This window comes from Pituophis catenifer, unplaced genomic scaffold, assembly GCF_029215685.1.
Source record: "Pituophis catenifer annectens isolate HBS135680 unplaced genomic scaffold, rPitCat1.0.hap2 SCAF_2, whole genome shotgun sequence".
NCBI classification, from domain to species: Eukaryota; Metazoa; Chordata; class Lepidosauria; order Squamata; family Colubridae; genus Pituophis; species Pituophis catenifer.
Genome location: NW_027256882.1, coordinates 275,458,589 through 275,744,514, shown reverse-complemented (window position 1 = coordinate 275,744,514; position 285,926 = coordinate 275,458,589). Strand labels below are relative to the sequence as shown.

The 285,926-nt window shown below is 39.6% G+C and overlaps 3 protein-coding genes across 4 annotated transcripts; 1 reads left to right on the top strand and 2 right to left on the bottom strand.

The window, feature by feature from the left end:
* Nucleotides 1–4,242: 4,242 nt before the first annotated feature.
* NUP155 (nucleoporin 155) lies at nucleotides 4,243–39,929 on the bottom strand. Its single transcript, XM_070935939.1, has 35 exons — nucleotides 39,784–39,929; nucleotides 37,443–37,580; nucleotides 36,675–36,771; nucleotides 36,413–36,483; nucleotides 35,267–35,359; nucleotides 34,116–34,286; nucleotides 32,165–32,266; nucleotides 31,633–31,706; nucleotides 31,041–31,132; nucleotides 30,836–30,933; nucleotides 29,735–29,887; nucleotides 27,031–27,131; nucleotides 26,367–26,537; nucleotides 25,337–25,447; nucleotides 24,094–24,188; nucleotides 22,107–22,195; nucleotides 21,130–21,192; nucleotides 20,861–21,011; nucleotides 19,326–19,392; nucleotides 18,628–18,746; nucleotides 18,093–18,196; nucleotides 16,652–16,785; nucleotides 16,112–16,303; nucleotides 14,312–14,450; nucleotides 13,966–14,101; nucleotides 13,088–13,241; nucleotides 12,704–12,808; nucleotides 12,427–12,581; nucleotides 12,205–12,334; nucleotides 11,468–11,581; nucleotides 11,092–11,212; nucleotides 8,835–8,945; nucleotides 6,666–6,802; nucleotides 5,723–5,829; nucleotides 4,243–4,673 (listed from the first exon to the last, which is right to left on the bottom strand). The coding sequence occupies exons 1-35, from the start codon at nucleotides 39,920–39,922 to the stop codon at nucleotides 4,535–4,537; spliced, it is 4,173 nt and encodes a 1,390-aa protein (XP_070792040.1). The 5' UTR covers nucleotides 39,923–39,929; the 3' UTR covers nucleotides 4,243–4,534.
* Nucleotides 39,930–48,849: 8,920 nt separating this feature from the next.
* Nucleotides 48,850–186,607, top strand: WDR70 (WD repeat domain 70). Its single transcript, XM_070935938.1, has 18 exons — nucleotides 48,850–48,917; nucleotides 49,001–49,063; nucleotides 50,784–50,867; nucleotides 51,644–51,755; nucleotides 52,778–52,976; nucleotides 78,221–78,280; nucleotides 79,254–79,387; nucleotides 79,494–79,647; nucleotides 82,579–82,655; nucleotides 125,087–125,261; nucleotides 147,418–147,517; nucleotides 155,543–155,627; nucleotides 157,104–157,242; nucleotides 172,603–172,703; nucleotides 179,794–179,873; nucleotides 182,093–182,209; nucleotides 183,512–183,674; nucleotides 186,291–186,607. The coding sequence occupies exons 1-18, from the start codon at nucleotides 48,893–48,895 to the stop codon at nucleotides 186,376–186,378; spliced, it is 1,956 nt and encodes a 651-aa protein (XP_070792039.1). The 5' UTR covers nucleotides 48,850–48,892; the 3' UTR covers nucleotides 186,379–186,607.
* A 28,905-nt stretch (nucleotides 186,608–215,512) lies between these two features.
* Nucleotides 215,513–223,515, bottom strand: GDNF (glial cell derived neurotrophic factor). Of its 2 annotated transcripts, none has more exons than XM_070935935.1 (2): nucleotides 223,296–223,515; nucleotides 215,513–215,994 (listed from the first exon to the last, which is right to left on the bottom strand). In XM_070935935.1, exons 1-2 carry the CDS (start codon nucleotides 223,513–223,515, stop codon nucleotides 215,513–215,515), a joined length of 702 nt encoding a protein of 233 aa, XP_070792036.1. The 2 variants fall into 2 exon arrangements, with proteins under 2 accessions (XP_070792036.1, XP_070792038.1); XM_070935937.1 differs by having other exon boundaries at nucleotides 223,395–223,488.
* Nucleotides 223,516–285,926: the final 62,411 nt, after the last annotated feature.

The window sequence follows — 285,926 nt, the reverse complement described above, 5'->3', positions numbered from 1 at the left end:
CAGAACCTGTCAGAGCCTGCTGGATTTCGTCCCTGCTACAAAGATCATGTGAAAAATGGTCATAAGCCCATTCAATGCCATTGTAACTTGGAACGGTCACTAAATGAACTGTTGTAAGTCGAGATTACCTGTAATTCTGCTTTTTTTTTTTTTTTAAAGAAGCCACATTACCATGGCATCACAAGGAATTGCCCTGGAACAATTCAGCCCTTGTCCAATCTTAATGAGGCTTCCAAGCACAATCCTGCCCACCTTTCTCTCCCGTTTCCTTGCGTGCAAAAACCATCTGACTTCCAGACCAGTGAAAAATATAAATCCATTTAATGGCTACCTTTCCCCCTCCCGGGGAATGACTCGCACGGAGATCCCCAGGCTGGCAAAGCCAATTGGAAAAACTGCGGTGCAGTAGATCTGGAGGGCTCCAGGATGGATGGATCCTGCGGGAACCGCAAGATCCTCCGCAAGATCCTCCCCCCCCCCTCCTCGCCTTCTCCTTTTTTATGCCTAACTGCCGACCAAGGGCTGCTTTGCAACGGGGGGGGGGCGTCCCTCAACACTTCGTGCAGGAACAGCTTGGCTGCCGTGCAGCTTTTCTTTGGCTCTGCGATCGCTCACGACCGCGAGATCCCGCCTAAGAGAGAAGGGAAAAGAGAGAGACGGACGCCCCGTTACTCACCGCCTCAGCCCAACGGTTTTCCTTCCAGGACTCCGGAGGCTCCCAGGTTGCCAACCGAGGTGGGTGGAGGAGCGCGAGCTGCACGCATGCGCCCCACGCCGCCCGTTCCAACGGTAAACAGCGAAGCTCCGCCCCTCCAACGCGGGGGACGCGCCTCTCGCTCAGTCTGGTCTAGTCTTGGCGGCTGAGGGGTTTTGTTGACGGAGCGAGGCGTGCGATGGATTCAGAGTATATTCGGATTCAGAATTTCGGGCTTTTTTTAACGACTTAATCCAGCCTAGTGCCCCGCAGCCGTTGGTTGAGCTCAAGAAGCTTAAACAGGAGACCAAGAGGAAGATTTAAGATTAGACGGAGAAGTTGGGAGGGGAAAAAGTCCCAGGGAAAGGTGAACTGCTACCATTTGACTGCCAAGAGAACGAACGAATTGGTTCCTTCAAAGCCATCACTTGACTCGGGGGAGTCTTAATCTTAAAGCAGTTCATCACTGCCAGCAGTCACAGTAGAGCAGGGGTCCCCAAACTTGGCAGCTTTAAGACTTGTGGACTTCAACTCCCAGAATTCTCCAGCCAGCATATCTACAAGTCTTAAAGCTGCTAAGTTTGGGGACCTCTGCAGTAGAGAGTACTGGCTGATTAGGATGTGGTTAGTGCTTGGATGGGAGGCCACCAGGAAAGCCTAGCTAGCGGTATAGGCTACACCGGAAAAATAAAATAAAATAAAAAATCCTGGAAGGAGATGGCAAGTTCCCTCAATATTATTGTAGGTAGGTAGGTAGGTAGGTAGGTAGGTAGGAAGGTAGGAAAGAAAGAAAGAAAGAAAGAAAGAAAGAAAGAAAGAAAGAAAGAAAGAAAGAAAGAAAGAAAGAAAGAGAAAGAAAGAAAGAGAAAGAAAGAAAGAAAGAGAAAGAAAAGTTGTAGAGATGTGCACGTGAATGTATTGGTTAGCTGAGCACAACTAAAAAGATTTGATTTGCTGGCTGATTTCTTTACTGTGATGGACATCTTGTGCTACATTAGAATCCTTCAACCGGCACATGGGCTTTGATTACAGTCCCACAGGTAAGGAAGAAGGCATGAAGTAGATTTAAGAGCAGAAACTAGCCTGGTGCTCCTAGAGTGATTGTTGCCATCAGCCCCAGCATCTCTAGGCAACCCCTCTGGAAGGCATTTAAACTGGGGGGAAAGAGCACAAGCTTTGTGGGTGATGATCTCATCAGGTGAAAAGAAAGGTGAGAAGTGGTTTAGTAAACAGGTAGACTGGAGAGAATATCCATCTGCTTAAAGTCCCTGTTGCAGCAGTATAAATATTTTTTGAGGAATGCCATTTTACTTTGGGTTAATAAGTGAAATGGTCTCTCCTTCCTGCTGCACATAACACTCAGCACTCCCTGGTAAATGAGATAGGAAACACGACTAGATTAAAATAATAATAATAATAATAATAATAATAATAATAATAATAATAATTATTATTATTATTATTATTATTATTATTATTATTATTATTAGATGACCTAATTTTATTGTATTGTGAGGCTGCGTTGACAATCTTGCAAAAGATCTAAATCTTGCTAAATCTTTTAGCCACTTTTAGCCATCTGTTCAATTAGGGTGGGTCCTTCCTAACTTTCTTCCTCTGACCATGAAATCACCGGGGCTCCATCCTCTCTTCTGATCATTTCCTAGGCAGCATCTCATTGTCACATAACTATTACATATATATAGAAGACTGGTTATGAACACATGATAGAATTCTAAGCCCCAGTGAGCCCTCATTATTTTACTTAGAAAATTAAAGGCACCTTATATCAAGATGGACTATATTGTTTTTCTGAATAACACAGTATGGAAATAGTTTGCTATTGCAGTTTTTCTAGGATATTTTAGTATTCAGTGTTTCCTACTGAATACTAACAAGCGTAACCCATCTTAGCTTTTTGAGTTGGCTCAAGTTGGCTAACAGCCATTGAACTGAAGGCACAGCAGAATTACCATAGTACTGGTGGCTAACTCATGGATTTAACTTGCCTTTTTGGCATCTCCTGAGCAATGGTGATGTCACCAGTTAATCATAATCAACCTGGAAGCACCTTAAATGGTACCTCCAACACGAACAGGACAGGAACTTGCATTTTTAAGAACCAATATAGGAATGCAGATTTAGGAACCAGTTTTTATAATTGCATTAAGACAGCCTTCACTAATAACTTACCGGCCAGCATAGGAATTGTACTTCAACCCCCTGGATGATCAACATTGAAAGTGCCTACACTAAGATCTTAGTGAAATACAAACATTATTTTGATGGTAAACTTGATGTTGAGGAAAATAAAAACCTCTTTGAAAAATTAAGTAGTGATCTTACATATTACCCATTGCACAATATCCTTTCTAAAAAGTTCTGTGCTGCTTCTAAAAAAAATCCTGCTTTTCGAATGTCAGAATATTGCTAGTTTGTTTCTGGGTCCAATTCAAGATATTGGTTATCCTCTTTAAAGCCTTTTTTGACATTGGACCAGGCTATCTGAGGAACTATTTTGCTCCAGTGGGATTGTTCTATCCCACTCATTTTGGCAGAAAAGGTATACTGTGGACCCCTTTGTAAAAGGAATTTTGGCTGGAGGGGTCTAGGGAAGTCCAATTAACCAATGGAACAGCTTGCCTTCAGACATTGTGGGTACTTCATCACAGGTTTTTTTAAAGAAAAGACTGGAGTACTACCTGTTTGAAATGGGTCTCCTGCTTGATTAGGGGGTTGACTAGAAGACCACCAAGGTCCCTTCCAGTTCTATTGTTTGAATGTTTTCTGCTGTAACCTCTGGACACCTTGCTGCTGGAGGTGAGATCTGACCCACCTGCCTGGCCTTACAGAAGGGTCTTAAACCTAGCTCTGCTGGTTGGCTTGGGGCCCTGATCAGGGGTGGGTTCTACTTACCTTTACTACCGGTTTGCAAAGGGAATGCGCATGCGCAGATCACCCATAACGTGGGTGGGCGGAGCCTCCCACTGGTTTTACTACCAGTTCTATAGAACCGGTCTGAACCGGGAGTAACCCACCACTGGCCCCAATGAGGGTGCTCCATAGTGGAGGTGGCTGGGGGAGTAATAGGGAAGATTTCACCTCCATACCATTATGGTCTTAGGTTTGCAGTTTTTTAATTGATTCTTGTTAATTTTAATGTCTTTATGTTTGATTTTACTGTATTGTAAGCTGCCCAGAAACACTTTGAACAGTGAGATGGGTGGCATATAAACAATGAAGTATAGTGGTAAAGAATGTTGCTTGAATAAAAATTATGAATGGCTTGTTTGTTCCTCAGTATTAATTCCTGCTGACATGACCACTGTCAAAATTTCTTATAGTACAGGAAAGTAGTAATTCCTTTTAAAAGTAAGAGAGGTAGTACACACTGTAGAAATAGAATAGCTGTCTGGGGCATGGTGAATTTTAAAATGAAGGACAGTCAATCAGTTCCATTACCTAAACTACCAGCTGGGACTCTATGGAATAATGAAGGCTTATGGTCAAGCACATTGTACAGATTTACAAAAAAACAAAAACAAAAAAACATTTTACAAATAAGTTTAATCGCCAGAACACAATTATACAATGCATCTTAATCCAAAGCATATAAAACAGTTTCACTGTTAGAAAAATTTGGCAGTAGTAAAAAAAAAGAACACAATAAAACAATGTTATTTATACATTCTGTTCCATGTGACATTCATTAAGAAGATACGCTAGAAAACTGATCAGTAGGAAGTTGATTCTCTTCAGTCGTATCAGCATTTTTGCCTTTTCAAGTTCTAGTACATTAACAGTCAGTTCACCCGAAGAAGCAGACATGCATCATGGGACTTAGTGAAGCCGCTCTAGTTTTGCTTGCAGAGATTTAAAGCTCCCTGTAATGGTCTGTACAGCTAGTGTTGGACTTATAGACTGGAGTTCAACAAGGTAACGGCTAACAGCATCTAAGCAGATATTTGTGAATCGCCGTCTAAAGAGAAAGAAACCAGATCAATCTTGTTATTATATTCCTATACAATTGCTATACAGTGACTTTAAAAGTTTTGAAACTTATATTCATTAAAAAGCTGGTGGATGGAAGCAAAATAAAAATAAATAGACCTATTAACCCAACATTCATTCTGGGAAGCTGGGTGAAGAGGGAGGCATTCAAGAGGCACCAAATTTACAATCACACATTTCAGGTGAGCCACCTCTAAGGAGGCTTGCCTGAAACTAATGCCAAGTTGAAACAAATAATTGCAAGTGCAGTAATCCCTAATGATCCACCAGACTCATCAGAACATCACGATCCTTGAAGTTATGACTAATGCAGCATCCCATAGTCACATGATCAAAATCCAGGCACTTGCAATTGGTATGTATTTATGATAGTTGCAGTATCCCAGGGTCATGTGATTGCCATCTGCAACCTTCCCAGCCAGCTTCCAATAAGAAAGTCAAGGAGGGGAAGCTGAATTTGCTTAATGACCTTGTGATTCACTTACCAACTGCAGTAATTCACTTAACCATGACGATAAGGGTTGTAAAATTGGGTGCACTTCACTTATTAGTTTGCTTAGCAACAGAAATTCTGGCCCCAACTATAGTCATAAGTCAAGGTTTACCTGTATAGATATTTGTCCTTTTTTGCCAGCTTATTCTACTCTTGGGCTGATGATGTAAGTTTTTCAGGTATGAAAATATAGTTAGTTAAAAAAAAACAATTTTCTGGAATAGGAAGGTAAAAGACTACTAGGTACTTCTTGCCATCCTGCCACATGTCTTTTCTATAAAATGTGTTATTTCAGAAGAGATTGTTTTAAGACTAAAAAATGGATTAAAATATGTAAGTTAGTAAAAGTCATTATAGGCCTGAAAATACTCAAAATGATATTGTTAAAAAGCTTGACTGAAGTTTTTTTCTTATTTAATTTTGATATGTTTAAACAAGACTACGTATTGTCAACATCATCATTTAGCATGTGCTATATTATTAAAACTTCACCTCACTTCCACTGTATATAAACTTTAAAATACCTTTCAAAAGTAGCTACTTTGTTAGGATCTTGCACATATCCTGATAGCAGTACATGTATGCACTCCAAAAGATGTAATGGTTTCTTCATTTTGCTCCAGTAAGGATCCTATAAAGACAAAAATATGGAAATATATATACATACTAACACACATACATGTGTATATGCAAAAATAAAGACTTATCGGCTTGTATATGTGTTCACTGACCAGTTGACAGTTTAGAGACTGCTGATTCTCCATTGCTACCAAAGCAGTAGACTAAACTGTGACAAAGACCAGCAGCCACTGCTGCTCAGAAATCTACACATATATTTTGTTTGTTTGATTGTCAATTTATATAGATGCTCATCTCAAACAAGGTGATGATGGGCAGTATACAATAAAACCCACTATTAAAACATACTACAAAACCACTTGACATGCCTGTTGAATATTTAGGAGCTGAGCTCAACATGAGCTATTTTCATTGCTATTTTTTTTTTAAGCAATAAGCCAGTTCTAATAAGAATCACCCTCCCCTGCCAATGATCCTGTTTTTGATAGTGGGTAAACAATGCTCTTACCTGCACTAGTACTGTTGAAAATGTGTTAAACCCCACTCCACCCAGTGGCCCTTTAAAATTTCTCCCATTCCAAAATTCAATCTTATCAATTATTTTCTGGAACTAAGAAAACCAGGCAAATCCTTTTTAGCCCAAAGGCCTCATTTTCACCTAAAGAAGAAAGATATAGCACATCTTTCTGCTTTATACCTATTTCTAATTTTGATAGGTGGCAGAAAATACATTCATAGTTCGGAAACTTAATGATCTGTAACTAGAATCACCCAAAACCTTCCTAACTGAGCATCTCATAGTACTGCATCTAAACAGAAGTATTCTCATCCCATTGTTATAATACAAATCATAAATTAAACTGAAAACTAGATTGTGAACTCTCATACCCGTGCTTTAAAGAGCTGATCATATACTTCAAGAAGCCGTGGTAGTGGGACACCAATTTCTTGCATTGTGTAAGTTACAAATCCCACATCCCAGTTCAAAGAACAAACTTGCTGTTCTAGATATTGTACTAAGAAATCTGAGGAAAAAATACAATGCAATAAAATATTAAATTTTTGCATGAAGTTATGGCAACGATGTTTTTCTTTCTTTTTTTATTATTTTCATCTATGGAACCAGAGAAATTTACCGTATTTTTCGGAGTATAAGACACACCTTTTTACCCCCCAAAAGGGGGTGAAAATTTAGGTGCGTCTTATACACCGAATGTAGCCCTGCCCACCCACTGGCCCCCACCCTTTGGCCTCTGCCTCCCAGCAGTTACTTCCTTGCAAGCAAACAGCAAGAAAAAAGAGCCCCATTCAGCTTCAGCATAGGCTAATTAGCACAAGTTGATTAGATCGGCCTCCCGACTCTCAGCTGATTAGCTCTCAGCTGTTTTGTGCAGGCTCTTTTGCAAGCTCTTGTTTTACAAGCTCTTTGCTTGCTACAAAGAGTGCTGGAGCAGATTTTTTTTCCCCTAGCTAAAACGAAACTGAAAGTAAAGCAGGCTCTGCTGCAACGTGACAAAATGAGGCAGGGAGAGAGTTTTTTTTTTCTTTTTGCTCACCAAAAAAGATAGGTGCAAACAATGGGAAATTTAGGGCAAAAGAGGAGAGTTCAAGATTTTAAAACACAAAAGAAAAAAAGGTCTATTTAACTAGGGAATTGTAATAATTGAGATGCTATTAATTGTATATTGTGTTGAAAGCAGAAATGGTTAAGTTATGCTTTGGAGGAATATATGGGGAAAATTATTTGGTTTATTATTATTGGTAAATATAATTAATTGATTTGTAAGAAATTGGATTGCATGGAAATAATTGGAATATTCATGTTCATATTGATTAATATACAAAAAAGATAGTTATAACTAATTGATTTATATAAAAATATTGAATTTGTATTAAACAATTGTAATATTAAATAATTAACCAATGTGAGGATGGATATAAAAATAGATGACAATGGGAAGGGGTATAATATAGAATAGAAGGGAAAAATTGAATTTGATTAAGATTAGAGATGAGAATGAAGGGTAATATTGTTTTTTTTTAAAAAAATAGATGAGGAATAAATATGGCAAAAAGGAAATATAGAAATTGTAAATTTAATTGAAAGACTAAACACTGTTTAAATTTGTGAACCAGCCAAACACTCTGTTCAAAGAAAATACATTGTATGTTTGTATGTGTGCTTGTCTAAAAAATAAAAAAAAACTTTAAAAAAAAAACAACCAAAAAAGGTAGGTGCGTCTTATACTCCGAAAAATACGGTATTTTCCATCTGACCAGTCTCTTGATGTAAAGAACAGAGACATTTGCTGCCCATGACAAGATGGGTTGGGACTTAGTCTGTTGGGAAGAAGCTGAGGTTTTTCAACATAGTTTCTTCAGCGGCAGTGAGACCAAGAAGTCTTGGGCATAGAAAGAAATAGACATATCTCAGCATATTAGATTAAAAGGACCAAACCCAGAGTCCTGAGAATTCGCCCACAGGACACTCTTAGTTGCTACTATCTTGACTAATATAAAAATAAAGGTCTTTAGAAAAATCAAGAAGTGGTCTCTTAAAAGGCCTCATTAACCTGCAGTTATATTAACAGTGTAAGATTACTGAATCCAAAAGAAGATATTTCTGTTTTCCCTCTTCTTACCAACCACATCAATATTCATTGGTCCTATGATAACTTGAAACATATTTAGTTACAAAGTTGGCCACAATTTATCAGTTTTTAACCCCCCCCCCCCAATTTTGCTATTTATCAAGGTAATAGCAACTAACAAGGCAAAAGGTAAAATGTAAGCCTTTAAAATATTTGCTTGGATACAATCCCAGAATCAGGTGGCTTCCATCATTTTCTTTTCCCACTTCTGCTCTGCCTCTTGGTTTTAAATAACAAGCAAAACGCTGAAGCCTACAAACAGTATTTCTGGATTCTACCATTTGAAGATTTTGAAATACATATTTGGCACAGATTCAAGAAAAACAAGCAGGACTTTTTCAAATTTTCGTTCAACTTCCTTCTTGACAAGTCTATATTATTCAATACCTAAAATTGACTTATATACCTAAAGGGAAATAGCGTGGTGTTCCAGCATAAATTTTCCCAAGCGTTACCATCTTCAGACTAAGAGCCTGCATCCTATCAGGAGCACTCATCGCAAGACTGTCACTCAGTGCTGAAAGAAAAAGGGAAATCTATTACATATGTTCTTTCAAACTTCAACTCAATACAATTGGATACAATAAACTGATCTCCAGCTGAGGAAAATTAGATGTCTCCCAATGAGTCGTGATGATACCATGGCAATGACTGATGGCCAGCTCCATTCAATGGAGCTTCTCCAAACAAGGAGAGATATCCCATTTGTACTCACATCCGTTGAAACTAGGTAATGTCATCAGTGCATTGATGATGTTACCTAATGAAATGTCTCCAAGAAAAGAACCAAATTCAGAGACCACCACAGGCTTTTGTTTCAGCCATGACCTACAACTATTCTCCTTTATTGATTAGAACTTTTGCTAAGAGCCTTGAAAAATTGAGTAAATAAAGTAACATTTTCATGTGAATTCATGTGAATGGAAGTTGTTTATTCTATGAAGAAATGCAATATAGGTGGAAAGCTGAAAATAAACTTGAGAAATTTAGGAATGAATACTAGAAGGGACTAAAGCTCCAGGCAGGGAAAAAAAGAGTGAAATTTGCAGGAAGACAGATCCGTTCCAGTCGGGTTTCAGGCCTGGGCACAGCACGGAAACGGCATTGGTCGCGTTGGTAGATGATCTCTGGAGGGCTCGGTACAGGGGTTGCTCCTCTGTTCTAGCCCTATTAGACCTCTCAGTGGCTTTTGATACCATCGACCATGGTATCATGCTGCACCGGTTGGAAGAGTTGGGGATGGGTTACGTGTTACGGTGGTTCTCCTTTCTCTCTGACCGGTGGCAGTTTGTGTTGGCAGGGGGGCAGAGGTCGACCTCGAGGCCTCTCATCTGTGGAGTGCCTCAGGGGTCGGTCCTCTCGCCCCTTCTGTTCAACATTTATGTGAAGCCGCTGGGTGAGATCATCCGTGGCTTTGGGGTGAAGTACCACCAGTACGCTGATGACACCCAGCTGTACATCTCCACCCCAGGCCACCCCAACGATGCCCTTGAAGTGATGTCTCAGTGCCTGGAGGCTGTGCGGATCTGGATGGGGAGGAACAGGCTCAAGCTCAACCCTTCCAAGACTGAGTGGCTGTGGTTCCCTGCATCCCAATATAGTCAGCTGACTCCATCGCTGACTATTGGGGGCGAGTCTTTGGCCCCCTCGGAGAGGGCGCGCAATCTGGGAGTCCTCCTGGATACGCAGCTGTCCTTGGAGGAACATCTGACGGCTGTAGCCAGGGGGACCTTTTGTCAGGTTCGCCTGATTCGCCAGTTGCGACCCTTTCTTGATCGGGATTCCATGTGCACAGTCACTCATGCCCTCGTCACCTCTTGCCTGGACTACTGCAACGCTCTCTACATGGGGCTCCCCTTGAAGAGCACCCGGAGGCTCCAACTGGTCCAGAATGCGGCTGTGCGGGTAATTACGGGAGCTGCATGGCGCTCCCACGTAACACCACTCCTGCGTGAGCTGCACTGGCTCCCAGTGGTCTTCCGGGTGCGCTTCAAGGTGTTGGTTACCACCTTTAAAGCGCTTCATGGCATAGGACCTAGTTATCTTCGCGACCGCCTGCTGCTACCGACAACCTCCCATCGACCCGTGCGCTCCCAGAGAGGGCCTCCTCGGGGTGCCATCAGCCAAACAATGTAGGCTGGTGACCCCCAGGGGGAGGGCCTTCTCTATGGGGGCACCTACCCTATGGAACCAGCTGCCCCCTGAGATAAGGAGAATCCAAGACCTTGGTGCCTTCCGCCATGCCCTTAAAACTTCCTTTTTTAATCAAGCCGGGCTGGCTTAACATATTTTTAAATTTTTAATTTTTAATTGGTTTGTCATTTTAAACTGGGGCCAAATTAATATATATTATTTTAATTGTTCTTAATGTTTGTATTGTATGTTTTTATCTGGCTGTACACCGCCCTGAGTCCCTTGGGAGAAGGTGCGGTATATAAATTTGAAATAAAATAATAAAAAAAAAGGTATGACATCAAGACATTTCAAAGAACCTTTGAAAGAACCTTTGATAGCAGTGGAAGAGAAAATATCAAATAGGTAGGAATATTGGAAAATAAACTGTTATCAAAAGACAGAAACGATTGTTAAAAGTGGAAATATAAATGACAAATCAAGAGATGAAAAATGATCTGACAGACTTATTCTACTTACAAAAGACCTACCTTTTTCAATTATTTCTTGCCAAAGAGTTTGCACTAAGATAGGATCCGAATGTCCAGCACAATGTATAATGGCCAATTTACACTCAGAGAGTTTGAATGGATCTGCAAATTCCCCATAGAGCTAAAGATTTAAAAAGGCAAAATAACAACAATTTGGTCACTTGTAAGAAATGGAAAACATTATTTTACACTAATTAAGTTAATGAAAATACTAAATATCATATCTTCACCTGAAATAGCCAATAAGACAGACAGACAGTAAGCCAGCTGCAGTTTTCAAAGTATGATAGGAAAAATAAATTATTTAAGATGTAAATATTTATTCCAACAAACAAGTTATTTAGAATTGGAACCTGGAATGATGAAGTTCAGATACCTTGCTAATTTCCATCAACTCAGAATCCAACTGGGAAACTGCATCTTGCACTGAAGAATGATGAGAACACTGATGGTGTAAGGCTTCTTGTATTTGAAACTGTATCCTGGCAACCTGATTAAAAATACAAGAATATTTATATGAAAAGTTTAAGGGTAAACTTTTATAATTACTGTGCTTATACTAGTTCTGTATTTGAATCACTCCCTTTTGTTCATTTAAAAAACACCTTTATACTATTTTAATAAATTACTGTTACAGTAATTTTACTGTTCTGCATCATTTTGATTATCACATAGAAGGCACTACAAAAGCACAATCATCGTAATCTTTTAACGACCCCATAATCCCTTGCGGGGTGGAATCTGGGCAACTGAATGGAGCTAGCAGAGTGTTTACTGGGTGCTCTTCCTGGCGCCAATGCGGAGTTTTGTTGAGCAGATATATTCTCATTGTGCCCAGAAAGAGAAATATCTGCCTCTACCTAGGATCGAACTCACAGCCTCCTGATTGTGAGGCGAGAGTTCCACCTCTAGGCCACCACACCACTCCCAATACAAAAGCACAATAAGCAAATAAAATTCTATAATTTTTAATTATGTTTAGTAAATGAAAGTAATCAGATGAAAGATGTTGATTAAGCAAACTTTTTCATTTTTAATTACAATATGAAAAAAATTACATGCCTCCTTCGACCAACACTGGCATCAATGTCATGCAAACCAGCTTTTACTTACTTCCATTTTCTCTTCCAATTCATGTAAAAACTCCCCATCTGCAGCTATCGGCGATATCGCTGTTGAGCTCTTAGCACTCAAGATGGCACGGGCAATATATTCAAGGCGCTGCTGAAGCGAAATCTCAGTGCTATTAAATAATAAAGCCATGTAATTAATAATCCATAGAATAATAATAATGCAATCATAATTGAAGTCTTGATAGACAAAAAGATATATTACCTGTGCATGTCTGCCAATTTTGCGAGCACCCGGGCTGCATTACTAAAACTTCTGTTTTTCTCAAAAAATCTCCATAGCAAATCCATATAGCGAACTTTGTTTTGATCAATTTTGGCCATGCGTGCCAGATAGGGCTCCAGAAAGGGAGAGTTTACCTAGAGAAATGGAAGGAGACGAATCTCATCGATTTGACATCACTGTGTTTAATCTGTTATTTTTCTGAAACTGAAGCAGAAACTATATTTATGGATGTTCATCAACTGTTCTGTGATCTTACCTGCAGCAATTTATCTGATAAATCAGCTTGAATCAACCAGCCATAAAGGGCAATACTAAAAAGTTCATCCGTGGAACGTTGAGCCAGTTTAAGCATTTGTTCAAACTAGAATCAGGAAGACAGATGCATTTTAAAAGTTATTCGTGAGATTTGCAAGAATGTAAAGCATGCCTTCACTTCTAGAATAATTAAAAAAGACCCTTAATAGCATATACTAAAGTACTAGATACGGAATATTTCTATACTCCAATTAATCTCTGAAAATCTTGTATAAAAGAAGCTATTATGCTTTAATAAGGAAAATAAATAGATTAAAAGAAACAATCCAAGGGATCCTATTCATTCCTAAGGAACTGCTCAGTATATGACTCGAGTAGCACTTACGTGATGTCCTGCTTCTTCATTGCTCAGCATGTTGGGATCGGAGGACAAAACGGGAGGACCCGGTTTCTTGGGCACACTGGGAGACTGAGGGGCAGCTTTGCTTTGATTAACCAGCTCCTGAAGGGTGTCTGTGATGCATTTATAACAATTTAACCTGTAAAAAGATGCCAAGTGGAGTAACATGCTCATGAGGGGGAAAAAAAACAATGTACATCAATGTCTTCAAGTTTTATCATTTTAAAATCACACATATTCCAGGTGCCATGTTACTTGAGCATAAGATTAGCAGAGACTGGAATGTTTATAAATTTTCTACAATACAAATTTTTAAAAATACTCAATAAATTTGGTAAAGAATTTACAATCTCAATTTATAACCATTCCTTTAACGACCATTCGAAGTTACAACTGAACTGAAAAAAGTGACTTGTGAACAGTCCTCGCGCTTATAGCATCCCTACAATCGTATGATCAAATTTGGGCATTTGAAGTCATGTAATTGCCATGTGTGACTTTCCCAACCAGCTTCTGACAAGCAAAGTCAGTGGGGAGAGAAGTTGGATTTGCTTAACGACATGGTTCACTTAACAATTGCAGTGATTTGCTTAACAACCATTTCAAAAAAAGTTGCAAAATTGGGTGTGACTCAGTTTACAACTGCCTTGAAGAGCAAGGGACATTCTGGTTCCAATAATGGTCATTAAGTTGAACGTAATCTATGTGTGATGACAACATATCCTTGGGAGTGATATCTCAGTCTACAGTAATTTAAAGTTTCTCCTGTATATTAGAATTCCCAGCTCTTGATACCAATAATATTTTGCTGAAAGTATTTTGTTGGGGGGAAAAAAATCCCTTCTATTTTCCAAACTACTCACCTCTCCTGGAAAGCCTGCCAGCCAGTAACATCCTCTTCTGGTTCATGGTTTTTGTAATAATGAAGTCCAAGGCCCTGTGGATCCTTTTTCTCTGCAGCTGTCAGAGAAAGTTCTACCACACCCTCATAGAAACGCACTTAAAATTAAAAAGAGAGGGAGGAAATGATATTAGGCAAAATGCCTCATAAATTTAAAACTAATTCAACTATTTGTTTCTCTGCTGTTGTTTTAAACTCTTGTTAGTTGAGTAAATCTGTTTCCGTACTGACACATTTTATTAGTCTTGCAATAGCTGAAATGAAAAGATGTTGATGTGGAAGCTTTTCAGCAAATAACTGCATCTTACCTTGCCTATACTGTACACAGACATTGGCAAGATCCACCTGAGTGCTAATTTTTTGGTATTCTTTCAACGACTCTCTTAACATTTTCTCTTTTTCTGACTTGTTCTGAACTTGTCTGGACCTTTGCAGTAGTTCATTTGCCTGGAATAACATAGAGACATCATTTTTTTCCCCATTCTGTTATCTGTTTTTGAACCTTCTTGCATAAAAGTCAATTTTTCACCACAGGAAATTATTGAGAGAAGATTCTAGTCGTATTTAAAACTGTGAGATTTAAAACAAAAATCAAATGGAGATTTAAACATTATTTTACATTTAACAAGTATCTGTTTTGAGTCATACAAATGTTAAACTTCATTGCAGTTTTTGACTGGCAGAGGGATGTTCTTTTGTGTCTGTGTCTTGTGTGTGTGCGTGCCTGTGTGTGTTCAAGTGGGAAAGGAGAGGAGGGGAGGGGAGGGGAGGAGAGATTGTGCATAGTACCGTGATAGCGAACCTATGGCACACGTGGCCATATCAGTGGGTATGCCAGTTCAGCTCTGGCGCACATGCGCACGTCGGCCAGCTGATTTTTGGGCCTTCTAGGCCCACCAGGAGACAGGAAACAGGCTGTTTCCTGTCTCCGGAGGGGCTGTGGGGGTGGGAAGGCCCATTTTTCTTTCTTACCTGGCTCCAGGTCCTCTCTATGCATCTGCAGAGGGCGAAAACAGCCTTTCCCACTCCCTCAGAGGCCCTCCAAAGGCCTGAAACGGCCCATTTCCCAACTCCTGGTGGGACAGGAAGTGACTTTTTTGCTGTCCCAAGCCTCCAGAGACTCCTAGAGAGGCGTGGGATCCCACTGCTGGGATCACTTTCAGCTTTACTTTCCAATCATCTCTAGTTTTACCTTCAGTCCCTATTTATTCCAGGTTCTTTTGTCTCATGAGCAAGAGAACCTGGAGTGAATAAATGACTGAATAAATATAGTTCATTAAAAGAATAATTAAAAAGTAATTAAGAATTAAAAAGAAAAAGAAAAAAGAGGGGGAGAGGGCAAAATTTTGAAGGTATTAAAGAAATGCAATGTTATTACACAGTATTTGCTACTTCATCCTCATTGTAGTTGAGGCAAGATTTGGCTACATTACGGGCAATTGTGTCACGTACCAGTAATATTCTCTCCTTGAGAATTCCTTTATGAGACGCCAAATTAGTACATTGTGCAAGTTTGGGTAGAACTTACAATTACAATAGAACTTCCTCCATGACCTTTATGGTTTGGAATCACAAGAGGAAAAGACATTTGTGGAAGGCATTTTTGGGGATTTACCATCAGTGACTGAATTTAGCCAGTCAATGCTCGGCAATGTCTATTCTTGATTAAGGATTCACAATAATCAGCTGGATTGGTGGTAAAAGACAGTCTCCAAGAGTTATGCTGCCTAGATGCTAAGATAATATCTTGTCATCTTAATCTAAAATCTTTTCCTTCAGTGACCTTTTGGCCTAATTGTCCATCCTTTGTTTTGCTTCATTAGAGAAGCTATGGGCTAACCGTTTTCTGTCACATAGAAGTGAATGTCTATACAATCTTGTGATAAGGAAATATGTTTTAACATTCAATTATTTCTAATCAATTTTGTCACTGAATGAATTTTATGAAAAAACAAGTGATTTTTGTAGTACTTTTTATTAAAAAATAAAATAAAATTCAGCCTTAATCATACCCCATCCAGTAATAAATCTCTTATTAATCTGGATCAGGTGGCACGATGTATACTTAACTATAGCTAGTTTAAATAAACTAGCTTACTCTCAAATACCTTAGAACAGATGGCATCATCTGTGCTGTAGAGTAGTGGACAAATGTCTTGTAAATGTGAACTGATGCCATCCACGGCAGCATGGTCTCTGATGTAGCAGTTGATAAGGGAAGCAATGACGGCTCCAGTTAGTTCTTTATCTCTAATGACGAGGTCTCTGAAAGTAGTAATCTTCAGATGTTCTTGAAACTCCTTTTTTTTAAAAAAAAACATAACCACATTTCTGCTACACCCCAAATAGTTTGACATACCTTAAACAGATATCCTAAGGTATTTATGTAAAACTATTTAAGGAAGACGATTCGCAGCACATAGTATCTTGTCCTTAGATATGTACATATTTAAAATTGGTTTAATTATGCTAGCAGAAAAACTGACATAGCCTGCTAACCATCCTCTTATATTTGTGTTCTGATTAAAGCTAGATTTTTATATTATACTTTAAAATACATTCTGAAACCTTACCAAGATTTTTAAGATGGCTTTGTACTACCCTAATATGAAAAAAACCACATAAAAAGAAATGTAGCTGTTACATACCTTTGGTAGCTCACCTACAATAATATTGAACTGATGTTCACAAAGAAGCTTCCACAGAGCCAGTGCTTGGCAAGTTTTTCGCACCAGCTGTTGGATGCTTTGTAGGGATGCTTTCTCAGATAACTGTGCTTCTGCTGTAAAATGAAAACATGGATTGCTATTTTTTTGTTATCTTGTTGTATAATCCTTTTCAAGAAGCCAACAAAGAATATATGACTGTGTGGCTCTCCAAACTCATTCAGTTTGGAGAGCCTTTTGCCTAAGGTTCATCGTCCATCATTTAAGGCAGTGTTTTGCAACCTCAAAAATGTTAAAATGTGTGGACTTCATCTTCCAGAATTCCCTAGCCAACATGACTGGCTAAGGAATTCTGGAAGCTTAAGTCCACACATTTTAAAAGTTGTTGAGGGTGAGCAGCCTTGAGGGAAATTTATTTAGTTTAAGTCATTTATGTAGTAATGCAATGCTATAAACTTCAACTTCAACACAAATTATTCCTTATATGTTTGGAATGCACACACACACACACACACACACACAAATACAAAACATATTATTACAATTAAAATTTAAAAACATTTTAAAATAATAAAAAGCATTAAAACAGTAAAAAAAACCTTTAAAATGTCTAATTTGAAGTACATACAAAAGCAAGGTATCTGGCCTATTAACAATATAGTCAAGTGGAGGGGCCCTTGGTGTTCAATCCTCAGGAGCATATCCAGGTTTTTAAGAGCTTTATGAAAGGCTAACAAGGTTGGGGCCATTCTAATCTCCTAAAAAGGATGTTCCACAGAACAGGGGCCGCTGTAGAAAAAGCTAGCTTTTTAGTCCCCGCCAGCCAACATTCTTTGCCTGATGGGATCTGCAGAATGCCCATTCTATTTGACCAGGTTGGATAGGTGGAAAAAAGGCAACTCCTTAAGCACCCTGCCCCCAAGCCATATAGGGGTTTGAATTGCACCCAAAATACAATAGTAACAAGTGCAGCTCCCGCATGAGAGGTATTATGTGTGCCTTATATCTGTTGATAAGTTTACTTCACTGACCATTATGAGCTCAATCTCTTTTGGAAAAGACGGTTTCTTCTCTAAGTATCAATTTTTGAAAAAAAAACAAAGTATACTGCTCAAAAAAATAAAGGGAACACAAGCAGAAGACATCCGAGATCTGAATGAATGAAATAACCTTATTAAATACTTTGTTCTTTACATACAGTAGTTTATACACTGCTCAAACAACTAAAGGGAACACAAAACTACTGTATGTAACGAACAAAGTATTTAATAAGGCTATTTCATTCATTCAGATCTCGGATGTCTTCTGCTTGTGTTCCCTTTATTTTTTTGAGCAGTGTATTTTTCATCAAGGCAACAAATATTTTTTTCCTCATAACTTTTCCCCCCTAACAATATATGATAGTGCCAAAACCCAAGTTTACCATGAAACTTCCTCTGAACTTCTTGCTGCATTTGTTGAGAGCTTCCAACCTCATACTGCATCACTCCAAGTAAACGCTGCTGCAGGGTAGCTGGGTTGATGAAACTTTGTAAAGAAAACAAATGCAACCATGTGAACAGCATGCTAAAATTGCAATGAACAAATTGGAGCAGACATAGGTTAACATCCCAATGGCTATGCTGGCTAGGAATGATGTCAGTACCAGCGCCAACAAATGTTGAAAATGACAGGTTGGGACAGCTTTAGTCCCCACGACCCTTCTACACCAAGTGCTGATCAGCACAACTAGCAAACAGCAAGCTCTGTTCACTCTCCAAACTGCGTAGAAATATTTATCAGAATTAGTTTACTGTAATTACGGCTGTCACTAAAATGTATACATTCCTTTGAAAAGTTTGTTATGGAACCCAATCAGCTTCAGAAACAGAAATACTTACCATTAAAAAGAACAGTTAAAAACAATAGCTCCAATGATTTGCTTTAAAATCAATTGTGATGAATGAAAACCATCTTACCTGGGATTTCGAAGAGATCCTATTGTGGCAAAATGGGAATTCCTGTCCAAAAATTCCTGCAGCCCTTTTAATTCCTGTAGCACTGATTCTAATAGCTGTGGGGGAACACTGCTTTCAACCTAAATAAGGGAGAGAAAAGCAAAGGCTTAGGCCCAAATTACTCCTGTTCCCATACCCTTGGTCCCATATCCTTAGGCTCTCAAGGAGCCACCTTCAGCAGGCCATGCCACAAATAAATGTACCATTCTGCTTTTTTCCAAGCAGGGCCTTTAATATATAGTGGATATAGAAAGTCTAGACACCTTGGTTAAAATGCCAGGTTTTTGAGATGTAAAAAACAAAAACAAAAACCCAGACCAAGATAAATCACTTCAGAATTCTTTCCACCTTTAATATATCATCTGTAAAATTCAATTGAAAAACGAACTGAAATTGTTTAGTGGGGAGAAAATAAAAATAAAAAAATAGAATAATGTGGCTGCATTCAGAAATCATACCCTCTTATAAGTAGGGATGTGGCTGCATTCAGAATTAACCAATCACATTCAAACTGATGTTAAGTAGTAGTCAGTGCACACCTGCCATCAATTAAAGTGGCTGTGATCAAGCCCATATAAAGTTAAAAACATTTTGCATATCGCAATAAAACCCTTACTAAAAATTCTGAGTAGCATGCATCAATGTCCATCATCACTTACCGCTACAACTTCTCGATTGCCACTCTTGAAAACTCTCTCCACAACTATACTTCCATCCCAAATGTTTCTGGAAGGCAGAAACATTTAATGCTGTCAGAAATCTGCTTTGCAAATTTTCATGTTACGTATACCAACCCTACCACCAGTTTACAACACACACAGGTTTATTTTATATGTAATATATGGATGCTGTTTTTCTAATACTTGCATTGAAAAAGCATTCATCTGTAAAAATTCTGTATGTATATATTTGGCAGTTATTCATTTGAAAGTTTTTTCAAAATTTACAAATTCCTTACATTATAATATGGGCTGGGTTTTTTTTCCCCTTTTGGAATTTCTTTAATTCCAAAAGGTAACCAATTTGTAATATATGCACTAATTCCCTTTCATTACCAAATCTGCAGGCAAACTATATTATTATATTACAGGTAGTCCTTAAATTAGAAAGGCAATTGGGACTGGAATTTGTCACCAAATGATGTTGTTGTAAAGCATAGCAGATGATTAGATTTTTCAGCGATGATGGCTTGGAAAAAACTCAGACATGACTCTTGTTTCTGCCTGTGCCTTGCCTTGTGGACTTGCCTTTTGCCTTGTGGACTTCAATTCTGGATCTTGCCCTGTGAGTTTGCCCTCATCTTTGGACTTCCTTTCTGCCTTTGCAAATTGGTTTTGTTGCTCATTGGCTTTTATTTGATGGACTGTGGATGGCTGCCTTCAGGGAAGTGTGGGATGAAGCCTTACCAGCTGTTGTATGGCCATTTGTTATGGAGTTCAACAGAGCAATAAAGACTCTATCATAGCCTGCCTCTGCCCACCCTAAGCGACCTGTGACATAACAATAACTAAGCAAAACTTGGATTTTCTTCATATCAGTTCAATGAACTATTATAATTGAAGTATTAAAATCAAGTTTGGAGAATTTATTTTTCTACCATATCAGAGTAATATATTGAAACTTTCACTGAAAGATATTTTGCACAGTAGAAAAAAAAATATACGGCTAGTTTCAAAACTGTTAAAGGTTTTTTTTCCAAAATAGAAAAACAATAATGTATCTTCAGCATTTTTTAAAAAAATTAAAGTACAGTGTTATTATACACATATAATAGCCAAAAATAATTTAATCTATCTAAGACATACTGTCATGACACTTTGGGCCATGTTCTCCCTGCATAGCCTCACAAAGACTGGAAATTTATGCTTTATTGTGTAACTCCATCATGCTTAAACATAAATAGGGCTAGTGGAAGGTGGGTTGGTACCACTAATTGCAGCTGCAATTAAACAATCCGGTTAGGCTGCTCACTGTGTGCAAAACTCACTGTTTCAGGGAAAGACTCTTCCACACCTGGAATGCCACACACCAGGTATATTTCTGGAAAACTAGCAGACCATTCTCAGAACAGCCAGATACAATATAATCTAGATGAAAACCACAAAGTTCTACTGTTGGTGGAATATTTTGTCCTGGAAGAGTGTGTTTTGCATATCCCTGACAGGCATTAGATTTCGAAGAAAAGTATACTCACCCTATTATTCGGGAAAAGTATAAGCAGACACCATTGTGCTTTCCAGAATACACTATCTCAGGGCACACCATTCCACTGATGGAAGCGCCAGGCTGAGTCATATGACCAACTGCAGAATATACTGGAGTGGACATGGTAGGAGGCTGCAAACCTGAAATAGTAACCCATTATTTAATGGTGCAGTTTAACCTTAATTATATGTTAAGTTATATATGCATGTAATGTTTCAATAACTGAAAGTTATTGAAGAATAAAAGAAAAGAAAATACCTTGTGTGGGTGTTGCCAAAAAGCTTGGATTAGAATAGGGGCTACCAGCAGGCAGAGGTGAACCTAGTGCATAAAAATCACAAAGAAACCACTTTCTGTCAGACTTATGAATGTAACTCTAATAAATTTCAAGAGATACAGTATATCACAGAAGTGAGTAGACCCCCTCACATTTTGTAAATATTTAAGTATATCTTTTACTTAAAAGGGAGTGTACTCATTTTTTTGCCACCAGTTTAGACATTAATGGCTGTGTGTTGCGGTATTTTGAGGGGCAGCACATTTACATTGTTATACAAGCTGTACACTTACTACTTTACATTGTAGCCAGGTGTCATTTCTTCAGTGTTGTCACATGAAAAGATATACTTAAATATTTACAAAATGTGAGGGGGTCTACTTACTTCTGTGATATACTGCATATCCCAGGGTTAGGAAATTTTTGAAAAGTACTATTCTGTTTTGAGAAAGCTAATCATTCCTTCTCATACCCAAATGGCCACCATGAAAGCATTGTTTTTAAAGTTTAAAGAGATGCCAAAAGTAAGGATGGCAGGAAAAAAAATCTGTCTTTGCACTGCATATAGGAAAGAAACAGAAATGAAGAGGAAAGTCTGATTTGTACAAATCTGTTGATTGCTTTTTCTTTTTCAATGCTTATAGGGAAACGGTATACAAGCAGAGACATGTTAGAGAGAGAGAGAAGAGAGAAATGAATTTAAGCTTCATTTTTTCTTGCCAAAACAATCACTGCCTATTTCTTCTTCTTTAAAGATGGTAGAGAATTCATCTTTTTTCAAAACTGAACAAGAATAAATAAGATTCTGAAATCGAGCACTACTAATACTTAAAAAGAGAATAAATACAAGATGCTGTAAAATAAGATTTAAAAATAGAAAAAAACAACAACCTTGTAACAAGAGATAAAGAGGCACAACATGAACATATAAAGACCATAAATCCCATTCACCACTTACCAGGTAGAAGAGGGGAGCCTAATGTTGTCCCAACATTGCTTGGAGGTGGCAGACTAGAGGGGAATCGCATTTGTGTTTCACCTCCATATCTGTAATTGATTAGATGAAAACTCACAATACTGCAACCTATTTCCAGATTTTTTAAAAGCATTAAAATGAAACAAATATGATGCAGTTAAATAAAAAAGCAGATTAGAAAACCTTCATATTACAGGGGTCAAGGGCAGTAGCATAATTGCTTGGCTTACAGACAGAAAAAAACCACCACCCAAGGATTTGCTGGAAACCAGGCAGATCCCTTAGACATCTGAAGTGGACCATCTTAATCAGTTACCCGTTTCTACTGAGATCAGTAGTGGTGAGTAGCTATAGGCTGACAACGCGATAATGATGAAGTCTGATAGTCATGTTGTCAGGGTTCTGATGGATGCTCTAGTTAAACCATGAGCCTCGAGCCAAGTTTCAAAAGAAATCCAGTTATTTATTAGGAGCAACATGTGCACACGTACCCAAGTGAAGTCAGCTCTGCCCCATGTAATTTACAGCCCAAGTATGAGCCTGTTTCCCCCCTTCTCCCAGGGTGTGTCATAAATCACATTCTCCAAAGGAGCACTTTCGCAGGCTGTAGAAATCATGCCTCTCAGGCTGGTTCGCCGGTAACCTGGGATACAACCTTGAAACGGGTATGCATGGAATGTGCTTCTGGTTGTGGCTGCCATGCTGCATGCTGCTCCGTCAGTTCCCCCCCCCCGCCTATGGCAACTCAACAGCAGGCCAGGAATGCTTTACGAGTTGACATATCCTTCAGATCACATTCCATCTATTCGGACCTAAAGACCATGATCTAGTGAAAGTGGGTATGATTGGGGACCAGTCTGCACTGGGAAAAATCCATAGCTGCCATGGAGACAATCGATTTCTGAGCCATATTAGATTCCCGTACTCAACGAGAGTGGAAGGCTCAGGGAAATCCAACATTAATCCTTTAATGATATTAAGAAGTACAGCTGTATCAGCAACACTCCCAACTTACTCCTGGACCTCCAACCTTGGGTACAAACACTTGCCATCTGTAGAGCAGGATGCCTAGTATGGCTATTACAAAGGATCATCACCACTACCTTCCCAGATCATAGTGTCATGATAGCAGAAGCACACCAAAATGAGAAATACTTCCCCACCCTCTCCCCGTCTGTGTTTGCTGATTCTTGCTATGCATGCTTTTGCTTCCTTCACCAAGTTTTGGAGGAATTTGAATTTATTATACCATATTTTTCAGAGTATAAGACACACTTTTTTCCATCCTAAAAGAGGCTGAAAATTTGGGTGCGTCTTATATTACGAATATAGCTTTTTCGAAGCTTTTTTCCAGCCCTAACGAGGCGCTAGAGAGTGAAGTGATCTACCTCTGACTCTCAGCTGTGCTTTAGAAGCTTTTTCAATGAAGTAATCTTCCCTGCTTTGCCTGCTCCCTCCGATTCTCAGCTGTGAAGTTTTTTTCCAGCCCTAACGAGGCACTAGCGAGTGAAGCGATCTCTGTGGTTTGCCTGCTTTTTTCATTGCTTCTCTCTCCAAAGATCAGTTGTGCTTTAGAAGCTGTTTTTTATCCCCAAGCAGGGGATAAAAACCAGTAAACTAATGTGCTGAAGATGACTAGACTAAGGACTAGCCAGATGAATATCTGGTAGGCAGATTCCCCCCCCTATTTTCCTCCCCAAAAATTAAGCTGTGTCTTATACTTTGGTGCGTCTTATACTCCAAAAAATACGGTATATACCTATAGAATAAACTAACAGTGGCCTCCAACAAAACAGCCCCCAGTTCCCTGAGTACCAAAAAAGAAAAAAGAAAAAAATAGCATGAGGAAGCTATGAAAAAAAGTAAAAATTTATATAATCCAGCTAGAATTCAAAGCAATCCAATTTTGTTGTGATACAACAGATTAACTATCATGCCTCTTTCTACTGCAAATATGAATTATTTTTACCTGAAAAATGCTCGAGTAGCCCAACCAGATATTTCTCTATCACAAGCAGCGGAAGAGCAGGCAAGGATTAGGCAAGTAGCACAAGCTTGTTCTACCTGCAAAAATCACCAGTAAATAATAAGATTAAATGATAGGTCTCCCTAACAATAGTTAAGAATTAAGAGGCATTTTGGTTAGTATGAAATAGCCTGTACTCAAATTTTTGTTGGCGAAGAATGACAGCCCTTAGGTTCATCACACTTGTCATCTTTCATCTTTATCTTGTATTGATTTTATTTTAATTACTTCGACTGCCCAGAGTCGTTGACAGTTAGGCTGCATACAAGTTAAACAACAAAAACAACCCATTTGAATTCCAAATGACTTCAGTGGGACTCAATGACATCAGAGTGCAAACTGAAACTTTTCTTCTCATCAGTAGTATAAATAATAGGATTCTTGCTAAAGTTTGTAAATACCAAGTTACCTGGTTGTTTATCCTCTAGGCAACATATTTCATACATATTTCATAAAATATTTTTTATAAATACGGTATATTGGGATAAAAATAAATGAATCTATAGAGAATTAAATGCCATGCTTGGACCAGCTAAATTAAGTCTACAAAGGAGATTAATGTTCATCTTCAATCTTGTAAGAAGTGTTTAGCTGGCCACTATTGTGGTAAAATAGTACTATTTTCTTTAATAACAAATGTGATATTTAACTGGGCTTGCAAATTACAAATAACATAAAACTATTTATAATCTTGTACGTTGAGGTGGACTAAAATCCAATATTCTCAGAGCAAGCCCAGGTTTTATATTATAGGAACAAACTGAGCTGTGCTAAAACACTCTCTTGCTCCACAGAACATACTTTTTCATTATTTTGTGACTTCAGTCACTGATAGATTTTATATGTGTAAATGCATAAACCAACCATTGTAGTATATACTGCAAATCATAATTCATAGCTTCTGTACATGCAAATCAGATACACTAAGACATCAGTATGGCTTAGGGAGAAGTGAAAGCTACTGGGCATTAAATTTGAGCGGGTAAAGATACAACAACTGTTTTCATGTACCAAGTTAGCTATCTAGGACTGAAGGTCACAACTATGATTACTAAACCAGCTACAGTAACAAATATCAGATGAATGGCAAATTCATCTGATAAGACCCAGGACAGAACACAAGCTAATTGTGAACAATTAACAATGATGTGCAAATCAGCTAAGAAAGGAAGTTAAGAATTCTTACTGGATGAAGTTTAAAAAATCTTTCAATATCTTCTCCATCCCCTCCTGCATTGCACACAAAGAGATGTCTTAGCTGATCCACTGGTCTGAGTTTATGAAACATAAAACTCCCCTAACGGAAAACAAAAGTAGCAAATGGTTGACAATTTATAAAACATTTTTACAGTTTCAATTTCTTACTCAATTTCAGAAAAATTAGGCACCTCTTAATTCCATTTTACAAAACTGGAGAGTAATGAATGAAGCAGAGACTTCCCCCACATCAATAAAGGTCAACTTGAACCTAATACTAAAACATGCAGCTTTAATACCTAACATTTTGAAGCTAAATTACTGACACTACACACACACTTCTTATGTCTATTTGTAGGCATATACCTCTAATCTTTTCCCAATCCTCGGCAACTGAGGAACATGTAGAGTTACAAAGCTCAAATCTAATTCTTAAAAGGTAAACATTTTCTTTTCTTTTCTTTTTTTTGAAAAATTCAGTTTATACTATAGATTACAAGCATATTATCTTTATTTTGCACTTATTGTACCCTAAATAGCTAACCTATCAAGCAACAGCTATTACATTGAAGGATCTGATAATTTGCAATTCTGACCAAATTTCTTGGGAAATTTGTGAAGCTCAAGACAGGACGTTTTCTTAAATCTAAGTACTTCTGAACAGTTTCAGAAAACATTTGAGAAAGAGATCTTAAAAAATCTAAAAAGCCTTCCAAAGGCTAAGAAATTAGATATAAAACAGAAGTAGGGTACTACTGCGGAAAATAATGATAATGTGGATGAATTCTTTCACATAACACTATTTCTTCCCATTGCATTTCAATTAAGCTAAATGGAAAATGTCAAAACAACTCCATATTGGATCAATAATCACTATGGAACTCTGCATTCTAAATAGTGAGATTAAGTGATTCTGTGGAGGACCAGTGTTTCATATCTTACTATTGAATTTTATATATCTTACAATTGTGCACACAAACAAGGTTAGATTATTCACAGAAACAGTAAGTACTGCCTACCTGTGCTGACAGCAGAACAAATTTCTTCGGTGGTAACATATGTTGTTGCACAACTATAGGATAATCTGTTATTGGAATTAATTCTTTGTTCAATGGAGTTACAATCTTAGGAACGTTTTGTTCATCTATGGCAGCAAGTGCCCAAGAATGCCCATCGACAGCTGTTTTTGTCTGAAACAAAATGTAAAGCATGATGTACAATTCAATTGTTTAGTCCACCGAAGGTAAATTTATTTATTTATTTATTACATTTATATGTCACCTATCTCAGTAACTATACAAAGCAATTCTGGACTCTGAAACCAGGTCAATAGCTCTTAATAGATGTCTTTTTCTTCATCTTCTTGAAGTCCCTTTTAAACCAGAACTGAAATCAGAACACCTTTTCATCAGGCAATAGTCAACTCTCTCTCTCTCTCTCTCTCTCTCTCTCTCTCTCACACACACACACACACACACACACACACACACACACACACATATTAGCAAAGGGCAGACCTATTCATAATCTGGGATGTGGTTACTGCACTGGAAGAAAGTTAATGTCAAAAAGATGGCAATGAATTTGAGCAGCAGGAAAAATGAACAACCAAATTAAGAAAGATCAAGATGAAAGAAAATGTAAATTCTCTATTAACAAATGCTGCTTTCAATGAAAAATTACCTGGGTTTCCATCATTGGTTTTTGGAAAGGGAAAGAATCGTGATTAATACACCACAGGATATCATTATCTTCATTTTCCGAAGCAGCCATTAGGAGAATACCTGGCAGGAAAATAATATTTAGTTTTACACAGGAAAAAGAGGAATCTACCATGCAAAGGTAGTATTTAATATCCCTCTAATTACTAAGTTAATTATCCAGTTTTGGTTTTATTTAAATCTGAGATCCCATACCAAATTATCTCCAACTTTTTAAATATGGAAATTCCTACTTCTGATTTCTAACTATCAAAGATCCTCTACTCTGCAAACGGAAAAGCTGCATTCTTCACTGAGCCTGTACTGATATCAGATTATACTATAGAATGTCAATTAAATGCAGATTCATCACTTAAACATTATCAATTTCTTTTCTGTGCACAACTATAGTTATCATCTTGTAAGATGATGAGCGCTGGAAATTCTGAGAATTTGTACACTTAGTTGTAAACAAATAGGCTTGATGTTCTTCAGATAAGAATTTTGGATTGGATGCAAAAGTGAGTTACCAGGACAAGGAACTGAAGATGATTTGGTCATCAAGAGGAAAGAAATGAAAATAGGACCAAGTAAATAAATAAAGGCTGTTTTTTCAATAGGCTGAAAGGGTTATATTATCCTTTTTAAGATTGATGCTAGTCCTCTGAGGTACAGTATGCCAGGTCAAGAAGCAGGCCAGCAAGGATTTAAAGAATGCTCTTATAGTAACCTGAAAAACAGAATCTTGAATTCTTGTTCAAATTGCTTTCTGTCCAATCTTATAATAAATCCATCTCAGGATAGTGTAATCTTTTCTTCAGCTTCCTTTTAACAGCTTCATTCTTCAAGGTCAATACTATATTTCTTTACAAAAACTAATACATGAAGTGAGACATGGATACGGTGGAAATAAGTTTCCAAGAACAGGGAGGTAGGAAGATGTGAATGGGTTTACATTTAGTTCTTTTTATAGCCCTTCTCTCCTGCCTATTACTCTTTTCCATACTTTCCATAATGCTGTTTGCACTGAAAAGGAAGTTTCATAGATGTTCTGACCTAGGCTTCCTGATATAATAAAAAGCACACAATTAGTCCCAAAAACGCTTTTTTTATTTTAAGGGCTGTGAATTCCTTTCATTCACAGCTGAATCACCAAGAGTTTATAAATAGTCCAACAGAAGTCTGCCACAGTCTTTCGTATAAGGCTGGTAAACACCCATCTTTATCTTCTTTGACACGCTGCCAAAGACCTAATTGGCAATTATCTTGGCAAGACCACACGGAAACACAGAGTCAAAAATGGAGCTTCAAAGTACAAACCGACACTATCCACAATGTTGCTTCCTGCAAAGGCCCACGTGCCTTTGCTCTTCCTTTATGTCTTATGGGAGGGGCCAATCATCTCCAAGCCTTACTCCAGAGTCGTCCCTTTTGTTTTAATTGTTCTTGCCTTCTGGCAGCTCCACGCATGTACGCACTAGGAACAGGCTCCCTCTGTTCCTCTGCCTCTCTGATGTTCGACTCTGGAGGCTCCTGAGTCCACACATAACTCCCAGATGGCCCTGGCCCCATCTCTGTCTCCAACTCAGAGCCCTTGTCCAAACCTTCCCCAGACTCCAGGACTGGCCCATGTTCCTCCCCAGCCTCCTCAATGTCTGACTCTGCTGCCAGCTCCGCAGGCTACTGGTGCACCACAATAGATGTGTATATGTATATAAGGATTTTGGAATTTTTCATTGTGACCTCATCTGTTTAATTTCTCAGAATGTGGTAGATTCAAATACTGAAATTAAATCTGGAATTAAATTTTTCACTAAGACAAAGAGTTACTTTACAGGGGTTGGTTACCTGTGACATGTAGATAACCCCCCCGCTCCAAATTTTTATCTGGTTTTCATGGGGTTTTCTCTCCAACATTTCAAAAATTGAAATGGAAAATCTCTCCTATTTTCATCTTTGATCCCACTCCCAAACAACGTAAATTCTCATAACTGAAGAATACTTTCCTGCTATATGTTAATTTGGGGAAGTGGGAATATTTTGCCTCCAAAGATGGTCTGTTCTCCCTCCACAATTTGCTTCCTTAAATACTAAACAGGTATACATTGAAAAAGAAACTTAAAAAGTTAGCTCCACAACTTTCAAAGATGTGTCCAGACAGCTTTTTGTTTATAGGTGCTCTTGTAATGAGAAACATATTTTGTTTCGGCTTCAGATCAAAAGAACTGTGTTTCTGCCAAGCAGAGAAGCAAGACAAAAACTTGAATTGTTCTGGATTTGGGTCAAAAAAAGTTTGGACAGTTCTTGTAGGAAGAGGAGGTCTACTTCACCATCCCCCACTGAAGCATCATATCCAAGCAGCTAGTCTACACTGCTCTCCCCTCTCCAGCCTTCCAGTGATTTCTTTTGGTTTTTCTACCACCACACTATCAATATTCTAGGCTTTTTTCTGTTCTTGCTCTTCCCCAAAACCTTTGTCTCAGGCACATATCTGGACCAAAGATTTTAGTCTGGACAAAGACCACAGGAAACTTGTTTTTCATAGTTTGTGCATGGAATCTTTTGCACACTCTTGTCTATAATGTTAAGATGGTCAGGAGGCTATATGAGGTCCCCATCTTTCAAATGTTATTCACTCTTGCTCCACTTATTTACAATAATGAACATTTGCCATCTACAAAATTTACCTTTGCTATATAAAGCTCGGTGAACCTTTGACGGCTTTTCCACATTAGAAGCTGCAGAAAATCCTGGAGGTAGGCGGATATGAATCAACGTTAAAGTTGAAGGGCGAGCAAAAGGATGCTTAAATGGACATACACTAAAATACATCCGTACACCTGCAGGAAAAGATGTGATTGTAAGTTAATAATGGTAATAGGTTTGACAGAAATACATAAGCCACAGAGATTTCATTAATTAATGGCTTTCATAACATTTAATACTGCAGAAATGAGATGTGCATCTACATCCTGCTGTGACAGATGAGGTAATTATTTTTCACTCTTTAAAATATACAAAGTACACAGTCGTTATGTGGATTGTAGCAGGGTGAAAAAAGAAATCAATTACACAAAGATGAAGAAAGATCAAAGTTGTATTAGGTATTTTTCAAAAGTAGGATGATGTTACAGAGAAAGGCTGAGGGAGATATCTCATATTATCAAGAATGGCACAAGTCATATGGTGAACAGATGTTGGAACATAGCACCTCTAAACAGCTGGAACCATTCTTGCGATTTCTGCTTAAATACCCAATAGTCACTGTAGAACTTTACTTTATGGCCACAGTTTAGCTTAAGCACCATTTCTTTAACAGAGCTTCCTGCCTCCATGTCTTGCTAGATATATTTCCCCCTCTCTCAAAATTAATTCACTGTATCTCTATGTTTCTTCTGGGTGCCTTGCCACTTAACTTTCCCTTGTGCAAGAGCGTGTTAATGTAGCATTACAGTAAAATGCAATTAGCTCATCTGATCATATTTCCTGTCTGGTCTACCTAGTAAGACTGACATAAATCTTGCAAGTCTGAAAGTACAATTCTTCTGTTGTTTCCTTTAGAGCCCAAGAAACTAGGCAGGGTCCCCCTTGCCTTGCCCATTATCCAGCTACAAGCTACAGTGTTTCTTATCTGTCTGTTCCCTAGGCAGGGTTTCTTGGCCGTTTTCCCAAGGTCTTTCCCACATACCATTACAACAGCCAACCCAAGTAGGATGTAAAAGTCTTACAAATGCTATACTTTTCACAATCACATGCTAGACAAATAAGATAGGATACTGAATTCCTACCTGCGTGACTGACTGCCAGTAACTGACAATCTATAGACTCAGAATTTTCAATCACTGCAATCTGGACAATTGGTTTAAACACAGAACGGTCGATGGTCCTAAAAAAAATTCAAAAGGACACCTGAAGTATTTTGTTTAAACAAAATCACCTAAAAAAAAAAACAGTTGGGTCCATAAGCACATCTTCTTAGGTCACATAATTTACCTGGCAACCCTTCCAGCTGCAGACACAATAGTATTCTGAGAAACAGAAGCAACTCTCACCATCCCTTGGCCATCGTGACCTAAATCATAAACCTGTAATTTAATTACATTGTTTTTAGTGGATTTAAAATAAAATCATTTATCATTAATTCCATGCTGCAAAGTGTTGCTCGTATATAGTACTCAACAGAAAGGCAGTATCCATGCTACATGGCCCAATGGAGGAAAGTATGTGAGAAGTTCTTGAATTAAATGCATGCAGGTATGAAAGAACAAGCATGGGCACAATAAGAAAAAAAATACAGGACCAAAGGAAGGGGGACATTCAGGATTAAGGACACAGCAAACCTGGGATTGTTGTACGGCAGGCAAGCCTTGCAAATGAATAGTCTCAAATGGGAAGAGCATAAAAATATATAAAAAGCATCAGAATGCATAATAGAAGTGCCTACAGCAAATGCATATGGTGCATACATTTCTACCCTCAATTCTGCATTAGTTTCAATGGAATTTAGACATAAAAGCAACATTTACTGTGCTGACAGCCTGTAACATAAGAAACCAAGAATAATCAGAATATTTAAAAGTCATACCTGTATCACCCCTTTTTCAGAACGTGTATATAAAATGTTTCGGGAGTTGTCAATGGCTATTTGAACAACGGGATCTATAAAATTAATTTTAAAATTCAGAATTATTTGTTGAAGGCCTAGAGCTTATTTGAAAAAAATGTTTTTTTATAATATGAATTGCTTCGCTTTTCTAAATCAATTGCATAGCAAGTCTGAAAAGTATCTAAACTCAGAATCATTATCCAAGGATTTAGTTTTATTATATGAAAAAGAATTAAACTGTTATATAGTAATAATTTAGGATGTAAAATAAAATCAGTTAGTTGAACCGGATGGGCCATGCATATTATTGTGTTGTCTACACAAGTTTATTTATGTTTTATTGTTACTGTAGATCAGTGTTTCTCAACCTTGGTAGCTTGAAGATGGGTAGACTTCAACTCCCAGAATCCTCCAGCCAGCGCTGCTGGCTGGGGGATTCTGGGAGTTGAAGTCTACCCATCTTCAAGCTACCAAGGTTGAGAAACACTGCTATAGATTATTCACCACCTACCATCTTCTGAGAACGTGAACTGCAGTAAAGACGGAACAAGAAAAGAAAGGGTGCTCTTTGAGTGATTGATCTTCCTACAGCGCTGACTGAACCAGCCTGCTTCTGCCTACAAAAATAAAAAAATTCATTAGCTATAAACAAGTATGCAAATCAGTGGATTATTTTATTAATTTATTCAGGAAACCCAACTCTTGCATAAAGCAAGTGGTAAATTTTAAACAGGGTAAATCAAAATACTTTTTAACTAAAGCCGATCCAAAGATCCTTTGAAGGTATACAAAATAGAATTGCACACTTTGCGTGTTGTGCTTCTCTTTTGGATTCTGCATAAGAAGTTTAATACTTGTGAATTTAAACAATGAAGGGCATTAAATTTCTATTCAAAGCTTCAATAGCTCATCCCTGCTTATTATTTTCCCAGTTGAAAGATGTAGATTCATTCTTTTTTTAAAAAAATAACTTCGTTACATTTTAAGATAAAAAGAACTACAATCAAGAAAAAGAAAAAAGAGTAAAGAGAGCAAAAAATTCAACAAAATAAAAAAATAAAGCAAAAATACAACTTTCAACTTCTTATAAAGCAAATATAAAATTTACAGTAAGCTCTTATTCTACAGTTACAATAGAACAACCATTTCTAAATAATCTATTAATATTACTAATCACAAATCTATATGCATAATTTCATTTTTTATGTATCATGCAAAAAGTCCAATAGGGTCTTCCAACTATCATTAATTATTCAATATTTTTTGTAATAAGAGCTGTCAAATTTCACCAATTCCATCTACTTACAAGCCATTCTTCCACTGTGGGCATTAAGCAGTAATTTTTAAGGACAGTTCATTCCTATCAAAGATCTGTTTGCAAGCCTGAAGTTTGTTTATAATTTTATAAATCCATATCGTTACTTCCACATCTCTAATCCTCTGTATATGTGATAATATTTGTGCAAAAAAAAGCAGTTTAATCTCTGTGAAATCTATTAGAGGAACTATTGATATTAAAATACACTTCTAAATGTTTTGTAGTTGACAAACGTCTAAAGATTAAGCATAAAATCACCGAAAAATTTACTGGTGAAAATCTCTTAGCATTGTCCATTACTACAATAAAAAAATATTACTAGAATATGCTAGAAATTAGCCAAACAAAAGTGGGAGGTATGGAGGAGAATATGCTGTAAATCAGCCAAAATAAAAAATGCTGGAAATCAGCCAAATAATAGGAGGAGTTATGGAGGAGGATATGAATTTTGAGATAAATTTGTGTAATATGAAATGTGTAAAATTAAAGGTAAATAAAGTCTAAGATTTAAATAAATATATTTGATAAAGTTTAAGATTTTTTAAAGACTTGATGAAGGAGTCTAGAGATTAAGAAATATGGATAGAATTTTGACATAAATTGAAATAAAAAATAGAGCTGTAGTCAACTTGAAACTAATATGTGTGGTGATAAAATTGTAAGGTAAAATAATCAGATTAAGAGATTAGAATATTTTTTAAACTTTATGTTTTGATATTGATGTAAAAAGGTGTAATGAAGGGAGCTTGGGAAAGAACCAGATATAATTGAATTTATAAATGGATATAAAAATGAATTAAGTTTTTTTTTTTTTTTTGGAAATTAAATCGGTGGTGATATAATAGAATGGTTCTGATTAAGATATTAGAATTTATGTTAAAAAATTTTTTTTATATGTTCTGATTTTTAATTTTAAAAGATGTAATGGGAAATTGTGAACGGAGCTTTTTAAAATTTAAGCGATTGTATCTATCTATGACTGGATCGAAGCTTTGCTCTTGAAAGATATATTTTATGTTTATGTTGGGAAAAAAATAAAAAATATTTTTTTAAAAAAAAAAATACTCCAACCTTTTCTCTTATGATCCGTGTATTTAAAAATGCAGTTAATTGCTGGCTTTAAACTGAACAAATGCAACTTCACTTGCCTGGTAAGCAACTTCATACAGACAACCATCTTTGCCAGCCATAAAAATGCGCCCATTTTCAGCAGAGGTTATAGTCAGCAGATATGTGTTATCAGTAGGAAGTGAGTAAAGGGGGTCAGGGAGAAGCTGCATTCCACCAGACATGCTATCATTGAGGGTTCCAGAGCCTGACAAGACAAAATCAATTATTATTGTTTAAACACCTTGATACTACAATAAAGTTATTCTAAAAATCACTAAGAATCTCAACTATGTACTAGAAATTATTAAGTCTTATTTTCTCTCAGTAACCCGCTGAAAAGTTAGAACATAAAATCATAGGGCTGGAAGCAGTGGTGAAATCTAAAATTTGTTACTACCGGTTCTGTGGGCGTGGCTTGGTGGGGGGGTGTAATGTGACTGGGTGGGCGTGGCCAATTTTTTTTTTTTACTTTTAAAACCATTTTTTCTACAACCTCTTCGGTGAAGAGCCATTTAAAAGAAAAAAAGCCTCTGATGATCGCGCGGCTCAGCTGGGCATTTTGAGGGTGGGGGCAGGGATTTTTGCTACCGGTTCTCCGAACCACTCGCCTCCATCGCTACCGGATCGGGCGATCCAGTCCAAACCGGGAGCATTTCACTCCTGGCTGGAAGGGACTTCAGAGGTCTTCTAGTCCAACCATCTGCTATTTAGCTGCAGAAACAATTTGAAGATCAATGCCTGTGTTAACACACATATTTTCGCATGTCAGATTTCTATCCTATGCTAAAGGCAGCAACATTTAATTCAAAACAAGCTGAAAAATTCCTATGGATGGTATGTATCTTCCTCAATCTCTGGTCCTCTACCAGAGGCATGGGAATTTCAGGATTCTGCATAGTATCTTAGTTGTTCCTAACACAGAGTTCTGATGGCATTCCTGTGATCTGTTGGAGCCACTCTCCCAGATTAGGAATCACAGTCCTGAATGCTTCCTACTTACCACCGGGACCACTTTGGCCTTTACTTTCCACATACTCTCTAGTTCCTCCTTCAGAACCTGGTACTTCTCCAGATGATAACTATTTATGGATGCATGGATGGATGAATGGATGGATTCATAGATAGAAAGAATTTATGTGGCTGCCCATCTCTGGGGGGCGTACAGAAAGGATATACTCAACCTACCTGCTTGCAAGGTAGTATAACTGAGTCCTAAAATTACTATATCCACAGGAGTAGCTAAAACCAGCAAGTGCCGTATATGTGGCTGAAAGATTCCTGTGAATAATAAAAATATAAGAAAACATGTCCATACACCAGTTTTTCACTAACAAAAATATTATCCAAATCTATAAATAAGCGGTCTCTAAACAAAATTAAAATGAAGACTCACATACTGCCCACTGGTTTGACGAAGAGAACTTTCATAACACTTGGTAGCCTGAAATAATATTGCAAGTCTTTTAACTATTAATTTTCTATCCTGGGGGAGATCCCTGTAATCAAACTTCAATCAGGCTGATTTATAGCGCCATACAACTCCTTTAAAAGAGGCACACTGCAATGCATGGGAATGTTTAGAAAGCCTTTTTTTCCACCAGTCAAGTTTGTATGGCTACTTGGAAAGTTGCTACCAAATACTTCCATATGCACATATGCTTTTAACCCCTTTGGTTTGAAACACAAATGTAAAGGCAACTGGGATAACCTTACGAAGCAGACACCCAACCCTGAAGAGATGGGTTTGCTATGATTGAAAGAGATGCATTGAAAAGTGTTTGTTTGAAAGGATTTGTGCCACTCTATTAATGTACATAGTACTATCCAAAGTTCACATGACATAGTGAACAAAGCTTAAGGCTTATTTGGAAATACCTGCTTGAAGCTACTGGCTTTTTTTGAGCATGGACAAGGCTGCAGAATTATTAGTTCAGCCTAGTTTGCCACTTCATCCCAATGTGCTGCATGGCTTGCTCTGGCCAGAAACCCCCTTCACACTCTCACACCCAACACCCAACACCAACAATTCATGGTTTCTTTATATTGTTCTGGCTAGAAGATGCCATTGCTACTTTGAAATATGTGAAAAGCATGCTTATAGCATGAAACACACTCTGCCAACTGTGCTTCCATGTTCAGGAGAAGACAGGAGAGTTTGCTATATTATCCTAATTGCTTTATATGAAGATGTCCATGAAGGACAATTTCTATGAAAACTGTATTTCTAATTTTTTTTTTACAAATACCAAATATAGGTTTGTTCTCGCAAAAAATAAGAACACCCCATTCTCTGCCCTGTCCCTAGTTGGGCTTGTTTATATAATATTTTACCTGCTTTTGGTTTCACCAATCCAACTGCAAGAATGGTTTCACTGAGACCATCAAAATAAGCAAGGTCTCCCCTATAAGAAGCAATACAAGAAAGTTGTATTAAAATATAAGAAATTTAGGACATATTTCTAAAGGAACCTGAACTGGAATTGATAAGTGTAACATTTTGATTTTTATGCAGATCGTACATACATATCAATTTTGAGTTATGAATATCTTGTGTGGGTATGTATGCATGTACACAAATTCTTCATCTACATACCCATCTTCATAATTCCACATAAAGATGTCACTATCGATGGTCAGCCATGCCCTACTGATCTCAGGAAACACTCCCATCATACAATTACACTGCATATCTGAAGTACCAAGATTTAAGGAATAAAAACATAGAACTTAGAAGATATTGCCTGATATAAGAAGAGATCAGGACAACTATATAAATCCAGATTGCAGTATTGTGCTGGGCACTCAAACCTGGGAATACATTTTTTATGCTATGCATATGTTCAACTAAGAGTTTTAACATTATGTGGCACAAATTTAAATAAAAGCAATTGTCAAAGTCTATTCCAGTGAAAGAAAAATTATCCACAGGACAAAATTCCTTATTTTTAACTATAATTTTAAAAAGTACCTATATTTCAGTCCTTCAAAATTAATAAAAATATACTTTTCTAATATATTTTTCAATCTTTGAGATAAAATTTGTGTTATTTTCAAATAAAAAGTTTTCCATAAAATAAACATTTACAATAAATAATGTTCTCTTACATTTATGTAAACTACTACCGTATTGCAAACACTATAATAAGCTTTCTTTACATAGGGTAAAAAGTATTGGCAGTGGCTTTATGTATGTTTAATTCTAAAAAATTGAAAAAACAAAAGACAGAAATAAAGGCAACTAACATTATATGCAGATACTGGTGAAAATAATACTAGTGAAGAAGAGCCAGCATTTCTCCGAGTCACCCTCCTCACATAGTGAAAAGTGCGTAACATTTCACTAATATCAAAATGAGGATACGTCCAAATTGCTCAACAAGTTCGTGGGGTAAAGGAACTCTTCGAATTGAGCTTATTTCTGGAAGGCAGGGAATTGAAAGAAAACCAGGCCCCTGTAATGGATAATCCATATCTGATATGCCAGAAACAGAGGGACTACCTGTAATTGAGGGAAATAAAAAAAGAAACAGTAAGACACAACAAAAATACTGCTATACCAATATGTACCTCTGGTGAGATGCATAAATGATTTTCCCAGTATTTTTCTGTTGATGTTTCTGTGTGTTTGTCTATTGACTTCTAAGAAGTTATCTTTGAAAAGTCTGACAGAGATTGGGCGGGGGGGACAATGACGACACACAATACTTCAAGAAATACATTTTTCAAAAAAATATTAGATCCTTCTGGAACATCAGCCCAAATATATGTTCTAAAAGGATGCCACAGTCACTAATATCTTTGAAAACCTGGATGTTCCTTCAGGCACTGGGAGCAGGACATTAGGTGAGTTATTTTGGGAAGCAATATGTCTTTGCTTGTTTTGACTGTGAGTTTTGTTCTTATTTTTTTGGAATATTTTGATTTGCTTTTATGGCGGCATGCTTAGAGTTACATTTTTGCTAGAGGAATTCACACATACCTGAACTGAATCTTTGATCTGTCTTTCAACTGACTACATTTTTTTTTCTCATTCTATTAGACACTTATTTTACCCTAGAACAGCTTCCTTGGATTAAGATTAAAAAAGATGACACACCATCTACTCTGATTTGAATTGCCCCCTGCGATTGACCTCGAAATCAGCCAGTTAGCTGCCATCTGCTTAGAACCTGCTTGGCTATCTTATTAAAAATGGCAAATTTTAAAATCTGGAACGTATTTCTATCATATAAACATGGCAGGTTGGCTGCAAGATAACAGAGAGACGTACGTGACACGTATCTAACTTTTTCAAAGCCAAATGAAAACCTTTTCATTCAACCAAATCCTTTAGGTTTTCAAAAGTGAAATTATATTTTTTAAAATCTTCCCACACTGGTAAATTTTACACTGTAATTTCCTTGGAAACAATATATTTGCAATCGCTTTTAGCTTGCAGCCTATGATTACCCAAAAAATTAGACCTGACTACTCAGCTTTATAGCTGCAGTTGTTGACTGCTTTTATTTTTAATATATCCTATTTTCCATTCTTAAGTTTCATTGGATCATTCAATTTTGTCACATGGCAGCAAAGGAGGGACAGATCATTCTCCCCATGTCCCATCATGAAAGCATATGAATACAGGTGACCCTTGATTTACAATTCACTTGGTGCCCATTCAGTTACAAGGGCACTAAAAAAGGGACTTAAGGCCATTTTTCACACTTGTGTCCTTTGCAGCATCCTCACAGTCATTTGATTTACCTTTGGACAACCGGTTGATATTTATGAGAGTTGCAACGTCCCTGGTTCGTGTGATCCCCTTTTGCAACCTCCTGACCACAAAGTCAATGGAGAAGCCAGATTCACTTATTATTATTATTAATTTTATTAGGAAGAGCCTGTAATACAGTGGACTAAAGCACTGTAATTAACATCTGCTGCTTGCAATTACTGCAAGTTCAAATCTCACCAGGCTCAAAGTTGACTCAGCCTTCCATCCTTTCTAAGGTAGGTAAAATGAGGAGTCAGATTGTGGGGGCAATAAACTGACTTTGTATAAATATACAAAAATATGAAGGCTATTGCTTAACGCATTGTAAGCCGCCCTGAGTCTCCGGAAATAGCGGCATATAAATTAAAGCAAAAAAATAAATAAATAAACAAATTTGTATGCCGCCTCTCTCTGAAGACTCAGGGCGGCTCACAATGCATTTAAAATCATTATAAAAAACATTTAAGAATTAAAAACATTAACCAATGCGGCAAAAAAAGTCGTAAAATGGGGCAAAACTCACTTAAACCAACTTTTCACTTAGCAACATAAATTTTGGGCTCAATTGTGGTTGTTTTAAATCGAGAGTCTATCTGTAGTTTTGACATTGGCAAGGCTGCATTAACAGTCTCGGAGAGGCATCCCGAGACCAGACTGCTGTTGGTAAGAGTGGACACGTAAACCATTAGGCAATACTGCCGGGGGAACCCGGAGACCCGACGGGAGAGGCTCTGAGCCTTCCAACGAAGCGATTTAATCACCGCAGTCAGAGGATGCGAGACTGAAAAGCGGTGCCACTAAAAAAGGCGGACAACATGCAAAAGTGGGTGCCTTGCACAGGATTAGAGGAATCCTAGGCAGCCTGCATGCATGCCGGCCGAGAATTATGGGCACTGTAGTCGCCCAGGAGGGAAAGTCCGACGTTTCCCAATAAGACATTCCTCACCGGGCGCGGGCACGTTCAGCAACTCCGAGAGGTCCGGGTAGCACCGGTCTTCCTGGATCTGCCGCTCGATAATACGCCCCGCATTTTCCAGGGCTTCCTGCAGGGCCGGGGCGGCCGCGGGGTTCAGAGCGACCGGCATGGCCGCGGCGGACAAAATCCCGGCCTCTCAAGAGGGCCAACGCGGGCCACTAAGGAACCGCGCGCCTCGCGGGCAATCCCGGCAAGCTCCGCGCGCTCGCGCGCTCACTCGCTCGCCCGCCCAACACGGCGGCTTGGTCAGCGAGGAGAAAAGCCTAGAGCGGAATCACAAACGCACACTTCCGGTTTGTCGGGTCGAACCAGAGGCGAGGAATTCCCTCTTACCCTGACTGGAGGGAGGGGCTGCTGAAGAGCGCGATTGGTTCTTGCCGGGAGGAGCACGAGGCGCTCGGGAAAGTGACAGCGGTGGTGGGAGGGGGGGGGGGGGCAAAAGAGTGTCATTCCCAAATGTTGGTCCCATGGAATGTCATGTGGAAATAATACTGCTCCCCTTCACGCTGACTCAATGCAGATTTGGAGATATAGATAGCCCTTACTATCTATAATCAGGGGTCTCCAACCTTGGGAACTTTAAGACTTGTGGACTTCAACTCCCAGAATTCCTCAGCTCAGCTTGCTGGCTGAGGAATTCTGGGAGTTGAAGTCCACAAGTCTTAAAGTTCCCAAGGTTGGAGACCCCTGATCTGTCAGATGTAAATGCCTTATTCTCTAATGTGTAAATAATGTATATATGGAACATCAGGGGTTAACTTATTCTTTGGACTTTAATGTATTCATAATTTACCACTCCCATTCCTGGCTCCACCCCTTGTATATATAAGGAGCCATCCTCCCCATTTTACTTGCTTCTATCTTGAATATTCAGCGAATATAGAATGCCTATTATGATTAAAGAGAAATATATTTAAATCTCTAACTTCTATTATCTTTATTGAGTCTGATCCTGAAAATATTGCAACAAGCTGGTAGCAGAGGATGGTTAATTGACTCAATAAGTAATTAAAAATGTCCAAGAAAGATAGGCCCAACACCAGGGCCTACAGCAAAGAAATAGAAACTGATCAAGAGACGATCAACGAATCCACTAATGCGATTTCGAGAGAATCCGAAGAATACACCACTGAAGAAGAAGAACTGATGAGTGAAAACAACGACCAGGAAGAAATCGAGATAGAAAATAACGAACTCAGGTCAGAGATATTAAAGATACTAAAAAGCCAAAAGAATGACGAAAGCCTCATCGCGGACCTCCAGGAGATGCTGAGAAACAGCGGAGCAGCGAGAGAGAAAAACGTCATTAAAGAAAAACCCAAAGATCAAAAAACTGTGAGTGAAATGACTACTGAGAAAATAGTTGTAAAAAAGAAAAGATGTGACATCGCGCGAAATTTTGAATGGCAGCCATCTTGGTTTCAACGAACTTCAAAAGAGAGTGAAGCAGAGCCAATCAAAACGCTCAGTTCAAAATTTCTGGCGCGAAAAACGCTATCAGACGAAGAAAGTGAAAAAGAAGTCTCAAACTCTTCAGATGAACCAAAATCAGAAAGTGAAGACGATTTAACAAAGTCTCAAGTAAAGTCAGCAATGAAAACGCTTTTTGCTGCTTTTGGGCCAAGATTGAAAATTTCCAAGACATCAACAAAGAAGCAAGAAATCAAACCGACAACTCAAGACCTGCACGCTCCCATCCTGACTTCGAAAACGACGACACCCGAGCCCAGAGAGCCATGCCGATTCCGTCCTACACCGCAGACAGAATCGAGTGCCAGCGCACACAAGAGAAAGAGAAGAACCGTCGCCATCACCAAAGCCCCAAAAACCGAACCAGAGACCGACTCATCTGAAGAGGAGCGGATCGAGAGAGCTGAAATGGAGAGAACCTTCCACAACGGCGCCAAAGAAGAAATGAGCAACGCGCATGTGCAAAACTACGTAGACAGCCCCGAAAGACTTGAACTGGCCAGAGAACCGCGCAGACTCGTTACAAGCATCCCAATGCCGTTCTGTAATTTCCTGCACTTGAGAGACCACGGACTGCCTCAGGTTGTAAGTAATGGACAAAATAATGTGGGGAATTTACCCAGTGACTTCCCAAAACTTAGAGTTGATGGCATTAATTTACAAGAGTGGTACCAACAGCTTCAGGTTATTTTTATGAAAGAAAATTTACTATTCTTTATAACTAGTCCTCCAAGAAGACCTTGGACTTTAAAAATAGATTGTTTACATCATAGAGCATTTTTCATAATAATTTCTAGCGTGTCTCCTGCAATGTATCATAGCATCAAACCAAACCTAACTGTATCAGAAATAATTCAATGCATGTTTAATCTATTTCACAGCGATAGCGTAGCCACAACCACAAGAATGTCTAAGGATTTCTTTTCTTCTAGAGTGAAACCAGGGGTTTCTATAAGTGAGCATTTGATAAATCTAAACAAAATAAGAGCTGAGTTGCAATTGAGGGGGGAAGTGATTTCAGATCAAACAATGAAAAGTGTTATTATCAATTCACTTGATCCATCATGGGATAGCTTTATGTCACACTTAGATACCATTAATTTGGGATATTTATCAATAGAAAGTCTATCTAATAAATTGATAGCAGAAGACAATTCAAGAAAAAATCGTTCCAGTAACCAAACAGAACACAAATCTTTTAGGAAAGTAGTCTTTCAAGATAAATATAATGAGGCCTTTAGATGCCACAATTGTGGATCCAGGGAACACAGTAGAAGAGACTGTCCCAAAGTCCCAAGGGAGAGACATAGGCCAGAATATAGGAGCAAATACAATTACAGACAATCTTCCACAGATAGACACAAATATAGAAGTCCACCAAATTACAGAGAAAGTAGAGGGGGTAGAGAAAATTCAAAAGAGAGAAAATCTGGGTCACTAAATGGGCTAAATAAACAAGACAGCATCAGAACACAACAAGATGAGAACAATAATTGGCTTATTGATTCTGGTGCAACAAATCACACCACTAACAACAAAAGTATATTATCTTCATTTACAGAAGATAAGTTTGTGATAAAGGTAGCTAATCAAGAAAAGGTTCAAGTATTAGGCAGAGGAAATGTGACCTTGCCTGGTTTAGGGAAAATAGAGGGGGTATTATTAATCCCAGAAATACCTCACAACATACTGAGTGCTATAAAACTAAGCAGAGAATCTGACATCAATATAGTTTTCTCAAAGGGGAAAGCAACTATAGAAAAGAACAAAACAAATGTAGGCACTGTGATGATAAAAGGGGGTCTACCCTATCTGATAACCAAAGAAAGATGGTTACATAACATTGATTCAAATATGGAAGATTGTATTGAAGCAGATGATGAAAATGTCAGTAACAGTGACAATGATGAGTGTAAAATAACTCATGATAACAAAAATGCACACAATGAGAAGAAACCAAAAATAGGTAAACCAATTCATGATGAGTGTGCTCACATCTTACATAGGAAGTTAGGACATGCAAGCTTTCCTGTAGTACAAAAAATGACTGAACACGCAGAAGGTGTCAAAATAAAAAATTGTGAAAATTATTTGGAATGCTCAGTATGTAAATCCACCAAACTAAAAACCAGTCCCAGACCAAAAAAATCTAACAGATCAACCAACAATATTTTTGATTTGGTACATATGGACTTAGTTGGTCCATTAACTCCATCAATTACCTATAGAAAACGTTACTTCCTAACAATAGTGGATGATTACAGTCGCTATGGTTTTGTTTACACATTAAAGCACAAGGATGAAACCTTTCAGAAATTTAAGGAATTCTACAAACGCATAGAAACACAACATAATATCAAAATAAAACAAATTATGACAGATAGGGGATGTGAATTCATGTCTAAAGAATTCTCCCAATGGTTAAAGGATAGAGGGATGCTACATTTCACGTCCAATCCATTTTCTGCATTTCAAAATGGGATTGCAGAGAGAAAGAATTCCACACTACAAACCATGATTAGATGCACATTAGAGGATGCTGGTTTAGGCAAACAATTTTGGTCAGAAGCCTTACATTATTCAAATTACACTCAAAATAGGACATGGTCCAGTATTGTGAATAAGACACCATATGAGGTGATGTACAATAGAAAACCCAAATTAGCACACATGCACATATTTGGAGTTACTGCAGACGTACACATACCTAAACAATTGAGGAGAAAGGGAGAAAACGTATCCAGGAGATTAAGATTCATGGGATACGAAACTGGAACCAAAGGGTACAGATTCATTGATAATAATAACAAATTTATAGTATCCAGAACAGCTGTGTTCCATGAGCAGGCCAATTGGTCTAAATTGCACCTTAATGAAATATTTCCTAATAAAAGCAAAGATAATATATCTTGCGAGGAAGGAACAACAGAAAATCAAAGTATTAACAAAAGTAAGAACAAAACCAAAACTTGGACAAATAGTCAGCATAAAATAAAGACAGACACATTAACAAAAAAGGAAGCTAGATATTTGCATGACAACCATAGCAAACCTGAAAGAAATATTAGAAACAATAGAAACCAAATACCAAATAAATACAAAGATTACATAATGCATATGGATGAAGAACGAATAACACCTAATACATATGAGGAAGTATTGAAACTTCCCCGTGAAGAAAGAGAAAAATGGGAACTAGCTATGGAAAAAGAGATGGAAAGTTTACAAGGATTAAATGTATTCACACCTGCGATCGCACCTAAGGATAAAACAATTATAGGTACCAGGTGGATTTATAAAATTAAGAATTTAGAAGGAGGTAATACCTTATACAAGGCCAGACTAGTTGCACAAGGTTATGCACAAAAATATCCAGAAGACTATACTGACACATATTCACCAACAGTGAGAACAGAGAGTGTCAAAACAGCTCTTGTAGTAGCATCTGCACTCAATCTGGACGTGTTTCAATATGACATACAGACTGCATACTTACACGCGAAATTAGATAAGGAAATATATGTAAGAGCACCACACAGTCAATACACTAATAAGAACGAAATTTGGTTATTAAATAAGAGTCTGTACGGATTGAAGCAATCTGGCAAAAGATGGTACGATTGTTTGGTAAAAGTACTTAAGACCATGGATTTCAACGCCACCACTGCTGATAACTGTTTCTTTGTAAAAAAGAGTAATGATCATATTGAATTTGTATTAATTTATGTTGATGATATTTTATATATTGGAAAGCATAAAGAGAGCAGGGAAATCTTTGTAAATAAGTTAAACGAACACTTCTCATTAAAATCACTAGGTAGAGTGAACAAATACCTTGGTGTACAAATTAACAAAACAAAAAGGGGATTCAAACTTACTCAGAAAGATAAAATCATTGAACTCCTAAACAAATGTAACTTAAATAATGCCAAAACATGTGACACACCTATGCAAACTGATTTTCTCAGAAACATTGATGAATCTTCCCCTGAGTTTAAAGACAACACATTTTACAGATCAGTTATAGGTTCACTCCTTTATATATCTAATTGGACTAGGCCAGATATTGCATTACCTCTCAATTTATTGTCAAGATATGTTAGCAGACCAACCTTGTATCATTGGGAAGCTGTCAAAAGAATTTTAAGATATCTGAAAAGTACATTAGATTTTTGTTTAATATTGGAACCCAATAATGACAAAGAACCAAAAATTACTTGTTATGCTGATGCAGATTGGGCTGGTGATACATCATGCAGAAAGAGTACCTCTGGTTATGTTTTTCTATTGAACGATTGTCCAGTTTACTGGTATACTGGTAAACAAGAACTGGTAGCCACTTCTACCACAGAAGCGGAATATGTTTGCTTGTCTAAAGCTGCAAATAACCTTGTATGGTTCAATGATTTGATCACAGATGTTTGGAAGAAACCTACTTTACCATTTATTATGCATGAAGACAATAAAGCGGCCATTGAAATATCTAGATCCGATGCAATTGGACAAAGGTCCAGGCATATTGATATAAAATTTAAGCACGTGAGACAACTATCTCAAGACGGATTCATCAAAGCAATACATTGTGATACTTCTGAACAATTAGCTGACATATTAACAAAACCCTTACCTTCTAAACAACACAAATATTTGACTTCTAAATTATATGTATTATATTGTCCTGAATCTGAATGTAACTGGTGTTGTATAACGAACCGGCATTTAGAGGGGGATTTGTCAGATGTAAATGCCTTATTCTCTAATGTGTAAATAATGTATATATGGAACATCAGGGGTTAACTTATTCTTTGGACTTTAATGTATTCATAATTTACCACTCCCATTCCTGGCTCCACTCCTTGTATATATAAGGAGCCATCCTCCCCATTTTACTTGCTTCTATCTTGAATATTCAGCGAATATAGAATGCCTATTATGATTAAAGAGAAATATATTTAAATCTCTAACTTCTATTATCTTTATTGAGTCTGATCCTGAAAATATTGCAACATGATCTATATCTCCAAATATAGATATAGAGATATAGACTTACAACAGAGGGTTTAGTGACTGTTCAAGGTTACAATGGCACTGAAAAATGTGACTTATGACCATTTTTCACAGTTACAACCGTTGCAACATCCCCATGGTCATGTGATCAAAATTCAGACACTTGGCAACTGACTCACATTTATCACGGTTGCACTGTCCTGGGGTCATGTGATCACCTTTTGAGACCTTCCAACAAGCAAAATCAATGGGGAAGCCAACTTAACAACTTATCAACTGCAGTGATTCACTTAACAACTGTGGCAAGAAATGTCGTAAAACTCACTTAACGAATGTCTCACTGAGCAACAGAAATCTTGGCCTCAATTGTGGTCATAAGTCAAGGACTACCTGTACTCTTGCCCTCCTCTAGTGAGCATGCTTCCAAATGTAACACATAGCTTGGGACCAGGTTATCTGAAGGACCGTCTCTTGCCGGTCACATCTATGAGGGGTGAAATGCTCCCAGATTGCCTGATCTGGTAGCAATGGCGGCGGGTGGTTTGGAGAACCGGTAGCAAAAATCCCTGCGCCCACCCCCTGCCCAGCTGAGCAGCGCGATCATCAGAGACTTTTTTTTTTACTTTTATAAGCATTTTTTTCTTCAGCCAAAGAGGTTGTAGGAAATAAATAAATAAATTTTAAACTTGGAGTAAAAGCACCCTTTTCTCTATTTTCAGCAACGAAGTGGAGTGGGATTTGGGAAATGCTGGTTTAACCTACATGGCATTTTTGTTACTGAGAGTATTTTATTCAAAAGAATGCATTGATTTCAACATGCCAAATTAGTTGGCATAGTTATCCTCCTATATCTGGCAGGTCTCACTTATAAGCCATGTATGTGAGATGGGTGGCTATATAAATTTGAGTAATTTGTACCCACACGCATACCTCTCTGCATTCAGTGTGCATCATTCTGCAGAATCTCCACAGGTGCAGCACCATCTTGACCTGACCTTGGCTGGCTGAAGAAACTAAGCCTGGCTGGATCTGATTAGTACTTGAATGGGTGACCATCATGACATCCCGAAAGTACAGAATAAGCTGGGAAGTCCACAAAACATCCCAGAAGAAAATCATGGCCATTTACTGTCTGACCAAGAAAACCTTGAGCCATGTTCAAGAAACTACAAATGAGACTTGACCAAGGCCTGCAACATTGTGCTGCAGTCTAATCCTACTTACTGTACAGCAGGGGTCTCCAACCTTGGCAACTTTAAGCCTGGTGGACTTCAATTCCCAGAATTCCTCAGTCAGCTGGCTAGGGAATTCTGGGAGTTGAAGTCCACCAGCCTTAAAGTTGCCAAGATTGGAGACCCCTGCTCTTCAGGACAAAATAGACATTTCTCTGTCTCTGTGTGGGTATATGCCTTCAAGGCAGAATTGACTCCGATGAACAGAGTTGACTCCTTCCCAGCATTTTCTTTGGTAAGATTTCAGAAGTGATTTGCCATTGTCTCCTTCATAGAGCTGAGAAAGAATGACCTTTCCAGGATCACCCAAGTAAAATAAGATTAGAATTCACAGCTTCTTACACCAGGCTGACTATCTGGTTAAGTCTATAGGGTGGCACAGACCATCTTTGTTTTGACTCTAGTGCTGAAATCAGTGTTAAGTTCATACACAAATTTGTTCACAGTCTATGTTTGATTGATTATATGCCATCAAATTATTGTTGACTCCCTGTGATCACATAGACATATTTTTATATGATAATTTCCTTAAACTGGCCTTTCAGGAGTTCCATTGCACAGACACTTTTAAAAAAAATCCTGGCGACTACTTGGATTTATCCCTACAGTTTCCTTCAAGCCTAGGCTTCTAGCCTAGTGCCTTAATCGCTACCTCCCTCTCCTTCTCTCTCTCTCTCACTCCCTCTCTCTCTCTCCCCCCTCCCTCCCTCTGGTCTATGACTGTAAAAATGCCATCACTCTGCTAAACAAATAATTCCCTCAACACTGTCAAACTATTCACTAAGTCTGCATTACGATTACTATTAATCTTCTCATCATTCCCATCACCCATCTCCTCCCACTTATGACTGCATGACTGTAACTTATTGCTGTATCCTTACGATTTATATTGATTGCTTCCTAGTATGATTCGATTGCTTATTTGTACCCTATGACTATGATTAAGTGTTGTACCTTAAGATTCTTAACGAATGTATATTTTCTTTTTATGTACACTGAGAGCATATGCACCAAAGACAAATTCCTTGTGTGTCCAATCACACTTGGCCAATAAAGTATTGTGTTGCGTTGCGTTGCGTTGCGTTGCGTTGCGTTGCGTTGCGTTGCCTTGCCTTGCCTTGCCTTGCCTTGCCTTGCCTTGCCTTGCATTGTATTGTATTGTATTGTATTGTATTGTATTGTATTGTATTGTATTGCATAAACTGAATTGAATTGAATTGAACTCGCTCTCTCTGGTCATTTCCCCCGCCGGCCACTAGGGGCCTCTGTACGCTCCCAAGCAAGGGTACGCCCCCTTCTTCTTCCAAAGTGCCGCTTCCTCCCTGTAGTTTTCTATGGTGGCTCCGGCAGAGTTTTAACCTGCGTTTGGGATGCAGCAGCCCGAGATGGAGAACGGTGAGTGGCGGGCGGGTTGCTTCTCTTCCGTCCTCCGCAAAGGCTCGCAGGAAAGGGCGCTGAATGTTTCTGTCTCCTTTCAGAGGCCGAGCAGGTGGCAGGACCGGATCCGGAGCTGGCGGCTACGATGGGTTTCTCGGGCTTCGGTAGGTTGGAGGAGAACCGTGGAGGGACGAGAAGGAGAGGGGTGGAATGGGATGCAAAACTTCGTGCAGATCTCTACGTGAATCGGGGCTCCCATCCGGAGGGACAGGGCTCTGGGGAGGGGGGTTATCCTGCAAATCCTGGACACCCTTGCTTACCTTGCTGAAAGTTGGAGGGGCAAGATTTGTTTTTAATCTGGCCCCGTCGATTCCCCCCACCCACCCACCCACTCCGAAACAGCAACACCTGGTGATGCTCAAGGGCTTCTGGAGCCCAGGGGTTCATGAGATGGAGAGGAGAGGGGTTTCCAGATGTTGTTGAATCCCAAATTTTGGCAATCTACAGCTGAAGAATATTGTGAATTGTAGTTCAGTATCAACCCGAGACCTTGCATTTCAGACTTCTCAGCTTGGCAGCTGTATCTCTGCAATAAAGTAATACTGAATTTTGGAGGCTTTTTTATTGCTGAGATTTTTATTTTATTTTATTTTTCTTTAGAGGGTATTTTTATCTGCTGTTTTCTGGATGTCTCTTCTGGAGGACTCCTATTTCCAACTGCAAATGCATCGATCTTCTCTGTTATTCTAGTATTGCTTCTAGTACACACACATATCTATCTATCTATCTATCTATCTATCTATCTATCTATCTATATCTATCTATATATGTATCTATCTATCTATCTATCTATCTATCTATCTATCTATCTATCTATCATCTGCTACAAAAAGCAGCAGAATATGAAAAGCTAACTCCCCTATTCCCTTTCAATAAAATTAACCAGTGTTTAGGGCAGCTTATCTTTAACCTTTTAACTTTGGAAAAACTCTTAACCTAACTTTCAGGTCTCAGAGAAATTCTGGACAAAGTTCCCCCCTAAACTCCCTCTCCAAAGAAAAGTTTCACAATATAATTAGTTCTTAACTTACACAAATTGCAATTTACAACAAGAGAAAAAACAGCATTGTGAGTATATTGTGTGTTGCACAAAGTTTAAAAATGATTTTTAAAAAACATGACTTTTTGCAAAAGCTACTATATCCCAAAGGTGCTTTTTCAAGAAGCAACTGGACTTCCTTGTTTTTCTTTGAAGACGTTTTGCTTCTCCTCCAAGAAGCTTCTTCAGCTTGTTGAGTGAGAGCCTGATCTCACTCATCTGATGGTTTGTTTCCGGAAATAAAACTGATCATCCTAATTTGCTATCTTAATATTTTAGGCTTGCAGATATCAAGCATTTGAAATAATATAGCAAGAGTTTTTAATCGATCAGTATGTTTCTGTTTTGCATCTATAATTAACAAAGCAAGAATATACTTTTTGGGAAGCATTATTTTAAAGTCCATACTTGAGTCTCTTTGAAGTGTCTGATTGCAGGAAACAGATTCTCAGTTTGTGATAGCAGGGCTGTTCTAATAAAAGTTGCAATCTTAAATATATTTACCCATAGTAAGTCCCTTAACCTTGTGTGACTTTTTCACAGATTGCGTTGTAAAAAAATATATTATTTACTAGAGCATTCTTTAATCTCCAGGTGTGCTGAATTATAATGTTTGTAATTCTCAGTCAGCGTAGTCTGCTGGAAGCCTGTGGGATTCATCCTGGCAAGGCAACCAGTTCTCACTGAGTTTCATAGATTGATTTATATTTTGAGATTGCCTAGGGATGTTTTCTTTTAATATAATATCGCTTTCTGGAAATTGGATTCTTGTTTCTTCTATCTAGGAAAGAAAGCTCGAACATTTGACTTCACTGCAATGTTTGAACAAACCCGAAGAACTGCTGTAGAACGAAGTAGAAAAATTCTTGGTGAGATATGCTGTACAAAGAAATATTTTACTTTATTTTGTTTTGAGTATTAAATGTACATTTTCCTGCCTGTATTTAAACTGAAGTCTGAGAACCAGGAACATTCCTGGACTGCCACATTGTTAAAAAATAAGTTAAGAGTTATCAAAATAAATATGCATACATACTGTATGAAAACCATAGTCTATGAAAAGCTTGCTAGTATGTTAGATGGAGCTTTCAGTTTCTTTTTCATTCTGTAATATAAGACAAACTAGTTTTTAAAGGATAAAAATATAAATAATTGCATTAATTATTTGATTCAAGTCCCATTCTACTCCGCTGGCTCAAAGGAAGTACTGACAATAAAATAAAAATTGCAGCAATGTTTTAGCAACTAAGAAACAGCAGTGCATGGCTAAGGTTTACTCAGATTGGTGGGTGCATTTTAGCTTGTTTTACTATCCAAAATAGTAATCCAAAATACTACCCAACCAGGACATTTAAAATTTACAAATTTTTGAAAGACTGGAGAAAAATAATTTGAGATGTTTGGTTTTTTTAATTGGTCTTCTGATAGTTCAGTTCTGAAAACTCTGGGCCGATCTGTTTAATTTATATATTTGGAATGATTAACCAAGCAGGATTTTGCAGAGATGTAACTGAGGTTTTTTCAGTAGATGGCAGTATTACTATGAAAACCAGGAGTTCATCATCTTTGTTCATGTAATACAATAATATTTGACCCAGTGACTGTATCAATCCATGTTTCTTTTTGGTAATCTTTTATTATTCAGAAGAACGTGAGAAAGAAACAGCCGAGAAAGAAAAAGAATTTGCAGGCCAGCAAGGAAGTGCCGATTCATCAGGGGGTGCAGGATCACAACCAGTAAAAAAAGTATCTTCCAGGTATAAATATTATAAATCTTTGAAGTGTTGGCAGCATGTGCATTTTATAAATAAATGTTTCCCCCCCCTCCCTAAACTGAAAGAGAAGAGGAGTCATTCCTCTAATTGCATTCAGCATCTTTTAGAGACAATTCCTCTTTTCTTAGGGAGACCAGCAGAGGGCAGGTTAACACAAAGTTCTCAAGGAGAATCATTGTTTTTCTCTTTGCAGAATTGTAAAGTGTTGCACAAGAACAGGTATTTCATTTTTTCCAAAAATTTAACTACTTGACAAGCACCATGGTTAGCCCATTTGTGTTTGCACATCCCTCTGTACTCTGGCAAATCTTAGGCCAGAGGTGTCAAACTGGATTTCTTTGAGGGCCAGATCAGCATTGTAGCTCTCCTCTGCAGGCTGGCCAGTGGGAGGGGAGGGAGATGGGACAGACGCCTCCTGCAGCACCCTGCCAGCCCAAACAGGGCGTGGGCTCACACAGCCTCCCTCCCCATGCCCTATTTTGTCTGCCAGAGGTACCGCAGGCCGGTCCTTTGCTATTTCCAGGCCGGCCCCTTGGGCCAGATGTAAGCACCCCGTGGACCGGACACCCCTGTCTTAGACTATCTTTCTTGCCCATTCTCTTTATTTTTTGCACAGACGCTATCCAATCCCATTCCAGGCTATGTTTTCTTCATTAGCCCCTTTGAGAAACCGAAGCTCCGATGCTTTGGCTACTTAATGAGATGAGAGGACTCACTGGAAAAGACCCTGATGTGGGGAAAGATAGAAGGCAAAAGGAAAATGGGACAGCAGAGGATGAGGTTGTTAAATAATGTCACTGACACAATGAACATGAATTTGGGCAACTCCAGGAGATGGTGGAGGACAGGGGAGCCTAGCATGCTATAGTCCATGGGGTCATGAAGAGTTGGACATGACTTAGCAATTGACAAAAAAAAGAGAAGGGACAGGTTAGGGACTTCAGCAATTAAGTAGTCAGGATACCTGCATCAGCCATTTTGTTTCTTGTAATTCTTCCATTCAGAGAAATGTCTAGTAGCGAAAGTGAGGACAGTCTGGATGAAGAATTGGTTGGTCCTCCCTTACCCCCTGAAAAGTCAGTCGATGACTCTGATGAGGAGCTGATTGGCCCACCACTTCCTCCCAGCTACAAGAACGAAGAGGAGGAGGAGGACGAAGACGACGACGATGATGATGATGAAAGTGCCCAGGAAGAAGATGAGGTTAGCATTTATTCTCTCAATTCAGGCATGATGATAAATCATAACTTCTGCCTCATCCTGTCAATATTATGGGTATGCCCCCTGCACCAGTGGTGAGTTGCCCCCGGTTCGGACCGGTTCGCACGAACCGGTAGTAAAACCGACAGGAGGCCCTGCCCACCACTCCGGATGTCGTCATTGGCAATCTGCGCATGCGCAGAAGCGTGTGATCCCATTCCGAACTGCTAGTAAAGGTAAGTAGAATCCACCCCTGCCCTGCACGTAAGGCAAACGTGATACCTAATTTGCGGCAATAACTTTTTCTTGTTCCTAAGAATTATGAAGGTAACCATAGATATAAAGAGAAAACATTTTATCAATATAAGAGAATATTTGTAGCTCAGGGTTGAACTGTGGGTTCCTTGGTGCTCTCTGAGCTTGATTGTTTTCTTGCAGATGTTTCATTACCAAACTAGGCAACATCATCAGTGTTAGAAGAGAGTGGGTTATTTTTAAATGAAGAGCAGCTGATAATGTTACCTAGTTAGGTAATGAAATACCTGCAAGCAACCAACTAAGTTCACAGAGCACCAAGGACTCCTACAGTAACATTTTATTTAGGACAGTAAATCTTCATTCTCATTAATTGAGATGAATGTATGAAGTAAGGCTTCACTTGCAATAATTTTATTTTGCTGGATATAGAAGATGCTGCTAGGACTTATATGGGAGCAACAATATGGGGTTCCGGTATCCTGGTAACTGACTCAAAAAAAAAAAAAAAGTCCTAGCAGCATCTGAGATGTATGGTACTAGTACACAAGAAACTGAACCTGTTGTATGCAAGCTGAATGTATTTTAATCCCCAGTTTCATTACTGAGAGCATTGAAAAGTTTTAAATTCTTTTTGGCTACACAGTCCCTGCTTTTCTGGGGCAAAAAAAAACTGGTTCCTTAGCCTTTTAGAACTTTCTACTCCAATAAGCTGGCTGTCGGGAGACTGCAAACCCCTTCTAGCTCTTGCTAGGCTTTGGGAAAACAGACCCTGCATTGTTCCAAATATGCTTTTTCAAAAGGCAACTGGTTCCCCCTCCACCCCCCTTTGAAAACATTTCACTTCTCATTCAAGGAGCTTCTTCAGTTCTGACTGAATGGTGACAGATGGAGATCCTTCCATCATCCACCATTCAGTCAGAACTGAAGAAGCTACTTGGATGAGAAATGAAACATCTAAAAAAAAAGGGGGGGGGGAGAAGTCCAATTTTCTTTTGAAAAAGCATCTTTGGGACAACCATGACCGGAACGACTTAAGAATCTCCATAGACAGACATTGTATTCTAAGCAGGGGTGGGTTCTAAATTTTTTTACTACCAGTTCTGTGGGCCGTGGCTTATTTTGTGGGTGTGGCTTAGAGGTCATGTGACTAGGTGGGCGTGGCTAGCTGGTCAGTCATTTCTGGAAGGTCCTCGCACTTATGACCAGTCTTCACACTTACGACCCGACTCATTTGTTTGCTTTTAACACTGATCAGCTGTAGGACGCCCTTTGAAGCCCCGCAGCAAGAGTTTAAACAGTTTTTTTCCCTCTAGTCATTAGCTGGGACTCAGGAGGCAGCAATAGATTGGGGGTGGGACCAAATAAAAGGTAAGAATAATGTGGGGGGTGGGAGGGCGGGGGAGAGAACCGGTTCGGTGACATCATATCGTCACCGCTACTGGCTCGGCCGAACCGGGAGGAACCCACCACTGATTCTAAGGCTGCAGTTTCAAAACCTTTCCTTTGCTTTAACCTCCTCCCTCCCCAGAAAGCCAGATTTCTTCAGTAACAACAACAACAAAAAGCTGGGAGGGGATAGACTTCTTGATCTTTCTCACCCCCTCCCCATTAGGTTTTAAAATGAAACTCCCTTTCTCTGCCCTTCAATCTTTATCTCTTAAAAACTTTGCCTTGACTCAAATCTTGACTCAAACTATGTACTTGACTCCAGGCTGAAGTGTAGAGGAAAGGAAACAAGCAAGCAAGAAGCAAAGAATTTTTCTGCAGATTTTTGCCTTTGAGGAGTTACAGAAAAAAATTTAGCTCATAAAGTTTAGGCTAGAGCACAACACATGCAAACGGATAGATGCTGGGTCCTTGCGAACCTCTTTGCTCTTCGAATGTCTGCCTTTAAGACCCAACTGGGACTTGCTTTTAGAGCAGTGATGGCGAACCTTTTCGGGACCGAATGCCGAAAAGAGAATGCGCTCACACTTGTCAGGGCTACAACCCGGAAGAGGAGCTGCCCAGGGCGCATGCACACACCCGAAAATGAACTTCCTGTTTCATCTACTGAACCTCCGGGTTCAGCCAGCTAATCTTCTGGGTTTCTGGCGCACATGCGCACGCAACGATCAGCTGGCCGGCGTGCATGCTCATGCAGGAAAACGGAAGAGCAGCTCTTCTAGTTTCCAGCACTGCTGAATGCAAAAGCCAGCTGATCATCGCATGTGCATGCGCGCCAGAAACCCAGAAGAGGAACAGGTGACCCCGCGCGTGCCAGGCGACATGGCTCCATGTGCCACTTCGGGCACACATGGTATAGGTTCACCATCATGATTTTAGAGGGATAGAGATTGGAAAGCAGAGGTAGGGAGTTTAGTTTAAACCTCTAGTAAAGGGGGGGGGGGACGGTTTATGTGATCACGTCACCATGGAGACAATCACGTGACCATGGAGATGCTTTGATGGTTGTAAGCACAAGGGCTGGTGATAAGTCACTTTTTTCAGTGCTGTTATAATTTCAAAGCCGCTAAATGAATGGTTATAGATCAAGGACTACCTCTGCATGCAAAGGTTTAGGCGCCTCTGGTCAAATTAGATATGTCAGTGGTTCTCAATCTTTTCTTCACCACGGCCCCGCTTTAAATACCTTTTGTGGCCACTGACCACGGTCACAGACCCCCCAAGACTTAACTCATGCTTTAAATCATAACATTTCTTCAAGCCATCATGGACCCCCTGTGATGACATTGTGGCCCCCCCGGGGGTCCACGGACCACAGGTTGAGAACACTGATCTATGCCAATGAATCTCTCATTGAGATGGTCCAAATTTAAGAAAGGACGTCTTTTTGCAAACATGAATGCCTGTTCACTCCATCTTTCGCCTCAGTAGCAAAGAACTGGAAATATTACCTGGTTGTGGTACATATTCTGTTGTCCTCAGGAGGCCAGTGGTTCTCTTGGCTAATGAAGATGTATTTCTCTTGAGGGATCATCCCAGAGCAGATTTTATGTGTGGTTTCTCATTCGAGAGGATATCCTTCTCCAAATGATACGTGCCATTTTCAGGTTTTAGATAGACTTGTTTTAGTTTTCTCCTCAGAGGCCCATCTAGTGATCACAGCTCTGTGCTGTGCCAATAAAGGTTAACAACTACTGTATTGTATTGCAGTGGTTTGGACAGAGAACAGGAGTTATGGAATGAAATAGTATGTTTAATACCCGAGATTCATTCCAGTCTGCTGTAATGCTGATTTCTAGCATTGGTTTGTTTCCAGGCATTCAATAATATTTTCTTGGCAGTTATGTTTATGGGCTGCTTTTAACAATTGAACGAAGAGAGATGAGTGAAGTGACTAAAAAGAACTGGAGATAAACAAACATTTTTTGCTTATTCATTACATTTATATGCTGCCCTTCTCCCTATTCAAAGTGGCTGTGGGCAGCTGACGATATGCAAAAATATAATAATATAAAAATATTAAGATTAATAGGAGTTAAATAAAATTAGGAGCCAAGTTCAGAAGCTGTATGGAGGTGGGATCTTCTCTCCTATTAAGCTAAAATTTTAGCTTTGGGCCACATGAGGTCAGATTTATTCCATCAATACCACTAAAAATTCTCCTAAAAGTTTTAAAAATAAAACCACAGGCAGTTTCTCATTATTTTTGTTAGCTTGCAGTTGTTCACTTACATTTCAATGTGCATTACTTATACAAAAGTAAAGTTGCTTTTTTTCTCCTGCTTTCATTGCTCGGAATGGCAATTCGCATGACTTTTTCAGATGAGCAACATTTGAAAATATTTGAAAATATTTTCCCTTGGAAACCGAAGATATGTATAGAGAAATATATTGCTGGTGGTTGTGTTTTTAAGTAAAACTACAAAAGCACCACAGGCAAAAATAACATTTTAACATCCTTTCATAAATCATATTGCTTTGGAGACTTCCGGGTTGGCTCCACAGCACCATTGACGGTCTTTTTAGACCGCCGCCCCCGTGATTCCGTTGAGCCGTTCTGACAGCGTTAATCAGCTGTCAAACGGCTTGAAAATCTCCCCTTCGGGAAAAGAAGGGGAGGAGAGCAGGTGGGTGAGGGTAGAGCTCCCCGAAAACCCCTGGATTAATTCCAGGGGTTAGGAGGGTGAGAGCTCCCCGTTCAGCCCACTGAAGCTCCGGATCCGGGGGGACTCTGTTTTTTTTTACAGAGCTAGGTGTTGCGTCCAATTTCTGCTGTCAAACAGAAGATTAAATGATTTCAAAAAAGCAGGCGGAACAGAAGCAGGAGGACAAGCTTTTTGCAAGTATAACACTTAACTCCGGGGATACAATGTTTCTAATTGGATTTTCTGAGCTGGAAGTTAAGATGGCGTTTCTTTGTTGCGATTTTAAAAGGGAAAGTTAGAAAAAGTTTTTGCTAATAGACTCGTGCTCAGAGACTGGCTTTAAGTTGCTGGAATAGATTTTGAAGAGCTGTTTGGGAAAAGATTGTTTATAAAGAAATTGCTGAATGCTGCTCAAAAGGATGGCTCTGACTTTATGATTTTATGGTTGTGGGAAGAAAGAAAATTTCTTTAAAATAAAATGGCTTCTAAGAAAGGAGATCTTGAAAGTGCTGGATGCTATTTGGAGGTGTCAGAAACGAAACAGTTGTCTGATTTACAGAGTTGTAAGGATTTTGATGCAGAACTTACAGAATTTATAAAAGAAGCCATGAATAATCATACTGCAGCTATAAGTAACCAAATAGCAATTCTTAAAGGGATAACAACAGAAATGACTGAGGAAATCAAAACAACTACGGAGCATGATGACAACTCAGGAGATATTGCAGCAGAGAGGGTGGAAGAATTTTCTCAAGAATTTTCGAGCTTACTCTCTGCTCTTTTCGGAAAAATTGATAGAATCCTTCAAAATTATGACTTGGTTTGGAAAAAAGTAGTAAATGACCAGACTTTCGAAGTTTCAGAAGATGAAGGAGACTTGTCAGTGGCATCTATACATTTAATAGAAAAGAAACAATTGAACTTTTCTTCACAAACTCTTGACAAACTTTGGTTTTACAGACGAAGGAATGAACTGATTTATATAAGCATGAAGAGGCGATTTGGGGGCTCTAAATCAGAGGAAACTTTTTTAAAAAGGGGACAATTTTTGCAGTTATATCAACCTCAAATTAAAATGAAAAACCTCCTCAAAATAGAAGTAGGAGGGATGCAGAAAGATTGGAAAAAATATAAAAAGAAAGCAAGAATGGAAGATTAACCTTTTCTTTTGGCTTTGTAGTTGTTCTACTCATGGTTAAAAATGATTATGTTGTAGGTATTATAACTACTGAGGGGGGAAAAAGTATAAAGTTAAATATTGATTTTTAAATATGATGTACTAATGGTTGATTAATCCTTTTTGGTTTTTTAGTTTATGTATTAATGGTTAATTATGTTGTTGATTATCTTTTAAATTTTAAAAATTGGAGGGAGGAATAATGAAGGGGGGAAATTTAGAAACTTAAAAAATGTAGAAATTTAATTAGTGAATATCTAAGGTTTATTTTTTGTTATGAGATTTCAAAATAAGAAACCAAGAATGGAAGATTAATTTTTTTTTTTTTTTGGCTTTGTAGTTGTTTTATTCATGGTTTAAATTGATTATGTTTTAGGTGTTATAACTACTGAGGGGGAAAAAGTATAAAGTTGAATATTGATTTTTAAATATGATGTATTAATGGTTGATTAATCTTTTTTGATTTTCTAGTTAATGTACTAATGGTTAATTATAAAAATGTAGAAATTTAATTAGTGAATATCTAAGGTTTATTTTTTGTTATGAGATTTCAAAATATCTGAACTTTGAGAAAAGTAGGAGGGGGAAAAATGTTTTTAGGTTTGAATGTTTAAGATTTGTTAATGGTTTTAAAATTCTTAGAGTTATTGGATTACATGTTACTTTGTGTTTATATAAAGGGAGGTTGATGAAATTGTAAAAGGGGAGTTAAGGGGTCTTGGGAGTTATTAAATCTTGCAGTTAGCTAGTTTATTTTAGCGAATGTTTGGTGAAATCTATGCCCTGTTTTTGTTCTGGGAAGTCGGGGGTGGGGGGTGGTGAGGAGGGGTTGAAGATTGAGTTTACCAAATTGATTTTTTTTCTTTTTTTCTGATGATAGTATGAATGATTGTTTATATTGTATACTTGTTTGATCAGAAAATAAAAACTTTTTTATTAAAAAAATAAATAAATCATATTGCTTTGTTTTCTCCAGGGAAACAGAAAATCCAAAAAGTTAAGAAACACTTATAAAGAGAACTTTTTTGAGACCTGTTTCTCCACCTAACTATATATAAACCTTTCAATTAAAGATAACGTTAGTGAACTTTAAAAATATTAGTATTAATTAACATTTTTTGTTTCTTTTTAAAGTACAGCTTTAAATAGTGCTTTTTTATGAGCACTATGCGAACTACTATATTATGAAGGTATTGTATCAGCAGCGTTTCAAAATGTTAAATGCAATCAAGTTTAAAGGTTTAGCCATTCACTTTACTGTGTTTTCAGAACTTTATAATGCAATTATTTGGGGGAAGATTTCCATTTAACTCACTGGAACATAGTTCCGAGTGCAGAAGATTGTACTATAAAAAGTATCGACTTGTAATTTGATTGGAATCAAGATCAGTGCTCAGGGTAGCATGGCTTAGTTGTTGTTCTCTTCCCCTACATGTTTCCATGCTTTTCTGTATAGATTTATTTGATGTGAAACTTTTCTGGGGGGAAAAAAAAAGCAAATAAGACTTTTGTATAATAGTCACAAAACTAATTCTCTCTCTTTTAAATTTCTTGATGCCATATGATATAGATTATATAACATGTAGTTTGATATTGTCTTCTCCTTCGGGCTAAGAGAGGGAGTGGCCCAAGGTCATCTAGATGGCTTTGTGCCTAAGGCAGGACTAAAACAAAAGAATCAAAGTAGAACAACACCTGATGACCACCTTTTACTGGTCCACAATAGAAAGCATCCTCACTCAGTGCATTATGGTGTGGTATGCTGGCTTGACAGCCGTGGATAGAAAGATATTACAGAGGGGGGTGAGCACAGGACAAAACATCGTGGGCTGTCCCCTGATACCACTAGACGACGTCGCTAGGCCTCGCTGCCTTAGAAGAGTGAGGAAAATCCTCAGGGACGATGCACACCCTGGTCAACGCTCCTTTATTCTCCTTCCATAGGGAAGGAGATATAGAAGCATAGGCAGACGCGGACAAATAGGCTGAAGAACAGTTTTTATCCGTGGGCTGTCAGGCTTCTGAATGGAAAATAACTTTACAACCAGAGGTGGGTTTCAGCAGGTACTGACCAGTTCTGGAGAACCGGTAGCGGAAATTTTGAGTAGTTCGGAGAACCGGTAGTAAAAATTCTGACTGGCCCTGCCCCCGTCTATTCTCTGCTTCCCAAGTCCCAGCTGATCGGGAGGAAATGGGGATTTTGCAGTAACCTTCCCCTAGAGTGGGGAGGGAATGGAGATTTTACAGTATCCTTCCCCTGGAGTGGGGTGGGAAGGGAGACTTTATTATTTATTTATTTATTTATTTTACCAAAAAATTATATGCCGCCCTTCTCCCTAAGGACTCAGGGCGGCGAACACAAGTTAAAAACATACAATAATAAAAAATCAAAAAGATTAAAACCCAGTTAAAACAACGACAATCAAAATAAGAAAAACCCAAGGATCAAGGTAAACCCATTTGTTGAAACAGCCAGGTCTTTAAGTCCCGATGGAAGGAGTGGAGATCAGGCGCCGTCCGAAGCTTGGTGGGTAACTCGTTCCAGAGGACAGGAGCGCCCACAGAGAACGCTCTACCCCTGGACGTTGCCAGCCGGCATTGTCTGGCCGACGGTACCCTGAGGAGGGCAGCCCTGTGAGATCGAACAGGACGGTGGGAGGCGGGTTTTACAGTATCCTTTCCCTGCCACGCCCACCAAGCCACACCCACAGAACCGGTAGCAAAAATTTTTGAAACCCACCACTGTTTACAACAACATAGTACGATTGACTTGCGAGGCCGGCGTGATGTGCAATAAGTTCACAAAGTTTGGTAGGATTGTGTGTTAGTAGGATTCACTGGGTTAGGGATTTTTTTTTTCTTTTGCAGTCTTTTACTGTGAGTTGTGTTGGGTTGTGGGAGGTGCACAAAGGGAGGCTCAGCCAATCTCATTGTACACATGTTGTACTCTGACATTAAAGATTTGAATTGAAAACTCACAGTCTCCTGGTTTCTAGACTAATGCCCTAACTACAATATCAGATAGCCTCTCATATTAAGTTTAATGGAAAGAAAAAAATGATTTGTCTACAGAATCATTGCTATATGGGCTTGGGAGTTCCTGGAGTTAAAGTCCATACTGTTTCTAATGGTTAAGGTTGAGAAATACCGATCTAGATGCTCATAAGGGGTTTTTTTCAGTTTAAACTTTCCATGGTTCTGAACACTTGGCTTTCTTGTCCCAAAGCTGCTTTTTTTTCAAGAGGCAACCGGACTTTCTGTTTTTTCTTTGAAAAACTTTTGCTTCAGAGAAAAACTAGAAAGTCCAGTTGCCTCTTGAAAAAAGTACCTTTGGGACAACCTGGATGTCTGAGAATCTCCATAGACACTTGGCTTTCTCAATTTTCATTCTTCATACAAGATTTTAACAGAGAAAATTTTCTTTCTTTTTAAAAATTTTTTAAAATTAATTTTACAACAACAACACAACACAACATATAAAACACAAACTCACAATATGTGTTTCTTTTTACGTATCCATTTCGTTCCTTTTACTTTCTACTTTCTACATTTCCCATTTTTCTCATCCTTTATTATCTTTATCGTCCCTTTATTTCTAGTTTTATTCATTTACAGTATTTTTACACATTTGTCACATCATTTATTCACTTTTACTTTCCCTAATCTCGAGCCAATCGTACCACTTAATCCATACTAGGAAATTTTCAAACAGGTGTTGTTTTGTTTTTCCTGAAATATTTATGTGTTAACCTTTTTCCAGTATCAATGGGCCAGTGCCCATTGCCTTGTATGATCTAAGCTATCCATTGGATCTTGGCTTTAGAACACTAAATCCACATTTTTGCAGCCCCCCAAACTTTTTAAATTCTGAATGTGATGGGCACAAATGTCTTCAATCTTGAGATGGAAAAGCATGCAAATTAGAACGGGAGCCCTAAATTTGACTTTCTTTAAGCCAAGTTTAAGGGGGAGCCCTAAGATAAGCTTGGCTTTATTTAAAAAGTAAAAAGAGCATGCCAAGAAAACCGGGGAAATCTACAGGCGTCTTGTGGCTCTGTCCACTCTACAACATTAGCCCACCTATTGTGGCTCTTGACACTTCCCCTCCCTCACCCTCTTAAAAGAGAGAGAGCCCAGTCACTAAAATATTGTTCACCATTCCTACCATCTTGTTTCCTTTTTAATAATTTTTTATTAAATTATTAAATGTTTTTTTAAAAAACAAAAAGCTTTGACACTTTTTCCGTTTCAACAGTTTCGCATCAGTCAAAAATTTCATAGTTATACATTTTTCACGCCCTTATTTCTACTATATCTTTTATACATATACTTCTAGTATTTATTTATTTATTTACATATATACATAACAATCCACTTCTATTTCTACAATTTTTGTTTCCTCATATTAACAATAACACTTCAACTCCTATTTCGACCATTATTTAATTTTTCCCTCCCTTTTATCTGTCTCCTCCAACCATTCATACTATTTCTCCCACACTAAGTAATATTCTGTTTCTTCTTTTTCTTGTATCTCCTTTGTTAATTTGTCCATCTCCGCACATTCCAAAACTTTTCTGATCAGATTATCTTCGGATGGTATATTGTCATTTTTCCAATTCTGAAAGTAGATTATTCTTGCTCTGTGGTAATATGGATAATTAAATATTGTCTTTCTTTTTCATATGACCCTGGGAGTATTCCTAATCAAAATGTTTCTGGCCTCATCTCTATCTTTTGTTTGGTTATTTCTTATAATTGTGATCTGATTCTACTCCAATATTGTTTCGCTTTGTGGCAGGACCACCACATGTGGTAATATGTTCCCTTTTGCTGTTTGCATTTCCAACACGTTCCTACCATCTTGCTTCCTAAAGGGTCTCTCTGTTGATAGATTTTGCCTTTTTTTTTCTTTTGATGTTCCATTTTAAAGTACAATGCTATTTTCTCTCCTTATTCCCACTTGCCTGGAAAACTGAAAGAATCATCCTAATTTCATTTCGTCTCTTCTTATGACTGTAGCGAATTGTAGTTTTCATGCTTAGGGCAATTGTATATCTCAAAGTTGCACGATAGAATATCTTTTAAGCAAAGCGTAGATTAACTCTCCTACGAAGGGAACAAACTTTCTACATACTAGATACAAGGAGTTGCCCTTGGACTATTTAATATGTTGTAATAAAGCCCATTAAGCTGATAGCTTTTGCAAATGCACTCTTTGTCGGAGATGACTTGGCAAACCTCTTTAGCCCCATGCATTGGAGATGTAGAATAGAAGCCTGAATGCTATTTATTTCCTGCCCCCACAATCAGCAAGACAGAGGCAGAACACAAATATCTCACAATTTATATTCTCCTTAAGTTTTAAAGGCTCTTTAATTAATTGTCCATTAAACTATTAGCCTTAAGGCTTCCTAGGTAACTTGTGCTTTTCCAGCCATCGCTGCTGTGCTTAGTGATGTGAGGATGAGAGAAGAGAAAAGTAATTAAATACATGGGGACTAATCATATTTACTTGTAATTAATTAATTAAATTTTGACAAAATTAAATTAAATAAAACATTGCTTTGTCCGGCTTCTGGTCTACCTCAAAGCAAAATAATACTGTATGGGTATCTATTCAAGCTCTGCATGTTAGAGATGTACATTTTTTCCAAGTCCTTTGTAGATTACATTGATTTTTTTAAAAACACGTTTTCCCCGAGAACAAGATTAAATTTCTTGCCACTCAAAATTCTTCAATCATCAAAATAGATTCAGATTGACCCGTTTTTCCTTGCAATTGACTCATCTATTTGATTTTTAAAAAAAAATTAAAAGAACTCACTGGAAAAAAAGGAGGTTTGCATGGGTTCATAGTCCGCTCTGCCCTTTTGATCCTGTTATGAAGGACATAGGCATTGCAATAATGAGATCAATTCTTGTTTTCTGTTCTCCAGAAAAAGGCATTCATTTAATGTAAATCAGACAGGCAAAGGCCAGCAGTCTGAATGACTGATGGATTGAAGTCTGCATTCAGTGGAGCCGTTTACAATTAAAAATTACAGTATGATTGCATCATTCAGCCAGATGACAGGGTTTGAGCTATACTAGGGAAGGCTGAAGATGGTTTTGTGTTCATTTATATATTAAGCTATTGTATATTTGTGTATGTTATTAGTGTATTATATATTTGGATGCCTAACATTTAGAGCTAATTGGTGTAGTTGTGAAAGTGCTGGCCTAGAACGGAGAAGATTGGGAGTTCTAGTCCCACTATAGACATGAAGGCCAGCTAGGTGACTTTGACTCAGTCACTCCCTCTCAGCCCAGCCCACCGCACAGAGTTGTTGTTATGGAGGAAGACAAGAGGAGGAAAGAACGTTAGGTACGTTCTCCACTTTGAGTTATTTATAAAAAGAATAAAAGCGGAATAAAAACAATAAATAAATGGGTCTATTTTCCTAAAAGGAATTGCTAGGATTTCTGATCCTTTTCCACATTCACATATAGAGGAGTACTACCCCCTATATGCAGAATTGTGGATGCTCAGGTTATCTTATGTGGTTGCACTGAGATTTTTATATAATATAGGCAAGTTGTTCTGCTCAAAGATCTCCTGTATGGAAAATTAGTGCAGGGAAAGTGCCTCAGAGGGAGACCACAGCTGCGATATAAGGATATCTGCAAGAGGGACCTAAAGGCCCTGGGAATGGACATTAACAACTGGGAAACCTTGACCTCCGATCGTTCAGCTTGGAGGCTAAAGACGCAGCATGGCCTTCTCCAATTTGAAGAGATATTTCTTCGGCAGGCTGAGGCAAAGAGGCAGTCCTGGAAACAGCGAAATCTGGGGGCTGGGCAAGGGACAGAATGTATCTGCCCTCAGTGTGGAAGGGATTGCTACTCTCGAATTGGCCTTTTTAGTCACACTAGATGCTGTTTTAGGACCTCTTTCCGGAGCACGATACCATAGTCTCTTGAGACTGAAGGATGCCAACGATGTTATGCTGAAGATCCATCCTATTGCATCTAACCCTGTTGCACCAGCAACCATCTTGAACTTGACTGAAGCTGATGGGCCCTAAAGCTCCAGTTAACAAAATAAACAACGGTTTCCAAGTGTCTGTAGATTGGAAGAAAGAGCCTACTAAAGGAATGGCCTACTTACTGTAAGGAAAGTCTGCCCAAGACCATAGATCAGTGATGGCGAACCTTTTTGGCATCGAGTGTCAAAAAGGGAACACTTTTCTCGTGTGCTCATCAGGGCTGCGACCAGGAAGAGGAGTTGCCCAGGGGGCATGCGGGTGCTGGATAAGGTACTTCCAGTTTCCGGCACGCGCTTGCTGGCCAGCAAATTTTCCGGTTATTGCCGTGCATGCGGACACGCCAATCAGCTGGCTGCTGCGCATGCTCATGCAGAAAACGGAAGACAAGCTCTTCCGGTTTCTGGCACTGCCGCACTCACAAAGGCCAGCTGATCGTCACATGTATGTGTGCGCCAGAAACCCGGAAGAGGAACGGGTGACGCTGCGCGTGCCAGGCAACATGGCTCCGCGTGCCACTTTGGGCACGCGTGCCATGGGTTCGCCATCACGGCCATAGATGCTTGCCATGTTCATAATATGTCATCATTGCTACACATACAGGCTGCTAGGGAGCATTAAATATACACTAAGCCTGCAGTTTTAAAACTGCAGATTAGCACACAAAAAGCATAAATACACTGGTTAATCAGGTATCGGCTATTCTTCATCCTCATCAGAAAAGCCAGTCATCTGTTTCTAAGTTTTTACTGAAAGGTAGTCCATGGAGGGATGGATAGCTATCTAATAATGAAACTAACCTCGTTGTTCTCATCAAAAGACATTGCTTGTTCCATTTGGGTTTTTTTTCTCTTATTAACCTATTAACCTATTAACCTATTAATAATATTAACCTATTTTTCTAATGTTTAGCCCTTGTAGGATTTTTGCTTCTGGGAACATTAACTTTTGCAAACTTAACTAGTGAGTGATGGATTTTTTTTTCTTGATTCACTGTGGCCCAAAAAGCAGACTCACTTTTCTTTCTGGGAAGGCAATGTGGGGGTCCTTTTTTTCTTATTCTTTACAAAACCTCCAGGCACAAAGGCAGGCTAAATTCCCCTTCTGAAGTCCTTTTTGAAAAATCAGCTGCATAGTCATGCATAGACCCATTGCATCATCAGGTAGAGACAAGCAGCCTTGAGAGTGAGGAAGAGCATCAGGACTGGGGACCTAGAGGACTTTTACAGGAAGTCCTCAAATTACAAAGTTGGCTTAGTGACCAGGGTTACAACGGCACTGTAAAAAGGGATTTACGACCATTTTTCACACAAACAACCATTGCAGCATCCCCCGCAGGTGATGTGATTTACTTTCGGATGCTTGACAACTGACTCGTACTTATGACCGTTGCAGTGTCCCATGATCATGTGATTCCCTTTTTGCGATTCACTTAACAACTATGTTACTAATTTAACAACTGCAGTGAGACACTTAACAACTATGGCAAGAAAAGTCATAAAATGGGGTAAAAGTCACTTAACAAATTTCTCAACAGAAATGTTGGGCTCAATTGCAGTCATAAATCGAGGACTACCTGTATTGAAAGGACCAGACTTGAGGTCAGCAGTTGCTCATTACCTAATCATAGTTGCAGCCTTATTTTTCTTCTCTTCATATACTCCAAATGGTGCCCTTTTACCTTCCTCAGTCCATATTTATTTATTTATTTATTTAGATTGATTTAAGGGACACTCGGATTTATTTCATCTAATAAAAAGGAAGAAGGTTTTTAAAAATATAGAAATAACATGCTTTCTAAAATGCAACAAATCCATATTTAACCAAACAAAAAATTGTCCTTTAATCTGTCCCAAGTCCTGGGGAAATTATTTCGTTTTGTGTTGTTTTATTTCTACTGCCTGGGTTTGAAACTCTGCAGGCAGAAGTGTGGTTAATCTGATGTTCTTTCAGTATATTTCAGTTCTATTATGTGAGGGTAACAGGAAAAGAAGAGGGGTATATTTGAGGTATTCTAGGAAGCCGCACTTTCAAACTGGATGTGCAGCCCGAATCTGCCTTAAAGTACCACCTCTCCTCCTTCATTAAATTGGAATGTTTGTGATCAAAAGTTGGAAGACGTGCTAAACCTTTGATTCCTTGTTTCAACAAGCAATAGAATTGCATCCATGTGTGCTCTATGCCAAACTGAAGCCATTATGAGTTTAATATATCACATCCTCATGATGAGGATGATAGTCATTAGATTCGCAAAGATACTGAGCAGTTTAACTTTTCTCATGTCTATTCAGAAAAAAGTCCCATTGAAAGCAATGTGGTAGCTTTACTGGAAAGCACATATAAAGTTACTGCCTTAACTTACAAAAGAATCATCTACACAGTTCATGTTTTTCCTCTGCATGAACATTGCTCAATGACTTATTTTATTACATTGCATTACATAAAAATGCACTATTATATGATGGTTTATAAGAAGGTTAAATATTAATGTTTTGAAAGCAATTTATGGGTGGCATGGGAGAGTCACTAATCAAAACAATGACCAAATTGGAACCAGCTGTGCATGCAGTATATGGAAATTGCCCCTTCCTTCCTTCCTGTAAGAAGTAAGACATGTAACTTTTTTCTCAAGGTTTCAAAAATATCTGAGAGAGTTTTCAGGAATTTACTGTTTGGCTCCACATAGTTCCTCTTAGGACTTAATGATTGAGTCTAACATAAACTCATCAATTGAAAATAATCTGATGAATATATAAGAACACAGCCTCCATTAGTCATATAGCAGATTTCATTTATTTATTTTATTTATTAAATTTTTATGCTGCCCATATCGCCATCAACCATTTTAAGAAGTTGATAGTTTGGTGATAAAGGTGTTTAAAGATTCTAAAAATTCTGGGTGGCAAGTGGCCCATTGAAAAAGACTTTTTTTTTTTTTTTAATTTGATTTATATGCCGCCCTTCTCCGGAGACTCAGGGCGGCTTACAATGCGTTAAGCAATAGCCTTCATTCTTTGTATGACATTCTTTGTATATTTTATACAAAGTCAGCTTATTGCCCCCACAAACTGGGTCCTCATTTCACCTACCTTAGAAAGGATGGAAGGCTGAGTCAACCTTGAGCCTTGGAGAGATTCGAACCAGCAGAAATTGCAGGCAACTGTGTTAATAACAGGGTGCACTAAACCACTGTACTATCAAGGCTCCCAGCTTAATTTTTTTTTTTAATTACCAGAAATTGCTTGTTCTGAAAATAAAAGTTTAATGCTCTGCATCTTCCAAAAACTAGGTATGCCACAGATTTTAAATAAATTGTACTGTTTCTGGTTTTCATTATATGATGGAGTTTTGATTAATCAAGGTGAAGTAATTAGGACATTATTTGAGCAGTTTGCAGTTTAACCACAAAAAGGCAACTCAGACCATACAATTGAATAAAAGCTGTTCTAAGAATTGGATATATATTAAATACTATTTCAAATACTAAATTTTGCAATTATTTTGCAATTATTAAAATGGTGCCTAGGTGCCAGAAGGAGAGATAAGACTCCGGTGAGCTGGATCATTTGAGAAGCATCCTCAAGGAATACTCAAACAAAACAATTCAAGAAATTCAAGCCCTGTGTGACAATATGTTAAAGGGGTCACATGAAGAAATCCACCAAATTTCAGGGGACATCAAACAAATAAATGACAAGGGTGACTTCTTGGAACATAGAATGGGCAGTAAGGATGCATAATATAGAGGTCATTTAGATAACATTGCCTTATTGGACAAAAAGAGCAACATTTCCAATTTTAAGGCATGCCTGAAATAGTGGGAGAAGACATAAGAAGAATAGTCCAATCTTTGGGTCAGTTAATAAATTGGGAGGAAGAAAAAATGGATTTGTAAATAGACATGGTATATAAAATTGTATTCTACAATTAGAAAAGTTCCAAGGGATATGCTAGTCCACTTCATAAGGAGAACAAGATAAAAAGTTCTGGAGTTTCATTTCAAGACTAAATTGAAGATAGACAATGTGGATATAATTGTCCTGAAAGAAATTCCTGTGAGAATTTTGAGAAAATGAAAAGCCTATGTCTTCTTAACAAATGTTCTGAAGAAGAGAAAGATTCCATTTTGTTGGGACAAGTTGAAAGAAGTGATTTTCACCTATCAAGCACAGAGATTTAGATTGAATTCTAACCCTATGGATCAGATTCAAGAAATGATGAATACTGAAAATAAATGTGAGTTGGACTCATGCCAAGCAGCAGATGTCAGGGTTCCGACAAATGCCCTAATTAACTCATGAGCCTCCAGCCAAGTTTCAAAAGAAATCTAGTTATTATTAGGAGCAACAGGTCAGCAACTACCCGAGTGAAGTCAACTCTGCCGCACGTAATTTTCGGCTCAACTCTGTTTCCCCCCTCTTCTCAGGCAGTGTCATAAATCACATTCTCCAATGAGGCACTTTTGTGGGCTGTAGAAAACACACCTCACAGGCCAGCTCTAGTAATCTGAGATCCAACCTTGAGGAAGATATGCATGGAATGTGCTTTTGAACGTGGCTCTTGAACTGCTCTGTCAGTTCTTCACACACACACACACACACACACTCATTCCTGCCCATGGCAACTCAAGAGCAGACCAGAAATGCTTTGTGAGTTGACAGCAGATACATAAAAACAAGAGTAGAATGAGGGAGACAGCCTAGGACTTTGATACATTATTTGTATAACTTGGAACATTAGTGGAGTCAATGCTCCTTCAAAGTAAAAGAAGATATTTCAGTATTTGAGGAAAATTAACTGCTGACATAATTTGTTTACAAAAACACATGTTAAGACAAAGGACAAAAAAAATATTTGATTAATAAAAAATTAAGGGAATTTATTTTACCTGGTGCAAAAAAGATTAATGTAGTAGTTTTATACACGAAGCTACAGGTTAAACCAAAGTTATTGTTATCAAATGAACATGGTCGGTTTGGTTCAGTTGAAGTGGTGGTGTATGGGACAAAATCAACTTTAATTATGAAATGAAGACAAAGTGAATTTCTTTAAACTGGATCAATTATCATCCTTCTCTCGAAAATTGATGTGTATTGGGCAATTGGAATACAGTAATTTCCCCAGCCTTTGATAGAATGTCAGCCAAAGTGATTAAACCCTCAGGGTAAATTACAGAAAAGATTTTTTTTTAGTTGATGGGCAATTTAACATGGTCAGTTCTTGGAGACAGAAAAATGGACTCGCTTGAGAACATACTTTCTTCTTAGAAAGACACAAATAATTTTCAAGAATTTATATGATTTCAACAAACTTGGCAAATAAAATCTCAAAAGTGGGTCTCTTACCTAAATCATTTTCAGACCATAATCTATTTCATTCACTACTTAAAAGAAAGATTTCACATTTCAGATTAAATGAGACTATTTTACAGAAGGAAAAGGTTATGGAGCCGTGATGGTGAACCTATGGCACGCGTGCCACAGGTGGCACACGGAGTCATATTGGTGGGCACGTGAGCGTTGTCCTAGCTCAGCTCCAGCATGCATGCACGCGCCTTCCGGGCCCACCGGAAGTCAGGAAACGGGCCGTTTCCTGCATCTGGAGGGCCTCTGGGGGGGTTGGAGAAGGCCTTTTTCATCCTCCCCAGGCTCCAAGAAAACCTCTGGAGCCTGGGGAGGGTGAAAAACGGGCCTACCAGGCCCACTGGTAGTCTTTTTGCCATCGCGTGCCAAAAGCGTGGGGGCATGGGGGGAATTGAATTATGGGGATGGGCACACATGCACTCGATCCCCCTGTGCAACCCCCACTTTTGGCACACGATGGCAAAAAGGTTAGCCATCACTGTTATAGAGGATTGTAAAAAGAAGCTGAATGAATACTTTGATAATAATTTGGAAAAAGATACAGACTTGAGGACTGTTTGAGATGCTAGCAAAGTTGATACTGGGGGCTACTTCATTCAATACAATCACCAGGCAAAAAAGAAATCTCAAAAGAAGATGTGAAGGATATTGGATGAAGGTCAAAATATAGAAATTGAATTGCAAAAGACACCAATAGACTCACAAATTTTATATCAAATTAAGTTGCTACGCCAACAACTATTTATGTTGACTGTCCAAGAAATAGATACAAAATTGATCTATGTGATACAGAGACACTTTGAATTTTCAAATAAACCAAGAATATGTTTGGCATATAAATTGAGAAAAGAAAGATTTAAAAAATGATATAGAAGTGGATATGCCAAAAATAGATGAAAATAATTATCACAGCTTTCACAAACACAAAGACAATTTATGAACAAACCAATAATTACTTTTAAAAGATAAGATGCCATTAAAAGATGAAAATAGGCAAAGTACCAGGTCCAGAGGACCTTTCAACTTAACACTATAAATATTTTGAAGACCACTTTTTACAGCCACTGAAAGATGTAATGAGATGCAGGGATCTAGGATGACTCAGTCTTGAGTGGAAGCCAATATTGCCTTATTTCCAAAGGAGGGTCAAGATGCTACTTCGACAAAATTATAAGCTGATTTCATTGTTAAACAATAACTATAAACTTTTTACTGTAAGATTGAAGAAAGTTCTACAGACATTTGTTCATGAAGATCAATTTCAGTTTTTTTGCCAAAAAGGCAGTTGAAAGATAATGTGAGAATGCTCATGGATTTTATTGAATATCTACAATATCATAATGAAAAACAAGCAGTATTAATGTTTATTGAATATAGAGAAAGACTTTGACAATTTAAATTGGGTCTTAATGTTAAAAGAAACACGTGAACTTTGGGGAGAAATTTATTCAAGGGATTGTTGATTTATACATCTCAGCAAGCTCATATCATTATCAATGCAGATTTAAATAAGCTGTGTGAGATCCAAACAGTTAAAGACAATGATGTCCTTGTCTCCATTGCTTTTTATTTTAATTTTGGTGGTTCTGAACAGAGACAATTAGACAAGATGAAAAAATAGCAGGTGTAAAAATTAAAATTGGAGCATACAAATTAAGAGCTTTTACTGATGATTTAGTTTTCGTTTCTACAAAATGCAAAAAATGGTATGGAATATTTATTGAAAAATAAATGACTTTGTGGTGTCATGATTAATGAATAATTTTGGAGACTTAGCTGGTTTTAAAATAAAACAAAAAACAAAGATGCTAGTTAAGAATATGACTATACAAGATCATGAAATTTCTGATGCTTGCACTTTGATCTGGAGGAAGGAGTAGGGGACCCTAAAAAACTTCAATGGGGAAGTCAGATATTAAGGTAGGAAAATATCTTGCAGTGATATTGTCAATTGCAAATTCTAAATTGTTTCAAAATAACTGTGACTGGAACAACATCAAAAAGGATAAATTGCAACTTTCTTTGTTGAGTAGAATTTCTGTGATTAAGATGAATGTTTTACCAAAGATGTTTTTATTCCAGATGTTATCAGTATTGATGATCAATGTTCCATTTAAACAATGGGAAAATATTTCTAAGTTTATACGCCAAGGGAAAAATGAGAATATAAATTGCTTCAAGATGCTAAAGAGAGAGGATTGAGCTTAAATTGTATTCTGATGCTTGCACTTTGCTCTGGATGAAGGATTAAGTGATCCTAAAAAAATAAAGAGATTATTAGATTTGGAGGGCCATGAATTTTGAATGGCACACCTATTTGTGACATAATAAAGATAAAATAAATGCAGAGTTCAAGGATTATTTTGTTAGGTGTGCCGTTTTAAGGGTTTGGAATAAATACAAAGCAAGGTTCTCTCCTAAGATGCCTCTTTGGGTGTTACCCTAGGAAACTTTTTAAAAGAAAAGATAATGAGATTAATTTGGTGGACCTATTGTGAAATATATCTTTTATTCAAGCTCAAAAGAAGTACTTAGAATGGCATGTTTGCCACTGGCTCATATACTTACAACTAAACAAAAGATTTACCTCGGATAAGAAAAATCATATAAAAAGTATTTGAAATTGCACTGTGTGCTAATAATGAACAATTTCATTGCTAAGGTTTATAAAATGTTGAAATTGAATTGGAAAATGATTGTTTTAATGGGCTGAAAACTTTGTGTATAACATAATGCTTGTCCAATGGAAAAATATGTGGAGGATTGGATTGAAATTTCGATTAAATTATATTCTAAAAAAAAACTTTTATAAAGTGTATCATTGGTACTAAATACCTGAGAAATTCAAAAATATATAAAGGTGTTTCAAATATTTGTGGAAATGGAATTTGTAAAGAAGATACTTTTTATCATCTTTGATGGACTTGTGATAAAGCAAAGAAATATTGGAGCCAGATTTTGTTGTAATTCAGTAGATTCTTAAAACAAATATACTAAACTGAAACCAGAATTTTTTCTTTTAAGACTATAGGATAAAGAACTTTAAAAACAATTTGGAACTTTTTTTATTACATATTACATATGTTGACTACAACGAGACTTCTATATGTGCAAAAATGGAAAAATACATTAATTTCTCACAATGGAAGAATGGATGGAAAAACTGATAGAGTTGGCAAAACTAAGTGCTTTAATTAAAGAAACGAATTTTTCCAGTTTTGTTTTCACATGGAAACCTCTTCTGGACTTTATGCTCAAAACAGAAAAAAATGAAACTTCGATATTAAATTTTAACAATAAGGTTGTTGTTGTTTTTTGTTATAGAAAGGGTGAGTACTCACTAAATAGGTAAAGCAAAAAGTTGAAGTTGTAAACAGTATTTTGAATTCTATTTTTGCACCAAAGAAAATTGAAAGTCACTGCCTTTTTAAATTTCCCTTTTACCTTCCTTCTTTACCTTTCCTTTATTCCCCTGCCACTTGTATTTATATTTGTATTTATATTATAATAAACTTTGATAAAAATTACATTAGCATGTACTTTGTTTATAACATACTGCTTGTCCAATGGAAAGACCATTAGCATATGAATGACCAATGGCACTTGAAGGGGAGGAAATCCCTTTCTTTTGTGGAAGAAAAGCCTTGGATATGGTTTACCGTAATTTTTTTTAAAAAAACTGCTAAATTCTAATTCTTTGCTGAGACACAACGGGAAATTATTAAATACATGGGGAATAGTCATATGAACTGTATATATTTCAGTTTAATTTGGAATTAATCAGTTGTCATTGTATACTTCCCCTCCCGCCTGAGTTTGACTAGTTGTTGCAGCCATTATGTAGTTTAGTTGAATGTTTAATACAATATATGGCCCCATTCACTCTAGATGATAAATCATTGTCTTTGTTGCAGAACATTGGGTGAGTCTAATCATTATAGTTGATTAAAGAATCCACTGTTATGCAAACCATGGTTAGCACAATGAATGATCCAAGCTATCTTCTTAAGATACAGATTTCTGTCAATGCTTCACCCTTATTCTTCTCCTTAAACGCCAATTAATTCATTTGTTCCTCAGACTTCTGATTAGTGTTCCTGGAAATCTTTACCAGGCATCAGTTAAGCCTGATAAAACGGAGCACTTATTGGCCTAAGAAATATACAAAATATTGATCGCAACGCGTACTGAAAGCATTTCATATTAGATTTGATGTTAGTGCAGCCTCACAATTAAATTTAATATAAGTTAATATGGTTGGAAAGAAACCGTCAGTTCATTGCCAATTATTTGGATGCACAGAATGGGAAATAAAAACAACCCAATTATGTGAGTGAATGTAGCTTAGTGGCTTAGAGAGTGAGCCATGAAAGCCTTTTCTGAGCTTCATATCGTGCATCCATCTAAAGTTGTTAGGTGTTCAAGGCGATTTCAGCCATTCACTTGGAAAAATGAAAATGGTAGTAGTGATTTAACTAGTCATTAATTCTTTCAAGAAGACAATATTGTGTATTAACTGTTTGAACATTTGAAATTCTGTGTTAATGTTTTATTGTAAAAACTTGGCAGATGTTGAATTCCTGGGAATTTTTAAAGTAACAAAAATGTTCAGGATAGAAATGAAATTGAGGGAAAATTGTGTGTGTGTGTGTGTGTGTATATACACATACATGCACACACGCACACACAGTGGTACCTTGGTACTCAACTGCTTTGAAACTCATCAAAGTTGGTACTCAACGCATTTTGATGTGAAAATTTTGTCCTGGGTTTCGTCGTTTGTTTGGTATTCATAGTAGCTAGAAAACAAAAGAAATCATCAGCATTGTAATAATGGAAAAAATTAACATATTTGGAACTTTGTCCTTTACTGTATCAGATACTAAAAGCTTTAATTTTAAGTGGGGGGAAAAAGGGGCAATCACCCTTTTTGCAAAACCCCAAGTGGAAATACTGAACTTATTGCATAAATGGAAAGATTGCCGATTTTGTGGTTCTACTTTAACCAAACATAACCCTCTTTAACTCTTCTGCTTTCCAAGAAATTATTTCGCCATAATAACATCAGGCCAATAAATTAATAATAAAAGAAGGAATAAATAATTCTTTCAAATTTATTACACCTCTACCATAGAAACATTTTGAGGGGTCCGACAGATTTTAAATGATATTTTTTTCCTGAACTAATTGAATTTACTCATAAGAAACATCTAACATTACTTAATGTCTAAAGCCATTGATTAGGCAAAAGGACCCCTTAGTTCTCTCTTCCAGATATCTTATAAACTGTCCACATTTATTTTTGTCATTTAAAAAGAACTATTTTTATGAAGTAATAAACCAGTCTCAATAACAGCCTTTTTCAATACACTCAGTGCTTCTGAAAGATGCTGCAAGGGCATCAGTATTAAATAGTTCTTATTTTATAGGTAACCTTTATTATTTTTTTTATAAATAACTCAAGGTGGCAAACATATATAATACTCATTCTTCCTATTTTAGCCACAAGAACAAGAGAAACTGATGGGCCCAAAGTCACCCACTTGGCTTTATATGTCTAAGGTGGGACTAGAACTCCCAACTTGCCATCTCTGAATATCAGAAATGAGTGAAAGGCTAAGATAAGAGTGCTTTGCTGAAATTAATGAAGCTTATGATAACACTCAGAATTGTATAGAGTGCCTTCTGTCACATGATACATCACTTTTTACAATATACTATTTAAATGTTTTCTTTGGATCCTCAAATGTTTTCTGATGTTCTTAATTTTGTGGGAATGAAACCATTGGGCACATCTCAAATTGTAACGGAATTTGTGTTCATATATAGGCAATTTTTGGGGCGGGTTTGGGATATTTATAGTGTATTCTACAATTTAGGACTTTTAGTGATATTAAAATAGAATTGGGTCACATTATGATTCTTCATAACTATTTGGCTGTTTTGAAGAGATGTTATGCCAAGACTAGTCCCTTGAGGTTGTTAATCTTAATTTTATTTTGGTTAAACAATTTTGTTTAAGACTCAGGAATCCCTTGAGTTGAATGGGTAATAACCTCTCTCCAAAAAGTACTTCAAGCGGTTTGGATTTGGAGTTCCAAAGGATGAATCTGCACATTTTTTTTAATGCAGTGCAGATAGAAAAGCATTACATGTGCTACTTGATAATGTGTTACATGATCCAGCCCATGACCTTGCCTACAAGCAATTCAGTTAGCTTGGTCAAAGATACCCTAATCTCCCTCTGAATCTGATAGATCTCGTTTCCCATTTCCTTTCATTTGCCCCATAACCTTCTTCTTGGTTTCCTCCACATCAGTGTTTCTCAATTTCTCAGAATCCCCCAGCCAGCAGCGCTGGCTGGGGGATTCTGGGAGTTGAAGTCCACCCATCTTCAAGCTTCCAAGGTTGAGAAACACTGCTCCATATCCTCAGTTGTTCCTGTTATTAAAATATGTGGACCTTTCTGGTGCTAATCACCCATTTGCAAAATAATTACATCCCACAGTCACTGTACTGAAGATGGATAAATTGGTGGGCTAAACTTTATTCCTTTAAATTAGAAGCATTACGGCTCATGTATTTTTTAATTTTCCAGTTTACTATATTTTTTCCAAACATTGTTCTAAAGTAAAATAGAAACTACTCTACGAAAACATGATACAATGCACAGTTCTTTTTTTTTTTTTATCCTTTTTATCAATTAATGGGACTTAGACCAAGCTTGGCTCACAGTGCAATTTAGAGAAGTTTTATAGAGAAATGTAGAACTTTCTAAATTTTTCAGGTTTTGTACAGCTGTGGTTTGGTTTAAATTAATTCCACAGAGAACATTTATTTCCTGAATTAAAACAAATACTTTCTTATGTAGCTGATTACTTCCAATTTGTTTGAGCTGCAATATAAGTAGAACTCAGTTATTTCTTGGAGGGACAAATATTTCGTCTGTGTATCTAAGCTAAGCCTAGCTAAAATAGCAATAGCACTTAGATTTATGTATCATTCCATAGTGCTTTACAGCACGCTTGGGGTGGTTTACAAGTATCAGCATATTGCCCCCAACAATCTGAGTCCTCATTTTACTGACCTCGGAAGGATAGAAGGCTCAATCAACCTTGAGTGATCAGGATCAAACTCAAGGCTGTGGACAGAGTTAGCCTGCAATACTGCATTCTAACCACTGCACCAAATCTGTGGAACTTGCTTCTTAGGCGAGTGGAAGAGGATTTTTCCTGCTGTAATTCTTCCTTTCTCCCATTTCTAGAATTATTGTGATTATATAGATGTTATATCTATACTTAAATGTTATTCTGAACAATATTATTTCTCTTAGGATCCTGTGAAGAAGATTCCCGACTCACATGAAATTACCCTCCACCATGGCACAAAAACAGTAAGCATCTTGATATTTCTCTTTCTTAGGTTTAGGATAGAATATGTTGACCCTGAGAAGAAAATAAATTCTGTGAAAAAAAGTAGAAGGAATTGAATACAGATTTGATCATACGTAGAGTAGAAATTCATAAGAATCCAGTTGGCTAATTTAAGAGAAAAGAAATAAATTCTAAACTTCAAATGTCTACATTACAGTTGAACAGTTAAATGTACTAAGACCAACTTTTCTATGAAAAATACATTCAAATCACACATAAAACACATACCGTATTTTTCACACTATAAGACGCACCGGACCATAAGACGCACATTAACTTTAGAGGAGGAAAACAAGAAAAAAAAACTGCCTCTGCCTCCCAGCATTTATAAGGCTAGCGTCCTTGCAGCAAACAGCAAACAGTTTGGTCAGCTTCAGCACATTGCGCCCACCACCAGTCAACTGAGCTGAGCTGCTGCTGCCGCCAGGGAGCACTGGAGTCTTTGCTGCTGAGCAGCTGATTGGCGGTTGGATCAGCCTCCTGAAATACTGCCAATCAGCTGTTCTAGGCCGTGGGGATGGCTGGCGATCACCACCACTGCCTATCAACACCGCCGCCATTCAGCGGCAATTGGCGAACGTCGGCAGCGGCAATCCATGCCACCTAGAACAGCTGATCGGCGGCATTCTGGGAGGCCGATCCAACCGCTGATCAGTTGCTCGGCAGCAAAAGCTCCAGTGTTCCCCGGCAGCAGCGAACGGCGGCAGCAGTGACAGGCGGCCACAGCAAAAACCCCTCCCCCCTCCCGCAATATTCACTCTATAAGATGCACTGACATTTCCACCCACTTTTTTGGGGGAAAAAGTGTGCCTTATGGTGCGCAAAATATGGTATATGCACATAGTCTTGATTGTGTGTGTGTGAGCGTGTGTGCATATGTATACTTTACAAATTAATTTGGTTCACAGTTCATTTTCACATCTTACTTTATAGGTCTCTGCTTTAGGATTGGATCCATCAGGTGCCCGTTTGATAACTGGAGGATATGACTATGATGTTAAATTTTGGGATTTTGCTGGAATGGATGCATCTCTTCAGGCTTTTAGATCTCTGCAACCATGTGAATGGTATGTCATGATGCTTTCCCCCAAATGTATTAATAACTGTAAGCAAAATTGTAGGCAGTTTTATATTTAATTGTTAGTATTTAACTTTGGTTCTGTAATTTTTCAGTCACCAGATAAAGTCTTTGCAGTACAGCAGCACTGGAGATGTCATTCTTGTTGTTGCGGGTAACTCTCAAGCTAAGGTCCTTGATAGAGATGGCTTTCCTGTGATGGAGTGTGTGAAGGGGGACCAGTATATTGTAGATATGGCAAACACTAAGGTAAGGAGATAAATTTAGAGCTTGAATAAAGTAATTTTAGAGGGTTTTTTTCATGTTCTTGTGAAATATTGTAGCATTCATTGAAAAATATAAACCATATTTTTCTAAAATACATAATTTTTAAATAAAGGAAACAGATAATGATGTTTTGACTACTGCTACATTCATGTCAGGAGCTCCGAAGCTCTTTGAGTTGAAAGGATTGAATGATGACGTCTCCTTTGCCCGGGGATGTCCAGCTGGGGGCTCCTTTCATGTCCCCGTTAAATTGCTCACAAAGTGGTATCCATCTACCTACTCGCAGTCACTTGCTTTTGAACTGCTGGGTTGGCAGGAGCTGGAGTGTGTGATGGGAGCTCCCACAGCAGCAACTGGGTCTTGAACGCAAGTCTACCTATTGTCAGCCCAACGTCCTGACCTCACACTCCCTGTTGTTTTGACTAAGGCATAGTTTTATTGCTCATACAGGTCCACCAGGCTCTGTATGAGCAACATGGCAGATCACAACCTTGCCATGTTCACGTAACTCTATATAAAGTTAGAGTGGCATATTGTCTCTTGGGAATATAAAGCTTTGGGTATTACAGACTGAAAGTACAATCATAAAAGCATCTGAGAAGGAAATAGTAATGGGCAACTTCAGTTGTAGTTACATGGACCGACAAAATGCATCTTTTGGACTTGACAAATGCTTGAGCCTTGAAACAGCCAGTCTGGAAGCCAACATCACTGTTAACATTGGCCTTAATCTTCAAGTATTAATTATAGTCTTGTCCAAAACCTAGATGAACTAATTGGGAGTAGTGATAATAATTTTTTAAATATAAATGTAAATGGTGCTTGCCAATAGAGTCTATCACACACACATTTGACAGCGGAAGAGCAGATCTGCAAAAAATTAAAGGATTGTTGAAAGTAAAGTTGAAAGGGAAAATTAAAATGATCCATCATCTTAAAAATGTTTGGAGATAGTTCAGAACTATAAAACTAAAAGATCAGCTCCAAAGTATCCCTCAGATCAGAAATGTTTCAAGAGGTTCAGAAGAACACCACAATAACTAATGAGCAAGATCAGATACCAATAAAGTCTACATAAAGGTCCTCTAGACTTGTTTTCCACATCCAAAACATGCAACTCTTGCCAGAATGTTGGCCAAAAAAATATGCAAAGAATTGATAAAAGATATTCAAAAAAGAAAGAAAATCTCACTTTAAATTGCCCAGGGCAAAGGCCATTGGACCACTGGCTAATGGGTCTGGTACAGAAAGAATAGTAAAGAGCAGCATTGAAGGGAAAGTTAGGATTGAATAAGGTGTTTTATCTCTTAATTCTGTACAGGTAGTCCTCAACGTACAACCACAAGTGAGACCAGAATTTCTGTTGCGAAGCAAAGTGGTTGTTAAATGAGTCGCACCAATTTGATAATCTTTTCACCATGGTTGTTAAGCTAATCACTGCAGTGTTAAATGAATCGTTGAGTTGTAAAGAGAATCCCAGCTTTTACTATTGACGTTTATTGGAAGCCATCTGGAAAGATTGCAAATGGCGATCACATGGTCCCAGGGATCCTGCAACCATCGTATATACATGCGGGTTGCCAAGAGTCTAAATTTTGATGATGTGATCCATGGAGATACTGCGATAGTCATACTGTATGTGTGAAAACTAGTCATAAACCACTTGTGGTGTTGTAACTTCTAATAGTTGGAAATGAATGATTGTAAGTTGAGGACTACCTGTAGAGATATTTTGAGAGTATAACTGAGAGGAAGATAGAGCAAGTTTTCATTTCAGGTTGGCTTATTAGATACTTTTATGAAATTATTAAAAACAGGTAGTTAAAATAGTTGTGCATGTACATTGCCTTTTCACTAGTTTTTGTTGCTAATAGTATAAGTGATTTATATAGATTCTGAGTGGGATTTTAAAAAGTAAGAAGAGGTAACTAGAGGTGGAAGAAGTAACTATGGAAAGATACCAATGCTTGAGTACATGGACAGTTGCAAGATTATCCTCCTTATCTCAAGAGGTCCGAGCTCCGGGCCTAAACCAGTAATTAAGACACAATGCATTGTGAGGCTTACTGGATTTAATGAACTGTACTCTAGCACACAATGAGTTCCAAAAAGCAAATGGATGTAAAGTCAGTGCTGGGAGCATCTGCCTCCCAGTGCGGTTTATCTAGGTGAGCCCTCCTGCCAGCGCAGTCCTCACCCCGTTGTCAGCTGTGCATCGGAACGGCCGATTGGACGCCGCCCGGTCAATCCATGGCCCCGAACAGCTGATTGTTGGCCCATTTGTGCAGCAGCATCGAACAGCTGATCGTTGGCCCGTAACTGGTGTTTCTAAGCAGGCAGCTTGCCTCGCGCCGCACCACCTCCCCGCTGCACAACTGATCCGTGGGCCACTCTCTGCCGAACAGCTGATCCGTGGCGTTCTTTGACACGCTGCTGCAGCCTCCGGTTCTACACCCCCCCATCACCAGTGGAGGAGCTCCTTCCCTTCCTTGGTATGGCAAACCCTGGGGTTTTGGGGTTTGACACCTTATTCTTCAGTTTTCAATGACGTTTATAAGGGTATTGGATTTTTGCACTTGTGTTGGAGACACCTAGGCACTTACGGATTGAAAGGATTAGCCGGTGACATCACTGTTGCCAGGGGGGTGCCCAGTTTGGGGCTCCTTTTATGTCCCCAGCAGGAGCAAAGGACAGGAGCTCACCCCACCCCATGACAGCACTCTGGTCTCGAACGGGAGCTTGCTGCTGGTTAAACTAGCGTCCTAACCATGTGAGCCACTGTGTTCCTACAAGGTACTGGATAATAATTATGTTTGCTTGTTGCAGCATTTGGAAAAGAAGAGAACAAATAAATTGTTTGGTTAAACATAACTTATTATGCATTATATTCACACCTTCTGTTCATCATCCTAGGGACACACAGCAATGCTTAATTCAGGCTGTTGGCATCCAAAAATAAAAGAAGAGTTTTTAACATGTTCCAATGATGGGTAAGTAATTTTTCAAGTATTCAAAAAGTAGACTATTTTGAATTCCTGCCATTTATTTACTTTTAAGATGTTTACCAACTGGGTCTAATCTCATGCTAAAGGATACTAATTAGTTCTAAAGCTAATTTATGAAAGATTCATACATTATATCTCTTAATTTGGGAAGCTCAGTTCATATTTAACAGCATATGAATATAAAGGCTAGGCATGGTTAAGAAGAACTGCTAATTATTTTGTTTATCCTTTGCTTAGCTTCTTTTGCCTTGATGTAGTTCTTAGAATTATTCAGTAATGATCATCAGTAGAAATGATTGTTTTAAAATAAAGATATGTAACCTTTTTAGGATTAAAGATGTTGGCTTTCAAATAACATTTCAAGCTGCATTGTTAAAGGAGTCACTGTGGCTGTTATTCTGCTAGTTGTAGCTGACTTTAGGGGGCTCTGCTTCTTTAAACTATTGAGCCAGTTTTGTCCAAAGATGTTTGCACGTGGCATATGAAAATATGACATTACTCCACAGCCCAAAGTGTATGGCAAAATACGGAACGCTGTTAACCTTCCTATCAGAGGGGTACCTGTTTATCTACTTGCATTTACATGCTTTCTAACTGCTAGGTTGGCAGGAGCTGAGACAAGTGACAGGACTTCACTCTGTCTCAGAACGGTAGGATTCGAACTGCCAGAGTATAGACCTTCTCCAGTGGCTTTTAAGCCACTGAGCCACCATGCCTCTTGCATTTTAAGGAATAACAACAACAACAACAACAACAACAACAACAACAACAACAGCAATAATAATAATTTCATTTTAATTTAATAAAAATTAAAGCCAGTAAAATAATCCATATTATCATCCTCTTTGAATTTAATAATGTAATTTTTTTTTCCTCTGTCACATTAATAGTGCCTTAAAGTAAAGACTTCCTTGAGTTGATTTTAACTCTTAGTGACTTCTTAGCCATATCCATCTAGTTTTCTAGGCAAAAATATGGAAATATTTTTAGAATCTAGAAATTGGATGAATATGGTTTGCCATTGCCTTCCCTCAGAATATTGTTGCAATTTTCTAATCTAATCTGCAACCCTAGGATTTCGAGTTAGATTCTAACCAGATCTGAATCTTCTTGAGATTAAGCATGTCAGTCTGGTACTTCTCCCTGCTATGGGTATTCACAACTTCTACTTCAGCAATGTCCAACCTTAGCAACTTTAAGACTTATGGACTTCAACTCCCAGAATTCCCCAGCCAGGAAGATTGGACACCCCTGATCTACTTGGTGGAAAGTTTTGGAGAGCATGTGGAAGCCAGAGCCAAGGCTTCTGGGGGAAGTGCATTGTAGTCCTCAGGTTTCAGATAGCATACCCTTACTCTATCTGTGATTTCTGCTCCTGTGCTAGATTGTAGTTTTGAAAAGTAGGCATTATGCCAAAATATATTTTAAAATTATGATTCGCCATACTATTACAAATGACTCCTCCATTTACCTTAGGTAGAGTACAGGTAGTTCTCGACATCCAACAGTTCATTTAGTGACTGTTCAAAGTTACAACGGCACTGAAAAAAGTGACCGTTTTTCACACTTTTGGCCATTGCAGCATCCCCATGGTCACATGATCAAAATTCAGACTGACTCATATTTATGACGGTTGCAGTGTCCTGGGGTCATGTGATCACCTTTTGCTATCTTCTCACATGCAATGGGCAGCCAGATTCACATAACAACTGTGGCAAGAAAGGTTATAAAATGGGGCAAATCTCGCTTAACAACTTAGCTCACTTAGCAACATAAATTTTGGGCTTAATTGTGGCTGTAAGTCAAGGACTGCCTGTAGTCCTTTTTAATTCTGAAGTACCTTTTGAAATACACAATTCCAAGGGCACAAAAGAAAACTATGAAGCTGCTTGAAATTCAAGAGGAAATCCTTCAGACAGGAGTTTTCCATCACTGAGTACTTGTTCTTGGGTCTAAATGACCAATTATTTAAAACTTCCATGATAGGAACTTAAAAAGATTGATGTTTAGACAGTTAAAACAATAACAGAATCAAATGTGTCTGGAGGATTTGTTATTGTTTCTAAGCCCAATAAGATATTACGAACGTTCTGTTCTCAGCAGAAAAAGACAAGAAAATTCTTAACATTTCAAAACCCATTAAGTTTCGAACTAATCATTTTGGTCACTTAGGGTTACAAGCATTTAAGAATGTTATCATTCCATCAATTTAAAACTTAGGTTTTTTTTTTTCCTTGGAAGATAGCTCTTGACCTTGAAAAAAAATTATAAATGTCCAACCTTTCCTGTTTTTTTTCTATATGTTATACCAAATATGGGTTCATTTCATGCTGAAACTTCTACCCTGCTTAATTGTCTAAAACTCATGTAAACACGAATGGATATATAGTTATATTCCCCAAAACTCCAAATTGCCTTACGTAATAAAAAAAATATTTGGAGCAATTCACTGCTGGCAGTAAGATTTGTATGTTCACATGCCAGAAGTTAGGACTTAAGGTGCAGCAGTGCAGTACCAGACATTTTATAGATTAACAGGAGTAATTTGTCAGCATGACAGAATTACTTTTCATGCTAATTGAAGTGAAAACTTACTCAGACATTAGCTGAACTTTAAGAACGGATTTTCCAAGCACTCTTTCACTGCGTATGAAGTTCTTGGAAGATAGAAGTTTTTGTTGTTTTCCAAGTTGCAAATATTTGGTTGTTTGGCCAAATAAATAGAAGGTTGTGTAATTCTGCCAAGGATCAGATATGGAAATGGATATGGATATGGGGACAGATCTTCTTGGACAAAATCTGTCTATGTAATCACTATGTATTCACTATGTAATCACTATATAATTGCTAATCAATACCAACTTGGAGGCACATAACCAATCAATCAATGAGTCCAAGCCACCCACACAAAATCAGTCTGCTGCAAAAGATGGCACAGGATACAATTTCACATCCCAAACTACATTTACTTTGAAGCTACATGGAAACCTGAGATCCCCCCCCCCCTGCTATATATATATATATATACACTATGGCATATTGATTTTTGTTCAAGCACATTGCCCAACTAGAGTATGTTTTAGTTAGACAGATCCTATTCGATAGTTGAATATATTCAGATTTCTTAACGCAAATCTTCCATCTGAGGCATAGTATCTTCCGAACTCTTAAACAAATAGAAATTGTTTCAGAAATGATTAATTGAGTAAAATATGTTATATATATTAAATCCAGCTTATATAAATCTCAAACACACTAAAAGATTTTTTTTTTAAAGCAAGGTAATTATTCTTTCTCTGTGAAGGCAGAAAGAAAACATAAGTTCTCTAAAAGAAACCTGAAACATTAAATTTATATAGCTTTACCAATCCTATTTGCTTTTTTTTTGACTTGGGGAGATAGATCTTAAAAGAATGTGGTATACAGATAGTCTTCAACTTACAACCTAAAATGGGATCAAAATTTCCACTGCTAAGCAATGAGGTTATAAAGCAAGACATCATGTTCCCTGTGCTCAGTCGTTCGGTCCCTAGTCATCCCATCACTGGACTACTGGAATGTGCTCTATACCCTTAAAGCAGAGGTGGGTTTCAGCCGATTCTGACCAGTTCTGGAGAATCGGTAGCAGAAATTTTGAGTAGTTCGGAGAACCGGTGGTAAAAATTCTGACTGGCCCCGCCCCCATCTATTCTCTGCCTCCCAAGACCCAGCTGATCACGAGGAAATGGGGGCTTTGCAGTAACTTTCCCTTGGAGTGGGGAGGAAATGGAGATTTTACAGTATCTTCCCCTGTCACGCCCACCAAGCCATGCCACGCCCACCAAGCCACACCCACAGAACCGGTAGTAAAAAATTTTGAAACCCACCACTGCCTTGAAGAGTATTCAGAATCTAGAGCTGGTGCAGAGTACAGCAGCACAGGTAGTTTTGGGCCCCCCAAGAATGACCCCATAACACCACTGCTCCACAAGCTGCATTGGTTACCACCTTGATCAGCTTTAAACCCTTCATGGCATAGGTCCAGGTTACCTGAGGGACTGTCTTACCCCACTGGGGTTGGCCTGTACCACTTGTGCTGGCAAAGGAGGCATGCTGTGGGTCCCGTCAACTTGATTATTCCAGGTGGCAGGGTCCCAGAGGAGGGCCTTCTCTGCTGTTGCTCCTGCCCTCTGGAACGTCTTGCATCCCCAATATGAGGTTGGCCCCAATCCTCTTATCTTTTGATAAGGGTCTTAAAGACATGGTTCTACCAGTTGGCTTGGGGCCTAGTGGGAAGCAGCACAGTGGAGCAATAACAGATCCCACCTCACCTCCCCCACACTCTGCCCCCCCACACACACACACTCCCTCCCCCAGTGCTTTTTGTTTTAATGTTTGATTTTAACTTACTAGGTTTTAGCTTAGATGTAACTGTAAGCCACTCAGAGATACCCTATGGTAAGATGGGCGGTCAATAAATTTTGCAAATAAATAAATAAAAATGTTATGCATTGGTTTAACAACCACAATCCTAGAACTCCCAATTGCCATCATTAACTGAGAATTGTGGATTTCTAAATAGAAGGGTTCCTAGGTAAGGAGTGCTGGGGTGCTGCAAGAGAGAGGGGGGCTTGGAGGTCGGGTGCAGGCCATGTACAAGTTGGGGCACTGCAACTTCCCCACTCCATCTCTGCCTTTTTGGCCCGTCGTGCACAGTGTGGCTAAAATAGAGGCCTGTTATTACCTACATACTCAGGACACTGATTATCCTAGACCTAGGACTTCATAACACTTTTTCCAAAAAGACAGTGAATGTTGGTATTCAGTAAAGATATTGCACAGTTTTTTTAATTGATTTTCTTAATATGAAGCTTCTTTAACTATGAAGAGAACAGAATAGAATAGAATTCTTTATTGGCCAAGTGTGATTGGACACACAAGGAATTTGTCTTTGGTGCATAAGCTCTCAGTGTACAATGTAGAGGACTCTATTGAACCTAGTGCTGCGAGGTTACGGATAATTCGAAAGAGTTCATAGATTTTCTGCCAGTATTTTAATATTTTATAACAAAATATCTTACATTGGTTAGAGAAAAAAATTACTAATTTCTTAGCAGCTTTTTAAACAAGTGAGGTAAAGCTAAAGGTACGATTTCATAAAAATATTTCAATTCCTTCTGTACGAAATATGAAAGATCTTTCTTACTCATATGGTAATTAAGGAGTTCTTAAATGGAATCCAAGGCACAGTGTTTGGCTTAAATGTGATTTATTTGAGATTTGTAAACTTTCTTCAAATGCACAAGAAAAAAAAAATAGGTGGCCTTTGTTATATCTTGCAAAAGGGAATTTCTCAGTTCTGTGACGTTCTAATTATCCTAACCCTCACGTCAAATCAATCTGGCATTTTGAAATTGGGGAGGGGGGGTTCTCTATGTGCTCCCCCTCCCCAATTTCCCACTCTCCTCCCTTTCAGAAAATTAAGGAACCTCTCAAGCTTTTCTAGAAAATCATATATTTGGTTGTGGTACTTCAGCATTACATGAGATTAATGTTTACTTAACCATTTTATGTCTTAATTATGAATAAATACAATTATACATTCATAGCATCCTGACAACGAATGACATGGATCACAGGTCGTGCAGCATTGTATCTAGAACTTACAGTAGTCATGAAATGGGCTTGCAATATCTGTATCCATCTCATTTCTTCAACTGTTGGCAGTCGTTGGAATTTATCTTCACAGAACTAAAGATTTGTATTTCTGTATCCCTCCGGCTCCGAGTGATGGTGATAAGACCTTTTCTGTTTCCTTTTAACTAAAAACATAAATATATAAAATTGAATGTTTAATTTATATGTTTCCATTAGTTGCTTCAATCTTGCCCGGCTATTTTTCACATCATCCATTTTCTTTTTGGCTACGTGTTAGTTTCTTGATACCGAATTGTTTACAACAAATGCTCTTACATATGCTGACTGCTGGTTGGTGGTACTCATATGCTGTGTAATATTAACAGCCTTCATGTTTTTAGAGAGAGAATTGGTCTCCCAAAGTTTTCTGGTTTCCATCACCTTCAAGAATAGGAACTCCAGGGTTATTCCCGAAATCTCTGTTTTTCTTGGCAGTTTGTTTTCTGAGTGGCTAATGGAAACAAATTCGCCATATTCTTTCGGTAGATATATTTAATGCCTGAGGAAATAATGCATTGTTATTACAGGTAGCCAATGATCTATGAGACAAGGGTTTTGTTCTGAGGAACAATCAGTTTATCTTATTTTTTTTAAATGTAACTACAGTTTTGAACGTTTGTTTAAAAAAGCAGTGAAAAACAAATGAATCAAATCAAATGAGTACATATTCAATATCCATTTATTATGCCAAAGGCAGATTTGAGGATGACAACTATGAGTATTCAAAGTCATACAAAGCAAACATAATTGCTTTTGTTGCTGTTGTTACTTTGCACTGAGAAGTTGCAGATATTTTTTAATAAATTAACAAATAAATGCAATAAAAAGATGTTCTTAAAAGTTACCCAGTGTGGTTGTAAAATACATCATAATCAGTTCTATAACTATTGCAACTATGCTGCTGCGATTAGGAATATGGACTGTTCTATATAGGCAAAAGATTGAAACAACACAGAGTTCAAATATTATTAAGTGTTGTACTAAAGCCAAATTGAGAGAGCTAAGAGCTGGATGGGATGGGGATGAGGTCTTCTTATCCCATCAGCTACCTATTTATATTGACACTATATTCTCTGGATCACCAAAATTATTTATTTATAAATAAGGCAGTTATCAATTATAAGGCAAATATTTATTTAATAAATAAATAAAATAATAAATGTATAAAATATCTACAAGCAGATGCTTAGATTGGAAAATATAAATCCATATTCTCTAAGGATTTTTTCTCTTTCAATGCTTTAAATTCAAATTAATGTGCGAGTGTGCATCAGTAGTAATTCAAAACTACCGATACACAGTCACACATTAATGTATTTTTTGGACTATAAGACGCATCAGAGTAAAAGACGCACCTAGATTTCAAAGAGGAAAAGAAGAAAAAAAAGTTTTTGGCCTCCTCACATCCCATTTTTGCCCTCCCCAGCCCCCAGGAGCACTCTGCAGGCCTGTTTTTGGTGAAAGCATGATGCACGGGGGGGGGGGAGTTTCAGGAGGCCAAAAACAGGGCTATATTCGCTCTATAAGTGCACCCACATTTCCACCCACTTTTTTGGGGGGAGGGGGAAGTGCATCTTATAGTCCAAAAAATACGGTAAATCACACATGTGCTAAAGATGAGGAATCATGAAATTCCCAAATAAGCTGTCTCTTGTCATATATAGGATCTCACATCTTAGTTCGAGAAATAGAAAAGACTTGTATCCCTTCAGAAGTCTTGTATCCCTTCAGATCGTTATCTATGGAGATTCTCAGTCATCCAGGTCATGATTGTCCCAAAGGTGCTTTTTCAAAGGCGACTGGACTTCCTTTGTTTTTGCTTGGAGACGTTTCTCTTCTCATCCAACAAGCTTCTTCAGTTCTGACTGAAATTTTAGTCAGAACTGAAGAAACTTCTTGGATGTCACCTTTGAAAAAGCACCTTTGGGACCTTCAGATTGTTATGTGAGTGAAAGCAGGAGCATCCTAAGTGCTAGTCAGGTGGTCTCCACGTTTCTAACAAAACCAGCATGTGGCGGTTAAGATTTCATTGCCATTACATCCCGAAAGTGATACTGCCATAAATCCTATCATACCAGCTCTATATCTTGTTAAGTACTACTGTTTTATGTACCTAAAGCTTATGGCCCATTCAATCTGGCAGCAGCTGAATTGTCATTAAAAAAAATAGCATTCCTACCTGATAATGTGGTTTAGGGAGAAATATTTATTGATTTGTCTTGTTTCTGATATTTTTCTACTGTTTAGTTCCAGACCTTCCTAGTGCTTTATAACAAAAGTGATAGTGAAGCCTTCTGATTCCAAATCAGGCTTTTTATGCTGGAAGTATGACAAAATATTGCTGTGATGAAATATGGGAAATAAAAAACTTTTATCTATGAAAGGCTATGCTAGTACTGATATGAACTCTGTTTAACTGAAAATCCATTTCTTTACTACCGTTGTTTTCCCCAAAATAAATCCGGGTCTTATATTAATTTTTGCTCCAAAAGATGCATTATGGGTTATTTTCCATTTAGGTCTTATTCTGGGGAAAATACAGTACTAAACACCTCCGTCTGGTTGACTATCTTAACTGGGGCTTATTTTTGGGGTAAGGCTTATATTACGAGCATCCTGAAAAATCATGCTAGGGCTTATTTTCTGGTTGGGTCTTATTTTCAGGGAAATGGTACTGCCCAGTAATGAGTAAAAATGCTCAGATAAATTCTCACTGCCTGTTCCATTAAGCCTGTGATGGCAAACCTATGGCACGCGTGCCACAGGTGGCATGTGGAGCCATATCTCTGGGGACATGAGCATTGCTCTAGCTCAGATCCAGCGCTCATGGGCACGCCAGCCAGCTGATTTTCGGGCCTTCCGGGCCCACCGGAAGTTGGGAAATGGGCCATTTCCAGCCTTCTGAGGGCCTCCGGGTGGCATGGGAGAGGCCATTTTCGCCCTCCCCAGGCTCCAAGAAAGCCTCTGGAACCTGGGGAGGGTGAAAAACTGGCCTTCCGGGCCCACCGGTAACCTTTTTGCCATCACATGCCTAAAGAGGGGGGAATGGGGGGAGCGCAGAGGGGTGGGGCGCAGGGGGGCATTGAATTATGGGTGTGGGCATGCGTGTGCTTGACCCCGTCACTCCCCCCCGCTTTTGGTACACGATGGCAAAAAGTTTAGCCATCACTGTATTAGGCTATCTGAACAGCTTCCATCCTAGCAGTTTGCAATAAGGCCTGTAACTGCTAAGCATTAGAAAATTGGTAAATCCCTATTTCTCCCCTGTATTTTTTTCACCACCCCAACCCTTAGTCCTGGATCAAAGTCTTTCTTTCCTTAAGTCCCACCAATTGCCCTGTGAAAGGTCATGCGACTGACCAGTAATAAAACTCCAAAAGCCACTTTTTCTGAGAAGGTACCTGCTTTCTAGTTTTATAGCTATCATTTAAGAGGTTTTAAAATGTCATTGACTTAATCCTATAGTTGGACTATTTCTGAGTCCCATCCCATCTATATTATTGGTTGGTTTAGCCTTTGAATCTGAGGGCTGAGGAGAAGGATTAGTGATGGTATCTCTAAATTGCTCCTAATGCCGTTTAGCTAAAGGACATGTAATGCTCTTGATAATAAGTATACAAGCTAGGTAAGAGGAAAAGTTATTTTTTGTTTGTTTATTTATTTTGAATAGGGAAGAGGCAGAAAACCAATTAATAGCTGTTCATTTTTTCTCTATATTTGTGGCCAGCAGGGGGTGAACTTAAGTTATCAAAGTTATCATGTAGTGATAACTTTGGTAGTTAAATTGAGTGACCAAGGCAGTTCTTTAGTTAAAAATCACTCAGGAATTGGTGCTGAGCATTTGGAGCAAATTAATAAGGTAGGTGTAGGGAATCAGACTTCAAGCTGTCTGCTATTGCCTAAATAATTATTTATAATAGATAAGGCTAATACTGCCTGTATTTTGAAAGAATTTAAGATGTCATCTGTACTTTTACCACTAAATGGTTTTAGTATCGGATTGAATTGTCCAAGAAGATGGAGCACTAGCTCCTTGACATTAGCTTTAAGTCCACCCTGTAATCCTTTTCACACTTTCTAAATTGTGCCAATTGAAAACATGGTCTTGGTTTTGGCACAAATGATCATTTGGTCCTGTGGCTAAAAGTCCTTTCCCCAAATTAAAACGTATGAACAGAATGTAGTGCACTATGTAGTGTATTATCGGATTTATGTATAACGGTGCAGAAAATTTGCAACAGCATAATGAAGGGACAATGTTGAATAGAGAGAGAGAGAGTGGATGTCTAATAGCAATATTCGACAACATGAATTGTGCTTTATCTGGCTTTGAAAAGGAGATTGCAAGCTAATGCTTATGAAGAGAGTTTGAGCGACCTGGGTATGTTTAGAACTGAAAAGAGGCAGATGAAAGTGATATTATCTTCAAATCCCTAAAGGGAATGAGCTTCAGGCTGCTATACACAACTCATTCACTCCTTCATTTCTACTTTTGTAAAAGTAGATAAAAGAGTTGCTCTCGGAACCTAGGACAAGTAAAGTTGGAACAGCAGGCTGTATGCATCAGGCTGCTTACCCATTCATGCTGTGATTTATTAAACTACAAACATTGTTTTAAAATGCCATATGAACATGGCTAATGGGTTGTCACTGAAGTAATAAAAGAACATCTGAAATTTAACATCCAAAGGCTAAAATTGCAAACCAGAGACGTTGCAGACACCATTTCTGTGCGATCAAAGTTTTAGGCAGTAAATTATAGCAAATAGCTAATTTAAACTAAAACTATTCATAGGTTCTGACTGATTTTATGGAAGGCTAATCTAGCGTAGTTAACTTGCTTTAATGTGGAAAGCATTCTGAGGACTTTCTCCCAACCATCTATTTTCTGTGTATTGCAATAAACCTGGATTTCAAATATCCTGTGTAACTTGGCCTAATTATAAAATAAAGGAAAATGTAGGGGAAAAACATATAAATAGTCCACAGAACTGAAAAGTTTGGAATTTTATAAATGCTATCTTTGTATTTCAGGTTAGACCAGTGATGTTCCTGCATTGATAAACATTCTTTTTTTAAAAAAAATTCAATAATTTTGAATTATCCATGGCATAATTCACTGGCTCCCGGTGGTCTTCCGGGTGCGCTTCAAGGTGTTGGTGACCATCTTTAAAGCGCTCCATGGCTTAGGGCCGGGGTATTTATGAGACCGCCTTCTGCCACCAACAGCCTCCCACTGGCCAGTACGCTCACACAGAGAGGGCCTCCTCAGGGTGCCATCTGCCAGACAGTGTCGGCTGGAAACCCCCAGGGGGAGAGCCTTCTCTGTAGCAGCGCCCGCCCTCTGGAACAACCTCCCCCCAGAGATACGTACAATACCAGACCTCCGGACTTTTCGTCGGGCCCTGAAAACTTATTTATTTCACCTAGCTGGGCTGGCTTGATCCCACAGTTTTTGGTTAAATTTAATTGATTTTAATTGGGTTGTTTTAAATTGTGGCCAAAAATATTTAATTATTTTTAAACTGTTTTTAAATTTTGTATGTTCTGTTTTTATTCTGGCTGTTCACCGCCCTGAGTCCTGTTAGAGAAGGGCGGTATACAAATTAAAACAAATAAATAAACAAATAAATAAATAGGACCTGGATATCTTCGAGACCGCCTGCTGCTACCAATGGCCTCCCACTGACTTGTGCGCTTCCACAGAGAGGGCCTCCTCAGGGTGCCATCGGCCAAGCAATGTAGACTGGTGGCCCCCAGGGGGAGGGCCTTTTCTGTGGGGGCACCTGCCCTCTGGAATCAGCTGCCCCCAGGGATACGAAGAATCCAAGACCTCGGTGCCTTCCGCCGTGCCCTTAAGACCTTTCTTTTTCAGCAAGCCGGACTGGCTTAACACATTTTTTAAAATGTTTTTAATGGGTTTGTTACTGTTTTTTAACTTTGGGGCCAAACGCATATATATCTTTTTAACTGTATTTTAATATTTGTATTTATGTTTTTTACTTTGGCTGTGCACTGCCCTGAGTCCTTCGGGAGAAGGGCGGTATATAAATTTGATAATAAATAAATAAAAATAAATAAAAAATAATAGGCAGAAAATAATTTATGAGATTCCCAAATTCTGGCGCTTTCAGATGAAACCAAAATGAGAATAAGAATTGAATTGTCAGGGGACTTTGGTCTGTCTGGCTTTTTTCTTACTACACGTGATAATTTTTCTTGTGAATAAGCAAGATGGAACTGAGTGATATTAAATTCCCGCACAGCAGGTGTTCTATGTCCCTAGCTTCTCTCTTCCACACCCCACAGCCCCCCTTCAGAAATAGAATTGCAGCCAACCTTGAAATGTAGCAGTCTTATGTTTTGTGATTTGTCATCTGAGTCAGTAGTGTGGTTTATCTTACAGCTGGTTTATTGTAGAAAAATCCTTTACAGGATCTGCCTCTTTCCACCTCTTAGCTGCTCAGGTTAGTATTCGGACAACTTTTCAAAACAAAACATGTTCTGTTCTACTTCCTAAGGCTGTCTTAATAATACATCTGAAGCTAGGTTTTCGGTTTTCACTGACATATGTTTTATATATTCCATTTTTACCTCACTTTTCTCTGAAGAATTCAAGGCAGCAATTTCCTCATCTCCCTATATTCTGTCTTCATGTTAACCTTATGAGGTAAGTTAGGCAGAGAGATGAGAAACGGTTTAGTCTCATCCAGTCTTTTCAAGGTCAATGGAAATAGGACTTTTAACTAAAGGGTGGAATTATACAGATGACATGTTGGGGCTATGCATACAGGTAGTCCTCAATTTACGACCACAATTGAGCCCAAAATTTCTGTTGTTAAGTGACACATTTGTTAAGTACATTTTGCCCCATTTTAAGACCTTTCTTGCAGTTGTTAAGTGAATGACTGCAGTTCATAAGTTAATAACCTGGTTGTTAAATGAACTAAACTTCGCTTGTCAGAAGGTTGCAAAAGATGATCACATGACCGTGGGAGACAGCAACATGGGGTGAAATGCTCCCGGTTCGGACTGGATTGCCCTATCTGGTAGCGATGGCGGCGGGTGGTTCGGAGAACTGGTAGCAAAAATCCCTGCCCCCCCCCTCCATGCCCAGCTGAGCCATGCGATCATCAGCGGCTTTTTTTTTTATTTTTAAAAGCATTTTTTCTACAACCTCTTCGGCTGAAAAAATGCTTTTAAAAGTAAAAAAAAAAAGCCTCTGATGATCGCGCGACTTATCTGCGATCATCAGAGGCTTTTAAAAGTATTTTTTTACAACCCCTTCAGCCAAAGAAGTTGTAGAAAAAATGCTTTTAAAAGCCTCTGATGATCCCAGCTGAGTTGCGTGATTGTCAGAGGCTTTTAAAAGCATTTTTTTTACAACCTCTTTGAAGAGGTTGTAGAAAAAATGTGTTTTTTTAAAAAAAGCCTCTGATGATCAGGCAACTCAGCTGGGATCGTCAGAGGCTTTTAAAAGCATTATTTTACAACCTCTTCGGCTGAAGAGGTTGTAGAAAAAATTCTTTTAAAAGTTAAAAAAAAAAAGTTGGCCATGCCCACTCAGTCACATTACCCTCCCACCAAGCCACGCCCACAGAACCGGTAATAACAAATTTTACATTTCACCACTGCAGCAATGGTTATAAATATGAACCAGTTGCCAAGCAGCTGAATTTTGATCACATGATCATCGGGATGCTGCAAAATGTAACTCTGAAAAACAGTCATAAGTCACATTTTTCAATGGTGTAACTTTGAACAGTGACTAAACAAACTGTTGTAAGTTAAGGACTACCTGTATTGATGAAAAATTAAACTTCCTTCATTTTTTGACCCGGTAATGAATAACGTCATCATAAGCTCCTTGTGCCAGTTTTTATCCATTAGGCTAGCAGCATTTTTGGAGGTTCTCAAGCATCACTTATAACTATTTTGTCATAAGCTGTTCTGAGTAGTTGTTTTGAAGGGCATCTCTAGACACTTTATAACTAAAATAATGCATTTTAACTAGAAAGGCTAAAATTATACTTAGGAATTTTTGGCATGTCAAACACGTATCTTAACATTAGCTAAATACTCCTTTACCAAGTTGGCATTCACATTGTTGGAGAAATATAGAGCACTCTATTTTGACATAGTCTTATCTTGGGAGTACAATTTAGCTAACATCTAGTAGACTTGGTAGGCTTTAGTGAACCTTTCCATTTAAGAACATAAGATAATCCTGCTTGATCAGACCAAGGCCCATTTTAGGTCAGTGCTTTGTTTCTTGTAGTGGCCAACCAGAAGCTTCTGCAGTGTTCTCAAGCAGAAGATAAAGAATAGCAATAGCACTTAGACTTATATACTGCTTCACAGTGCTTTACAGCCCTCTCTAAGCGGTTTGCAGAGTCAGTATATTGCCTCTAGCAATCTGGGTCCTCATTTTACCCACCTCGGAAGGATGGAAGGCTGAGTCAACCTTGAGCCAGTGAGACTCGAACTGCCAAACTGCAGTCAGCCGGCAGTCAGCAGAAGTAGCCTGCAGTACTGCATTCTAACCACTGCACAACCATGGCTCTGTTCTGCCCCAGCTTCGGATTCCCAGAGAATCCCTGACACACACCAAGCTTCGCAAACACTGTTTAATTCCAAACAAACCCCTTAATTCCAAACAAACCCCTTTCAAGAATGCAGGCTTCCCATGCAAAGGGTCCTTATCAAAGTTATTAAGAACAAAGTCCGACAAAGGTTGGCAACCAGCCCAGAAAACCAGATATGAGAAGTCCCTCGCTCTCCAAGATGCCAAGTAATGAGACGTTGTTTCTAGCAAGAAAGCACTAGCTGCGTGCGACTTAAATAGGCTAAGGGAGTGGCCAGTAATCCTCAAGCCCTACTCTCGAGTAGACTCCTCCTCCTGAATAGCCACTTCTGCCTTTTGGCAGCTCTGCGTGCCCGAGCATTGAGGAGAGGCTCCTCCACTTCGCTCTCTCCACTGGAAGGAGCCTCTGGAGGTTCTAAAGGCCCTGGTTGAGTCTCTGCCTCTGGCATCACATCCTCTTCGGCCTCCTCGCTGTCCGACGCGAGCGCTGACTGTGCAGGCTGCTGGCGTGACACCACACCAGCCTCCTCTTCATTGGGATCAGCCACGATCCGTGCAGGCTGCTGGTGGGCCACAACAGGCTCTAAGAACGTGCCTCTACCCCACTGCTGCTCCCCCACAAGTGCTATTTGAAGATCCTGCCCCCAATTAGGAGGTACGGTGGTGAGAGAAGGTTTGTGAACCTTTAGAACTACCTGTAATACTTCACGATCACAATATACAGTGTGATCAAAATTTTATCTAAAATCTGAAGAAAGGTAGACATTTTGATGAAAGAAATGCAAAACTGTGTACTGGCCGTATCTTTAATGAAAGCTAACATCTACTGTTTTTTGTTGGAAAAAAGTTTGTGAACATTTAGTACCGTAATGTTTTAAATGCACTTGCAGCAATATATGTTGATGAATCCTGAACATTGTCATAGATATATTTTGGCTCATACTTTACAATACTTTATTCGATGATATTTGGAGGCTATCCATGAACTGCTGACTTCAGGTTATGCTACACATTTCAATTTGAATAAGGTCAGGGTTTAACTTGGCCATCCCCAAAAGTTATCTGCTTTAGTTATTCTGTCGTTGATTTCGTTGTTTGTCATTGTCATGCCTTATGATCCAATCTGTTTAAGCATCACCTCGTGATGCTGATATGTTCCTATGGAGTTTGCTAGTACAATTGTTCCATCAATGTCTGACAGTTGTCCAAGTCCTGAGGCTGCAAAGCAGTTCCAAACATCCTATGACCTATGCTATGGAGTAGGAATAAGATTCTTTTGTTGGAATTCTTGGAAACCACTTCTGGACTTTGTGCTTGATTTGATTTGGATTTTGGATTTTACCAATTAGATAGATTTGTTGATATAGAAATGGCTAATTTATACTACTATGTAAAAGTAAAAAGTTGTGGTTGGATGCTACTATCTTATTTTACTGCACCAAAAGGAGCCGGGGGTCAATGCCTTTTCTTTCTTTTTCCCTTCTTTTCTGCGCTCTTCCCTTCCCCTTTCCCTCCCCTATTTTTCCTACTATTTGTTTTTGTATTTCTTATATTACAGACAATTTTTTTAAAAAAAGTATACAGCAATCTCTCCAACTATATTTCTGAACCTTTTAGAAATGAACATTTTGTTAATTGATTTTTAGAGCTCATCTTTGAATTGAGGCCAATACTAAAGGTAGTAATGAATCTACTTCATGTCTTCACTTTCAATAACAGTCTGATTTTGGAACAAAATAATTTGTCTTATTTTTTTAATCTCTTTTTTTTCTTCCAATAAGGTGCTTTGGAGGAATATTCTCTTAAATGAAAAATTTCAAATTATATTCAGTACCAATTGCTATTTAGCCTAAATTCTTTGTCAGTTTCAAAAAGTAGGATGCAAATTTCATGATACATATACGATTACTCTAAATCTGCCTCATTCTAAAACCCTATAAATTAGATAATACAGCAAAATAAGGTAGGATTGGGGGTTTTTTTTAGAATTTTCTCACTGTTGTCCATCAGTTGCTGTTGCTGTGATGCAGGAAGCCAAGGATGAAAGTTATTAGCTGAACACCTTCTGCGTCATCACAGTGGTTGAACAAACATTTTGTGCTTTGTACACAGCTAATAGTGGCCAGGCTGAGAAGCTGGAATAGTGGAAAAGTCACACCAAAATGAATATGAGACATTTGAATAAACAGCATATATTGCTGTAGTTTTGCTTAGATATATCATTTGTCTTCACCATTTAAAGACTCCAGACAAAGAGCACAGAAAATTAAGCTACTAAATCTTTGTTTAGTTATGTGTTTCAGTGAAAGATCTTTTATAGTTTTGTTATTCTTTCCCGTATCATTCCGTTTGGCCTCAGGGTAATATTGCAAAGAATTCTCTAAACTAAAATGGATTATGTTTAAGGCTGAAAGGTTTATTAGAAAGTATGTCCAAGTTAATTGTTCTAATTCTAGAGAAACAATGATTTAATGAAGTTAGATTCCAGATTTAATAGATGGGTTTGGAATGTTAGATATATATTTTGAAATACGGTAAGGAAGTTTGGACGCGGTGGCTCAGCGGCTAAGACGCTGAGCTTGTTGATCGAAAGGTCGGCAATTCAGCGGTTTGAATCCCTAGTGCCGCGTAACGGGGTGAGCTCCTGTTACTTGTCACAGTTTCTGCCAACCTAGCAGTTCGAGAGCACGTAAAAAATGCAAGTAGAAAAATAGGGACCGCCTTTGGTGGGAAGGTAACAGTGTTCCGTGCGCCTTTGGTGTTCAGTCAGCCGGCCACATGTCCATGGAGACGTCTTCGGACAGCGCTGGTTCTTTGGCTTTGAAACGGAGATGAGCACCGCCCCCTAAAGTCGGGAACGACTAGCACATATGTGCAAGGGGAACCTTTACCTTTAACTTAAGGTAGTTTGGCTTTCCTTGGAGGCTGCATTTTGGAATGAGGTCCAAAGTCCTTCTTTAGGAATACCCTTGCCCACACTTGTTCATATTGCTTAATTCATAGGAATCTGAAAGGGCATCCGAGACCCACAGTATGAAAGTATCCATTTATTACAGATTTGTCTTTTATTTCTTCTCAGATCTGGGTAGCACTTAATCCTCTTTCTCTGAATACATGTTTATCATCTGGCAGTTTTCTAGGTGTAATGGAACGTGCAGCTGAAGAATGACTGGGGGGAGGGAATGTCGGCAGTAACACTGTGGCTTCCCAGGGAGGAGGCAGCACGTTCCAGAGGTAGGGCCAAGACAAAAAAACTGCATAGTCTTGAATTAGACGGAGGAGAGAGGAAAAGGTTCAGGGTAGCCACCCCCTCGAATCTCCCAGGTTATATATATTAGGTTCAAAGACTGTAACTTTAGTCTGCCAAGATTCTGTCTATTAGGAATAAGCAAATAAAGAATTGGACTTAATTGAATCTCACTTTGTCGTCTCTGGGCTTGACACTAAGTTAGAGTAAAATGATGTGATTTTCCCAAGATTATCCAGTAAGTGTCATAGCTGTTGAGATATGAATCTGGTGCTCCCTGATTCTAGAATGTTTGCAGTAATTCTTTTTAAATTTGATTTATCACATAGACAAATGATAAGTTTCAATTTAATTCAGCAATAAGATGCCTCGTTGTGCCTTTAATAGTTTGGATCGATCTCAGGAAATGCTGAAAGATAGCCAGGCGTTGTTCCTTGACATTGTTAGATGTCAGAAAAGCGGCAAAAACTCTAACTACTATTTCTCTGGAGGGGTGTACAACTTTATTGGGATAATTTTCATTTATTTTAAGTGCTTACCAGCATGTCCCCCAAGCAAGTAAATAAGCCACAAGAGTGTATTGTTATGCTTGCCAAATAGACATCCAGCAAATTTGAAACAAGGAAAAATAATGTTCACTTCCTTGAAAAGAAGCCTAATAGAGAGAGAATGACCTGGAACGTGTATTACTAATTCGTTAAGAAGGGGAAACAAAAATGTTTTCCTCTTTGCGTTAGCCAATGCACAGGAGAGAAGGAGAGAGGAAGTCAAACGTTGTCCCTCCCATACCTTCTTTGTCATTTCGGTTCCTTCCATGCATTATCCAGACCAGGGTAGAGATGAATTTTGCTGCTTCGTGGTAGTCAGATGAAATACTGCTTGTATATTTTCCTCTGTTATTGTCACCATAAGAACTGCAAACGCTTTGTAAACAAAAACCAAACATTCGGCGAATGGGTTTGGGAATTTTAGTGGTGGGCCCTGCTATTCTCAGCGCTTGGCTAGAGCCCTGAGACCAAGAAACAAGCTAAGTGGTTAATCCAGCTGCAGTGCTGAGCCTCTCTGCTCTCCAGGCCCCCAAGATGTCTGGAATTGAAAACATGTGTCTTAACTACTGAGTTACAGCTTCTTTAGAGACCTAAAGGATATGGGTCTTATATCTACTTTCAGAAGTTATTCAGAAATCAAGGAAGGAAATATATTATTGCCATCTGCAATGCTTGAGAAGATTTCATTTTCGAGCCTTCCAGTTACGATGCTCCTTTATCTTCTGTATGTTTAAAATGCCTCTCATCATACAGGATTGCAACCAAATTATGCACTGCAAAGGCAATGCCCGCATTTTCTCCCCTTGGATGCATATGACAAAATGCAAATCTGAGATCAGAGTCCTGTATTGAAATGGGTCAAAAAAAAGCCTTACACATCCAAAGCCTGCAGGGTGAGTTGCAATTCTGCACATTGCCTGATTTTGTCCAGCAGTATCTATCAATTTAGAACTGTTTTTTTAAAAGAAATCTGTCCTCTTGGTTACAATTGAATCTACAATAAGAAAACTACATCTCTTTTCTTTCTTTAAGAGCAGAGGTGTCAAACTTGCGGCCAGCAGGCCAGATGTGCCACATGCTGGCCACGCCCGCACCCAGTTTAGCGAATAGGGGAAAAGTCGTGATACGTCATGTGACGAAGCTGTGATGACGCGAGTTTGACACCCTGTTTAAGAGGAATCCTCTTGAAGCATAACTTTCTAATTTTAACGTAGATCCTACATTATTTATATGTTTCAATTGAAAAAGCTCTAAAAATGTGGCTGTGAACTATGTGAATTTGCAGAGCAGTGCATGGTATTTATAGTAAGGCTATTTTCACAAAGTAAAAGTTCTCAGGTAACATGAAATGGTATTTGTAGAAACTCTTGTCTTAATAGTAGAAAGGTTTTGTGCAAATATGTCAAGCTTTCTAGTCTCTTACTATTGCTTTATGTTTATTGCATGTTTTAATTTTGTACGTAAGAACATTTTCCACACAATACTATTAATTTTCTGGCATCCCTAAAAACCTCCCTGACAGGTTGAGCAAAAGTGTGCATGTGTATATTTTTAAAGTGGGAAAAAAAGAAAGGAATTTCAGTGAGGGAACACTCCAAAGAAAGGAAATTATGATCTGATTATATTGAAATACATGCCAAAACTTCAACATGTATGTAATGTTTTTCAGTATACATTTTGTTGCATAATACTAGGCAATCATGGTAGATTTAGCTATAGGAGCCATAGTGGCGCAGTGATTAGAATCCAGTATTGCAGGCTAACTGCCCATAGCCAGGAGTTCGATCCTAACTGGCTCAAGGTTGACTCAGCCTTCCATCCTTCCAAGGTTGGGTAAAATGAGGACCCAGATTGTTGAGGGCAATAGGCTGACATTTGTAAACTGCTCAGAGGTTTCTCCAAAGTTGCCTGCAGCTTTGCCATTCACAATGCCTTCTATTTGGGGATGTAACTGGTTGATTTGGTATTTAATTTTAAAACACAGTGCTAAAATGCTTTTAAAAGCATGGCTTAGGACCTGGTTATTTACGGGACTGCCTACTACCACCAATAGCCTCCCACCGGCCAGTACGCTCTCATAGAGAGGGACTCCTCCGGGTGCCGTCAGCCAAACAGTGTCGGCTGGCGGCCCCTAGGGGGAGAGCCTTCTCTGTGGGGGCACCTACCATCTGGAATGAGCTCCCCCCAGAGATACGGAGGATCCCGGATCTGCGCACCTTCCGCCGCGCTGTGAAGACCTTTTTATTTCATCAAGCGGGCTTGGCCTAATCTCCTCCCTCTTTTAATATGTAAATTTTAATCTGTTTTTAAATTATTGGGGTGTTTTAATCTGTCCAAAATGATTTAATTTGATTTTATCTGGTTTTTAAATTTTGTGTATTTATGTATTTTATTGCTTGGCTGTTCACTGCCCTGAGTCCTTCGGGAGTAGGGCGGTATACAAATAAACTAAACTAAACTAAACTAAACTAAACTAAACTAAACTAAACTAAACTAAACTAAACTAAACTAAACTAAACTAAACTAAACTAAACTAAACTAAACTAAACTAAACTAAACTAAACTAAAAGGATTCTGTATCCGACTTCACTTTATTGTTATTCATTCACTTATTACCGCTGAAGCTGTTAGAGAGATTTTTTTTAAAAAAAGGTTTAATACATTTACTTGTCTTTCTGCACTTTAGGAAGTTTCTAGTCTGAAACTGCAAATTTGTATTACGTTGTACCGGCTATTTTGAAATGAAAACATTATGATAGATGATCTGCACTTTAGTTCATTTTGCGGTTGTGGAAACTTTCCTGTCAAATCTCTCCGTATTGAGATGCACACGGGCTACATGTCAGTGTGATTTAGCATTTACTGGCAAATGTTCTGCTCTTCCATGGTTGAACTCTGAGATAACATGCAGGTAGGTCTTCCTTTGCCATCATAAAATGTCTAGACCATGTAGATTCCGTCTTCCATAAATACATACTTTATTTGTAATAGTTTGTATCACATTTGTAGCACTCTAGAAAGAGTACAGAGAAGAGCAACAAAGATGGTTAGGGGACTGGAGGATAAAACATACGAAGAATGGTTGCAGGAACTGAGGATGCCCAGTTTAATGAAAAGAAGGACGTAGGGGGACATGACAACAGTGTTCCAATATCTCGGGGTTGCCACAAAAAAGAGGGAGTCAAGCTATTTTCCAAAGCACCTGAGGACAGGAAAAGAAGCAATGGGTGGAAACTAATCAAGGAGAGAAGCAATTTAGAACTAAGGAGAAATTTCCTGACAATTAGAACAATTAATCAGTGGAGCAACTTGCCTCCAGAAGTTGTGAAATGCTCCAACACTGGAGGTTTTTAAGAAGATGTTGGATAACCATTTGTCTGAAGTGGTGTAGGGTTTCCTGCCTAAGCAGGGGGTTGGACTAGAAGACCTCCAAGGTTCCTTCCAACTCTGTTATTCTATTTTGGATTAGACAAAGAACCAGATTAACCAAAACTATGAATTCCTAATCAGCAAGTTTTCAAAGGCCTTGTATTTTTGTGCTAAAATTCCAACATTTTACACAGGCATTGCTGAGAATTCAGTTGAAAGTTAAGACAGTTGCAGCATCTGATGCTGGGGCTTGCCTTCTAAATTTATTACCCAAATCCAAAAAAAGCTCAGAAGTGTTGAGGACAAGTAGTTTATGGAAAAGACAGGTGCACAATTAGAAAACAAACAACCTTTCTTGCCTGAAAGTAGAAATTAATTCTCCTCCTTCCCATCCAATTTTTGGTATTAGCTATGATTTATTAAATTTCTACATCACCCATTTCATCTGAGTAACTTTGGGGCATTTATAATAACATACAGTGATATAAAAACATAATTAAAAACAGAGTTAAAAGCAGAATTAAGAATAAAGTTAAAAATTAAGATGTAAGTACAGTAGTGGCCAAAATTGTGAAAATCTTTTGGGAAAAGTGTATTTTCTAAAACTTTTTTGGGGAGTAGTACCATAAAATTATATATCAACGGAAAGATAATTTAATCAAGAATGTAATGCAATAACTTTTATGAAGGATTTGCTATTAGAATAGCAGTTACAGTATAAAGAAGAAAAGTGAAACATGTAGAAAAAAATGAGATTTTAAAAAATCACCATAGAAAAAATGAGATATACAAAAATTATCATGTCACTTAATACTTAGTTGGGTAACCTTTAGCATGAATTACGGCCTTACAACCTCTTCTCATGGTGTGAACCAAGTCTTTTAGTTCTCCAGCTGTTATAATGTTTATTTATTTATTTATTTTTATATTTTATTTATTTATTTATTTATTTATTTATTTATTTATTTATTTATTTATAATTAAATTTATATACCGCCCTACTCCCAAAGGACTCAGGGCGGTGAACAGCCAGAAAGTAAAATATACATAATACAAATGTTAAAAACCATTTAAAATACATTAAATACATTGGCCAGATTTAAAACACCCCAATTATAAAACCAATTTAAAAACAATTAAAAAGGGAGGTTAGGCCAGACCAGCCTGCTGGAATAAGAATGTTTTGAGGGTGCGGCAGAAAGTGCGCAGATCCGGGATCCTCCGTATCTCCGGGGGGAGCTCGTTCCAGATGGTAGGTGCCCCCACAGAGAAGGCTCTCCCCCTGGGGGCCGCCAGTCGACATTGTTTGACTGACAGCACTCTGAGAAGACCCTCTCTATGGGAGCGTACTGGTCGGTGAGAGGCTATTGGTGGCAGAAGGCGGTCTCGTAGGTACCCTGGTCCTAAGCCATGGAGCGCTCTAATGGTGGTAACCAAGACCTTGAAGCGCACCCGGAAGACCACCGGGAGCCAGTGCAGCTCGCGCAAGAGGGGAGTCACATGGGAGCGCCACGTCGCTCCCGCAACCACCCGTGCGGCCGCATTCTGGACCAGCTGGAGCCTCCTGGTGCTCCTCAAGGGGAGCCCCATGTAGAGAGCATTACAGTAGTCCAGGTGGGAAGTGACGAGGGCATGAGTGACCGTGCGTAATGAGTCCCAATCCAGAAAGGGATGCAACTGGCGGATCAGGCGAACCTGATAAAAAGTCCTCCCGGCCACAGCCGTCAAATGCTCTTCTGAAGACAGCCGTGAGTCCAGGAGGACACCCAAGTTGCGAGCCCTCTCCGTGGGGGCCAACAACTCACCCCCAATAGTCAATGATGGCACCAACTGACTATATCGGGATGTCAGAAACCACAGCCACTTGGTCTTGGATGGGTTGAGCCTGAGTCTGTTTCTCCCCATCCAGATCCATACAGCCTCCAGGCACTGGGACATCACTTCAAGGGCATCATTGGGGTGATCCGGGGTGATCTGGATGTGAAACCAAGATTGAATGATTGCTTCTATTAACTGGGTTTTATTGCTGGGTCACTTCTGACTAACAAGTTTCCTTAGTCGGCTCCATAGATTTTCAATTGGGTTAAAGTCTGGGCTATTCCAGGCCATTCCGGCAGTGGAATATGATTATCATCAAACCTCAAAAATGCACTTTTCCCAAAAGGTTTCCACAATTTTGGCCACTAGTGTAAATTAAGAGACAAAGAGAGCACCTTCAAGCCACCAACCACCCCCAAAGTTGCATGTCCCTCTTAGACTGTTACACCAATTGGCAGATCCAAGTCTTATATTTCCCAGCAAGTCAGCTAACCTGTTGCACAAAACTATGAAAAATGGCTCTCACTGTTCTGGCCCGTGTTGAGTATTATATGTTTACAAAAGGCTTAGTAAAGCTATTTTTGTCTTTATAAACTATGTATGTTTATGTTAATTGCTAGGGTTTGTCTTGATTAAAATGCTAGCTGCTAAGTTGAAAAAGTCCTTCTGGTATCCTTTTGCACTTTAAAGTAGTCTACATGAAGAGAGAGAGGGGGGGGTAGGGCTTTTTTTTTTTTTTTTTTTTACATATTAAGGCAGATGAAAACGCAAAAAGGATTTTTACTTAGGATTTTTTTCCCCCTAAACACAGTAACAAAGGAGAAGGTTCCAGAACAATGAGAAAAATGTTCAAATTGTATCATCCTGCTTCTCTTTTCTGATTCTCTTGGCAGTGTGTTCTCTCATTATATTCTTTCACGCACATTGCAGCTACGTAATTGTAAATACTTCCATTTTTAAACATAAAGTGCACAGTTGGAAGGATGGAAGGCTGAGTCAACCTTGAGCCGGTGAGGTTTGATCCGCTGATCTGCTGAACAAGCAATCAACTGAAGTAGCTGCAGTACTGCACTCTAACCACTGCGCCACCTCGGTATCTGCAGGCAGTACTGGACCCAATATAGTGTACCCTGCCTTTCTCCTAATGGGAAAAATGTGGTTTCGTGTAGAAGGTTGGAAGATCCCATTCTCCCCACAGTTGCATTCAAGGATGTGCTCAGTGTGAAAGACAAACAGAGTCCTGAATGTATTGTCATGCGCTCAACAAAAACCATCTAGTACACGGGTGTCAAACTCGTTCGTGTCACGTGATGTATTGCGATAGTTTTTTTACCTTTGTAGAGTTGAGGCGGGCGTGGCTTGCCTGTGACGCATCTGGCCCGTGGGCTGCTAGTTTGACACCCCTGATCTAGAAGAAGGGGGCACAGTGACTGTAATTGTGACTCCAAAGAACAAACCAGCTATATATCTGCTTTCACACATTGTATTTAGACAAAATATGGATGCTTGTCAGTGCCATCTCTTTTGATAGAAAACTCTTCATTGCCACAGGAAATAAGACAAAAGGGCAATGATTAATCCTTTAAATAATTAGGTATGTAGGGAAAAAATGAGAGTAAACACCCTGCACCCATCTTAATACCGTGTGTTCCCAAAAATAAGACTGGGTCTTATATTAATTTTTGCTCCAAAAGACTCATTAGGGCTTATTTTCTGGGTAGGTCTTATTTTTGGGGAAATACAGTACTAAATGCACCCATCTGGCTGACAATATTAACTGGGGCTTATTTTGGGGGTAGGGTTTATATTACGAGCATCCTGAAAAATCATGCTAGGACTTATTTTCAGGTTGGGTCTTATTTTTGGGGAAACAGGGTACATTACCAAACTTTTTATTGTTAATGGGGATGAGAGCAGCCTATAATGATGGCAAGTTTCAAGGTATTTGATCAATAAAACAGTTACCTGTTATGTTTGGGTGCTTTCATAATAATTATGTAATTACGTTAGTCTACGGCTAAGAATAGAATTGTTGGACTGCTAAGGAAGTTGTTTCATCCAGCCTCTTAAAATTATTGTAAGAGTTATGTATCCTTGTAGCATGAGGCTAGCTAACAAAGACCACTATTGGGTGAGATTATTCAAACTATTAAATTAAGATTTGATATATAGTTACTTCACTTGCAATGTAACAGCACAAATTTCTCTCTTCACACACACAACGTATTGTAACATAAAATCTTCTGAATGTGATGTTCTGGGCCTTTGGAGATCATAGGCCTGATTTTTGCTTTGCACGAAATGTTTCTAGCGAGTTTGTCAAAAGTTACTGTGTTAATCTTTTAACTTAATTCAGATGTCTAATTTTAGCCATCTGTGTTTATTTCATGGCTAGTCTCATATTGTTTTGCTGAAATGATAAATGTAGGGTGAAATGTTCTTTTAACCCATGTTTCTAGTTTACATATTTAGTATGTAATATGTTCAGTTTAGCAGCAGTGCATCTGATAACTTTCATTGGAAAATATTCACTGAATCCAAATCATGAAATGAAAGCTTTGCATAGTGTATCCCAAAGTTTTCATTCCTAAATCTGAAAATCCTTCCTAGAATTTCTATAACATTATCATTGATCAATCATACACTTTAATAAAAAGCTATCATTGATTTTTAAAAATGATCTTGATTTTTTTTAATGTCAGAATTATTAACAGTGGCCCTAGAGGTCATTGAGAGTTCAGCATCATGCAAGCTTAATAAATAATTATTGTTTTCATCATCTTGCATTAAAATAATATTTAGAGGTAATCCTTGACTTACGATCATAATTGGGACCAGAATGTCATTCATTGAGCAAGTGGTCATTAAGTGCTTTGCTCAACGGCTACAATCCCAGCACTCCAGATTGTGGTCATTAAGCAGTCTTGTGGGTTATTAAGCAGACAGCATCCCAGGAAAGGAGTGGGGGGAGACCTTAGGGCAGGGCTGTCAAATCCCGGCCTGAGGGCCAGATGCATCACGCGCTGGCCACACCCATGCCTGGTTTAGCGCAGGGGGAAAAAGTCCCGATACGTCACGTGACGCTGCCATGAGTTTCACCCCTGCCCCAGGGGGACTATGCTCATTTTTTTTTTTTAATTTGATTTATATGCCGCCCTTCTCCGAAGACTCAGGGCGGCTTACAATGTGCTCAGCAATAGCCTTCATCCTTTTGTATATTTATACAAAGTCAGCTTATTGCCCCCACAACTGGGTCCTCAATTTACCTACCTTAGAAAGGATGGAAGGCTGAGTCAACCTTGAGCCTTGGCGAGATTTGAACCCTGCAGTAATTGCAGGCAGCTGGTCTTAATAACCAGCTTAATAACAGGGTGCCTTAAACCCCTGTACTACTAAGGCTATTCTCATGAGCTGAAAATACTCCATGCCAAAATCCAAACAGGATTTTCAGCCCCTGAGTGAAGAGACCACTCGCATGTGGCCTGCACTGGGCATCCAAGGCTTACCCCACACTGTGCTCATTTCTTTCCTGTGCCACCTCTTAACTCTGTATTTCGACTCCCTCTCATTCAGCAACTGAATGAGCTGCCTTCTGAAGGAATTCAGCTCCGCTCTGTTTGTAGAAGGGAACTCCTTTGACAGGGTGCAGGAACAGAGCTCAAGTCTTAAGGATTTAAGCTTCGTTTCTATCCTAACTGAAGTCGTTCAGCTCCCCTCCATGTGTAGAAAGGAACTCCTTCAGTTGGATATGGAAAGATTGTTCAGGATTTGAGCTCCATTATTGCACCCCACTAAATAGTTCACTTCAGGGGTGGGTTCTAAATTTTTTTGCTACCGGTTCTGCGGGCGTGGCTTATTTTGTGGGCGTGGCTTGGTGGGGAGGTTAATGTGACGGTGGGCGTGGCCAACTTTTTTTTTTTACATTTAAAAGCATTTTTTTCTACAACCTTAAGAGGTTGCAGAAAAAAATGCTTTTAGAAGCCTCTGACGATCAGGCAACTCAGCTGGGATCGCCAGATGCTTTTAAAGGCATATTTTTTCCTACAACCTCTTCGGCTGAAGAGGTTGTAGAAAAAATGCTTTTAAAAGCCTCTGACGATCCCAGCTGAGCCGCACGATCATCAGAGGCTTTTTTTTTTTACTTTTAAAAGCATTTTTTCGGCCGAAGAGGTTGTAGAAAAAATGCTTTTAAAAGCCTCTGACGATCCCAGCTGAGCCGTGCGATCATCAGAGGCTTTTTTTTTTTTTAAAGCATTTTTCGGCCGAAGAGGTTGTAAAAAAAATGCTTTTCAAAGTTAAAAAAAAAACCCTCTGATGAGGTGGGCAGGGTAGGTGAGCGGCAACCAAACCCAACCGGTTTGGGCCAGCCAATGTTATTACCGGTTCTCCGAACTACTACAAATTTGTACTACCAGTTCTTGCGAACCCGGAGCAACCCACCACTGGTTCACTTCCCCTCATGCATGGAAGGGAATTCCTTTGGTCAGGTGAAGGAACAGAGCTTATTTTTGCACCCCGCTGAAGGAGTTCAGCTCCCTTCAGATGGCAGCTCTTTCAGCAAGTTTGCAAGGAGCAGCTTGCAAACTTCTTGGCTTCTTTCCCATTGACTTTCTGGGGAAGCCAGCAGAGAAGATTGCAAATGGTGGTCACATGTTCGCAGGTCATTAAGTGGTCATAAATGCAAACAGGTTTCCAAGCACCCAGATCCCAATCATCTGACTGGGGGCAGTGGTGCAACATTTTGTGATGGCCAGAGGTGCTTTGTGGGCCTTAAAGCATCCTTTCCAAGGCCATCGTAATTCCATACTGTTGTTAAAACAAACAATTGTAAGTTGAGGATTACTTGCAGTTAATGCAGCTGCATTGTTGAGAAAACAAGGAAGTGGAATCATCTTGGATACAGGTGCAGCTAACTATCCTGACCTATCAGTGGGCAATGATTAATTTACATAGGTTTTTTAAAAAATAGAAATACCCAACATTCAGTCCTTCTGTTGCCAAAGTTTGGCAGCCATAGCAAAAGGTTGACGAAATACACCTCATTGTACATTCACAACAATAACCTTACTTAAAGAGCCTTTCAATTTATTGGGAAATGCATCATAAAAAGCCGCTCTATTTCCTGAAATGTTAATTATTAATCTGCCCTGATACTAGGGAATTCCATTCTTCTTTCCCTATTAGAAACAAGTAGGATTCCAGCTGAGCTTCATCCATCAGTGGAGGGAAGGGTATGGAAAGAGAAAGTGACAAGATCAAATATTTCAGCTCAAGAGATTCAAGGGAGTTTTTACAAGTGTTTTGTTGTTGTTGGTTTTGATAAATATGGTATATGTTCAATCTTGGTTTGGAAGATACCAAATTATTTCTTCCTTGGTTCAAAATTAGAGAGATAGAGAGATAGAGAGGGAGAGGGAGAGGGAGAGGGAGATACATAGATAGATAATGCAATTTTCCCTAGTTCAGTAAATGTAACTGAACCAATATAAATAACGTTCTGAATTAAGCTAATTGGACTGGAGTATTCCAGCAATGTTGACATCTGCTTATGTTGTTGGTACGTACCTAATTGCTTTAATGGGCAATTTTCTAGTAAGCTTTGCTAATGCAGCGATATAGATGTGTTATAAGTATTTATCTTGGGTTATGTCACTGTCAGCATTTCAGTGGCATTAACCTTCTTTAATTATTATTGCTGCCCAAGGCGTATGTTTACTTACAGTGTGCGTTAGTGTGTGTAGAAATAAATGGAAGTAGAAATTTGCTTTTAGTTAATGGACAAAAATAAGAGCCAGTGTTCTGTCCTGGGATGTATGTCAGTTCTTCTGTGCATCTTGGAAACCAGAAGTTGACCATGTTTTATGCACATGGGTTGGCGAGATTTCCACTGGCCTGTGAGCATCAACTGCCTTGATTGTAAACTGTTTTTGGCTTTCACAGCATCCACATGATGTCTACAATATCAACCTAATCTTTCAAAAGAGGTAATTCCACAATTGAAAGCTTCTGCAGAAAATACTCTGGCCAGATTTACAGGACGGTCTCACTAGTGTCAGTGACATGCAGTGGATCACCAGACAAAGATTGCAAATGTTAAACATGGAGTTATAGGAGAGGAAGTGGCCTTTGTGCTGTGGTATCTTCAAACTTTAGAGCTTTATAGAAAAGAGCCAAAATCTGAAATTGTATCTAAAATCATAATAGTGGGCTAGAATAGCTGGTTTAAAATCAGTGTATTGTGGTGTAAATCACATACCACCTCTTATCTTTTTAAAAACTGCTCTCAAATCATCTTCAAGGAATGCCCTGCATAGAATACATGACATTATTTATTTATTTTATTTTATTTTATTAATCATATTTCTATGCCACCCACTCTCCGAGGACTCTGGGCGGCTTACAACAATTGACAGTATACTAAATAGCATATTGCCCCCAACAATCTGGGTCCTCATTTTACCCACCTCGGAAGGATGGAAGGCTGAGTCAACCTTGAGCCAGTGAGATTTGATCCGCTGATCTACTGAACTAGCAGTCAGCTGAAGTAGCTGCAGTACAGCACTCTAACCACTGCGCCACCTCGCTCAGTAATAATCACATTATTAATGTGATTATGATGTATACCCCATTGGCTAGATCCAGAGAGAGTTATTTCTACTACAAAGATACTTGTAGTGTCCTTCTCTCTTGCTGCTAGTCAGCTGTCTCATTCTATTGGCTTCTCCTTATCAATGCATAAAATATGTTCTGAGAAGTGCCTGTAATTTATTTATTTATGTATATATCAAACTTTTTAACCACAGAAGGGCTATTTGTGGTTTTTGTGAAAAAATACCCCAGAGAAATATCCAGTATCCAGAAAAGGAAAACTAGTTACGCAAACATTCTTGAAAATGTTTTTAGAAATTTTTTGCCTTCAGATAAGAGGTTAGTCATCTAGACTACCTAAATGAATCAGAATGTCCCCATTTTTTACCTTGATCTAGTTAAAATACTTCAACTGACTTTTTTTCAAATACACTTTTTTTCCTCTTCTTATGATTCATTTCAGTAATTCTCTTGCAGTAACCCAGTAAATTTCAAACTTGGCTTGCTTTTTAACAATTGAACAAATAATTAATCACAATGCTAAATGATTCATCTTGAGATTAAAGCATAATTATGATTCATTCAACCCCCCCAGTCATAAACTCTTTCATTTATTTAGTTAGAAAGGATATCTAGTACTCCACCTTTTTCAGCTGCATGGAACTTAAGGTGGGTTTGGAAAAATGAAGACAATGCAGAAATAAACAATTTCTAGATATGGGGAGGATATAGCAGCCTAGAAACCTTTTAAAACAAATTCTGTATTTTGTCTTATCATGGTTAAAATTGTGAGTTAACATCTGGCTGAACCTGCATAAACACACACATCCTCTAAATGTTGAAAATGACCTGTTATACAATTGAAGACAGGGTGTGTATGTATGCTTGATTCCTGTTTAATAAAAAGCATTAATGCTCTCCTGAGTGCAGAATTAAATATGTGGTGGTGCTTTGTCTGGGTCTTGGCTTCAAGGAGTATTTAAAGCATTGTTAGGTTTATGCTGTATACTCTGCTGTGTAGTGGAATTTGCAATTCAGGCCCACAGTTGTATTTCCATCTGAAAGAGAGTATCGGCAATTGTTTTTCAGAGGTCCTCAGATATCTCCTTTGCTTGAGCTATGACATACTTCCACTTACCTGTGTTGTGAAGATCAGACTTGAGAGTGAATATCTAGAATTTTGTTCTATAACTAAGATAGGTACTCCCCCACATATACCTCAAATATACATCCTCAAACCCTCACAGCTTCAACCTGTCTACCATGGACCTCACCCATTTCTAAGAGGTCCGTAAAGGGGGCATGCATAAGCACACCAGCATGCCTACCGTCCCCATTTATTTGTATTCATTTCCTTCGTTCATGTCCATGTTTATATTTATACCTGCTATCTTGTACATGTTTGACAAACCAATAAATAAATGAAATAAATAAATAAAATACCTGAGTATCACCCCATTGATTGAAACACCTGATTCTGATTTCCCCTTCAAATAAATAGATAACCCTAGAGATTTGTTTATTACATTTATGTACCTCCAAGAGGGAGTCCATACTTTCAAATATTTTCAAATATTAGCTTAGGAACATTCTCCTCAGTAAATAAACATGTATAATATTTTTGACTCATTTGCTTAACTGGATTCTCTTTATCTAGTTTTAGGATTTGTGTGGAGAATAGAACTTGTTTTAAGTCATATTTTGGCAGAAATATTGAAAATTCAAAAGGGTTCACAAAACTGAGAATAAAACTGAGGTCTATGAAAATTATATAAAAACTTTATATAAGCTTTTATATAAAGCTTAATGACCACAATGTTTGCTTAAAATTATCATGGAAGTATTTCTCCATTTTTGGAGTCATTCTTTTTTATATTGCCATTCCAGCATTCTTTCTGTATGGTGAATAATAAGATTTTAGTGGGTATCACATATTCTTCAATCACTAGAGATAATGGGCTTCAACACAGTTGCTTAAAAATAGGCATCAGATTGGACAAGTCTGAGTTACATCAATTCCATGGTATTTAGTGATAATATCACCAACATAGTGGTGTTTTTTTAAAAATTTGGATACATTTATAGAAACTTTGCAATACTGAGAGAAATTTTTAGGGATAATTATTAGCTTTTTAAAAACTTATTTATTCAGATTTTTTTCCACAGTGTTGCTGGCAACAGTCTTGAATCCTATTTTTGAAAATACAATTTTATTTCTGGACTATAGACTGGATACAAGTAGACCTCTACTTACGACTAGTCACTTAGTGACTGTTCGAAGCTATGACAGACCTCGTAAAAACTGCTTAGGATTCGATTTTGAACTTGCTTTAGCCCCCCCCCCAAGTCGCTTGGCAATCAGCTCACCTTGACGGTCATTTGCAGTGTCCCAAGGTCACATGAGTGCCATTTTTGACAGTTTCTGGGGGAAAAAATCCATTGGGTAAAATGGTTTTGCTTAATGACCACAGTGTTTGCTTAACAACTGTGGCATTTCCTTAAAAACTGCTGGAAAAATTCCAAAAAATTGGGTCTGGTCACATGATGCCTTACAACAGTGTTTCTCAACCTTGGTAGCTTGAAGATGGGTCCTAAATTCAGATATATAAATATCTGAAGTATAGGTTATATTTCTAAGTAACTCAGAATTAGGAATTGCTGTAAATAGTCCACATTTTCTGTCCTCACAACCTTACAACTTACAACCTTAATTCTGGGCTTAATTACAACCATAAATCGATGGTGTATTTGATATTGAGCTCCTGATGATGAACATGAGTTCAACAAGTAATGTACAGACTGAGGTAACGTGTAATCCTTTAAAACATGGTTGTTTTAAAGTACATTAGTTTCTTAACAACATTCCTATTGAGTTTGAATATTTAATGTCTCTCATTTGGGGGATATTGAAGGGATTTGAGAACTTCCAGCTTAATGAACAAATGGTCCCACTCATTGTAAAAGGGAAAGGCACCTTTAATATTTCCTTTTCTCATTTCCTATTACAATAACAAGCGAGTTCCCTAGAAGCCTCACAGAGGAGTTAAATAAACATATCACATCCAATGCGAAATTGTTCCTTTTTTAAAAAAAAATAATGAATAAGAGGATTGCTGTACGGTTCCCTTGTCTTTTGGTTGTAACGATATCATTGTGTGCATTTATCCTGGCCTAAAGTAACGAACATTGAAAATCTAGCACGGAATGTCCCTGCCTGTTTTATTTTGCTCTGTTTGCTGGTTGGAGTGCTTGATTTCTGTTCATTGTTAATTTAATTGCCTGTGATGGTGAGAAATAAGATGGCAGTATATCGGTCTACGAAAGCAAATGGCCAATGCTTACGTTTGTCATTGTACAGATTTCCTTTTGAGAACCTTATCGTTTTTTTGGAGGTAATGGCTGTTTCATGTCAGTCTCAATTCCAAAGTCCTGATTTCGGTGGAGATAATTCTAAACCCAAATAAACGGCAAAGTTATTTACAGCCTTCGCTAATTAGGATCTTCAGGGACTATTCCATTTTCTCAGTGTTTCACTCTTACTTTCTTTTGTGCAGTGCTGCATCAGACTAGTTTATGATTAAATTGTTGATGGTCACTCAAAGTAAATTTCTCAAATATCCCCTTAATTATAATAATGAGACCCCCCCTGCAAAACTCAACTGCCTGGTATGTCTTTTCAGATCCAGGAGAATAGTTGTAAGTATTTTGTGCAGTGGTAAAATCTAAAATTTGTTACTACTGGTTCTGTGGGCGTGGCTTGGTGGTGGTGGGGTAATGTGACTGGGTGAGGTTGGCCAATTTTTTTTTTTTTTTTTTTACTTTTAAAACCGTTTTTTCTACAACCTCTTCGGGGAACAGGTTATAAAAAAATGCTTTCAAAAGGCTCTGACGAACCCAGCTGAGTTGCCTGATCGGCAGAGGCTTTTAAAAAAGCCTCTGCCGATCAGGCAACTCAGCTGGGATCATCAGAGGCATTAAAAAAAAAAAAAAAAAACTTTTAAAAGCCTTTTTTGGCCGAAGAGGTTGTATAAAAATGCTTTTAAAAGTTAAAAAAAAAAAGCCTCTGATGATTGTGCGGCTCAGCTGGGCAATGTGGGGGAGGCCGCAGGGATTTTTGCTACCGGTTCTCCGAACCACCCGTCTCCATCGCTACCAGATTGAGCAATCCAGTCTGAACCGGGAGCATTTCACCCCTGATTTTGTGCCTTCCACTGCCCTTTAAGAATAGTAAAGGATCGCTTTGGTTTTTTTTCCATTTTCTTCATGAGATTAGGAAACAGAGATTTAGTGGTTGCCGATAGCCATTTTGTACGACGTTGTTGTAATTTTACAAAATACAGGCAGTCCTCAATTTAAGACCACAATTGGAATTTCCATTGCTAAGCAAGGCAGTTCTTAAGTGAGTCACACTTGATTTTACAACCTTTTTTGCCACAATTGTTAAGCGAATTCACTGCAGTTCTTAAGTGAAACATGCGGTCATTGAGGGAATCCTGCTTTCCCCATTGTCTTTGCTTGTGAGAAGCCAGCTGGGTAGGTTGCAAATGGCAGTCACTCTGAGCCCGGGCAACTGTTGTAAATACAAGGCAGTTTCCAAATGCCCAGATTTTGATCACATGACCCTGGAGATCCTGTGATGTGTGAAGACAGTTGTAAGTCACTTTTTTCAGTGCTGTTGTAATTTTGAACAGTTGCCAAAGGTTTTAGTCTAGGATTACCTGTATCCAGAAATGTCAATTATTGAATTATTATTGAAATAATTATTGAAATAATATCAATAAAGTACCATAACCAATTAAATAAACTTTAGGGTTGAAATGAGTTGTCCTTGGTGTTCTCCGAACTTAGTTGTATACCAGGAGTCAGCAACCTGCGGCTCTGGAGCCACATGTGGCTCTTTGATCCCTCTGCTGCGGCTCCCTGTCACTCAAAATATGCGTTACAACCGCCAATGTGCGACACCTGCCGGTATGCAATTTATTGAGCTTTTCAACCCCCAGTAGGCCAACCCTGGATAAATTCAAGAAAATAAAAGTTTCAGAAGAAAACAAAACATTTAATTCAACTACATATGCTAGTTTTGTGGTTGCTTAAGAAATAGTCAGGCACCAGAAGGGTTTTGTGGCTCCCGGTGTTTTCTTTTCTGTGGGAAACGGGTCCGAATGGCTCTTTGAGTGTTTAAGATTGCAGACCCCTGTTGTATATTGATGTCACCTGGCTTGGGTAATGAAACATCTGCAAGAAAACAATCACGCTCAGAGAGGATCAAGGTTAATAGCAGTGTTAATCCTGCTGAAGTCTGAAAATGTGATTCCTGAAATACTGAGTTATAGGTACAGAAGGTTCATCACTGATTTATGGAATATTATTAGCAAAAATATTTCCATATTTTGATTTTCCAGTATCTGATGCTAAGAGACATTAGCTTGACCAGCAAGCACGTGTATTAAATATATATTAAAAAAATCAGTATACCAATGATAAGATATATTTAATGAAAGAAGTTATTGGATAATGATTAAAAAATTGGACTATGATGACTATGATGGACAGTGATGAACATGATAGCAGTCTCCCAATATTTGTGAGAGTGTCACAAAAAAGAATAGGTTAATCTATTCTCCAAAGAAACAGAGATCAGAATAGGAAGTAATCAATGGAAGCTTATCAAAGAGAGATTCAACCTAGAATTAAGAAAACAATTCCTGACAGTGAGAACAATTAATCAATCGAATGGCTTTAGAAGTTGTGGGTGCTTCAACACTGTGAATTTTTAAGAAGAGATGGGATTGGGTCTCCTGCATGGGCAGGGGATTGCTGGTGCTTACCTATAAAGCCCTTCATGGCATGGGCCCGGGGAACTTGCAGGACTACCTCCTACCAGCCTCCCACCGCCCAGTGCGCTCACATAGGATTGCCCTCCTCCGGGTGCCATCGGCTAGACAATGTTGGCCGGTGGCGCCCAGGATGAGGGCGTTCTCTGTGGTTGCACCGACCCTCTGGAATGAGTTACCCACTGGGCTCCGGACGGCCCCCGACCTCTGCACTTTCTGCGGCGACCTGAAGACATGGCTTTTTCAGCAAATTCCCTGATCTGCCGGGAGTTTTAATTACTTGGGGATTTTAAATTGGATTATTTTAATATCATTTTATTGTCGTGTTGTTTTATCTTGTGAGCCACCCCAAGTCCTACGGGAGAAGGGCGGCATATAAATATGATAAAGTAAATAAATGAATGAATGAATGAATGAATGAATGAATGACCTCCAAGGTCTCTTCCAACTGTGATATTCTGTATTCTGTAAGAATAAACTTGTGTCTCTAGCTCTTGTTTTTGTAAAAAAAAACAACAACACCCTTTTCCTTGTACTTAGGGACCCATAATTCTTTAGGAGTACAGTTCTCTTTGGTTCTCAAATTTGTTTGTGGTTTTAGGTTAATTAGTGGCTTTGTGCACAGGAATTCCTTGGGTGTTTATTGGCTATTCCTCAAATTTGTGAGCACTTTAAAACTTTATGCCTCTCTTTAGTGTAGTAAAGCTAATTAGATAAATTAAACAAATGGATCCCACTTATAAAGCCTGGTTGATCTCTTAAAACAGCACATGGTATGTTCTCTGTTTTTTTTCCCCTACAAATAAATGTGAAGGACTCTTTGTATTGTCTTTCTAGTAAGAATATATATCTCCAAAATTCTATGGAATTCAGAACTTGAATAACAAATAACAGAGTTGGAAGGGACCTTGGAGGTCTTCTAGTCCAACCCCCTACTCAGGCAGGAAGCCTTATACCATTTCAGACAAATGGTTGTCCAATCTCTTCTTGAAAAATTCCAGTTTTGGCGCATCCAAAACTTCTGGAGGCAATTTATTCCACTGATTGTTTTGTTAGGAAATGTCTCCTTAGTTCTAGGTTGCTTTTCTCCTTGATTAGTTTCCAACCATTGCTTCTTGTCCTACCTTCAGGTGCTTTGGAGAATAGCTTGACTCCCTCTTCTCCCTCCCTCTCAAGAATACTGCTTGATTTGTTAATTGGACTGATGTTGTTCAGATTTTGTCACTGGTTTAGAAATTGTGTAATTGTTTCGTGACTCTGTTAAGAACTGCTTTATTGTTTTATAATCTATGGCATGTTCACCTTATATATTAAAAAAAAGTGCATGAAAAGAATTAGCCTGGGATCCCTTTCATATTCTGAACAGTAGTGGTATTAGAACGGACACCTCTTTGCACTGTTTGATGAGTTCAGAAGTCTGGATTTATTTGGCAGAAGGCAATACCAAATCATTCTTTAAGCTAATTTGCTCCAGTTTTTGTAGGCTTATTCTCTGTGACTCTGAACATGATGTTCTTGTATGTTAAAAAAGTTAATTTGTGGTAAGTTGAAAGTTTTGTAAATAAACTTTATTTAAGAATCTCTCTCTCTCTTTCTCTCTTCCCCGGTCCACCCCCCCCCCCCGGGGTCTCTTTTATTTATTCCCTGCCTTTATTATTTTTACAAATGATTCAAGGCAGCAAATATATAAACCATACCTTCCTCCTCCTATTTTACCCACAACAACCCTGTGAGACGGGTTGGGCTGAGAAAGAATGACTTGCTCAAAGTCACCCAGCTGGCTTTCATGGCTAAAGCAGGACTTGAACTCACAATCAGCTACTTTTGATGTCTTTAACCACTAGACCGACTGGCTCTGTATGTCTGTCATCTGTCTTATCATATATAAACCCATCAGCAGGTAGAATAATCATGTTTGAGAATCTTTAACTATGGACTTTCCCACACATGGATCCCTTGATGGTGGACTACCGTGACCATAACCTCTGGTCATTAGTCAAATAGGCTGAGGACAATAGGAACCATAAAAACAACATTGGGGGATTCAGAGTTGATTGATATCCAATTCAGAGACAGTAAAATGCTCAGGATGGGGAGAAAATGGGTCATATTAAACCACACCCCCATCTCTCTCCAGCCTCCATTTATTAGACAGAGCAAGTACAGCTGTCAGCATAATCCAGAAATCAAGCTCTTCCTTAAGAGAATATTCTGGAGGTTACAGAAACATGGGCATAGAGCTGTGAACATGGCCTGTTTTCTTTCTATATTGTGTGTGCTGACCTATATATTTGAAAGGTTATAGACTAGGGATGGCTAATCTTTTTGCCATCACGTGCCAAAAGTGGGGAGAGCATGGGGGTATCACGTGTGTGTGTGCCCACACCCATAATCCAATGCGCCCCACCCCACACACATGACCCCCCCACACTCCCCACGCTTTTGGCACATGCTGGCCCGGTGGGCCCGGTAGGCCCATTTTTCACCCTCCTCAGGCTCCAGAGGCTTTCTTGGAGCCTGGGGAGGGCAAAAACAGCCTTCCCTCCCCCCCACCCAAGAGACCCTTCAGAGGTCAGAAATGGCCTGTTTCCCAACTTGTGGTGGGCCCGGAAGGCCTGAAAATCAGCTGGCCGGCATGCATGCGCACTGGAGCTGAGCTAGGGCAACACTCGCGTGCCCACAGATATGGCTCTGCGTGCCACAGGTTCATCATCACGGTTATAGCTGTTCACAATTAGGATAGCACAACTTCTCTTAGCTGAAGGAGGATATCAATAGGGCCTCAATGGTCTATAACAGTGGTCTATAACAGTGTTGGCAAACCTTTTCAGCACCAAGTGCCAAAATGGGAGCATGCACATGGGGGGGAGCACCAGAAACCAAAAGAGCAGCTCCACATGTGCACGTGCGGGAGTGCCATAAACTGGAAGAGCAGTTCTGTTGGTGAACCTATGGCACACGTGCCGGAAATGGCACGCAGAGCCATCTCTCCAGGCACACCAGTCATTGCCCATTGCTCTTCCAGGTTCACTGGTCTTCGCACGTGCGGGCGTACTGGAAACCAGAAGAGCAGCTCCCTGGCGTGCATGTGCGTGCCAGGAAGCTGAGCTTCCAGTTTCTGGTGTGTGCATGCATGCCGGTCACCTGGTCTTCTGGTTTCTAGTGTGCATACATGTGTGCGCCGGAAACCGGAAGCTCAGCTTCCCGGTGTGCGCATGCACACCAGGGAGCTGCTCTTCTGGTTTCTGGTGCTCCCAGAAACCTGGAAGGGCAAAGGGTGATGGCTGGCATGCCCGGAGAGATGGCTCTGCTTGCCACTTCTGGCATGCGTGCCATAGGTTCACCATCACGGGTCTATAATATCCCAAAATTCTGACTCAGAAAGAGGTTGAGGGGAAAAAATAAATAAATATTTTTTTAATATTATTTGTAATATTTATTTTCTCTCTCTCTCCAGAAGGGAAACTGGCCTGATAGAAGTATAGATTAAAAACTGCAATAGATGCTATAAGCTCTTTTTATAGGGATATTCAACATCCCCAACACTCTATAACGTTACAGATTCAAGTCTTGATTATTCAAATCTACCACAGTGAGCCAAAGAATGAGTAAAATACTGTTACATATATAGATATTAATATTTATTAGTTGAGGTTCTCTCTTCCAGTTTTGGTTTATTGTTAGTCTTTAACTTTTTTCAGTATACGATTAAGAATTCTTCTGTAGCCTGGACTATATTATTGTAATTGCATTCAGATGCAGAGTTTTCATGTATGTAGTTTATTCAGAAAATCTTTTGCCAAATAAGCATGGAAAACAGCTCTGCCTTTCATTGTTGTTTTGGGGTTCTTCAGTTTTGGCCTTTTGTGTCTTCAGAGCTATAAGATACTGCAACACTTCAGCATCTTGTATTTCTAATGCATCAGACTCTTATTTTAAAAAGATGTTAGGAATCACCTAATAAAATCTTTTCTAACAGTGCAAACATTCATAAAGTTCCATATTTAATTGGCAAAGACACAGAACTGAATACTCAAGTTTACTATCTAATGCTGGCCTGCCATTTGCCTGCAATAGTAGATAAAATAATTAATAGAAGAATTGGAACCCTGGTATAGTGATGCAACATCCTTTTTCCATTCATCTGCATCCAGGAGTTTCAACTAGCTTCATTCATTTTACTTGTTGTGTATATCAAATTTATCTTTTTTTTTTCCTGTTTCCTAGTATCAAAGTATTTGTAGTTTGCTGTTTCATCATACAGATAGTCCCTGAGTTATGAATGGTCATTTAGTGACCATTCAAAGTTACAACTGACCTTCCCAGGGCTGCTTACGACCTGGATTTGAAGTTCTCATGACGGTTACATAATTACATTTTTGGCACTTAGCTACTGACCCTCATTTATGTCCATTTGCATTTATTCTGCAGTCACATAACTGCAATTTGCAATGTTTTTGACCAGAAATTAATATACTTCCTGTTTTGGCAAAAAAAAAAACAACGCCCATGGATTCTCTTAATGATTGCTTAACAACTGCCACAAAAAGTGTTGTAAAATCAGGCATAGTTATATGGTGACCTGCTTAACAACCAGCACTGCTTACAGCTACAATTTTGGACACAATTATGGTTGTAAATTGAGGACTAGCTGCACTTAGTTATACATGAGGGATGTGTTTGTTATAAATCCTGACTTGAAACGGGATGTATTTTGGCAACAATAAATGTAGTTCTTTAAATCCCCATGATCACTCGTAACAGTAGGGCTGCCTCCGAGTTTTTTCTTTTCATTGTACAACTGATAGGAGGAACACATTTACGAATTCGTGTAAATCTAAAAGGAAATGCAAATTTAGGGGACCTAAAACTGAACCCAGGAACATTAAGTTGTACACAAAAATTATTTACATTCTCAGGTCATTAATATATGCTTATTGTCTTCCAAAAGAGTATTTCCATCCCTTTTAGAATTGCTTCAGATCACTTCTTGGCATTTAGAAGCATTTCATAGAATCTGCTCCACAGATGTAGAACCACTTTAAAAAAACCCAACAAGTTACATGTAAACAGGGTATGTATTCTGCATTACGTGTCAGCCTTCTGAGCTGAGAAGTGTTGTGTAATTTTCAGGGTTTTGTTTTTAGCCCCAATACAACTCTGAATTTAAATGCACTTTGTCTAAGGTCAGTGTTTTAGATTGACTTGTGTTAAAATTTGGCAGCTCATTTTTATGCTTGGTTTCTACAAATGCTAGTATTTTTCTGATTAATCCAAGCAATGCACATACTACATTATGTAGATAAAGAAGAAAATGTCAAGTAGTTCTTTTTCCAATTCTGTTTATAAAAGAGCATTGTGATGGATTAATCCCCATCTATTAGATAACATACTTTGCATATTTTATTTTGTGCCCTTTTATCCCATTTTTATTCCCACACAGCAAGAATGAGGATCCTATACTCCCACTACTGAGCCAACTGATAGTAATTCTGGGATTTGTAGTTTCAAAACTACATCTGCAGGCTAGAGATTCTCCATCTTTGCCATTAAATTGCAATATAATATCTGTGGGGTTCACAAGCAATCTTTCATTCAGGCACAGAAAAGACACTGACCTGATTAAGTTCAGGAGGTGGTTCTTTTCCATTGTTCTTAATCCACCTTGTTTCACTGGCTAAATCAAAAGGACTATGCATTAAACAAATAAAGAAATGTATGGAAAAGTAGAGGACAAGTGAAGTGAAAGGAAAATCACTTCATGCTTAGCCATTTTTTAATTTAGGTCCCACTTAGATCCCATTCATCGTTTGCCTGTTCATCACAAAATTTTGTATCAAATTCTGGATCTGGAATATTACTTCCATGTTTACTGCCTTCTCAAGACAGCAGATCAGAAAGGTGAATCATAGGTATTTTATGCAGAGTCAAATCTGTATCTATCTCTATATCTATCTACCTACCTACCTACCTACCTACCTACCAGAGATGGGTTTCAGCAGGTTCTGACCAGTTCTGGAGAACTGGTAGCGGAAATTTTAAGCAGTTCAGAGAACCGGTAGTAAAAATTCTGACTGGTCCCGCCCCCCATCTATTCTCTGCCTCCCAAGTCCCAGCTGTTCAGGAGGAAATGGAGATTTTATAGTATTCTTCCCCTGCCACGCCCACCAAGCCACACCCACCAAGCCATGCCATGCCTACAGAACCGGTAGTAAAAAAATTTGAAACCCACCACTGCTACCTACCTACCTACCTACCTACTTATTTATCTGAGTCTCCGTGGCTGATGATGGACTTGAACTGGGTCTCTCTGTAACCATTCTACCACCATGATTCTTTGGGCATTTGATTTTTGCTTATTGTAACTTCTGGTTTTGTTTTTTTTTCCTTTAAAGATTTTCAGAATTTCATGTAAGAACTCAGTAGTTGCCCAGTTAAAATTTAACATTGGATAGAATTTGAAGCAAAATCCACTTGAAAAAAGAATTTGACAGATTCATTTATAGCTGTTCTCTATGTGGCTTAACAAGAGGGAGATACATATGTATCTCTCACATTTTATTAATTAAAAATTAGTTGTATTTGTGGCTTGCATCATAAGGAAAATTAGATATTTGCATATATGTATATGTGTGTGTATATATATGTATGTATGTATGTATGTATGTATGTATTATATATAGGTATGTATTAGAATGTACTTATCATATCTATACATAATTATTTGCATTATTTCTGTGCTTTTTCCCTAGGACTGTAAGGACGTGGGATGTTACTAATGAGAAAAACCATAAAACTGTATTTAAACCACGTTCAGCTCAAGGTAAAAGGGTGATTCCAACAAGCTGCACCTACAGCAGAGATGGTAAACTTATTGCAGCTGGCTGCCAAGATGGGTCCATCCAGATCTGGGATAGGAATATGAATGTAAGTAATCATGTTTTCCTAATTCAAATTGACGGTATGATATACTAAGTGAATTCCTTGCCAGCTTCCACGTTTTATTTAATTTTAACAGATTTACACATAGTCCTCGATTTGTGACCACAGTTAGAACTGGAATTTCAGTTGCTAAGTGATGTCAATTAAATGAATTGTCATGTGACCAGACCCGATTTTACAATCTTTTTTTTTACCATGGTTATTAAGAGAACGCAGCTTCCCCAATTAGCATTGCTTGTTGGAAACTATCTGGGAAGATCACAAATCACAATCACATGAACCACAAGACGCTGGTTGTAAACATGAGCCGGTTGCTAAGCTGCTATATTGCGATCACATGACGGCACAGTGGTGTGACGGTTGTGGGAGGACAGATCATGAATCATTTTTTCTGAGGCCTTTGTAACTTTGAATCATTGTTAAACCGATGGTCCTAAGTTCAGTACTACTTCTGTGCCAAATGTTACCCAATTTACCACAAATCCATGCGATTCAGTGACTATTTAGGGGTCTTAAGCTGAAAATGATAGTGGTAGGTGAAATGAGGACCCAGATTGTGGGGGCAATAAGCTGACTTTGTATAAATATACAAAAGTATGAAGGCTATTGCTTAACACATTGTAAGCCGCCCCGAGTCTCCGGAGAAGGGCGGCATATAAATTAAAGCAAAAAAAAAAAAAAAGAAAAGAAAAGAAAAGAAAAGAAAAAATTGGTCCACACGAGGACTGGTTTGTTAGTCCAAGGTCTATAATACTGAAATCTTTACATTTATAGATATAAACATTTTTAGTCAAAATGAAGACTATTACAAATGTATTGCTAAACATTAAAAAAAAATCCCTGCAAAACAGAGCTATTATTTTGCCATTCTATTTGTCTATCTAAGACATGTGGATACCTCTGCAATAATGTTAGGGTTATTGTTAATGTCAAGTTGGAAGTGTTGTGAAGAACATGGAGAACATCTAGGACCATGATGGCACCGCACATGCGTGCACGCCTCCCACCGGCCAGTTGGTCTTCAGGTCTCTGCTGCACAGGGGCATGGTGCATGTGGAGGACAGGGTGCATGCACGGGGGGTGCAGGTTGGTGGAGGAGGCTTTCCAGGCCCAAAATGGGGTGCAGGGGGCCATGCGAGGGCACATGCGTGGGGGGGTGCTCGCAAGGCATTTTGGGGGTTCTGGCATGCACATGTGAATTTGCGTGCACGCTTTGGGCACTTGGCACCAAAAAGGTTAAGCATCACTGATCTAGGATTATCCAAGCTGAAAAATCCAGCGGTACTGAAACTCCAGGCAGGGGATTAAATTAATTAAATTAATGTTGTGGGGCCATCTGTGGTCTGTCACTAAGGGTCTGAGCTCCAGGAACTAGTTGCAAAGGTTTGTTGGGAGAAAAATGTCATGTCTTCATAAATGCCTGAAAAAGAGTGTCTCATTTTTTAGAAGACAAACAGAAGTTCATAAAAAAAAGAATAAGTAGGCTATTAGGACTCGTATTGTTAATTCCCTAGTAGGAACCTTAATATATGAATACATTTAAGTTAAGTATGAGGAACTTGTCAGCTGGAAAGTTGAGAGGCTGGGTTCAAGACCTGAGCGCCTCACAAGTGAGCTGCCGTTACTTGCCCTGGCTCCTGCTCACCTACCAGTTTGAAAGCATGCAAATGTGAATAGATAAATAGGTACCTCTTCGGTGGGAAGGTAACAGTGTTCCCTGCAGCTTGGCATATAGTCATGGTGGCCACATGACTACAGAAATGTCTTCGGACAATGTTGCCTCCCTCAGCTAAGAATAATGAGTACCACCTCTAGAATTGGATATGACTGAACAGGGGAAACCTTTAAGTTAAACAGATGAAGAAAGACAGCATCTGAAAAAAATTATTCTGTTCAAAGGAGTTTGAACCATGGAAAACTTCTAAATCCTCCAATGTTAAAACACTTTTACTAGGTTTATATTGGAAACACCAGCGGATATAAAAAACAAAACAAAACTAACAATCAAAATATATTCAGATATACAAACTTGTGATGGTCTATTTTATTTCTTTCTCAATTCATTTTAAAAACTTATCATAGTCAAGCTCTCTGGCTTTTAAATTGCTTCATCTAAGCTGATGACAAGGTGGTAGACGTGTGACAACTTACAGGTTACAGTGTATGCTAAATTCTGTGGGGAAATATAATTTATTGATTTTCCAGAACACAGGTTTCCACCATGATTCTAAGATAACATATCTACCTTTTGATCTTATAGTACAGGAGGGGGCAACATGCATACTCTAAATATTATACTTTTCAGAATGCCTCATGTTTGACAATGTTGGTTGAGGCTCTTGGGAAGTGGAACTGAGTAATTGACTGAGGGATACAGGTTATCCACCTTTCAAATCTGCAACACAAAAGAGGGAAATTTAAGAATACTTACTACTTAAAAAACAATTGCCTCTTATTAAAAGTTCAGTGTGGCTAACCTTCATAAAGCACAATGGAATTTATTTTATTCATTTACTGTATGATGAATCCAAGGCACTATGAAATATTAATACATACAGCAGCTGAAATCAATAAAAAATTTAAAAAGTCTCTACACTGCTCAGGGTTAGAATGGCAGAAACTATGCCTGCAAGGCAAAAACCTCACAGAATGGTCAAATATTCTGTTTTTGTATCCTTTCCCAGGGTATATAAGGTAGGCAATACCTTTAAAACTCTGCTTCATTATAGAGATGGTGAGATGGACATCAAACAAATTTAATCAATGATAATAAATAAATAAAAACTATAGTGAAAGCAGAGAGGAGGGGGTCCAGGCCCTTACCTGAATCATTTAGCTTCACTTTGACCAAATGGAAAATATGAGTTGAAAGAAGTACAATTTTGCCATGTTTGTAGAGCTGTTCTAGCTTGTTTATCTTAGACAAAAACAAAGCTTTTCATTAAAGGATAACATGATGTTATCACAGGATGATTAGAAAAGCTAAGCAGGGTTGGCTCATAAATGCTCCTTTTCAGAGACAAATGTCTTGCTACAACTTTTTAAAATGATAGTTCATATGCAAGGTATTTCTGTGTTAAAGAAGCTAAATTTACCTTTTGGAGGACAGGGAAATATACTTTAGCACAAATCGTGGTGGCATGCTGTGTAACAAAGCAATAAACTAGGTCTGAAAAGTGGAAGCCATCTCAAGCATTTTTTGGTTTACTAAAGTTCTAGTGACTGGAAGAGTGATTCTCAACCACCTAATTTCCCTTCTCCAAGTCCTTAGTTTTGTCACTTTTTCCAATATTTATGCTACAGTTACATTGTTGCATGGGAAAACGTTTTATTTATTTAAGTTGTTAGTAAGGGAACTAAAGCTTTGCGTTGACTTGAGAACCAAACACCAAAATAGCTCTTAAAGTCACTGCAAAGCAATCCTTGTGTAACAACTACCGTTGAGACTGGAATCTCAGTTGTTAAGCAAAGCAATCATTAATGAGACATCATATCACTGCCCATATGGGCTGCTTTGCTCAACAACCCCAACCCAATGCAACTAGCATTCCCAGTTGCAGTTGTTAAGCAATCACGGAAGTTGTTTCATGGATGAAGGTTTAGGTGAGGAGTGTGAGTGCCTCTGAGAGGGTGGGGCAGATCCCAGAAGGCTTCATTCAGGAGCTGAAAATCCTCCCTGCTGAAATCCAAGGAGGATTTTCAGCCTCTCAGAAACAGTCACTCACAGACATCCTCTATCCGTCCTGCCGGGGACTCGCCCATCCTCCTAAGATATCCCATGTTCCTTTTTTTTACCATGCTGCCTTTCCATTTAGGAGCTGAAAATTCTGCTTGGATTTGGGGTCTTTCTTCTCTATAGGGGCTGGCTGAAAGAGCTGCCTGCTGAAGGACATCAGCTCCTTCCTGTGCATGGAAGGGAACACCTACAAGGTGCAAAGATGGAGCTTAAATCATCAAAACAAATAGTTGCAATCTGCAACGTGACAGGTGTCCAAGATAGCAAAAATGATGTTGTAATACAATCCCACCCATTTTTTACTTCTTTCACTGCTGAATGCATGTACAAAAGGGGTGGAGCTGGCACTACAACATCCCTTCCACCATCTTTTTTTTTTTAAAAAAACTTCTACTTATAGTTTTCCGGGCTACAAAAATCAACACTTGAGACTTCACGTTTAGTAAAATCAGCATGAATTGCTTCTGTGAATTTTAAGGATAGCAATAGCACTTAGGCTTATATACCACTTCACAGCCCTCTCTAAGTGGTTTACAGAGTCAGCATATTGCCCCCAACAATCTCATTTTACCAACTTTGGAAAGTTGGAAGGCTGAATCAACCTTGAGCTGGTTAGGATCGAAATGCCGGCAGTTGGCAGAATTAGCCTGAAATACTGCATTTTAACCACAGCACTACTATGGCTCTGTAAAGGATGTTGATATCATGCTGAAAATTAATTTTCCCTTTGGCTAAATACATGATTCTTATGTTTTTATAACATTGTCTTTCTAAATCAGGGGTGTCAAACTCAAGTCCTGCGGGCCGGATCCAGCCCATGGGGTGCTTAGATCTAGCCCGTGGGGCCACCCTGGAAACAGGGAAGGACCAGCCCGCGGTGCCTCTGCCAGCAAAATCTGAGCTAGGAAGGATTGTGTGTGGCCCTCCTGAGCTCCGTTTTCACTTGCAGAGGGTTGCAGGAGGCTGTCGCAGCTGGAAGCTGAGCTCGGGAGCCTGTTTTCACTGGCAGAGCAATTGGGCCACCACAGGCGCCCCCAACATGAGTGATGTCGAGCTGTCCATGCCTACCCTGGCCACACACCCCTGAGGTCAAACCCAACCCTAATGTGTCCCTCAATGAAATCAAGTTTGACACGCCTAAATCATATTTGTTTCCGTTTGGACTGTACGTGCCACATGAATAAATGAATTGTTTTGCCTTTTTTAAAGAAATGTTTTCTTTAGAGTTTTGCCTTGTATTATGCATTTATAATAGTGGGATGTGGTGGCTCAGTGGCTAAGATGCTGAACTTGTTGATCGAAAGGTCGGCAGTTCAGCGGTTTGAATCCCTAGTGCTGTGTAACGGGGTGAGCTCCCATTATTTGTCCCAGCTTCTGCCAATCTAGCAGTTTGAAAGCATGTAAAAAATGCAAGTAGAAAAATAGGGACCACCTTTGGTGGGAAGGTAACAGCATTCCATGCGCCTTTGGCATTGAGTCATGCCGGCCACATGACCATGGAGACGTCTTCGGACAGCGCTGGCTCTTCGGCTTTGAAACGGAGATGAGCACCGCCCCCTAGAGTTGGGAATGACTCGCACATATGTGCAAGAGGAACCATTACCTTTACCTTTATGCATTTATAAACATTTTGTACAATTCAAAATATAAATTCACTGGGTATTTTATTATGGTTATCAATCTTTACTTCTGTTCATATGACAAATGAATGGTTTCATGTGAACCTTTGAAGAACATTTAGCTCCATCTGGAAATTTCTTGAATAAATATAAGATGAAAGACATCCAAATAGACAGTATTATTTTTTTTGCAAGCTCAAGATAAAGTTTCCATACCCATAAGTATCCCATATTTTTTATTCCAGAGGTATGCGTGCCAGACCTCTGCTACAGAACCTGAAAAATCACATGCAGCATGCCAGAAGCAAATATTAGCTATATCTCTATACACATCTAGTCCTGCCAGTAATTCCTAAGTTCTAGCATGAAGTGCTCCTCCCTGTTGCTAAAAAAAGACAAAAATGAACCATTCTTCTATTTAAGTGCATAGATCTTCATTTTATATCTTTATTCAAGTGGATGCTAACAATAATTGAAGAAACTAAAAAGTTTTTAAAATACATTAAATACATTGTTTATAAACTGAAATTGGTTAACAAAATCTGACAGATGAGGTTTATCTCCATTAAGAGCGGAGGACAAATATTGGATTGCCAGATAATGTATTCTATTGGGTATGAATGAGGCAAGAAAAGGCTGTCTCCACTAAGCCAAGTTATGGGTTTCTGACAAAGGAGACCGCTTTACAAGAGTTGCTCTAGGACAGTGATGGCAAATCTTTTCAGCACCGAGTGCTGAAAAGGTCGCGTGGAAACGTTGCACGCAGGTATGCACGCTCTTCAGGGCCGTGCTCCGGAAAAGCTAAACTTCCGTGTTCTGGTACGCATGCACACCTGACAATTAACTGGCCGGCACACATGCACAGACCGGTTTTTGGCACTGTTGCGCACACAGAAGAGAGCTGATCTTTGCGTGTGCATGTCTGCCAGAAACCCAGAAGACAAACAGGCAAGGCTGCGCATGCCGGGCGACATGGCTTTGTGTGCCACTTTGGGCACGCGTGCCATTGGTTCGCCATCATGGCTCTAGGAGCTACCTAAACTTCCTTGATTCAACTACAGTTTGATGAAAGCAAGGCCAGTTAGTGCTCAGGGTATTTGTTTTTTCCTGTAATAGCTAGATTGCAGGCTCCCATTTTTTTTTAACACACACACACACACACACACACACACACACACACACACACAGAGGTTACATACAGATAGTTCTTGCTTTACAACAGTTTCTTAGAACCATTCACAGTTACAACGGCACTGAAAAAAGTGACTTATAACCATTTTTCTCACTTAAGACCATTGCAGCATTCCCCATGGCCATGTGTTTTACATTGGGATGCTTGCCAAATGACTCACATTTATGACGGTTGCAGTGTCCCAGGGTCATGCGATCACCTTTCGCGACTTTCTGAGAAGCAAAGCCAATGGGGGAAACCAAGATTCCTTTAACCACCATGTTACTATTTTAATAACTGCACTGCTTCACTTAACCAATGTGGCAAGGAATGTTGTAAAATGGGGCAAAACTCACTTAACAAATGTTTCACTTAGCAACATAGGTTTTCGGCTCAATTGTGATCATAAGTTGAGGACTACCTGTACTAATTCTTGGGCTACTCCATCTTGAATCACTCCCCCCCCCCCCCAATGGATACTCAAACACAGACAAGAACAGAAACCCAGATTGCTCTCTGACTGAAAACACCACTCCCTCCCTCTCTCCATTCCTCCATCTCTCCCTTCCTTCCGGAACCCAACTATACATAAAATAGGAAGAATAAGGGTGGATTTGCCTTTGGCCCCAAATCCTCTTAAGGGCCTCCCAGTGGGGCAGCCCTTTTCATGACATCCTTTCTGTGCCAACGCTGTCAGCAAGCAAGTCAGCTCTTTTTTAAGCCTGAGCCCCAGAAGACTAATGTCTGGTGATGAAGTCCTTGGCAAGTTGCCTCTGCTGGGAGAGCAAAATCTTGATGCTGTCCCTGCAAAAAAGGCGATGTTTTCTGCAACTCGAGGAATCTTTTGGCAGCTACAATTGCCCAGACAGACAGGATGCAAGATGGTGAAGTACTTTGTGTTTTCTCTCAGTCTATCCGGGCAAGGTGTTTTTCTCCTTCGCCTCAAGTCATAAGAGATGCTGGAATATTTAAAAGCCATCGCTCTTCTATAATAAACAACTTATAGTAATACAGCACCAGGTTTGTTTGCATTCGCTAATTCAGAGACAAGAGACATAACACAGTTCCATATCTATTCTTCCTACCAAAAATAACCTGCTGGGTTCTTTTTAAATCTGTGAGATATATACCGTATTTTTCAGAGTATAAGACGCTCCGGACTATAAGATGCACCTACCTTTTTTGGGGAGGAAAACAAAAAAAAATCTGCCTCTGCCTCCCAGCAATTTGCCTCGTTACAGCAAACAGCCTGCTTTAGTTTCATTTTCATTTTCAGCACAGCCTGATTAGTACAAGAAAAAAAAAATCTGCCTCCCAGCAATTTGCCTCCTTGCAGCACGCTGCAATAGGCAATGGCAATCCCTGCAGCCTGAAACAGCTGAGGGTCTGGAGGCCGATCCAACCGACAAGCAACTGCTTGTGCTAATCAGACTGTGCTGAAGCTGAAACAGGCTGTTTGCTGCTTGCTGCAAGGAGATAAATTGCTGGGAGGCAGAGGCCAAACAGTGGGGGCCAGCGGGTGGGCGGGGCTACATTCGGTGTGTAAGATGCACCCACATTTTCACCCTCTTTTAGGGGGAGAAAAGCGTGTCTTATACTCCGAAAAATACGGTATAATTTTCGCTAGTGCTTAACCTTTTGATGACAGCAAAATAGTACTTGTACTTCGCCTTTTGCAGTTCATGTACAGGTAGTCCTTGAGTTACGACCACCAATTGAGCCCAACATTTATGTGGCTAAGTGAAATGTTTTTTTCTTAAGTGAGTTTGTCCCATTTTACGGCTTTTCTTGCCACAATTGTTAAATGAATCATTGCATTTGTTAAGTTAGTGACATAGTTGTTAAGTGGATCCCCTATTGATTTTACTTGTCAGAAGGTCACAAAAAGCTGATCACCTGACCCCCAAGACAGTGCAACCGTCATAAATAAGAACCTTGGTGGTGCAGCGGTTAGAGTGCAGTACTGCAGGCTACTTCTGCTGACTGCCGACTGACTGCAGTTTGGCAGTTCAAATCTCACCAGGCTCAAGGGTGACTCAGCCTTCCTTCCTTCCGAGGTGGGTAAAATGAGGACCCAGATTGTTGGGGGCAATAATCTGACTCTGTAAACTCTGTAAACTGCTTAAAGAGGCCAAACGGTGGGAGCCAGCGGGTGGGCGGGGCTACATTCGGTGTATAAGACACACCCACATTTTCACCCTCTTTTAGGGGGGGAAAAAGTGCGTCTTATACTCCGAAAAATACGGTATATATTTTCGCTAGTGCTTAAACTTTTGAAGACAGCAAAATAGTATTTGTATTTCACCTTTTGCAGTTCATGTAACTCATGCAGTGCACAGTGTTGTAAAGCATTGTGAAGCAGTCTATAAGTCTAAGTGCTATTGCTATTGCTAAATATGAACCAGTTGCCAATTGTGACCACAGCTGCAACAATCGTAAATGTGAAAAATGGTCATGTCACTTTTTTCAGTGCCATAGTAACTTTGAACAGTCACTAAATGAGCTGTTGTAATGAGCTGTTGACTATCTATAGTGAAGAGGGGGGGACAAAAGGGAAATTCTAGTTATAGAGCTGCTGCTTTTCTCTTTGTTACAAAGATAACACTAACATGATTCAAGGAAAAAGGGAGACTGTTATAAACTGCATGATACCCAAATCCCCCACGGAATAAGAAGACAGATACTACCCCATATCCCATTTCCCTCCTCAGAATTTATTTGATTTATTTCACTTTTCATGCAGAGTGATTAGTCTAGGCACCTCTTGTGTTGTTGTTTTTTTAGTTGGAAATATGAAATCCTTTTGAATCAGTGAACGCTTTTAAAATTTTGAAGCGGTGAGCATTTTTACAGAAATGCCTGCTCATTCACAAAACAGCTGCGGTGCAACAAAACACCAATTTACTAAAAGCAAAAACTTGTGGAATGATTTCCCACCACTCCATGTGGTCTCCAGCCTTATCTTTCTCACCTTTCTTTGCAGGAAGACACATTTCTGAGCAAAATATTTAGAGCATATTTTCCCTCAGCCAGGGAAACATGCCCGCAGCAAAAATAATGTTTTCTTCCGATAGCGATGTACACAAAGCAGAAACACGGAGGAATAATATATTTAACAAACCTACTGGGACTCAGAAATTCAGCCAGACTATTTCAGCCAAACAAAAGCATGAACACTTGAGTTTTTACAAGGTTCAGCTGAGAAAAAAAATCTGGAAGTATCCTATCCATCAGTCTTTCTAGAATTTTAAACCCTCACCACCACCTTACCTGCCACTCTTAAATTCACATGCAGCACACCTGACTAGCCTTCCTCTCTCTGACAGAATGGAAAAGTTGAAACATCTGTTAACTTGTTGTGTTATCTGCCATTCATACAAAGCTTTACTTGTGGCTGATAACTTGAGGCTGGGCAAATATCTGGGAGAACAAATTAGTCTCGTTCTCTTACTCACTCACACACCATACACACACACACACACACACACACACACACACACACACACACACACACACACAATCTCACAGGAAAGGGGAAGTTGAGATAGCTAAGGATCTAACAAAGGAGAATATTTGTGGCTCAGGATCGCAAATGAAGGGTCCTTAGTGCTTTCTGAGCTTGGTGGTTTTGTTGCAGATGTTTCATTACCCAAGCTAGGTAAGATCATCAGTGTAAGGAAACATCTGCAAGAAAGCAGCCAAGCTTAGAGACCTCCAAGGACCCCTCATAGCTAAGGATCTGGCAAGAAGTATTGTTCAAGATGAGATCAAAAAAGAAGGGAGGAAAAAGGTTAGTACATGAACATGGAATTGGGCAGTTTGGGGCAGCTGGCAAGATGCAGATTGAATTGGAAAAAATGCTGTTTTCATAATAGATAAGTTTCCTTAGTGAAGCTATTCAGGATCGCAAATGTATAAGATGAAATGGTATTAAATAATCCAAAGATTCTTTAGAACTTCTTCAATTGTTCAATCAATCTTTAGTCTTCTTCAATTGTTTACTTAAGCAGTATAGCAAATGGGGCCTGTAAAATGTTGCAGAATGGAGCATTTTAATTTGCTACCCAACTGTACCATCATCTTTTCTCAATTTAATTCCTCTTTCATTAAATTCAGAATACAATGGGCACTTAGCATGCTCCATTTTCACAGCATGTATATTTTTTCCCCAAAACTGACAACCTAAAGATGTATAAGTTATCACTCCCATGCTATCGCCACATTGGATGTAAATGATGAGAATTCCCATCCCGCGAATGCCAACTTGGGGGACATAGTATCCCATCTTGTGAATCCCAACTTACATTTTCTTTAATTCATTATTCTATACTCTTTCCATCAAATCTTTAACAAATATCTCTGGAGACTGGAGACTTCTTCCAGTAGTTCTGAGAGATGATCTACTTAGATGGAAGATGAGCATCTTGAATGAATAAACAGGTGGATATAAATGTGGATGTTATTTATTTGTTGTTCTCTTTTGACACAATATATATACATATAGCAAAACACGCAAAAAAGAACTAAGCAGTTTGATTTAAAAGAAAAAAAAACAATACTACCATAGGAAACAGAGGTAATCTTACTATAAACATAATTTTTGCTTAAGCAAAAAAAGGAATCATTTCTGAATATTTATGACCCAATTATGAATCTCAGAAAAGCTACAGTGTAAGGACAAGACAGTGGTATAAACGTACCTTAATGTGTTGGTTTTGTTAAATAACAAGAAAAAAGGTGAACCTGCACTGCTACTGCATGAAGCATATTCTGAGCAGATGTTGATAGTAGACAGAAGGCTTGATGAAAACAAGGAATATTTTCCAGCTGTCTTTTACTTAACATATAACTCGTAGAGATGTTACGCAGAATGAAACCAGATATATCTGTGGAACAATTGATTTTTTTAAGGATTAATTTTTACTCCATAACTATAGTTGTGAAGAAAATGCTAATTGGTTAAAAACATACTGTTGACATAACTTTAACATAAATAAGGAATATATTTTAATCATTTATCCCCAAGGGAAAAACTCTCCAGGTTTTCTTGTGTTATTATTTCAGCCCAATCAGTATTTCCATTTTTTTAGATATTATTGTTCCAGTGCAAAAATTTTATTAGTTTCAAGTATTTTGTTTTTAACAAATGTAGAATGTAACAACAGGAACTGAATAAAATATAGATAAATAAACTAAAATCTGAATTCTTTGGGAAAGGCTATTGGATGATTTTCGCCACTGCTCTAAAACAGGAGTGTCAAACTTGCGTCATCATGGCAGCATCACATGACGTATCGGGAGTTTTTCCCCCTTCACTAAACCAGGCGTGGGTTTGGCCAACGTGTGATGCATCCGGCTTGCAGGCCGCAAGTTTGACAGCCCTGCTCTAAAACATTCAACCCAAAAGAATGAATGATTGGACATTGCCGTCAAATTGCACAAGCTACTGAGCCGTGGTGGCACAGTGGATATAATGCAGTATTGTAGGCTAATTACTGCTCACTGCCAGGAGTTCAATTCTGACTGGCTCAAGGGTGACTCAGTCGTCCATCCTTCCGAGGATGACCCAGATTGTTGGGGGCAATGCACTGACTCTGTAAACTCCTTAAAGTGGGCTACAATGCACTATGAAGTGGTAGATAAGTCTAAGTTGTAATTTATATACCGTGTTTCCCCGAAAATAAGACATGTCCGGATAATAAGCCCAATCAGGCTTTTCAGCGCATGTGATAATATAAGCCATCTCTGCAAAATAAGCCCCCTCACCAACTACTTACACGCATGCGCAGCCGGTCCCGCCATTTCCTCTGGTTGCTTGCCGTGCAACCAAAATGAGTTGAGGTGAGGCCAGAGGGGGGAAGGGGGGACATGCCCTCCCCTCCCTGTTTTATTTTTTTATTTTTTATTTTATTTTGAATTTGTATACCGCCCTTCTCCCTGAGGACTCAGGGCGGTGAACAGCCAAATAAAAACATCAAATACAAATATTAAAATACAGTTAAATATATATATATAGATTTGGCCCCATTAATTAAAACGATAAACAAAACAATTAAAAACACTTAAAAAGAATTAGGCCAGCCCAGCTTGTTGGAAAAAGAAGGTTTTAAGGGCTCGGCGGAGGGCACTGAGGTCACTGTTCTTCGCACCGGCCGAGCAGCCCAACATGTTCCATCCCACCCCAATGGCAACAGCAGCCTGGCTGCTTCCCTTCCCCGCTGTCTCTTTATCGAGAGGGTGGGGCGGGGGAGAAGCAAGACTAGTGGTGTGAGACGTGGCTACCCTTGCCGTCTCTTCTCCCCCCATTTGCCGGGCATGGCAGGGCTCCTGCCCCTTGCTTAGCCACCCGTCCCCTTTAGGGATGCGATTTGGGGGTGGCAGGTGGGGTGGGTGAGAAGCGGGATGCAGGTCTTACCTTTCAAGCTCCGTCACTTTCCTCGCTGTTGTGTCTAAGGAAACATGCTGTAAAAGAAAACCTCGCAAGTTCAGTCAAACTTCTCAAACTCGCGATAAGGTTTTCTTTTACAGCATGTTTCCCTGGACACAACGGTGAGGAATGCAACCGAGCTGGAAAGGTAAGACATGCATCCCGCTTCTCACCCGCCCTACCTGCCACCCCAAAATTGCATCCCTAAAGGGGGTGGGTGGCTAAGCAAGGGCAGGAACCTTGCCATGCCCGGCGAGCGGGGGAGAAGAGACGGCAAGGGGAGCCACGTCTTACTCCACACGTCTAGCTTCTCCCCCGCCCCACCTGCCAGCCCTCTCGATAAAGAGACGGCAAGGAAGGAAAGCAGCCAGGCTGCTATTGCCATTGGAGTGGGGTGGGACGTGTTGGACCGCTCAGCCGGCACGAAGAACAGAGAGGGGAGGCAACGGCAATAATGGGACATCCAGTCCCATGCTTGCCACCTCCTGCACCCCCAAATTAATAAGACACCCCGATAATAAGGCCAAGCCCTTATGGGGGGGGTGTCAATAAAACCCTGTCTTATTTTCGAGGAAACATGGTAATTCCATCTATGGATTATCATCGTGGCCAATCTTGATGGCCTATTGAAAGTTAGGCAAAAAAATATTGTGCCAAAAAGAATTCCAGCTAGATTCAAATCCTAAATCATCCTCCCAGGTTAATTTTTATGGTATTCAAGGGGAACCTCTTATGCTATTGTGAGAGTTTTAAAAATAGTTATAAGAGTTTTTTGATTTTAAATGAAATAGATGTGTACCATTCTTAAAATGCTATTGAGGACTGTAATTGATACAATCTTAGATAGTTTATAACAGATGGTTAAATGAGATGTTAACCATTCAACACAATTACAGTATGTTCAGCACTAACAAGATATTCTATGGCATTCAACTATTTATCTTTTTGAATTAAACAAATGCACCTTTATACTTAACAATCAAATATTGTTTCTACCTTTTCAGAACAAATATATATTTAATATCCAGGAGGAATTATATCAACATAAGCAATAGGAAATTCAGGGCTAACCCAATTTCTCTATCTAGATTTGTCCCCAATTAGTTTCTCATAGTCATTTGATCTGATATGACCTTAAATGTGCCAAACTTTTAGCACATTTAATTTATAGTGCTGTGTACATATGTGTGTGGTCCCAGCTAGCTGCAACTTGAGGGTATTTTTTTTATCTCAACCAAAATATTATTGAGAAAAGACCCCTGGCTTCAAAATATTCTCTATATTGTGATTTTGGAGCATGAGGTTTCAGTTTCTTAATTATTTTTGTCCCTCTTGGTTTTCTATTTTCTGAATAATTTTCCAAAATAATACACTACAATTAGTTGCTAATCAAGACTGTTTGTTGAAGAGGAAAGTCAAGGAGCTTTTGAGTTTTTATAGTAGAAACTGGTGCAAAAGTACAGAAAATTACGAAGACTTAATTCAGATGCCAATTTAATTATCAGGGTATGTATAACAGACAGGAATCTGAAGAGAAATCAAGTAATTTTAGAGCTAATTATGTGGCTCTCCATCCTTCTGAGGTTAGTAAAATGAGACCCAGATTGTTGGGGGCAATATGCTGATGTTGTTAACTGCCCAGAGAGCGCTATAAAGCACTATATAAGTCTAAGTGCTATTGCTATGTAAGCTATAACAGTTCTAGTTACAGGTAGTCCTCGAATTATGACCACAATAGAGTCCAAAATTTCTGTGAGTTTTGCTGCATTTTACAATCTTTCTTGCCACAGTTGTTAGATGAGTCGCTGCAGTTGCAATAGCAATAGCACTTAGACTTACATACTGCTTTACAATACTTTACAGCTCTCTCGAAGAGGTTTACAGAATCAGCATATTGTCCCTAACAATCTGGGTCCTCATTTTACTGACCTCAGAAGGATGTAAGGCTGAATCAACCTTGAGCCGATCAGAATCGAACTGCCAAACTGCTGTCAAATGGCAGTCAGCAGAATTAGCCTGCAATACTACATTCTAACCACTGCAACACCACGGCTCTTAACATGGTTGTTAAACAAGTCAAGCTTCCCCCATTGACACTGCTTGTCAGAAGGTGACAAAAGGTGATCACACGACCCCATTGGCAGGCATCTGGATTTTTATCACATGAGCGTGGGGATACTGCAAAGGTCATAAATGTGAAAAACAGTCATAAGTCAGTTTTTTCAGGGCCATTGTAACTTCAAACGATCATAGTTGTAAGTTGAGGACTACCTGTGAAGGACTTCCCTTATCTTGTTTAAAATCAACAATTTTAAGGATACCAGCGTAACCAGTATAGTACTGTCTGCAATTTCTATAATTTGGTAGGTCCCTTAGCAGGTAACACCTTTGCACTGTATGCCAGAGCAGAAAACTTCACATTCCCAATCTTTCTTTTACTTTTGCATCTGATTAGAATCAGGTAGCCACTAATTTACAATCTGAAGAGAAATCAAGCCATTCTAGAGCTAATTATGTGGCTGCATCAGACACAAGAGTATCCTTATAAAATTGCCTGTCCTGAAGCAAGACCATCAATCAGGTTTTGGAAAATCAGTGTTTATCAGCTGGCTTTTAAACAAAGCTAAAATAGTGATGCATCGGGTGAATCAAGTCTAAACTAAATATAGCAGTTACTATCCATCACTAAAGGACGCGGTGGCTCAGTGGCTAAAATGTTGAGCTTGTTGATCAAAAGGTCGGCAGTTCGGCGGTTCAAATCCCTAGTGCCGCGTAACGAAGTGAGCTCCTGTTACTTGTTCCAGCTTCTGCCAACCTAGCAGTTCAAAAGCATGTAAAAAATGCAAGTAGAAAAATAGGGATCACCTTTGATGGGAAGGTAATAGCATTCCGTGTGCCTTTGGTGTTTAGTCATGCCGGCCACATGATCACGGAGACGTCTTCAGACAGCGCTGGCTCTTTGGCTTTGAAACAGAGATGAGCACCACCCCCTGGAGTCGGGAACGACTAGCACATATGTGTGAGGGGATCCTTTACCTTTACCTTTATCCATCACTACTGATTGTATGAGATGAGTGCAGATGTGATGCAACTGATACCCTTAAAATGGTGTAGAAACCGAGAGTACCATTAGGATTTTTTCCCACATACCTTCCCTTTCCTGTTGGTTTGCAACCTTTTTAGACATAAATTCCAATGGATTTAATCAGGATTCGGTTTGAAGATGCCAGTGTGAAACTCAATGAAGACAGAAGAAATTTGAGTGCAAGGTGTTGTTTCAGCTGAGAACTGTCTTTAATAGGGAAACATCTCTGTATTAGATATAAATTATAGCCTACCATGATAGTCCTCTTTTTTACCTTTTTAAATGGCGTAATGAGATTCTAGCGCTCTCTTAATCCTGTAAAGTTTTGATCAGGTGCAACATTGTTTTAAACTTCTTGACATCATTCAGAGGGATAGCAAGACAAATCAGCTTCCTAAACCACTACATACACGGATGAGCAATTTCTATGCTTACCTACTGGTACAAAATTCTCAAGAAGATATTCAAATTTAGAGAAGCAGTTAAATATACTACTAAATCAGGCCATGTAATTAGACTGCACTTGCAAAAACTAGCCAAGTAACAGATCAGTACTTGCCAACTAACATAATTTATACAGAGTGAGTGGTGAGAACTTAATATTTTCAAGTGTATTAACATTTTTCATACTCAACATAAAAATAAAGGGAGGGCAATTGAATTAAATCCAAATACTTTGTTTTAATTAATGATGTTTATTATTTCATGCTGGCCAATTTGTATTATCACTTTCAGATAAAACAGCTTAACAATAAATCCAAATGTTTCACATGGGCTTCCTTTTTTAAAAAAAGAGTATTTGTCATAGCTGAAAATATTTTCCCAGAAAGCAGTTTTGGCTTCTTAACTTTCAAAAACCAATTATTCTGGATAAAAAAATTGCAGAAGGGTAAATTTTGTAAGGCAAAGGTATTTTATCTTTTTCTAGTAATGTTGTTTAGGCTGCTGGGTTGGGGTTTTTTTTTTTTTTTTGTCTTCCATTTCATAATTTTACTAGAGAAATATGTTATATTTCCAGATGTGGCTCATAGTCGCTCACTTATAGCCTATTTGAGACATGCAGATCTTGTAAGACCCCCCCCCTTCCTCCCCTTCTACCTGGATTATCCAAACTTTATTACTTTTCATTTTTTCTTTCTTGTCCTGAAATTCTTCAAAGCTTTAAGAAGCGTCTTTTGTAAATCCAATATAGGAAGATTATCCAGGTCACTCTCTTGGCTTGTTACTTGTAGATTTATTAATCAAATTTATGTGGCCATGAAAAGTGTTTCTGAGCAGTGTACATTCTCTGCTGATTATGCTGTGCTATAATCAATGGTGGGATCCTCCCGGTTTAACAACCGGTTCGGTGATTTCCGATTTGCGTGCTTGCACGTGCTTCACACGCGCCCGTACCCGTTTCAAGAAATCTTCATTTCCTGGTTTCTTCAGAGGAGTAGCACAGCTGATCCGTGCGGCAATCTGCTCTATTGCGCAAATCAGCTGAGAAGATAAAGGTTGGAAAATAGCGTGGGCGGGCAGATGGGCCCCTCTGAACGTCGGAGCGAACCAGTTCTCCCAGCAGATTGTTGGAGCTACCGGTTCGCTCGAACCAGTCTGAACTGGTAGAATCCCACCCCTGGCTATAATGAGAAATTTGGTAGCATTTCACTTATTTTTACTAGTTACTACAGTATGCGGTCCAATAAAACAGTAAATAAATAAAGCAATCATCTTAAGCCATTATATAATAATTATTAAAAGAGCATTGAAAAGTATAGAAGCAGAAGTAAAACAGGAAAAGAAAATAATATGTAGAGGGATGTTAGTAATAATGGAGCCATTTCAGGAGTTCCCCCGTCCCCTGAGGTCTCCAGGCCTACTGGCATAACCAGGTCTTGAGAGATCTTCAAAAGCTCAGGAGTGAGGAGGCTTACATAACCCTCGCATCCTGGACATAAATTGTTTCAACTCCTACCCTCAAAACGACGCTAGAGTACTGCACACCAGAACAACTAGACACAAGAACAGTTTTTTCCCTAACGCCATCACTCTGCTAAACAAATAATTCCCTCAACCCTGGCAAACTATTTACTAAGTCTGCACTACTATTAATCTTCTCATCATTCCTATCACCCATCTCCTTCCACCTATGACTGCATGACTGTAACTTGTTGCTGTACCCTTACAATTTATATTGATTGTTTCCTAATATGTTTTGATTGCTTACTTGTACCCTATGACTATCATTGTGTTGTACCTTACGATTCTTGACGAATGTATCTTGTCTTTTTATGTACACTGAGAGCATATGCATCAAAGACAAATTCCTTGAGTGTCCAATCACACTTGGCCAATAAATAAATAATTCTAATTCTAATTCTAATAATCTTGGGGGAGAAGATTCCACAATGCAAGTGCCAGCAGAAAAGGCCAACCACCTAGGATCCATTAAGATCATTCATCTACCTGAGCACTCTTTACAATCTAGCGTCTTTATCGAAATTAGCAGCTGTTGCACAAGGTTTTGGATATGATAAAATTCTAACACATGCAAAAAGGCGTGCAAAATAAGTTTCAATCCTCCTGAATTATAATTTGATTCTGCATTGATTTCACATTCTTGATTCAGATTTCTTGGAAGACAGATAAGATGAAAAATAATGGATAGAGGTAGCATTATAGCAAACATCACACTTAAAAATACTGTAGCAACTAGTAAAACAAAGTGAAATGCTACCACATTTTTTATTATAGCACACCATAATAAGCAGAGAAGGATCAGTTGCCAGTGAGTTCTATTCCATTCTCCTCATAGTTGAAAATCTTGAAACATCTCTAAGGAACAAAAAGAGTATATTCAAGTGAAGAAAGATCAACATGAGAAAAATTTTCAAATCACTGATTTGTGTCACAGACTCTTGAGTAACCTATAGTTTTATTTGGTGATTAGAAGAAGAAAAAAGAGGATGCAAGATTTCTGCAACTGAATTAAACTGCTTGTAGTGGCACCATTGTATTTTTCTCTAAATCAGTGTCTACATCTGGAGAAAATATTGCTGGGCTGCAGCTTCTATTCATGAACCTAATTGCTTCCAACCTGTCAGGATGAAGGAATTTCTATACTGTGTTGAACTTACAAAGTTTTCATGATGAATCAGTTGTCAAATCTAATGGCCAAGGAGTTTCCAAAATTTAAATCAGGAGCTGTTCCAGGAGCTCCTGGAGATGTCAGAAGTTTAATGTCTTATATCCTTCATACATTGGAATTAGTAACTAAAAAGTCACAGCAAGAGTGCTCCAATGCTAGTGCTTTAAGCAGACCATTGGCAATGACTACCATTACTATTCCTTATAAGTCTAAAGTGAGAGTAACTGCACCTTATTCTGAAGGAAGGATAGACGAGTCCAAACTCCAGTTCTCAAAACTCAGACCATCCATTCCTTTTTTAAAACTCTTCTGTGATCAAACTTGGAATAATGGCTTCAAGTAAAAAAGATGGAAAGATCTCTTAGTCAGTTTTGTGGGAAGCTTCTTTCAAAGTCAGAAATTCTGTCACAAAGTCACAAATTCTGATTGAAAATTAAGCATTCATAAATGCAAAAATAGAGCACTGGCTAACAGATTGGAATTTTGAAAACAAAACTCATAAAAAGTTGTAGATCTATGCTAGTATTTAAAAAAAATGTAGCACTCTGTGGGTATCCTACCCCATTTTGTGGCTTGATTTTGGCTTCATCTGGAGTTTAGTGCGTGTATCAAAAAGACTGAAAAGGTAACAGAAATGTTTCTTGACTTACGACTGTTTGTTTACCATATTTCCCCAAAAATACAATCTACCCCGAAAATGAGTCCTAGCTTGATTTCTGCACGCGTGCCCAATAAAAGCCCTATCCCCAAAATAAGCCCTAATTAAGACCCCACCCACTCCAGGGTGCACGTGTAAAAATTAAGCTAGGGTGGGGATGAGGGGTGGTGGAGCTGCCCTACTACTTACCTTTGGACAATTGCAGCCAGGCCTCGCACACTCCGACACCTGCCTTGCCAGTCCATTCCTTCTGCAGCCGGCAAGGCTTTCCTGAAGGCCTCTGCAGCCAACAATAGAGCTCCGGATCAATCTGGAGCTCTGTTATTGGCTGCAGAGGCCTTCAGGAAAGCCTTGCTAGTCTTACTGGCCGCAGAAGAAGTTCCTGAAGGCCTCTGATAACGAAAAGGAAGCCAGGGGCGAGGAAGTAAGTGAGGTGAATCAGTGGAAGATACCTCCCCTTCCCCCCCAAAAAAAACCTGTTGCCTTTTTTGGTAGCAAAAAAAAAGAAGACAGGGTCTTATTTTTGGGGAAACACGGGTAGAAACCATTTGAAGTTACAACGGCACTGAAAAAAATGGCATGACCATTTTTCATATGACTGTGGAGGCATCCCCATTCAGATGCTTGTGACTGGCATGTGTTTATGATAGTTGCAGTGTCCCAGGATCATGTGACCATTTTTTGCGATCTTCTGACAAGCAGAGTCAACGGGGAAGTCGGATTCTCTTAACAACCGTGTTACTAACTTAACAACCTCAGTGATTCACTTGACAACTGTGGCAAGAAAGGTTGTAAAATGGAGCAAACTGTAAAATGGGGCAAGACTCAACAACTGTCCTGCTTAGCAATGGAAATGTTGGGCTCAATTGTGGTCGTAAACCCTTTATAATTTTGATTTGGTATGTGTGAGAAATGTATGTGCAATTCAGGTATTCAGTTTCACAGATCGGAGAGAAGACAATATTTTTTCACTACAATAATGAGCCATGCCACTTTTCCTTAGGAACCCAGTAAGAGGTATGGGGAGGTCACACTATTATTTTAAAATATAATCCACATTTATAAAATATATTTCTAAAACATACCTCAAGAGCAGCAGTGGGTTTCACATTATGTTATTACCGGTTCGCCTCAGACACACTCGCTTCGTGCGAGTGCGCGCCCGATTAGTACGCGCTTGCCTTCCACACATGCGCCCAGCCTTCTGCGCATGTGCTTTGCTCGCGCACGCACCTTTCATGCATGCACCCAGCCTCAAAAATGTGCCTAAATAGGATGGCATAGAGCTGGGCTGGGCAGGCCCTCCTGCGATTTCCGCTACCGGTTCGGGCAAACAAGTCCAAACCGGCTGAATACCACCTCTGCTCAAGAGGAAAAACCTTTCAAAAAATTGCTCATCTTTTAATAAATAAGGATTATTGTTTTAACAAAGTATTTTAATAGAAAAATCCCCCTCCCCCAACCCCAAGGAATGCATTTTCATAGAAAGCCAAATGACACTCAGATTTTTTGGACTTTTTAAAAAACCTTTAACCCAGACTTCTTGGCATTTCTCAGGTTTGGCATCCAACTTTCCCAGATTTCTTTACTTTCAAGATATATCCAGAAGAAGATGAATTATTTTGTGGTCTTGTATCTTCTATTCCATAGAAAGAATGGGAATGTTTTCTCCTGATTAAAAATATTTTTATATTTTACTCATACATATTTTTTTTTAAATTTGATTTATATGCCGCCCTTCTCCGGAGACTCAGGGCGGCTTACAATGTGCTCAGCAATTGCCTTCATCCTTTTGTATATTTATACAAAGTCAGCTTATTGCCCCCACAACTGGGTCCTCAATTTACCTACCTTAGAAAGGATGGAAGGCTGAGTCAACCTTGAGACTGGCGAGATTCGAACCTGCAGTAATTGCAGGCAGCTGGTCTTAATAACCAGCTTAATAACAGGGTGCCTTAGACCACTGTACTACCAAGGCTCTTAGATTTGCCTCTAACTCATATAAAACAGAGAGATGTGTGTATATTACCATGATTACATTATTTTAGTTTTGGACCCTAAAGCTAAATATTTGGAAGTGTTACAAATCCTTAGCCTCGCATATATAGTTAAGCTGTTAAATGTATATAAAAGGTGATGAACAAGAATAGCTGAATGTCAGCTGTCATGTTTTCTCTAATACCCGAGATTACAAAACTGCTTACTAGTTGTTTAATCCAAGAATGCAACAAAGAGCGTTTGATGTTCTCAGAGAACCAGGTGCACTTTGTCTAAAATTAGCAAACCTTTGTAATATTTATTTGCTCCGCACACAGGTTCATACCAAGTTTCACTGCAGACAAGCACACGCTCCAGGCACTGATACATCAAGTTTGACATTTTCCTATAGTGGTACCGTTCTTGCCAGTCGGGGAGGTAAGTGACTACATTGCCTTCTATATATAGTGCTGGATACAAGTTGGCCAACGCTAGTGCTGAATTCATAGAGCAAAATTTGGTTGCCAAACTTGGGGATGGGGGAAGAGAACAAAGGCATTTCTGACCTGCTTTGAAGAAGCTTACACCTAGTTCTCATTGCCCATTTGCCTGGGGGTGGTTGTATACGACTTTACTGAGTCAGGATATGAGTATGTAAATCAAGCACATCATCTTTGTTACAGTTTAAGTGCTTAAAAAATGGGGGAGGATAAGGAGCAGAAACAGGAGTCCCAGGTCAGCTGGGTCCATTATCAGGTGTGGATCTGGAATCAGTTGCCCCCAGAGATAAGGAGAATCCAAGACCTTAGCGCCTTCCGCCGTGCCCTTAAAACCCACTTTTTCCAGCAAGCCGGGCTGGCTTAAGAAGAAATTTTAAATGTTTTAATTGGTTTGTATTTTTAATTTTGGGCCAAATTTATATATATTTTAATTGTTTTTAATATTTGTATTCCATGTTTTTTTAATTCTGGCTGTACATCGCCCTGAGTCCTCAGGGAGAAGGGCAGTATATAAATTTAAAATAAAATCAAAATAAAATAAAATAAAATCTGTGTCACTCACTGGCAGAATTAGATGTTATTAAATTAAGCAGGAATTACCCTAAAGCAGGGGTGTCAAACTCATGTCGTCATGGCGGCGTCACATGATGTATTGGGACTTTCCCCCCCCCTTTGCAAAACCGGGCATGGGCCTGGCCAACGCGTGACACATCTGGCCCACGGGAGTTTGACAGCCCTGCCCTAAAGCAATACTCATTTACCAGATTTTCAGCTCTCTCATTCTTCAGCACAGTTAGCTTTACTATATGGCTTTAAATCATTATGGTATTTTTCCACTGTTAATTTCATTGCAATGACTGGTGGATATGAAGAAGTGTTCAAGAAAGCGTCAACTGCAAGCTACCGTTTATACAGAGTGAAGCATGGAAATTAAATATCGGGCTGCTAATTTCAGCATTAACTGTTTCAGACTTCAGGGCGTTTTCACTTCACAATTAGGATTGGCAATTCTGGCAACTATAAACAAAACAAGTGACCACCGCAGACTTATGACCTTTATGTCTGCTGTAGTCCTTAAGCTAAACTAGGAGTGGGTGTGCTATCCTTAAAATGACCTCCTGCCAAATCCCCTCATGCAAAAGAGAAGAAACATAAATGTTAGGTCCATCTAGTTTGTAGTCACAAAAGGACATTTATCAGCCTGCACTTGCAGTATAGAATGTTTATACCAGTGGTAGGATTCAAATTTTTTTACTACTGGTTCGGTGGGTGTGTCTTGGTGGGCGTGTCTTGGTGGACGTAGCAGGGGAAGGATACTGTAAAATCTCCATTCCCACCCCACTCCAAGGGAAGGTTATTGCAAAATCCCCATTTCTTCCCAATCAGCTGGGACTTGAGAGGCAGAGAATAGATGGGGGCGGGGCCAGTCAGAGGTGGTATTTGCCGGTTCTCTGAACTACTCAAAATTTCCGCTACCGGTTCTCCAGAATTGGTCAGAACCTACTGAATACCACCTCTGGTTTATACCTGATTTACACTATAGCATAATTTAAATTTATTAAACATAATTCATTAATCAAATAGCGTTAAGTAAAACAGCTTTTGCAGGTATCATACCAAAGTTAATCCCCCCCCCATTTTAATGTGTGTTAAAGGATGACTTTAGTGTTAAATATTGTTCTGGGCCTTAACCCCAGTAATAGCAGATGTGTGGTCAACAGTCGGACACACCTGCCCAAATGCAAGGGATCAAAGGCAGAATTCTGTTTGGGGTGGAATACGAACTTCCAATGAAATCATGGAAGTATTCCTTGTTTTGCGATGCAGTTTGCCTGTCTGAGATGGGAGGCTATAGATGGCTCACTTGCACGGACAAGGGGAAAAGAACAACGGAAGAATTGCTTATATGCATTCCCAATTTTATTCCTGTCAAGCATATGCTTGTAACTTGACAGAAATGTAAGAAAGTGATAGTTAAAGAAACACCTGACCAGAGGTGGGTTTCAGCAGGTTCTGACCAGTTCTGGAGAACCGGTAGCGGAAATTTTGAGTAGTTTGGAGAACCGGTAGTAAAAATTCTGACTGGCCCCGCCCCCATCTATTCTTTGCCTCCCAAGTCCCAGCTGATTGGGCTGAAATGGGGATTTTGCAGTAACCTTCCCCTGAATTGGGGTGGGAATGGAAATTTTACAGTATCTTTCCCCTGCCATGTCCACCAAGCCACGCCCACTAAGCCACACCCACAGAACCGGTAGTAAAAGAATTTGAAACCCACCACTGCTTCTGACCCTGAAAATAGCTCTTAAAACCTTCTTGACTATATAAAATGTAGTGTAATATTTATTATTAAATATATTATTATTATTTATTATTAAATATATTATTATTAAAATGTGGTGTATATTTATTATTCAGTAATGTATGCTTGGCTTATTCATAAAAATAGGTTTATGATGTAGAGATGTCATCTTGTCTTTTGATATGATACAAATTTATGCAGTCAATTTTTTTATTTATACAAATTTATGCAGTCAATTACAAATTTATGCAGTCAATTTTTTTTCGTTTTAAAATGATTTTACATGTGCAAGTTTGTGATTCCACAAACACTGGGTGTAGCTGCTCTACTAGGGTTCCACTACCTTTTCTAATCTTTGGAAATGATGTTAAAGCCATATAAAAAGCCACAAGACAAATGGATGAAACTTCTACTTGACATGGTTTGTCCCAAGAGGACCAATATTGTAGGTTGACTTTCAAGTCTTTTTAAAATGGAAAGTTGAAAGTTAAACTGAAAAGTTAGTGTTAAAAGGAAAGAACTTGTTTTAGTGGAGATGTGAAGTAAACCAAGAAAATATTTAATTTATATATTCATGATCTAAATGAAGTAAAGGAAAAGAAATGTTGCTGTTACTAAGCATAATGAATAGAGGATAAATACTGCAATTTGGGGGGGACACTGAATTTGGCAATTGAAATACAAAATTTCAATTTAAGTTTTAAGCAATTTCAATTTAAGTTTTAAGCAAGAACATTAATAGCAATAGCACTTAGACTTATATACCGCTTCACAGTGCTTTACAGCCCTCTCTAAGTGGTTTACCGTGTCAGCCTATTGCCCCAACGATCTGGGTTCTCATTTTACCGACCTCGGAAGGGTGGAACGCTAAGTCAACCTTGAGCCGGTCAGAATCGAACTGCTGAACTGCTGGCAGCTGGCAGTCAGTCAGCAGAAGTAGTCTGCAGTATTGCATTCTAACCACTGCGCCATCACGGCTCTTAAAAACTTTGTTATGGCTATTCACAGCGGTGATAATTCTTGGTAGCTTCATTTTATAGAAGTAGACTCCAAGTAAAGGAAAAAAAGAGGGAAAAACATTCTCCATATTTGACAGACCTTAGTGATGTCTCTTTCTCTTTTCTTTATTTTAAGACAAATGGTTGCCCACATTTAACTTTTTCCTCTAGTCCTTAGATTACTTTTCTTTATGTCCTTCTTTTCTACTAAAGCTCAAAGATTAAATATTTCTTCCCTCCAATGTTCTCCTTGTGATGGTATCCCTGTGATGTAAGATAAGTTGAAAGACGGTATTTGTCAATCACTCTGTGAATATCCAAGGCTGAATAAAATCCCCTGATTCTGGTCAAAGACCTACAGACACAAAAATAATGGATAAATCTAATTTTAACTAACAGGGCAGAAATCTCAAAATAATCCCTCCAGTTTTGGTTTACAAAGGCTTTTCTATTTACTTTTGCTACCTCATACATCTTTAAAGGGTTTTGAAGTATCTCTACGATCAGAACTGATCAGGATTTTCTGTTAACCACAATTTATGAACTAGTTTATAATATAGATTTAGAGGAAACTATGATGAACATTAATAGTCATGGTAATGATGAAGATCAGGGGTGGGTTCTACTTACCTTTATTACTGGTTCGCAACGATAGTAAAAGCCCCTTGATGACGTCGGGGCAGATGGGCGGAGCCTCCCGCCAGTTTTACTACCGGTTCTATAGAACCGGACAGAACCGGGAGCAAACCACCACTGATGATGATGTAATATTAACTGTGATTAAGGCTGGCAGATAAGGAAGTACGGTAGGTTGGAAACTTTAGATCCTGTAGTTTGATGCAGCGAAGGAAGAAAAATTTTGCTAACATATTTTTAAAATATTAACAAGAGTCATTTGCCTGAGTTTCTCTCTTTTATATCATTCCTCCAGAGAAATGATCATGTCAAGGCCTAGTCTGTCAAGGCTGGAGGAACCTTGATTGCGATTTATTTTTTGTGAAAGATATTTGAGCATTTGCCAGATGCAGTTGTTCTTCTGCATATATTTCTACAGTTGAATTACTTAGTGTTTAGACATTAGTGTAGAACTTGTGACTTGAGCACTGCAGTCTTGGTTTGTATATTTTTTAATTTATTACTCAGTTTGCATAGCTAACCATCTCAGATATGTAATGCTTAACAGCTCATGCTGCTAAAAACATGCAAATATATAATTAAGCAATAACAACAACAAAAGCATTAAAAGCATTAAAAATGTGTGTGGTCAAGAGTTGTATTTCTGGTCTGATTTGCATATTATGTGTTCTCTGTCATATAGACCAGGGGTCTCCAACCTTGGCAACTTTAAGCTTGGAGGACTTCAATTCCCAGAATTCCCAAGCCAGCTGGCTGTGGAATTCTGGGAGTTGAATCCTCCAGGCTTAAAGTTGCCAAGATTGGAGAGCCCTGATGTAGACAGTAATTAATTCAGTTGTGATCTCTCTCAGTTAATTAGAGGAATTTTCTCAACTTCTGTGTACCCGTAGAATCATTCATGCCCTCTTGTAACATTGGATAGAGAGCAAATGTGACCCCTAGCATTCCTTTGTACCGTTGGATAGAGGATAGAAGTGGCCCTTAATATCCTCTGTAATTCTCAGAGACCCACAGAGTGGATGAGGGGGAAAAATGACTCTTTCTTTGATCTTTTAAAGTTTGGAAGTTAAGTTAATAAACCATGTGTTCAGTGGTGAGTTGCCCCCGGTTCAGACCGGTTCGCAAGAACCGATAGTAAAACTGGCGGGAAGCTTTGCCCACTGATCCAGACGTCATCATAAGCGATCTGCACACGCGCAGAAGAGCGTGCGAGAGAGCAAAGTAGGTGCGTGCACATGGGCACAATGTGAACTGGTAGTAAAGGTAGGTAGAACCCACCCCTGCGTGTGTTCTTTTAAATGACCTAAGGTGTGTAGGCATTTTTTAAAAAATCCCCAAGACTTTCTGGAAAAAGGAGTCCTGGATTTCATTTGATTTCATTCATCAACTATACATGGCTGCCCACTTGACAAAAAAGTGACTCTGAACAGCAAGCAATAGAACTATAAAATTGTTAACATATAAAAAACTATTATTCATAAAAAATTAAAAACCACAGTTAAAAGCTAAGAGAGGCAGCAGATGTCAATGACAATGGAGATACTTCAGTAGCTCATGGTCTCCACACATGATGGCATAACCAGGTGTTGAGGGATGCCAGAAAATTAATTGCGATTTGGGTGCTTGGCAACCGGCATGCATTTATGCATATGCATAAGCATACGCATACTTATATGCATACTTATTTAGCATCCCATAGTCACATGATCCATGTTTGCAACTTTCCCAGCCAGTTTCTGGCAAGAAAGTCAATAGGGAAACTAGCAGGAAATTGGTAAGTGAGGACTACCTATAGATAGTTAACCTGTATATTTTATCAAAATCTTTTTCACCGTCAAGCAGTAGAAATACAGCTTTCTCTTTTCTATCTTTATTCAAAACAATCAAATCTATTGCCAAACAAATATTATTTAGAATAGAATAGAATAGAATTCTTTATTGGCCAAGTGTGATTGGACACACAAGGAATTTGTCTTTGGTGCATATGCTCTCAGTGTACATAAAAAGACAAGATACATTCGTCAAGAATCATAAGGTACAACTCTTAATGATAGTCATAGGGTACAAATAAGCAATCAAATCATACTAGGAAACAATCAATATCAATATAAATCGTAAGGATACAAGCAACAAAGTTACAGCCATGCAGTCATAAGTGGGAGGAGATGAGTGATAGGAACGATGAGAAGACTAATAGTAATAGTAATGCAGCCTTAATGAATAGTTTGACAGTGTTGAGGGAATTATTTGTTTAGCAGAGTGATGGCATTTGGGAAAAAACTATTCTTGTGTCTAGTTGTCTTGGTATACAGTGCTCTATAGTTTTGAGGGTAGGAGTTGAAACAATTTATGTCCAGGATGTGAGGGGTCGCATATATTTGATGCATGCCTAGTTTTGATGAACTCAGCTGAAGAAATTTTTGCTAGAGAACTGTTAAGATTTTAATAGTTAATCAATGAAGTAGGATTATAGTTAACATATAATGTATGATCTTTTCTGGGTTTTGGTGTGACTGTTATATAAACTTCATTAAATGAAGATGAATTTCAATTTTTCCTTATATAGTTGATAGAGCTTAGGGACAAATATACCAATTCTTCTAGACCATTTCATAAGAAATGCATTAAGCTTCAGTGTTCATAGCCAATATCAATTTTTTTTATCTCATCCACAACTGAAGGAGTATGTATAATAATATTATTGAATGCACATGCTGTTATTAGTCTATGGAGGAAAATACAAGTTAAATATGAGTTGAATAATTTCACAATGATTTGAATTCTGTCTTAACATGCTTACCTTAAAAAAACAACAGAGAAATGATGAGGAATGTAGCTGGAATTTGGCAAATAGTTTGGGGGCAAAAAAAAGAGAGAGAGAGAGTAAGAAATCAGTAGAACCATGATGTGAAGAAGACGTTTAGATCTCTTGAAGATACCATTTTCCATTTTTAAAAATTGTACTTGACTTACACAGTAAACTTGAAAACCTGTCTATTGAAGTTTTTAAAGCTAAAATTAGCTTCTCACATTTAGATCTTTGCCTGCATAAAATCTAATAAATTTCCCAACAGTTGAACATTTCCTTCAAGCTTAGTTTGTCACATTTAGAATCCTTCTGAATCCATTAGATCAGGGGTCAGCAACCTGCGGCTCTGGCACCACATGTGGCTCTTTCACCCTCAACTGTGGCTCCCTATCACTCAAAATATGTGTCACAACCACCAATGTGCGACACCCACCAGCATGTGATTTATTGAGCTTTTCAACCCCCGGTAGCCCAACCATGGATAAATCCAAGAAAATAAAAGTTTCAGAAGAAAACAGAACATTTAATTCAACTACTGTACATATGCTAGTTTTGTGGCCACTCAAGAAATAGTCAGGCACGGGAAGGGTTTTGTGGCTCCCGATGTTTTCTTTTCTGTGGGAAATGGGTCCAAATGGCTCTTTTAGTGTTTAAGGTTGCAGACCCCTACATTAGATTCACCCTTCACTTCAGAAGAATTGTCACTAAGAAGTCCAGAGTAGGATTCGGAACCTGGGACATTTCCAATAACACTGAATGACAACCCTCATTATCCCATTGTTGGCTGTGCTATCTAAGGTTGCTGGGAATCAGTCCCCAATACAGGGATTTGGGAGAGATATTACATCCCATTTGAGCACAATGAGAAATTACAGCTTTCTGCTTTAAGAAAAAATCTTCAGTTCACATGAATACCTCTTTCTCCTCTTTTGTGCTGGCAGGGGGAGCTTAGAAAGCTTTTTTTTTTAATTTTAAACTAACCATATTCTTTTGCAAATTTTCAACTAGAACCTTAGTTCATTTATGATAAGTGTTATTTTGTTTATTCTCTGAATAAACAAAATAACAGAATAAATTGTCTATTATTTACAATTCCTCTTGGACCAAAACAATTTGATGCAGAAAATCACTGAAAAGGTTGATGCAGGAATTAATATCTTTGCTTTTTAATATAATAATTGCATTTTAACCATTGGATATTCAATATTTGTTATTTACTAGGTGATGATACCTTAAAAACCTGGGACATCAGACAGTTTAAAACACCTCTTAATTCTATCAGTGGCCTACCAAGTTTCTTCCCCATGTAAGTAGCTTTTATAATTTTTAGTGAAAAGTGATGTGCAGAAATGGATCAAGATTAGTTCACTGGAGAAACATTTTCTGAATTCAAGTTTGCTTGGCTTGAACTCAAAACACCTGCAATTTTGGCTTACCAGTTTTCAAGAAATAGATTGTATTGGTAAAGTTTTAAACCTCCATTTAAAACAGGGATGGGGAACTGTGACTCTTTTATGACTTGACTGAGCATGTTGGCTCAGGAATTCTGGGATTTGAAGTCCACAAATCATAAAAGGGCCACCAATTCCCCATGTTTTTAAATATCTGATTTAAAACATTGGCTCAGTGGTTATGAAATATGAATTACCTTGCAAGGCAATATTTCATAGGTTAAGTTGTAAAAGTTGCACTCAATTTACCTCAAGGATCCAACGATCTTTTCATTTGAAAGAAATCTAGTTTACCTTTTTTTTTTTTAACAGTACATATGCTTTTTTCTAAATTGCTAATAGTGAGTTGCATGATGACATAGATTTGAAGGGCTTTTTGGATTTAGTGAAGATGAGCCATATTAATCCAAATAAGGATATAGCATGGCTATAACTGAAACAGTGATAAGTTTGGCCAAGGTGAATGGCCTTGGTTTATCACCATTTGGCCCAAAAACTTATCATTGCTTCATGGATGATAGCTGTGAAAGCCTACACCATTATATTGGCTATAGCCACTTTAAAGGTTTGCAAGGCTGGGTGAATAATACTTTGCAAGGTCATATGTTTATGGTATTAGATCTCCTTGGTTCCATATCTACTTTGGACAGGAATCATGGTGAATATTAAGCCTGAAAACTTTGATGAACAATGTCACGCTACACCTTTTTCAACAATAAACTTCAGATGGAAATTGGCATGGGATGAAAGAAAGAGGGAGAAACCAGGTTTTCCAACAGGAGGGCTTCATTCCAAGTTGCTTAGCTTGCAGATAGCAAGAATTATATCTCCCCCAGATTTTAGGGATAATGCTGGAGCTTTTAAAGCTTTTGATAGAAATTGATTTAGCATATTGCTTTTACTCGCTACTTGTCTATAAGCTCTTAGCTTTCACCTCAAATTAATTTTAAAGAATCTATGCATTTGTTTATTGCTTTGAGAGGAAACATGAAAAATGATTTTGAAAATGGGTCTGTTTACCATTTATCATCTAAAATGGTTGGGTATCATATTGCCAGAAATAGACATTATGGCCCACTGAATTATTACTGAATTATAGATTTCAAAACTCTCTTTATTTTGTAAAGTAGACACATGAGACACTTTTTTATTCTGGTTGTTGAAATCTTGAGGAGAAATCTCTTATTTGTTGGTTTTTCTAGTTAGGGTTATTTGGAATGCTGCTTTCATTTTAATTGCCAAACGCAATGATCATTTTAACATTAGATTTGAAATATTATATAAATTGGATTTTAAAAAAACCAAACTAATCTGTATTATATTATCTACAGGACCGACTGTTGTTTTAGCCCAGATGATCAATTACTTGTTACTGGCATTTCTGTTAAGAAAGGACATGGCAATGCAAAACTTCTCTTTTTTGACCGGGAAACGTTTAAAAAAATGTATGAGATCGATGTCACTGATGCGGTAAGCCAAAATCCAGTATATCACTTATTTTATTGCTGTATGAGAATGATAGTTATGTCTCAGGATGATGAATTTTGAATTTTGTTTATTAACTTTAGATTACATGCAATTAAATGCAAGCTCGATGGCTAAGACCCTGAGCTTGTTGATCAGAAAGGTCGGCAGTTTGGCGGTTCGAATCCTTAGTACAGGTCTCCTGCGTGAGCAGGGGGTTGGACTGGATGACCTCCAAGGTCCCTTCCAGCTCTGTTCCTGTTAAAATTCAAATGCAAGCTTGATGTTCTAGAAAATTCAGCTAAATGGAGGGTACTATTCCTGTATTGGATAATTATGTGATCCCTTATAATAAATTAATCCCATCAGTCGGTAATCATAATGCATGTTTTCTGTAGGGTAGGTGAGTTATGCAGTTTATTAATTACAATACAGCCTGTAAGAGGGCAAGCCAAGAAAAATCATCAGAGATTTTTAAGAAGAGATTAGGCAACCATTTGTCTGAAATGGTATAGGATAGTGATGGCGAACCTTTTCGGCACTGTGCCCAAACTGAAACGCACATGCATGTACACGTGCTGAAGCACCAGAAAACCGAAGACCAGGTGACCGGCACACGCATGTGCGCTGGCCAGCTGGTGTTCGGGTTTTCAGCACATGCAAAGACCAGCTGCACGCCGGAAACCAGAAGAGCAGCTGGCGGTGGTGCACGTGCCCACAGAGAGGGCTCTGCATGCCACCTCTGGCACACATGCCATAGATTCGCCATCACGAGTATAGGGTCTTCTGTTTGAGCAGAGGGTTGGACTAGAAGACCTCCAAAGTCCCTTCCAACTCTGCTATTCTGTTATATTCTGAATTGTATCCCAGTTCCTGTTTGTCCTGGATATTTGATGTTGCATGTGATTGGACTGGGGGTGAGCCTTAAGGCTGATAATGACATCAAGATGGTAGTTTACCATGGAGCTAATGAAACAAGATGCTAATATTACTTAATGTCTTCTGGATCCCAAGTCTTGAAATAGTTAAAAATGTTAAGGCAATGAACATCATAGAATCTTCTCATTCCCCTCTGGGCCAAGCTTGAGGAATCCCTAGCTTAATTTCTCCATATAGTGTTTCCTCTTTCACCATTAAGTCTTTTTTCTTAAAGTAGCAAAAGCAATAGTACTTCGATTTATATATTGCTTTATAGCCCTCTCTAAGTGGTTTACGGAGTCAGCAAATTGCCCCCAACAATCTATTTCTTCATTTTACTGACCTCGAAAGGATGAAAGGTTGAGTCAATTTTGAGCCAGTGAGAATCGAACTGCCAGCAGTTCGGCACTGAGCCGAATTAGCCTGCAGTATTGCATTCTAACCATGGCGCCACCACGGCTCTATAGTAAATAGTAAATTGACGTGACACTGCCTTTAAGCAATTTTTCAAAATTACCTTATTTCTTTGAGGCTATTGGTAGCTTAATTCTTTTTACAAGAGCAAATTTTGTTTGCAAACTGCATTAGGTGTAGGAGTGGGGTGGACAACCTACAATGAGTGCAGTTGCTTGGAATCATTATTTTTATATTGTGGCATATTGTGGCTTGTTCCAAACTCCACTACAAAATGAAGAAATGCGGATTATATCTTTAAGGATGATTAATGGATTTTCCTCTGTGAGCTTTGGGAAGAAGGACAACTGGTGAATATTATGAATCAATCAATCAATATGTTAAGAAAGTGAAAGTGTGTTTGGATGTTACATATTCAAACTCTATCTAAATAGGATGATGAATATCCAGACAGATGGAGAATATACTAGATATGGATTAGAGCACAGCATTCTTTAAATAGTTTGGTCTGAATAATTTTGGAGCACCATACTTATCTCTGTCCCTTGTACTTTATAGCCAGTGGGCTTTTGTCCATCTATATATTGCTGAGTTCACTTGCTAGATTAATAGGCATTATTAGGTTCTGTGCTTTGCTTATCCTGCTCTTTGCTTTTGAGATGTGATATTATTTGAATAGTTTAGGCTGCAACATTTCAATAATCTGTTTTGGAGTTGGAATCAAAGTCTTGTTGTAAAGGAAATATATGTATAAAAAAAGAATTCAATATCCATTTGCTAACTTTTGATATGATTACAGTAAGTATGGCATATATAATTAAGAAATCAATGGAAAGAAAATACTCCATGCCAGCCAAAGAACATTTGTTGCTTCTTAATCATATTTTAAAGTAAAAATCAATGGTGTCTCTGAAATTGAAGGAAGGATAGAAGAATGAGCTTGGGTCCTCCGTTATAGCTCTGGACAGACTCATAACACTTATTGGGTTAAAGGATAAACTACCTCTAATTGGTTCATTATATGAAACAAGACTGGTAAGCATGTAAAGAAAAACACTTTTTACAGCTGTTCGGTTTTATTTTATCAGACAGCGGGAAGGGGGCTGTCCAGACAACAGAGATAATTTTAAATTGCTTTAGGGCTGTAAACTTACTGTTTAAAACTGCTTGGTAAATAGCCAGTTGATTTTGGCCTGTGAATGAACCTGATGTTTAATGGAAACTTAATGGTCAGTTCTAAATGTTTGACCAAAAAAGATGTCTAGCATTTCTTTCTATCTTAATCATGACAGCCTTTGTTCACCAAACCCCCCTCCCCACCCTTTTAAAGTTTTTATGGGAAAAGTGCATTATTATCCCAAACTTTTTTTTTTTTCTAGATGGGGTAATGTGAGAACCTACTGGGTTATCCATAGGCATTTAGGCACTACAGCCCATCCTGTTTTGCAGTCATTAAGACAGCATTACAACACAGGCTTTTCATACATGAATGCGACATCGTGAGATTGATATGAAAAGCGGTGCAACTTTATATATTTACTTTTATTTATTAATCAAATTTATATAGCCGCCCCTCTCATGAGACGCTGCTTTCATTGTCCCTCCTTTACCTTCCCTTCTTCCATTGTCCACTTGTTATCGAGCCAGATTTATTTATTTATGAAAATTTATATGGTGACCCAACTCAATATCAGTGAATCAGGAAGGCTTATTTTTTATTTATTTATTTATTACATTTATGTTGCCGCCTATTCGCCCATGGTGACTCAAGGCGGCTTACAGAATATAAAAACCACATTTAAAACCAATAAAACTAATAAAAAATCAAATAAATTAATATAATAAAATCACACACCCCCACCTCCCGCCCCAGCGACAGCCGATCACACGAGCCATTTAATGGGCTCCATCCCGCTCTGGATTTCCCAGGCCCATTGGCAGAACCAGGTCTTCAGCGCCTGGAAGAGAATTAGAGTGGGCGACGTTCTAATCTCCAGGGGAATGATGTTCCAGAGAGATTATAAAGATATAATCCCAATATAAAAACAATAAAGAGCAATAACCCCCCTTTCACCCTCTGATGACAATAAGTTCATCAAATAAGCCAGATGAGGGGCTCCAATGCACTCTGGGTTCCCCAGGCCTGTTGGCAAACCAGTTCCTCAGGGTTTTGTAAAAGAGTGTCACAGTGGGAGCCAATCTTATCTCCGCAGGGAAGATGTTAAACAAGGAGGGAGCCACCATAGAGAAGGCCTTTCTTCTTGGTCCTGTTACATGTACCTCCTTAGGATGAGGAGAATCATTTTTGCTAGTTGCAAAATATCTCACAGATGAAAGTTGGTAATTTCCTGCAGACTTTCAGCAACACAAATTTCCACGTTGAGTGCTTCTATAAACAGGAAGGCAGTGTGTAAATCTAATAAAATGAATCTGAGGAGCTGCAGTTTTCCCATCCCTTCTCTTCAGAATGGCGTACATGGTACAATCTATTTTGAGCTTCACCACAATTTTGTCAGATAGGTAAAGCTCACATTTATACCATTCCTACAATAGTGATTGGGAACATCTTACATCATCATGCATCCTTCACTAATGGCAGTATATCAGTAATAAAGACAAGCTGTATATTGCCATAGTGAATGCTCGGGGAATTTATATGATGCTATAAATCAACACGTTGGAAATGACCTTAGAAGCTTATGCAGCGTGATTAATAAATGTAACAAGATTTGTCACTTTGGCACCAAATGTTCTAGTTCACCTACAATACTGGTACCATGTCTATGTCATACAAGTATCCAGTTATAATTTAATAGATGCTAAAACAAGTTATAGTATCTTAGTCACGTCTTATCTACAAATATTTCCAACTCAGCCTTTATAACTTTGAAGTGCAATGTTACATGCATATTGCTAAACAAATATATGCTACTATGAAATTGCAGACTTTAGAAAAGAAGAAAATATTGACATATTTATATATATATATATATATTTATATATATATAACAATTGCTACCAACCTGCCTTCCATTGAGGACCTGTATACTGCACGAGTCAAAAAGAGGGCTGTGAAAATATTTACAGACCCCTCACATCCTGGACATAAACTCCTACCCTCAAAACGAAGCTATAGAGTACTGCATACCAGAACAACTAGACGCAAGAATAGTTTTTTCCCGAACGCCATCGCTCTGCTAAACAAATAATTCCCTCAACACCGTCAAACTATTTACTAAGTCTGCACTACTATTAATCTTCTCATCTTCTCATCATTCCCATCACCCATCTCCTTCCACTTATGACTGTATGACTGTAACCTTGTTGCTGGTATCCTTACAATTTATATTGATATTGTACCCTATGACTATCATTAAGTGTTGTACCTTATGATTCTTGATAAACGTTTCTTTTATTTTATGTACATTGAGAGTATATGCACCAAGACAAATTCCTTGTGTGTCCAATCACACTTGGCCAATAAAAATTCTATTCTACTCTACTCTACTCTACTCTACTCTACTCTACTCTACTCTACTCTACTCTACCCTACCCTACCCTACCCTACCCTACCCTACCCTACCCTACCCTACCCTACCCTACCCTACCCTACCCTACCCTACCCTACCCTACCCTACCCTACTCTACTCTACTCTACTCTGTTCTGTTCTGTTCTGTTCTATTCTATTCTATTCTATTCTATTCTATTCTATTCTATTCTATTCTATTCTATTCTATTCTATTCTATTCTATTCTATTCTATTCTATTCTATTCTATATTACTTCTGTAATGTCAAGTTTAGAACCAGTGGCCTTTGTCAGTATTTTTTTGTTGTTGTTATTTCCCTGGGGTGCATCCAAAGTTTGGCTAGTATAGAATAAACTTACGTGTAGTTTTATTAGCTTCTCCATTTTTGTTTCTTTTTGTAAGATAAATGAGGGTATGATGTAATATGTCATGTGTTGTTGTTCATCCAAGGTTCTATTTACCTACTTTTAAGAACTGCTAAGGACCAGATGGTTTTTAGTACAGTATGTCCTGATATGTAAAACTATAGAACTCAAAGAGGGTGTACTTTCTTTTTTACATGTCTGTAATTGCTATGCACATAGTGTTCTTTTGAATCCCTACCTTAAAAGCATAGTTTTAAACGAAAAGTACAGTAATAGGTATTCTCAGGGCTCCCTCCCTCCCCCCCTCTATATATACATACACACACCCTGTTTTCCCCAAAATAAGGCATCTCCTAATAATAAGCCCAATCGGGCTTTTGAACACATGGCAATAAGGCCAAGCTCTTATTTCAGGGTTCAAAAAAAATATGACAGGGTCTTATTTTCAGAGAAACACAGTGTGTGTGTGTGTGTGTGTGTGTGTGTGTGTGTGTGTTCAGAGCCTTTCTTGCTCATGACCTTCTTATCTTACTGCAAGGGCTGCCAAGTACAACAAATCAGAACAACATTCTTCAAGCAACCCCATTGTACAGCTTCACCCGCACTAAGGCGGAGAGTAACATTGGTTCTTGAGAAGCAAGCATTTAAAGCCATCATGTTTTCTTAGCAGCAGTTCTTAGTCACTGTTCTATATTGTTCTGATCCATGTTGAAGTTCCCAAGTAGTCATTTTAAAACTATAAACAGGCAGAAAGTCTGGGAACCACAAGGGATGGGTGATGTATCTCCTTTAACATCCCTTCATCTGTTATTTCCTTGTCTGTTTTGGTTTTTTTCATAGCTGTTAATGTTTTTATAATTAATGATAGCGGTTTTACAGATTTATTCATTTTTCTTAGCTTTGTTATACACCATCCAGAATTTTTTTTGATGAGATGGGCAGGTATGTAAATTAGATAAATACTAGGGATGACACAGGGGTGGGTTCTAAATTTTTTTACTACCGGTTCTGTGGGCGTGGCTTATTTTGTGGGTGTGGCTTGGAGGTCATGTGACTAGGGGGCGTGGCTAGCTGGTCAGAGTCATTTCTGGAAGGTCCTCGCACTTACAACCAGTCCTCGCACTTACAACCCGACTCATTTGTTTGCTTTTAACACTGATCAGCTGTAGGACGGCCCTTTGAAGTCCCGCAGCAAGAGTTTAAACAGTTTTTTTCCCTCTAGTCATCATCTGGGACTCAAGAGGCAGCAATAGATTGGGGGTGGGACCAAATAAAAGGTAAGAATAACATGGGGGGGTTGGGGGGGGGTGGGAGGGCGGGGGGGAGAACCGGTTCGGTGACGTCATATCGTCATATCGGACCGAACCGGGAGGAACCCACCACTGGGATGACATGATAGCAGTGTTCCAATATCTAAGGGTCTGCCTTAAAGAGGGGGGGGTCATCCTATTCTCCAAAGGACCTGAAGGCAGAACAAAAAGCAATGGATGGAAACTAATCAAGGAGAGAACTTGAACTAAGGATAAATTTTCTGACAGTTAGAACAATTAATCAGTGGAACGACTTGCCTCCAGAAGTTGTGAGTGCTCCAACACAGGAGATTTTTAAGAAGAGATTTTACAAGCATTTGTCTGAAATGTTATAGAGTTTCCTGCTTGAGCAGGGATTGAACTAGAAAACCTTCAAGATCCCTTCCAATTCTGTTAGTCCGTTAATCCACTGCCAGATAAGCGCTGTGTTGATGAGTGATTTTAGCACTGGTCCCATTAAGGCATGAGTCAGTAGCCTGTAATAAATAGATGTTGTAGTTAAAAGTCACAAATTTCTTCGTCCCCCAAACTCAAGGGAGTTATTCGGCCAAAGGTCGACTGCCTATCTTTAGTGCCTCATTCAGACAGGACAGAATTTCTCTGGAATGGCTCTTTATATTCCTCAGTCTGCGAATGGAAGCTTGGATGCCAGTAAGATGCCTCTTCAACATAGTGTCCTTAAGATGTGTTGGACTTTTATTTCCCTCATGTGCAGCCAGTATTACTTTTCACATTGTCCTCTTCAGATATTTTCATGGAATTGTCATCCCCTACAACAGCCTCACACTGTATACTTTCAGAGTTAGAAATGCCAGTTGGATGTTACAGTTTTCATATCTTTGCACACTTTTCTACGTCTTCTTGGTAAATGCTGGCCTTTATGTGACCCATACTGCTATGATTATGTGGCCTTGCGGTTTGTGCAACCATTTACAACAGTTCAGGTGGATTTATTTCTCACAGATAACAATTTTTTGCTGCCTTTACTCCCATACAGCATGAAAACCTGATGGGACAGGATTTCTTGCCCAAATCCTTCTCCCCTCAGTGAATTCCTTAATATGGGAAAGAGAAGGCATAAACTCATTACTAATCGTTCTTGGAATTTTGGAAATCCTCATTTTGAAATGCGCACTGCCAAAAAGCCACCTGAAAACCTGTACATGAAAGAATGTATAATACAAAGCTAACTTTCAAGGAATTGATTTATTTTTTTTAAACATATCAGGGACCCAATTTGTGCTAAAAGAATGAGTTTGATCTAGGGATTGAACTCTAGGAGTGGGAAATCCTGAGTTCTAGATCTTCTAGGACAGGGGTCATCAACCTTTTGGACCTCAGGGACCACTAAATTCATAATTTTAAATCCTGCAGACCACTAATATGATCTGGCTAATGACCGGCTGGGTGGGAGTGGCTAGGTGGGCATGGCCAACTCAATGTCACTTGTGTCGAGGGGTGCCTTGCCGGCCTCTACTTGCCCCTCCCCTGCCAGCCACTCCTTGCTTCCCCACCTGAGCTCCTTAAGGCCCCAATAGGAAGCAATTGTTGGAGCTAAGCAGCTACCACAAGAAAGAGTTGGCAAAACAACTCAGTTCAAATTGGATCTGGCGAAGAAGGAGGCTCAGCAGAAGCACCTTCACTGAGGACTATGAGCATAGGCTTTCCAAGCAGAGGGAAGACCTGTGAGAGTGCATGACCAGATACCGGCGCCTGCAGGCTCAGCGGGCTGAGATGGTCAGCCAGTTCCAGGCCATGATACAGTCCCACTGGAACAAGGTCCTCTGGCTCTTCGCCACCAGCAGCACTTCCCTCCAGCCTTCATCCAAAGCCCCGTACCAGGAGGCTGAAGCAGACCCCAAGTCGGAATTTCTGCCCCCCTTCGACCCACACAAAAAGACCCCGAAGGGGGAGACTCTCTGCAACAATACAAATGTTCATTACACGTATCTGGCCCAGGGGCCATAGTTTGAGGATCCCTAATTTAGTGCAATATAAAAAATGCAAATAATTTTTCTGTGGATCACCAAAATTTTCTCGCAGACCATCAGTGGTCCACGGACCACCAGTTGGTGACCGCTGTTCTAGGAGCTAACTATGTAGTTTGGGTCAGCCACACTCTCTCAGCCCTCGGAAGGTGGTAAGACAAGCAATTTCTGAAATGTTGCTAAGAAAACTATGTGGATTTGTCTGTGTAGTCAGCTGGAGTCAAGACTGACTTGAAAGGCACAACAACAGCAACAAAACTACTGAAGCTCTTGGATAGAGAAGCTTCTGAAAATCCAAAGAGAAAGCTTTAGATTTGGGCTTCTTGTTGCCTAAACATACACGCATACTTATCACACCATCAATATCACACTTCATGATAGCAAAACAAATTTGTAATAGGTCCAAACTAATGAATATATTTAGGTCCATTGCAATATGCAATGAAAATGTTTTACAATATTTTATTTTTCCATGATATGAAATATATCCATCCTGATTTATAACTCCTGCGGTCAGCAAACTAAGCAGTAGTTTTATGCTAAGCTCAATCAGAATTATAGCACAGAAAAACCTTGTAATTCTGTTTATCTCAGTTTATATGGATTCAAAGTATAAATCTTGTATAATCTTCAAAGGCGCTGAGCTATGTATTTTGTGCACTTCAGCAACGATTTAGATCTTCAGACTGTTTACCTGACCTGGACCAAGGCCAAACGTATAAGTGTGACAGAGAGAGATAAGTCTTAAAATCACATCTCCTCAAAATAGATAGCTTTGGCAGCTTTAAATCTCATTCGTAAACCCCTTATAGAGAAGGCCTCATTTATTTGAACCAATGAACTAGTCACTTTTGTACCATTCATATGACTTAATGGAAGAACTTATAAGTATAGACAAGTCCATGTTTCCCGCTGCTGGGTTTGTTTATTGTTCACATGGGTTTTCCATGGCTGACATGCAGAGAAATTTTCTACCCTTTCTTCTGCTCCCTTTTCCCTTCAGCTAGAACAGGGGTATCAAACTCAAGGCCTGCGGCCTGCATCTGGCCCACAGGGTGCTTAAATCTGGCCAGTGGGGCTGGCCTGGAAATAGCAAAGGACCGGCCCGCGGTGCCTCTGGCAGCCAAAACGGGGTGTGGGGAGGCCACACATGCCCCCCCCGGCGCTCCATTTTCAGCCTGGACAGCCTCCTGCAGCACTTTGCCAGCTAAAGACTCTCTTGATGAACACAGCCAATACAATTATTATATAATACATATAGGGGCCGCAGTGGCCCATGTGGTAAGACGCTGAGCCTGCACTCTGCTGAGATCAGCGGCTTGATTCCCGTGAGCGAATAAACCACGTAGGGACAGGAAAGGAGCCTCCCCCGATTGCCTACTGGCATTCAGGCATCTCATGGGCAAGATAACGCAGCCTGAAAAAATTCTTTTCACAGAGGCAGCCAGCCACTTTGGTGATCTCTGGCTAACACATGCCATATGCTAAAAAATAGGGAAGGGGGGAAAGGACCCTAAAATAATCACCAAACTATCTTGTTCTCTCTGGCCCCCCACCCCCAATAATTAGATAGTCATCAGCAATCAAAATGTTACACACATTCATCTTGTAGAATCCTTTAGAACTGGAAATACTAGCACAAACCATTTTTTTGCCTCAGTCATTGCTTAATCTTTTCTATCTGCCCAGAGTTTTCTTTCCCCACCTTTGCATCTCTTCTATCAACTCTCCAAATGCCAAATAATTTCCCCTATAATGTAGCATTAAATTAATTTAAATTGGATTTCCAGGGTAATCATGAACTACTACTTGCCAGTTTATTTTCTAATGTGGAACTAAAATCAGAAGTGGAAGCCAATAAGCATGAAAAAGAAAAGTAAGTGGTTTTGCTCTTAGGCTTGTGTAAAGCATTTAGGACTGAATTTACGCCAGCCTTTCTTGGAAGGATGGACAGTGCGTGACTGTCTCCAATGACAATTTTTTCCCTCAAGTACAAAATAATCTACATGCTGGTGCAGTTTTATTGTGTTACAGAGGGAAAAGCTATTTCCCCCTTTCTGCATTTTACAGTGTTGATTCTGCTGTTTCCCCCATAGCTTCCTACGGCTTTTAGAAGTAAAATAGCACAATGTCAGAAGGAAGGCACATTTAATGTGTCACCTTGGTTTGATCCTTATTATAAATATGTTATTTTCCGATTAGGGTTAGTATCATTTTCTGTTGCTAGCAGACTTGCAAATCAATTCCTTCTGTTTATCTGTTTTTAAGAAGCAACTGGTAATACTTATGTACAAGCCTACACTGTGCTGATAAGAGTGGTGACGCATCCTACAGCCTGCTTATTGTATGCAAAGATTCCCACCTTGCATCTCTGCCTAAATGAGTTTGCAAGTTGTTTTACAGATAAAGATGTTCTTATCTGTTTAGGGTTTAGGCGTCTTTTAGACCCTGTGGTATAAGAGGTGATGTCATATGTGATTTTGTTGAGCTTGTGGAGCCTGAGGAAGTGGAAAGCTTTGTGGCTTAACTTCTGCCACCAGCAGACTTGATATATCCTTGAATCTCAAGAGAGAAATATATCAGAAATATATGCCTTCGTGTGGCCAGGTGAGCAGCTGGTTCTGGGAGATAACACTGTGTTCATGGAAGATATTAAGCTCCCTGTCTTGAACATTTTCATCCAGTTTCCAAATGTCCTTCTTGGGGAAGGTTGTTGAGAAAATAATGGGGAGCCAACTATAGAGGGCCCTAGAAAAAAACCCCAAAATATCAAATTCAAGCTTGGCCATGGGACAGAAACAACACTGGTCATGCTGTTGGGTGACACTGAGACCTAGATGGTTTGGTGGGTCCCTTTTGTACTTATTAAATTTCTTGGTAGCACTCAATACCATTGACAACAAAATCCTTCCAGTGTACCTACAAGAGTTGGCTGGTCACTGGCTTTATTTTATAGTGGTTCTCCTCCTACCTACCCAGATGGTGGTGCTTAGAAACACCTGAGCCCTTGTTCCACTGGGAGTTTCCTCAAGACTCAATGTTCCATCCATCAGTTTAGGATGAGGTGTTATCAGTATATTAATGTTGCTTGGGTTACAACTTCAGGTTATGCCGGAGATGCCATAGAAGTTCTGAATTGGTGCTTGGAGGCTATGGGGCAAAACAAGTTTTAATTCCTGTCAAAACAGGGCAGTTGTTCATCAAGAGGCAGCATGACATGCTAATAACACCAATCGTAGTAGATACTTTGGGTAGGGCCACTCACCCCCAAAAGGCACAGGCTGTTTACTCATGCTTGCAGATTTTCCTGGACTCATTTGTTTCTGCAAGTAGAGTCAAGAAATATCCTGAAGACTAGCACTTCTTAGGGTATACATGACAGTCTTGGAAAATATTTTCAGATGCTGTGACCTGCCTTTGCCTACCAAGATCAGAATTTTGCATGCTGTATGGAATTTGAAGACGCAAGACAGAAGGAGTATTTTTGCTTTTGAACTTTGTAGGAGAAGAATCTTGGGAGAAAAATAAATAAATGAATTGCAGAACAAATCAATCCAGAATTCTCACTTGAGGGAGAAGTGAGCAGGTTTAGATAATAAAATTTTGGATTTATTATGTGAAGAACCAGCTCCTTTATAAAGTCCATAATGCTGGGAAATGTGAAAGGAGTGATAAGGAGAGAATTGCTAGAAGTAAGATGAATGGATCTAATTGCTGTGGTGATGGGTATCTTACTGGGAAATCTGAAGAGCCAGGCTGAGGATAGATTATCTTGGAGAAGGTTTATATGGCCGGCTAACAGTTGACACCAAGTTGATAGCCCATAATCAATTATCTTAGTTTGCAAATTTATCCTCAAATGTAAGAATCACCTTTTACGCTCTCTAAAGATAATGGTGAAAGGCTTTTAAAGAAATTTGGATTTCTAAAGTTACCAAGTTTTACATTTTACCTTCAAATATCAATGATGTTTTTCACAAATCCTTTAGTCAAAGATGAGAATTTTCAAGTTCACAAACTTAAGAAGCAGGGGCAAGGGTTCGCTCAACATTTTGTGCTGATTTGTGAAAACAAAATGCACAAAATTGCCTCTGTATGTTGACTTTGGGCAAGAAGCAAAATCTGATTGAAGACGTGTTCCGAATCTTATAACTGGCTTTTAATTATAGCACTTGCAACAACTCTGACTCAGTTAATTGTCTCTTGGGTGCAGTTGAAATATAAGCAACAGCTGTCTCATTTGGAGCTTTGTTGTAAAATATAATAACGAAAAAAGCAAAGCATTTAATTCATCCTTACAAAAAGACATAAATGAGAGCCCAGCTCAAGGAAAAGTTTAGTTTTTTTTTAAATCTCAGAAGATAAGTAGCTCTGTTACTAGCATCTGTTGATGTCTTTTATTCAGAGATTTTAATTGAGAATTCTGAATTAAGCAATATTGATGACATACAGTGGTACCTTGGTACTCAATTGCTTTGAAACTCATCAAATTTAGTACTCAACACATTTTGACATTAAAATTTTGCCCCGGTACTCATTGTTTGTTTGGTATTCAATGCACAAGCTAGAACCTGCCAGTGTTGACTGCCTTGTGACTCACTATATTATTCCTTATGGGAAAAAATTGTTTGGTACTCATCGCACCTCCCAGAATCTATTAATGATGAGTACTAAGGTACCACTGTATAGGTTACACTATTGTTTTCATTTCTACATGATATAGAAGCACTAGTCTTACATCTATTTACACAATCTATTGTTGAATACTTTTTAGTGGGTGGGATACTTCAAGTAAGCATTTGATTCCTGGTGACTACTTAGACAATTTCCTACAGTTTTCCTGGGAAGATTTCAGAAGTGACTTGCCATTGCTTCTTTCCTAGGGTTGAGAGGGAGGGACTGGCCAAGGTCAGTCTTAGGACTGGCTTTGCACCTAAGTTGGGACTAAATTCCCAGTCTCCCAATTTTGAGCCTGATGCCTTAACCACTACACCAAAGTGGGTGTCCTGATAAATATTAACAATGGTTTAAAAGAAGTAGAAGGGATGAGAAAGAGACAAATAGCAAGAATGCAATAAAGATATCGTTAGCTTTTTTGTTGTTTACGCTTGCTATACAGTTTGTATAGTAAAACATATTTGTGTTGTGCATAGCCAGGAAATGTGGCAAATTTAAAATCTAAATGCACATAAATAAAGTAAACAGCAAATCTGAAGCAATCATTTCAGATGTAAGGGTAATTTTTTCTCTCTTCAACCTTCTTTTCATAAATAATATGCCCACTTTGGGCAAAAGGCTTCTCCCCTATTTAGAAACACAAGATAGCAAAAAAATAAAATACAATAAAGAAAAGGAACACAAGGAAATATGCCCATTCGTACTTACAAAAACACATGCATAATAGAATCAAGCAGAAATACATCTATTACTAGAAATACATCTAGTAAACTGACCAATTCTGTCTTCACTGTTAAGAGGAAATTCTGCACTGTTAAAAGCCCAGATACAAATGAACCTGATATCTAAATCTATATTCTCTATGTCCAGTGGTGGGATTCAAGTAATTTAACAACCGGTTTTCTGCCCTAATGATTTCTTCCAATGACCAGTTTGCCAAACTGCTCAGAAAGTTAACAACCGGTTCTCCCGAAGTGGTGCGAACTGGCTGAATCCCACCACTGTCTATGTCTATGGAGATTCTCAGTTATCCAGATCATGGTTGTCCTAAAGGTGCTTTTTCAAGAGGCAACTGGAAGTTTCCTGGGTGAGAAGTGAAACGTCGTCAAAGAAAAAACAGAAAGTCCAGTTGCCTCTTGAAAAAAGCACCTTTGAGGCTATATTTTCTATCTTTCCATATAGTCTTATAGGACTCATGCTTTGTAGGTGGCTGTCTCTGTTGAGGGCACAGAATGAAGGGTGCCAAATGCAGGGTGAAAGTACGTGCAAATCACTATGGCCAGATTTCCCTGTGGCATTTGCTGAAGGTTATGCAATGGTAGCCATTTTCATGTTGTGGCCATTGTGTTATTAAGGTCCTAAACTGTTCAGGACTAGGCTATTTGAAGAATCACCCTACTTTTACAGACTAATCCCCCTTGCATACTGGAGAAAATATCTAGCTGAAATGTATCACAGCTTGCTGATATTCATTAGTGGGGTATGGAAGTGAGAATTTTTTGTTGTAAAGATTTCCTCATGGAAATAATTCCAACTGGAGCTGAAGGAGACTTCAGCAGTTTTTATTGCAGGGCTGGGCAGTTGATTTTTCCAAGGGGCCACATGAGAAATTGGGACTGTTGTGAAGGACCACTACTGCCCCACATGCTGCTGATGCTGCCCTGCCTCCCTATTAGGGTTTCTTGCAAAAATCAAATCCAGAAGCACACACAGATAACTGAATCAGCTGAATTCATTAACTTCTTTATATTCATAATAACACATAAAGTATTTACAATACCAATAGTTGATTCTTCAGCTCAGATCAGTAGACATGTTCACACACAGTAGGGCAGAGAGACTTAACACACACTGGTTTCAGTTTCTCTTCTCTGCACAGAATCAGAAGCTGCAGACTAAGACACGACCTGGCTCCAGTCTGTCTCAGCTCCCAATTGGCTGACTTAGTTGCTAAGCCTATTCATTAGCTGACCTTGTTACAATGTCTTCCCACTCATGAATATTCTGACATTCCCTGCCCCGATGCCTCCCTGCCCCCTGCCATTGCCTTCCACCGCAGGCCAGACTGGTTTAATGGCTGCAGAATACCCAGGTTTGTTGTATTGGTATTGAAAACCTGTGTGTCCAGATCTTCTGTTGATTTACATTGTCATCTCACTTTACAGAGTGTCGTTCGGTGTCTGTGGCATCCTAAACTGAACCAAATCATGGTTGGAACAGGAAATGGATTAGCAAAAGTATACTATGATCCCTTCAAAAGTCAAAGGTAGTAAGTTTATTTATTTTTCTCATTTATATGTCAAGAAAATGTTATGACCCCTGTTGGTTTAAAATCTTAAAACAAAGGTAATAAGCCACAATAAAAATTCAGATTACAATTTAAATGTTACAGTACGATGCATTAATCCACCTTGCATGGTATCATTTCTCAGAGCCCAGCAGAACAATTCCTGTCCCTGCAGGTTTTATAAAAGCCCCAGGAATTATTGTATTGTGATCTGATTTCATGGATAGAGAGTGTGAGATCCTGTTGAAATCTGTTTGCGGGTTTGTTTGTTTTTTTTTAAAAAAAAGGTTTACAATTTGTGATTCAAAAATACATTGGAATTTAGCATTATCCGTATTAACTTTTCTGGAATGCTGCATCTAAAAATTGCAGAAGTGTCACCAGTGCAATGTACCAAAAACAACAACTCTATCTGCTGGGTGATTTATTAAACTGGGAATTAAATATCCTGTCCAGGCCCTGCGTTCTTGTCCCCAATTGACTTTGGTGCTTGTGAGCCTGATAACTTTATAAAAAAAGAATTTCCCATTATGTCTAAAATAGAAGATTATGTTTTAATCTTAGTTTTTGAGATTAAATCACGTATAGTTATTGTTGTCCAGAATAAAACCACTGTTTTTAATTTCAGCACTAATGGGAATTTATTTTTATTTTTGTTGCGCAAGCAGCAAAGGCTGCACCCAAGAGATTGTCTCTGAATTGGTAAAAGCCTGATTCCCAGGTAGTTTTTTTTCAACATGCATTTGTGTAATATATTTATGCAGCTGAGCTCTTTACTCAGAAAGTAAAGAAATAAAAACAGATTTCTGGTCTGTCCCACAGTTTTTGCAGCCCCTGCTCATTAATGTTACAACAAAAAGTCAATGTGAAAATGAAAAATGTCAAATAGATGATCTTTTTTTTTTTTTTAAAAAATGTAATTTAAAATTTTCTATCATTATTGAATTTGGACATTTGAACATCTTGCTGTCATTTTGTAGTATTCTAACCATTGCGGAAATATTTTATAGCACTTTTATTTTCCAGAGGGTAGAAAAGGGCTTTTTACAGGATAAAATGTAAATGTCCATCTCAAAATTAAAAAAAAAAAATGCTTATGGGGTAATTAGACTCATAACTGTGGGAACAAATATAAAACAACTTCCCACATACGTGATTCTGTAAGTGAAAGGGTGGAATGTTTTAAGAAAAATTGGATGATTTTGTGTATTAAGATGATTTATTTTAACCCATCATTAAGTTGAAAATCTTAGTTCCTGACAGCCTTATCATTTTCCAGATTTCTACGTGAGGGGGGGAGTGGTCAAGATGGCCACCCTAACTTACAGATTGAAGCCCCAATTTATTTGCATTCATGCATCACATGTAAAAGGGGCAAGTTTTCAATGGCACAATCATTCCAACTTTTTGATCCTACTTCCATTTGTCTGAAATGGTATATGTTCCATTGGCAGCTGAGACATTAAGGAGGCGAGAGCGGCATGAACGAAGGTTTTATTCACATTTAATAACAGCAACAACAGGAACGGAACGGAATAGAACAAACTTCTGGTAACTGACAGCTCTTTTATACCCCGAGCTGTCAACGAGCTAACCAATAGGAACCCAGTAAAACTCCCGTGCGCGTCAGCCACTCCCTTCTAGCTAATCCGCCAGCAACGTCCCTGTTGCCGGGCCGCCGCGATCACAACAGTATAGGGCAGTGGTGTCAAACTCGATTTCATTGAGGGCCATATCAGGGTTGTGTTTGACCTTGGGAGGCTGGGTATGTGGCCAGGTTGGGTGTGGCCAGCTCAACGTCACTCGTGTCAGGAGTGCCTGTGGCGGCCCAAGCTCTCTGCCAGTAAAAACCTCTGCCACTGGCAAAAGGTTGCAGGAGGCCATCACAGCTGAAAATGGAGCTCGGGTGGGGCACACACGGCGCTCCCAAGCTCCGTTTTCACTGGCAGAGACACCACAGGCCAGTCCTTCACTGTTTCTAGGGCGACCCCACGGGCTAGTTCTAAGCACCTTGAGTTTGACACCCTGCTATAGGGTTTCCTCCCTAAGCAGGGGGTTGGACTAGAAGGCCTCCAAGGTCCCTCCCAGTTCTATTCTGTTCTGTTCTATTCTATTCTATTAATTTTATTCTATATTCTATATTCTATTCTTGGTTTGAAAAAAAAAATGAAAATAAGAAACTAATGTTTCTTGCCAATTCAGAAATAAAAGCCATGAAGTTGGATGTTTTTTTAGAATCAAGTTGCTAAGCCTTTTCTCATTTCTGAGATATTTAATGCACAAATTATAAAAGAAGAAGGCTGAAAGAAAAAGCACACAAGACATATCCCGGTAATCCTTGGTTTATGTCCATTCGTTCCGCAACTGTTCAAAATTACCGTTAATGAGAGATCCAACCTAAAACTAAGGGGAAATTTCCTGTCAGTGAGAACAAGTTAATCAGTGAAACAGCTTGCCTCCAGAAGTTGTGGACACTCCATCTCTGGCAGTTTTTAAGGAAAGATTGGACAACCATCTGTCTGGAATGGTATAGGGTTTCCTGCCTGAGCAGGAGGTTGGACTAGAAGATCTCCAAGGTCCCTTCCAACCCTGTTATTCTATGTTCTATGTTCCCTGAGCAGCCCTCTCTCTGTGCTACAACATAGGAAATATAAGTAATAGACTTGTTGATGTTTGTCTGATTTTCCCCAGGCGTGTTCAGTACGGCGCTATCAACCCTTGCATAGGCAAGGAGGATATCACATTAGGAAAGGCTGTTTTGACAATCTAGCTCTTCACAAATAGACCATTGTTTAAAACTCTGCAACTCAGAAAGCTATTTGGTCAGTAAACCTGGCACCACCTCTCAAGCCTTTGCAATGCCAGGGACTCTTAGAGCTAAGATGGGGTCTTGGGGGAAGTCCCCATCTTAGCTCTAAGATATAAAAGTATATACTTTTATATCTGATTATAATGTGACCCAGGGCATCTCCTAGAGCAGTGTTTCTCAACTTTGTCCCTTTGAAGATGGGCGGCCTTCAACTCCCAGAATTCCCCAGCCGGCTTTGCTTTGCTGGCTAGGGAATTCTGGGAGTTGAACTCCACTCATCTTCAAAGGGCCAAGGTTGTGAAACACTGCCCTAGAGCAGTCTTTCTTAACTTCAACAACTTTATGTGTGGACTTCAACTTCCAAAATACCCTAATTGGTTCCTGAACTTGTTAGGCAAATTCTGTGTCAGCAAAAGGCCACATTCCGGCTACTCTTGGTAGAATGTTTTTACTTAAATCATTAAAATCACAGATTTTTGGTTTTGTTCCACCTAGCTTAGCCAAGGAGAGGAACTTCAGAGGCATTCACTTTTTGCTTTTGAGAAACTATAAACTATAGAAAGACCTAAAATTATGATTAATCTAAACAAGCCAGCTTCACTAATTACAGATGGAAGCTGACTTTCTTTGAAACTAGCTGTGGTCATTATTACCACTGTTCATTGGTCCAGATGACTCAACTAACCATAGCCAATTTCTGTCATTTCTGTTTCTGGACACACAACTGGAAAAAGTGTAGAAATCCTAATTCTCATTATGTATACTTTGCAAACAGTCCCAACTTTTCAGTTGAAATCGGCATGACCGATAAATCTGTTAAATAAGGAAATAAACTGTCCTTTATTTTTGGTGCCTTCAAGGGGGTCTTAATTCCTGACGACCACCTGGACAAGTCCTTGCAGTTTTCTTATCACGTTTTCAGAAATAGTTTGTCATTGCTTCCTTTCTAGGCTGAAAGAGGGATTGGCCCAAAGTGATTATGCTAGTCTTATGCCTAAGGTGAGAGCAGAACTCACCATCTCCTGTGTTTTACCCTGATGCCTTAACCACTATACCAAGCTGGGTCTCTTGCTAAGTCTCTAAGATGGTGCAAACCACCATCATTTTGACCCAACCACTGAAATCAGGTTAAGTTCATGCACAAATGTTCCAAAGGTGCTTTTTCAAGAGGCAACTGGACTTCCTTGTTTTTCTTTGAAAATGTTTCGCTTCGCCTTTGTCTTTTAAATGTTGATGGGCTGCTGAATAAACACATGGCATAACATAGGAGAACAAACCCGTCAGGACAAAATTCAGCAGTCCATCTGCATTTAAAAGACAAAGGCCACTCTTTTCAGCAAAGTCAACATTTTGGACAGAAAGGACACTGGTTTAAAAGAGAGGTCAAAGAGGCCGTCTATGTCAAAATTGAACAGCCCTCTTTCAACAGAGGGGGGGGGATATGATGTTATCTATCTCCAGCAGGGGTGGGTTCTACTTATCTTTATTACCGGTTCGCAACAGGAGCGTGCGCTTCTGCGCATGCACAGATCGTCAATTATGACGTCCGGGCAGGTGGGCGGAGCCTCCCGCCGTTTTTACTATCAGTTCTAAAGAACCAGTCAGAACCAGGAGCAGCTCACCACTGATCTCCAGTCTACAATACAGTCCTTTTGGCAATTAGTTCGACAATTAGGGTTAGTTTTAAAATTTTAAAAATTTTAAATATTTATTTTAATTGACAAGTTTTAAATTATGAGCCAAATTTATAAATTATTTTAACTTTATTTTAACTGTGATGTTTGTATAGATGTTTTTTATCTGGCTGTTCACCGCCCTGAGTCCGAAAGGAGAAGGGCGGTATAGAAATTCGAATAAATGAAATGAAATGAAATAAATGAAATGAAATGAAATTCAAGAAGGCACCACACCCATTTGCACTACTCAGGTGACCCGGAGGACCGAGACAAACCTCCAAGTGGCCTCAACAACTCTCTAAAACAATACAAATGACCAGATGTCTGCAAGGAATATAAATCCTCCCATTCCCCTACCATTCAGTCAGAACTAAAGAAGCTTCATGGATGAGAAGCAAAATGTCTTCAAAGAAAAACAAGAAACTCCAGTTCCCTCTTGAAAAAGCACTGTTGACCTGGATGACTGAGAATTTCCATAGACAGACATGCATAAATCCATCGATAATCTTTGATTGATTACATGCCATCAAGTCATTGTTGACTTCTAGTGATCACATAGATAAATTGATTGGAAACTAAGCGAAGAGAGAAGCAATCTGGAATTAAGTAGTCTTGGCAAGATTTTTGGGAAGTGGTTTGCCATTGCCTCCTTCCTGGGGTGGGGAGATTTATTTTATTAAAGTTTTTTTTTAAAAAAACCAGCCAATTATTAAAAAAATACAAACTAATCTGAAGTAGGAAAAAGAAAAGAAAAAGAAAGAAATCAAAGAGAAAGCTAAAAGTGCAAGAAAGAAAAAGGTAATAGAAAATTACAAAAGAAAGGAAAGGGAAAAAACATACAAAGAAATAGCTTCCTATCTTACAGTTGCAAAGACAACTATAAGTTTTATCTCTTATTTTATGGTTACAACATAACTCTCTTCTTTCTATAATCTATTTTGTCTATTCAGAAATCATATTTTAATGCAAAAAGTCCACAAGAGTTTACCAGTCAATAATAAATGTAAATACTGCCTTTTCTTTGATAAAAGAAGTCAATTTAGATATCTCAGCAAGTTCCATCATCTTTAGCAACCATTTCTCTATTATGAGTAGTACCCTCTCTTTCCATTTTTGTGCATACAATAATCTTGCTGCAGTTATCATGTACAATTCCATGGCTTTTCCCCCCAACTGTTTGTTTAACAATCCCAAAAGAAGAATCTCTGGTCTCAATTGTATATTAATCTGTAAAACTCTCTGAATCAGTGAGCATATGTAAATCCAGAATTTCCTAGCTTTTTATATGTCTAAAGGTAAAGGTAAAGGTTCCCCTTGCACATATATGCTAGTCGTTCCCGACTCTAGGGGGCGGTGCTCATCTCCGTTTCAAAGCCGAAGAACCAGCGCTGTCCGAAGACGTTTCCGTGATCATGTGGCCAACATGACACAACACCAAAGGCACACGGAACGCTGTTACCTTTCCACCAAAGGTGGTCCCTATTTTTCTACTTGCATTTTTTACGTGCTTTCAAACTGCTAGGTTGGCAGAAGCTGGGTTAAGTAACGGGAGTTCACTCTGTTACGCGGGACTAGGGATTCGAACTGCTGAACTGCCGACCTTTTGATCGACACCACGTCCCTCTCTTTATATGTCTACCAAACATGAAAAAGGTCCCTTCTTGTTGTTCATATTTCTAATGTAAATTTATATATTCTAGACAATTTCTTTGATGACATATATCAATTACACATCGTCTTATAAATTTTATTATAACCTAGTGTAAATTTCAATAATTTTAAACCCATATTTTCCCGCTGATCCATCAGTATGAATGGATCTTTAACCCGGTTTCTCATAGACTCTTTTACTTGTTCTTCTATTTCAAGTTTCAGTAAAAGTTTATACACTAACTATGCCACCTTTGTATACAATTCTATTTCAAACTGAGTCTTACAATAATCAAAAGTATACAACTCTTTTGTCTACTTTAAATCTTTCTAATAACTAAATAAGAGGATCATTGATAACTATCGCTCTGCCATCAGTTTTTCTCTTAATTTTATTTTATATTCACCCTGACAAAATTGTAGTATCTCATAATAAATTAGCCATTTGTGTTTGCCTATTATGTCTTGTCGACAAAGTGCTTCTTGTGCTAAAAGCACACCATAGTGTTTGAGGTACAAATTGGGTTTCTATCTATTCCATATTCTCAATCTGGCATGTCTAACATAATGATTTTTTAAATCCACATTAATTTTGTTCCTTACAGTTAGACTTCTCTTATGGATATATACTGTCAATTTTGCTCTTGCTGCATGTTTTCCAATTTTGATCGTTCATCTTCTCCAACATTGTGCCAAATTTGTTCTTGCAGCTTTCACCACAGCTCTGTGTGATATTTTTTCATTTATGATTTCTGGAATTATACCTAATTAGACTATTTGTGGTTTCAGTTCAAATTTTATTTTTAGGACTTTTCTAAATATTTGGATGTCTTTCTTCCAATACTTTTGAGAGTAATTTTGCCATGTATGATAAAATGTTCCTTCTTTTTTATGGCATTTATAATAATCTTTTTTTATTCTTTATCATCCCTAGGGGAGCAAAGCTGTGCGTTGTGAAGACTAAAAGAAAAGAAAGACAAGCAGAGACTCTCACACAAGATTATATTATAACACGTAGGTTCCTTTTGAATCCTTAATAAGTATAGAATTTTTATCATAATGTATTAAGACCCTAATACAGGGGTGTCAAACTCAATTTCATTGAGGGCTGCATCAGGGTTGTGTTTGACCTCGGGGGGCCAGGGTGCGCGTGACCAGGGTGGGTGTGGCCAGCTCAATGCTACTCGTGTTGGGGGTGCCTGTGGTGACCTGAGTGCTCTGCCAGCGAAAATGGGCTCCTGAGCTCCATTTTCAGCTGCTACAGGCTCCTCCAACCCTCTGCCAACGAAAATGGACCTAGGGAGGGCCGCATTCGCTGGCAGAGGCACTGCAGGCCAATTCTTCACTGTTTCCAGGGTGGCCCCGCGGGCCAGATCTAAGCACCTCACATGCCAGATTCGGCCCCTGGCCTTGGGTTTGACACCCCTGCTCTAATACAAAGGGTTACAAAAGCTTTTTTAAAATGAACTAAAGTTGCTTATCAGCTGTTTGGCGGAGGAGAGGGAAGTGGGTACCTTTATTCAGCCACATCAGGGGTGGATTCTATTTACCTTTACTGCCGGTTCGCATCGTGCCCGCGCGCGCTCTTCTGCACATGCACAGATCACCTATGATGACGTCCGGGTCAGTGGGTGGAGCCTCCCGCCAGTTTTACTACCGGTTCTTGCAAACTGGTCCGAACCGGGGGCAACCCACCGCTGAGCCACATGTACCACTACTATGTATTGCTCAATACATAGATCAGAAAATAGAATCTTCTGCAAAACCTTTAGCTCGAATTTTAGGGCTGGCTACTGGCTGGAATACTTTACTATATTTTGCAAACAGTGGAGACCATATATGGTATTCCAGTTTTGCAGATCCTTTAAAGATATAGTATTTTCCCTTCTGGATGCTGCCTTAAGGATGCTGCCTTAAATTAAGACAAATTGCTTTTTCTGAAAAAGGCTGGCTCAGAGAAGGGATTCCTCTCTTCCTTCCACTTCTGGGGGTTTGCTTGCAACAGTAGCTTATTGCTATGGCATGCGTTGGGTGTAAAATCCTCAAACTCGGATAACTATCCTTCCCTTGTTTGTGTCTTTTTTTCTTCCAAGCTAGAGCATAATCACAATAAAGTTGGAAGTTCTTTGAGGAATGTATTGGTTTTACTGCTATCACCAAACCTTTCCCTAATTTGAAAATACTTTTGTTTTTCTCTCCTATTTGCATGCGGGTGAAATATGGAACAAAAATCCTCTTTTTTAATATTTTGAAGGGGTGAAGTGGGGTTTTTTTGTTTTGTTGGTGCTCAAGTCCATTTTGACTTTTAGCAGCTCCCTGGACAAGCCCCTGGATTTTTCTTGCCATTTTTGGAAGTGTTTTTATGCTGTTGCCTTCTTCCTAGAGCTGAGAGAAAGTGACTGGCCCAAAGTCCTTGATGGGCTTTGTGGCTAAGGTACAAAGACCCTCAGTTTATAATTTGCTGTTGGTAACCACTATGTTACGCTGGCTTTTCTAACTTTTACTAATATAAAGTTTGTGAAGAGGTTTGGACTAGAAGGTCTAGTCCAAAATTTGGACTAGAACAGCAGTCCCCAACCTTTGCAGCTTGGCCTAACCTGCCGGCCTGCCACTCACACAAGTTGAGCAGTGCATGCGCATGCGCTCCAGCCAGCCATTCACACAGTCCAATTCCGAATAGGCCACGGCCTAGTAGTGGCCTGGGGATTGAGGACCCCTGGACTAGAAGATCTCCAAAGTCCCTTCCAGATCTGTTATTCTGTTATTTCTGAGAGAGGTTCCCTTAAAATTACAATTTAGGTTAACTTCTTAAGAATATTTTCTGCACTCTCAGAGCAAGATTATACTTAGTAATTTATACTGTACAAAGTCATTCCCTCAACACTGGAGGTATCCTACACTAGTCCCATGCCTAGACATTATGCCTTGCTTAATCCCGGCTAGTCAACTGAATATTCTATGTCTAGACCAGGGGTGGGCAAATGTGGCTCTTTTACAACCTGTGGACTTTAACTCCCAGAATTCCTGAGACAGCCAAGCTGTCTCAGGAATTCTGGGAAATGAAGTCCACAGGTTGCAAAAGAGCCACATTTGCCCACCCCGGTCTAGACTATCTGCCTAGTTCAAGATTTTCACTTCACAAATGTAGATGGCAAAACAAAGTGATGGACATTGTGTAACATTTGAAGATCTTTGCTTTTAAATATGACGTTTTCCTTTTTATCCTCATGAAGCTCATGCACTTCCAATGTTTCGTGAACCACGCCAGCGAAGTACAAGAAAACAGCTGGAAAAGGACAGAATGGATCCTGTGAAATCTCACAAACCAGAACCTCCAGTAGCAGGACCAGGTAATCAGATTTTTGAAATCCGCTGCCAGCAAAATACTGCAAAAGCCATTAGATATTTATTTTATACAATCATATACCTCCCAGTACCTGAGGGTAGGATAAGAAGCAACGGGTGGAAACTAATCAAGGAGAGAAGCAACTTAGAACTAAGGAGAAATTTCCTGACAGTTAGAACAATTAATAAGTGGAACTTATTTGCCTCCAGAAGTTGTGTATGCTCCAACACTGGAAATTTTTAAGAAGATGTTGGATAACCATTTGAAGTGGTGTACGGTTTCCTGCCTGGGCAGGGGGTTGGACTAGAAGACCTCCAAGGTCCCTTCCAATCTGTTATTCTAAGTACCTGGGAGATTATCTAATCCAGCTCTCTCTCATGCAAAACCCAATTACTAAAGCACCCTGGACATATGTCCATCCAATCTTTATTTAAACATCTATTGCAAAAAGAGAGTCTACTATCTTGTAAAGCAGTGTACTCTGTTATGGCATAGTTATTAATGTTGTGGAATTTTTCCTGAAGATCATCTGTTCTCATTCATGTTCTAATTTAATCCCATTGTTTCTAGTCTTGTCTTCTTAAAAAAAATTCTGAACAGCTTTGTCCCATCTAGTTTATTTATTTAATTCATGTATATGGCACTGTGTGTCTAAAAGTCTTGGAGCAACTGACAAGTAGCAACAGATTGATAAAATATATTTTATTTCTGTGATAAATAATATTCTTATTATAGTTACAACACTGGAATTTTCTACATGACAGTCTTATTCTTGAATGCAGCTACTATGCTTCTCTTAAAATTTAAAATTATAATGTCTATTCTCCACACTAAATACGCCCAATTTCTCCACAGATTCCTTATACGTTTTTCTTTCCATGTTCCTGAATTAGTTTATCCATATCCTTCCTAAAATGGAGTGCTAGAACTAGACAGTATATTCTAGGTGCAATCTAATCAAAGAAGGGTTGAGAGGGATAATGACTTTTATTGTGGAAGATCAAATCAACTTGATAAAAGCAAGCATAAACTATAAACTATAAAAGTTTGAAAACGCTGATGTACTAGAACAGGGGTGTCAAACTCACGGGTTGGATGCGTCACACGTTGGCGACGCCCACCCATATTTTAGCGAAGGGGGAAAGTTGCGATATATCACGTGATGACAATGTGACCCTGCAGGTTTGACACCCCTGTACTAGAATATTCACTTTTTTATATCGATATGTATAGATAGATATTTGCTTAATGTTTGTCCTATTTGCTCTTACATTTTTCACAACTGTTTATTCTTTGTTCTTATTAGGCCGTGGTGGTCGTGTTGGAACTCATGGAGGTACTCTGTCGTCATACATAGTGAAGAATATTGCACTGGATAAAACTGATGATAGCAATCCCCGAGAAGCTATTTTGCGGCATGCAAAAGAAGCAGAAGAAAGTCCCTACTGGGTTGCTCCAGCATATTCCAAGTAAGTAAATTTTAAAAAGCATGGATTGGACAATATGCCTTAAACTCTGGTGAAGTTGAATATAAGAAAATATATATTTAAAAATACATTCTCCCATTTTTTTCAATAGTTTAACTTTTACTGAAAATTGTAACAGTATCAGTAAGTTGTACTAAAATGTCTTGATATAAATAGAATAGAATAGAATAGAATAGAATAGAATAGAATAGAATAGAATAGAATAGAATAGAATAGAATAGAATAGAATAGAATAGAATAGAATAGAATAGAATAGAATTCCTTATTGGCCAATTGTGATTGGACACACAAGGAATTTGTCTTTGGTGCATACGCTCTCAGTGTATATAAAAAGAAAAGATACATTCGTTAAGAATCATAAGGCACAACACTTAATGATAGTCATAGGGTACAAATAAGCAATCAAATACTAGGAAACAATATAAATCGTAAGGATACAAGCAACAAGTTACAGTCATACAGTCATAAGTGGGAGGAGATGGGTGATAGGAACGATGATTATCTTGAGTGAAGCCCTATTAAAAGAGAAGAAGAAGAAGGCAGGGGATGGTGACGATGGAAAAGAAGTTAGAAAAAGGAAAAAGCACAAGATGGAATTAGAGAAGGCGAGTTAGGATCAGAGCCATCTAATACTGAAATCAGAGCTCATCTGAATTGGATTAAATATATTATACATCCATTCTTCTCATGAATTATTTTTCTCTTTAGCTAAATAACATAAATCTAAATACATACATTAAAAATAAGTATTTTTATACTTATTCATAAGGGATTTTATAAGGGATTTTATAATTTATAAGGAATTTTTTAGCCTTTTCCATAGGCTTAGAGCTTGTTGATGTAAGGGGCATAAAAATGGCAGTTCAAGACAGTATACAGATCAGACAGACATAGATCAGTGGTCTCAACCTTTTCTTCATCACCCTTTAAATACCTTTTGTGGCCACATACCCTGGCCACAGTTCACCAAGACTTAACTCAAGGTTTAAATCATAACATTTCTTCAACCCTTCATAGACCCTCTGGGACAATATCATGGCCCCCAGGGGTCTGCGGACCACAGATTGAGAACCATTGATGTAGGCCTTTTACAAGAATAAACACGATTTGAATTTTGAAGAATCTGATTAGTAAGCTAAAATAACAAAGATTTTTTCAGACTATAATTTGAAATATATCTAAAAAGTAATTGATTTCATTGTTGTTGTGGGCTGTCGGCCATCGGCCCCTCCAGCAGCCGAATCAGATGAGGAGGCATGGGAGTCAGGGTCAGCATCAAGGCAACCTGAGAGCTCCGAGGGGGAAGAGCTGGCAGTGAGAGATAGAGGCAGAGCCTGGGACATCCGTCAGCCCTCAGATAGAGAGTCAACAGCCCCCAGATCTGGAGGTGGCTGATGAGGAAGAGGAGGAACAGCTGGGTCCAGTGCCTGACCTGTGGATGCGCAGAAGGCAGAGGAGAGGAGAACAGCGGAAATCTGTGGGTTGATCCTTGGGAAGGAAGAGCCACCGCTGCTAGTGGAGCCCCACTCTAGATCTGGGGATAAAAGACAGGGAGCGGAGATGACTAGGTGTGGCAGACAACTATTCATCTCCCCTGCCAGACAGACTTCTTAGCCTGAGGTGAAAGAGAAACTTTTTGCTGGGGCTGCTGGCGCTCCTAATAAAGGAATCATTGCTTCAACTACAGAGGGTTTGTCATGTTTGGGGAGCTGGGTCAGAACAATCTTTAATAAATTATTACAGTTATATCAACGCTGTTTGAACTTTCTTGACTAATAATAAATAAGCTATAGGTAAAGTATTGAGTAAAATGGAAAATGTCTCTGGAATCAAGAACATCTGTAGTTTGTATCTAGTGAGATGTAAACTTTGTGTTATATGCAATGACATCTTGATCGGGTTTCAGTGTCTTGAGTTTTTCAGTTGGATTCAGTTTATGTTCATACGAAAATAGTTATTAGAATAGTGTGCAAACATTCATCTAGAGGGGAGATTTTCTACTTGTATAAGCCCGGTGGTAAGATCTACTTTTTTCTATCAGTTGCCAAAATTCAAGATCCCAGAAATACATTAATAAATGTTGTGAGGTATGTACATGTTTTGATCAGTGGTGAGTTTCAATTTTTTTTACTACCGGTTCTGTGGGTGTGGCTTGGTGGGCGTGGCACGGCTTGGTGGGCGTGGCAGGGGAAGGATACTGTAAAATCTCCATTCCCACCCCACTCCAGGGGAAGGTTACTGTAAAATCCCCCATTTCCTCCCAATCAGCTGGAACTTGGGATGGGGGCGGGGCCAGTCAGAATTTTTACTACCGGTTCTCAGAACTACTCAAAATTTCCGCTACCGGTTCTCCAGAACTGGTCAGAACCCGGTGAAACCCACCTCTGGTTTTGATGTATGTTTTTATACATCCCCTTAGTTATAATCCAGGTAAAAATCAGATTTTGGTAGATGTGAGCAGAAATTTTCTTAATCAATCAGTAAAGGAATGATGGAATATTTATTTGGGAGGAAGTTTTTTTTCTCATTTTAAGAGCAAACCTGAACACTTCTGCAGAGCTCTTGTTTAATCATTATTGTTCTTTAATGCTTTTTTAGAACCCAGCCAAAGACAGTTTTTGCAGAAGTAGAATCTGATGAAGATGAAACAGATGACAAGCCAGAGTGGAAAAAACGTAAAATTTGAAGAATTTAAATTGGAGGAGCTTCACAAGGGATTTGAGACAGAGATGGATTCTTTTTCCTTATGCAAAAGAAGTCAAATTACTGCAAGCAAAATTGCTTTTACGCACAGGAATATTTTGCCCCTTTGAAAGACTATAATTGCCATAAAGTGAAATAGGATTGCTTTAGCATAAAGTCTGTATTTTATTAAATAACTAAAGTCATCAATAAAAAAGAATTATTTCTTCAAAGGCCTTTGTTTATGTATGTGTATATTTAGAAGAGTAGATCATACTATCTTAAAAAAAGCCCAATCCTCTTTTTTTTTCCTCCTTAAATTATTTTTGTTGATATATCACCTAAACATGATGAGGAAGTAGGCTATTATATGACCTGGAATAATTTCTGCTCCATATTTGAATTCCGTAATTTTTTTTGTTCATTTTCGAAAGCCACAGGGTATGTCAATAATGTGAATTGTAAATGGTGTACAGAATCTTATAGGGGGGGTAGGCAAAGCATTTATAATTGGAAACATTTCAAATTAAAAATGATTGTTTTGATATGCTGAAAATGCCCTGATACAATTATAAGCATTCTCGAATGTTCCAAGTTTTTTTTTTAAAAGCCACATTTGGATCTTAAACCATAGATGCAGAACATATCTGGAACAATGTCAGAATATTCCTGGTTAAATTGGAATAGTCATTTTCAGCTCAAAAGGTTTTGCACAGTACTAATCTTCTATTGGCAACTTATTTCCACCTGTTGATTGCAGAACAGATATATATCATGCAGATGTCATTTCATAGATACATAACTCCTTTTTTCTAATGGTATGCAATAGGTTCCCTTTTTTAGGCCAATAGATTGTTACTTTGCTCGAAGAAGAAATCTTGCTATCGATGCATTTTTGTCTGGGCATTTCTTGATTCCTGATTTTTATATGTTTGCTGATCATTTTAAGTTCTGGAATGTAATACAAAAATATTCATTTTAAAACCAGTCATTGTTTCACAGAAAAATAAATTGCAAGAGACTGGTGAAGAATAGAAGGAAGAAAAAAAACACCTGGTCTTTAGAGTCTGTTTTATCTTTTCCTTCTGAAAGTATGTGTTCTTTGTTCTTGCTTCTAAATCAAAATTGTACTGTGACTTCTTTACTACTCTATAGCCAAAGTATGCTGTGTACTCCTTAAATATCACCATGCAAAGGACCTCATTCATAGCCATCAAGATAGATATCTGAGGGGGGGGGATACAATTTTAGGAGTTTAATCCCACCCTATTACATTTGCTAGCCAGCATCAATCCCTCTTGATTCCTAGCTTATTCCCAGATGTTTGCTAGAGCAGGGGTCTCCAACCTTGGCAACTTTAAGACTTGTGGACTTCAGTTCCCAAAATTCCTCAGCCAGCTGGCTGAAGAATTCTGGGAATTGAAGTCCACAAGTCTTAAAGTTACCAAGGTTGGAGACCCCTGTGCTAAAGTGACTTGATTATCTTCTTCAGGACAGTGATCACAACTAAGAGAACATCTGTATTGAGCTTCTCTATTCATACAGTAGAAAGTGTAGTAACTATTGGCATCGTTCAGGTTTCATAAACTATGAGTTAGCCTTTTCTAAGGCACTACATTTATCCCTGCTGTTTTCTAAAACCATTGTAATTTTTTTATATTTACTCTTCACTAAGAGTAAAATATAAATCTAATATTTTACAATACGCATCTTGAAGAATGTATACATTATATGATAGAAAGGTGAAGAGTAACATTGCATATTTTAAAGGGTTAACATTTTATTTAGGTGCTTGCCTTGCTGTGTCTGTCACAACTAATGCTTTAAAAGGAATTATTGATTTGGAAAGTCATTTGCTTAGAGGAAGTTGTATTTACTTTTTTAAATAGTTCCAATCCATCAAAATCAAATATATTCAATTTTGTGACACTTTCATAAAGTGAAAAGATCATAATGATCTTGATACTTAAAATATTAGCATTTAATTCATACACTACCACATATATGAATTAAATACACGGTGCTTCACGGACTGCCCTTTTTTCTTTTCACATTTAGGGTAGTATTCTTTTCTAACAGAGCGCCTTCAAGCTGGATGAATATTCAATTTAAAAAGCTGTATCACTTAACTCAACCTCTTCTTAATCTTCAGCAAGCAGGATTGCTTAAAATTTAGTTCCCAGAAGCTGAACAGTGAGATTGGTAAAAAGTCAAGTCAATTGATGACAATTTTACTTCTCTTAACTTCTGAAATATGTGTATAAGAAAATCACAGCATTTTTCTAGGATTCCCAGTTTACCACAAAAATGGGTTTTTCCTCCATAATTTGCCCATCATTTGTAGTTGAAAGCAGTGTGAAAATTTGAAAAATGATTAATTATGCTGCTTGTCTAAAAATTATCCTTATTTATATGGATTGTATTTTATTTAATGATGTTACCTAATTAGGTAATGAAAATCTGCAAGCAAATAACCAAATCCACAGCACCAAGAACTCCACACTTCATCCCTGAGTTAAAGGTATTTTCTTCTGTCAAGATGAGAATAATAAGATGGAAAATTAAATGGCCATAGACATTTTGGATAGAATGGGAGAAAACAAGTAGGATAATGTGGAATGCCATGTCCCCATTTACATGGCATTGTCATCATACAGCTGCTTCCCAAATCATTACAACTACATAAAAATATAATTAGCAGGTGAAAAATGAACACTGCATATGTCATTATGAATAGGAAGAGAAGGAAATGAGCAAAATGATGTATCCATTACAAATATTGGATAATGCAGCTGCAGAAAAAATCATTTAACACCCACCCACATTTTTTCCTTAGGAATGCAGTTTGTACCTCAGTGCATTTTTAAAAAGACATTTTCCAAAATAAAGCTTGATTTACCTTGCACAAATTTTACTCTCTTACCTACAGTAAGGGGAAATGGCTACCTTAATTAAAATAGAAATACAGCCTATAATTCCAGTGTCTGCTGGTTATTAATGTTTTCTTGAAAGAAAATATTCTCTTCCAATCCTCTTCAATTCAAAATCTACAAATACTGTATTATACTGTAAGAGCCTTGTCTGTTGTTTCAGTCCTGTATGGCAACAATAATCACCATAGAGATAAACAATATGGGACAAATGAATTTAAAAAATGTATTTCCTTCCCGTTGGTGGGATAGCATATGAAATATCCTGAAGAGAACAATGAAATATTTTAAAGAAAGGGAAATCATTTTCTTTTCGAATTCTTTCCTTCTCAAACACCACTCTTCACAAGTTTTCCCAAGGTGTCAATTCAGTGGCATCTTCAGGGTAAGGAAAAACTAATAATACAGTCCACATGATGGTTATGGCAGGTTGCCTTGCCGTTTCTGTGTGTCTACATCACGGACATGAAAAAGGGTGGGGCTTGGCTTATGCTGCCTTCCATCTTGATTTTTGACCCTACAGTTCAGACAGCATTGCTAATAGCCCTCTAAAATTATTTTAAATCAAAACTAGTTTCCTGCAAAGTCTACAGTTTATCCAAAGTAAACCTTGTTGGTTTCTCAGCTAAACTGTAGCTAAGCCCAGAGTTGCTCTGTGAGTGAGAAGGGCGGTTTCTAAATTTGATATAAATAAATAATCTTAAAAGCACATGTATCTTCCACACTTATTTTTCCCTTCTGAACTGTAAGCTATTTGGGGATAGAGGATTCTCTGTTCATACATGTTTGTAATTCTAAGCACCGTGAATGCTGTGGGTGTATGCAGCATAAATAAATCATTACTCTGAGTGAAGCGGTTGTGTAGAAAGTTAGAAGCAGTTGTAGTCCTTTGAACATAGTAGAAGGGGTTTTCTATTGCCCAGGCATGAAGTACCTTAAGTAACCTAAAAAGAATTTAGTTCCCATCATATTTCATGAATGAGCAAGGCCATCAATTTTTCACCAGTGTGCGATTTTGGCTGACATTCCCCTTGTTCTTAATTGCATATATAGTTTGTGACAAAACAGAATCCACAAGGCATTTCCTACATCCCCATCCATGCTTCATGAGTACTTTTATTTCTAGGTTAATGGTTTCTCATAATACAGTCCATAATACATGTGTTATTTATTGTAGAACTTCCCCTGCCTGTTTTAATTTTCTTCTTGCCATAGGAAATGAGTTCTTTGAAGCATTAGTTCTCAATATGTAAACAACTTATTGGATGTTTCAAACAAAATAATACACAGACATTTCAAAGGACAACTGGCCTGCCATTCACAGAAAAAATAGCACAACTGTTATGGTAAAGTAGATTTTTACCCATAAGATCCAGGACTAGCAACATGGATTAGCTGCCCTTGAGCTATGCGCTTTGATGCTGTTTGGACTTCAATAAAGTTAATTGGAACATGACATGCTGACGAAGATTTGTATGAGGATGACATGGGATTGTGAGGTGTTTCACAAGTGCACAGCGTTATAGTTTAATGTAAAAATAAGGTTTTTATCCAGCAGAGAGGAATGAAAGCAAAGGTGGCTTACCGGTCATGGATGGACATCTTTAGAATGCAATTCAGTGTCATCAGTTTTAATATCTTAAGTTGTCATTTCTTGAAGTACTATATCCATGATGGTGAACCTATGGCACGCGTGCCACAGGTGGCACGCATAGCCATATCAGTGGGCACGCCAGGTCAGCTCTGGCATGCATGCACATGCTGGCCAGCTGATTTTCAGGCCTTCTGGGCCCACCAAAAGTAGGGAAACAGGCTGTTTCCTGCCTCTGGAGGGCCTGGGGGTGGGTGGGGAAGGCCCGTTTTTCTCACCTGGCTCCAGATCCTCTCTATGCATCTGGAGAGGGTGAAAACAGCCTTCCCCACTCCCTCGGAGGCCCTCTGGACGCCTGTAATGGCCCATTTCCCAACTCCTGGTGGGACAGGAAGTGACTTTTTTGCTTTCCCCAGCCTCCAGAGACTCCTAGATACCTTTCCCTTCATTATCTGTCTATTGGCTTCCTTCCTTCCTTCCTTCCTTCCTTCCTTCCTTCTTCCTTCTCTCAATTTTATTCCTCCTTTATTACTTTATAGGTAACTCAAGGTGAAAACATACATAATGCTCCTTCCTCCTCCTATTTCTCCCACAACAACAACTTTGTGAAGTGAGTTGGGCTTAGAGTGACTGGTCCAAACCAAAGTCACTCAAATTGTTCTTGTGCCTATGATGGAACTAGAACTTACAGTCTCCTGGTTTCTCATAATTGGCATCCTTCAGTCTCAAAAGTCTATAGTATCGTGCTCTGGAAAGAGGTCCTAAAACAGCATCTAGTGTGACTAAAAAGGCCAATTCGAGAGTGGCAATCCCTTCCACAGGGCAGATACATTCTGTCCCCTGCCCAGCCCCAGATTTCGCTGGTTCCGGGACTGCCTCTTTGCCTCAGCCTGCTGAACAAATGTCTCTTTGAATTGGAGAAGGCCATGCTGCGTCTTTAGCCTCCAAGCTGAACGATCGGAGGTCAAGGTTTCCCAGTTGTTAATGTCCATTCCCAAGGCCTTTAGGTCCCTCTTGCAGATATCCTTATATCGCACCTGGTTTCTAACCTGATGCTGTAATCACTTTTGCACCTATATCCACCCTTTGTTGTTCTTGTTTTGTTTTCAGATAGGTGCTTTTCCTTCAGCTATGTTTTCTCCTGATGTTTCCTTCCCAAATCCCAAATCTAGCAATTTTTCTATTTCCCTTTTAGCATATCTTTCTTTTAGGAGTTTTCATCCTCTCGGTCCTTTTCTGGCTGTTTAATCCTACTTGTCATTGGTGTAAATCAGGGGTGTCAAACTCACAGCCTGCAGGCCAGATGCGTTATATGCTGGTCATGCCCAACCCCTGTTTTAGTGAAGGGAACAAAAGTCACGATACATCACGTGATGACAATGTGACAACGCAAGTTGGTGTAAATTAATTAAGGTCAACATATTTGACTTCACTCAGTTTAAGATGGTTTTTTTTTAAAAAAAAAAATCAAGAATATCAGCATTACATGGCTACTTTCCTCCAATGTCACTGCTATTCCTATTTCCTCAGGTAAGTCTTCCCTATTGGTTAGCATCAAGTTAAGGATAACTGATCCTCTTGTGTCTTCCTCCATCCGCCAAAGGAAAAAGTTGTCAGCAAGACAAGTCAGGAATTTCCTGTAAAGTTCATGCTTGGCAGAGTTTATCTCCTAACAGATGTTGGGGTAATTAAAGTCCCACATCACTACTACTTCATGACTCTTTGAAAGAATTGCAGTTTACTTTTGGAAAGCAATAATACTTCTTCTCAGTTGGGCTGGCAATAGTAGCCCTCCGACAACATGGCTGTCATTTTTTTTTCTTCTGTTTTTTTTTTTTAACCTAGATGCTCATCATTACAGTATCACCAGATCTGTTCGCTTGGATTTCTATTTTTAACTTACAGTACAAATCCCCCTCCTTCTTTATACCTTCTGCTTTTCCTGAATAAATTATGTCCTTCAATTCCATTTGGAGGAGTCATTCCACCAGACCTACATTATACCTATTAAATCACATTTGCTTTCCTGTACTAAGAATTTAATCCTGTCATGTTTATTTCCCATACTCGGGAGCTTTAGCATGTAGACAGTGAAGGCCATGAACTTTAGGAGGTTTTTTTTCCCCCCACTGCGTGATTTAATAGGCCCCCACGACACGAAGAAACACTCCCACTCCTTTCTCTAGTCCAGAAGCATCTGAGATTTTCCCTCAAGGTTTGTGTCCCGAACCCCCACAAGATTCATTATAAAGCCTTCCTGGTTAAACTTTGCCATACTTCAGCCAAAATATTTTTACTAGTCATTGAGAGGTTCAACCCATCTTATGCCATTTGGAGCTATCATTCTGATAGCTCAAACTACACGCCCAGAAACTAAAATTCTCTACCAAGATCAACTGACTGGGAAGGTTGCAAATGGCAATCCCATGTCCCCAGGACATTGCAACCATCGTAAATACAAGCATCAAAATTTTGATCATGTCACCATGCTTTCATGGTCATAGATGCCATAACTGCTAATAAGTTATTTTTTCAGTGTTGTAACTTCGAATGGTCGCTAAACAAATGATTGTAAGTCAAGGACTACCTCTATACCAGGGGTGTCAAACTCTCATCATCACAGCGTCGTCACATGACGTATCATGACTTTTTCCCTTTCACTAAACCGGGTGTGGGCGTGGCCAGCGAGTGACGCATCTGGCCCATGAGCTGCGAGTTTGACAGCCCTGCTCTATACATTAGAATAGAATAGAATAGAATAGAATAGAATAGAATAGAATAGAATAGAATAGAATAGAATAGAATAGAATTAGGATACAAGATTTCCCCTTCCCCTTCCCCTTCTGATGGACCAACAAGGAGACAAAGCTCTTCACTGAAAACAGAAAAGTTTACAGCTGGTTGGTTTTTTAAAACAAATTTTTCAATCTATCAATCTGGAAACCAATTTTTAGTGTGCAAACAGTTAAGAATCTGACTGTACTCTTCCATATCTACATATTTTTGTATGTTAAAAACATATCAAAAGTGCTGCAATGGAAAGAGGAAGAGGTTGGCAATAGAAAATTTCAAAATTCATCTTGGAGCATTCAGTAATGCCTTTAGCGTTCAATTCAAAAGCAAAGACAAAAACGTGTTCTAAGAGCTCCAGATATCATTATCAAACATGATTTTACAAAAAAGCAGGATAGTGAAGGAAGGAAAAGAAGGGGAAAAGGCTGATTTGATATTCAACAATCTTTGATGACCTGAAGACTTTGCTAACTCATCTAAATACAAGTAAAGTAACATTCAAATTAATAAACTGGAAACATGGGGCTTGTAATACATTGTTCTAGTATACAATGATCACTCAGAACCTAAAATTAGTATATTATATAAAGGCCAGGCATTGTCCATTTGAATAGTTGCAGTCTTGGATTACTGATGTCACTCATCTCTTGTGAGTCTTTCATTATTGTGGAGTTTAGTCAGAGATCAAGACAGATTGAAGAGTCATCAACTCATAACCAAATAAAGCAGCAGGAATGAAACAGAAGGCTGTAACTGACCAGGGGTGAAGAAATGAATAACAATGCCATCTCAATAAAACAAAGTATAACAATTTAATAGGCCCCAAACAATCGAGTGGAGTCACATCCACTCGATTCTGGGCTTTTTTTCCCTTCTTCTGGCAGCCAGCAGGCCCTATGCTGCCCTGCGTAGGAAAAACCTGGCTAAAAGAAAACACACACACACACACACACATATATATACAGTATACACACACACACACACACACACACACAGTATACATATATATATATATATATATATATATATATATATATATATATATATATATATATAAAATTTGCACTTGCTCTGAGCGTATATGAAAACTTTTCCTACGATGACTTCCGGTTGGTGAATCCCAGCGAAATGGCGCTGTGACAGCGATCGCTGCTTGCAGTGCCACTTTTTTGTTGCGTTTTGGGGTCCCTTCGAGGCGTGGGAGCTTGGAGAGCTCCGCGGACGATAGCGGGGTGTCAGCAGGCAGAGCGGTGAGGAGCAAGCACTCTCTGCTGGACCGACTACCGCTGTCAAACTAACGCGGCGCGTCTGCTTTAAATGGCAGACTTGAAGCTGTGATAGCCAACAAAAGGCAGGAAGCAAGAAGATTTCGGTGAAGTTGGTGCCTATTATCATTCGTACTACTATCCCTTAAACACGCTCGGAGTGAGTTCAATTGGATTGTGCTGGCTGCGTCTGATAAGAAGGATCCTGGAAGGAATTGGCGGCGATTGTGAGGTTGGAGGAGATTGGTGGGAGATGAAATCGCAGACGTGCTGGTGAGACTGAGGACACTTTTAGAAAGGGAGACGGAGCCTTCAGTGGATTGGATTGATACTTTGTTTCGAGCAAACAAACTTTGGAAAGTTAAGAGTGTGGAATAGACTAATTGAATAAAGGAACTGGATTTTGGAAGTGCGGTAGCTGTCAGGACTAACAATAAGATTGTCTCGAGCTGAGAGACTGAGGAGCACTTGGGGAAGATAACGTGGCTGATGAAATCTGAATGACAATGCAAATGGAGAGTGATTGAACTTAAGAGCAACGCGAAGCAGATCATACAGCAAAGCGTGCCTGCTGCATCATTGTAAAAGAATTTTTTTTTATATTTTTTTTTGGTTGCTTTTCCCTTCTGCTCTTTTATGACTGAGAGAAGTTATTGAGCAATTAATCAACTAATCAATTAATTAATCAACGAGTTGGGCAAATAACAACAACAAGAAAAAAAAAACATTAGAAAATTTATATATCTTTAAGTATATATCTATATTAATATTATATATATTACATATTCCATTTTAGATAATCTTAATTAATTGTGAACTTATTTAAAATTTATTAAGTACTTTTTAGATTTTTTATTAAGGAATTTATATACGCTATAATCTTTTATATTCTATAATTGGATTTTTCCCTTTCTTCTCCTCCTTTCTTCTTTCAATTATTGATTCTTAATTTTGATTAGCTCTTTATAACTTAAAATATTGAATATTGAGATTGCATAATTAATGATTTATATGTGTACTTAGATTGCTCAAGAGATATTAGAAAGTCACCAGTGCTTAAGTGTTAAATAAGAGTAGGTAAAGATAATTTGCTTAAGTAGTGGTAGCAGGTGAGAGGGTTATCTTAGTTCAAATTAGTTTAACTATTAATTGATCAATAAGTGACTTATTACAAGATAGGTTTGTGCAATAGATAAAAATTTGAATTATTGATTTATTGTATTACTAAACAATATTGAATAGTGGAACGGAAGGGAACGATTTAATATAAATTCATTTGATAGAGGCAGTTAAATATTGGTGGATGACAATTTGGAAAAACATTGAAAATATAACAAGAAAACAGAAAAAGATATTAAAAGAGATGAGCTTCTCATCCACGGTGACAAAAACAGGAAAGAAAACATCCTCAAATCCCACGATCACAACGACATCACCTGCTACACAGAAATTGACTGAAGGTTTCTCAAAAATGGAGAAATCAGGAATGCTACCCACAATGCAAGCAATGCAATCAACATTGACAGCAATACAGGACACGATGATTATGTTACAAGAAAAAATGTCTAGTAATCATACTGAATTGAAGACAGATATTAGGGCATTAGATCAAAAAATGATTGGTATACAGGAATCGATACAAACTAATACACAGAAGATTAAAAAGATGGAAGTTAAAATGGAACAACAGGAAAAAAATTTAGATACGGTTGACCAAAAACTGATGGAACAGAACAGGGAATTGGCAGACTCAATTACCCAATTGGAAATGGATCGAGCCTCCTTCTATCTCCGTTTCCAAAACATTGCGGAAGATAAGGAAGAAGATCTGTGCCAGGTGATGGCAGAATTAATTGCTGGGGTGTTGCAACAAGATAAATTGGATATTATAAAGGAAATTGATGAGGCGTACAGGGTCCAGACAAATTATGCACGAAGAAACAAATTGCCAAGGGAGGTGCATATAAGATTCGCAAGGAAGAAGGTAAAGGATATCCTCTATAGTGTGGCAAGAGATGAGCCAATCATGTATAAGGGAAAGGAGGTGATTATACTTAAACAAATCCCAAGGAGGGTAAGGGAGATAAGGAGAGATTATAGGTTTTTGGCTACTCAATTAAACAAAAGGAATATTCTCTTCAGGTGGATTTTACCAGAAGGCATGTGGATCACATGGCAAGGGAATAAAGTTAAGATAGATAGCTTAGTAGCAGCTCAAGAGTTCCTGGATCAATTACGAGCGTCTGAAGAGGATCAAAGTAGTAAGGAGGAGTTAGAGGCAGAAACATCGAAAGAAGAAGTAACCCAGCAGATAAGAGAGAAAGAAGGGATATCGAAGGAAAAGGAGGAGGAAGATAAGGATAGTAAGGAGACAAAGAAAGACCAAAGTCCACAAAGAGTCACACGTGCCAAGAAGTATTAGGATAGTATACAAAAATTAAGAGATGGATGATTGGAAATTGATATCGGTTAACGTAAATGGCCTAAACGATAACAAAAAGAGGAAAATTTTTTTTACAAAATTAGCTAAACAAAATATGGATATAGTGTGCCTTCAAGAGGTCCATATTAAAAAGGAAAATCAAAAATATTTGGAATATAAGAAATTGGGGAATCTTTATGCATCCCTAGCTGATAAAAAGAAAAGGGGAGTAGCATTGTACATCAAGAAGGAAATAAAAGCCGAACTAAAATATGCAGACCCGAAGGGAAGGGTATTAATGGTGGAAGTTAAAAGAGGCAACTGTCCAATCTTATTAACAGCAATTTATGCCCCGAATGAAAACCTAGGAGACTTTTATAAAAAATTAGGAGAGAGATTAAGCATGATGGATAAGAGCAAGATTTGCATAATTGGCGATTTTAATGGGGTAATAGATTCAAATAGAGATTATAAGGGGACCAAAGGTAAAAAGAAAAAGAGGAAAAATTTACCAAAACCATTCTTTGATATGGTAGAAGAATTCAATCTAGTGGATATTTGGCGGGTTCTGCACCCATATCAGAGGCAGTATACATATTATTCTAATCCTAAGAAATCTTGGTCTAGGATTGATATGATGTGGATAAGCAGAGATATAGGGTTAGATATTAAGTCAACAGAAATCATGCCCAACATTTGGGCAGACCATAATCCATTAGAGGTTAAATGGGAATGTACGCACAAGAGAAGAAATACAAGATGGAGATTAAATAATCAATTTCTAAAGGACAAGCAAAATGTTGAGAAAGTAAAAAAAGAATTAAATTTATTTTTTGAAGTAAATGAAAAGGAGGCAACATCTCGAGGTATCATATGGGATACAATGAAAGCGTACGTAAGAGGACTAGCAATATCGTATAGTGCACACAGGAATAAGGAAAGAAGAGAGAGGCAGAAGGCACTGATAGAAGAATTAGGGAAAGCCGAGAGGGAACTACAACATAAACCAGATAATAAGGATGTTAAAGAAAATTGGATGGTTATACGGCACAAATTAAACGTAATAGATCAAGAGGAATTGGCGTACAAAATGAAACGAACCAAACAATATTATTTTGAAAATGCAAACAAACCGGGCAGGTGGCTGTCCTATAGGTTAAAAAAAGAAAAAGAGAAAGGCATAATTCATCAATTGGAAGACCCGGAAGGCCACCTCAACAATAAACAGGAAGATAAATTGGAGATTGCCCGAGAGTATTATGCGGCTCTGTATGCGGAAGAACAAATTCCTAATGAAAAGGTGGTCCAATACTTGTCAAAAGAAAGTCTTCCAAAAATCGGGGAAGAGGATAAAGAAATACTTAATAAAGAAATAACGATGACAGAATTAAGAATGGTAATATCAAAACTTAAAAAGAACAAATCCCCAGGCCCAGATGGACTTCCAGGGGAATTTTATAAAAATTCGGATTTGGGAGAAATTTTGTTACCAAAGTTGTTAGAAATTTATAATGAGGCCCTAACAGAATCCAAAATTCCAGAATCATGGAGAGAGGCGTATATTACTCTCCTCCAAAAAGAAGGAGAAGACCCAAAATTAATTAAAAATTACAGACCGATATCCCTCCTGAATACGGACTACAAAATCTATATGGGTATTTTAGCAGGAAGGCTAAAAATAATTTTGAATAAATTAATACACAGCGACCAAAATGGATTCCTCCCTGGGAGGCAAATCAGGAATAATACAAGGATGATAATAGACATATTGGAATACTATGAGGAACACCCGAACAAAGAAATGGCATTGGTCTTTGTCGACGCCCAAAAGGCATTTGACAATCTTAATTGGCAATTTATGAAACAACAAATTATCCAAATGGAATTCGGATCAAATTTTGTCAATACGATATCCACAATCTATCAAAAACAAAAGGCTAATATATTACTGAATGGAGAACTAACTAAGGCTTTTCAAATTAGAAAAGGGGTCCGACAAGGGTGCCCTCTATCCCCACTTCTATTTATCTTAGCACTAGAAGTATTCTTGAGAAAGATTAGGAACAATAATGAAATAAAGGGTCTGACAATTAGAAAAGAGATATATAAGACACAGGCATTTGCAGATGATGTGGTATTAATCATGGAAGAACCATTAGAATCAGGCACTAAAATTCTGGAAGAATTGGGCAATTACGGGGAGGTAGCAGGCCTTAAATTAAATAAATCCAAAACTAAATTATTAACAAAAAATATGACGGAGGCAAGGAAAAAAGTACTGGAAGAATCAATGGAGATCCAAATCGCCAAGAAGGTAAAATACCTGGGGGTCTGGATTTCATCAAGGTGCTCGGCCCTTAGAGAGGATAATTATTTACCATTGATTAGAAATATTAAACAGGATCTGGAAAAGTGGGGAAGACTACAGATATCATTATTAGGCAGAATCGCGGCAATAAAAATGAGCATATTACCCAAGTTATTGTATCTATTCCGAACGGTCCCTGTTAAATTAGATAAAAAATTCTTTCTGGAGCTCAATAGCATCATCAGGAAATTTATTTGGGAGGGAAAGAAACCAAGGATAGCAATTAGGAATTTACAGGACAAGAAGGAAAGAGGGGGTTTCGGATTACCTAAATGGGAGTTATATCAAAAAGCTGCAAACCTAGTATGGCTGAAAGAATGGGCAACCCTAAGAAATAAAAGACTGTTAACTCTAGAAGGGTATGATCTCCAGAAGGGTTGGCATGCATATCTCTGGGATACTGGGAAGAAGATAAAAACTTACTTCCATAGACATAAAATAAGGGAGATCTTGATACAAATATGGGGAGAGATGAGACAGAAGCACTATAGGAAAATTCCGAGATGGCTTTCCACCATGGAGGCTATAATATATCCAAATGTATTAGAAATGGGTAAAACGTTCAGATACAATGAATTATTAGATGGGGGAGGGAACCTTAAAACAAGGGAAGAATTGATGGAACAAGGTATTTCTATAGACTGGTGGCCATATAACCAAATTAAATCCAGATATAAAAAAGATAAGGAGGAATTCGGCATTGAAATGAGCATAAATGGATTTGATAAGATATGGATGGGTACGGACGACAAAATTTTAGCTAAATTATATAATTATTTATTGGAGTATGATATGGCAGAGGAAGTAGTTAAAGAACCGATGTTAGCATGGGCCAAAAATATAGGACAGAATATAAATTTGAACGAATGGGATTCAATATGGAATAATAACCTTAAAATGACAAAGGCGACGGCTTATAAGGAAAACCAATACAAGCTGTTTTATAGATGGCATATGGCCCCAGCCAGGATAGCGAAGATCTACCCCAATTCGAGCCCTAAATGTTGGAAATGTGACCATCAGCAGGGTACTTTTTATCATTGCTGGTGGACATGTAATCAGGCACAAAAATTCTGGAGGATGATATGGGTGTGGATTAGAGAAATAATAAAAGAAAATTTTGATTTTGACCCAAAAGCTTTTCTCCTGGGAATTTTGAAAACTGAATATGCAAAAAAGAAAAAGTATTTAATTATACATATTCTGACAGCCGCTAGAATTTCCTTTGCCCAGTATTGGAAAGAAAAACAAATACCACCTCAAGAACATGTTATTGGAAAAATATTGGAGTGCGCCGAAATGAACAAATTGACTTCAGAAATTAATGACAGAGAAGATTCAGAATTTTATAGCGTGTGGGACATGTGGTACGAATGGATGGGGGAAAGAAATAAAGAAGGTAATAGAGATTAAATTTTAACTAATTAACAAAATCTATATGAATAGTATTAGATTTAGTCTGAGGGAGCTGAGCACTATTATTTTTAAGTGTTTGAAATTAAATCTAGCTCCAAGAAACAATATCAACAAAAGACAAGCAATAATGTATGCAGATGTATATATGTATATAACTGCACCAATGAACCGAAAATGTACCGATTGTATTACTATATGTTATAATAAAATCTAATTAAAAAAAAAAAAAAAAAAAATCGAAAACTTTTCCTACTTTTATCCATAAAAGTATAATAAATAAAATCTAATAATGTGCATTGATATAATCCATATGTCTCATAGCAGCCAAGCCTAATATAAGCAAACCCTTTCCAGCAACATCCTGCGCACTCATACGAAGAAGAAATGAAATTCATGCATCAGACGGCACTCCTACTGCACATTTTCTCTCTTGCTTTTACACCCAGCTCAACTTCTCTCTTTTCTTTTGTTTCCTACCTGGGTCCATTTGAAATTGTGCAATTTGACCAATTTCAACTTCGTGATCATTTTTAAAAACATTCCAGCCAGCTGTCGAAGATTAGTTGAAGGTCTATAGGACAATCTGCTGCCCTCCAGATATAGAATAGAATAGAATAACAGAGTTGGAAGGGACTTTGGAGGTCTTCTAGTCCAACCCCCTGCCTAGGCAGGAAACCCTACACCACTTCAGACAAATGGTTATCCAACATCTTCTTAAAAATTTCCAATGTTGGAGCATTCACAACTTCTGCAGGCAAGTTGTTCCACTTATTAATTGTTCTAACTGTCAGGAAATTTCTCCTTAGTTCTAAGTTGCTTCTCTCCTTGATTAGTCTCCACTCATTGCTTCTTGTTCTACCCTCAGGTGCTTTGGAGAATAGCTTGACTCCCTCTTCTTTGTGGCAACCCCTGAGATATTGGAACATTGCTATCATGTCTTCCCTAGTCCTTCTTTTCATTAAACTAGACATACACAGTTCCTGCAACCATTCTTCGTATGTTTTAGCTTCCAGTCCCCTAATCATCTTTGTGGATATGTTGGATGACAGATTCTAGACCAGTGATGGCTAACCTTTTTGTCGTCGTGTGCCATGTGCTCCTGGCTGGCAAGGGGGTGGATGTCCCGGGTCTGCATGTGGGCGTCAACGGCATAGCCGGTGCACACGCATGCTAAGAGGAGCTGCCCAGGGAGCAGGCGCGCGCTGGGAAATGAACTTCCGGTTTCCGGCGCATGCATGCACTCTGGCCAGCTAGTCTTCTGGTTATTGGCTTGCATGCGTGCATGACGATCAGCTGTCCGGGTGATCTCCCAGTTTCTGGCACTGCCGCATACGTGAAGGCCAGCTGATCATCATGCACGCATGCAAGCCAATAACTAGAAGACTAACTGGCCGGTGCACATGCGTGTACCAGAAACCTGGAAGAGAAATGAGTGATGCCGCACATGCCAGGCTCTGCGTGCCACTTTGGGCATGCGTGCCATAGGTTCGCCATCACGATTCTAGACACTCCAGTGAGCAGGTATGACCAGATAGTGGTAAGGAGCCTCCCCCCCCTGAAAAGGGTGTATATAAGGGGGTAAGAAAGGGGGCAGGGCTTTGATGATGTAGTGGCAGCTGCCATCTTGACTTTTTTGACTCGCTGTGCAGATACCCTGCTAGGCAGCTTGACTATGGAGCCAACTTGGAATTGCATTTAATAAATAATAAATAAATCTCATTCTCTACATGTGGATGGCAGCAGGTTGAAGAAGAATGTCACAGGATGGATCGGTGGATTTTATCTTTATATTGCAGCTGAGACAATAGTCTGATAAAAAAAATGCAAAAAAGGGATGAGGTTAGAGAAAGCATCTCAGAAGGGACCCTCCTTGGCTCTCTGAAAAGTAGAAGCAAGGGATAGAACAGGTGCCTTCACACTTGCGAGATTCTGTTACTATGACTTACAATAAAGATAATTTTAGTATAAATGGTTTTAGTTTCCTGTCTGGACTATCTCAAAGGGCTGACAGTGAATGAAAAAAGCTCTGATTTTTTCTAAGTTTCTGAATTGGGCTTTCCTCTTCTTGTTTCATTTTGGTTCTTCTTGTTTTTTGTTTCTGAAATTTTTCCAGAGGAACGTTGCATACTGTATTCAAGCAGGCATCCAAATTAAAATGCTTTCAGCCCCACCACTTAAGACATTTAATTGTAGAACCTCAGTAGGCGTATAGATGCACGCTCAATATTATGATAGTTAATGTCTCTCAAGAGAGAAATTATACACAATGTTTTTCTGGGAGCAGTTTTCATTTTTAAAACTTCCTGGAAAGAACCAACTTCAGTGCATACACATATTAATTTTTAGAATTCCTCTCTCCTTGAACATGCTATTCCACTCACAAACATTTCAAAACATTTTCAGCTGTCTTCTTTTTTACAATAGATGGCCAACTTCTACCTAGTGTGTGAACCTTGGCCAGCTATAAAACATGTTTTAAGAAAGAGTTTTTAGAAAAGCATTTACAGTATAACCTTATGGTGAGTGCGGAAAGAGAAATAAAATCATCGGTACCACGTAAGGAATGGGGAATTGAAAATAAATTAAGCCCGTTCCCCATTTCCTCTGGAATGACATTTGACCATTTAAAAAGACCTGGCAATAAAACATATGATTGAGTGATCACCAGAGAATGCCTTTGCTATAAAGCAACACATTAGTGGTGTGTTAGGTATGCCACAACTGTACTTGTGGTTTATGCTATTGCAGGCAGCAAATGAGCTTAGACTGAGCCCCAGGGATATCCCAATGGAACTATTTATACTTTTAAGACAGGTGTTACTGTACATTATATAAAGGTTTGGTGTGCAGTATTAAACTACATGTTGGGGTTGGGCATTTGTAGAAGAGATAGAAATGCAATTGAGAACTGGCTATCTGGATCTTTTTTTTTTTTAAAAAAAATCAAACCTGAAGATCCTTTTAAATAGCAATAGTGCTTAGACTTACATACCATTTCATAATGCTTTACAGCCCTAACCTCTCTAAGTGGTTTACAAAATCAGCATATTACCCCCAACAATCTGCATCCTCATTTTACCAACCTGAGAAGGATGGAAGGCTGAGTCAATTGAGCCGGTCAGGATCGAACTCCTGGCAATGGGCAGAGTTAGCCTGCAATACTGCATTCTAACCACTGCACCACCACGGCTCTTTTTAAACATGAAATACAGTTTTTTGTTTTTTTTTTAAATTTGATTTATATGCCCCCCTTCTCCGGAGACTCAGGGCGGCTTACAGTGTGTTAAGCAATAGCCTTCATACTTTTGTATATTTTATACAAAGTCAGCTTATTGCCCCCACAAACTGGGTCCTCAATTTACCTATCTTAGAAAGGATGGAAGGCTGAGTCAACCTTGAGCCTGGCAAGATTCGAACTTACTTTAATTGCAGACAGCTGGTGTTAAATTACAGTGCTTAGTCTGCAGAGCTATCCAGGCTCCTGCATTTTGCACAATGTTTTCCTTCCTTTTGCATCCATCGGTACATCCTTAAAAAAAATGAGCAGGAGGTGATGGGCATTATCCTGGATGAATTGGGGAATTAAATACACCAACAAGTTTCTCTATTTAGTCTTTGACCCTTTGTGTAGTATTTGGAGGGTGTATTACTGCTAATTCAATTGTATCTTACCCATGAGGAGACAAAGAAGGCAAGGGAGAAAGGAAAGGAAAAAAAAGAAAGAGAAGGAAGGAAGGAAGGAAGGAGGGAGGGAGGAAGGAAATGTGCTATCCGTAAAAAAGAAAAAAATGCTGTAAAATCTTGAATACTTGGAAATCATTTATCAGGACTTATTTATGCAACAGAAGGATGGTTGCTGTTATTCCTAGCTAAGGACAAATGCAGATGTGTTTGGCATTGACCTCCTCCCCTTCTTTTGACAGACAGAACAAAGTAGCACTTGATGAAGGTCGATTTCATAAGAATAATATCCAAGGGCATGACACTCTACTAGCTCTTCCACTTCTGCCTTAGTGCTTTGAAACTTGGGACCAGTTATTTTTCTTGTTGCTATTTATTTCAGAGCTGTCAATGGCCTCCTACCCTGCCCAAAATCTTGGATGACTCGCTCCCACTTCTCTGAGCAAAGCATCTGAAGCTTCCCAGGCTAACATTCCAGGTTCTTCTTTTAGCTGTCCCTAGAAAGTAGCATATGTCTGAAGGCAAGATCAGCCTTCTCTCTAAATGAGGGAAGAATTGTGAATGTAGGTCGTTGGACATGGCAGCCTTTCAATTCCAGAGCCCTTCTCTCTCTCTCTCTCTCCCTCTCCCCCCTCTCTCTCCCTCTCTCTCTCGTTTTCTCTCTCTCATACACACACAACACACCTCTTGCCAAATAAAAACCAGAGCAAGTGCATATATCATATCACAAATCCAGGAGGCATGTGGATCATTTGAACAGGATGTTTCAGTGCTATCGTGGTTTGGATCTCTGGCTACCGCTAACACAGAAATGTTTGTGCATCCCAGCCTCCAGCATTCTTGCTGTTAAGCTTTCCCTCCAGGCTTTAATGTGGCTGCTTCTGTTGATGGATGAAATTAGCCTCTGTAGTAACTGGAATAGAATGTGCAAAAGATGTGGCGTTACAATATAAATGACTTTTATCCTTCAAGTTGTTCTGACCTATTCTGAAATATGGCCGCAAAAGGCCATATTTTTAATTTCTAGTAAAAAAAAAAAAATCAGCTCATAGGTAGATGGGAATTTAATTTTTTGAAAATTTTTTTGGAAAGAATGGTGGGAAAGTTGGCAGCTTTCCTCAAGAATGAAACGGAAGGAACAAGAGTTTTAAAAAGGATAGTGAGGAGGAGAGAAGGCAGCTCCAAAAGAAATAACTTGGGTGGCTGACCTCAAAGTTGGTATGGTAATAGATGGGACATTGTGCTGGTAGCCAAAATTTTTCATTAAAGAACTCAAGATTTAATGAGTGTGTGTGTGTGTGTGAGAGAGAGAGAATATGAACCCCAAATAGCATAAGTATCACATGGGATCAAAATCAGTGAATTAGTGAAATGTTTCTCAACCTGAGGAACCCTAAGATATATGGACTTCAACTCCCAGAATTCCCCAGCCAGCCGGCTGGGGAATTCTGGGAGTTGAAGTCCATACATCTTAAAGTTCCTCAGGTTGAGAAACATTGTGTTGGTGGACAGAACATTTGGATGCAAGCCACTGATGCTTTCACGGTGACACTCCACCTGCCATCCTGTCAACTTTTTAAAATAAAATTTTATTTGAATTTTAAATACACAATAAAAACTAACAAGAACTAATATTCAACTCTTCGGCAGTCACCCATGGACATGAAACAAAAAGGGGCATAGTCTCCATTCAGGCAGAGGACTTTTGTTAAACCTCCAGCCAATTAGAATTAGAATTGCCAAGGGTTTCCTTTCACAAGATCCAGGCCCTCTCCGTGTTGAAAGGCGTTCCATTTGTTAAATTTCGGCAGGGGAGTTTGGCGCAAAAATTATTTAGTGGGATCATATATAACTTTGTAAAAAAAGATTTTTCTATATCTTTACTTTTGGAAAATTCAAATTTAGGAGGCGGGAAAGGATTCCCCTAAAAACATGTATTGCTACAGTCCGTCAATCACATGTGATTGGTAAAATGTCTTGATGAGTGCATGCCATCCCAAGGGCCTCATGAATCAGAGAGCTGGAGAGTTGGTTGGCTTTTGAATTTATCTTTCACATGTGCTTCAACTAGCTGACTGTCCACAAGTATGTGAAACAAGGCCAGTTGATGGACAGAGGCAGAATTGCCATATATTAGCTAAGAAATCAGCCATCAGTCATGTATGTAAGGGCCCCCAGAGCAACAGATCCCCTCAGCTAATATACATCTGTTTCCCAATAAAATGACCTGGTACTGAACCAGGGCATCTGCAGGGAGAGGTAAAAAACTCAAGATGGCACCTACAACCATGTGATCCAAGCTCTGTATGAGTGATGTCACAGGAAAAAGGGTGGAGCATAAATTGTGCAATGGCAACCGACATCTTGGCTATTTCGAGGCGGACAACCCAAAACCTTACCTGCCTTTTTGAGATTCTGTTCCAAAAAGTCAAGAGACAAAAGCCATCTTTAAAGTTGCGCAAGAAGGACAGTTAATTACCTCGTAACAATAGAAAGAAGCTTTATTTCATAAAAAGTTTATAAAATGCATATTGTACAAAAATAAAGTCTGTAGAGAACTTTGCTTAACACAAACGGCTGAGACGTCGATTGGAGGTGAAGTAAAAATCCCCAATAATAACAACTATCTGTTTTATTTTTATTTATTTTTTTTCAATTCTTATTTCCAGAGTGGGCAAAAATCACAAACTTTACCTTTTTTTTTTTTTGGTTTGTTAGCATTAGGCTGCCATTAAAGGGTGAAAAAGGCTGGGGAAACAGGGAAAGCTACTGGTTGCTGAAAGAGGCTCACCGCAAAGGCCAAACTGATATCTGTAAAGGTGCTTGAATGCTTCATGATTGGTTTGGATGGATATTTTGAGGGTATCATTTTGCCTTCTGCAGACTTTCCTGTCTGAAAAGATAGCTGTACTTATGCATACAGAAAAACTTAAGAATAAGAACCATGATGTTCTTACATCATCAAATCCATTAGATTTTTCCAACTGATGACCACATAGTACCTTCTTATGATTAAGGATAATTATCTAATGATTAAGGATAATTGTCCAGAATACGTACCAGTTGAATTTATGTCTTGCTGATTTATCTTACATGGAACAGTATGAGATTCAAGCATTGCACTAAACCATAAACCATGGTTTCGACACAGCAGTTAGATAGCTTCACAAAAGCCAAAAATAAAACATTTAGTACATTATGGCTTAATACAAGATGTGAAACTGCAATTGGTCCTGTCTTGCCAGAAGCAATCAAGATTTAATAGACCGATGGTTTGTAATGCAGCCTATTTGGTAATATTCCTTCCACGTTAAGATTCAGATTGTGGATATTCATTAAAGGATAAACTTTTGTGCAGTCTTGTATCCTGTCATGTGACCATTCTATCACTATTCCTTCACAATTTCCCCCCCCTCCCCTCTTTTGGATAAAATCCAGTGAAATTCCTTTTGTTTCAGTGGGAATATTAAACAAATGTTTAAATCCTCTCTATGAAAGCCAGACTTACAGGAAACATCAAAGGTTCACTGTAAAGGAAATTAAAACTGGAAGTAAATGTGACAATAATTCTAGCTGAAAGAGTCTTATGTTGCTCTCTGGAGTAAGTCCTATTGAATGCTAATCAGCTTTACTTCTGAGTAGATAGGCATCGATGCTGTTAATACCTATTTATATGTGGAAATATAGGGTAGCAGCAGCTGACTATGTTACCATAGCTCAATAGTTTCAACTTCAGGGACTCTTTATCCTCGCCAGCATGTCTGATGGCAAAAGACCTGGAATCTTGTAAGTCAAAATAACTGGATGGTCCTAGTCTACCTCCAGGACTATGGATGCTTCAAAAAGTATATCAGAGAAGTTCTTTGAACCTTGCACATTTGCACAAGTGTGAATGCAGAACTCTTCGCTAGACAGTAAGGCAACTCCTAGTTGTTCAGGTTACTACCTGAACTTGAAGAAAAGTTACAGCTGCTTTAAGAATCACATACGTCAACTCCTTAAAGCAGTGAGATTGTTCTAGAGCACGGGTGTCAAATTCGCCATGTCACGTTGGCATCACGTGATGTTTTGAGATGTTTTTTTCCCATTCACGGAGCTGGGGCGGCCGTGGCCTCCACATCTGGCCCATGGGCTGCCAGTTTGACAGTTCCAGAGGCCTGCTAGAGGGCAGGGGGAGAAAAGTTTTTTAACAAAAGCAGACAACTGTCAAGCTTGTGTAAGTCGTTTGAAGCCCCTTGCCTGAATCATTTTTAAAGCAGGTGCAGCCATTTTAAACAATTAAAACTAGGGCTATGTTCCTTTTCATTTTAATTGGGAATGCTGCTGAACACAGCAGAATATACGTATCTCTAAAATGAACATCGATAACAATAGCCACACAAATTTCTGGAGCAACAGGATAAAAAGTGGCTTCAAGAGAAGCATTAGGCAGGCACGTAAGATGTAATCCACAGAAAGGTCAACATCCCTAAGACAAAATCAAAATATTTTGCTGGAAGCTTTAGAAACCTTTTCCCAAAAGAATGGAACACATTCTTGATGACAGAGATATACTGAACTGTTGGCTTAAATCCCGCTCAGTTCCCATTCTTGCAATAGATATTTCTCAGATGCAAAGGCCGCATGAATGACGTGCATGCACAGCACAGCAAAATTACTTAGCGACATTTCCAAAAACAAAGTGCTTGGAATTATTTTTAAAATAATTCTCATATACCCACTCCAATGAAATTACTTGAGGTCAAATCTATTTCATTTCAGTGGAATACTAATGTGATGTTCCATTGATTTCAGAAATCTTATTTTCAATATTCATAAGAATAGAGTTATAGCCTGGGATATGATATACAGTTTGTTCTCTGGATTACGGTCGCTTATGTTTATTGGAGACCAACTGTATAAAAAAATAAGAGAGTCAGAAAGAAATAGAAATTGCACTTAAAATATTTGGATGAAAATTATAGTGGTCCTATGTCTGTAAGACATTAGCAATGGTAGCAGAATCAGACATGAAAAAAAGTAGCGTTTGCAGGTTTAGTCAAAGTTTCAATAGCATCCATGACCATGTAATCAAAGCTCCACCTGTATTTTTATGTGCACATATGACACGCATAAAAATAAAAAACAGGTGGGACTTGGAACCCACTATTGTGACTGCCACAATTGAGGACATCTCTTCAAGCAAATGAACAGGGACATCAATTCTCCCACACTTGCTTTCTGGTGTGAAAAAAATAAGTCTACATTTTCATAAAACTTTGATTATGGATTAATTGGTGTTGAGTGCGCTTTTATTTTTTTCATTATTATATAATCCACATGTGCTCTGTAGTTTTTGGCAGAATGAGATAACATGGCTTTCTTTTCTCTTTGATCTTTATCTTATCAAATGCTGAGGGTTTTTTTCAAATTCCACATTAATTATTTTCTATGCCTCATGGTGTTGCAAATCCAATAAATATTCTACCTGCTACATCAAAGAAGTAGTTATTGAATTTCTACCAGAGAGTTAAAAGACACTGACCCTCCTTTTTCTTGGAAGAAACCTCTGGACACTGCAGGACTGGAGGAATTTCTCTTTTGAGTTGTCTCCACATAGCAGATTTAACTTAAGAGGGAAATTGTGGAATTCTATTTTATAGTTCCTAGCTATCTCACCTTGGTAAACTGTATATGTTGAAACACGGGTCTTCCTTGCATCCATAGTTCAATTCAGAGGTGTTATTCAGCAGGTTCTGACCAGTTCTGGAGAACCGGTAGCGGAAATTTTGAGTAGTTTGGAGAACCGGCAAATACCACCTCTGACTGGCCCCGCCCCCATCTATTCTCTGCCTCCCGAGTCCCAGCTGATCGGGTGGGAAATGGGGATTTTGCAGTAACCTTCCCCTGGAGTGGGAAGGGAATGGAGATTTTACAGTATCCTTCCCCTGCCACGCCCACCAAGCCATGCCTAGCAAGCCACACCCACAGAACCGGTAGTAAATTTTTTTGAAACCCACCACTGGTTCAATTGTATGAAGGTGAGATTAGCAGATGGCGCAAGTAGGAAATGGTGAGCATAAAGTTATGTGTCTCAAGAAGCCACAAGAAATCATCCTATGGAGATAATATATTACATGAAAAAATAAAGGTGTGGCAGGCAGGAAGAATGGAAAGCTTAATTCAAGAATATATTAAGATTCATGAAAAGTTCCTATATCTCAGTATGTCTCTGAGATTCTCAGTCATCCAGGTCATGGTTGTCCCAAAGGTGCTTTTTCAAAGGGCATCTGAACTTTGTTTTTCCTTGAAGATGTTTCGCTTCTCATCCAAGAAGCTTCTTCAGTTCTTAGATATTGCACTTCAGAACTGAAGGAGCTTCTTGGATGAAAAGCGAAACGTCTTCAAGGAAAAACAAAGTCCAGTTGCCCTTTGAAAAAGCACCTTTGGGACGATCATATCTCAGTAGTAATATGGTAGGCAACAGCAGCAGAAATAGCAAACCAGCTTCAAACGTGTAAAGTCTTCATTTTTGTTTCCTGGGACCTCTGCTTTAAGAACATTAGATAAGAAGCCTGGGAGATAAAACTCTTTTTTTAGCTATTGTCAGTCAGAATCAAAAGACAGGACAAAATGATCTGGCTTATTATGAACTTTTGTCATATGGTAATAAGTCTTCTAACATTTTCACAATTTAATTCCCCCCACCATGCTTTTGTTTAAAAACAAGGACAGCTCATTTAGAAACGTCAATTAAACTCCTAGGTGTATTTAAACAACGTTTTAGCAGTTTAAGACCAATACTAGGAACTAATATCTGCCAAAGACTACAGAAATACTGTTATAACTACTTTTTCATCATGGGTGAAATGTTCAGATAGTACGAATATCTTTCCAGGTGTAGGATGCTCTTGATCAATGCTATGCAAGGACGTTAAAATGCATCTTAGGAGAAGGGTTTGCTAGAAGCATCCCAAGAAACATTATGTTCCATCTGAAGTAGAAACAATATAGAAAATTAAGAGTCGCCAAATTGGGCACTATTAAATATTGTTCACTTCACTGAGACAGCGTTAAACAAATGCTTACCTTTGTTGTCTAAGTGACCAGTGACTAAGCTTTTGCTGCAATGGGTTTGCCTCACCTCTAAGTCCCTTTCAAACAGATACTTTTATAGTTGTTATTTTAGGGGTTATGTCAAACAATAGAAGCTTGGGCACCCAACAATTTGTATGCGGATTTCCCTTGAAATGCACTTCAGATAATTTAAAAAGACCATCGTATTAAAAATGTATGCATGCATTAAGACATTCATCTACTGCTGTGCTTCCCAACCTTAGCAACTTTAAGAAAGGTGGACTTCAATTCCCAGAATTCCCCAGCCAGCATGCCTGGCTGAGGAATTCTGGGAGTTGAAGTCCACTTTTCTTAAAGTTGCCAAAGCTGGGAAACTCTGATCTACTGCATACAACAGTTTGCATCAGTTGACCCAGTGGCTTCTTATGGGAGATAATGGTCTTCAAAATGAATATAGCTCAGTTGTTTGAAAGTCATTACCAAGTTATTATTTGAAATAGCTCATCTTTGGTGGCCTCCAATCACTTCCCTACGCTGAATGAGGCCAAGGAAGGGACATCTCAAAATTAAACCCATTAATGTCTGACAGGATATTCAGCTATTAGAATATTCTTGATATTTTCTGGTCTTTATGATACTTTGCCTCTCCCCCACATCAAAGGTAACAAAGTATGACATCTCATGTGACTTCAACCCTTCCCAACAGCATTGTCAGAAGTTAGGGAATCTTCAAACTTTCAACTAGTTAAAGAAGACCAATGATAAAACATATTGCATTGAGTATGATGAAGTACTGTCCAACTGGGCTTCCATGATTTTTGTTCAAATGGTAAAGTAAGTGATTTTTTTTTTAAAAAAACAACAACAACAGTTTGCATTCCCGATATTAATTCTTAATACTTTTTTTTTAAAAAAAAGAAAATTTATATACCTTGATCCCAGCATCACTATCCCATTGTAACTTTGGCACCTCTTTAGAAGAAAGAAGCTTTAATAAATAATGAAACTGAAACTCGTGTCTGAACCGTAATAAATAATAATAATAATAACTTAAAATCTCAATAAATATTTTCTCTAGATTTGACTTTAAACAGGATGCATTGCATCAAGTAGTCTTCCTCTTCACTCACGATGACCGCAAATAAAAATGTAGTTCATTAAGTAAGTGACCTTAGTCCTTCTTTAAACCAATAAAAAAGATCCACATTTTTAAAAATGGCATTTTGCTAGACAGGTGATTAAAAACACAGCCTGCTACCGTGTTTTCCCGAAAATAAGACCCTATCTTATATTTTTTTGACCCCTGAAATAAGCGCTTGGCCTTATTGCCATGCGCCCAAAAGCCCCATTGGGCTTATTATCAGGGGATGTCTTATTTTGGGGAAAACAGGGTATGTTGGGAAACAGAAAGGGTAACATCTCTCTCTGTCTAACATTAATCTCCTTTTTCGGTTACATTCTAAATTAATTAGCTTTTAGAAATCCTCCATCCTTTTTCATAATCATTTGCTTAGAATTTAGCAATAGAATTAAAAGTTGAGCTTGACTTCTTTCCCATACAGGTACTCCTTGACTTACGTCCACCATTGAGAACAATCGAAGTTCTGTTGCTAAGCAAGATGATTGTTAAGTGAGCCCCACTCGATTTTACAACCTTTTCTGTCACGGTTGTTAAGCAAATTACTCCAGTTATTAAGTGAATCACACGATTGAGTGAATTCGGCTTCACCCATCAACTTTGCTTGTTGGAAGCCAGCTGGGAAGGTGATCACAGATGGTGGGCTCAGAATGCTGCAACAGTTGTAAAAACAGTACATGCCAGTTGCCAAGCATGATCATGGGGATACTGCAACGGTTATAAGTGTGAGGACCATTTGTAAATTCCCCTTTTCAGGGCCAATAACTTCAAATGGTTGGCACACAAATGATTGTTAATTGAGGACTACCTGTATATAAAAAATATGGAATTGCTTTCGATTTACAGCTAGTCCTCGAATTAAGACCACAACGGAGCCCAAAATTGATGTTGCTAAGGGAAACATTTGTTAAGAGAGTTTGCCCCATTTTTATGACTTTTCTTGCCACAGTTGTTAAGTGAATCGTCGCAGCTGCTAAGTTAGTAACATGGTTGTTAAGTGAATCTGGCTTCCCCATCGACTTCGCTTGTTAGAAGGTTGGCAAAAGCGGATCCCATGACCACGGGACACTGCAACGGTCATAAATATGAGTCAGTTATCAGGCATCTGAATTTTGATCATGTGAGCATGGGGATGCTGCAACAGATATAAGTGTGAAAAACAGTCCTGAGTCACTTTTTTCAGTGCTGTTGTAACTTTGAATGGTCACTAAATGAACTGTTGTAAGTCAAGGACTACCTGTATATGTAACTGGAGGACTCTGTTGTGAACATCCTTTCTGACCGATTGGTATGGGTAGAATAATTCTGCATTATTCATAAGGCACAGGAAAAGAAGCTTGTTAATGTCTTTACATCACAAAACAGACGGATGTTGTGATGTACAATTTAGCTAAGTGGTCTGTAAATCAAGGGCAGAATTTCAAGTTTAGATTTCTGTGAAGGATTTCTAAAAGAGATTATTAGCAATGGAAGACAAAGGTCTACAATTGCTGGGTTTTCCATAAACAAGTATCAAAAAAGTGCTGAGTGAATTGTTGGGAACTGTCAGTTCTCAAGCTGGACAAATTTAGCCAGCAATTTGTATGAACCGAGAGTTCTGTTAGGATAATTTCCTCCTTTCATCAAGTGTGTTTTATCCATTATAACATTTCTATATATTCCACTCTTGCATCTCAAATATCCCGATAAATTCTTCAGGATTGCTCACACAGTGGCCTTCCTCAACCTGGGATCTCAGTTTTCAGAATGCTTCAGCCAGTATGGCCATTATGAAGAGTTCTGGAAACCCAGTCCATGTTAACTGGAGGATGCAAGGCTAGGGAAGGTTTGGATCAGGGGTGGTCTATGAGGGATGAGGTCAAGAAGACCAAAATCATGGATATGGCTGGATAACCAAAGCATCCTTCCTTTTTAACATGCAATGGCACATTTAAAAAGGGTTGGAATTCCAGTCATCTGATCATGGTGGCCATTTTGACATTGTTGATTCTGCCCCTGCCCCCCAGAAGCCCCTGCAGCTGATCATAAAACACATTCTTCTCAATATGAAAGACAGATTATGCCTCCAGATTGGGATGAAGGCCTGCGGTCATTAGTTTAACTTCCATTTGGAGGGGGAGAAAACAAAGAAGGGAGCTTGTGTTGTTAAGCACCTGTTCGGCCAAGTTTTGCCAATGGTGGATCACCTCAAAACCAATGGTGTAAAGTACTTTCCATTCATCCTGGATCTGAGCCCCTGAGCACTGATGTCTATTTGCCTTCCTGTAGAAACCAAAAGCTCCATCATGTTGTCGCTTCACCAATTATCCTGTGCTGGATTTCCATCAACCAGGCTCCCACAGCTGTTCTTCTCCTGTATGCTTGGTCCTCTTCCTTCATTTGAAGCCAACCGTTTCTTTCCTCAGGAGCCTTGGTCCCCTTCTTCGCCCATTTTAGCAGGAATGCAATATCATAGCCGTGTCCAAACCCAAAAGGACATCAAACGCACCCACATTTTTTAGCGGAATGTTTCCTCAGTATGTGATAAGTTGATAGGTCATCGTCCAAAAACGAAAGGTCATCATCATAAGCAATGGGTCTGCAACAAGGCTGTGGCCTGATTTTGTCACTGACCAACTTTTTATTTTGGGTTAAATTGTTTAAAATTTGGTCATACAGGGTTACAGCAGTCTCGCACGAACCACTACAATAACGGAAAATCAATTCTTCTTTGGTAGTGTATCCCAAACCCAAGTCAGTCACATTTAAGTGAATCTCACTTAAGACACAATCCCGAGATTTGAGCCTTTGAGCTCTCCGTCCTTTCTTGTTGGAATTATTGTTCCTTCCTGCATTTTGCCGGTTCCTTTCCCGTTTGGAGAAACGGGGTTTATCTGGTGACCTCTTCAGTCTTTTTAAAGTGGTTTGAATAAAATCCATCACATCCTCAAGTTGGCTGGGATAATCCACAGGCATATTAGCTGTTGGGAAAAAGGAGAAAAACAATTTGTCAAATGATTGCGTATCCATCTTATTTCACATGGAGAAAATGATCTTACTTACTGAAATTTCAAGCAGGCACATGGTTAAATCTGGGAGTGACAACTGCATACGTTAAAGGCTGCAAAATTCAATTTTTAAAACTTCATTTATTACTGGATTTATTACTGGATCCAACTCAAGAATGAGACGGCGTGATATACACTAACAAAACACAAGCCATAAACCAAACAAGAACCATAGTGTTAAAACAGATATTGTATAATACATAAATATGACATACAGAATATAAATTGATGATCAATACCATAATATAAACAACCAAAAGAAAACTGTTGGACCCAAATTATCCCATGATCATGACAGCTTAACAAAATGTATGTTCTAGAGGCGTGATTTCAAAATTCACAAGGATTAACACATTTTTATCAAGACTACAACATCCATTGCTGCCTTCTTCTTTTAGGTGCAGATGTTGTATAAGGTGATTGTGAAGATTCCAACATTACTTTTGATGTTGAAAGAGGTCCATAAGACAGGCTAACCTATTTAATACATATCCATCGGTTGACTGTTTCCATGGAAAACTAGATTAAGTGAAATATTAGACTGCGATGTATTCTCACAGCACCTAGTCACTCTTGAACAGACAGAAAACTTCCTTAACTTGATATTCCCAATGCATTGGAGTACAACTGTAATTTCTATCCAGGGGAATAACTGGGAATTATGAAAGTGGTGATCTGATACATTTGGAGGGTTCAGATTACAGAAAATTGGTCTACTTCTTGTCTCTGACACTCTATAAGTTGCCTATTCATAGTTCTATTCCATTTCCACAACTGTCTCAGCATTGTTACCCACCTTTTAATGTAAAAATGGGCACGAATTACAGCTGGGGGAAGAGGACATTTTTATTTGGAGCATGGCAATGACACAGTAAACAGAATTTAAATGTTGGCCTTCAAATTTATTCAGGTTGGGTTTACACAAAAAATGCACTAAGCATTTTTCAAAATATAACCAAGCACTTTTAAAGTTTGAACACAACTAGTCCAAAGAAAAATATGGGATCTGTAAAACAGGTCTTCAGGCCACATCTAGCCCATGGTTCACAGGATTACCATAGGATTACAACTCCTGATTTACTGGAAAACATCTGCCTGGATTCAAGCCACTTTCAGTCTATCTATGTGTGAATGGATCTCCTCCTTTGAGTGACACTTGCCCTGGAGAATTGCATCATAGATATCATCCCCTCAACAAATATTCTTATCTAATCCCAGCAAAATTGGTACCATTCAAAGACTGAGTGCAATGATTAGGAATTCTGGTAGTCGTAATCAACAATAATGAAGATAACCCTGGTATATGCAGAAAGTATGAAAGCAAGCAGACAACTTCAAAATAACTGAACTATTTGAAGGATGAGTAAGAAAGTTGACCTTGACAGAAATAAGCCAGATCTGTTATCAAAACAAGGAGAAATGGGGAGCTTAAGTTCTAACCAAACAGAAAGTATGCAGAGGCAGGTCAGATTTCCTTCCTAATTCACATGGGTATAAGAATGGAGAGGAAATACTTCACAATTAGACTTGCAAGGTTCTGTTATTATATCCCATATCAAAGTAGTTTTAGCCTGCCTGTAGAGTTGGGATGCAGTGGCTCAGTGGCTAAGATGCTCAGTGGCTAAGATGCTGAGCTTGTCATCGAAAGGTCAGCAGTTCAGCGGTTCAAATCCTTAGTGCCGCGTAATGGGGTGAGCTCCTTTTACTTGTCCCAGCTTCTGCCAACCTAGCAGTTTGAAAGCATGTAAAAAATGCAAGTAGAAAAATAGGGACCACCTTTGGTGGGAAGGTAACAGCGTTTCGTGCGCCTTTGGCATTTAGTCATGCTGGCCACATGACCATGGAGATGTCTTCGGACAGCGCTGGCTCTTCGGCTTTGAAACGGAAATGAGCACCGCCCCCTAGAGTCGGGAACGACTAGCACATATGTGCGAGGGGCAATCTTTACCTTTACTAGAGTTGATTCCCTGGTCTGGTCTACATAGTAGGCCTGTATAAAACCTAAGATAACCCAAATATTCCAGCCTGCTTTGCAGATATGGCAGTGACTGAGAAGGAATCTGAACTGACAAGTTAACCAGAAGATTGTAGAATTGGAAGGGATTACAAGGCTCATCTAGTCAAACCCCTCATCTAGAGGGCCTGGTGGCTCAGCAGACTGATAGCATTGTGATTAACACCAGCTGTCTGCAATTACTGTAAGTTCGAATCTCACCAGGCTCAAGGTTGACTCAGCCTTCCATCCTTTCTAAGGTAGGTAAATTGAGGACTCAGTTTGTGGGGGTAATAAGATGACTTTGTATAAATATACAAAAGTATGAAGGCTATTGCTTAACGCATTGTAAGCCGCCCTGAGTCTCCGGAGAAGGGCGGCATATAAATCAAATTAAAAAAACAACAACAAAAACCTCTGCAACGTGTAGGAAAACCAATTAAACATCCATGGAAGGGAAGAATCTTTCTCAAGGTCATCTGCCCAGTCCTTCCCCAGAGACCAGGGCTATCTCCTTCCCCCCTGGGCCTTACTTCTCTTTTTCCAACCAGGAAATTAAGTGTGTGGTCCACACACTTAACTTCTCTCCTCAACTTTCTTCTCCAGGCCCTCCGTTAATTTTATGCACGGACTTTTTCTCTCCTCTCTCCTCCTTCCCTCTTCTATTTTTAGTCAGACTAGTAGCATGACCCCTCAGTGGAGGTGGGTAGCATCCTCCCCCCTGCCCAACTATGTAGCAGACTGGAACAATGGGACTGCTGTCTCCCAATTCTCCCCACAAAGGCCCTGGCCAGCCAGAGCAGCTCATCAGGCCTTGTGATAAGTGCAGCTTCTCTTCAAGGCCAACACTGAACTTTCTTTTCTCCTTTTACTCACTCCAATAGCTGGCTCGTCATCAGAACAGCCAACAGGCCAGGCCACTGAAAACCCATGTGCCACATTATCTCTACTTGTTGAAACTAATGAGAATTAAAAATATTTCAGTGCAATAAATACTTACTCCTAGGTGCTTATGCCTCTGAAACAAATGACGTCCACTTTTGTAATCCCACCGCATTATGCACTCAGAATTATGCAAACCAATACATGATATGCAGATGTGTCAATTTTTACAAAAGCCTGCTCAATAGTTTTTTTTTTTTTTTAATTAAGTAACAACTGAAAATTTTACACAATGGATCAAGTTCTACCTGTGCAGGGAAAGAAATATAGAAGCAGTGGTGGGATTCAGCCAGTTCGCACCACTTCGGGAGAACCGGTTGTTAACTTTCTGAGCAATTTGGCAAACTGGTTGTTGGAAGAAATCATTAGGGCAGAGAACCGGTTGTTAAATTACTTGAATCCCACCACTGGATAGAAGGCCTTATATCCTTAATTGTTCTGAAAGATCCTAGATATTTTCATTCATAGTGTCTCTACAATAGGAAGATTGAGAGATTCAAAAGCATAATTTTGTGTACAGGGACAGCAGTATCATTGTGCACATAAGCAATCCATTGAAACAGCAGCTAATAGAGGCAATCCCAATCCAAACCATACATATTTTGAATCAAAACCTGCCTCAAAGCTCATATAACATTAAATAATAGTTATTCCAGTTTATGAAATATTAATTGAGAGGACGGATCAAAATAGCAATACCAATAGCACTTAGAGTTATATACTGCTTCACAGTGCTTTACAGTCCACTCTAAGTGGTTTACAGAGTTAGCATATTGCCCCCAATCTGGGATCCTCATTTTACCGACATTAGAAGGATAGAAGTCAATCTTGAGCCAGTGAGAATCAAACTGTGGCAGTGGGTAGAGTTAACCTGCAATACTGCATTCTAACCACTATGCCACCATGGCTCTGTCTCCCCTAGTCTTTGGGGAGGCTTAGTGAGAGCGGCTAGCAATGGTGAAATCCTCCACGATTTACCACTAGGTCGCTGCCCGCACATGCGCGGTGCACGCCAAACACATGCTGTGTGCACGCATGCACAGTATGTACCAAACGCATGTTGCATGCACACGCATGCACAGTGCATGCCAAACGCAAGCTTTGGGCGGAAAACGGGCGCTTAACAAGGTAAGTAGAACAGCGAGGGGGGGAACAGCTGTGTCACGCTATTTAGATTATATTTAGAATATAAATTGTGTGGCACATCTGATTGAAATACTGGTTCGGACCAACCGGTAGCTTTTTTTTTTTTACTACCGGTTCGCTGAACCAGTAGCTTTTATCACTACTGGTTCGCCCGAACCCATGTGAACTGGTAGGATTTCACCACTGGCTGCTAGTTACAGTATGCTGCTGTTTAGTGAGAGCGGCTAGTTATGCTGCTGTTTCATTAAGCTTGATTCTTGCTCAGTGATGTATATTGACTGAGCATACCTTACATATTTAATGTATATTGTGGAGGAAGAAAGCAACTGCAAATATAACTGGTCGTGGTTGACTAGACCAAAAAATATCAATGACTATGTTATATCACAAGTTTATTCACCTTGTAAAGCAGCAATCATGTGATCAATGATAACTTGAAGCTTCAGAAGATACTAAATTAATTTTAACTCATTCCCGAATTTAACAATAAAGAAACACCAAGATTAATCTAGATATAATTTTATACTAAAACTATTTTTGGGCCTCTTTGCAAATCGTTATTTCCTAGCCCAGCTTTCACAACATTAGGTTGATTTATGAAGAAATTAATTATGATGTTAAACCACTTTACAAGTAATAACTAACAGCAATGATCATAATTGACTGGACAATGACAGTTGTATTTCTGGCATATATTGTCATACATTTTTATCTGTGACTTTTCATTACACTACCATATTTCCCAAAAGCAATTAAAGAGGGGTTCTAAAGACGAAGAAACCTGAGACCTTCTAGAAAGTCTATTTGGGTATGAATGCCTTCATCGTGCAGAAAAGAATCAAAAATTGAGTCAAACAGTCAACAATTGAAAAATTATATAGTTAGTGTGGTAGAAGGAAGAAAGAATGACAAAAGTTTAAACATTTTGGCTAACTTGCATCATTCCTGTGGCTTCCTTCCAAAAAAAGTGAAGAGGGAAACCCAGGAAAGATTCCAGTGGAAAGACAGAGAAGGAGGAACAGACAAGGCAGAAAAGAGGAAGAATGCAGCTGTGGTTTTGCATCTGTTGGAAAGATGCTGAAGAGGCAAAAATGGCTGAGAATCCCTATGTCACCAGAAAGCAACAGTGGAAGACTACTGTATAATTTGCGACAAGCACAATAAAACCCACCCGAGGAGCCCAAGGGGTAGTTACAACTCCTGGAGTACATCTCATTTGTGCATAAGAAGCTGCTCCTTGATCCTCTTTGTGTTACAACAGAGTGAGGCAAAGCATAACTATCTGCAATAGCGTTTCACAACCGTGGCAACTTTAAGATGTGTGGACTTCAAGTCCCAGAATTCCCTAGTTCTAGAAGTTGAAGTCCACACATTTTAAATTTGCTAAGGTTGAGAAACACTGATCTAGAAGCTTCACTAGAAAGGCATTATTCTTTCAAAGTTTTTTTTGGGGGGGAAACAGATTGCTGCCACATAAATAATATTAAATTCTCATGCAACGTAGCACTCTAGGAAACAGAAACAAGGAAAGGTTCATTCTCATTCATTCAGCAAATGTGTTTGTGTGTGGGGAGGAGCGGGTGTGTGTGTGTGTGGGGGGGGAGCGGGTATCTTGTTCCAGTGTTGGTACATTCAACTCCCTACCATCTGTTGGAAGGATCACATGGAAGTGAGCTATGAGAAGCCATTATACCAATATTTTCTCCTTCACGTGAAGGAAGGCCTTGGAGTGACCAGAGTTCCTGAAAGCATGAAGGAATTAAACATACATCACCAACTGCATGAATGTTATAGAACAGGGGTGTCAAACTGAAGGCCCATGGGCTGGATCCGGCCCATGAGGTGCTTAGATCCGGCCCATGGGGCCGGCCTGGAAACAGCAAAGGACCTGCCTGCGGTGCATCTACCAGCAAAACCTGCCATTTTCTCTGGCAGAGGGCTATCAAAGCAAACTAAAAACAAAACAAAAGGAGAAATGTTTCCCCTTTTTCATTTGAGCATGCAAGAAAGGACAAGAAAGGGAAAGAGGAAAGAAAGAGAAAGACAAAGAGAAAGACGGAAAGATGGGAAGAGAGCAAGGAAAGAAAAATAAGGAAAGAGGAAGGAAGAAGAAAGGAGAATGAAGAGGAAAGGAAAAAGAAGAAAAGGAATGAATGTATGAAGGAAGGAAGGAAGGAAGGAAGGAAGGAAGGAAGGAAGGATGGAAGGAAGGAAGGTTATGAGAGTGAGGGAGGGTCAAGGGAAGCCCTGCATTAGCACTTGGCCATGACAGGTGCCCCGGAAACAAGTCCTGTGTCACACCCACCATGGCCACGCCTACCCCAGCCACACCCACCATGGCCACGCCTACCCCCAGCCCTCCAAAGTCAAACACAACCCTGATGCAGCCCTCAATGAAATCGAGTTTGACACCCCTGGTATAGAACATGGCCTTCCCTGGATACAGATTACAGCACAATCCTGTTCCCTCCTCTATCCATACTTTCACATACACGTGAAGGGAAAGGGAATAGAAGCCTGCACTACGTTCAAAGACAGTGAGCAGTATACTGCCAGTGAAAATATTTTATTTCATCGTAAAAAGAACCCAGATTAATTGAACTTTAATTTCAAGAAAATCTGATTTTCATTCCCAGGATGCAACTCAAATGCATGTGGGGAATTGGCCCAGCTGAATTCGGTAGGTCTTGAATAAATAAGACTAAAACGATACATCGTAAGGTTCTTGATCTGAAGCAAATCTCAAGGAAACAATCTCTGCAATGTAGCTTCTGTTCAACAACTTATAGAGAAGACCCAAGCTTCCTGACCAACCCAACTTGGAAAAGAGATAAAAAGAGAGAGAGAAAAAAAGATACAGGAAGCTGCTTTGCTGAAAAGCAAAGCAACAGTCTCTAGCATCATACTAATTTGCAGGAATGCCTTTAGCCTTCGTTTATCTTTGGCTATGGGGCAACAATGGCAATCCCTCGAATGTTTTTTCCTTAGCCCCCATCTGCCCATCCCCATCTCTTGGAGGGCAGAGCTGATTGGATCGTCTCAAAATGACAACAACAACAAAAAAAGCTGAAGGCCAGTAAGCAGCTGTAAAAATAACAAGAAGTGGCAGCAAGAAAGTGGAATGTGTGCTTACAATCCATTTGGCCAGCGTAGGGATTCAGCAGCCTGCTGGTACTGTGGTCTTCTTCAGCTCTTCCTAGCATTGAGCGGGCCTTTTCGGGAGGTCTCTTACCAGCGGGAAGCGGAAAGGTCGAGATCGAGTTGAGTAGCACCACGCAGACAGTCATCATATCCCATAAATTCATCTTAGATTCCCTTCCAGCACAAGACCCTGGCAAATGGGAGACATACATTAGTTTTCACCTCTTCTTCCCTTGGAGCGCCATCTGTGTTCAACTCCACCTCTCTTTCCTGGCCTTGCCTATCTATTGTAAATGCAACCGTTTTCATGATCAATATAATAGCAAGCACAATGCTTGGCATTTAAGCGTTTATTAATAGTGAGTCATAACGTTTCTTGGTGTCTTTCATTTCAAGACACCAGAGCTCCCCCAAACAGCTAGAGTTCATGTATAAAATCTAGAGGAAACAATGATTTAAAAAAAAAAAATCTGGAATGGGAATGAGAACTTGATAATAGAATATTGGTCAAGATTCTGGAGCTCCATTTATTGTCCCTACTTTGGATCCCCCAAATTTTCTGCAATGTTGTCATGACCATAAGCCCTATTTTATTTTATTATCATTGATATTTTTTATCTATCTGTCATCTATCTATCTATCTATCTATCTATCTATCTATCCATCCATCCATCCATCCATCCATCCATCCATCCCTACATCCATCCATCCATCTATCTATCTATATCTATCATCTATTTTTATCATCATCATCATCATCATCATCATCATCATCATCCATCCATCCATCCATCCATCCATCCATCCATCCATCCATCACGCATCCCTACACAATTAATTCTTACTTAAAAATGAAAACCAAAAGAATGAAAAGTTGAGCCCTAAAATTGTTCAGCAACCATTTCCATTTGGACAGCAGCAGGTTCCTGGTCACAATTTTGCCCAGTAAAGTGAAAAGTACTGTATATCTCTCTACCTTATAATTGTGTCTAATATGTAATATCAACATCCATAAATGGAAAGCATATGTTTGTTCCTTTTTTTCTGAAGATGATCTCCTCCTAGCATCATTTAGAAATATGGGAACATTTAGCTGCACGCAACCTTATCTAGTGGATGGTTGTTCTCTGCTGTCTGTAAAAACTCACCAGAATCCATCAGTGGAAGACTCAGAGGTCCAGCAGAATAATTGTATCCAGGGTTTTCTTGAACTTGACATGGTTTCAAGATCCTGTCTAGTTTGGCATGACCCACAATCCATATTTTGGACAGTGGATCACAACTGCCTGCTACCAGAGTGCTTTGTATCCAGGGTTTCTTTCCAGGAGTTCTTTCACAGCCTAGTCCCGTAATGGCGAACCTATGGCACGCGTGCCACAGGTGGCACGTAGAGCCATATAGGGCACGTGAGCGTTGCCCTAGCTCCAGCGCACATGTACGTGCCGGCCATCTGATTTTGGGGCCTTTCAGGTCCACAGGAAGTCGGGAAACAGGCTGTTCCCGGCCTCCGGAGGGCCTCCGGGGAGGTGGGGAAGGCCGTTTTCGTCCTCCCCAGGCTCCTAGATAGCCTCTGGAGCCTGGGGAGGGTGAAAAATGGGCCTTCCGGTCCCACCATGCCATCGTGTGCCAAAAGCGGGGAGAGTGCGGGGGGGGGGTCATGTGCGCATGCGTGGGGGGGTGGGGAGCATTAAATTATGGGTGTGGGCATGCGCACGTTATGTTAATGTTAATGTTAATTTTATTTATATACCGCCCTTCTCCCGAAGGACTTGGGGCAGTGTACAGCCAATTTAAAAACATAAATATACAGACATCATCATTAAAAGTAATTAAAATCAATTAAACAGTTTCGGCCAAAATTTAAAACCCCAAGTTAAAACTCCAATTTAAAAACCACTTAAATAGACAGCCCCGCCTGTCGGAACAGTAGAGTCTTGAGGGCACAGCGAAAAACCCGGAGGTCAGAGATTGTACATATTTCCAGGGGCAGTTCGTTCCAAAGGGCAGGAGCTCCCACTGAGAAGGCTCTCCTCCTGGGTGTCGCCAGCTGGCATAATTTGGCCGACGGCACCCTAAGGAGTCCCTCTCTGTGGGAGCGAACTGGTCGGTGGGAGGCTATTGGTGGCAGAAGGTGGTCCTGTAAATACCCTGGTCCTATGCCATGGAGTGCTTTAAAGGTGGTAACCAACACCTTGAATTGCACCTGGAAGACCACTGGGAGCCAGTGCAGCTTGCGCAGGAGGGGTGTTACATGGGCACAACGAGTTGCGCCCATAACCACCTGCGCGGCCACATTCTGGACCAGTTGGAGCCTCCGAGTGCTCTTCAAGGGGAGCCCCATGTAGAGAACATTACAATAGTCCAGCCGGGAGGTGACAAGGGCGTGAGTGACCATGCGTAGGGTGTCCCGGTCTAGAAAGGGACGCAACTGGCGGATCAGGCGAACCTGATAAAAAGCCCCCCTGGCCACAGCCATCATGTGCTCTTCTAAAGACAGCCATGCATCCAGGAGGACACCCAGATTGCGAGCCCTCTCTGTGGGAGGCAAAGATTCACCCCCAATAGTCAGCGATGGCACTAGCTGACTATACCGGGACGCCGGAAGCCACAGCCACTCGGTCTTGGAAGGGTTGAGTCTGAGCCTGTTTCTCCCCATCCAGACCCACATGGCTTCCAGGCAGTGAGACATCACATCAAGGGCATCATTGGGGTGGTCTGGGGTGAAGATGTACAACTGAGTGTCATCAGCCTACTGGTGGACTCTCACCCCAAAAACCACGGATGATCTCACCCAGTGGCTTCACATAAATGTTGAACAGAAGGGGCGAGAGGACCGACCCCTGCGGCACCCCCCAAGCGAGGCGCCTCGAGGTCGACCTCTGCCCCCCTGCCAACACAAACTGCGAACGGTCGGAGAGGAAGGAGGAGAACCACCGTAACACGATGCACGTGTGACTCCCCCCCACGCTCCCCACACTTTTGGCACATCACGGCAAAAAGGTTAGCCATCACTGGCCTAGTCATTAGCCCTGATGAAAAAAACCTGTCTGTCTGAGCTACACCATTTCATATCCTCTCAAATATTGCCACAACCTCACCCAGTAGTTGCCAGCGAAAGGTTCCATTTTAATCCTTAAAACCCAACACACTTCAAAATATAGAATTATATCTCGCACACTCCAATGATATTAGAAGCACAATTTCATTTGAAGAAAAATCCACAAAAACAACTTACGCGCATACCAATTCAGTAAACAGGTCCATCAAACTCTTTACACTTCTTATGTGCCACATGACAAAATTGGGCTACCCTTAAGGAATAGAATCACTTGAATTTGAAAGGAAAGGTTTTCAATAAAACTGATCTGAGAGACCTATTTAATTTAATTTTTATTTAATTAATTTACTTATTATAAATATATAATATATATTAAATTTTATTTAATTTAATATTTAATTAGATGTGGAGCTAACAATTCCCAGTAAAAATCAGTATGAAATGGACCATACAATAATTTCATTGACTTTTTCATCACATGGGCAGAGTCTGGATTTAAATAAGTTGCCTCTGTATCTCCTTCTAAAACCATCAATGGAAGAATATGCCAAGGTTAGGGCCTTCCTTAGCTTGGGAACACTAATTTGTTTGGGGTATTTGGCTGGTCTCTAGGGAGTACAGGGGCTACTTAAAAATACTACTTTGAAGAACTAGTTTTTGAGCAGTGAGAAGTAGAGCTGGAGGGCAGCCATGAGTTCATGACAGCTTCCTGCAATGGATGGGGGAGGCGGGAGTCACTCCCCATTTGATTGTCAACTGAAATGGTATAGACAGTGATAGCAATGCGCACGTGACACCCTGTGCCCTGTCCCCCGCGCATATGTATGCAACCCTTGCATGTGCCCCGCCCCTGCACATGCGCACATGACCCCAATGCTCCCCCCACGGATATCTGCATGCTCCCCCTGTCCCCACCCATGCATGCATGACCCCCACAGATGCAACCCGCCCCTGCACATGCACGCATGACCCCATGCATACATGTGCCCCATGCATGCGCACGCATCTCCCGCATATGCCCCACCCCTGAGCATGGGCGACAAAGATCCGAAAACCAGCTGGCCGGCAGGAGGCAGTGCGCATGCATGGTGGAGCTGAGCTGGGGTGATAGCTCTCGTGCCCGATAGGTTTGCCATCACGGGTATAGGGTTTCCTACTTGAGCAGGGGGTTAGACTAAAAGACCTCCAAGGTGCCTTCTAACTCTGTTATTCTGTCAAGTTGTTACTCTGTCCTATGTTTAATTAACAATGTTTCTGGGCTGGCACTGCCAGGAGCCTTTGCCGCTACCTCTTTGACCTTCTAACCTGCCACGTCTACAATAGCTGAGTATTGATGCCTGAATCTAGAAGAGGATGGTTCCCGTTTGTGACAGATATGACAGACACTAGATTGCTGCTCTCTTTTGCTTAAGATTTCCAAAACTTTTAGAATAGAATAACAGAGTTGGAAGGGACCTTGGAGGTCAACTAGTCCAACCCCCTGCCCAAGCAGGAAACCCTCTACCACTTCAGATAAATGGTTATCCAAACATCTTCTTAAAAACTTCCAGCGTTGGAGCATTCACAACTTCTGGAGGCAAGTTGTTCCACTGATTAATTGTTCTAACTGTCAGGAAATTTCTCCTTAATTCTAAGTTGCTTCTCTCCTTGATTAGTTTCCACCCATTGCTCAGGTGCTTTGGAGAATAGCTTGACTCCCTCTTCTTTGTGGCAGCCCCTGAGATATCGGAATACTGCTATCATGTCACCCCTAGTCAGAGGTGGGATTCACTCACCTTCCCTACTGGTTCGCAAATGTGTGCGCACGCGCCACCTCTCCGCATGTGCACGACCTCCTGTGCATGCGCAGTAGTCGCGCATTACATCCGGGCGGGTGGGCGGAGCCTCTCGCAGTTGCCACTACCAGTTTGCGTGATCCGGACAGAACCAGCTGAATCCCACCACTGCCCCTAGTCCTTCTTTTCATCAGGCTAGTCATTCCCAATTCCAGCAATTTTAGTGACAGTTTATAAAAGGCCATGACATCAGATTTGAGATTGTATGCATTCCTGGTTCCAAAAATACTTACGAGATCGCCTTCTGCCACCGATTACCTCCCACCGACCAATACGCTCCCACAGAGAGGGACTCCTCAGGGAGCCGTCAGTCAAACAATGTCGACTGGCGACCCCCAGGGGGAGAGCCTTCTCTGTGGGGGCACCTGCCCTCTGGAATGAATTGCCCCCAGAGATACGTATGATCCCCGACCTACGTACCTTTCGCCGTGCCCTCAAGACCTTACTGTTTCAACAGGCTGGGCTGGCTTAAATAACGAATTTTAATGGGTGTTTTAGTTTCTTAGTTTTTTAATATAAGGGCCAACTTATTTAATATATTTTAAATTGTTTTTAAATTTTATGCATATATGTTGTTTTATTGTGGTCTGTGCACCACCCTGAGTCCCTCGGGAGAAGGGCGGTATAAATGGGTTGCAAATTTGTATGATTTCAAGATTTTAACCAGGGGCGGGATTCAGCACCAAAAATGCAAGTGCGCATGCTCGCTTGCTTTGATCGCATGCACCACCTCCACGCGTGCACACGGCCTTCCGCGCACGCACTTTGCTCGCACGCGCAGCTTCCACGCATGCGCACAGCTTGAAAACGTAGCTAAATAGGATGGGATAGCGCCGGGGCGGGTGGACGGAGGTTGCTACTATCGGTTCGCCCAAACTGGTCTGAACCGGCTGAATACCACCTCTGATTTTAACCCAAAAGCTTCCAGGGAGAGTACTTCCAATCAAAATAATAGAATAGAATAGAATAGAATAGAATAGAATAGAATAGAATAGAATAGAATAGAATAGAATAGAATAGAATAACAGAGTTGGAAGGGACCTTGGAGGTCTTCTAGTCCAACCCCCTGCCCAGGCAGGAAACCCTACACCACTTTAGACAAATGGTTATCCAACATCTTCTTAAAAATTTCCAGTGTTGGAGCATTCACAACTTCTGGAGGCAAGTTGTTCCACTTATTAATTGTTCTAACTGTCAGGAAATTTCTCCTTAGTTCTAAGTTGCTTCTCTCCTTGATTATTCCACCCATTACTTCTTGTTCTACCCTCAGGTGCTTTGGAGAATAGTTTGACTCCTTTGTGGCAGCCTCTGAGATACTGGAACACTGCTATCATGTCTCCCCTAGTCCTTTTCTTCATCAAACTAGACATACCCAGTTCCTGCAACGGTTCTTCATATGTTTAAGCCTCCAGTCCCCTAATCATCTTTGTTGCTCTTCTCTGCACTCTTTCTAGAGTCCCAACATCATTTTTACATCGTGGCGACCAAAACTGAATGCAATATTCCAAGTGTGGCATTATAAAGTGGTATTAACACTTCAAGTGATCTTGATTCTATTCCTCTGTTTATGCAGCCCAGAACTGTGTTGGCTTTTTTGGCAGCTGCTGCACACTGCTGGCTCATATCTAAATGGTTGTCCACTAGGACTCCAAGATCCCTCTCACAGTTACTATTATTGAGCAAGGTACCACGTATACGGTACCTGTGCATTTTGTTTTCAATTGAAAAGAACTCCCAAGTTTCCCACCTTGGTAATAAGGTGTGTGTAAGAAAGTTTACAAGGAAAAAGGCATTAGCAACTGGGCCCCCCGATAAAATTCTGCCAAATAGATGGATAGAATGATGGATGGAAAATAGATGGTCCATAAACCTTAATGCTCAAGATAGCCTGCTTTGTTTCCTTCCAAGGAGAAGAAATTCTATTCTTAGCAGGACAACTCCTGTCAGGGAAAGCTATTACAAGCGGCAGAATGGGAGAGCCATTCTCTCATTTCCTTTAGAAGGTTCATCAAAGGTACAGCTGTACCTCTACTAAAGATGCAGAAACTGTACCTCCTTTACAGATGTTCAACTAATAACATACAACTTGCAAGTGGAGGGAGAGAGAGGCTTTAGGATTTTAAATACATCTGTAAAAAATCTCATCTGGGCCCCAGATGTGTGGTTACCTGGTTTGGTGAAGGATAAAACCTTCTGGGCTTGCTCAAACAAAGATTATTATAAAAGCTCCATGGAGTTGACGTTTTCTATGGTCTTTGAAACGCACTCCTGGTTCTTTCTTTGCAGTTCAGAGCTTAAGGGCCTCTTGCTTGTTTACAGAAGACGTTTCATCTGGCTTTCACATCAAAAAAAAGCAACAGTTGGGCAACTTCCAATCATCAAATGTTGTATGGGTACCATGCCTGGTAAAACTGAGATCGGGGGAATGGTTGAGCAGAGAGACGAGAACAGAAAAAGAAAAAAAGAAAAAAAAAGAGGAGAGAAAAAGTCATCTGCAGAGTTGGAAGAAAACGTAGCTCTTTTGGCTGAATTTTCCTATCCCCACTGAAGCCATTATCCGCCTTGCAAACAGGCAATCTGGGACCAATCAAGGCATTTCCCATCCTTTCAGCTCATTTCACCAGAACAGGCTGGTGTGCAGACTGCCTTAAATTCCACTGGAAATATTTCAAAACTGTCCTTTGATTGGAGACGAGTTTCTTTCATTTGACCCCAGTTTTGGATCCTGCAAGCAGTTTGGAGGTCATGGGCAAAGGAAGCAGAAGAGTTTGCAGGTGCTTAATTAGATCCAGCATGCAATACTCCCCATCCAATTTTTCCCCCATTGCCAAGTCTTCAGTTTTTAATGGCAAAAGGCCATGCAGGTAAATCTGCAGCATGCTTACCTCTTAACACTGAATAATTATAAATAAATAATAAATTATAAATAAATAATTATAAATCATCATGACCTAAAGCAAGGGAACAATAGATTCAAAACATGCTGGTGAGTGAAGCTGTCTCCTAGTCAGTTTGGTTTCAATGGGGATAAAAGCCACATCTATCCACGACGCAGAGCCTGAGGTTTTAGATTCAACAAGACTGGTAAAGGTAAAGGTTCCCCTTGCATATATGTGCTAGTCGTTCCCGACTCTAGGGGGCGGTGCTCATCTCCGTTTCAAAGGCGAAGAGCCAGTGCTGTCCGAAGACCTCTCCATGGTCATGTGGCCGGCATGATTAAATGCCAAAGGCGCACGGAACACTGTTACCTTCCCACCAAAGGTGGTCCCTATTTTACTACTTGCATTTTTTACGTGTTTTCGAACTGCTAGGTTGGCAGAAGCTGGGACAAGTAACGGGAGCTCACCCCGTGACACGACACTAGGGATTCGAACCTCTGAACTGCCGACCTTTCGATTGACAAGCTCAGTGTCTTAGCCACTGAGTCCCTTCTCCTGAACAAATGACATCATCCTAAATTATATAACACTTAAAGGCAACCTTTTCCTGTGGAGGGTTTTAAAATGATTATGTATTTTTTCTAGGCTTATTAATTCTGGATGAATTTTACTTCCATAATCTAGGTTGAGTCCTGTTATTTTTCCTGACTTGAAGTATTTCAGCAAGTTAAGAGTTCTAACTTGCTTATTTGTACCCTATGACTATCATTAAATGTTGTACCTTATGATTCTTGACGAACGTATTTTTTCTTTTATGTACTCTGAGAGGATATGCACCAAGAGAAATTCCTTGTGTGTCCAATCACACTTGGCCAATAAAAAAAATTCTATTCTGTTCTGTTCTGTTCTGTTCTGTTCTTTACTTTACTTTACTTTACTTTTACTTTTATTTGATTTGTATACTGCCCTACTCCCGAAGGACTCAGGGCGGTGAACAGCCAACAATAAAATACATACATACAAAATTTAAAAAGCAGAAATAAAATCGAATTAAATAGTTTGGCCCAGACAGATTAAAACCCCAATCAATTTAAAACAAATTTAAACTTTGAGGATTAAAAATATTAAAATATTAAAATTGTTTAAAAAGAGGGAGAAAGTTAGGCCAGGCCCGCCTGGTGAAATAAAAAGGTCTTTAGAGCGCGGCGGAAGGTGCGCAGATCCGGGATCTTCCGTATCTCCGGGGGGAGCTCGTTCCAGATAGTAGGTGCCCCCACAGAGAAGGCTCTCCCCCTGGGAGCCGCCAGTCGACACTGTTTGGCCGATGGCACCCGGAGGAGCCCCTCTCTATGAGAGCGTACCGGCCAGTGGGAGGCTATTGGTGGTAGTAGGCGGTCCCGCAAGTACCCAGGTCCTGAGCCATGGACTTTAAAGGTGGTAACCAATACCTTGAAGCGCACCCGGAAGACCATCGGGAGCCAGTGCAGCTCGCGCAGTAGGGGTGTTAATGGGGGCGCCGTGTCGCTCCCATAACCACCCGCGCGGCCGCACTCTGCGCCAGTTGGAGCCTCTGGGTGCTCCTCAAGGGAAGCCCCATGTAGAGAGCATTACAATAGTCCAGGCGGGAGGTGACGAGGGCATGAGTGACCGTGCATAAGGAGTCCCGATCCAGAAAGGGACGCAACTGGTGAATCAGGCGGACCTGATGAAAAATCCTCCCGGTCACGGCCGTCAAGTGCTCTTCTAAAGACAGCCGTGAATCCAGGAGGATGCCCAAGTTGCACGCCCTCTCCATGGGGGCCAATGATTCACCCCCAATAGTCAGTGATAGCACCAACTGACTATATCGGGACGTCGGAAACCACAGCCACTCGGTCTTGGATGGGTTGAGCCTGAGCCTATTCTTCCCCATCCAGATCCGCATGGCCTCCAGGCACCAGGACATCACTTCAAGGACATCGTTGGGGTGTAGATGTACAGCTGGGGTGTCAGCTGTACTGTTCTGTTCTGTTCTGTTCTGTTCTGTTCTGTTCTGTTCTATTCTATTCTATTCTATTCTATTCTATTCTATTCTATTCTATTCTATTCTATTCTATTCTATTGTAAGCATCTTTAATGCTTGGGATGTTGGTCTGGGCTTAGATGGCACTCCGAAATTCAAAATGATGCCAGAGCTTCAACGACAACCACATGTTCAACCAACTTTATCTGATTGATACCACAAACCATAAACATTGCCCTTAGATATACAGATCTGAGCATCTTTCATCACAAGTACGCTCCATGGTGTCTAAGCCTATATGGAAAGTTCCAAGGGTTTCCAAAGGCATTCAAAAGGATAAAGCAAAGGAAGCGTAGGAGAGTTATAAAAAAATAAAGTACCAATTTCTAGTTCTCAAACAGCCTTTTGCAAACAAATGGCCATGTGTGTGTCAGTTCCACTTGGTTGGACAAGACGGAGGGAGCAAGAACAGCACAGATTTCAGTAAAGCATCCTTAATGCCAGCCTTGTGTAAATATTATATCTTGGAAGCAAAGTGGAATTTCCAGTGTTCATTTATAGTGTGTGATGAAATGATTTGAAAAGCTTCTTCCAGGATTTCTTGCCAGCTGGGCTGTGTTGCTGTTTATAAGATAAACTGCCAACAAAGTCATCCTCTGTGTCTGTTTGTATCTATTCTCCCTTCCATTCTTTTCTCAGCCTTCCCACCATCTCTCCAAAATAATTGCATGATAGAACAGGGGTCTCCAACCTTGGGAACTTTTAGACTTGTGGATGTCAACTCCCAGAATTCCTCAGCCAGCATTTCCTCCCGATCAGCTCCTCTCAGCTGATCGGGAGGAAATGGGGATTTTGCAGTAACCGTCCCCTGGAGTGGGAAGGGAATGGAGATTTTACAGTATCCTTCCCCTGCCACACCCACCAAGCCACGCCCACCAAGCCATGCCATGCCCACCAAGCCACACCCACAAAAGTGGTAGTAAAAAATTTTGAAACTCACTACTGGGTTGCTGGAACTGGTTATGTCTGTCTATCGCTTCTTCTACATACACATATATCTCTATCTCTATCTCTATCTCTATCTCTATCTCTATCTCTATCTATCTATCTATCTATAAAGTTTATTGTCATTGTACATATATACATAGTATACCCATACAACGAAATTCAGATAACACCAGAGACCAAGCCCGACACACATGACAATCCCCAGAGACACCCCCACCCACCAAAAATTCCCCACCCCTAAACCACCCAAGCATCCACATAGCAGATCAAGTAATGCTGTCCAACAGCTCACCGATGGTGGCCCTTTAGTTTATTGTTGAGTGCAATTATAGCTCTGGGATAAAAACTGAGGGCAGGACATGAAGCAATGGGTGGAAACTAATCAAGGAGAGAAGCAACCTAGAACGAAGGAGAAATTTCCTGACAGTTAGAACAATTGATCAGTGGAACAACTTGCCTCCAGAAGTTGTGAATGCTCCAACACTGGAAGTTTTAAAGAAAAGATTGGATAACCGTTTGTCTGAAGTGGGGTAGGGTTTCCTGCCTAAGCAAGGGGTTGGACTAGAAGACCTCCAAGGTCCCTTCCAACTCTGTTATTCTAAAATATATAGCACAATTCCTTTCTGTTGATCCCCCAGCCTTTATTCATATACCATCCTGAACCATGGTTAGCCATGGTTTAGTCACCTAAACCATTTTTCTAGCTTCTCATGCTATCATAAGACAAAGAGGCCCTTAAGTGAAGTTTGCATTTTTGTGTATTTTTCATGGAAGTATTATGGAAATAGTTTTGTTATAGCCTTCTTCCAGAATTTTTTTTTTATTCCAGCTTTCTAGTCTATCTACCAGGGGTGCTATTCAGCAGGTTCTGACAGGTTCTGGAAAACCGGTAGCGGAAATTTTGAGTAGTTTGGAGAACCGGCAAATACCACCTCTGGCTGGCCCCCGAGTGGGGTGGGAATGGAGATTTTGCAATATCCTTCCCCCAGGAGTGGGGTGAGAATGGAGATTTTGCAGTATCCTTCCCCTGCCACACCCACCAAGCCATGCCCACCAAGCCACACCACACCACACCCACCAAGCCACGCCCACAGAACCGGTAGTAAAAAAATTTGAATTCCACCACTGCTATCTACCCTATGGTCCTGGAATTCCTTCTTTCAAGTGGTCTCCCATCCAAACATTTACAATCCTGACCCTGTTTAACCTCAAACTTCAGATGAAGTTGACCCTGTTTAACGTCAAACTTCAGATGAAGTTGATCAGATACTATCATAGCTGAGACTTATGTGATGTAAAACACCATAAACTAATTGCATACACTGTGTTTGTGAAATAGGAGTGTCCAGTCTTTGTCTAGTAATCATATTCTCTCCTCTTGTCCCCTTCCACTTTTGAAAACTGCTCAAAGAAGAGGCTTTTCTTCTTCCTCTCTGGTAGTTCTGTGCTTCCCAAATGCTTTGCCATGGAAGGAAGATGGGGCAACATCAGTTGTTCAGTATGAATAGTGTGTTAACAATGGTTTGGTACTAGCCAAAGTACCAAAGTACATAACCCACCAGAATCCTATTTAGAGGCTCCTCCTTCAGTTGCTTCTCTTCACAAATGCAATCTACTTGTTGATGTATTTCTTGCTCCCTGGGCCTCACAAAGGTTATGATATGAAGGAAGAGCATTAGGCTTTTTATGGTTGGTCTGCTCACCAGCTACTTTAGGCAAAGAAGGAGAGGGCAGTGATGAGAAAGAAAGAGAAGCAACAACTAGAGTGAAGATTGATTCATGAGTGCATTTGCCAGAGGTAATCAAAATAACAAGAGCACTTAGACTTATATAACGCTTCACAATGCTTTAAAGCCCTCTCTAAGCAGTTTCAGAGTCAGCCTATTGCCCCCAACAATCTGAGTCCTCCTTTTACCGACCTCGGAAGGATGGAAAGCTGAGTCAACCTTGAGCCCGGTGAGATTCGAAATGCCAAATGACAGGCAGTTGACAGTCAACAGAAGTAGCCTGCAGTACTGCATTCAAACCACTGCACCACTGCGGCTCTGAGTAAAAGGCGCAGTGGCTATGTTCACAAGACACATAGGATCCAGCCACAATGAAGTGCAGCTGTCATGAGAACCTAGATAGTGGTTACTTTATGGCTGAATGTGTTGTGTAAGTCCTAAAAATTGAGTTATGTAAACTCCGGGTCATGGGTATCTCTATAGCCCAGTCACATTCAGATCAGAATTATAGCCAACTAATTTCAAAGTATCCAAGGGTAATTGTAAATAATGTTATCTTATCCTTGTGTTGTCTGAGATCAAAAGACCAAAATTAACTTGAGGTTATTTCTCCCTTTTTGGCCTCCCGTTCCAAGGGACTGAGAAAGGAGAGGCCCTGCACAAAGTCGTTGCCGCAGACACAATTTTCCCAACACTTCTAATCTCTAGCGCTTTTTACTTATTTATGATTTAGCATAAAATATATCAGGGGGAGCCTATCAAGAGTCTTACCTACAACCCTTCCATAATATGGAGCAGACATTAAGGAAGAGCTGCATTGATTTGACACATTTCAGCAATCAAATAAATTTGGGCTGAAAAGTACCTATTTCCTTCCCCACACCACAACCTGCCAGCCTAGAGTCTAGACTTATTACTTTAAACAATCTCTAAGGTCCATTTGTCAAACTAAAAAGGTTTAACTGCACATGGAAGTGAGGCAGGGGTGGTATTCACTTATCTTCGCTATCCTTTCACAAATGTGAGCACGCATATGTAGAGCATCAAAAACGGGACGTGATGATGTCCGGGTGGGTGGGCGGAGCCTCCTGCAGCCACCGCTACCACTTCGCCCGAACCGGAGAGAACCGGCTGAATACCACCACTGAAGTGAGGGGATGATGCAGTTAGCATAATCTGAACTTGGACCTTCAGAGATACTATGCCCAAGAGGTTGGCATTCAACTCCTCAATGAAGGAGGAAGGAAGGAGGACTGCATTGTTCACCTGTTCCTTCATACCTTCCCTACACATCACATAATATGTGATGGGGGTGTGCCTGAAGAAGCATGTGCTAACACTAAAGTAGGAAGGAGATGCTGTAACATACCCATATTACGAACATAAAGTGCTCCTCTTCTTGTTTTGCAGATAAAATTTATTCCATCTTATTTCAACCCTGGCAATAAGGGTATAAGAGCCAAGGTGGTGCAATGGTTAGAGTGCAGTACTGCAGCTACTGCAGCTGACTGCTAGTTCAGCAGATCAGCAGATCAAATCTCACTGGCTCAAGGTTGACTCAGCCTTCCATCCTTCCGAGATGGGTAAAATGAGGACCCAGATTGTTGGGGGCAATATGCTATTTAGTATACTGTTTTTGGTGTAAGCCGCCCAGCGTCCTTGGAGAGTGGGCGGCATAGAAATATGAATAATAAATAAATAAATAAAGAAAGAAAGAAAGAAAGAAAGAAAGAAAGGTTGAAATAAGGGGCATGCGTAAGTGTACCAACGTGCCTACCGTCCCTGTCCTAATGTCCCCATTTATTTGTATCCGTTTCATGGATTTCATAATCATGTTTATACTTATATCTGTTACCTTATACATGCTTGACAAATAAAATAAATAAATAAATATCGGTTCAGACAAAAAAAAATATTGACCTTCTCAAATGGGTCTTCTTCTCCTGGCTGGCCAGATTGTGGGGCATTAGGTTAAACCTTGACCACCAAACTCACAAGGATATCAATATGTTCTTCTTCTTTACTTCCTCTTTTAAAGTTTTGGGTGTTGAGGGAATCAATATGTTCCAAGCAAAAAAGCTAGAGAAAGATGAAAAGCAATAGAGAAGAGGCAGACCTGCTTCCCGGACTTCAGAAGACCAGATTTTGATGAACTCAAAGGGAAGGCGGTTCAGGTGTAATGGCTTCAAATATTTCAGGGGAACCAGCATCCAGGAAGTGTCTAGGTAAATAAGGTGCACTTGGAAACAAGCCCCACGAGAGGAAAAAGCTAGAGAAATCTGAAGATATATAATTAAGACCTTCATGGTCCTTCCAACTCTATTATTCTATTATTCTCTTGTGTCTGAAGTGAATGGAGTTGGTCATTGTTACGTTTTTGGGTGAATAAGAGAATTGCAATTTAGAAGACAGCTAGGTTTTTTAAAATCTCCAAGGCCAGAATGAGGAAGGAACTAAATGACCATAAAACTACCTTCTGTAATCTTTGAGAACTCCACCTTCAAAAAAAAGGGAAAAAGGAGGATCCCAAAAATTACAGTTCTGTCAGGTTGACATCTGTATGGGCCATCAACTTTGAACATATTACCAAACTGTGCTGCTTAACATTTTTATCAATGACTTGAATGAGGGAGTGGAGGGGATACTAAACTGGGCAGGGCAGCAAATATTTTGGAAGAAAGAGATAAGATTAAAGCAGATCTGGGAAGGCTTGAACAGTGGGTTGAAATGAACAGGATAGAATGTAATAATGAGAAAGGCTAAGTTCTGAATCGGGCAGGAAAAATGTAAGCACAAGGACAAGAAGGTGGAGACTTGGCTTGGCAAACACATGGCTAAGGGAACTGGGTGTCCTTGTTAATGAGAAGTTGAACATGGTCCTCCAACACAATGCAATTGGCAATTCTAGTTTGAGGGACATTAACAGGATCATAGAGTTCAGCTCATAGGAAACAAGGAATTGTTTTCACCCAGGTCAGACCTCATTTGGTGTAAAGTATCGATTCCGAGCACCACACTAAAACAATGACAAGACCTGGAGCAAGTTGAGAGGAGAGCTATTAAGGTGATGAAGTGTCTGAAAAACAACCCTTTATGAGGCATTATTGTGAGGTTATAGCAGTGGTGAAATCCAACACAGATCGCCACCGGTTTGCTGTCTGCATATACGCGGTTTGTGCCAAATGCTCACTGTGTGCATGCATGCACCAAAAGCACGCTGCGTGTACATGCACAATAAACACCAAATGCGTGCTTCATGCGGAAAAAGAAGACTTCACTAGGTAAGTAGAACAGCGAGAGGGGAACAGCTGAGCCGCGTGATTTAGCTTCGCTAGAAAGCAGGATTTCCTGCTTCCTAGGGAATATAAACCGTGTGGCACAGCTGATCGCTGGAAATACCGGTTCAGACAAACCGGTAGCTTTTTTTTTTACTACTGGTTCGCCCGAACCGGTAGTTTTTATCACTACCTGTTCGCCTGAACTGGAGCGAACTGGTAGCATTTCACCCCGGGTTATAGGACATAGTCATATTTGGACTAAGCAAGTGTATGACTCAACAAAGAAGGCTGGTTGGAAGAACATCTCGAAAATTATGACCTACTCAGAAATAAGCTACTATTGCTTGAAACCTGTGCTACTCTGCTAATTCTATTGTGAGTGCCTCTAGCAACCCAGAAATGGGACTGACTTCTTGTTCCATAAAGCCATCGGGGAAGGACGGAAGACTTGAGTCTCCTATTGCACCTGAAGACAGCAATGGAATTGCAAAGTATGTTTTAAAACAAATCTCTGCCCCTCCATATCTTTCTACTTCTCAACACCCTCCAGCTTATTTGATCTAATAGCAGAGTTTGCCTTTCTTCTGTCAAAGGATGTAAAGGTACATTTCAGACTAGCAGCCCCGAGAGACCTTGCCCTGGAATCAAATTGACAATGTCTAGGCAACATGGAGGCCCCTTGTCTATTTCTTTCCTGGCACCTAGCCTTAGACTTTGCCTTGAGTTTTTGTTTCACTGCCAGCCAAGTGAAACAGACATGGGATTTTTCAGTACAATAAATCATTTCCATGTTGATAGAACGTTAGAAAAAACATTTGCTTCTCTCTTGTGCTATTTGTGATGACTGTCACTGTTAGAGAGGAACAGAAAACGGAAAGAATGCTGAATACATCCTAAGTAAATCAAAGATTGCATACAAATAATTTTACATCTATTTAGTTCTACAAGTTGAAAAATCTCAAGCACGTCCTTGAGGAAAATTCTTATGCTAGTTTAGCTTAAAACAAGGGTGGGAAACAAATATGATTACAAATATTGATGAACCAGAAGTCTGGAGAACCCCAATCTGCACGGTTAGTAGTAAAGTTACTACTTTACTACTAAAGTAAGTAATAAAGTTACTGAATGGTTAGTAGTAAAAAAATGCTGGAAGTTGTAGTTCATAAATATTTACAGGTTGCCCATCAAATTATTTTCCATTCTTGTTACAGGTCTTTGTCATATCTTCAGAGGCAGAATCTCAGGAAGGCAATAGTATTTTTTTTCTCAAAAAGACAGGAGATTTGGCCAGGCCAGTAGTGGGTTGCTCCTGGTTCGGTCCGGTTCTTGCGAACTGGTAGTAATGGCAGTGGGAGGCTCCGCCCGCCTGCCCTGACGCCATCACTGATGATCTGCACATGTGGAGAAGCTTCTGCGCATGTGCAGAAGCTCGCACAGGCGCTCCCATTGCAAACCGGTAGTAAAGGTAAATGGAACTCACCCCTGGGCCAGGCCATAATCTAGATATGTCCTGAAAGATCCCAGAATATAAAATTATTCATATTTTTGCAGAACTCAGTCAAGGGTAAGGAACTACCTTAGAGTGTGATTTTGGTTTTCAGAGAGATAGCCATATTTGTCTGCTGTAGAAAAAAAAATGTGATTCTTTAAAGACTAACAAATTGGTGATGACCTAAGCTTTAATATATTACAGACCACTTTATCAGATGTTGACAAAGAATGGTAAAAATTATAATAAAATGTACCTTGTCTTTAAGATTAATAAGCCTCTTCACCTTTCTTTCTTTCTTTTTTTTTTGCTTTTAATATGATTTTATTAGATATAAATTTTAAAAGCAGATATAAATTGATCTATTTTTACTTCCACTTTTTGAAGTTGCTCTGTGCTAGGGAATGCTTCTCTGTCCTACAAGTGCACTTTATATAGTTAATATATTTGTGTTCTAATTTCCCCCCGCAATCTTCAGTGAGCTCTTTCCAAGGAAAGCAAATTCTGAGTCTGTGTCCAGAAACATTTTACTGTTCAGCCCTGGAATGCACACCATAACAACTTACTACAAACAGATAACTTTCTGATAACTCATGCTTCTTCTTTTGCATTCTCTGCTCTCCCTTCACAGGGCTGCATTTTCTAATCTTATTTCAGTGAATTAATCACGTTATTCTAATAAGATTCCTTCTCCAAGGATGGTGGTGATGAGGGAACTGTAAACCAAAGTGTAGCTCCATTCATTAGAGGCTCTAATAGACTAGAATTGCTCTATAGAAGAATCAAAACAAGTTCATTTAGACTTGGGGGGGGGTGTCTAATGTTCTTCCATGGGCCAGGTGGCAATGTTGAGCAACATTCTATCATGGAGAACTGAATGTGCAGTGATAAATAAAGTTCCTTTATTGTGAGTCACAATTTGGACCATTAGATCCAGTCCAGTCTACTCAGGTTGGCCAAGATTTTACCAGGGCTGCTAGCAAAGGCTGTTCTTGTACTTTAAGAGATTAACAGAGTTGGAATGGATCTTATAGGTCATGCAGTCCAACCCTCCACTCAAGCAGGAGACCCTACTCCATATCTGACAAATGGCAGTCCAATCTTTTCTTTAAAGTCTCAAGTGATGAAGCTCCCACAACTTCCGAAGGCAAGCTGTTCCATTGGTTGATTGTTCTCAGAAAGTTCCTCCTCATTTATAGATTGAATCTCTCCTTGGTCAATTTCCATCCATTATTCCTTGTCTGGCCTTCAGGTGTTTTGGAAAATAGCTTGACCCCCTCCTCTCTGTGGCAGCCACTCAAGTATTGGAACACTGCTATCATGTCTCCCCTGGTCCTTCTCTTCACTAGACTAGCCATGCCCAGTTCCTTTAACTGTTCTTCATACGTTTTAGTCTCCAGTCCCCTAATCATACTGGTTGTTCTCTTCTGCATTTTTTCTGGAGTGTCAACATCTTTTTTATAGCGTGGGGACCAAAACTGGATGCAGTACTCTAGGTGTGCTCTTACTAAGGCTTTATAGAGTGATATTATTATCTCACTTGATCTTGATTGTAACCCTTTGTTAATGCAATTTAGGATTGCATTGGCTTTTTAGGCTTTTTAAAAAGAAGCTAAAAATCCAAAGTACATTATTTATAAACATCTTGTTTCCCACCAAACAACCCCTGTCATGCAGTGTCTAAACTTCTACTTGGACTGAGGTGTCAGTTGCTTTGATCCACCATCCTATTTTCCTTGTATTGTGTTCAGCATCCAGAAAAAGGGGAAGACCAAATTTCAGTCGTTCTCAAATAATTCACATGCGAACTTTTCACTGAAAACAAAATTATTTGAGAATAAATAGTTTGGATGCAGTGAAACGGGCCTTTCAGTGCTGGTAAAGACATTCAGCAGGAGTTCCAAGATTTCTTCCTTTGTAGGAAAAAATGGAACAAGTGGTGGGGAAGGATGGAATCAGTAACAAACAAGACATCTTTCTTAGAACCCCATGCTAAGTTGCATGAATAAAGCAGTGTTAATATACGGCACCTACAGGTTTGCTAATAAATTCTCCCAGCACTATTAAACCACCAATTTGGACTTCATTTACCTTGATTTCTATTGTGCCCCTACTTGGATGCTCAAAACCAGATCTGGAGAGCAATTAAATCATGCCACGTCTCTTATTTGGCTGGTGGATCAACATCTTTGATTAAATGTGTCCATTTCTTTTAGGAATTTAAACTACTGCAGTCTTCCCCAACACATTTGAGGACACCAGGCTGGGAACGGCTGAGATACTGATATGTGTAAAAAAATACTGTTTGAAACTACCACTAGAGGGTAGTAGAAACCAATTGCTTCTTCCAGTCACTGCACTCAGCTCCTCCCCTTTGTAAATACACAGAACCCGTTAGTTTGGGATGGATCATGGGTATGCTAACCTATATAGAACATTAGAAAAGACAACTTCATATTGCTATGGATACTATCTTTCAAAGCCTAACCCAAGTATTGTAAAATGGTTTAGCAGGGAGAGGGAAGTGCTTCTCTCGGTACCCATTTCTGAATATGTAAAATTCAAGCAGTCCAGATGTTCTTCCCAATGGAGGAATCCCGCTTATGTTGCAATATCCACCAGGTAGTTTAGAAGCACCTTAAATATATTATGAAGAGCCGTGCTGGCGCAGTGGTTAGAACGCAGTACTGCAGGCTAATTCTGCCGACTGTCAGCAGTTCGATTTTCACTGGCTCAGTGAGGTTGGCTCAGCCTTCCATCCTTCTGAGTTTGGTAAAATGAGAACCCAGATTGTTGGGGGCAAAATGCTGACTCTGAAACTGCTTAGAGAGGGCTGTAAAGCACTGTGAAGTGGTATATAAGTCTATAGCTATTGCCGCTCAATAGCTTTATTGTCATCTGACAATAAAGATTCAGATTTAATTTGCTACGGTATTAATCTTCGCTGCTGAATTTAATGGGAAAGTTGAGTGCCTGATAAAATGATAGATCTGTGGGTCTCTTCTCTCCTGAACCTTAAAATCCCCCAAGATATGACAATAGTTTTCACATGACATACTGAGTCACAGTTTAAATCATCCCACCACAGCCTTGAATCATGGGGGCAGACCCAGCCCAGGTACTCTTAGGTCCTGAGGCTCGTGAGAACCCAGAAAATCATGTTTATTCTCTAAATCACAGCTTAATTAACCATGGTTTAACTTATCATGGGAACCCAACATCAAAGTATCTCTTTTTTAAGTCAGTGCAAAGTCCCTTAATCAAAGAGGTCAAAGGGTATATATTTCGGAAAAGGACTGGCTCAACTTACCATCCAATCCTGGAGACTGCTACCCTGCCCGATGATTTACACAAAGCTGCTCTGAGATATGCTAACTTCATATGAAACTTTTTATTACAGACATAGACATAACATAACAGGGTTGGAAGGGACTAATGGTGATCCACTAGGACACCTAGATCCTTCTCACAGTCACGGTTGAACCGGATACTACCTGTTCTATATGACTATGGAGATTCTCAGCCATCCAGGTTATGGTTGTCCCAAAGGTGCTTTTTCAAGAGGCAACTGGACTTTCTGGTTTCTCTTTGAAGACATTTAGCTTCTCATCCAAGAAGCTTCTTCAGATGGATGGGAAGCTAATGGTCTTCAAAGAAAAACCAGAAAGTCCAGTTGCCTCTTGAAAAAGCACCTTTGGGACGGCCTATTATATATCTTTGCATTGGGTTCTGCGTGATAATGCCATGCACAGGCCAGGCTTTCAAGTATGCACGCATACTTATTACATACATACACATATACCATAATCCTCCTTTGACTAGTCTCTGGGAGGCCCAGCCAAAGTATCTCTCTGCATACTTGGATCTAATTACCTTTTCTATGCAACAGAGCATATTTGGGCTGGGATTTCCAAGAGACTGAATAAAGGCAGTGATGGCATACAGGAATGTCTTACTGTTTTCTGCAAATGGAGGGGAAAGGAGATCAAGGCATTTTGGGGGGATCGGTGTACTCAGAGAAAGGAGATATTTAGATTTTTCTGCTGAATGGTTTTGGCTTTTGCTTAGTACAGAGGACTACCGTTAATGACTATCTGCTTGGTCATGCCTTGGGGAAACTCCTCAATCTTGGCAACTTTAAGATGTGTAGAACTTCAAGCCTTGGCTTCTGGAAGTTGAAGTCCACACATCTTAAAGTTTCCAAGATTGAGAAACGCTGCCCTAAACACACTTTTAGGCATTCTTCTTTCTCCTCCCTAGTTCTGTTGGGCTCTCTGAAAAAGAGGGAAGAAAAGAGAACATCAAGATGTGGAGACTCTAGAACAGTGGTTCTCAACCTGTGGGTCGGGACCCCTTTGGGGATCAAAGGACCCTTTCACAGGGGTCACCTCAGACCATCGGAAAACACATATTTTCAATGGTCTTAGGAATAATTTTATGGTTGGGGGTCACCACAACATGAGGAACTGTATTAAAGGGTCGCAGCATTATGAAGGTTGAGAACCACTGCTCTAGAAAGAGTGCAGAGAAGAGCAACAAAGATGATTCAGGGACTGGAAGCTAAAACATATGAAGAACAGTTGCAGGAACCGGGTACTGGGTATGTCTAGTTTAATGAAAAGAAGGATTAGGGGAGATATGATAGCAGTGTTCCAATATCTCAGGGGCTGCCACAAAGAAGAAGGAGCTCAAGCTATTCTCCAAAGCACCTGAGGACAGGACAAGAAGCAATGGGTGGAAACTAATCAAGGAGAGAAGCAATTTAGAACTAAGGAGAAATTTCCTGACAGTTGGAACAATTAATCAGTGGAACAATTTGCCTCCAGAAGTTGTGAATGCTCCAACACTAGAAGTTTTTAAGAAGATGTTGGATAACCATTTGTCTGAAGTGGTGTAGGGTTTCCTGCCTAGGCAGGGGGTTGGACTAGAAGACCTCCAAGGTCCCTTCCAACTCTGTTATTCTATTTCTAAAAGTCAGGCAGACTAGAAACTGTTGATGCTACTTCAGCCAAAGCTTTCAATTTTAAGCCTTTTTGACAGGAGTGTCTTTAATATAATTTGTGGTTATATTGTTATATAACCTTATATTGTTTCTTCACCCATCTCCTGATCAAGATCTTGAAAACCCCACAAGCAAGTTTATTGCTGACCCTTAACACACATTTTTTCCCCCATAGCTTAATTTTGCAGGGAAAAAAATAGGCAAACTGAGCTCCGTCATGGCCCAATATTTCTTCTCCCCAAATCAGAAACTAAGGCTAAGAAACAAACTACACACATGTTCCAGATCAGCGCCTTCATGAAAGAATTTGGCAGAACAAAAAAAAAAAAAAAGGAAGCTTTGATGCTCGACTTATTTGGGAGAAAAAACTCTGAACGGAATCAGTGTTGTTTCTGAGCATGAATATGATTAATGCACCAAATCCATAAACCGATAGCTCTCCACGCAAACTCTCCAGAACATGGAGCTGAAACACCAGATCGGGGGAGACAACGGTTCAAAGTCCCAAGAAAAATCATTGGGTGGTTTAGAACCAGTAACCCATGCCTCAATTTTATCTACCTTGCAGGACTGACCCGAAGATAAAAAGTAGAAGAGGGGACAATCTCAAATAAGAGGGACAGAAATGTGACACGTATGTACCCACCCTTGCAGGAATTGATTCTTGGGATTTAAGGCAGAGAGCCAGCCAGTAAACCATTCCAGGCATTGGAGGAAAAAAAGAAAGAAAGAAAGAAAGCAAAAGGGAGGTAAAGTAATCTAGCGACAGTCATCTGGATCAGTGAAGCGATTCTGTTGTATTAAGAGGTTTGCAACTCTGATTTTAAAGTAACCGTTGTGCTTGGCCATGCTGCCCATGCTGGAGGCGAGCAAACAGAAGGAGGGGCAGACCCCACTCCTGGGGAGATTCCATTGGAGGATACCAACCCCTTGTATTTCTCAATCCCTTGATCCTAGATTAACCATCTTTCTAAATTGCCCCCCAAGTCTTTGGCAATCGCTTGACACTGGGGCTTCTAGGAGAGAAGTTAATAAAACAAAACAAAAAAACTTTGGGTTGTAATATTCGGATGCTTCTTACTCTGGGGTGTGTGTGTGTGTGTGTGTGTGTGTGTGTGTTTTATGTTCCTCCCCGACTATCTGAGGCACAAACCTCCAGGGATCGCCTCCCACCTCAAAACCAGGCGGGCGAAGGGTTGCTTTTTTTTTTAAATAAAGTAATGGTGTGATCCCAAAACGGAATAGTTTGCGGGAAGGAAAAGAAAATCAGCCAAGATCGAATAGATAAGATGCACGCTCAGCTCTGCTAATACTACTTTTGTACGTGGATAGAAGAGGATAGAAAAGATAATTCGGGGGACAGAGAGAGAGAGAGAGAGAAAGAGAGAGAGGGAGAGAAAGAAAGGGAGAGAGAGAGAAAGGGAGAGAGGGAGAGAGAGAGAGAGAAAGGGAGAGAGAGAGAAAGGGAGAGAGGGAGAGAGAAAGGGAAGAAAATCAGCCAAGATCGAATAGATAAGATGCACGCTCAGCTCTGCTAATACTACTTTTGTACGTGGATAGAAGAGGATAGAAAAGATAATTCGGGGGACACAGAGAGAGAGAGAGAGAGAGAGAGAGAGAGAAAGGGAGAGAGAGAGAAAGGGAGAGAGGGAGAGAGAGAGAGAGAAAGGGAGAGAGAGAGAAAGGGAGAGAGGGAGAGAGAAAGGGAGAGAGGGAGAGAGAGAGAGAAAGGGAGAGAGGGAGAGAGAGAGAGAGAGCGAGAGAAAGGGAGAGAGGGAGAGAGAGAGAGAGAGAAAGAGAGAGAGGGAGAGAGAGAGAGAGAGAGAGAGAAAGGGAGAGGGGGGAGAGAGAGAAAGAAAGAGAGAGGGAGATCCTTCGCACTTAGTTCCCAAATTCTGCCCTAGCAGCAAATCCCAAACGTCCCCAACCCGCGGTTCAACCTGTCCAAAACCTTGAGGCTTCCCGATATCGAGCCTGGGTAGGGTGGCTGCTTGGCCGGCTGGCCGGCCGGCCGACTTCTCTCCTCCTCCTCCTTACCTTTGAGCTGGTCGTCTTCCCAGGCCCCGGGGTGACATGAACGCCAGAATTGCCCGCTCTCCAGCTCCGAGAGATGCGTAAAGGAGCCCCGGGCGCCGCGATATCCTCCAAGTGGGTGGGCGCGGGGGGCTGGCTGGGAGGGCGAGGTTGCCTTCGGCTGACTCGGCGCTGGCGATCCAGGCGGGGGAGGGAGCTTCTGCTGCGGCTCCGCGCCCTCCCCCCGCAGGTGCAGCCGGGGACTCCCTCCGAGCGAGCGAGCCGGGTTTCGCGCACTTTCCAAGCTCAGGACAGACGGTGCGAGGAGCCTGCCTGGCCGCGCCGGGCGCCGCCTGACAGGAAAGGCTGGCTCGGGATCCTACCGTTGCCAAGGCGCTGGTTGGAAAGCGGAGAGAGACACCCCATCAACAGCGGCGGGGAGTCCCGTGAAGACATGAGGGGGGGCTTGCGACGCCAGCTGGTCCAGGGAGAAGCGGGCGGCGGCGGAGGAAGAGGAGGCTGCGGGGAGCCCTGGAGAAAGCCAGGTGGGCCGGCGGGAAGGGGATCCAGCCAAGGCGGGGGTCTTCGGTGGTGGTGAGGGGCTGCGACGGCCAGCGGACGCCCGAGATAGATCCACGTGGGACGCCGTGTCTCTCCGCCAAGGGCCGATCCACGGCGGCTCTTGCAACTCCACCGCGGTGGCGAAGGCGGACGGGCGCTTCTAGGCTCTTCCTTCCTCGCCCAGGTAACTCGGTAAAATCCGCAGGAAATCAAAGAGGACGGGGCGAGAAAGAGAGAGTGAGAGAAAGAGTGAGAAAGAAAGAAAAGGAGAAAGGAAGGAAGGAAGGAAGGAAGGAAGGAAAGCGGTCGATCTCCTGCCTCGGGAGGTGTAGCTCAGCGTTTACACCAGGGGGCAGAGGTGGGCGCTCCAGCCGTCGGAAAAACACACGCCGGCCCGGTCTCTTTGCCAGGGAAAAGTGAGACTGGAGATGCCTTTATAGGGCTCGAGGTCGGTGACGTTCTCGCAGCGGCGCCTCTGATTCGCCCGCGACTTAAACACACACACACACACACACACACACACACACACACACACACACAGAGAGAGAGAGAGAGAGAGAGAGAGAGACAGACAGACAGACAGACAGACACACACACATAGAGAGAGAGAGACAGACAGACAGACAGACAGACACACACAGACATACAGAGAGAGATAGACAGACAGAAACACAGACACAGACACAGACACACACGGAGAGAGACAGAGAGAGAGCGAGAGAGAGAGAGACAGACAGACACACACAGAGAAAGAGATAGACAGAAACACACAGACATAGAGAGAGAGAGACACAGAGAGAGAGACAGAGAGACAGACACACACAGAGACACACACAGACAGACAGACACGCGCACACACACAGGAGTGCTCACAGGCAGACTAGCTGGACTTGTCTTTCATTCCTCCTCCTCCTCCTCCTCCTCCTCCTCCTCCTCCTCCTCCTCCTCCTCCTCCTCCTCCTCCTCCTCCTTCTCTCTCTCTCTCTCTCTCTCTCTCTTTCTCTCTCTCTCTCTCTCTTTCTCTCCCTCTCTTTTCCCCTCACTTCTTCCCTCTCTTTTTCCCTCTCTCCCTCCCCCCCCCCCAACCATCAAACAACGCTAGAAGCTCCAGCAAATATCTCTTGGCTGAAGTCAGCGGCTCGACATATCGTGTATTATTATTACATGGCAAAGCAACGGAGAAGCCTTCTGAAGTTGGCCCGGCATCTTAAGCTTACATTTTCTTCCCGAGGTAACCTAAAACCAGACTTTGGTGGAAGCCGCCCGCTGCCCCCCCAATTCCAAAGCGCTGGCATCACTAAGCGCTAAAAAGGCCGGTCGACGGGAGGCTGGAGCCCAGCTGCGCTCGCTCTCGGCCGCCTTTCCCACCGACAGGCAGGTGAAACGTCCAAGCGCAGGTAAATCGGGGAGGCTGTGGAGGGAGGTGCTCCTTTTCTTCGAAGCCCTGCCTCCCAGTCTCAGGTGTAGCAACCTCTGGCCTGGACCTGCTGGAGCAGCCAAAGGAGGAAGGCGAGGAGAGGAACTCCAGCCAGCCAGGAGTTTTAGAAGCATCTTCAGATGTCTTTGGCACAACTGAACTTGAGAAAGGCAGCAACGTTGAAATGATACGAACTTTAACCGAGGTTCATCTCTGCCAACAGAAGCAACAAACTTGCTGGACACAGTTGAGCCTGATATGGTGGCCAAGCTGGTGGGGGCTATTTCATGGTTCGGCTCATTGGGGAAACTCAGCTACAGGTTTGTAAAGTCCAGCCGAAATAGGTTTTGTGAAAACGTGAAGCAATTCGTGCTTTTATCTGAAGGATGACCAAGAAGGACAAGAGAGACAATTCAGAAACCTACAGTCATTTCTAACATTCACCTTTAAAACGGCATTGCTGGACTTTCATAAACTCTTCTGAATTGTGAAGACTATATAAATTAAATTCTGTAGCACAAACATTAGTTCAGAATAATTACGTTGATCTGGACAGATTTTCTCTCCCCATTTGTACTTATTTCCCTTGTTGTTCAACATACTATCGTACTAGTACTGCGGTGACATCACAAAGACAATCTTCCTATATGGTAAGGAATGGAAAACTGGAAACTAATGTAAGTTGACTTATTTATGAATACATACAGTATGTATCCTGCTATCTTAACAGTTTTGGGTAGCTTTGTAAGCTATCCAAAGCTGTTAGGATAGCTTACAAATAATATATCTCTATATATATCTATATCTATCTCCATATGTGTGTGTAGTATGTTAAATAAATTTTAAAAACCATTTAAATTTTGGAAATATTAAAATTAAGCATGAAAACATCTAAAAGATTTAAGTCCCTTTCTAAAATGTAGCGAGGAAGAGGCCAGTCTCAACTGCTGTGGCAAATATTTGAGTATGGTCTCTCCATAGATAGAATAGAATTTCCTGCTGATATTTAAAGTACTAGAGGTAGCTATTCCATTAAGGACCTAAGAGCACCAGCAGATAATACAGGAGTAAGTTGGTAACTTTGGCAATAGATCTTTTGACGAAGCTCAGATTTTATAAGAGACAGCAAGCTAATGGAAGACAGGGTAAATACAATTTTTAATGCAAAGTATATATTATATAACACATATATAATTTATAGGGTCTTTTCCCCCTAATTGGCATAGCTGGATTTTAGACCTGCATGTTTGCAATCTCTCCTACCTTCTATGTCAGTGATGGCTAACCATTTTGCCGTCACGTGCCAAAAGCTGGGGGAGCGTGGGGGTCACGCAGGTGCATGCCCCCACCTATAATTCAATGTGCCCTGCCCCATGTGCATGCAGGCACGACCCCCACTTTTGGCACATGATGGCATGGTGGGCCCGGTAGGCCTGTTTTTCACCCTCCCCAGGCTCCAGAGGCTTTTTTGGAGCCTGAAAACGGCCTTCCTCACCCCCTGGAGGCCTTCTGGAGGCCAGAAACGTCCCATTTCCCAACTTCCGGTGGGCCCAGAAGGCCTGAAAATCACCTGAGCTAGGGCAACGCTCGCATGCCCACAGATATGGCTCCGTGTGCCACCTGTGGCACGCGTGCCATAGGTTCACCATCACGATTCTATGTATTCTAATATTAGAAGGGAAACAAAATTTTTTTGGGGGGGATTGGAGCCTGAGTGGCGTAAGAGGCTAATGCCTCCTAAGGCAACATTTAACATCCAGCTGCCTGCAATTACTGCGAGTTCAATTCTCACCAGGCTCAAGGTCAACTCAGCCTTCCATCCTTTCTCAGGTGGGTAAATTGAGGACCCAGTTTGTGGGGGCAATAAGCTGACTTTGTATAAATATACAAAAGTATGAAGGCTATTGCTTAACGCATTGTAAGCCGCCCTGAGTCTCTGGAGAAGGGCGGCATATAAATCAAAATTCTTTTAAAAAATAACAATATAGGTTCACAGATGGGGAAACCAGGAATTCTTGTGCAACACTTTTCTGCTTAAATTCAGATTCTTCTTTCATTTAGGTGACTATATTAATTAAGGGGTTTCGTGTATTCCTCAAACTTACCAGAGTTAGCTCAACAAAATGTGTAAATCTTTAAACGTTAGCTATTCATTGCTGCGGGTTCCAGATATATTTTCTGAAAGAAGCAGAACAACTTAAAACCTTCTCACTCACATGCTGCAAAACTCCCAGTGACCTCAAGATGGCAGCAAAGAATTTACTTTTAAATAAGTTTTTTATCTAAAGTCACTGGGATTCTTCCAAGCCAGGTATGCTAGCCCTATTAAATTGCTTTCATAGGACAGAACTATGTCAGAATAGGACAGAAGCCAAAGGTGCTTTTTTCTTCAAAAGGCAACTGGATTGGTGTGTTTTTTTTTCCACTTGAAGAGGAAGAAGAAAATGTTTCGCTTCTCATCCAAGAAGCTTCATTAGTTCTGATGGTGGGGAGATGGAAGGATAGGTTCTGATAGGATGGGGTGGGGGGTGAATGGAAGGATTGTATTTCTTTGCAGTCATCTGGTCATTAGCACTCTCTTAGAGCTGTTGAAGCCACTTGGGGGTTTATCTGTGCCCTCAGGGTCACCTGAATCAGGGTGCAATTCGGTGGTGGGTTTCAATTTTTTTTACCATCGGTTCTGTGGGCGTGGCTTGGTGGGTGTGGCATGGCTTAGTGGGCGTGGCAGGGGAAGGATACTGTAAAATCTCCATTCCCTTCCCAATCCAGGGAAAGATTACTGCAAAATCCCCATTTCCTCCTGATCAGCTGGGACTCGGGAGGCAGAGAATAGATGGGAGCGGGACCAGTCAGAATTTTTACTACCAGTTCTCTGAACTAGTCAAAATGTCCGCCACCGATTCTCCAGAACTGGTCAGAACCTGTTGAAACCCACCTCTGGTGCAATTGGTTGTGGAATCTTATTGGAACGGCTGTAAGGACTACTTTGTAAACTGGAAATAAGTAATGTCTTATTCCTCCCCCTCTGTTGAGGGAGGGGTGTACAATTTTAACACAGATAGAATTTTTTACCCCTCTTTCAAACCAATAGTTCTCTCTATCCAAAACATGGATTATAAAAGGACAGAAATATATGGGTAAATAACTTACTTATGGTTACACAAGTGATGATTTATGTGAAGCGTTGCGCTATGTTGTATTTGTATACTTCAAGCTCAGTCCTCCGACAACTGTTTAAACTTAGTGCGCCGAATTATTTTCACTCATTTACAGTATCAGAATGCCTGTCCTAGCCAAATACTTCGAGAATGTCTTACTGAAGAAATGTTTTCAAGGGCTAATTGGATGTAATTGTGCATGGCTGCCACATGTTGCTACTGGGCTCATTTACACGTGGCTTGGCAACTTCTATGCCCTTTTCATCAATACAGATCTCGCTGGGAGTTCAGCATAAATGTTCATGGTAATCTCCAAATATCTCACCATCTTTCCACAGGATAGCTGTTAAGGTTGCGCTGGTTTACAGAAGTTTGGATAATATATTCTTTACTTGACAGCGATCACAAAGAGAGGACAATTTCAAGGGAGGGCAATACAGAGGGGCTTCTGCAGAATGGGTCCAAAAAAAAAAAATCAAGATGGCATCCGCCCCGAATCATCAAACCTCTGACTTTTTTTAAGTACATGAAAGCAATGTAAACCTGCCAAATCATGGTTTGCTTGTTCATTGAGCTGAAGAAGCTTCTTGGATGAGAAGCGAAAAGTCTTCAGAGAAAAGCCAGAAAGTCCAGTTGTCTCTTGAAAACGAACCTTTGGGACAACCATGACCTGGATGACTGAGAATCTCCATAGACATGTTCATTGACTAATTGACTGTTTTTGACACACACACCAATAGTGGGTTCCTCCCGGTTCGGCCCAGTTCTCCAGAGCTGGTAGTGGTGACCATATGATGTCACCGAACCAGTTCTGCCCCCCTGCACCCGCATGCCCCTCCACCTCCCGCGTTATTCTTATCTTTTATTTGGCCCCACCCCCAATCTATTGCTGCCTCCTGAGTCCCAGCTGATGGCTAGAGAGAAAAAAAACTGTTTAAACTCTTGCCGCAGGGCTTCAAAGGGCCGCCCTACAGCTGATCAGAGTTAAAAGAAAACAAATGAGTAGACCAGTGCCTGCAAAAATACATGAGTAGATCAGTGCCTGCAAAAATAAATGGGTAGACTGGTACAGCTCTGCAAGCAGTTAAAAGCCTGGTAGCCCAGTACCTCTGCTAAATCCTAAAGAATTGTCACATGACAATCAAGCCATGCCCACAAAATAAGCCATGCCCACAGAGCCGGTAGTAAAAAAAATTAGAACCCACCCCTGACACACACACACCCTTTGCAGATGCCCCTGACCATTATGGATAGTTCTTATGCTATTTCATCAGAATGTGACTTGGGTAAGTAAAATGTCACTTAAAGGAGGCTGATCAAAAATGTGCATCAATCAAGTCAGTCTGAACAGAGTCATTGTGTTTGTCCAAGTTAATTCCTTGAATACAACTACCGGTAGGTCTTGACTTATAACCACAATTGGGGCCAGAATTTCCTACACTATGACCACCTTTCTTTCAGAACTTTTAGTGGTTAGTACAGCATTTTCTCTGCTGGCTTCAATGTCCCTGTGAAATGGAGGACAGGTGATTGTTCCAAAACCATCCACAAGTAATTGTTGGCTGAAATGGACCTGATTCAGGTTTTCTTAATCCTAGACATAATCCTAGATTTAATCCAGGGACATCATCTGCAGGAACACCTAATCACTCTGCTGAACATCTAATTCCCACAATCCTATCTTATATCTGACAATAGTTAGGTATATAGTAGGGCTGTATTACTATTATCCTTCTCTTTTCTACTACTTTCTCTTACTGGTATCATTGTTATGAATATTATTACTCAGTTGTTTTGCATGTACACTGAGAGCTTATCCATCGGAGACAAATTCTTGTGTATCTAATCACATTTGGCCAAATAAAGCTATTCTATTCTATTCTATTCTATTCTATTCTATTCTATTCTATTCTATTCTATTCTATTCTATTCTATTCTATTCTATTCTATTCTACTCTACTCTACTCTACTCTACTCTACTCTACTCTACTCTACTCTACTCTACTCCACTCCACTCCATTCCATTCCATTCCATTCCATTCCACCCCACCCCACCCCACCCCACCCCACCCCACCCACCCCACCCCATCCCATCCCATCTACAGGAGAATATTTGATGCCCCTTCTTGGTGTGGCAATAACAATTTGGTAATAATGAGGCTTTTAAGTTTTATTGTTGTTCAGGATACATTATCCGAAAGAGAGCCAGATAACAGAGCAGACATTGGTTTCTCTCTTTTTCTTTGGTGGGATTCCTATTTCTTGCTAGTTTAAATGTTTGCACCTTGTGGCAAAATGCCTTATATGAATGGGGGGAAGATGCAAATGATGTCATGGTCATTGTGATATTATCCTGTAAATAGGGCCCATTACATATGTGCATTATTTGCAACATATGAGTATGATCCAACTGCTGCAAACTCTCTATATAATATATAATTTGTGTCATTAGTGCAGTGGTGGGTTTCAAAATTTTTTACTACCGGTTCTGTGGGTGTGGCTTGGTGGGTGTGGCTTGGTGGGCATGGCAGGGGAAGGATACTGTAAAATCTCCATTCCCTTCCCACTCCAGGGGAAGGATACTGCAAAATCCCCATTTCCTCCCGATCAGCTGGGACTTGGGAGGCAGAGAATAGATGGAGGTGGAGCCAATCAGAATTTTTACTACTGGTTCTCCGAACTACTCAAAATTTCCGCTACCGGTTCTCCAGAACTAGTCGGAACCTGCTGAAACCCACCTCTGCATTAGTGTGATGATTTTTGATGGCCACATTATCACTCATGAAAAGCATCTTGCAACAATATGGGATACGATGTCTTTGGGACTTCTGTTGGACGCCTATGATTGCTTGCATTTTCAGTGCTAAGTTAACAGTTGCACTTCAGTTATCTTATGTAAGGTTCCTGAGGTGAATTTATAGTCAGAAATAAGCCCCAATGAGTTCAGAGAAGCTTACCCTCAGTCAACTGTGCATAAGATTAAAAATCACGCTCTGTTATCTTAAACATGAGCTTTTCTTAGCAGTTTGTTTGTTTTGGATTTCTCTGTGTTATAATGGATCCTTAAAGCAAAGGATAAGCTTCATAGAAAAATATTTACATATTTCATAAGGATGCATACAATCCCTCCAGGTAAAACTTTTTTGTTTGAAATCTCTTTTGACTGTGTGAGGGTTTGCGTGTCTGGGCTTTCGCAAAGTATCTATATCTGAGCCCAGAAATATCTGTCAGTCTTCCTGTGGGGGAATAATACAATTAGTGCTTGCATTTCAAAGTTTATTGCTCTACTGTTACTCAACGTATAACCAACAAAGAGTTGCAATAAAAATACGTAATAAAATGGACCAAACAACTAGTCATAGGATGTTTAGCTGGTGTGAAAATAACCTATGTTACAAGAATGCTTTATGTTTTTAGAGGTTTAGTATTAAAACGGCTGCATGTCTAAAAATGATACTGGCGATAAAACATCTGGGAATGTGATTTTGAATTCTGGCATTTTATTTGACCAGAGACACAGAGACTGGGGCAAAAGAAAAAAAATATACAGACTATGAGCAATCACAGGCTATCATGCCACTTCCAACTCACTGAGAAAAATCATTATTTTTCACCAGACAAATTATGAATGCAACAGATTTTTGAGGGACATCAAATAACAGTAGAGGTTGAGAAGGGCAGCATGAAGGGTAGAGGTTGAGAACCAGGGGGTTACACCATAGTAAGCTAATTGTCTGTAATTTGTAACCATGTTGTCTGGGAATTCTGCAAATTGTTCCAAGAGATCTGGACAATACCAGGTTAGGGAAATTAATCTAGCAAGGTTCAAACATTGCAGTATACCATCATTTATTAAGCAAGCATGGAGTATCACGCATCAGAATGAGCTGCAAACTATAGTTTACAATCCACGGTGGATAAATTCAGACATTATACTATGTGGAAACCAACTTGCCACTTTACTACAAAGTATGAACCCATTTCTATTACTTCTGTGTGCTACACTTTCCTCTATTATATCCATTCCTATATGTGCCTTCTTTCTCTCTTTTTCACTCTCTCTGTTTCTTTCTTTCTTTCTCTCTCTCTCTTTCCTTTCTCTCTCTCTCTTTTCTTTCTTTCTCGCTTTCTTTCCTTTTTCTCTCTCCCTCCCTCCCTCCCCTCTCTTTCTTTCCTTTCTCTCTCTCTCTTTTTCCTTTCTCTCTTTCCTTTCTTTCTCTCTCTCTCTCGCTTTTTTCCTTTCTCTCTTTCTTTCTCTCACCCTCTCTCTCTCTTTCTTTCCTTTCTCCTTTCCTTTCCTTTCCTTTCTCTCTTTCTTTCCTTTCTCTTGCTCTTTCTTTCTCTCTTTTCTTTCTTTCTCGATTTCCTTCTTTTTTCTCTCCTTTCTTTCTTTCTTTCTTTCTTTCTTTCTTTCTTTCTCTCTCTCTCTCTCTCTCGCTTTCTTTCCTTTTTCTCTCTCTTTCTTTCTTTCTTTCTCTCTCCCTCTTTCTTTCTTACCTTTCTCCCTCTTTCTTTCCTTTCTCTTGCTCTTTCTTTCTTTCTCCCTTTTCTTTCTTTCTCGCTTTCTTTCCTTTTTCTCTCTCTCCCTCCCTCTCTCCCTCCCTCTCTTTGTTTCCTTTCTCTCTCTTTTCTTTCTCTCTCTCGCTTTCTTTCCTTTCTCTCTTTCTCTCTTTCTTTCTCTCTCCCTCTTTCTTTCTTTCCTTTCTCCCTCTTTCTTTCCTTTCTCTTGCTCTTTCTTTCCTTTCTCTTGCTCTTTCTTTTTCTTTCTTTCTTTCTCTTTCTTTCTTTCTTTCTTTCTTTCTTTCTTCTTTTCTTTCTTTCTTTCTTTCTCTCTCTCTCTCTCTCTCCCTCCCTCCCTCCCTCCCTCCCTCTCTCTCTCTCTCTCTTTCTTTCTCCCTCCCTCCCTCCCTCCCTTCCTCTTTCATTAATGCAGGTAGACCTTGACTTTTGACCAGTGGTGAAATTCAAATTTTTTTACTACCTGTTCTGTGGGCATGGTTCTGGTGGGCGTGGTGTGGCTTGGTGGGCATGGCAAGGGAAGGATACTGGAAAATCCCCATTTCCACCCCACTCTGGGACCAGCCAGAGGTGGTATTTGCCGGTTCACTGAACTACTCAAAATTTCCGCTACTGGTTCTCCAGAACCTGTCAGAAGCTGCTGGATTTCACCCCTGCTTTTGACCCCAATTGGGACCATAATTTCCATTCCTTTCTCTCTCAGTTAACAGTGCCCAATAATGGTAATGCTAAGACAGTTGTAAATGCATGGATCAGTCATAAGTCACCTTTTTCAATGCCACTGTAACTTCTAATGGTCATCTTGCTAAGTTTTCCTTAACCTTCCCAGAAAAATAAAGAAAATAAATACCCCCCCCCCTTTCTTCTCACATTCTGACTGGATCTTAAATATCTGCTGATACATAGAAGATAACCAACTAAAACTTAATGTAGGAAATCTATGGGTAGGAAGTTTGTTGATCTTGGATCATGATATCTCAGCTTTGTAATTGGGGAATGATCCTGGGCTCACTGCTATCTGATTTGGCAGAAATATTAGAACCTATGAATAGAATAGAATAGAATAGAATAGAATAGAATAGAATAGAATAGAATAGAATAGAATAGAATAGAAACAGAGTTGGAAGGGACCTTGGAAGTTTTCTAGTCCAACCCCCTGCTTAGGCAGGAAACTCTACACCACTTCAGACAAATGGTTATCCAACATCTTCTTAAAAACTTCCAGTGTTGGAGCATTTTCCTTGATTAGAACTTTCTTAAACTCCAATAGGTCTAACACCCATGACTAGAGCCACTTACCTGGGCTGCAAAACTCCAAACAACCACACGATGGCAGCAAAGAATTACAGAACATTCTAGCCCTTTCCAATTATCAAGATTTCTTCAGTCCATTGAAAGATTTTACATACATAACAAATAACAAAGGAAATGTAGTAAAGCAAATGTGGAAAAAAAAAGGAAAGGAAAAGAAAAGACACAAAAAAGGGAACATAGATTCTATCTTCCTTTTTTCGGATTTGTGCAGTCCAGATAGGTTTATGATTTTGTAGTGGAATAGCTAGAAAAGACTTTGATTTCAGATGCAATCGGTGTTGTAGCAATAACACTTAGACTTATACACCACTTCACAATGCTTTACAGCCCTCTCTAAGCGGTTTTACAGAGTCAGCATATTGTCCCCAACAATCTGGGTCCTCATTTTACCAACCTCAGAAGGAAGGAAGGCTGAGTCAACCTTGAACTGGTGAGGATCAAACCCACGGCAGTCGGCAGAATTAGCCTGCAATCCTGCATTCTAACCACTGCTTCGCCATGGCCCTCTCTTTGAAGGCAACCTAGATGTCATATATCTAGCAAAAAACAACACACTAATTGTGCTCCATTATCAAATAAAGCAACCTCCCACAAGAGGAGTTATGCATGAACACTGTTCAGACAAATACAGTACATTTCAGCAACTCACAACACCAGAAAAACGAAATGGACCACCTATACATGTTCCAACGAAATATATATCCCCACAACTTTATCAAAAAGTTTACAGTCCAGTCGTCCCACCACAGCACAACCAACACAAGCTATGAAAAGGATAATACTGACATAAATCAAAAACAACCCAGAAACAACCAGCAGATTATTAGAACCACATGCTATCACTGTAGCACACAGACCAAAACTACAGCCCTCCCGAACATTTTAAATAAATCAAAAGACCAGTAACCCAAGAAGAAAAAACAGGAATCATCTATAATGCATAATGTATTATAGGACTGTTACAGCTACTATATAGGACAGATAGGCAGAAGACTAGCAGAGCTCATCCATAAACACCAACTAGCAGTCAAAAGAAAAGATGAAAACTCTTCAGCCTGACAATACATGGACAGAGTCAACCATCATTTTAAATGGGAAACTGTGAGAATCCTAAACCAAGCTAAATCCAAAAAACGCTAGGGAATTCTTGGAAGCTTGGCATTCAGACAAATCAGCCATCAATAGACACCTAGAGGCAACCACATTTACACACCATTCAAAAGAAGCAAAAAAAAAAAAAAAGCAAAGAAGGAAACAAAAAAGATCAGCAGCTAACATCCAGGTAAGTAAGGATTAAAACCAGACAAACAAGCAAAAAACAATACCCCAACCAAGGAACTACCAAGGAGATAACCCAGTGGTGAAATCCAAATTTTTTTACTACCGGTTCTGTGGGCGTGGTTTAGTCGGCATGGTGTGGCTTGGTGGGCGTGGCAGGGGAAGGATACTGCAAAATCCCCATTCCCTCCCACTCCTGGGGGAAGGATATTGCAAAATCTCCATTCCCTCCCCACTCTGGGGCCAGCCAGAGGTGATATTTGCCAGTTCGCTGAACTACTCAAAATTTCCGCTACTGATTCTCCAAATTGCTCAAAATTTCCGCTACCAGTTCTCCAGAACCTGTCAGAACCTGCTGGATTTCACCCCTGGGATAACCACACACACACACACAAACATTGGCAGGACAAGTGACAGAAAGCAAACCCTATGCTCACTTGCATTGATGAGTTTACCTAACTGGTTAAGCAAACAACCAAGCTCAGAGAACACCAGGGACTCCACAATTCAATTCTGAGCTACTTATACGGTATGCTCTTCTATTATATATGGCTGCCTAATTGCTGATGTGAGTCAGAAGATCTAAAGACATTGTCTTCTGTATCAAGGTGTTTCCAAGCTAGTTCAAAGCTCTGGTTTTAATGGCTTGGAAACAGGTTATCTGAAAGACCAATTTTACCCATCATATCCTGGCTATGTTGTGGCCCGCCAGCAGCCTGCGGAGCTGGCAGCAGAGTCAGGCAGTGAGGAGGCTGGGGAAGACCATGGGTCAGTCCTGGAGTCTGGGGAAGGCTCGGATGAGGGCTTTGTGTCGGAGGCAGAGAAAGGGCCATCTGGGAGGTATGTGCTGCCTCCGGAGCCTCCAGAGTCGGACTGCAACAAGGCAGAGAAACAAGGGGAGGGGGGAGCCTGTTCCCAGTGTGCGCATGTGCAGAGCTGCCAGAAGGCAAGAACAGTTAAAACAAAAGGGAAGACTCGGGGGTAGGGCTTGGAGATGATTGGCCCCTCCCATAAGACTTAAAAGAGGAGCAAAGGCACGTGGGCCTTTGCAGGAAGCAACATTGTTAATTCTGTGCAGTTTAAAGTCTGAAGCTCTGTTTGATTCTGGACTCCATGTGGCTTTGCCAATTAGGTCTTTGGCAGTGTGTCAAGGGAGATAAAGGTGGGTGATTATCAGCCTTATCCCGAAGGACTCTTTACAACTATTTGGGACTCATCTGTGAATGAACAGAACTCACAGCTGTTAAAATAAAACAGGTTTTTGGAACTATTCGTGTGTTTTACTGACTCAGGAAGCCTAGGTCAGAACAGGGTACACTCTGAAGGTAGGTCACTGTCTACTACCCTGTTTCCTCCCAAATAAGACATCCCCTGATAATAAGCCCAATCGGGCTTTTGAGCGCATTGCAATAAGGCCAAGTACTTATTTCAGGGTTCAAAAAAATATAAGACACAGGGTCTTATTTTCAGGGAAACACGGTACTAAAATGACCTCATAAGAACCATGATGTTTTTGATGGTGATCCCAAAATATGGATTTTATGCCTTTCCCCTTTAGTCCCATTTCCCAGTCTTATTATTCCTGTCTTTAATTAAAACTATCCAGGAGCCTGGATAGCTCAACAGACAGAAGCACTGTAATTTAACACCAGCTGTCTGCAATTAAAGTAAGATCGAATCTCACCAGGCTCAAGGTTGACTCAGCCTTCCATCCTTTCTAAGGTAGGTAAATTGAAGACCTAGTTTGGGGGGCAATAAGCTGACTTTGTATAAATATACAAAAGTATGAAGGCTATTGCTTAATGCACTGTAAGCCACCCTGAGTCTTCGGAGAAGGGCGACAAATAAATCAAATTAAAAAAAAACAACCCCCCCCCCAAATGACTGATAGTCGCAGGCCAGTTTTTCCAATTAAAATACACATTTTCTTCTTATATGATTCACTGTAGGTTTCATGTTATTTTTCTTATTTTGGTATGTTAATCTGATGGTATAGCTTTTTGTTTATTTAGGTCTATATGCTGCTTTAATAATAATTTCTAGTATTAATAAAATGCTTCTGTTACCACTTATTACTAATTATTGCAATTACAAATAATATGAATCTTGATCTCATTTGCGCTACCATAAAACTTTTAACTCATTTTTCTTTTTTTCACAGACGACACACAGTAAAAAGCATTCATGTATCTGAATACTGAAGATTTTAGGCAGTCAACAGAGTTATGCAAGTTCTAACCACAGTAATGTAAAAAACTGGCATTTGGGCTCTTAGAAAAGCCTCATACAGATCTCCAGTATCCTTGCAGACAACGAAAAAAAATGACATCAACTCCCTGTTTTGATCTTGCATTATTCTATAACTTTCTGCAGCCATAATTCTGGCATTAATCACAGAAGTGCACAGTGGGCTTGTTAGCGTCTTCTCCCTCTGTGTTTTAGCACAAATACTTTCCTTCTTTTAGCGCTACCATCCATAACCCTCACTTCAAAATCTGGTTTCCAATCTTAGTTAAAATGGCAGCATTGATGTACGTGCGCTGGTGAACTTTGGTTGGAACTTAATGAGAGATGGGACGAGGCCTGTAGCTGCTACCTGATCTTGAAATGATGAAATTAACAGCATGTCATTTGTACCATGCCTGCAATAATAAATCTTTACCATTTACCCTATCTCAGTCCAAACGACTTCACGTACTGTATTTATTGTGCTGGTGATAAAATGAAGGAGGCTGTCGTATAAAGTGGCTTAGAGCGTCTGGAGAGCAACTAAGATACAAATCTAACGAATACTGGTAATAACTACATATTTTTAAAATAGACTCAGTGATTGTGATTTTGTAAACTGATTTATGTGAATAGTACTGATTTGACAAAATCAATAAAGCATGATTCAAACAATGGCTTAGTGCAATTAATTGTCCAATTCACACGTTATATAAAGCTAATCATTGTGATCTGTGAAAGTGATTTATTTAGTATTTTTTGTCACTACAACAAACTATAGTTTACTTAATATAGGTAGCAAGCAATGGCTTAGCAAGGGATATGATGCCAATTGCTACCCTGTTTCCCCGAAAATAAGACATCCCCTGATAATAAACCCAATCCGGTTTTTGAGCACATGTGCTAAAATAAGCCCTCCCCTGAAAATAAGCCCTCCCCAAAATATTTAAACCCATGCGCAGCTGGTCCCCGCCATTTCCTCTGGTTTCCTCCTCGTGCCCCAAAATAATAAGGCCTCCCCAAAAATAGGGCCAAGCGCTTATTTCAGGTTTCAAAAAAAATATAAGACTGGGTCTTATTTTCGGGGAAACACAGTATCTTTTAGCTTCAGTACTCTTCCTTGTGTTGTAACTTTCATATCACTGTATTAGAGAAAGAACGAAATCTTGGTTTGAAAAGAAAAATGAAAGACTTTGTAACTGTCTATAGGACTGTGCTCTGGAATGGCCTTTCTAGTTTCCAAAACTGCTATTTGGACAAAACTTCATTCTGTTTAGTCTTGGGAATGTTTGGTCCTGGGGAAAGGTAAATAGCATTGATTCAAGTATGCTGAAGCAGAATTTAAGCTATTTAGAGAGCACTGTGAATATACACAGAATAAATCAAATAGAAGGCCCTAGCCTAATAAGAGATGAAGCTGTTATTCATGGCATTGCTTTCACATTGCTCTCATCAGAAAAAAATAGTCAGTAACATGCAGATTGGCAATACAGTGACAATAAAAAAAAATATATCTGAAGTATAGGGTATATTTCTAAGTAACTCAGAATTAGGAATTGCTGTAAATAGTCCACATTTTCTGTCCTCTTAGATCACTGTTTCTCAACCTTGGTAGCTTGAAGATGGGTGGACTTCAACTCCCAGAATCCCCCAGCCAGCAGCGCTGGCTGGGGGATTCTGGGAGTTGAAGTCCACCCATCTTCAAGCTTCCAAGGTTGTGAAACACTCTTAGATCTTCTCTAGACATTGTCTTATTGTTTGATTACTTATACTTTGACTATTTTCCAAAATTGGGAGAAATGGATAGTTACTCAAAGTGATGTTTAACCAAGAAGAATCCTTCTCTTCTTTTCTCAATTTCCCATTTTGGCCCAAAGATCTGCTAGACTGCAACGGAAATCAGCAAGAAGCTGTATTTGTTAGTGATACATGGAAGATGTTTCTCCTTAAGGAAACCGGCCCAGGGTATTTCTCTAGAAGGATTTTCTAGCACTTTGACCCTAGTTGTCGTCTTCTGTGATCTCAGGACATTGGACCTGTTTCAAAGTTATGCCTGACTTAGTGGCTCAGCTCATCTGAAACACCAGTGAAGTTATTCTTTGAAATTTTGTGGTTCTGTGGAGTTGTGGGTGGTCCATTTCTGCACTGGAAGAAGTTCTTGCTTCATTCTGCTTTCTAACTCCTGGATTTTAGCTGTTTTTCAATGGAAAAGCTGGTTTGAAGCTATTCCTCATGGGACCCTCTGCAAAATTCCTCCCAGACCTAAACTACCCATATGTGGGATGAGGCTCCACCAATTTTGCAGACGTTCATGTCCCCCAAATGTATTTTTGGGCCAAAAAGTGCTGCCAAAAAGCCCATAAAAGACATAAATTGTGTATTTCATGTCTGACACAGTCAGATAGTACATTTAAAATATGAAATATCTTACAGCTCATCCTGTTTTGCATGTCTATGGAAGCCTGCACATTTGTCACTGTGCTGTCACACTGAATTTATGCACTTACGTCATTACTATTTCAATAACCAAAATAAGTGTTGCATATAAACATTTGCAAACATTGCTGGGTTTGGTGACCTGCTACTTTATTTAATTAATTTATTGCCCACCCAAGTGTATGTCAAAAAAAAATCAAGATGGTAGCTACAATGGCAGAAGCAAAGTTCCCACAACTTTTTAGTGTGCATTGTTGTTTATAAAAGAGGGGGGGGGGCTAACTGCATACTCACCCCTGTTTCCAAGCAACTGCACTTCTAAAATCATAAGATTTTTTAATATTCACGGCATACAGAGTAGCGTCTTCTAATTCCAGCTTTTAAAAATTCTCCCTCCCTCTCCTGTCTTAGAAATACCTTGAAATACTGTTTGGCTTTATGGATGTACATATTTAAAATGTCATTATTTTCAGTGAGGGCTAGATATTATTATTCCACTGAAGATTCTTGCAAAACCTACTTTTCCTTTTGCTATCAAGGATGTGACCCTTGGCTCTGAGATATTTCCATATTACTATATACAGTATATAAGCAGAAAGTAAAAATCCTGCTTTCATTTTAGCAACTGTTATGATCAGATGTAAGAAGGGACAATAGAGACACTATGAAGAAAGATTTTACTTGGGATGTGCATTATATTACCTGCCGTATGAAATTTCTTTTAGATGTTCCATTTTGATATCTCAGGGATTTTTAAAAAAAACAACAAGAAACTGATATGGGAATAAATGTCGTGGTGTGGAAAGGTGATATAATCAAGTCAATCTAGATAGTACTGGACGAGATGGGTTAAGCTATTGAACCCAAATTGGCTTCTTATACAAATTTTATTCATGTTTTTTTTTTTTTTTTAATTTGATTTATATGCCGCCCTTCTCCGAAGACTCAGGGCGGCTTACAATGTGCTCAGCAATAGCCTTCATCCTTTTGTATATTTATACAAAGTCAGCTTATTGCCCCCACAACTGGGTCCTCAATTTACCTACCTTAGAAAGGATGGAAGGCTGAATCAACCTTGAGCCTTGGCGAGATTCGAACCCTGCAGTAATTGCAGGCAGCTGGTCTTAATAACCAGCTTAATAACAGGGTGCCTTAAACCCCTGTACTACCAAGGCTCTTTCTGTGGTCAGAAAGAAAATAAAAAGGGACAAACTCGTGAGTTACAGCTGTGCATTTAAGATATTTGATTTTGGTTTGTTCAGTAGCAGCTGGGAATGTAAATAAAACTGGGACAACTGTGCTTGCTGAGGAACTCTGAGATCTAGAGCAGGAGTGTCAAACTTGATTTCATTGAGGGCCGCATCAGGGTTGTGTTTGATCTCGGAGGGGCATGGGGCGTGGCCAGGGTGGCCATGGCCAGCTCTACGTCACTCGTGTCGGGGGTGCCTGTGGTGGCCTGACTGCTCTGCCAGAGAAAACGGGCTCCCGAGCACCATTTTCACTGGCAGAGGCACCATGGGCCGGTCCTTTGCTGTTTCCAGGGCAGTCCCGCAGGCCAGATCCAAGCACCCCATGGGCCGGATCCGGCCTGCAGGCCTTGAGTTTGATACCCCAGATCTAGAGTCTCAACACATGTGAAAGACTGGGTGAGGGAAGAATGCTCTATTCCCTATTTATTTATGCATTCATTCTCATTCATTCAGCCTTTGTCTATCCACTTCAGGATGAAGGCCTCTTCCTCATGTTTCCAACTAATAAGATCTTGAGCTTTCTTTTGCCAGTTGAATCTGCAGTAGTTACTCATGTCATCGATCCATCTTGTTTTAGGTCTCTTTTGTGGGTGCTTTTTATCGAGTTGAATCCATTTGATCAGTAGGTGCTTCCTGTTCTAACATGTGCCAGGACAACATGGACACTAACCTCACAATTGATACAAAAGCTACGAGTGGCACAAAGAGACATGGAAAAATACATGCTCGGCATCACAAGACAAGATAGAAAGACCTACACATGGATTAGAGAACAAATGAAAATATATATATCATATAAAAATCAGAAAAAAATATATCATCAAGGGAGTAAAAGAATTGAAATGGAAATGGGCTGGTCACATAGCAAGAAGAACTGATGGCAGGTGGACTAAGGCAGTCATAGAATGGATTCCACCCGATTCTATATTCATATATTTGTATAACTAAGATGACAAGAGTATCAGTAGATGGCAGTATCTGATAGACTTTGCCTGGCTGACGGACAGCATTCTCCCTGGTCAGAATATGGAAGGGATACCACCAGGGAATGCTAGGATTAGGCTAGACTGAAGTAAAAAAAAAAAAAAAGAATTCTGGGAGAAAATATTAGCCAATCAGCAATGCCGAGACCCTCGGCATTGAGGAGTCTTTATTTACTGTATATGTTTGTATGCAATGTATAAGTCTAGATTTTTGGTCTGTACCATCCCTGGAGAGCTACTCAAATGGAGATACTTTTTTAACTGAGTTGCAAAAGAAGCAAGAGACACCACAATCATCCTCATTGAAAGCATAGGTGGGTGTCCAAAGGCTGCAATTAACATGGTCAATAAGTCCAAAATCTCAGATAAGGACAGGCTTAGATTTTTGGGGAGAGCTGTTGCAGTTTTCTTTGTTTTTATATAGTATAATATGTCAGTTTTAAGGTTCAGTATGTTTTCTGATTCACAGTAGCAGGAAATCCTACTTCCACTCTTTAGCATTCAGTCAATTGCCAGTCGTGGAGCTACCACTGCTGCCACTCCAGATTTTGACTAAATCATCTTGCACATTCCCCCTTTCAGACAGACTTTCTATCACCTCATATATTTCAACATGACGGAAGTTAGTCCTACCACTTTTGGGATAGACCAAGTTGTTTATTGGGACCCTGGACTTGTGCCCTGAAGTCTTGCCCTGATGGCGCCACTATGTATAATGAGGCAAAAATAGGCTGCAATTCAAGCTGATCTTTATCTGGTGGTCAAGGCCAGTGTCTCAGTTGGCCAAGGCTGGCTCATCTCTCTATTATTAAGAAGGAAAGAATGCTTCCTGCTCTGTCTTGAGAGCATCTAGGGTTCCTTCACATAAGCAACTCAACTTTTTCTGAAGCATCAGTTGATTGGATTTGATCTTTCTTGGTAGTCCATCTATGACAGTGATGGCTAACGTTTTTGCTGTCGTGTGCCAAAAGTGGGGGGAATGCGGGGAGTTTGCGTATGTGCGTGCCCACACCCATAATTCAATGCGCCCAGCACATGCGCGTGTAACCCCCTGTGCTCCCCCTGTTTTTGGCATGCGATGGCACAGTGGGCCCGGAAGACTCGTTTTTTGTCCTCTCCAGGCTCCAGAGGCTTTCTAGGAGCCTGGGGAGAGTGAAAACTGCCTTCCCACCCCCAGGAGGCCCTCCAGAGGCCAGAAACAGCCCGTTTCCTGACTTCCGGTGGGCCCGGAAGGGCTGAAAATCAGGTGGCTGGTGCGTGCATGCGTGCTGGAGCTAAGCTAAGGCAACGCTTGCGTGCCCACAGATATGGCTCCACGTGCCACCTGTGGCACCCGTGCCATAGGTTCGCCATCACGGATCTATGAGAAGAAAACAGTTCTCTGCTTTATCCTGAAAAGCAATCATATGATAACATGATTCACCGGTTTCTTCTCTGTCCGATGCTGTGATTTGAAAGGCCCAATCTATTATTCTTATAAAACTATGTTTCATAAATCATTAGGTTTCTCTGTATATCCTCCCAAGACTGAAGTATGTTGATTAGAACATCATAATAAGGAAATGCTTTGTGGATGCGCCAGAACTTCAGAATCAATGGTCCAGATAGGTATTTTCATACAGGTAGACCTCGATTTACAATCTGTCACTTAGTGACCATTTCAAATAAAGATGGACCTCCTTTGGACTTTGAAAGTTGGGTTGCTTGGCAACAAGGCAACATTTACAGCTGTTTACTATGTTCTGTGGTCATGTGACCATGTTCTGTGATGATTTTGCTGAAAACCGGTATTTCTAGTTTTCAGCAAAAATGCGCTCATAGCGAACCATTGAGTTGCTTAACAACTGTGTCATTTGCTTTACAACTACAGCATTTGTTTTACAAGAACCACACTCATTTAATGACTACCACAAAAAAAAGGGTTTTTTTGACAGTTTTATGACTGTAATGACATACGATCATAATAGGCAGGCTCCATTACAGTCCTATGTCAAGGACTGCTAGTACTATGGGCTTTTGACCACTAATACTCTTTTTTAGAGGAAATAATAAAATATGTTAAAGTAAAGATAATAAAATAAGCATTTATTAGGATCCCCTGGTTGGTCTTATAAAACAAGCATTGAATATTAGTAGGCTTAGGATGGAAATTGCTCAGGAAATCCCAGCTGAAATTGATGGTAAATCACTGCTACATGTAATAAAATAAACTTCGCTATTTTTAATGTATTTATTGTCTAACTATTTTAACCTCTTGTAATATTGCTTTATCAGATTGTAAGCTGCCCTATGTGAGATGAATAAATTTAATAAATGAATATAAATACATTATTTAATTGATAAATAATTGTAATAAATATTATTGTTTTTATTTGATTTTGAAAGCCCCCTATTTATTAAAAAACCACCCCAAAGGATGCAGTATAATTGTTGTAATATTTGCTATAATTTGGTACAAGTTTGTGTACTTTTTTGTCATTCCCTTTGCAAGACTGTGCTTCTCCTGTTTTGACCAATGGTGAAATCCCCCTGGTTGAATCTGGCTCGCTGAACTGGTAACGCTGGTGGAGGAAGGCTCTGCCCACCTGTCGGGACATCATTACGTCTCTTTTTTTACCATCTGCGCACACGCAGAAGGTTTTGTGCATACACAGAAGAGGTGCGTGTGTAGTGTGCATGTGCTCCCGTTCCTGAACCGGTAGTGAAGGTAAGTGGATTTCACCGCTGGTTTTGACCCTTTTATATGGGAAAGACAAAAGACTCCCTCAGAGTAAAATGCTAAAATGAATGTTATTCTGAAATAATATGAAGTCTGGTTTCATGCATACATTGATAACATAGATGGCAATGTTGAACCATTCACTTACCTCTGCATATGATTGTGGACTTGCTTGAACAAGAATGTATAATGGGAATAGATTGTTGTACTGGTGCCAAAAAAGCTAGACAGCCTGCCTGCCCTGCTCCGTCCCCATGGGACGTGGGACTATTGGCCTCAGCAATGGGTTATCTGAAAAAGTGTCTTCACACAGGCTGGCCCTCCAAATTCTCCAGTCTTTGGGGCGTCACTGGGTCTTTAGTGACTTATCATAACATAACATATATCTGCTTGGCCTTCAAAGAGCCTTCTCATTCATGAACTTTAAACCAGAATGAGGTGATGCTGGTTAAATAGAAATAGCAGGTTCTAAATAGCTCGCCTATTAAAGCATCTTCATTCAGAATAGTCAGCGATAAGAACTGTCATACGATCGTTCCCTTGACGTGAAAGCCGAAGTGAGAAGAATGACCTTCAATATTGCCTACACGAGCCTTAATTTAGATGTCTTACGTGTAAAACTAGGAATGGGCTTGTTGTGTGAGCACTGATTACATGCTTAGTTATCTCAAAACTACATCTTGTTCATAATTTGAATTGAGTGGGACTCCCTCTTAATAGATAAGGTATAGATAATCACACAGTTAACACAACCGTTTTCTCTATTGTGTCATTAACTGATTTCCCTAGAAGTGTTCATCTACTTGTGAATTAAACGGGTTATTGTTCCTTGCCTGTAGTGGCAGAAGATAGTTCTACAACAATTCCCCACTTACAATTAATGTTCTTCAGGATATTTCTACAATATTCCTTTCTTCAATTTACCTTCTCACCTCTGAGGTGTAATAGGCCAAGGCAGGGATGGGCAACTCTGGCAACTTTATGACTGATGGACTTCAACTCCCAGAATTTCTGAGCTGCCTGGCTCAGGAATTCTGGGAGTTGAAGTCCACAGGTTGTAGGTTTGCCATAGTTGCCTATCCCTGAGCCAAGGCATGAAAGGTGATTGATCCCAATCCTAGCAAATGGGAGCAGCAAACTGATTTTGTCTGAAAAAGCTAAGCATGGATGAGAAACCAAGAAACTTAGGACTGCATGCTAGACGGGGGAGTAAAACAAAAAATCCTGGACAACATCAATGGCATTTCCATTACTACCACTTCCACTATTACCAACAACAACAATACCAATTCCAAGAATACTATATAAAGTCACCAGGATTTGAATTTGACTTAAGAGATATTTTATAACTTTTATCATTGGTACCACTTGGTGGATCAGGAACTATGGTACTAAATTAGACACAAAGAAACATATGGATTGGGCTTGGCTTTCATCCTTTTTGGAGGAATATTCATTCAAATCCTCATCTCTTCTTATACTCTAGAACAGTTAACGATGGATAAATAGTGTGATTAGAATTGTATGGAATCAGAACTCTAAGGACTATTTCTTCATTAAATAGGAGTAAAACCCTAATCAATAAGTTAGGAGATGCTATATATATATTATGTTATCGTAGTATGGAATAACAGCTGCTTCCTAAACTACAGGTTAAGCTAGAATGGCTCATAAAAAGATGGATAGGAGACTAGGTTAATGTATATATGAATGTGTGGATGCGTTTGCTCATATCTTGTTTTAGTAAAATAAATTTATTTATTTTATTTTTGCCTTATTGCCTATTTTTTTGCCCATTTTCTGAAAAGGTTAGTAGTTTTAATTGATTTCTGAAATAAGGAGCTGGATTTATGTAGTGTACGAAGCTACAATTTCTTTTTAAAATTTGGTTGTTGAGTAAGCTACAAATGACTAGCTTCCCACAATATACAAAGCCATTATGGTTTACTATGCCAGATTCAAGTAGGATAGAAGATATGTTGCCCTTCTGCCCACAATTATTTATCCTGTGAAAATCACCAGTCCAGGGATGCAGCAACTTCCTAGTTCCTGCTGATAAACCAGTTGAGATCTAGCACGGTACTGGGATAGAGGCTCAGCTTCAAAGCTCCTCTCTGTGATGAAACTCCCAGGCTATGTTGCTTCCTCTCATAGTGTTGTTCTGTGGGAGAGAATGATAGGCACTATTTTGATGTCCTTGGAAGAAAGATGTGATAATAGTATTAAAAAGTCACATATACAGAGACAAAATATTATCAGCGCTGAGTCTTATCTCTGCTATTTCCTCTCCAATCAAATTTGATTGTCCTCTGAAACCTTTATAGTCTACTAGCTTGATATCCGTGCTTTGCTATGAAATTATGTGATTGGGCATGATAAATTGAACTAACCAGTTCTGGAGTAACGCCTGGGTAGATTCCATAACGCATGTGCCTCTCGTTGTCATCATCACCAACAAAGTATAACTGGAGAAATGAAGGCTGCTGCTGAGGCCCCGCCATGATGATGATGATGATGATGATGATGATGATGATGATGATGATAATAATAATAATAATAATAATAATAATAATAATAATAATAATTCTTCACTGGAAATTGTGCCAGAAGTTTGTATTTGAGTACAGCAAAAACCACTGGGAATATCAGGTTGAGAAAGTTTTAGAGAATGAGAAACTCAAGATCTTGTGGGACTTTAGGATTCAGACTGACAGGCACTTGGTCCACAACACACCTGACATAACAATAGTTGAAAAGAAAAAAGTATGGTTCATTGACATTGCAATACCTGGTAACGCACGGATTGAAGATAAGCAGCAAGAAAAAAATCACAAACTACTGGGACTTGCAAATTGAAGTTGAGTGACTGTGGAAAAAGAAATCGTGTGTTGTCCCGATTGTAATTGGAGCCCTTGGAGCAATACCCAAAGGGCTACCCCGCTATTTAGAAATTCTAAATTTGCCAGACTTGAACATTTGACTCTACAAAAAACCACCTTACTCGAAACAGCTTACATCCTCCGACGATACCTTAACAGTTCCTAGGTCCTTGGTTAGGACTCGAGCTGCTGAGCTATTAACCAGCCTCAAAGGCTGTGAATCTCACTAAAGATTAAATAATAATAATAATAATAATAATAATAATAATAATAATAATAATTTTATTTCTATACCGCCCTTCTCCCAGAGGACTCAGGGTGGTGTACAGCCTATTAAAAGCACAAAGACAGACATCAATTAAAAATAATTAAAATTATTAAATAGTTTCAGCTCAAATTTAAAACTCCCAAAATTTAAAACACCCAATTTAAAATCATTACATTGATAGCCCGGCCTGGCGGAACAGCAGGGTCTTGAGGGCACAGCGAAATACACGGAGGTCGGAGATCTTACGCATAAGATAGTCCCTATCCTGTGGTAGACCTGCCCCTGCACTTTGAATGTTGGCATATTTAGCTGTAGCTGCCTGATTAACGTAGGGGTTATTAGATGCATACTTTTTTTTACAGCCTTTCTATTGACTTTGGGATGACTTTGACGATACTTTTTTTGCAGCTTCCCTTACTTGTGTTTTCCTAATCGCATCTGTAAATCTTTTCCTGTGTTTTTTCCCTCTTTTCCCTTTAACTGGTGTACCAGTAGAAGGAACAGATGCCAGTTTGAACTGAGGTAACGGAATGTGAGGCAAGTTTGCTTAACGCATTGTAAGCCTCCCTGAGTCTTCGGAGAAGGGCGGCATATAAATTAAAGCAAAAAAAAAAAAAAAAGTGGCAGTTGGAACTTTTTAGGTGGGTAGGGGAGTAGAACGTCTAACTCCTTAGCATCAGAGCATGATAATACATTGTATATGAATATAGTGTATATGAAATACTAATGATCTGATGGTCATTTCGAAAAATCCTTTCTTAGCGAGTACCTAGAAGCCAAGAGAAACATACGTGCCAAATTTCACGTTTGTAGGCTTTACGGTTCTGGAGATTTTGTGAGGAGTGAGTGGATTTCACACACACACACACACACACACACACACACACACACACACACACACACACACACACACACACAGGAGCTGGAAAGTTCAGTGAATTATTTTAATTTAATACAAAGAGCTATTGTCATTTCATTTCATTTCATTTATTGAACTTCTATACCGCGCTTCTCCCAAAGGACTCAGGGCGGTGTACAGGCATATTAAAACACATATAAACCACAAAATTTAAGAACAATTTAAAAACAAATATATAAAATTTGGCCCATGAAATTTAAAAACTAACAAATACCCCAATTTAAAAATCCCTATAAGGCCAGCCCGGCTTGTTGGAATAAAAGAGTCTTCAGGGTGCGGCGAAAGATACGCAGGTCGGGAATCATACGGACCTCTAGGGGCAGATCATTCCAGAGGGCTGGTGCCCCCACAGAGAAGGCTCTCACCCTGGGTGTCACCAGTCGACATTGTTTGGCTGATGGCACCCTGAGGAGCCCCCCCCTGTGGGAACCTATTGGCTGGTGGGAGGCTATCGGTGGCAGAAGGCGATCTCGTATATACCCCGGTCCTAAGCCATGGAGCGCTTTAAAGGTGGTAACCAACACCCTGAATCGCACCCGGAAGACCATCGGGAACCAGTGCAGCTCGCGCAGGAGAGGTGTTACATGGGTGGGCCATGTCGCCCCCATAATCACCCGCGCGTGTTCTGTATTGTATGTATTGTGTTCCTTTTCTTCCTCCATTAGAACCCAGAGCCCTCTAGTAAAGTTGAATGGTGGAAGAGACAAAAGGAAGAATTTTTTGCATTGGACTGTATGTACCATCCACAGAATGAGAATTAGCACGAGCCTGAATACTAGAAATTAGAAGGTTGTATGATACTGGTCTTTAGACTGACCTAGCAAGGCTGTACAGTTGTAATGACTCTTTCCTTTATAATGAAAAAGGGTAAAGAATTGTATAATTTTTTTAAAAAAATCAACGCTAATCCTTTGTCAATAAAAGAGCCCCTATTTTCCCCCTCATCTCTACAGTCCTTTAATCATCATTTTTTTCTATTTGCCATCACAAGATTCTTGTCATTGCCAATCACGTTGGCATTAATGCTTCTGTTGCATTCCTTAGTTGTTCACCCATTGCTCTTTAGAGATTCTTCCAATAATCCCTAGAAGTTAGTTTATCCTATTGTTCAACAACCATTTGCACTTGAGGGCAAAGTTCCTGATCTTTTCCTATCCTTCACGCTTACTCTTCCTTTGTTGTTCTGTCTGCTGTTATGGCAGCCTCGGTTGGCAGACTTTTTGTCTCCTTTGCTGTCACGCCAAGATCCACCCGGTGTTTTTATATCTATGAGAAAAGGCTCGGCGATTCGCTGGGCTACTGGGTTCATCTAACTCAGTAGGCAGAGCGCAAACATTGGAACATCTTCTGGTATTTGTTTTTTTTCTTGTTGTCTGTTTGAAACTGGAGTTGCTAGAGGCTTAGTGTCTCTCATTCGGAACTCAAAGTCAGCTAGCATAGTCAGTAATTCAATCGCCACGCTGCCCTTGTGTACTTTGGGTCAATCTTGCTAGGATTAGATGGTGTAAAGAAAGCTTTTAAGAATCCAAGGAAAGAGTAATAGGCATTTGCTAATTGCTAGTTGTCCCTGAAGTCTAGTGGATAAACTTCACAGTCCTGTATGAGGCACTTCTATCTTCAGAGGCAGTAACAATAGCAACACTGTCTAACTATTTACTAAGTCTGCACTACTATTAATCTTCTCATTGTTCCCACCACCCATCTCCTTCCACTTATGACTGTATGACTGTAATTTTGTTACTTGTATCCTTACAATTTATATTGATATTGTTTCCTGATTGCTTATTTGTACCCTATGACTATCATTAAGTGTTGTACCTTATGATTCTTGATGAACATATCTTTTATGTACACTGAGAACATATACACCAAGTCAAATTCCTTGTGTGTCCAATCACACTTGGCCAATAAAAAAAATTATATTCTATTCTAACAGACAATGTGGGCAAACAGCTTGTTCTAAGGCAGCAGCTTCCCTGCCTACTTCTGAAGTGGAGCGACATTCATTTTTTGAATCTCCTCTGGCGATTTTGTATTCTGAATTTGTTGAGAAAATATGAACAGTACGTATTCAAGAGATGCAAAACAGTGCCTGTTATTGTCTTCCTGAGCACATTTCAAGGTACTTTTGGATACCACAAAACCCTAAATACATTACAGCCCGTAGCATTTAACCTAATATAAACCTATCCAGGTTTATCCCAAGTCCCAACTGCATGTGAAATGTGTCGAATATTAAATACCCCTCAACACCACATCACCTTGATGGTATGGAAGACCATGAAGCGGGGGGGGGGGATATCGCCTGAGGATCCGGAACATACTGACGGATTCCAACAACGGAACACGGTGGAGAGGGGTGTTGTGTTAGGACACCATGCACACTAATAGTGGGTGATGGACGGGATACAAGAAGAGGGGGGGGGTGGATTACAGGAACGGGAATGAGAATGTACATCAGCAGCTGAAGAGATGATAGTGAGGCGGAGAATGACATCACACGCCTGCGACCAAAGGCAAACGAATGAACGGAACAAGCATCGGATTTGACTGTAACAGCTGTGAGGGATTGCCTAATGATAGTTAAATGTATCCATGCCCTATAAAACCATATGGGTGGGGAGTTAAGACGTCTCCGACTTTGTTTCTGCTTAGCAGCTCAGTGCCTACTGTATGCCGCTGTGTTGCTTTCATTAAACCGGGTTTTGGATCGAATCCCTCCTTTCGTGTGTGCGTGTTCGTTTGCGCCCGGTGAAGCACTGGCAGCTCCAGAGGGGCTGAGAAAATGGTCCAATCAATTCGTATTTTCATAAGAAGCTTCTCCTTCTAATGTGTGTGTGGCAGAGGTGGTATTCAGCAGGTTCTGACCAGTTCTGGAGAACCGGTAGCGGAAATTTTGAGAAGTTCAGAGAACCGGCAAATACCACCTCTGGCTGGTCCCAGAGTGGGGTGGGAATGGAGATTTTGCAATATCTTTCCCCCAGGAGTGGGGAGGGAATGGAGATTTTGCAGTATCCTTCCCCTGGAGTGGGATGGGAATGGAGATTTTGCAGTATCCTTCCCCTGCCACACCCACCAAGCCATGCTCACCAAGCTACACCGACAGAACCGGTAGTAAAAAAAAATTGGATTTCACCACTGTGATGGGGGCTTTAGTTCACAGAATTCCCCAGTCAGCACAACCATAGTTATAAAGTTTAACATGTGAAATCCACACCCTTGAGGGTACCATGAATGATGATGGTTGTCCTAAAATATAGATGTTTACTGGGAATGACAGGAACAAGAATCAATGTATCTGGAAGCCCTCTGGTTGGATAAAGGTATTTTGTCTGTTGTGCTACCTATAATTTAATCTGAAAAACTCTTTCAAATCTTATACCATGGCTACTTTATTATATTATATTTTGAGTTGCTCAGATGGAAGAAATGCAGAGTTGTAGATAAAAGTAATGACCATGTGCTAATTTACATGTATAATATAGGTACTGAGAAGTAATGACTAAAGCTAGATAGATGTAATTTATTCTTAAACTACATATATTTTTATTAATATATATATATATATATGTAGGTCTTTGGTTATTCGGGTCTTCTCCCACGTAAAATTGGAAGTGTCTTGGCGACGTTTCGACGAAGTCTCATTCGTCATCTTCAGGCTGGTGTTCTCGGCTTCGTGCTTCCAGGAGCCAATTGCACGAAGCCGAGAACACCAGCCTGAAGATGATGAATGAGACTTCGTCGAAACGTCGCCAAGACACTTCCAATTTTACGTGGGAGAAGACCCGAATAACCAAAGACCTACATACAAACACCCGCGAAAACCTGAGAAAACATATATATATGTTTTATATATATATATATAGCCAAACCAATAAACACATACTGGGACTCCCAACCAATCAGAATGAAAAGGTGGAGCCATCCCAGAATACCAACACCAGATTTGAAATTCCAACGTCAGTTAGTACAAAATGACTACTGGCATAAGCCTGATGATGGCAGATGGGATTCTGCCGAAACGTCGCTTCTACCCTTTTAGGGATATATCCACAATTACACGGGAAGAAACCCGAAATATTAACTATACACACACACACACACACACATATATATATATATATATAAATCTAACAGTTCTTGGGGCCTCTAGTGTGGCCCATGTGGTACCACTATTCTACGAGCTGCACAGGCTGCCAGTTTGCTTCCAGATCCAATTCAAGGTAAATCCCTTCCTGTCATGGGTCCAGGTTATCTGAGGAACCACTTCACTCCAAATGGGATTAGCCCACCCCACCCATGCTGGCAGAAGGGGCATGCCGTGAACACTATCAGTCAAAGAGTTTGGCTGGTGGGGTCCAGGAGAAGAGCCTTTTCTGACATGGCTCCTGCCCTTTGGAACATTGTGCCTCCTGAGGTGAGATCCACACCCATCCTTTTGGCTTTCTGGAAGGACCTGAAGATCTGGCTCTGCCTGACTTGCCCATGGCCCCATTGAAGGCGTGACACTTGTCTAGAGATGCTTAATAGCCTAAGATAAGACCCCACTTCCTCCCCATGTATATTTCGCTTCCTTCCTCCCCACCTTCGTCAATTTTAAATCAAATTTTAATATTTTATATTGGTGCTTTATTGATCAATTGTAAACCACCTAGAGTCACCTTTGGTGATATGGGCAGCATGTAAATTTAATAAATGGATAATTTTATATCTCACTCTGCAGATATAACTCTGGTAAGGTGCTAAATAGTGGGGACAATTTCAAGCTCCTTTTTTTTGGATTCACACCTATCTTCTGTAAAGCAAAATACGTAGCTTTTGAAATCATGGTTTCAATTGTGTTTGCACATTGGGATTAACCATATTTTAAAAATTATATTTTAGTGACTACTACTGGGGTTTTACGCATAATGATGTCCTATAGATCAAAGAACACTTTGGTTTAGCATATATGTGGATTTAGCTTGAACAGGATAATTTCTTCTTTCTCTTGCTTCTTGGATTGTCAACTCTGTATAGATATTGTTGCACTGCTCTAGAATACGGTTCAATTTTTTCAGACCACAGAACCTATGCACGCAGAAGCGTGTCCACATGTGCTTACTGTTTGCATGATAATTATCATAAATCTAAATGTTGGGTTTCTTTACCACTGAATATGGATTTTCATCGGTTACAAAGAGGCACGGCCATGGAAGAGAATCTCGAATTGGGTTGGGTTTGTTTTTCTACCTGCAATCCTTTGACAGAATGTGAAGGTTTCCTTTCATTTTAAAGCTATTCTTCCAGAATTATTAAGGGAAGAGATCATAAAGGTGGCTATTTTTGCTCGTACAGCTGAGCTGTTTTGAATTTCCTTACAGATCAACCACATAACCTCAAACTGACCTTAATGTAGGCAAAAAGGAGTAGTTATATTCAAGGCTTAGAAAGCAGTAAACAAAGGACTTAGTTTCGAACAATGTGGGAGAGAAAATAGAAACAAAACTCTTTCCCCCGACTTCACAAACCCTGTATTTTACTGGTTATAGTAAACTACTGTAAAACAGGGAATGATCATGTGGAAATTGGATAGTGAGAAGTCTCTTGACATTGTCCTTAGCTTGCTGATCACTTGTGATGCAGGCTCTATTTCACACGTATTATAAAGCATGAGAAACAAGGATTTCCAGCAAGCATCAAGACATATCCTAGCCAGTGGTGGGCTCCTCCCGGTTCGGCCCAGTTCGGCTGAGCCAGTAGCAGTGACGATATGATGTCATCAAACCGGTTCTCTTTGTCCAGGAGGTGAGCCCTCCCACCCCTCCCCGCGTTATTCCTACCTTTTATTTCTTTTTTTGCCCAGCTGATAGGTGCGGCAGAGTGGATTGCCGCACCTCAGCTGGGCAGATTCGTAACACAGAGTGCAAGCTTGGCGCGCATGCGAGCATAGCGAGCATGCCCGCGGCAATCGCGCGCGAAGTGCGTGCATGAAGAGAACCGGTAGTAAAGCCGGTTAGAACCCACCACTGATCCTAGCGCTTAATTCAGCCCCATTCACCTTCCTGTCACCACAATCTAGTACAGGTAAAGCCAACAAAGTACCTATATCAGTCAAGCAGAGGAACGATTACAACTGGAGTTCAGACTCAATGTTCAGGATCCCATTGCTAACAGTGGCCCCACAGGATAGAAGACAAGGACCAGAATTAATATTTGATATAGCAGGAGCTTCCCCCCCCCACCCCCGTGGCAACATTCTTAAAAAAGAATTTTAAAAATTCTTTTTGATCTTTAAAAAATTAAAGTCAGAGTCAGTTGGTAAGGTTATGGTTACTGATTATGGTTACTGATTACTGGTTAGGTTACTGATACCCCTATTATTATTTTTCCTTTTAAAATACATGGCCCTTTGTTTGGTCTCTACTAAAGATGTTTAGCATCAGGAGCATATTCATTTTTGTTCTTTAGTCCCAATGGTGGATAAGGGTGCTCAAAATGGAAAGCTGCATGCATTTAGACTTTTGTCATGTTAAACAAAATCGTGCTTAGCATTTTTTTCTTTAGAAAATCAGGCTTGCTATTTTCCCCAACCTTACTTTGTTTATTTGGCTAACAAACCAAGAGATTATAGAAGCCACCAAGAGTTTATTTTATTATTTATTTCCCAACTGTATTGTTTTGATAAATAAATCAAGACAGCTAAATATATTTCTTTCTGCTCCCATTTTCCTTACAACAATAACCCTTTGAGGTGAGTTGGGCTGAGAGAGAATGACCGGTCCAAAGTTACCCTGCCAACTTTCATTACTAAAGTGCAGAGGTGGGTTTCAGCAGGTTCTGACCAGTTCTGGAGAACCGGTAGCAGAAATTTTGAGTAATTTGGAGAAGCGGTAAATACCACCTCTGACTGGCCTCGCCCCCATCTATTCTCTGCCTCCTGAGTCCCAGCTGATCAGAAGGAAATGGGGATTTTGCAGTAACCTTCCCCTGGAGTGGGGTGGGAACGGAGATTTTACACTATCCTTCCCCTGCCATGCCCACCAAGCCATGTCCACCAAGCCATGCCATGCCCACCAAGTCACGCCCACAGAACCAGTAGTAAAAAATTTTGAATCCCAGCACTGCTACACCACTAGACCAAATTGGCTCTCTTAGTTACTAGCTAACTGTGTAACTAATATACTCTAGTGCAGCGGTCACCAACCGGTGGGTCCGTGGACCACTGGTGGTCTGTGAGAAAATTTTGGTGGTCCTCAGAAAAATTATTTGCATTTTTTATATTGCCCTAAATCAGGGGTCCTCAAACTACGGCCCCTGGGCTGGATCCGTGCAATGAACGTTTGTGTTACTGCAGAGAGTCTCCCCCTTCGGGGTCTTTTGGTGTGGGTTGGAGGGGGCATAAATTCCAACTTGGAGTCTGCTTCAGCCTCCTGGTGTGGGGCTTTGGATGAAGGCTGGAGGGAAGTGCCGCTCGGAGGACCTCGTTCTAGTGGGACTGCATCATGGCCTGGAACTGGCTGACCATCTCAGCCCGCTGAACCTCCAGGTGCCGGTACCTGGCCTTGCACTCACACAGGTCTTCCCTCTGCTTGGAAAGCCTTTGCTCGTAGTCCTCAGTGAGGTGCTTCTGCTGAGCCTGCTTCTCGTCCGGATCCAATTTGAACTGAGCCAGCTGTTTTGCCGACTCTTTCTCGTGGTGGCTGCTTAGCTCCAGCAACTACTTCCTGTTGGGGCCCTAAGGAACCCAGGTAGGCAGGTGAGGACTGGCTGGGAGGGGAGGGGCGAGTAGAGGCTGGCGAGTTGCCCCTCCACATGAGTGGCATCGAGTTGACCACACCCACCTAGTCACATGACCACTTAGCCACGCCCACCCAGCCAATCATTAGGCAGATCATATTAGTGGTCCGCGGGATTTAAAATTATGAATTTAGTGGTTCCTGAGGTCCGAAAGGTTGGGGACCCCTGCTCTAGTGATTTGTGATTGAGACAAGAAAGGAAGGAAGATAGATAGGTAGGTATGGGGGAACCAAGGGAGAGAACAATGTGCCAAAGGGATGGTTTGCAAACTTCACTTTTCTTTCTAGTTGAGAGAAAATTGAAGACAGTCTTTCTTTTTAGAAGTCTGTTTTTGTTTGCTATCGGTTGCGACTTTGAAAAAAACCAAGCAGAATTGGACCTGGTTAGTAATTGTATGACCACTGAAAAATCTCAGAGTTAAAAGGGAATTTTTTTTTTCTGGAAGAATTTGGAAGAAGAAACAAAACCCTCCCCAACCCACCCAGCCCCCAAATGATTGGGGCTCACTTGTGGCTCTAAAACTAAGTTGCCCACTCTTGCAATGGGACACAAAATTAGGAGCGTGGGAACTTTTGACAGTTACACCTCAGTATTCTGGGAATATTAAGGGATGCTGTTGGTGCTGCAACGAAGCAGCAGCTGAGAAGTTTCCCAGTGTACAGAAGACACAAGGCTTCCATTGTGTTCTCAATTGGCCTCATTATGGGATGAAGCCTGTGCTTAATTTTTTGTCAACATGAGCATACCCAGATAATAATGCACTCTAAATGTCTGTAAGCAACTTCTTTTGTAATCTGATGGCCTTTTCTGCCTGTGGTTTAAACTTTGACATATGTGGTAGCACAATATGCCATGCAACCAAATGTCATAGATGTTTCCTGAGGCCCAAACCGAAAAAAATTAAACTTGATACCCATCACCCATGTACAGATTGATCTGCCTGGCCATGAACACATCTGGAGACTAAATTATGCTATTTTTGACTCCAACTATCTGTTTCTTTCTCATTGCTAAATGGCACTCATTTACTATTTCTCACCATGTCAAAAACAAAAAACAAAATTTATGGGAGAGGGAATCTAATCAAGATTTGTGAGTTTCAGGAGCTGCTTATTTGATTAATTAATGAAGTCGAAAAAAAATTAAGGTTCAGTTCAAATGAATTTCCTACTGCAAGCTCTAATGTGTGTTTCTAAACATGTATTAGCATTAAGTATGTGTTTTTAGATGAAGGTTTTATCCAGTGGTGAAATTCATTATTTTTTTACTACTGGTTCTGTGGGTGTGGCTTGGTGGGTGTGGTGTGGCTTGGTGGGCGTGGCTTGGTGGGCATGGCAGGGGAAGGATACTGCAAAATCTCCATTCCCACCCCACTCCAGGGGAAGGCTATTGCAAAATCTCCATTCCCACCCCACTCTGAGGCCAGTCAGAGGTGGCATTTGCCGGTTCCCCAAACTACTCAAAATTTCTGCTACCAGTTCTCCAGAACCTGTCAGAACCTGCTGGATTTCACCCCTGGTTTTATCTCTCTGATTTCCCCCCCTCCAATTCAGCTGAGTTGTTGCAGAGTAAAAAATCCAGCTCTTGCTGATAGCAAAGGACTACATATAAGGTACTTGGGGTTAAACACCTCTGTATTTCTGTGGAACACATTGTAGGAAGTTAGCATCCACCCCTCTCCTAGAAGAATAAAATATTCTAGGAAATACTAAAAAGGCAGAATATTATACCTCCCTGGATGAGAAATGGAGAAACATGTTTTTAGGCAGGAATCAGACTCACTCTTAATGGTGGCCACATTCTCAATAGTCCACAGCAGATGTCAGCACTTAGGAGATAAAGAGATAACTAGATCTATTAATCAGCAAATGCCCTCACCCAAGAGCTAACAAAGGTAGGATTAGCCCTCTACTCATCTAGCAACAGAATTCACCACATGGCACCTGGGGAGATTGCATCACCCAGCAAGGCTCAACCAAGCCTGGGACTCAACCAGGCTTGGTTGAGCCTACAACCCTGCATGGCCGCATGGGAATCTGACAACCAATCAGAATACAAGCTCAAATTCAAAGCCCAACAGAGGGTATAAATCTCTCTCTCTCTCTGTCTCACCCATGTGCTTTTTTGCCCAGGACTTCAAAACCATGTGGTCCTGTCCACCATTAAACCATCTTTTCAAGCAGTCTCCATGTATCCAGTGTCTTTCTCCCCACTTGGAACTGAAACCAGATGGACATTTCTTCCAACAACCTAATTGTTAATGGTGTGGAAGTGAAGGTGAGAGAGAGCAATTTGTAAAGTTAATTCACATTTTAACCCAGGTAGATTTCACATTGATATTCCCAAGCAAAGACTGCATTTCTGTGGGGAAAATAACCCAGAGTTCTCCTACTATGTTTCTACAATATTATACTGTGGGAAGCCACCCTCTTCCTTAGAAGAATGAAATATTTTAGGAAATATTAAAAAGGCAGAATATTATATTTCCCTAAAGGAGAAATGGAGAAACATGTTCTTAAAAGACAGAAAGCAGACTCAATCTCCCTGCCCTCAGCAGATACCAAGACTAGCTTTTAGAAATGCAAATTATGGTAATTCATTCAAGACAGGATATTTTGAAACAAAGGCAGAATGGTAGGATTAGCTCTCATTCAAGATCCAACACAAGACGAAGCCATTAAGCCACAATAGAAATCGCCCAACACCCTTTCAGAATACAAATCTCTTCATTACATCATCTCAGAGCAGTCCAAACTTCAACCAAACATAGCTCAGACAAACACCTAAGACAGGGGTGTCAAACTCACGTCATCACAGCGTTGTCATCTGACGTATCACAACTTTCTCCCCCCCTTCGCTAAACTGGGTGTGAGCATGGCCAGCACATGACGTATCTGGCCCGCGGGCTGCGAGTTTGACAGCCCTGACCTAGGATTTGTACTTTGCCTATAGAGCCAGCTATGACCCCTACATAACCCCTACATGGCCCCATGGGAGTCTGACAACAGCCAATAGAATACACATTCTTGCACAGGAAAGGAAGCTCAAGTGCAAAGCCCAAGAGAAGGTATAACCCCCCCTCTCAACTTCATGTGATCAGCTGCACCAGAACCATAAATGCTGCTGGTTCTGTTCATCATTAAACCATCTTTCCAATCAGCCTCCATGTTTCCAATGTCTTTCGCCCAGCTTGGAACTGAACCAGATGGATATTTCTTCCCACAATACCTAAGAATAAAATGAGTTAGAGTACAAAATACAGGTAGTCCTCAATTTATGACCACAATCAAGCCCAAAATTCCCATTTTATGACCTTTCTTCCCACGATTGTTAAGTGAATCTGGCTTCTCAATTGACTTTGCTTGTTAGAAGGTCACAAAAAGGTGATCACATAACCCAGAGACACTGCAATCATAATAAATATATGCCAATTGCCAAACGTCTGAATTTTGATCATGCGATTATGGGAATGCTGCAACGGTCATAAGTATGAAAAATGGTCACAAGTAGCTTTTTCCCAGTGCCATTGTTAACTTTGTAAGTTGAGGACAATCTGTAGTGAATGACAAATAATATTTGTCAAAATGACAAACTATGGTAATGTTATTTGCCGCTGAAAAATACCATTGGTACTAAATTAAGGCTAGTAAAGTTTATTTGACGAAGGAGTTTCATAAAGAAGCTATAATCAAAGGAAGGTCATGAAAGTTGATTGGGTGATTTTGGGCCAGTCATTTTCTGTCAGCCCTGCTCACCTCACAAGGTTGTTACTGTGGCGAAAATAGAAGAAGGAAGGAGTCTTCGGTATGTTCGCCAGCTTGAATGATTTATAAAAATAATAAAGGTGGGATATAAATAAACAAATAATAGCCTTTCTGTTTCCATCTGTCTTATCTTAGATTACCCTTGATATAATATATGTCCATGGTGTCTGGAGATTATGGATGTTCTAGCACATCTGAAAGGTTTCCAAGATAAGGAGAAGCCTATCTCCTAAATTAGCTACAGTGGTCAGAGATGGGTAGATCTAACCAATAAAGTTATCTTATCTAGGGGATTTGAAGAACATGACGTAAAATGCAAGCCTAAACATGTTTTCTGCAAAACATGGTTAGTCAAAAACCTGAGCTTTGGGGTTGCTGATGCTTTGAAAGAACCATGGATTGCTGGGCTAAGAGGATTCTAGACTGAAAACTGAGCAAAACAAATTCTGAGGCAATTTTGTGGCTTCTTTTAATTCGAGGATGTTTTGACATCATTAGAAGCTGTCCCAGTGTAATTGTCAGTCTGGATCATGTGAGGAATGTTTTGCTAAATATAAAGGATTTCATGTGCAGACAAAATTGTCCCTAATCCACTGGGGAATAGGAATCAAGGCAGCAAATAGAAGCCAGGTCCAAAGATTTTTTTTTTTTGTATCATTAATAAATAGAAGCTTCAGGTAGTCTATATATGTAACATATAGGCAGCATAATGAGAAAAAATTGGTTTAGAAAAATAGGGAAATTTCAGAGACAGTTAAATAATTGGTAGGCAAGCTACGTGGGAGGTGAAAAGTAAAGACAAGTTGTGGGTTATTACTAGACTTTTTTTGTTACACCAATATAAATCTTGGAAAGTAGTAGAA

Bases quoted from the DNA above. Each gene is read 5' to 3' on its own strand.
- WDR70 (XM_070935938.1), top strand. From the start codon at position 48,893: ATGCAGCAGCCCGAGATGGAGAACG. The intron at 79,648-82,578 runs GTAAGGAGATAA...TCATCATCCTAG, and splicing joins TAGATATGGCAAACACTAAG to GGACACACAGCAATGCTTAA. The intron at 182,210-183,511 runs GTAATCAGATTT...TGTTCTTATTAG, and splicing joins ACCTCCAGTAGCAGGACCAG to GCCGTGGTGGTCGTGTTGGA.
- NUP155 (XM_070935939.1), bottom strand. From the start codon at position 39,922: ATGCCGGTCGCTCTGAACCCCGCGGCCGCCCCGGCCCTGCAGGAAGCC. The intron at 25,448-26,366 runs GTAGGCAGTACT...GTTTTCCGTTAG, and splicing joins TTGTTCTGCTGTCAGCACAG to GGGAGTTTTATGTTTCATAA. The intron at 12,582-12,703 runs GTAAGATCACAG...CCATTTCTCTAG, and splicing joins TATCAGATAAATTGCTGCAG to GTAAACTCTCCCTTTCTGGA.
- GDNF (XM_070935935.1), bottom strand. From the start codon at position 223,515: ATGTATGTCTCCCATTTGCCAGGGTCTTGTGCTGGAAGGGAATCTAAG. The intron at 215,995-223,295 runs GTAAGCACACAT...TTTTCCCAACAG, and splicing joins CTACGCTGGCCAAATGGATT to CTAATATGCCTGTGGATTAT.